At 43.3% G+C, this 280,086-nt stretch overlaps 3 protein-coding genes across 8 annotated transcripts; all 3 read right to left on the bottom strand.

The window, feature by feature from the left end:
- Nucleotides 1–38,881: 38,881 nt before the first annotated feature.
- LOC141153735 (acyl-coenzyme A thioesterase 1-like) lies at nt 38,882–48,184 on the bottom strand. The gene is made up of 3 exons (XM_073638830.1): nt 47,574–48,184; nt 44,874–45,076; nt 38,882–39,696 (listed from the first exon to the last, which is right to left on the bottom strand). The coding sequence occupies exons 1-3, from the start codon at nt 48,094–48,096 to the stop codon at nt 39,097–39,099; spliced, it is 1,326 nt and encodes a 441-aa protein (XP_073494931.1). The 5' UTR covers nt 48,097–48,184; the 3' UTR covers nt 38,882–39,096.
- A 21,527-nt stretch (nt 48,185–69,711) lies between these two features.
- On the bottom strand, nt 69,712–84,308 carry JMJD7 (jumonji domain containing 7). The gene is made up of 8 exons (XM_073638834.1): nt 84,184–84,308; nt 82,280–82,433; nt 75,188–75,441; nt 74,019–74,075; nt 72,640–72,735; nt 72,103–72,179; nt 71,299–71,458; nt 69,712–70,935 (listed from the first exon to the last, which is right to left on the bottom strand). The coding sequence occupies exons 1-8, from the start codon at nt 84,245–84,247 to the stop codon at nt 70,847–70,849; spliced, it is 951 nt and encodes a 316-aa protein (XP_073494935.1). The 5' UTR covers nt 84,248–84,308; the 3' UTR covers nt 69,712–70,846.
- A 12,046-nt stretch (nt 84,309–96,354) lies between these two features.
- On the bottom strand, nt 96,355–249,333 carry MAPKBP1 (mitogen-activated protein kinase binding protein 1). Of its 6 annotated transcripts, none has more exons than XM_073638823.1 (31): nt 249,206–249,333; nt 244,319–244,731; nt 181,248–181,339; nt 146,437–146,499; nt 141,602–141,659; nt 139,428–139,598; nt 136,483–136,620; nt 134,777–134,959; nt 134,139–134,299; nt 130,377–130,566; nt 129,267–129,413; nt 128,969–129,153; nt 128,800–128,891; nt 126,805–126,930; nt 126,613–126,683; nt 124,974–125,098; nt 121,806–121,881; nt 120,006–120,117; nt 119,857–119,920; nt 118,620–118,742; nt 118,322–118,416; nt 117,786–117,853; nt 116,764–116,979; nt 115,195–115,352; nt 113,858–113,988; nt 105,302–105,484; nt 104,028–104,112; nt 103,109–103,368; nt 100,519–101,352; nt 98,770–98,855; nt 96,355–97,497 (listed from the first exon to the last, which is right to left on the bottom strand). In XM_073638823.1, exons 2-31 carry the CDS (start codon nt 244,436–244,438, stop codon nt 97,207–97,209), a joined length of 4,704 nt encoding a protein of 1,567 aa, XP_073494924.1. In that variant the 5' UTR covers nt 244,439–244,731; nt 249,206–249,333; the 3' UTR covers nt 96,355–97,206. The 6 variants fall into 6 exon arrangements, with proteins under 6 accessions (XP_073494924.1, XP_073494926.1, XP_073494925.1 ...); XM_073638825.1 differs by having other exon boundaries at nt 103,109–103,365; XM_073638824.1 differs by having other exon boundaries at nt 105,302–105,481.
- Nucleotides 249,334–280,086: the final 30,753 nt, after the last annotated feature.

Here is a 280,086-nt window from a genome sequence, read left to right as displayed (position 1 = left end):
GAAATAGCTTGAGGGTATGTGCACATAGTTTTTGCGGAGTCTTTTGGAGCCTGAAAAAAAGAAAAAGCCTGAAAAATCGCTCCAAAACTCTTACAATCACTGTTCTAAATTTTGATACAAATCAGACATGGACCAATATTTTGGTTAATGATAATTACCCCCATTTTTGGTCCATGAACAAATTCTGCCCCTTGCTTTAAATGACTGGTGGGAGTGACAGGACTGAGAAGCATCACCAATTAAAAGTACACAACAGGGACAATAACATATCCAAAATGTTAACAAAGTAAAATTGCTTTTTTGGGTGAGGTACTTGTGTATGGGAAGTTTTTTTTTCTGCTTCTAATTCATTAATTGGCTACATTTAGAGATTTTTTTCCCATACAAATAGAAATGCTTCAAGAACTGATATGTGGCTATTTTTTCTCAGACTGAAAAATAGTGTGGGAAAAAAACAGCATCATATGCACCATATACGGTGGATGTTTGTGGACTTAAATCAATATTAAAATTATTCAAAGAGTGACCTTATGTGGCTTCTGAGCAGAAACTGCTCCACAATCCTTGTCACAAACCCCTTAGGCTGCATGCCCACGATGCGTTTTTCATGCGTTTCCGCTGCGGAATTTCCACAGCGGAAACGCATCAAAAACGCTTGGTAATCCGCACCACATGGTCCCCAATGGCATTCCGCAATGTCAATGCACATGCTGTGGATTTTTCCGCAGCGTTTCTGCAGCGCTCATAAATCCGCAGCATGTTCATTAATTTTGCGGAAGCACAGCGGAAGCACCGCCATTGACTTGCATTGAGACGCATATAATCCGTGTCTGTACATTTGTACACTCGGATAATATGCGTTTCAATGTGCGGATGGTACCCAGGTCTGGAGGAGAGAAGACTCTCATCCAGACCTGGGTACCATTGTACCTGTAAAAAAAAGAATAAAATAATAAATAAAATTTATATTCACCTTTCCGACAGCGCTCTCTGCGTGCCAGCAGCGCTGAAGGACCTTCGGTGACGTCACAGTCATGTGACCGCAGGCCCTTCACCGCTGTGTCTCTCGATATCCCGGCAGCCGGGAACCAGACAGGAACGAGCGCTGCAGCACACGCCGGGGCATCGGAGGTAAGTATAGCTTTATTTTAAGCATTGTTTTACGGTCAAACTATATAAATCCATGCTGTTTGCATGGATTTATATAGTGTGACCTAGTTGACAAGCACTTTCCAGGTGATGCTAATCGCCTGGAAAGCGCTTGTCAATCTGCATGCGGAAACGCATGTGAATCCGCATGTGAATCCGCATGTATTCTGCAGGAAAAACGCATGTACAATCTGCATGCGTTTTTTCGGCCAGGGAGATGCAGAAATGCTGCAGAAATTTTCTTCTTCATTTCTGCATCGTGGGCACATAGCCTTACCTTACCTTAACCACATACCTTAATAACACACAAGTTGTGTACTGAAGGGACTAAATATAATTTTACAGGGGTTTTCGTTGGTCATGAGTTTTTTTTTAATGCAACATAACATGGAGTGGGTTGGCAAACATATAAAACCTTGAAGTGAATCGGTCAGCAGTTTTTATTTTTTACTGTCACTTACTAGGCTGTGTTGCTGTTTCAATAAAATCAGTGTTTTTTCAGCAGGAGATTATCACTACAGGACTAGGTGTCTGGTGCTTCCTAGTCAACTGCTCACATAACCCTGCCCCCAATACTCATTAGCAGCTTTTGTCAATGTACAGTGTACACAGAAAGCTGCCAATCAGTGCTGTGCTATGGGGGGTTATACAGGGCTCAGCATTCTGAGCTCTGCTAGATCTGCAGCAGAGAAAACTGTGATTGTATCAAAATGACAGCATGCAGACCAGCAGGTGACATCGCTGGAATCAGGTTCTCTGCCCATACATCACGCTTTTCTCAGATTACATAGCAAAAAGCTGCTGACCGATTCCTTTTCACTCAGAATGATTAGTTGTAAACAAAACAAAAATAAAAAAATAAAATCACACAATACCACTATATACCTGGCGGGAATACTGATATCCACCTTTCCTTAAGCCTACAGGTGAAGGGATGTTTACGGCTATACTTAGGAATTGCTGTAGGAGATTACAATAGATGATGGAATTACAGCGACAATCCTATGAAGTGTTTAAAATTCCAAATATTTTATGATAAGCAGAGCTGAGTCACCCTTAATCCTTAAATACTTACCTTATGCCACACTAGTTGGTATTCATAGATAAGGATTAGCCTCCTTTATGGCGATTCTACAGGCTCCACTGATGTCGGCCGATATCGACAGGTCAGGCCGACAGTCTGTGTATGGGGGCGCCAGCCGACTGATGGGCAGGAGAGATGTCAATCACGAATGTTCGATTTCGGACTGCCGATCGCATTACTCTACTGGAGGTAAGTCACTGGCAGATGTGACTCATAGAAAACTGGCTTATATCCTAAATCATGTGATAAGGCTCGTTAAAGGGTCACTATTGAGTTTTAGGATTGCTACTTTCTGTAGGTAGCACTAGAATTCTAGTCCTCTTCCTCTCTGAAGAGACAATTTGCATATTTTCCAGAGGAGCATTGCGTCTTTAAAAGTCTCCTCACCGTGACATGCTTAACATGTCACTCTCCGCAATGAGAAATGTTACCCTTAGATACTGGTCTGACGCCTCTCACTCAGCCAAACCAGAACTTACGCTTTGCACTGATGAGGGGCAGTACCCTGAAACACAGTGTCTGCAAATTGAGTTTCTGGTTCTGGCTTATATCCTAAGTCATGTGATAAGGCTCGTTAAGGGGTCACTATTGACTTTTAGGATTGCTACTTCCCGTAGGTGGCACTAGAGTTCTGGTCTTCTTCCTCTCTGAAGAGACAATTTGCATAGAAAACACAAGAGCGCTCGGACAATTGTTCCTTGTGTATGGGAGAAACAGGAGGGAGGGTTAGGTAGCAGCAACGCTGAATCCAAACATGGTGAAGATAATCCACTGGAGGGTGCCGGTCCCGCTGGTGAGTACAGCCATATGAAGAAAACAAAAATGAGAAAATCGGCACTTCAACGGGTAAAATGTGAAAAAACTTTATTGGATCATTTAAAAATAGGGAAAAAATGATTAAGGGCGCAACCCTAGCACCAGAAACATATAAGAATTTTAATTTTTTCCCTGTTTTTAAATGATCCAATAAAGTTTTTTCATATGTTATCAGTTGGAGTGCCGAATTTCTCCTTTTTGTTTTCTGAGTATGGGAGAGTTGCCTGAGATGGCTGCTGTGGCTAATGTGCATGGCCGTCAGTGATGTACCATGGGCAACTTACTTAAAGGGAATCGGTCAGCAGGTTTTGCTATGTAATCTGAGCACAGAGTAATGTAGGGGTTAAAACACAGATTTCAAAGATGTGTCATTTATCAAGCTGTGTGCTGTTGTTTACTTACAAAGAAGGTTTTATCACCAGGACATTATCATCGTCCAGACTAGCTGGGATATTTGCTAGTCCAACTCCACCTCTTCCTGTGATAAGCAGCTCACTGTCAAAAGACAATGTAAATACAGAGTTTGATGTGGGTGGGGTTAGCTTTCTCAGCTCTGATGAATTCTACATCTAAAATCTCTGATTGTGTCACAACGGCTGCACCCAGTAACATAAGTGATACATGGTTGGATTTTGGGTCTCTTTCCCTACACTATGCTGCTGTCAGATGAGGTAACAAAAACCTGCTGACAGATTCCCTTTAAAACCTTATATTGGGAAAATGACCTTAAATGTATGTAATCTCTGATCGCTCCTACTAGCCAAAGGGCAAAATATTTATTTTGGTTAATAGGATAGGGGACCAGTCACCACACTGTGCTGCCCTTAAGGAGTACTAATACTGGCTAACAATCCCTCAGATTCCAACGGTAACAACCCATCATTCTCAATAATTGTGTGAATGGGTTGAATGACTGAATGATGTGTCCAAAAACCCTCGTTCATCGTGCATGAAATCCTTTATGCGAGTGAAAAAAACTCTTGTTCAACTTTCGAAAACCGTGCACTGTAAATCGAGATCGGTGGCTCGTTCAGCAATTTGACTGGCAAAAAGGAGGAGAAATTCAAGTCCTAAATAGGTTGATGGTGTTCCAAGATAATAAAGCGTTGAGTAGCAGTCAGAAGATTGGAAAGAGTACATATTAATGATTCTCAAAAAAACGTTTTCACTTCACTAATTCGATTCAATTTTCTTTCAACGGAAATGTTTGTGCAATACTTTATGAATTCATGTATTCAAGACAGTCAGTATCACCCCTACAGTTCAGATTATCCATCTCATCATGTTCGATGTTATGACGATCGAGCGCTTTTCAACATTTTCGATTCTTGTCCTGTATAAACACTTGTCTGTAATTGATTGCGGGTGGTGAGTTACGATCGCCTCGTTCATCGTTTACATGATTATCTGCTCATGGTGTAAAGAAATCCTTGCTTAGGACATCGTACTCGGATGACAGATCTGCTTTAAAATTGTGCGAAAAACATGATTGCACTACAAAAACAGTTGTGAAACCTGTTAGACTTTTCCATCACCAAGTGACTTTTTGGTACTCTCAGGGACAATCCATAGCATGGGCTTTCAAACAACTTTAAACCTTGGCTCCCCTGTGCACAAGAACCAATTCATACATCCATTTACAGAGGGGGAAGTATATGATACACTGCCGATTTTGCACATTTTCCCACCTACAAAGAATGGAGAAGTCTGTAATTTTTATCGTGGGTGCACTTCACCTGTGAGAGACAGAATCTAAACATAAAAAACAGAAAATCACCTTGTATCATTTTTACATATTTCATGCCATAAAATGCAATTTAATTAAGTATTTGATTACCTACCAACCAGCAAGAATTCTGGCTCTCACAGACCTGTTAGTTTTTTAAGAAGCCCTCCTACTCTGCACTCATTACCTGTATTAATTGCACCTGTTTGAACTCCTTACCTGTATAAAATACACCTGCCCACAGACTCAATCAATAACACTCCAACCTCTCCAACATGGCCAAGACCAAAGAGCTGTCTAAGGACACCAGCGACAAAATTGTAGACCTGCACAAGGCTGAAATGGGCTATAGGACAATAGGCAAGCAGCTTGGTGAGAAGGCAACAACTGTGGGTGCAATTATTAGAAAATGGAAGAAACACAAGATGACTGTCACTCTTCCTCGGTCTGGGGCTCCATGACCCTCGTGGGGTCAGGATGATTCTGAGAAAGGTCAGGAATCAACCTAGAACTACACTGGAGGACCTGGTCAATGACCTGAAGAGAGTTGGGACCACAGTCTCAAACATTACCATTAGTAACACACTACGCTGTCATGAATTAAAATCCTGCAGGGCACACAAGGTCCCCCTGCTCACGCCAGCACATGTCCAGGCCTGTTTGAAATTAGCCAATGACCATCTGGATGATCCAGAGGAGGCATGGGAGAAGGTCATGTGGTCAGATGAGACCAAAATAAAACTTTTTGGTATGAACTCCACTCGCCGTGTTTGGAGGAAGAAATAGAGTGAGTGCAACCCCAAGAATACGGTGCCAACCGTGAATCATGGTGGGGGAAACATCATACTTTGGGGGTGCTTTTCTGCAAAGTGAGTAAAACAACTGCACCGTATTGAAGGGAGGATGAATGGGGTCATGATTCGTGAGATTTTGGCCAACAACCTCCTTCCCTCAGTAAGAGCACTGAAGATGGGTTGTGGCTGGCTCTTCCAGCATTACAATGACCTGAAACACACAGCAAGAGCTAAAAAGGAGTGGCTTCGTAAGAAGCATTTCAAGGTCCTGGTGTGGCCTAGCCAGTCTCCAGACCTGACCACAATAGAAAATCTTTGGAGGGAGCTGAAATTCAATGTAGCCCAGTGACAGCCCCGAAACCTGAAAGCTCTGGAGAAGATCTGTATGGAGAAGTGGGCCAAAATCCCTGCTGCAGTGTCTGCAAACCTGGTCAAGAACTACAGGAAACGTCTGACCTCTGTAATTGCAGACAAAGGTTTCTGTACCAAATATTAAGTTCTGTTTTTCTATTGTATCAAATACTTATTTCATGCAATAAAATGCTAATTAATTATGTAAAAATCATACAATGTGTTTTTCTCGTTTTTATTTTTAGATTCTGTCTCTCACAGGTGAAGTGTCCTATGATAAAAATTACAGACCTCTCCATTCTTTGTAGGTGGGAAAAAGTGCAAAATCGTCAGTGTATCAAATACTTCTTTTCCCAACTGTATGTTGTACATGTGCTAGCCATTTTTTAAACAGATGACAAGTACATATGTTATATTTTATGGAGACATGTCCCACTTTGGTCTAATTTGCAGATCAAACTCACCAATTTTGATGAATGGGGCTGATGAATTTTAACGGGAGAGCACATGGGCACCATCCTTGATACAACTGTGTGCTGTCTATATTGCATTGGGCCTCCTATAAACCACAAATTAGACAAGATTAATCCTAGGAAACACTGCAATGTGATGTGAGACAAGTGTACACAGCTCCCACGCTGTATGAAAACCTTCCTAGCTGAATTCACAGCGTGCTAAACCTGCTGACTCACCGCAGGGAGAATCTGTGATGAATCAAAGTACAATGCCGATTAGTCGGAATAATGAGCGGCACGAGGCCACACGGCACATTGCACTACATGCACAATAAATGTGTGTAACAGGTACAAACTATTTATGAGCAGTGGCCAGAGCGAGAGGTGAAACCAAAAGGTGAATGAAAAATGATGTCAAATGAAAAAGAAATTAGGTATGATTTACTGGTGGAGATCCTCAGGAGCGCATGCTGAAAATAACTCTGAAGACTAGTGAATCTATGAATCACACTGACGCCTCTATACGAATTCTACGTTGCAACATTGGTGGCATATCCTAAGGCCTCATTCAGACATCAGTTTTTCTCAAGTTTCTCCACCTTGACAGTCCGTGAAAATCAGATCACACTCAGCATTCAATTTTTTGCAAGGACTCACAGAATGGTGCAGGTTTATTTTGGTGAAAGTCTGAGCAAGAGGAGTCCATCTTTTTTGAGAAGTTGATCATCTGGTTTTGTATTTCAGTTCATCCTCAAAAGTATGAATTGGATACTGACTAGAGATGAGAGAACCCAATGTTAAAGGTTCGGGGTTCGTACCGGAGAGTTACTGTCACATGGATTTCTCCTGGAAGAACGTTGCAATGTTCGGAGTTTCAGGGGAAGTGAGAGGGAGATATATTTTTTTCTCCAGATCCAAACTTCGGGTCTCCAGGGGTCTGAGTACTGGCTCAAGATAGAGAACAGTTCTGGTACCCGAACCAAGCTCCGCTCATCCCTAATACGGACTCCTCTATTGCAGCCATGCAAGTATCACTCTGAAACCATGCAGTGTTTTCAATGAAAATATACTTGAAAAGGGGGGCAGAGGATGATGCAGCAAGGATAACTAGACCAAGAGGCCAGATCCCAGGCAGCTTCTCCTCACCCCACTCAGCCAGGATGACTAGCCCCAGAGGTCGGTCCCAGGCAGCTTCTCCTCACCCCACTCAGCCAGGATGACTAGCCCCAGAGGCCGGTCCCAGGCAGCTTCTCCTCACCCCACTCAGCCAAGATGACTAGCCCAAGACCCCGGTCCCAGGCAGCTTCTCCTCACCCCACTCAGCCAGGGTGACTAGACCAAGAGGCCAGATCCCAGGCAGCTTCTCCTCACCCCACTCAGCCAAGATGACTAGCCCAAGAGCCCGGTCCCAGGCAGCGTCTCCTCACCCCACTCAGCCAGGATGACTAGCCCAAAATGCCAGTCCCAGGCCAGACCAGCTTTTTTAAAGGTTTTATACCCTGAATACAATTTTTAACGTATGTTTTTTCCGAAACGCGTAAGGGTTTCAAAGTCAAACACTCACGGCTGCAATAAGAGAGCCGGTCTCTGTTTTGTGCTGCCCATGGTCCAGGCAGCAGGAATCAGCTGACAGGTTCCCTTTAAATTCAGGTTTCTGCATTCTATGTGATAATTTCACTTTAAAACACATCAAATGACACATGCAATGGCCAGCCGCAGTACTGTATGTCGTGCGTCATATCTCTACTATTCAGAAATAATACAATTCACAATTGGATTTTTCTAACATTTGTGGAGCAAACATATCCCATAAGAGCTGACCATTCTTCAGCTGATGAAGTTGGTGAAGTTAGCAAATGTTAGAAAACATTACTTTGAAAAGCCAGCCATGGACTGTAGGGAGAGATTGTACTAGTCTCGTGCCATCCACAGCCGGCTTCTCCCTCGTCTCATCTAGTTGACTGACAGATCTCTCTCATGTGCATATATAGGGAGATCTGAGGGGTAACGTCACTCCTTGTAGAGAGTGACATGCCTAATTTACCTGTCACTCTTCGAAAAGAGAGACGTTACCCCTTAGATCCCTGTCAGAGGCCTCTCATCCAGCCAAATCAGACCTCTTGCTTTGCACTGATGAGGGGCAAACAGCCTGAAACAAGTGTCTGCAAATAAAGTGTTTGATTTAGCTTTGATAATAAGTCATGTGGCAAGGCTCGTTAAAGGGTTGATACTGACTCTTAAGATTGCTACATCCAATAGATGTCTTTTATTTCTGAAGATGCCCTGTCAATCAGGTGGAGCGGCTTGCATAGAAGGCCTGGCTATGATCGCACAAGGATTTAATTCATAAGGTCGGTGGTTTGGGCAACATAGATTGTCACATCTGACACACTGACTCTATATTCACAGGGTATGCTCTGAGGATGGCGAGGACAGCACTTGCACAGAGTCGTTCTCAAGATGGATATTGGACCCCATGGAATAAGTAACTGAAGCTTCTTTTCTGGCAGGTTTGGTCCGGCCGAGTATTACATCATGGATCGGCAGACACAACCCCACTTATTCATCAGATTTCAAGAGGAATGATGTGCTAATAAGACGCTGTCAGCGGAGGGTCAGACACACACATTTCTAAATACGCTCTCTATAAATTTATGTTTCATACAAATTATAAGATAATATTTCTGGGAAATCTGAAGGGTCCTCCCTATACTTATCAGCCATTGAGAAACCTAAAAAACAAATGTGGCATGTGCCAGAAAGCAATAAATTGTGCAAAACGGGTAGTTAAAGAATAACAATGAGATCTAGCACAGCAAGGATATCAATTAAATGTTTAACCCGCATTCAGTAATGACATACTGCACCAACATAGGATATCATTAGTATTATAAAAGAAATTGTGTCATGTAGCCGCCATGTATTTCGATTTTTCCACATTTCCCTTCATAGAGGATGACCTAAAACCTCCATCTTCACAAACCCTAATGAGTTTATCGTATCTTTGCTATTAAAGGGAATATGTCAGTAGAATTTTGCTATGTAACCTGAGAGCAGCATGAGGTAGGGGCTGAGACCCTGATTACAGTGATGTGTCACTTATTTGGGCTTTGTGTTGCTGTTTTGTGGCAGCAGGTTTACTAGTCCTTTAGTGATAAAATCACAGTTTTATCAACAGGAGGTTATCAAAAGTACAGCACACAGCCCAATAAATGATACATCACTCGAATCAGGGTCTCTGCCCCTACATTAGGTTGCTCTGAGATTAGGTGGCAAAAACATGGTAACAGATTCATTGCTGACCAGTCTGACCCTGGGGCCAACGTAAAGCCAACATAAAGGGTCTCTCTGGGCTGTTTGTAATAAGAGGACGGTTCAATAAAAAGGTTTGTAAAAAAATAAATTAAAAAATGTCCCCCCTCCTGGTGACGTCTACTGTAGAAGGAAACATTACAGCATCGTCTCTCGTCCATACTTACCACCCGAATAGTCTATACCGGGTCTAGGTGTACCATACGTGGCACGGATACTGATGGAAAAGGGACATGTCTGGAGCATAATTACAATATTTACATGTAGCAATGCTCAGTGCACACTTTTGGGAGGGAGGGGTAGTCACACACATTGTATGCAGTATTTTAAAAAAATGACCGACGTGCTGCTGATAATGGTCATATTGTATGTGCACAGAACGATCGTATCAACGATCATTCTGTGTGCATGGTAGAGAGGTCCGCCTGTCTACACAGGTCGCTACATGAATGCCGATTCGTTTGCATGTAATGGAACGGCGGTCGATTTAAAAGGAGTGTTCCCATCTCCAAGATCCTATCCCAATATGTAGTAGGTGTAATAATAATAATAATAATATTAGCAAATACCTCCAATTAGAAATGTAGTATAGTTCTTCTGATTCGCTATGTCGCTTGCATCATGTGCATGCATTGCAGGACCTTAGGTATCCATGATTACGACCACTGATATAGTGACAGTTATTTAGTTGCTAGTGGTCGTACCTAAGGTCCTGCAATGACTGCACATGAGGAAAGAGACATAGTGAATCAGAAGAACTATACTACATTTCTAATTGGAGGTATTATTATTATTATTATTATTACACCTAATACATATTCAGATAGGACCTTGAGAAGGCAATACCCCTTTAACTTCAACGGACAGATTGTCTAAATAGGCCCTAATATAAGATAAAATCCAGTGGTTTGATAACTCACTTATCTTCTCCCAAGTGATCAAACAGATTTCACCTCACTTGCACAGCTGGCGTAATAGTCTGACTTAGGCCACGTTCAGTATTTGGTCAGTATTTTTCATCAGTATTTGTAAGCCAAAACCAGGAGTGGGTGATAAATACAGAAGTGGTGACTTGTTTCTATTATACTTTTCCTCTGATTGTTCCACTCCTGGTTTTGGCTTACAAATACTGATGTAAAATACTGACCAAATACTGAACGTGTGAACGTGGCCTTAACAGTATCCTAATCTCAGTGCATCAATTAAATGAAACAGACCCAAGCTCGTTCACACATGAACTGGGAACTGATTCAATGATTGCCTCAGGGCGAAACCAGGCGGCGCAGGTGAACGCGCGTTCCCAAACCACACCCGCATGCAATGGCATCTCTGGCAATGCAGAGAGGAGACATTTTCTCAATTAAAAAAGAACAAGGAAGTAATTGCAATACAAAATACTGTATTAGCTAAAGCAACACTTACATAGTAAATCCGCAATTATGACTCCCTCCAAGCAACACTCCAGCATTTTTTTTATTGCAGCGCTGGAGTGGCGCTTCTAATCTAAGGTTTTTGACCCCTTATACTTACCTGCCGCTTTATTCACCTTCTATCGCCGCCACTCCAGTCGGTCTCCAGCAGTTTGTGATCTGAGGGAGGACACTTTTCAATGCAAGTCTATGACTTGCATTAAGCGCTTGTGACCGTCAAGAAGTCGGAAGTTGCGGTTACAAGATGGCAAATAGGGACCGGAGTGGCGCCGGCAAAAAGTGAAGAAGGCGATGAGTAAGTATAAGACCTTAGATTCAAAGCACTAATTCAACGCTGAAAAAAAAACACGCTGGAGTGGTGTTTTAACATTTAACGTTTGTTTTTTTAAAAAAAAAAAAGAACATAAAGACCTGCAGTTTGGATGTGGAGAAAATGCGCAAACTAAGTTAAAATTTTTCTCATACACATTTGCCCATGTTACGCTGCTGATGACTATTGGGGAATGTGCACACTTTTATTATATAGTATCTTTCTGCTGCAAAAAAAACAGTGTTGCTTTGTAAAATATGTGCGTTTTTTTATGTGTCCCCCCCCCCCCCCATTCATTTGAATGGGAATAGGTGAAAAATGCTACAAAAAAGCTGAAAGAATAGCTTTGCTGCATATTTAGAAAAAACACTTAGAAGTTTTACAATGTCTAAAAGGAGAGGCTAAGCAGCGTGAGCGTGAGATTTCAGAAATCTCATTCACTTTGCTGGTACATATGGTCAATATCTCAAACTAATGTATAAGACTAGAGAAAAATTACAGCATCTAAAAAAATTAAAAGTAAATATGTATTAACTATTTAAAAAATACATCTAAAAAATATATAAGCAAAAAACATATTGAAAAAAAGGGGGAAGGGTGGGGACCTTACGCGTTTTTGACAAATATGTCTTTAGTCATTGGTATATGATGCTTTATACCGTGGTCAATGGGAGAAGTAGTCTGACTTCACCATCATTACAACTTTAGTGTTTAGAGTGGCCATCAATTCATAGCATAATTAGAGTTTTCATTCTTTAAGAATTATAGATAACCTTAAGGATGACAAGTCACTAGGAACTGGGTCTTGAGGCCTTATCACACCTGTCTGAACCCGGCATAACAGAAAAACAGAGTAAGTATAGATCACCCGATGGTAAGTTTTAGAACCGTACTTTTATTTTTACAAATTAAGATGATTTTGATAAATTGTCTGTCCATGCCTCTATAGAGGATAATGTAAGTTGATCAGATCTTTTTATGAAATATATTGCACTGCCTGGAATAGATAATTATTTCACTTACCTAGACACTTAATTTCTTTACTTTTCTATTCTGTAATTGCAAGCACACGATAAGTTATATGTCCTGTAAAACACGAAAAACATTTTACCCTGCTGCACAAATATAGTCAAGAGATGGGTAAATGTCATCCATGGAACAATGAGGCAATGTGTGTAGCATTCAATGTTACAATGTTCCATTCAATGTTACAATGTTCCATTCAATGTTACAATGTTCCATTCAATGTTACAATGTTCCATTCAATGTTACAATGTGTAACATTCGGGCAGGAACCGGTTTGACCACTATCTCTGGACTCTTTCCATCATGTAGTGCCAAATATTAATAAACTACCCACAGCGAGCAGAGAAAATCCTCTAACTAAATTACCCGGTCATGATACACGTGAAATTCCAAAGTTATGTAGCTGGCACGGGACAGGGACAAATAGCTCAAGTGCCATGCACTGCTATAATCCATCATTGGAAGCGTGATATTATTCCTCCCCTGCCATGTTTGATCAAACCAGTCACAGGCGGGTGTACAGGTATATTCCAGCCTGCCTGAGCCCTAATTACAACTCCATAGAGGGGCACGGCCTGTCAGTCATCAGCTCTCTGCCCATATCATTTTCATCATAATTTTGAGGGTCTATAAAGCAGTCATTATGAGCTAAGTAACATTTGTTTTTCAGAAATAAGGTGGATACAAGAAAACGAAACAATAGGCCTGGTAAGGTCGGGGTTACACTCAGATCTTTCCTCGTAAGAATTTCTATAAAGTAATGTAAACCTCGAAAAGAGAGGAAATTTAAAAAAAATAGCTAAAACTTTATAGAAAGTCGTCCAAAAAATGCTAGCATGTAGTGATTAAAAATGAAGTTGCCTTCCTGGAGGGATTTTGAAGACATTTTCAAGCAAATCTATAGACAAACATACAATTTTTCATTTGTTTGTAGCAAGAGACAAAAAAAAGTTGTCCTATGTGTTGTTCGGGAGTCATGTGGTGCACCTCCGAGGTGAGGCTGTTAAAAAGCTGCTTGCTTAACATCGCAGTGGCATCATTGAAAAATGAATTGGAAATGATTTGCCTATTGCACAGTCAAGATTTTATCACAAATTATCACAGGCGGGGAAGGTCATGCAGAACCACCAGTTGTGATCTTTGGAGCAAACAGCTCTCTGCTGCCCCCTATCGTCCGGAAAATTACACGATTGGACAATTGTGATGACCCAGCTTTTCTTCTTAAGGGTATGTGCACACGTTCAGGAATTGAAGCAGAAATTTCCTGAGCGGTTTTCCCTCTCCCTGGCAGAAAAAAAAACGCAAGGGGATTTACATGCGTTTTTGACGCGTTTTTACGTGCATTTTTTGGAGCGTTGTTGAGCATCAATGAATGATTTTTGGAGCTAAATAAATATGGTGGGACATTGCTTAAGCCCTTGGATTACCATAAAAACAGAGGTCCATATATTGGTTCATTTAAATGATTAAAGAATGTGTCTGTTTTTCAAATAAAGTGTTTACACTGTGTCTGTGTGTTTCTTTACTTTGTTTGGTCATGAAAAGGTCTGACTGACACCTTGACATAACCTAACAAAAGAGCTGGGTGTCAGCTAGTCCCATTCATCCAATCTTCATTAGCATTTCTATTCATGTAATTTAGGCGTCTGCTGTGAGCTGTTTTTTTTAGCCTGGGAAGGGGCAAACATGGTCCATGGCTATTAAATAAAATCTCACAGTTGGTTCTTTAGCCGCTACGTCCCCCCGATCAGCATTCAGCAGCGCTTTGGACACAACATATTTATGGAAAAACGGTGGGTATGAGGGGAAATGGAAAGTCAGCTCACCATTCAGCTGTAGGAACAGGTATCCAGGAGATCCTCAGTAACCTTCGCTCGGAGGCGCTCTAGTCAGGAACGTGTAGACAAAAATAGGAAAAAAGGGAAAAGATTCTCCAGACCAGGTCTGTGTTCATTGGATGTCCTAAGATGTTTTTAATCTTCCCATGATGGATTAATAAAGAACATATTTTTTAGATTTGTTTCTTCGCTGGGGGATCTTTTCCCTTTTTTCCTATTTTTGTCTACAACGTATTTATGTTGCATCCAAAACGCGGTGTTCTAATGCCGCACTTTTGTTGTCGGTACATGTGAATCCACCGCATATAATGACACTTCAATCATGGCCATCAGGTGATCAGTGACGTCACCGCAGGTCCTGGAAGTACACTGCGAGCCCCCGAAGAGGAAGCATCGCAGAGGTGGACACCGGGAGCCGCCAAACAGGTGAGTATGAAGGTTTTTTTTTTTTAAATTTTCACTTTTTTATAATTTTTTTTTTTATTTTTTTTACTGGCGCTGGCACAAGGGCTGGGAGGAGAAGCGAATGCTTCTCCCATCCACACTGCTCTCGCTGTTATCAGCCAAAGCAGCGGTCAGATGAGAGGAGTAGCAGTCTCCTCTCCCGACCCGGGTACCAGCACCGGCACGATTTTGCGTCTATTGTTTTACATTGAAACGCAGCAAATCCGCATGTATAGATATTATATATGCGGGTTTGCTGCGATTCAATGCAAGTCAATTGTGGCGCCCCTGAGGGTTCGACCGCCACAGGAATGCTGCACTTCTTCAATGGAGTGTGGTGTTCCTCCTCTGAGGTAAGGCCAGTATGATGGTTGTGACCTAACCTTTTGCATCCAACACCACATTTCCACCAGAGGGAGCTAGTATGCACTAGGTGCTGCTCCCCTGGTTACAGGGAGACTGGGGAACACAAAGTTGTAGGAACCAGTTAGTGGGTGTGGGTGGAGGAACTACTAGTTTGTGACACTTTAGATTTCATATTTAATAGAATGCCATCTTTGATCTTGGTCGGTCTGTCTGTTCTCTGTCTAGCCTTTGCTAGTCTGTTGGCTGTCACTGTGCTGTCAAAATACTGTGTGTAATGTGACTTCCCTCCGGGAGCGCAGATCCTGTGTGGGCCTGCACCGGCATGGGACACAGCCCTCGTACCCCGATCTTTGGGACGAGAGGTAGGTTGCAGACGAGGAATGTCTCAACCCGGCCGAGGACCAGGATCAAGAAGGCCCGGGAGCTTTAGAGTGTGGCTCCCTAGCAAATGGGTCCCGGGGAGGATGCAGACGGAGCAGAGTACGCCACCTGTCCTCGCCTACCTGATCTATTCAGAGGGATTCCGGCTGCAAGAGGGGTACCGGCCCCCGACACCCGACCTCGTACTCTACGTCCAGGACGGGAAAGCCCGGTTAGGCCCTGAGGATCCCACTGGGCGTCGGATGGAGAGGAATTGCCACCCGACCCCTACACCTGAGAGGAGCTCAGAGGGAGACCCGGCCTATCTACACACGCACAGACGGGAAAGGGTGAAGTCTGTAGTGCAGGAACACTCTGGTGTAGGGATGCTACCTCACACTGGACTTCCTCGGAGGTAGTCGGACCCCCGTCCCTGGTTGCCGCAGGACTCCACGAGGAGCAGGGAGTTGCCTTCCCGCTAACATCTCTAAGTGAGTAAAGCTTTGGAAGTTCACCCCTATGGCCTCCGGACTGTTCATTACGCGCCATACCACGCGACGTGGTGCCTGTACTCCCCGCGCTAATACTACCCCCCTTCATCCTGTCTTGCCTGCCCTGAGGCCTTGCTCCGCCTGTGGGGAGCAGTGAGAACTTTAGCCGCCACGACACCAGGCCTCAGCGGACTGCTAGCGGCGCTGGTGGCCCTTCACCAGACACCACAGGTGGCGTAGTCGTTAATCAGCCACTCAACCCGGAATAGCCCACACCATCTCTTTCTAATGTGACGGCCCTGAGCACGGGTCGGGCCCGGGCCACGGCTGTATCCCATCTCTTCAACGCAGGGCCCGACACCGAGTCCCCTAACACCCTGGGTAAAACACGGGCTTTCTGAGTAGAGGCGTCACACAATGGGCGCAATTTTGCCGCAAAATCGTGCCTGACTTGGTTGTGCTGCGGTTTGTGCCGCAATAATAATCCGCAGCGGAAATTTCCGCATCATGTGCACAGCACATGCGGATTATCATTGCTCTACATGGCAGACCTATTACCAACTGGTTTTAATGCATTTCCGCGGTGGAAAAAACGCCATAGAAAAGCCTTATAACCGCATCGTGTGAACTCAGCCTAATTATGCCAGACATAAATTCAGTAAGTCAGAAGCTATATGCTTTTATCTTCATATTGACTTTTGCATTTGTGTTCTTCTTTAGTTGATTAACACAGACTATTGCTTGAATAATCCTGAATGTTGACACTTGAGTTGAGATGTACGGCAACTTATTGTCTGCAAATCTTGCAAGATAGAGACATGGAGCAATACTGTGATAATATGCTGATCAGGGCTGTGGAGTCCGTAAGCCAAACCTCCGACTCCAACTCCTCAATTTCCATGACCCCGACTCCCTCATACATGGCTCATGTTTAAGTGATAAATTTACTGTCGCACAGATTAATCTCAGCTAAAAGTCTAGACCCTTAGATCAGGAATAGGACAGACATTTATAGGACATTTCATAACTTTCCCAAACTCTTATGAAAAAATATTCCCCACAAACTGAATTTAACTACTGTACCCAATTTATTATATATTTTAGGAGTCAGAGTCGGTCCATTTTATACCGATTCCGACTCCACTAAAATGGTCTCCGACTCCGAGACTCCGACTCCACAGCCCTGATGCTGATTACGTATTATACCAGCCCAGGGAGTTGTTGATTTGCTGAGCAATGGAGGACATACTATGCGAGTTGATTAAATCCTCAAACAATGAGTGTGAAGAAATGGCACCAGGGAGATCCCGCAGAATCCCACCGCTGCCACCAATGTGATGAAATGGCAGCAGAGGGACCCCACAGAATCCCACCGCTGCCACCACTTGTCAAGGATCCATATCCCCCCACAATTCACTATTACGTCAGACGGACCACGTGTTACGGATCTGCCCTTTGCACCAACGTGACGTTCCGCACTCCCTTGAGGACGCGTAAGGTCAGATTGGTACAGTTCTACACAGACACCACCTGTCCACAAGGGTAAAGGGAGGCACCAGGGAGTGAGAAGAGGTGGCCCACTCAGTCACTGATGTGGCACCACACTCGATCACACCCCTGACAGGCTGAGAGGCTTCTTCACTAGCTCCAGTGAAGCAGAGCCTGGTCAGCCTGGGAGAGCTGCCACCAGATTCTATTAGATACATCGGACTTATATCAGGCTAGAAACCAGCCCGGTAGCATGTTCGTTGGACCGAGATAAAAGAGCAGCCCAAAGTTAAATTATATATTTAGACATTACACTATATACATAAGGGTTATACACACACAATGGTCAGAGTTGCAAACACAATAGTAGGGGTACAAAAGATATAAAGCAGCTATTAAGAGTCAGTTACCAGTCAGATGGACGACCTGACTTGCGGGGGAATGACTGCCACATCGGAGGCTTGTGGGGACCCTCTCTTTGTTGTCAGACTTCTCCCACACGACGTGACGTCACAACTTCCCAAGGAAGAATACAATGGAGCCAGGGCTGCTGGGCCTCTTAACCTCTCTGGCTCACTACCCTTATAGCCTTCCTGGTTGCGCCCAAATCTCCACCCCTGTTCTCTCCTAGCTAAAAGCTCTTAGAAACTAAAATGGGCTATACCTCCTTAATGGACAGTCCTAGGGAGCCAGTTCTGGTGTCATCGGATCCAAACGGGCACCTGCTATGCGTGGATATCAAGCACCCGGGCCCCAGCAAGGCTATGCCATGTATCTCCTTTTCCCTACGCACTGGACTGTGCTGAAAGCCAGGGTGACATTCCCCATTCTCTTGGGTTTCCAAAATCTAGTTGGTTTATCACTGGGATATATCGTATTCCCATAACTCGATGTTGAATTATAGTATATTACACAAAGGACCACATGGCCTGGGGAGGTGTCGTCCTGTGACACTCACAGCTGCTGTGAGGTATGTCGCTCTCTGCCTCTCAGCCCCCTCCCTTGCAGCTGAAGTGTTGAATTACACTGTGCATTGGAGTTCTCTATAATCATGGCCAAACAGGGCACAGTGATTGACATGGGATTATCTTGAATATTCTTCACAATGAGTCATGAGCCCCTTCCACCTTCATCCCTGACCCTTGACCTGTGAATGAAAGGACAATTGTGATCTATAAAAAGGGGGTCTCTGCCTCTATTCAGTGTCATGCTACAGCATATCAGCTTAGGGGACTATGGCCCCAGCTGGAGGACTACAGATCGGATCCATTGACCATTGCTGAACCCTCAGAGATGTCTTGAAGAATCCAGGCTGGGGTGTCAGTACAGGGGTAGCACTGCTGCAGCAAGGCATGTCCTCTGAAAGCCGGAGGAGTGTCAGCTCCAGTAAGCGGGGAAATAGGAGAGAAGGGCAGGCCAGGCAGGTGCTGGTAGTGGGGGACTCAATTATTAGGGGAACAGATAGGACAATCTGTCACAAAGACAGGGATCGTCGAACAGTGTGCTGCCTACCTGGTGCTCGAGTCCGGCACATCACAGTTCGGGTTGACAAGATTACTGGGAGGGACTGGTGAGGACCCAGTGGTCATGGTGCACATTGGCACAAATGACAAAGTTAGAGGTAGGTGGAAGGTCCTTAAAGATGATTTCAGGGATTTAGGCTGCAAGCTTAAAGTAGGGACCTCCTAGGTGGTACTCTCTGAAATACTGCCTGAACCACGTGCCACGCCAGAGAGGCAACGGGAGATTAGGGAGATAAATAAGTGGCTCAGGAATTGGTGTAGGAAGGAGTGGTTTGGGTTTCTGGAGAACCGGGCCGACTTTTCAGTTGGCTACAGGTTTTACGCTAGGGACGAGCTGCACCTCAATAGGGAGGGCGCAGCTGTGCTGGGGGAGAAAATGGCTAGAAGGTTGGAGGAGTGTTTAAACTAGGGATTGGGGAGGAGGGTATTCATTTTATAGATGGGGAAGATAGTGCAGATAGTGACCTGGGCACAAATAAAGAAATTGGGGGTCGGGTTAGAACAGTCAATATTGTAAGAAGGAATAGAGGTCCAGAGAGATACATAAAATGCATGTACACTAATGCCAGAAGCCTCACCAACAAAATGGAGGAATTAGAATTAATTTTGTTGGAAAATAATTATGACATGGTGGGGATATCTGAGACATGGCTGTACAAGAGCTATGACTGGGCAGATAATTTACAGGGCTATAGTCTGTTCAGAAATGACCGTACAAACATGCGAGGAGAGGGTGTGTGTTTATATGTAAAATGATCCTTAAAACCCATCTTGAGTGAGAATATATGCGAATCTAATGAAAATGTAGAGTCTCTGTGGGTGGAGAAAAGGGGAGGGGAAAAAAAATAAATTACTGATAGGGGTTTGTTATAAGTCTCCAAAAAAAATGGAAGCAGCGGAGAATATCCTCATAAAGCAAATAGATGAAGCAGTGACTCAAGGAGAAGTCATTATTATGGGGGACTTCAACTACCCTGAAATACATTGGGGAACAGAAACCTGTAGTTCTAGCAAAGGTAATAAGTTTTTGACAACTATGAGAGACAATTACCTTTCACAACTGGTTCAGGACCCAGCAAGAAGGGGGGCACTGCAAGACCTAATATTAACCAACAGGCCAGACCGCATATCAAATATACGAGTTGGGGGTTACTTGGGTAATAGTGATCACAAAATAATAAGTTTTCATGTATCCTTTAATAAGATGTGTAGTAGAGGGGTTACAAGGACACTAAGCTTTAGGAAGGCAAATTTCCAACGGTTGAGAGATGATCTTAGTGCAATAAACTGGGACGATATCCTGAGACATAAAACTACATAAAGCAAATGGGAGACATTTATTAGCATCCTAAATAGGACCTGTGCACAATATATACCCTATGGGAATAAACATGCTAGAAATAGGAGGAAACCACTATGGCTAAATAGAGCTGTAAGGGGCGCAATAAGTGACAAAAAGAAAGCATTTAGAGAACTAAAGCAAGTAGGTAGTGATGAGGCATTAAATAAATACAGAAAATTAAATAAATTCTGTAAAAACCAAATCAAGGCAGCAAAGATTGAGACAGAGAGATGCATTGCTAGAGAAAGTAAAAATAATCCCAAAATATTCTTTAACTACATAAATAGTAAGAAACTAAAAAAATGACAGCGTTGGCCCCTTAAAAATAGTCTGGGTGAAATGGTGGATGTGGATGAGGAAAAAGCCAATATGCTAAATGATTTTTTTTCAACAGTTTACACAAGAAAATCGCATGACAGAAAACATGATCAGTGATAACAAAAATTATCCATTAAATGTCACTTGCTTAACCCAGCAGGAAGTACGGCGGCGTCTAAAAATCACTAAAGTTGACAAATCCCCGGGCCCGGATGGGATACACCCGCGAGTACTGCAGGAATTAAGTAACGTCATAGATAGACCATTATTTTTAATCTTTAAAGATTCCATAATAACAGGGTCTGTACCACAGGACTGGCGTATAGCAAATGTGGTGCCAATATTCAAAATGGGGACAAAAACCGAACTTGGAAATTATAGGCCATTAAGCTTAACCTCTACTGTGGGTAAAATCCTGGAGGGTTTCCCAAGAGATGCTATACTAGAGTATCTGAAGAAGTATAACCTCATGACCCAATATCAACATGGGTTTACCAGGGACCGTTCCTGTCAAACTAATCTGATCAGCTTTTATGAAGATGTAAGTTCCGGACTGGACCAAGGAAATGCAGTGGATGTTGTGTATATGGACTTTTCAAAAGCTTTTGATGCGGTTCCACATAAAAGGTTGATACATAAAATGAGAACAATGGGGATAGGGGAAAATATATGTATGTTGGTTAAGAACTGGCTCAGTGATAGGAAACAAAGGGTGGTTATTAATGGAAAACACTCAGACTGGGTCACAGTTAACAGTGGGGTACCACAGGGGTCAGTATTGGGCCCGCTTCTTTTTAACATATTTATTAATGACCTTGTAGGGGGCATACAGAGTAGTATTTCAATATTTGCAGAAGACACTAAACTCTGCAGGGTAATCAATACAGGGGAGGACAATTTTATATTACAGGAGGATCTATGTAAACTAGAAGCTTGGGCTGATAAATGGCAAATGAGCTTTAACCCCTTAAAGCCCAAGACGTACTAATACGAGTCAGTGCCCTGGGCTTTAAGAGCCTGACCCGTATTAGTACATCATCGCGATCGCGCGCGCACACAGGCTGTGCGGGCTCGATCGCCGCCGGGTGTCAGCTGATTGTCACAGCTGACACCCGGTACTATGTGCAGGGAGCGGTCCCGCACCGCTCCCGGCACATTAACCCCCGCAATGCTGCGATCGAAGTCGATCGCAGCACTGCGGTGGCTAAGAGGAGGTGATCGGTATACTCACCTCCTCTTCCAGCCTCCAGCGCTGTCTGCCGTGGCTTCCAGGATGTTGCCATGACGACCCAATGTCGTCATGACAACATCTGGGTCACCAGACAGCAGGAAGATTTTTTGGACATGCGCAGTGCATCTCCAAACTATCTTCTCCCTGTCCAGCGCTGACTGCCTGCATGGCACAGGGATGGTGCTCCATCCCTATGCTATGCAGGCGATCAGAATAAAAAAAGTGAAAGTCCCATAGTGGGACAAAGTAAAAAAGTAAAAAAACTCCCAGAAAGTGGAAAAAAAAAAAAAAAAAATTGTAAAAATATTTTTAAAAAAATGAAAAAAAATAATCCACTAAAAATAAAAATATAATGTACCCATCAATAAATATTATTATGAAAAAAAAACAATAAAGTACACATATTTGGCATCGCCGCATCCGTAACGACCTGACCTATAAAACTGTTCCACTAGTTAACCCCTTCAGTGAACACAGTAAAAAATAAAAATAAAAATCGAAGCAAAAAACAATGCTTTATCATCATACAGCCAAACAAAAAATGGAATAACACGCGATCAAAAAGATGAATATAAATAAAAATGGTACCACTGAAAACTTCATCTCGTCCCGCAAAAAACAAGCTGCCATACAGCTCCATCAGCCGAAAAATAAAAAAGTTATAGCTCTCAGAATAAAGCAATGCAAAAAAATATTTTTTTCTATAAAATAGCTTTTATTGTGCAAAAGCGCCAAAACATAAAAAACAATATAAAAGTGGTACCGCTGTAAACGTACTGACCCGAAGAATAAAGCTACCTTATCAATTTTACCACACGCGGAGTAGAATAAAAAAACGTAAAAAAACACAATTCCTGAATTGTTGGTTTTTGTTTATTCTGCCTCCCAAAAGCTGGAATAGAAAGCGATCAAAAAATGTCACATGCCTGAAAATGACACCAATAAAAACGTCAACTCATCCCGCAAAAAACAAGCCATCACATGACTCTGTAGGCCAAAATATGGCAATGCAAAAATTTGATTTTACAAAATATGTCTTTTAGTGTGTGACAGCTGTCAATCATAAAAACCCGATATGATTCTGGTATCGCTGTAATCGCACCGACTCGAAGAATAAAGTAATCTCATCACTTATACCGCATGAGGAACGGCGTAAAAAATAAACGCTAGGGCTGGGGTTGGGGTTGTGATAATGTTAGGGTTGGGGTTGTTTTTTTTTTCAAAAGTAAAAAAAAAAAAAGATGACGATATGGCAACTAGTGTTGAACTCAAGTGCTCGCTACTTGAGTTTGCATCGGGTGCTCGGGTATGCACTGAGTATCGCGGGTGCTCGAGTCTCCGCCCCATATGCTTCGCGGCCAAAAAAACCTCGCGGGATTGCCTGCCATGCACGAGCGATCCCCGTATGTTTTTTTGGGGGTGTCTAATAACTGTGAAACATGCGGGCGGGGACTCGAGCATTTCACTTGAGCACCCGTGATACATGGTGCATACCTGAGTACTCGATGCAAACTCAAGTAGCGAGCACTTGCGCTCAAGAGTAATGACAACTTATTCAATATGATGACCTAATGTTATCAAATTCTGTGTCGTACCTCTGGGTTCAAAATGTTCACTATACCCCTTGATAAAATCCTTCAGGGGTATAGTTTCCAAAATGGGGTCACTTGTGGGGGAGCTCCACTGTTTAGGCACATCAGGGGCTCTCCAAACGCGACATGGTGTCCGCTAACAAATTGAATGGAAAATCGGCTCAAATTGTTAACGGACACCATGTTGCGTTTGGAGAGCCCCTGTGTGCCTAAACATTGGAGCTCCCCCACAAGTGACCCCATTTTGGAAACTAGACCACCCAAGGCACCTATCTAGATGCATAGTGAGCACTTGGAACCCCCAGGTGCTTCACAAATTGATTTGTAAAAATGAAAAAGTGTTTTTTTTCCCACTTTTACGAATCAATTTGTGAAGCACCTGGGGGTTCCAAGTGCTCACTATGCATCTAGATAGGTGCCTTGGGTGGTCTAGTTTCCAAAATGGGGTCACTTGTGGGAGAGCTCCAATGTTTAGGCACACAGGGGCTCTCCAAACGCGACATGGTGTCCGCTAACATATTGGAACCATGTCGCGTTTGGAGAGCCCCTGTGTGCCTAAACATTGGAGCTCCCCCACAAGTGACCCCATTTTGGAAACTAGACCACCCAAGGCACCTATCTAGATGTATAGTGAGCACTTGGAACCCCCAGGTGCTTCACAAATTGATTTGTAAAAATGAAAAAGTGTTTTTTTTTCCACTTTTTCATTTTTACGAATCAATTTGAGCCGATTTTCCATTCAATTTGTTAGCGGACACCATGTTGCGTTTGGAGAGCCCCTGTGTGCCTAAACATTGGAGCTCCCCCACAAGTGACCCCATTTTGGAAACTAGACCCCCCAAGGCATCTATCTAGATGCATAGTGAGCACTTGGAACCCTCACGTGCTTCACAAATTGATTAGTAAAAATGAAAAAGTGGAAAAAAAAATACTTTTTCATTTTTATGAATCAATTTGTGAAGCACCTAGGGGTTCCAAGTTCTCACTATGCATCTAGATAGGTGCCTTGGGGGGGTCTAGTTTCCAAAATGAGGTCACTTGTGGGGGGTTTCCACTGTTTAGGCACATCAGGGGCTCTCCAAACGCAACATGGCGTCCGCCAATTATTCAAGCAAATTTTACAATCAAAAAGTCAAATGGCACTCCTTCCCTTCCGAGCCCTGCCGTGCGCCCAAACAGTGATTTTTCCCCACATATGGGGTATCTGCGTGCCCAGGGGAAATTGCACAACAAATTTTGGGGTCCATTTTTTCTTGTTACCCCTGCGAAAATAAAAAAATTGGGTCTAAAGTAACATTTTTGTGAAAAAAGTTAAATGTTCATTTTTTTCTTCCACATTCCAAAAATTCCTGTGAAGCACCTGAAGGGTTAATAAAGTTCTTGAATGTGGTTTTGAGCACCTTGAGGGGTGCAGTTTTTAGAATGGTGTCACTTTTGGGTATTTTCTTCATAAAGACCTCTCAAAGTGACTTCAAATGTGACGTGGTCCCTAAAAAAATGGTTTTGTAAATTTTGTTGGAAAAATGAGAAATCGCTGGTCAACTTTTAACCCTTATAGTTCCCTAACAAAAAAAAAATTTGGTTCCAAAATTGTGCTGATGTAAAGTAGACATGTGGGAAATGTTATGTATTAACTATTTTGTGTGACATATCTCTTTGATTTAAGGGCATAAAAATTCAAATTTTGAAAATTGCAAAATTTTCTAAATTTTCGTCAAATTTCCATTTTTTTCACATATAAACGCAAGTGATATCGAAGAAATTTTACCACAATCATGAAGTACAATATGTCACGAAAAAACTTTCTCAGAATCAGGGGGATCCGTTGAAGCGTTCCAGAGTAATTACCTCATAAAGTGACAGTGGTCAGAATTGTAAAAATTGGCCTGGTCATTAACGTGCAAACCACCCTCGGGGGTAAAGGGGTTAATGGGGATAAATGTAAGGTAATGCACTTGGGCAGAGGAAATAAAATGTATAATTATATGCTTAATTGTAAAACACTGGGCAAAACTGTCACTGAAAAAGACCTGGGTGTATTGGTGGACGACAAGCTCACGTTTAGTGGCCAGTGTCAGGAAGCTGATGCAAAGGCAAATAAAATAATGGGATTCATTAAAAGAGGCATAGATGCTCATGAGGAGAACATAATTTTACCTCTATACAAGTCATTAGTGCGACCACACTTAGAATACTGTGTACAGTTCTGGTCTCCGGTGTATAAGAAAGACATAGCTGAACTAGAGCGGGTGCAGAGAAGAGCGACCAAGGTTATTAGAGGACTGGGGGGTCTGCAATACCAAGACAGGTTATTACACTTGGGGTTATTTACTGTGGAAAAACGAAGGCTTAGGGGTGATCTTATTACTATGTACAAGTATATGAGGGGACAGTACAAAGACCTGTTTACTGATCTTTTTACTCTGAGGCCTGAGACGGGGACAAGGGGGCATCTTCTACGTCTGGAGGAAAGAAGGTTTAATCATAATAACAGACGCGGATTCTTTACTGTAAGAGCAGTGAGACTATGGAGCTATCTGCCGCAAGATGGTGTAATGAGTGATACACTACTAAAATTTAAGAAGGGCCTGGATGCCTTTCTTGAAAAGTATAATATTACAGGTTATATATACTAGATTCCTGGATAGGGCGTTGATCCAGGGAACTAGTATGATTGCCGTATGTGGAGTCAGGAAGGAATTTTTTTCCCCAATGTGGAGCTTAGTGTTTGCCACATGGTTTTTTTTGCCTTCCTCTGGATCAACATGTTAGGCTATGGGTTGAACTAGATGGACTTAGTCTTCCTTCAACCTTAAAAACTATGTTACTATGTAATCAGGTCACCTGGCCCAAGACCTCGCTGCTCTCGGCTAGTTACCTAAGCTTGTTGTTACCTCCTCTCTTTGGGGGTCCGCCAAAAGCGGAGTGCCACTGGTGGGGGTAATTGGTCCTGGAAGCCCCGAGATTACAGCTACTTTATTCTCAGCGGGTCAGCGGAAGCGTGAGGACTCTGTAATTTGAATCATCTTGGGTATTTGCTGGGACTATTCTATATGTCATTGTTTGCTGGTGGTCCAATAAATTATTGCCACACTGTTTTACTCTCACCCTGTGTTGTCTCAATAGTATAAAAAGTAAAAAAAAAAAAAGAATGGGCGTTCAGTGGAATGAACCCTGGTTCATGCGGTCTTTCTAAAGACAGCTGGCCAGCGGACAAGAGCACCTACTGACGCCTGTGTCTTCACACCGATGATCAACAGAGGAGGCTGCAGGCTGTTCGCACTAACAGGCCAGTTATTGGGAAACTAGCAGTGAGCATATGGTATAAACACCTGTGGATTCCAACGCATGGAATACATGTATATACCCCGTACGATTTCTGCTAACTCCATGATAACCTCAGGCTACTTGCTGCCACCACCAGTCATTTTTTATACAAAATACAGGCTGACTGGAACCCTGGTTTCTGGTAATATATGGCTTTGAGGCAAGGTTACAGAACAAAAGGAACAGAACTATTACATTTTATATTTAATCCAAAGGGAGGCAGTGTTTATGAAAAATATCCAAAAGATTTTACAAAGGGTACAAAACAGTACATCATATACAGTTACAGAAAATAAAAGGTATTAACAAAAGAAACTTACTTCACCGATCACAGAGATGATTCAGTTTAGCTGAAGAAGAGTGCTTTGTTTGGGGATGTTCAGCAAATGGAATTCATGCATGCATGATGTGCCTCGCTCTACAGGAATACAGATCATACTCTTTTATGAGCCCCTGAGTTACACACACACAGCCTCATCCCGTGAACACCTCACATGGGCAGGGTTGTGGGCTGTCCTCAGACCTTTAAGATTTTGTGAAATCCCCAACTTAGGAGATAAATTCACTACGGATGGTTACAGAAAGTTCGAAATTGCCGCCATATTTTCCATCGGAATTTTACCTTTCCAGAGATAGTAAACATGACATAGCTGTTGTCAGTTATCTGTCCACTGTGTCTTTGTGGCTCATAAGCAGGGTTTACAGCTATGAAACATTATGTGTCTTCTTCCCATATTAGCCACGGCGCAGAAAATGTATGTTTCATCAATATCGGATTTATACATGTAACATCCCTGGCGTCGTGCTGGCATGGCTTACCACCTTCCACCATGCAAGACCGCCATCTTACCTATCAGTCCTGGCTGCACACTTTGCTCCAGTACCTGCTGTGTGCATGTCTCTTGTCTGATAGCTTAGGGCGGCAGTGCGGTTACTCTCTGATTCTTATAGTTACTGTGTGCGCACTCCTAATGCGTCCCCAGCCTATTGTTGAGAGTCACTGGATACTTAAACCCCCTCCACCCAGTAGGAGGGGCCTGAGTAACACTTTCTTTCAGTGTGTTCTGTGCAATTTAGTTGCCAGGTCCTGTTCTGTATCTTGTCTGTTTCCGCCACCCTGGGGGCTGAGTACCCAGGCCTGTTACCTGCATCTGTGGCTTCTAGTCTGTTCCGCCACCCTAGGGGCTGTATACCCCAGGCCCGTTACCTGTATCTGTGACTTCTAGTCTGTTTCCACCATCCTGGGGGCTGAGTTCCCAGGCTCGTTCCTATATCTTGTTCTTGGTTCAGTTCCTGTCTGAACAGTGTCCTAGCCCGTTACTTGTTTGTCTCTATGTTCGTTTCTTCCCCTTTCCTGCAGTGTCTGAACCTGCATCTAACTCCAATTCGTTGTCTCTGTACTTCTGTTTGTGAGTTTATGTAATACTATTGTAGGAACTCGAGGATTCTGATAGCGTGGGGCAATGAACAAGCAGAGACGGGTTTCTTTAGTGCAAATAGTGTATTTGTGCAACAGCAATAACACCCAAAAACAATATGCAGATAACCCGTAGTGACATACAATGAAATAAGTCCAGCAATATTAAGTCTTTGAAACCTATATAGCAAAGTCGGCAATGTCCTTACGACGGAGTCCTCACACAAATGTGATCAAAAGGAAAGTCTGACACACTGGTGACGTGGCTTGATTCAAACACTGCGGGTGTAGTAAAAGTCAGATCCAGGTATGCAGTAGCCACAGGGAAGTCCAAGAACAAGTTCACAAGTTAATCCTAGATGTGGCGTAGATTCAGGGAAGTCCAGAAACAAGTTCACATTTAAGTAATATTCCAGTAAATAGTTCCAGCAGCCCTCACCGGAGGGAGTGAACGAAGGGTTAAACAACAACACAGTTCAGAAACACAGTTCTTACCGGGTATAGTGAGCCAAGGGTTAAATTCCAAAGTCAACAGGTTAATGATAACACAGTGAGTGTAGCTTACATAGGCAGAGAATGTCCAGAGCCAGGCTGCTGCTGAGAAACACATGAAGATTAACCTGGTAAATACACAAGAGATCTGGGAGATAATAGTAAGGCAGCTGGACTGAAGGGAAACTGAAGCAGAATACTCCAGCAAGGAAGCCAGCACCTGAGCTGGGTTTTAAACAAACGAACAGGAAGTAGGGCATACAAAAACAGCAAACTCCATCTTAACAAAGGGCAAAATCATTCACAAGGTTACCTAGAAAACCCGGAATACTGACAGTTTAGTGTCCACTCGCTACTTCATTGTAAGTACCTTGTGTGTATCTGCTTTGCTTGTCTACAGAACCTGCGGATTTTGCTTTACTCTGCTTGTCTACCGCACCTGCGGTTTTGCTCTGCTCTGCTGGTCTACCGCACCTGCGGATTTGCTCTGCTTGTCTACCACACCTGCGAGTTTTGCTCTGCTTTGCTTGCTACCGCACCTGCGGATTTTGCTCTGCTTGTCTACCGCACCTGCGGTTTTGCTCTGCTCTGCTTGTCTACAGCACCTGGGTTTTGCTCTGCTTGTCTACTGCACCTGCGGGTTTTGCTCTGCTCTGCATGTCTACAGCACCTGCGGGTTTTGCTCTGCTCGTTTACCGCACCTGCGGGTTTTGCTCTGCTCTGCTTGTCTGCTGCACCTGCGGCTCTGTTCCTGTATTCCAGTCTGTACTGGTCCCTGTCCTGCCTGCGTTCCTGCCTGCCAGTACCCACCTGTCTGCATGCCAGCCGTGCCTGCGAGCACCCACCTGTCTGCATGCCAGCCGTGCCTGCCAGTACCCACCTGTCAGTATGCCAGCCTAACTTGCCTGTTCCTGCATTCCTCGGTGTGGGTCAACAGCTGTGACCGGGGTCTGACCTGGAGTGGCACCTGGTTCCTCTGCTCGGTTCCTCCCTGGTTCACGGAGTCGACTGAGCCGCCGTGCGGCCTTGGTAGGACCGAGTTGATACTTAGTCACGCCCCTCCAGTCACTCCTCGGTTCATGGTCCAGTGGGATCACTAACCACACTCATGCCAGTCAGTCCGGGCGTGTGCGTAACAATACAAGTTTCGATATTCAATATTTCCTTTTGGAGACATTAAGTCTTTTTGAGCTGGCTTATTGTAACATTTTCCCTGCAGGAAACCACAGGGTCACTTGAATCCAACCTGCATCTCCTGTGGACAAAGGGGCTTCCACTGCCCTGTTTATGTATGAACACATGTACCCTTTTGTTGACCAACTCTTTGAAAAGAGTTCTCTTGTCTATTTTAAATCTCTTTGGCTATGCACCAAAAGACATCCTCGCTGGGTTGGCACAGACAATTTTAAATAATGGCTAGCAAAGTAATTATGAGCACTGGATATGAGCAACTCTATTCGGGGTTATACTGATCTGGTGCACAGTCCAGTCCTCCATGGCAGCCTGTCTTTACTTCTGCACCCGGCCTCCTCTGCGCCGCCTGCTTACTAAACGCTGCCATATCATGATGCCACGAGGCCTAATAAGCCTCAGAGGCAGCCAGGATGACCGGTCCAGAAGTGAAGACTGCGGTCATGGAGGTAAGGACTGAACCCTGGTCAGGACAGCTCTGTGCTGCTCATTATAAAGTAGTCACCTCTATTGGCAAATATCTACACTGCTCAAAAAAATAACGGGAACACTCAATAACACATCCTAGATCTGAATGAATGAAATATTCTCATTGAATACTTTGTTCTGTACAAAGTTGAAAGTGCTGACAACAAAATCACACAAAAATCATCAATGGAAATCAAATTTATTAACCAATGGAGGCCTGGATTTGGAGTCACCCCCAAAATTAAAGTGGAAAAACCCACTACAGGCTGATCCAACTTTGATGTAATGTCCTTAAAACAAGTCAAAATGAGGCTCAGTATTGTGTGTGGCCTCCACGTGACTGTATGACCTCCCTACAATGCCTGGGCATGCTCCTGAGGAGGTTGAGGATGGTCTCCTGTGGGATCTCCTCCCAGACCTGGACTAAAGCATCATGCTGAAGGATGTTGCAGGCAGCAGATCGCTCTCCATGGCGTCTCCAGACTCTTGTCACATGTGCTCAGTGTGAACCTGCTTTCATCTGTGAAGAGCACAGGGCTCCAGTGGCGACTTTGCCAATCCTGGTGTTCTGTGGCAAATGCCAAGCGTCCTGCACGGTGTTGGGCTGTGAGCACAACCCCCATCTGTGGACGTCGGGCCCTCATACCACCCTTATGGAGTCGGTTTCTAACCGTTTGTGCAGACACATGCACATTTGTGGCCTGCTGGAGGTCATTTTGCAGGGCTCTGGCAGCGCTCCTCCTGTTCCTCCTTGCACAAAGGCGGAGTTGGCGGTCCTGCTGCCGGGTTGTTGCCCTCCTACGGCCCCCTCCACGTCTCCTGGTGTACTGGCCTGTCTCCTGGTAGCGCCTCCAGCCTCTGGACACTACTCTGACAGACACAGCAAACTTTCTTGCCACAGCTCGCATTGATGTGCCATCGTGGATGAGCTGCACTACCTGAGCAACTTCTGTGGGTTGTAGAGTCCATCTCATGCTACCACTAGTGTGAAAGCACAACCAACATTCAAAAGTGACCAAAACATCAGCCAGAAAGCATTGGCACTGAAATGTGGTCTGTGGTCCCCACCTGCAGAACTACTCCGTAATTGAGTGGGTCTTGATAATTGCCAATAATTTCCATCTATTGTCTATTCAATTTGCACAACAGCATGTGAAATTGATTGTCAATCAGTGTTGCTTCCTAAGTGGACAGTTTGATTTCACAGAAGTTTGATTTACTTGGAGTTATATTCTGTTGTTTATAATAATAATAATAGTTTTTATTTTTATAGCGCCAACATATTCCGCAGCACTTTACAAATTTTAGGGGGGACATATACAGACAATACAGAATAAGCATATCACATATCGAAGGAGTGAGGGCCCTGCTCGCAAGCTTACAGTCTATGAGGAAATGGGGGAGACAAAAAAGTTAAAAAGTACATATATTGTATAATGCAGCCTTGATATACTGAATAGGATAAATAATAATACATGGACTGGTGTCCTGCCAGTATGTGTACTGTCCTGACAGAGGCTTTTATGTGCATGGTTGGTGTGAACCTGAAGTTGAAGAAGATTTTAATATGGGGGAAAACTGGGACGGACAGAGTGTGTTTAGGCGATACGCCAGTCTAAAGAAATGTGTTTTTAGGGTTCGCTTGAAACTGTGGGTATTGGGAATTAATCGAACTGTCCTGGGTAATGCATTCCAAAGAATTGGCGCAGCACGCAAGAAATCTTGGAGACGGGAGTGGGAAGTTCGGATTATGGAGGATTTTAGTTTTAAGTCATTTGCAGAACGGAGGGCACGTGTAGGGTGGTAGACTGAGACAAGGGAGGAGATGTAGGGGGGTACTGAAGCATGGAGCGCTTTGTGGGTAAGCGTGATAAGTTTAAAATGAACTCTATATTGGATGGGCAACCAATGCAATGACTGGCACAGGGAAGAGGCATCGGTGTAGCGGTTAGCGATGAATATGATCCTGGCTGCTGCGTTAAGGACGGATTGGAGAGGGGAGAGTTTAGTAAGAGGGAGACCGATTAGTAGAGCGTTGCAATAATCAAGACGAGAATGAATAAGAGCTACAGTAAGAGTTTTTGCCGAGTTAAAGGTGAGAAACGTCCTAATTCTTGAGATGTTTTTGAGGTGTAGATGACATGAACGAGCGAGTGATTTGATGTGAGGAGTGAAAGAAAGATCTGAATAAAAAATGACCCCAAGACAGCGGGCTTATTGCTGGGGAGTAATGGTTGAGCCACAAACGGAAATGGCAATATCGGGCACAGGTAGGTTAGTGGAGGGAGGAAATACGAGTAGTTCAGTTTTTGACAAATTCAGTTTTAGACAGAGGGAGGACATAATGTTAGACACAGCAGAAAGACAATCATTGGTCTTTTGTAATAATGTAGGGGTGATGTCCGGAGCACAGGTGTATAATTGGGTGTCATCAGCATACAGATGGTACTGAAAACCGAATCTACTGATTGTTTGTCCAATGGGAGCAGTGTATAAGGAGAAGAGAAGAGGGTCTAGGACTGATTCTTGAGGAACCCCGACAGTAAGGGGAAGTAGGGAGGAGGAGGAGCCGGCAAAAGACACAGAGAAGGAGCGGTCAGAGAGATAGGAGGAGAACCAGGAGAGAACAGTGTCCTTGAGGCCAATAGTATGGAGCATAGTGAGGAGGAGCTGGTGATCCACAGTGTCAAATGCTGCAGAGAGATCCAGGAGAATCAGCAGGGAGTAGTGACCATTAAATTTAGCTGTTAGTAGATCATTAGAGACTTTAGTGAGGGCAGTTTCAGTAGAATGTAAAGAGCGGAAACCAGATTGTAAAGGGTCAAGAAGAGAGTTGTCTGAGAGATAGCGGATGAGACGGGAGTGGACCAGGCGTTCCAGGAGTTGAGAGATAAAGGTAAGATTGGAAACAGGTCTGTAGTTGGCCGTGCAGTTCTGGTCGAGGGATGGTTTTTTAAGTAATGGTTGTATGCTGGCATGTTTAAAAGAAGAGGGAAAGATACCAGATGAGAGGGAAAGGTTGAAAATTTTAGTTAGGTGAGTGGTGACAGCTGGAGCAAGGGACTGAAGGAGATGTGAGGGAATAGGGTCACTGGTGCAGGTGGTAGGGCGAGAAGATGCAAGGAGCCTGATCACTTCATCTTCCGTGACTGGTTCGAAGTCAGAAAATGAGCAAGATACAATGTGGCGGGGGAGTGCATGCATAACATTTGGGGATTGGGAGAAAATTTCCTGTCGGATATGGTCAATTTTTTCTTTGAAATAATTGGCCAGATCGTCAGCGCTGAGGTCGGTAGTCGGGGCCTGTGTTGTTTGATTGAGGAGAGAGGGAAACGTGTCAAAGAGTCGTTTAGGATTATTGGAAAGTGAGATTATGAGGTTGTTAAAGTAGGTTTGTTTGGAGAGGTGAAGGGCAGAGTTATACGTTTTCAGCATAAATTTATAATGGAGGAAATCTTCGGGCAGATTTGATTTTCTTCACAGCCGTTCAGCACACCTGGAGTACCTCTGGAGAAGACGTGTTTAAGGCGTGTGCCAGGGTTGTCGCCGTCTAAGCCGAATTTTCCTTTGTGTAGGAGGTGCGGCTTCATCCAGGGCGCATAGCATTATTTTGTTATAATGCTTCCATGCAGAGTCGGGACATGAGAGGGAGGAGATTGGGGCCAATGATGATTGCAACCTTTTTAGAAATTTCTGGGTGTTAATGGCACGTAAATTTCTATAAGTGTGGATGGTGGGAGTGTCTTGAGTAGAGTCACAGTTCTTGACAGAGAATGAAAGAAGATTATGGTCTGAGAGTGGAAGGGGAGAGTTAGTAAAGTCATGTACTGAGCAAAGCCGGGAGAAGATCAGGTCCAATGTGTTCCCGTCTTCATGTGTAGGAGAATTAGCAAGCTGTGAAAGGCCGAAGGAGGAGGTTAGCAATAAAAGATGCGTGGCAGATGGGGAAAGAGGATCGCCGATTGGGATGTTAAAATCTCCCATGATTATCGTGGGGATGTCGCAGGATAGAAAATTTGGTAGCCAGGCAGCAAAGTGATCCAGGAATTGACGGGGGGGACCTGGAGGGTGATAGACAACCGCCACTCGCAGGGAGAAGGGCCGGTAGAGTCTGACTGTGTGGGCCTCAAAAGATGGGAAGATAAGGGAGGGTACAGGGGGGATAACCTGAAAAGTACATTTTGTTAAAAGAAGCAGACCAACACCTCCCCCTGATCTGTTGTCAGGTCGCGGGGTATGAGAGAAATGTAGGCCACCATAGGAGAGAGCTGCAGCGGCGGTGGTGTCCGACTGCTGGATCCAGGTTTCAGTGAGAGCCAGAAGGTTGAGTGAATTGGAGAGGAAAAAGTCATGGATGTAAGAGAGTTTATTACATGCTGAGCGCGCATTCCGAAGGGCACAGTTGAATGAGACAGAAGATATGCAGGGAATATTAATGAGATTAGCAGGGTTTCTGAATGTAACAGGGAAAGAGTTAGTGTTGTTATTACTGGAGGGTCCTGGATTAGGAGAAATATCACCTGCGACTAATAGAAGGAAGATACAGAGAGTGAGCAGATGATTGAGTGATTTGTGAGAGCGTTTCCTGTGTTGTATGGTGGGAATGAATGGATCTGTGTGGTATAACATTGTGAAGAGAGCATGACAACTGTACATAGGAGAAGAGAGGAGTGAGGGATTAATATGGATGAAGTGTGCCACAATTGTGGGAGAACGGTGAATGTGGATGATTGTAGCAGCCAGAATATAAATGGCACAAATACAAATGGTGAATACTGTTTGCCAAAAACATGACCTTGAAGCAAGTTTGTTTAAATCTCTTGCATGTCTTACCTGTCTCCTGCCCTGTCCAACTGCCATTTTCTAACTGCCAGGGCACTTTGATAAATTATGGCACTTGGATAAAGTATGCATAAATGCTATATGCATAAATGCCCCCGCATAAATGCTGTTGTTTAAGTGTTCCCTTTATTTTTTTGAGCAGTGTATTTTGGACTTGTCTTGGTGACTTAATTTCTCATGGCTAGCAGCTAGGACTTTTTTTTAAGCATCCATGTGCCTATACTAAGGCTATGTTCACACACGTTGGGTTTTGCAGCGCATTTTGGTGCAGATTTTTATGCAAATTTTCAGCTGCGTTTTGCAGTACCAGCAAAGTCTATGACAAACCAGAATTCTCTGTTAACACCTTGTTTTTTTTTTTGCTGTGTATTTTGTGCTTTGGTTGGGTTTTTGGAAAACAGAGCATGTCACTTCTTTCAGTGTTTTTTCACCCATAGGAATAATGGGTGGTGAAAAAAAGAGCACCAAAAAACACAGGTACATTTTTTTGGCGTTTTTTCATCGTTTTTGATAGCAAAATAGAATGGGTTCCTTTTTTCACAGAACATGATGTACATGCATAAATAAAGATAAAAGGACGGTGAAAAAAACGCAGCAAAAAACGCAGCAAAACCTGCAGATTTGACAAAGGTGATTTCCTACCAGAGATCAGATTTGCTGCAGATTTCTGACTGAAAAAAAACCCAACATGTGTGAACATAGCCTTAAGGGGAGCACCACCTAAAAGTAGCATAGCATGGAAAACATACAGGCTCAGCTATACATTTCTTCATCAGATAGCAGGATATCAATTTAACAGACATTTTAGTTATTTTTTTGTATTCTATGTGCATACAGATACTTTTTTGTTAGTCTAATTAAAGGCACATTGTATTAAGTACCATACATTTTCAAAAAAGAATATCATACAAGATAGGAACACAATTACCACCAGTTTTCTACTCGATTCACATTTCTGTTAATTTTTTTATCATCAGGTTTCCAGTTTTCGTTGACGGCATCAGAATAATTTTTATATATATATCTATATCTATCTATCTATCTATCTATATATATTAGAATTTAGACAGGCAACTGATGTCTGGTGAAAATGGCGTCCTGTGGACAAGGGCATAAAGTACAAAAAGTGATGGTTCAGCCCATATGTTTCAGATATCTACAAAATAGATCTTTGATCCAGGTGTGGCTGTACGAGCAGGAGAACAAAGAATTGAAGGCTGCATTATTGGTTTTGGTGAGTAAATGAATCTAGCCTTTCTGTGGTTTACACAGCTAACACTTGTACTTATAATATTCTATGGGGCTGTGTAAATGTCCAATTTTTTTCCTCGGACCGAGTGGTCTGCGGAAAAAATCAAAGACATGTCCGATTTTGATCCGAGGGGTTGGATCAAAACTGGCAATGCAAGTCTATGGAAAAAAAAAAATCAGACCGCACTCAGATGACATCCGGGAGCGGTCCGATTTTCACTTGACTGTAAGAAAGGAGAAGGCGGGGAAACTTTTTTTTTCTCTCCACATTGAACACAAGGATGTGCACAATGGAAGCGTGAATGCAGCCTAAAGCTATGTTCACATGTTGAGTTTTTGCTGCGTTTTTTAATGCAAATTAAAAGCTATGTTTTACAGTACCAGTAAAAGCTATGAGATTTCAAAAATCTCATGTACACACATTGTTTTTTTTTCCTGACTGAATTGGAAAACTGCTTTTTTGAAAACTGCAACATGTCACTTTCAGCATTTTTGCAGCGTTTTTCACCCATAGAAAGCAATGAGTGCAAAAAAGCAGGAAAAGTATTGCCATCAGGTTTTGCTGCGTTTTATGCGAAAAAAAAGCAGGTACAGCAGGATGTGAAACCCATTTATTTCTGTGATTTTCTCATGTTTAAAATGTCTAGGTCTCATCACCTGAGAATAGCAGTTAGGATTAGTTAGGATTAAACTACTGATGTGTTAAAGTAAATAATTGCCTGAGCAATTCAATGGCCCACCAATGTGTAAAACTAACCATTGCTTGACCAAGGTGTGAAATTGAACAATACCTGACTAACTCAATGGTCCACCAAAGTGTAAAAGTAAACAGTGTCCCCTCCCATTCCCAAAAATGCACTACCAATGTCTATGGCCTCTTTCACAGGTCCTGATATTTCCAGTACTGGAAAACACAGTACCGGAGATATCCGTGTGTTTCATACTTGTGGCATACACGTTGCAACCTTGTGCCACATCAGTATCACATGTACCAGCGCCTGAGAAAAGCCAGCACAGTTCACACAGTTCTCAGGCGCCGGGTGCTAAAGGCAACTCTCAACATTGTCCCCTGCTCGAGCTGAGATCAGCACAAGCAGAGGACAACGTTGAGAGTTGTATTCAGCCCCCACTGACTACACTGAGTGTAAAATGAGGAATAAAATAATTCCCTGAAGCCATTGTCCCCTGTAAACAAACCAAAAAAAAAAAAAAACACAATATCCCTCACTGGCCCGAAGTTGAAAGAATCCATGGTGTCCCACGTCGTAATCCATCTGACCGACATTTGCTCACCGGACAAGTGAGGGATGTTGCTTTTCATTTTTGTTTCTTTTATAGGGGACAATGGCTTCAGGGGATTGGGTGTTAAGGTGAGTATAATCTGTTTTGTTTTTTTATTTCATTCTTCATTTTACACTTGTTGTAGGCAGTGGGGGCTGACTACAACTCTCAACATTGTCCCCTGCTCTCGCTGATCTTAGTGCGAGCAGGGGACAATGATGAGGGCAGCGTTCAGCGCACCCAGCACTTGGGAATGGTGAAAACTGTACTGCTGATTCCCGGGCACCGGTACATGTGATCCTGATGACACACTGATGTCATCCGTGTGCCACGTTTTGCGGCCTGTGCAGCTGTTAAAAAATGGACATGTCACCGTGTTTAGCCCACGGATCCAAGAGGTAACGTTTCTCCTTTCGGAGAGTGAAATGTTAAGCATGTCAAGGTGAGGAGACTTTTAAGTCGCAATGCTCCTCCTCTGGGAAATGTGCAAATTGTCTCTTCAGTTAGGAAGAGGACTAGAACTCTAGTGCCACCTATTGGAAGTAGCAATTTTAAAAGTCAATATCGCCTTTCTAATAAGCATTGTTACATGCCTTAGGATTAAAGCCAAAGCCTCAATTTGCAGACGCTGTGTTTCCGGGTATTGCTCCTCATCAGTGCAAAGTGTGAGATCTGGTTTGGATGGGTGAGAAGAGTCTGGTTGGGATCCAAGGGGTAACGTTTCTCCTTGTGGAGAGTGACATGTCAAGCCGGACACACGGTAATTGTGTATTTTTTCATGAACTCCTAAAAGTTTTTGTTCAGAAAAGTCACTATTTTTTCAGACATAAAAATCTTTTTCCACTAAATAATTTGATCAATTTGCCCTTTTTTCCAAAAATGTTTTATGGTGTCACATTCATCTTGCATTGGTGACCTAACACCTTGCATTGTTCATGCTTGTATGGTGGAAGCAAAGCTCAATTTTGGGATCCTGAAAAACGCAGCAAAACCTGCTTTTTGTCTGCAGCTTTTTTACTGCCAAAGAGATCAGGTTTCGGCTGCAGAAAAAAAAAAAGCAGCAAGAAAGCAACATGTGAACATTGCTTTAGCAATCTTTACAGGGACATCAAAAGCAAACGCCGTGTGGATGCATCGTAGTTTACGGTTTAGTTACATGGACAATCTTTATTAGCACAGTTGAATAATTTATTAGCATTGTAATTGATCAATCAGGGTTTCTAGAAAATGTATTTCTCTCTACGGCTGACCATTTACTATGCCTTGATTAACAACACACGGCTGACATCAATCCTATACATAATTTAAGATCGGCCATTGACTACAGGCAATTGATCAGTCTCAGCGTCACGTCATTTACTGCGGTAACTTTAGGTGCCCCTTAGAGGCGGCTCGTGGCAGAATTTGTCCCTTTAAGGTGCTTTGAGAAAAAAGTTAGGATTTTTTCCCAGGCGTCTTCCTGTGCTTTGGCATGTTCTTTCATTTGTCCTCCCCACAAAACTGGCATACCCAGTAATTTGTGGTGGGAAGCACTGCACAATGGTGTATAAGGGGGCTCAAGTAGGTGGCCGGCGCCAGGATAGCACTGAAACTCCACATCCTTCTGATGATCTCTCAGACGGGCGACCAGCTGATCAGCGTAGGCGGCACTAGGCCAATTTTTGTCGTCTAATCCGCTCAAAACGAGAAAAGCCGCCGGGGACCGTTCTACTGGAATAAGACACTCTGAATTCGCTGGATCCAACGGATCATCCATGGATTCTGAAAAGTCAAACTCACCAGTCTCTGTGAACTTAATCTTCTCAGCACTGAATCCAATGCACGGGATGACAAACTTACCACACGGTAAAGGGGCAAATGTGTTGGCGCCGCAACCAGAGACGCTAACGGCCGCTCTAATCCCAGGTAGGAAAGTCGCCATGCTGAGAGCCAAATCCGCACCTTTCGAGATACCAATGACTCCAATTCTTTCTTCATCAACCTACAAGAGTTTTGAGAGCAGATTATAAGAAGTCTTGTATAATTAGAAAACATTCTACAAAATATGAGTACAGACCGAACGCTGCTCCGCACTTCTAACTTCAGACGTCTGATTTTTGTGTAGAGTGCTATCCATGGTTTTCACAGATAGCGCTCATACCTATGATAGTCTATGGGGACATTTTTATCGGACCAAGAGGTTGGTGGAAACTTGCAGAGACATGTCCGAATTTGATGTGAGGGTCGGATCCAAATCGGCATCGCAATTGCAAGTCAATGAGTCTGTGAAAAAAATCAAACCGCACTCAGATGACATTCGAGTGCGGTCTGGTTTTCATGTATTGACAGAATGGAGAAGGTGCACATTTTTTTATTTTATTTCTCCACACACTTGGATCGCACTCTGATCCAGCTTTATGTGACGTTGGTGGGTGAGGACCCACTACCCCATGAGTTGGCTTACCCTGAAGGGGAGTAAATAAGTGACTACCAGGCCTTCACTACAGCCTCTGACAGTGAGGATAGCCAAGGGCTGTTAGGGTAGTCACCAGGTGCCACTCCAGGACAGTCCCCGGACCTGCAGTAGAAGTAGAAACACGAGGCACAGAGGGTGAAGACAGAGATGTGGTCAGAAAGTCCAAAGTCAGGGAAGGCAGCACATGATCAAAGTACAAAGCGGAGGTCAGGAGCAGCGAGATATGATAACATGAGTAAACAAGCCGGGTCGGTAACAGGAGAGACAAAACAACAATACACCTAGACTGGTAAACTGAAAAAGACATACGGAAACCAGCACAGGCAAGGTGTGGAGGCAGAAGCTCAAAAAAATAAAGGGAACACTCAAATAACACATCCTAGATCTGAATGAATGAAATATTCTTTTTGAATACTTTGTTCTGTACAAAGTTGAATGTGCTGACCACAAAATCACACAAAAATAATCAATGGAAATCAAATTTATTAACCAATGGAGGCCTGGATTTGGAGTCACCCCCAAAATTAAAGTGGAAAAACACACTACAGGCTGATCCAACTTTGATGTAATGTCCTTAAAACAAGTCAAAATGAGGCTCAGTATTGTGTGTGGCCTCCACGTGCCTGTATGACCTCCCTACAACGCCTGGGCATGCTCCTGATGAGGTTGCGGATGGTCTCCTGTGGGATCTCCTCCCAGACCTGGACTAAAGCATCCGCCAACTCCTGGACAGTCTGTGGTGCAACGTGACGTTGGTGGATGGAGCGAGACATGATGTCCCAGATGTGCTCAATCGGATTCAGGTCTGGGGAACGGGCGGGCCAGTCCATAGCTTCAATGCCTTCATCTTGCAGGAACTGCTGACACTCCAGCCACATGAGGTCTGGCATTGTCCTGCATTAGGAGGAACCCAGGGCCAACCGCACCAGCATATGGTCTCACAAGGGGTCCGAGGATCTCATCTCGGTACCTAATGGCAGTCAGGCTACCTCTGGCGAGCACATGGAGGGCTGTGCGGCCCTCCAAAGAAATACCACCCCACACCATTACAGACCCACTGCCAAACCGGCGGTCATGCTGAAGGATGTTGCAGGCAGCAGATCACTCTCCACGGCGTCTCCACACTCTGTCACATGTGCTCAGTGTGAACCTGCTTTCACCTGTGAAGAGCACAGGGCGCCAGTGGCGACTTTGCTAATCCTGGTGTTCTGTGGCAAATGCCAAGCGTCCTGCACGGTGTTGGGCTGTGAGCACAACCCCCATCTGTGGACGTCGGGCCCTCATACCACCCTCATGGAGTCGGTTTCTAACCGTCTGTGCAGACACATGCACATTTGTGGCCTGCTGGAGGTCATTTTGCAGGGCTCTGGCAGTGCTCCTCCTGTTCCTCCTTGCACAAAGGCGGAGGTAGCGGTCCTGCTGCTGGGTTGTTGCCCTCCTACGGCCCCCTCCACGTCTCCTGGTGTACTGGCCAGTCTCCTGGTAGCGCCTCCAGCCTCAGGACACTACGCTGACAGACACAGCAAACCTTCTTGCCACAGCTCGCATTGATGTGCCATCCTGGATGAGCTGCACTATCTGAGCAACTTCTGTGGGTTGTAGAGTCCATCTCATGCTACCACGAGTGTGAAAGCACAACCGACATTCAAAAGTGGCCAAAACATCAGCCAGAAAGCATTGGTACTGAGATGTGGTCTGTGGTCCCCACCTGCAGAACCACTCCTTTATTGAGGGTGTCTTGATAATTGCCAATAATTTCCATCTATTGTCTATTCCATTTGCACAACAGCATGTGAAATTGATTGTCAATCAGTGTTGCTTCCTAAGTGGACAGTTTGATTTCACAGAAGTTTGATTTACTTGGAGTTATATACTGTTGTTTAAGTGTTCCCTTTATTTTTTTGAGCAGTGTATATTCTACTGGCAGGGGATAGGCTAGGGAAGCAAAACTCTGCAGGACACAGCAGGTTAAAGTCCTGCAGAGTCTGGCCTTGCCTCCCTATAGCCAGGTGGAAACTTTCCAGCCATAAGAGGCAGTTCAGCGTGATGGCCTGACACTGGGAGGAGCAGAGTGGTGAACACAGTGCGTAGGAAAGTGGTGAGAAGGCGTGTGAGCTACCAGTGTGACACTCTGATCAGAGTCAGATCAGAATAATTGGTCCGTTTTTCTCATACGAGGTAAAATCGAACAGCTGAATGAACCCTAAAGAATGCTGAGAGTCATAGTTTCTCAACAGCTGGAGTGCTGACAACTCTTTTTCAAATATCTTGAGATTGGCACGTTTATTAACCACTTCATTACAAGGCCATTTTCCATTTTTTGCTCCCCTCCTTCCCAGAGCCAGAACTTTTTATTTGTTGGTCAATATGGCCATGTGAGGGCTTACTTTTTGCGGGACAAGTTGTACTTTTGAATGACATCATTGGTTTGATATATCATGTACTGGAAAATGGGAAATAAATTCCAAGTGCGGTGAAATTGCAAAAAAAGTGCAATTCCATAGTTGTTGTTTTTTTTTTACCATGTTCACTAAATGCTACAACTGACCTTCCATTATGATTCTCCAGGTCCTTACGAGTTTGTAGATACCAAACATGTATAGGTTCTTTTTAATTTAAGTGGTAGAAAAAATCCAAAGTTTGTTTAAAAAAAAATGGCGCTATTTTCCGAGACCCGTAGCGTCTCCAATTTTCGGGATCTGGGGCCAAGTGAGGGCTTATTCTTTGCACGCCGAGCTGATATTTTTATTGATACCATTTTGGGGTAGGTCCGATGTTTTGATCGCCCATTATTGCATTTTATTGCAATGCTGCGACAACCAAAAAAGCATAATTTAATTTTTTTTCGTTATGCCGTTTACCGATCGGATAAATTCTTTTTTTATATTGATAGATCGGGAGATTCTGAACGCGGCGATACCAAATATGTGTATATTTGATTTTTTTATTGTTTTATTTTGAATGAGGCAAAAGGGGAGTGATTTAAACTTTTATATTTTTTTGATTTTTTAGAACTTTTTTTTTACTTTTTGCATGCTTCAATGTGTCCATGGGAGGCTAGAAGCTGCGATTGTCTGATCACCACTGCTACACACAGGCGATGAGCAGATCGCCTGTGTGTAGCAGATTTGCTCACTTGGTATGAGCGCTGACCGCTGAGCAGCACTCATAACAGTCTGGCAATGACAACCGAAGGGGTCTCCTGCAGACCCAGGGTTATCATGCCAACCCATTGGCGACCCACGATCATGTGACGGGGTCGCTGATGGGCGGAGCCAATGACGCGGTTCCAGTAAGCACGAGTTAAAAGCCACGGGTGGATCGCGGTTGCGGGCACACGGCAGCTGTATAGATCAGCTGTCATGTGCCCGGAAAGGTGCAAGCTCAGCGCCAGAGCCCACACTAAACAGGGGGACATGACGTGGGGAGTACTATTACGGCACACGTCATAAATGGGTTAAATCACTTTTCAAAACTATCTGATCATGTCTTTGGTGCTTAACCCCTTTACCACCTTGGACGTATCAGTACGTCCAAGGTGGTATCCCTGCACTCCATGAGGGCTCCGGCGCTGAGCCGCATGTTACCGGGCACATGACAGCAAGTGAGCATTTCTGCTACACACAGGTGATCTGATGATCTCAGCTTCTAGTCTCCTGTGGAAACTATTGAAGCATGTAAAAAGTAAAAAAAAAAATGTTTTTAAAAATATATAAAAGTTCAAATCACCCCCCTTTCACCCAATTTAAAATAAAACCCTAAAAAAAATTTAAAAAATACAAATTTGGTATCGCCGCGATCAGAATCTCCTGATCTATCAATATATAAAAAATGAATCAAATCGGTAAACGGCATAACGAGAGAAAAAAATCAAAACGCCAGAATTAAGGTTTTTTTGGTTACCGCAGCATTGCAACAAAATGCAATAACAGGTGATCAAAATATTGAATGTACCCCAAAATAGTATCAATAAAAACGTTAGCTCGGCGTGCAAAAAAATAAGCCCTCACCCAGCCCCAGATCCCGAAAAATGGAGACGCTAAAGGGTCTCGGAAAATGGCGCCATTTCTTTTTTTTTTTAAACTTTGGAATTTTTTTCCACCACTTAAATGAAAAGAACCTATACATGCTTGGTATTTAAGAACTCGTAATGACCTGGAGAATAAGAATGGCAGGTCAGTTTTAGCATTCAGTGAACATGGTAAAAAAAACAAACATAAAACAATTGTAAAATTGCACTTTTTTTTACAATTTCACTGTACTTGGATTTTTTTCCATTTTACAGTACACGATATGGTAAAACAAGTGATGTCATTCAAAAGTACAACTCGTCCCGCAAAAAAACAAGCCCTTACACAGTCATATTGACGGAAAAATAAAAAAAGTTATGGCTCTGGGAAGAAGGTACTCACCAGCCAAGGTTTCAAGAGGCTGGTGAGTACCATTGCCTTTTGCTATTTTCTAAAAATTCTGTCTATTGTTCTGGCTATGCTGTCTGTCTCTGGGAAGAAGGGGAGCAAAAAACAGAAACGCAAAAACGGAAAAAAACCAAGGTCGGGAAGGGGTTAAATACATATTAAGGAAGCACGGATGCTGGATATCTGTAAAAAGATGGTTATAGAAAATGTAGCAATGGCAGAAAAAATCAATGTCAAGACAGCAATGAAAAAAAAAAGAAAGTAAAAGACAAACAAAAAACAAACCTTTGGGTGGCATCTAAGAAATTCCAATGCATTTCTAAAGTAATCCAAATGAAGCCCCCCGAGATTTTTTGGAAGGTCTTCATAATCGAAATAGGCCAGCGCCATAGTGCAGAAGCCATGGCTGGCCAGGAGACTGGCTCTGTGCTCCATGAGACCTCCGCCTGTGCCATAGAGATCAATGAGGGCAGGGAACGGGCCGGGTCCTAGAAGAGATGGAAAATATCAGAATGACCACGTGAACAATAACTCAAATTTTTTATCTAACGCGGCACATGGCTCCCTCCATTGGATATATCACACATAGGTAACGTAATTAGATTAGTTGTATGGTCCAGTAATACAGCACCCATAGCCGTCGGGTTTAACTGCACCTCCATGGTCCATTCATTATATCTCCTCTCACCATTATACACATTGCACGCTGCGCCATACAGCTATTCTATGACGTTTCAAGGAGGGCGATGAATGCAGCACTTACAGCTCTGTAAGGGTTAATCCACACACACACGGAGGTGTGTCAGGGTCCAGGGCTTGTATCCAGGTATAACCGTAGCCATTCTGGTGAGGCTAGGTTCACATTCATACTGTGCACCGAGTTTCCATCCAAGACCCACAAAAACTGGATTCAGATGAAGCCCCCAATGGAGCCATTCAGTATAGGTGTGCCGATGGCGTCACTTTGTCCGTTACGGTGGTGACCTGTCTTTTTTAGGAGGACACAATAGTATGGCAGACGGCACTTTGTCCCCCACCTAAAAAGACAGAGCCAAACGGAGCAAAAGTGACTCCATCTACCCCATTATAGTTATTGGCTCCATTGAGGTTCCATTTGAATAATCTTTTTTTGGAGATTTAGATGGAAACCACTAGGCAAGTCCTCATGGTAGAGCACAGGATAAATGTGAACTACGCCTGACAACAAAAACATCAGACGTCGCATTGTTTTTAAGAAAATGACACATGAGGAATTACACAGATTTTAGAGCTCATCCGCTTCTAAAACGGTCTTACATGTATTTTAAAAAAATTTAATTAAGAATCTTACAGTTGTCACACTGGCCACTGGGGCTTTATTAGCCTCACACTTCCAGTCCTTTCATGAACAGTTTTCACCAGGTTCCTTATCATCAGAGGCAGGATAACAATGACAGGTAACACCTTTTGTTGTAGAGAAAAATTAAAAATCCATAAAGACACCTCCAGAGAGGTGACATATCACCCTCACATTGAAGTAGGGACATCCTGCAGTGACCAGGTAATTACAATGGGAGATCTGCTCTGGGAAACCAGTTACTAAGATTAGGATTCATTTATTCAGAGGTGGAGAAGTACACTTCCAAGGCAAGAGCTTCCTCTATTCAAAGGGCTTGTCTGAGACACTTTGGAGCCAGTAGTCAATGATGAATATTGGGGTTTGCATCAATCTGATATTTATGGGAGATATATTTTCGGCGTCGTAGCGAAGGGTCGAACATAATGCATTCACTCACATCACCGTAAGCCCATTCTAACCCCTCCAACTTAATATCCATGCCATGTTTTACCTCTATAGAAAGGTAAAATAGGAAACATGACGACAATATCTCCCGCCTGGGACCTCCAGGAGCAAAGATATCCTGAAAGCCAGGGATCTCATAAAATTCTAAAAGACCTAGCACATCCCACAACAAGCCCCCACATGAGCTCACCAAGGGGAGTTTTGTGGGTGTATCCTTCATCTAATAAAAAGCAGAATTTGGGTTATTTTGTCAGTCCTGGTTCTGTCCGTTTTCCTAAAGAGTACCCTTCCTCCGCTAAGCTCTGAGCCATTTCCGTGACACTTTTTCTTTAGTTATCCCTTTTAATACATGTGATTTTATATACTGTATTGTTTTGTTGCCATTTTATATCATCTTAAAACAGGTGTGATTTTTAATAGCATTTTTGGTGCAGATTTTTCCCCACTCATTAGTATGGGTGAAATCAGCAGCAAAAAAAGCTGAAAGAATTGACATGCTGCAGATTTAAATCAGTCACAAATTAGAAAAATGTGCATGAGGCTTCAGGATTCTCATTCACTTTGCTGAAATCAGGAAACCCATCAGGTTTTTATGACAAATGTGCGCAGAAAAAAATGCGACAAATCTGTGACGTGTGCACAGGCCTAAAGTTTCCAAAATCCTCCTTGAAAATTGTTGGAAAACTCTTTGAACTCCACTCTGTTGTTTATATGAAGAGGGTTTTTCTAGCTTTTTTTATTTTTCTTAAAGAGGTTTTGAAAAACACCCGATGGAAAAAAAAAGTGCAGGTTTCTTTCTGGAAGCAGATCCTGAAGAAAACCTTTCCAAACTAAGCACTGTCCGGAGGGCGTCCACTGGGGCTTTCTGCTGAATTTTTGAAATGGAAACACTGAACGGACACTACAAGTTTTTGAGGAGGATGTGGAGAATTTCGGCTGCAAAATAACTTGAAATAATTAAATTAAAAAAAAAAAAAAAAAAAAAAAAAAAGCTGTGAATGTGGCCAAAAGGATGCAAAAAATACTTTAGGAAATAAAAAGAAAACTCTTGCAAAACCTCTTCAGAAAAATAAAAAGATAACCAAAAATCCCCCAAGGGTATGTAACATCTTTATCAGGAGGATCCCAGCTCAAAGAGCCCAAAAACAGCTGCAAAGAAGAATGCAAGCAATGTAATAAAGACAGGTTAACTGCTCACTCACCGGGCGGCAGGAAGAGGCTCCCCCGCACGCGGCCCTCCCGCAGCGGCTCCCGCCTCACCCCTTCCCCCATGAAGCTCCTCTCCTGAGCGGCCTCCGCCAGCAGCAGAGCCCCGGGGGAGCCGCCGTGTCCCGGGTGCAGGGAGAAGCGCAGCCGCAGAGGACTCCGCACGTCCTTCTTCACCAGCCTCCGGAAGGGAGTCCGGGGCTGCACCGACCACAGCGGCCCCTCCGGCTCCACTCCGGTGTAGCTGCCGCCGTCCAGCCCCGGGCTCCGGCTCACATCCAGCTCCCCGCCGCTGTCCGCTCGGTAGTGAGCCGCGGAGGTGAACAGCTCCCCGCCGTCATCGCTCAGAGCGGTGCGGAGAGTGACGTCCTGCCCGGGGCTCAGCCCGCGGACCTGGAGCTGCAGAGGCCGGTCATAGAGGCAGCGGCCCGGGGACACGAGCAGCGACACCGCGGACATGGCGCGGCTGCACCGGGGGGGCACCAGGGACAATGTGCAGTGCAGCCGGGAGAGCAGCATGGCGGGGAGCGGCCGCAGATCAGGGTCCAAGGGCAAACGGGAGCAGCAGCGATACCGCCGCGCACAGTGTGAACAGGCTGCACAGAGCTTTCTCCTGGTCAGAATTCACCTGCTATTGATTGCAATGGGAAAACTAAGCGGAACTTCACACTTTTAGTGAATGGGGCATTTTCCTGCTTCTGATAATTTAGTGACCAATTATGAAGCTTCTTTTTCAGTCAGAAATGTATAAAATAGGAACATATATTATTTCCCCCACTGGAAAAGAAGCAGGTGGGAAGGTGCCCACGAGGGGGCACTGAGCTCCTGTGCTTGGTTTGAGCAGTCATTCTGAGTGGACAGGCTCCCTTTTCAGCAGCTGCTCTGTTTGGCTCACCCTTAGGCCTGTAATATGTATAAGAATAAAAACGGGCTGATTTCCATTCATGTTCTGGATCAGTTTTTACCATTTATTCATTTTCTTGTGCTCCATAAAAAAATAATTCCAAAGCTAAAACTAGGCATCACGCGGATACACATGGGTGACGTCATTGTCCAACTCTGTTAATAACACGAACATGTGATCAACCCCATAGCGTGTAATGGGTGCTTGTTGCAGGGCCGGCTACAGGTTTTTGTGAGCCCTGGACGACAGAGTCTCAGTGGGCCCCTTTAAAGGGAATCTGTCACCCCCCTGGGCAATATCAGACCTCTACTATGGCCATACAGGGTATAGAAAAGTAACTCTATACATACCTGTATGGCCATAGTAGAGGTCTGATTGCAGAGAAAAGCGCTTTAATCAGTTTTATCTTGTACAGGCTTGGCGTTCCCGCATATGTGCTTATTATTCCCCCAAATCCCCACCTATATGCTTAATTATCATATTCCCCCCTTCCCTGCACGTCACAGGGCCCTGTGACATGCACTGTGCTCCCTCTTGTGCCGGGCATGCATAAAGTGCAGCTCACATAGAGCGCACTTTGCTTCATCCCGGCCCCATGCAGGATACTGGTCCCCACATAATGCCCCATGCCTCCTGGGCCCCCAAATAGTGCTCCATGCCTCCATACATAATAAAAAAAATCAAATACCTCACCTGCTGCCGCTGCTCCAGACTCCTCAGCCGCATCGCTGTCTTCCAGCTCTGCGCTGTGACTGCTCAGTAGAGGGCACAGGGGAAAGACGTCATTGCGCCCTCTGACCTGAGACGTCACAGTCAGGAGCCGCGGAAGATGCAGGACCTGCTGCGGAGGCATTGGGAGAGGTAAGTATTGTGCCGGGACACTGAGCAAGCCGGTGGGGAGACACTGGCACCGCACTCCTCCGCTCACGGGTCTCATAGCGCGCCGGGGTGCCCAACGGCGAGTGGGACCCCCCCTCCTTGCCCGGGTGCTGACACCTGGCTTGTTATATCTGTAAGAAGCGCGGATAAAGCATGTACATGGAGAACGAACATCTGGAGGGTCAATGTGTGGCCAAACCTAGATTTTTTTACTGCACTTTTTTTTTAAAAAACAGCTGCCAGATTTGCTGCAATTTTGCTCTGTGTGTGGCAAAAAAAAATATTTGATAACAGGGAGATTTAAGGACACCTATAGCGCGCCTGCTTTGAAAGCTGCACCATCCAGTTTTTCTGTAAACGTGCAATTTTTTAATTGGTTGTAGAAGGGGTCTTTCAAGTATATATATATATACACACACGGTCAAAATTGTTGGTACCCCTCGTTTAATGAAAGAAAAACCCACAATAATCACAGAAATAACATGAATCTGACAACAGTAATAAATTAAAAATCTTTGAAAATGAACAAATGAAAGTCAGACATTGCTTTTCAACCCCTCTTCCACAGAATTTAAAAAAAAATTACACTCATGAAATAGGCCTGGACAGAAATGATGGCACCCCTGAAAATAATGTGACAAAAGGGACATGTTAAATCAGGTTGTGTCCACTAATTAGCATCACAGGTGTCTACAATCTTGTAATCAGTCAGTGGGCCTGTATATAGGGCTACAGATACTCACTGTGCTGTTTGGTGACATGGTGTGTACCACACTCAACATGGATCAGAGGAAGCAAAGAAAGAGTTGTCTCAGGAGATTAGAAAGAAAATCATAGACAAGCATGTTAAAGGTAAAGGGTATAAGACCATCTCCTAGCAGCTTGATGTTCCTGTGACTACAGTTGCAGATATTATTCAGAAATTTAAGATCCATGGGACTGTGGCCAACCTCCCTGGACGTGGCCACAGGAGGAAAAATGATGACAAATCAAACTGACGGATTATACGAATGGTAACAAAACAGCCCAGGATAACTTCTAAAGAGATTAAAGGTGAACTTCAAGCTCAAGGAACATCAGTGTCAGATCGCACCATCCGTCGTTGTTTGATCCAAAGTGGACTTCATGGGATACGACCAAGGAGAACACCATTGTTGAAAAAAAATCATAAAAAAGCCAGACTGGAATTTGCCAAATTACATGTTGACAAGCCACAAAGCTTCTGGGAGAATGTACTATGGACAGATCAGACAAAAATGGAAGTTTTTGGCAAGGCACATCAGCTCTATGTACACAGATGGAAAAATGAAGCATATCAAGAAAAGAACACTGTCCCTACTGTGAAACATGGAGGAGGCTGTTATGTTCTGGGCTGCTTTGCTGCATCTGGCACAGGGTGTCTTGAATCTATGCAGGGTACAATGAAATCTCAAGACTATCAAGGGATTCTAGAGAGAAATGTGCTGCCCAGTGTCAGAAAGGTTGGTCTCAGTCGCAGGTCATGGGTCTTGCAACAGGATAATGACCCAAAACACCGCTGAAAACACCCAAGAATGGCTAAGAGGAAAACATTGGACTATTCTGAAGTGGCTTCTATGAGCCCTGACCTAAATCCTATTGAGCATCTTTGGAAAGAACTGAAACCTGCCATCTGGAAAAGGCAACCTTCAAACACGAGACAGCTGGAGCAGTTTGCTCATGAGGAGTGGCCAAAATACCTGTCGAGAGGCGCAGAAGTCTCATTGACAGTTACAGGAATCGTTTGATTGCAGTGATCGCCTCAAAAGGTTGTTTAACCACTTCGCGCCAGAGCCTGTTTTTGCCTTCGTGACCGGGCCAATTTTTTCAATTCTGACCACTGTCACTTTATGAAGTAATTACTCTGGAACGCTTCAACGTATTCCCCTGATTCTGAGACTGTTTTTTCATGACATATTGTACTTCATGATAGTGGTAAAATTTCTTCCATATAACTTGCGTTTATTTGTGAAAAAATCGGAAATTTGGCGAAAATTTAGAAAATTTTGCAATTTTCAAACTTTGAATTTTCATGCCCTTAAATCAGAGCGATATGTCACACAAAATAGTTAATAAATAACATTTCCCACATGTCTACTTTACATCAGCACAATTTTGGAACCAAAATTTTTTTTTTTGTTAGGGAGCTATAAGGGTTAAAAGTTGACCAGCGATTTCTCATTTTTACAACAAAATTTACAAAAACATTTTTTTAGGGACCACATCATATTTGAAGTCACTTTGAGGGGTCTTTATGACAGAAAATACCCAAAAGTGACACCATTCTAAAAACTGCACCCCTCAAGGTGCTCAAAACCACATTCAAGAACTTTATTAACCCTTCAGGTGCTTCACAGGAATTTTTGGAATGTGGAAAAAAAAAATTAACATTTAACTTTTTTCACAAAAATGTTACTTTAGACCCAATTTTTTTTATTTTCACAGGGGTAACAGGAAAAAATGGACCCCAAATTTTTTTGTGCAATTTCTCTTGAGCGTGCTGATACCCCATATGTGAGGGAAAACCACTGTTTGGGCGCACTGCAGGGTTTGAAAGGGAAGGAGCGCCATTTGACTTTTTGAATGTAAAATTTGTTTGAATAATTAGCGGACGCCATGTCACATTTGTGGAGCCCCTAATGTGTCTAAACAGCGGAAACCCCCCACAAGTGCCACCATTTTGGAAACTAGACCCCTTAGGGAACTTATCTAGATGTGTGGTGAGCACCTTGCACCCCCAGCTGCTTCACAGAAGTTTATAATATTGAGCCGTGAAAATAAAATTTTCACATTTTTCCCATAAAAAATGTTTTTCATCCCCTAATTTTGCATTATCATAAGGATAACCGGAGAAATTGCACCATGAAATTTGTTGTACAATTTCTCCTGAGTACGCCGATACCCCATATGTGGGGGAAAACCACTGCTTTGGTGTACGGCAGGGTTCGGAAGAGAAAGGAGCGCTATGTTGGCTGGGATAGGCAGCAGACACCATGTCACATTTGAAGAGTCGCTGACATGCCAAAACAGCAGAAACCTCCACAAATGACCCCATTTTGTAAACTACACCTCTCAAGGAATTCATCTAGGGAAGTAGTGAGTATTTTTTAATTTTTAAATTTATACCATTGGGCAGTGAAAAAATCATAATTATATTTTTACCACAAAAAAATGTTTTACCCTCAGATTTTACATTTTCACACAGGGCAATGGGTAAAAATGGTACCGAAATGTGTCACACAATTTCTTGTAAAAGTGTCAATACCCCATATGTGGCTGTATCGTACCGCTTAGCCATACGGTGAGATCTGGGGGGGACGGAGTGCTATTTGACAATTGGAGAACAAATTATTGTAGAATAGGCATTTGGATTTGGGAGCACAAAATTTTCTGAATTTCTTTTGGGGGGCAAAGGTCATTTTGCTTTTCCAGAGCCTTTCTGCTACCAGTAACTTGGAAGTCCCTTATATTTTTAACAGATGACGGACCTGAGTGGGGACTAGCTTTTTTTGAGGACTGAGTTGAAGCTTTTATTGGGAACATTTTACGTAACATTTATCCGGCGCTCTAGGCTGAGCACTTACATCGGGGTTTCCATCTAAATTTCCAAGTGATGTAATTCAGATGAAACCCCTGCAGGATCCATTCACTGTAATGAGGCAGCAGAGTTACTCTGGACACCGTCTGGCCTCTGTGTAGCGGTGTCCTTTTTTTCAGAAGTGCACAAAACTGTGGCCAACCGCACTTTTATGCACGCCTAAAACAAATGACACCGTGGGATCCCAGGCTAGACGGCGTCCACAGTGGCCTATATCTGTCTCATTACAGGGAATCTTCCGTCATGGGTTCCGGCTGAATCACGTATTTCAGAGATTTACACGGAAACTCTGGTGTAAGTGCTCAGCGCAGAGCACAGGATAAATGTGGGCAGAGCCTTACTGGGATCTTTGGGGACATAATAAACAAATCAGTAGCAGGTGAAGAATTGGTTTTATTTATTTTTTACGCCGTTCCTAGTGTGATATAACTGATTAGATTACTTTATTCTTCGGGTCGGTGTGATTACAGAGATACCAGATTGATATCGGGTTTTTATGACTTACAGCTGTCACACACTAAGAGACGCTTTTTTTGCAAAATCTAGTTTTTGCATCACCATATTTTGAGAGCTATAATTTTTCCATATTTCGGCCGACAGAGTCATGTGACGGCTTGTTTTTTGCGGGACGAGTTGACATTTTTATTGGTACCATTTTTGGGGACGTGACATTTTTTGATCGCTTTCTATTCCGTTTTTTGGGAGGTAAAATTAACAAAAACAAACAATTCAGGAATTGTTTTTTGAGTTTTTTTTTTATGCCGTTCTGCGTGTGGTAAAAGTGATCAGGCAGCGTTATTCTTCGGGTCAGTACGTTTACAGCGATACTACACTTACTGTATTTTTTTTATGTTTTGGCGCTTTTACACAATAAAACTATTTTATAGAAAAAAATATTTTTTTTGCATTGCTTTATTCTGAGCGCTATAACTTTTTTATTTTTCGGCTGATGGAGCTGTATGGCGGCTTTTTTTTTGCGTAACAAGATGACGTTTTCAGTGGTACCATTTTTATTTCTATTTTGTTTTTTGATCGCATTTTTTTCCACTTTTTGTTTGGCAATATGATGAAAAAGCATATTTTTTTGCTCCGTTTTTTATTTATTTTTATTACGGTGTGCACAGAAGGAGTTAATTAGTGTGACAGTTTTATAGCTCGGGTTGTTTCGGACGCGGCGATACCAAATATGTGTACTTTTTTTGGTTTTGTAAAAATATACGGATTTATTGGTTTAATATTTTATTTATTTATTTTTATTTATTTTGTGATTTTTTTTATTAATAGTTTAAAAACTTTTTTTTTACTTTTTTTCACATTTTTTCTTAGTCCCTGTATGGGACATTAATTTTTATTTTTCTGATCTCTGATCTCATGTAATGTAATAGACATATATTACATTACATGAGATCTTCCCTGACTGTTTCAGTCAGAGTCTCCTGTCTGGCTACAGCTGCAGCTGAGCCAGACAGGACACCATATATGGCAGAGCTGGAGGCGGTCATGTGACCTCCAGCTGCCATAGCAACCCCAGGTCCTGGAAGGACTCGGAGGTCTTCGGAGAGGTAAGTTGACGACCCCCTCTCCTCCTGCTGTCTCCTATATGCCGCGATCACTATAGATCACAGCATATAGAAGACAGCTAAGGGTTAACATCACTGGGACCTGATCTAATCAGGTCCCGATGATGTTCCCTGTCAGAGCTAACGCTCTGCACCGGAATCGCAGCGCTTGCAGGACCCTGGGGGTCCTGAGCACTGCGAGACCACCCACCGTTTTTAAACGTCGGCGCTGCACAGAGCCCGGCAAGCACCGACGTTTATCTACAGTGGGCGGTCGGGAACCGGTTAACAGAATATTAAGTTAAGAAGAACCATCATTTCTGTCCAGGCCTATTTCATGAGTTAAATTTTGTTTAAAAATTCTGTGGAAGGAGGGTTGAAAAGCAATGTCTGACTTTCATTTGTTCATTTTCATAGATTTTTAATTTATTATTACTTACTCTTGTCGCCTCATTGGGGGACACAGGACCATGGGTGTTATGCTGCTGTCCACTAGGAGGCGACACTATGCATAATCTGAAAAAGATTAACCGTCGCTCCTCCTCTGCAGTATACACCCCTGGACGGCATCAGCCTTCTCCAATTTTTGCTTAGTGTCGCATAGGAGGCTCCTGTCGGGACCGGGGGGAGCGCAGGCAGAACACAACAGAACACTCAGGGGCCCTCAATTTGACGGCGTGGCCATTGAGACCTGGGTTCTAACCCAGTCAGGGTTCTCGCCGGACGTCATTGGAACCAGGATCAGGGCACGGAAGCCAACCTCTGCTAAGATTTATTACCGTACCTGGAAAGCCTTCTTTACCTGGTGCGAATCTCGTGGCCAGACCCCATTCCCTTATTCTCTCCCCAGGGTACTCGGGTTTCTCCAATCGGGTCTGGAGGCCAGACTGTCCCTGGCCTCCCTTAAGAGCCAGGTGTCAGCTCTCAGTGCTTTTTCAGAGGTGCATTGCTAACAAGCCGCAAGTAAGGACATTTCTTCAGGGGGTTTCCCGATTGGTTCCCCCCTACAGACGACCACTAGAAACGTGGGACCTCAACCTGGTGCTGACAGCATTGCAGGAAACACCTTTTGAACCCCTTAGGGAAGTCCCACTCCGCCTTCTATCCCAGAAAGTGGTTTTCCTGGTGGCAATCACCTAGCTGCGCAGGGTGTCTGAACTGACAGCACTCTCCTACAGATGGCCCTTCCTGGCTTTTTACCAGGACAAGGTAGTTCTCCGTACGGTCCCATCCTTCCTTCTGAAGGTTGTGTCCAACTTCCACCTCAATGAGGAAATTTCACTGCCATCCCTCTGTCCGGTCCCGGTTCATAGAGTGGAGAAGGCTCTGCGTACGCTTGACCTTGTCAGGGCATTGCGTATCTATGTGTCTAGGACTGCGCCCTTCCATAAGTCTGATTCTCTTTTCCTTCTTCTGGAAGACGGCCGCAAGGGTCTGCCAGCTTCCAAAGCTACCCTTGCCAGGTGGATCAAATCCACCATACAAGAGGCCTACCGCCTCAAAAATTCTCCTCTTAAAGCAGGTATTACAGCACACTTTACACGTGCGGTAGGGGCCTCCTGGGCCATTAGGCACCAGGCTTCGGCACAACAAGTGTGTAAGGCAGCCACCTGGACTAGCCTACACACGCTTACCAAACACTATAGCAGGGTTCCTCAAACTGCGGCCCGCGGAGGATTTTTATCCGGCTCGCCGGGCTGTGGGCAGAGAAGAGCGGTGTCAGCGCCCGCTCCCTCCGGGCCCCGGCAGCCGGATACTTACCTCTCCTCGTGCCTCCGCAGATCCGGTGTCTTCCTGGTGCGCGCTCCCTGTGACGAGTCAGGTCAGAGGGTGCGGTGATGTCTTTACACCGCGCCCTCCCCTGAGCCATCACAGGCAGCGCAGAGCGGGGCGACGCTGGAGTACAGACCTGAGCAGCGGCAGCAAGTGAGGAGGAGGGAGGTGAGTATTGCATTTTTTTTTAATGTATGGAGGCATGGGACATAATATTAGGGGTGACATGCTGCATGGGGCATTATATGGGGGGGTGACATGCTGCATGGGGCGTTTTATGGGGGGGGGGGTGACATCCTGAATGGGGCATTATAACGACTGGGGAGTGATATCCTGCATGGGGCATTATATGGGGAGTGACATGCTGCATGGGGCATTATATGGGGGGGTGACATCCTGAAAGGGGCATTATAACGACAGGGGAGAGATATCCTGCGTGGCGCATTATATGGGGGGGTGACATCCTGAAAGGGGCATTATAACAACAGGGGAGTGATATCCTGCATGGGGCATTATATTGAGGGGTGACATCCTGCATGGGGCATTATATGGGGGGGGGGGTGACATCCTGCATGGGGCATTATATGGGGGAGTGACATGCTGCATGGGGCATTATATGGGGGGGTGACATCCTGAAAGGGGCATTATAACGACAGGGGAGTGATATCCTGCGTGGCGCATTATATGGGGGGGTGACATCCTGAATGGGGCATTATAACGACAGGGGAGTGATATCCTGCATGGGGCATTATATTGGGGGGTGACATCCTGCATGGGGCATTATATTGTGGGGTGACATCCTGCATGGGGCATTATATGGGGGGGGTGACATCCTGCATGGGGCATTATATGGTGGGGTGACATCCTGCATGGGGCATTATATGGGGGAGTGACATCCTGAAAGGGGCATTATAATGACAGGGGCGTGATATCCTGCGTGGCGCATTATATGGGGGGGTGACATCCTGAATGGGGCATTATAACGACAGGGGAGTGATATCCTGCATGGGGCATTATATTGGGGGGTGACATCCTGCATGGGGCATTATATGGTGGGGTGACATGCTGCATGGGGCATTATATGGGGGGGTGACATCCTGAAAGGGGCATTATAACGACAGGGGAGTGATATCCTGCATGGCGCATTATATGGGGGGGGTGACATCCTGAAAGGGGCATTATAACGACAGGGGAGTGATATCCTGCATGGGGCATTATATTGAGGGGTGACATCCTGCATGGGGCATTATATGAGGGAGTGACATGCTGCATGGGGCATTATATGGGGGGGGGGTGACATCCTGAAAGGGGCATTATAACGACAGGGGAGTGATATCCTGCGTGGCGCATTATATGGGGGGGTGACATCCTGAATGGGGCATTATAACGACAGGGGAGTGATATCCTGCATGGGGCATTATATTGGGGGGTGACATCCTGCATGGGGCATTATATTGGGGGGTGACATCCTGCATGGGGCATAATATGGGGGAGTGACATGCTGCATGGGGTATTATATGGGGGGGTGACATCCTGTAAGGGTCATTATAACGACAGGGGAGTGATATCCTGCGTGGCGCATTATATGGGGGGGGGGGTGACATCCTGAATGGGGCATTATAACGACAGGGGAGTGACATCCTGCATGGGGCATTATATGGGGGGGGGTGACATCCTGCATGGGGCATTATAAAGACAGGGGTGTGATATCTTGCATGGGGCATTATATAGTGGGAGAAAGGGACATCCTGCATGGGGCATTATATGGGGGTGACATCCTGCATGGGGCATTATAAGGGGGGAACAGCCTGCATGGGGCATTATAAGGGGGAAATAGCCTGCCTATTGAGGACCTATGCTGCCTATTGGGGACATTTACCTGCCCATTGAGGACCTATGCTGCCTATTGGGGACATTTACCTCCCCATTGAGGACCTATGCTGCCTATTGGGGACATTTACCTGCCTATTGGGGACCTATGCTGCCTATTGGGGATCTATGCTGCCTATTGGGGACATTTACCTGCCTATTGGGGACCTATGCTGCCTATTGGGGACATTTACCTCCCCATTGAGGACCTATGCTGCCTATTGGGGACATTTACCTGCCTATTGGGGACCTATGCTGCCTATTGGGGATATTTACCTGCCTATTGGGGACCTATGCTGCCTATTGGGGATATTTACCTGCCTATTGGGGACCTATGCTGCCTATTGGGGACATTTACCTGCCTATTGAAATACCGGTTTATCTAACTTTACTTGTTCTTCATTTTAAATATTGTATTTGTTCCTGTATTGTTTTTTTTACATCAAAATAAGATATGTGCAGTGTGCATAGGAATTTGTTCATAGTTTTTTAAAAAAAAAACTATATTCCGGCCCTCCAATGGTCTGAGGGACAGTGAACTGGCCCCGTGTTTAAAAAGTTTGAGGACCCCTGCACTATAGGGTTCATACCCAGTCCTCAGCAGACGCGAGCCTGGGCAGACGTGTTCTGCAGGCGGCGGTGCCCCAATTGTAGGCACCCGTCTACACAATATTCGTCCATTGCTTCCCACCCAGGGACTGCTTTGGGAGGTCCCATGGTCCTGTGTCCCCCAATGATTTATACTCACTGTAAAATCTCTTTCTCTTAGCCTCTAATTGGGGGACACAGCTCCCACCCTGTCGCCCTTTCCGGGCCGTTATTATGTTGAGTTCTCATATTGTTTGCTTTTTTTAGCTCATACATAGTTGCCTTCTTATAGGCATGGTTATGTTATCCATGTTACGTTCCTCCTACTGCCGTCCAGGGGTGTATACTGCAGAGAAGGAGCCACGGTTAATCTTTTTCAGATTATGCATAGTGTCGCCTCCTAGTGGACAGCAGCATAACACCCATGGTCCTGTGTCCCCCGATTAGAGTCTAAGAGAAAGAGATTTTACGATGAGTACACAAAAATCTCCTTTTTGTCAGATTCAAGTTATTTCTGTGACCATTGTGGGTTTTTCTTTCATTAAAAGAGGGGTGCCAACAATTTTGACCACCACGTGTGTGTGTGTGTAGAAAGTATTCAGACCCCTTTAAGTTTTTCACTCTGTTTCATTGCAGCCATTTGGTAAATTCTAAAAAGTTCATTTTTTTCCCATTAAAGTACACTCTGCACCCCATCTTGACTGAAAAAAAAACAAATGTAGAAATTTTTGCAAATTTATTAAAAAAGAAAAACGGAAATATCGCATGGTCATAAGTATTCAGACCCTTTGCTCAGTATTGAGTAGAACCACCCTTTTGAGCTAGTACAGCCATGAGTCTTCTTGGGAATGATGCAACAAGTTTTTCACCCCTAGATTTGGGAATCCTCTGCCATTCTTCCTTGCAGATCCTCTCCAGTTCCGTCAGGTTGGATGGTGAACATTGGTGGACAGCCATTTTCAGGTCTCTCCAGAGATGCTCAATTGGGTTAAGGTCAGGGCTCTGGCTGGACCAGTCAAGAATGGTCACAGAGTTGTTCTCAAGCCACTCCTTTGTTATTTTAGCTGTGTGCTTAGGGTCATTGTCTTGTTGGAAGGTGAACCTTTGGCCAAGTCTGAGGTCCAGAGCACTCTGGGAGAGGTTTTCATCCAGGATATCTCTGTACTTGGCCGCATTCATGTTTCCTTCAAGTGCAACCAGTCGTCCTGTCCCTGCAGCTGGAAAACAACCCCCATAGCATGATGCTGCCACCACCATGTTTGACTGTTGGGATTGTATTGAGCAGGTGATGAGCAGTGCCTGGTTTTCTCCACACATACCACTTAGAATTATTACCAAAAAGTTCTATCTTCGTCTCATCAGACCAGAGAATCTTATTTCTCATAGTCTGGGAGTCCTTCATGTGTTTTTGAGTAAACTCTATGCGGGCTTTCATATGTCTTGCAATGAGGAGAGACTTCCGTCGGCCACTCTGGCATAAAGGCCCAACTGGTGGAGAGCTGCAGTGATAGTTGACTTTGTGGAACTTTCTCCCATCTCCCCACTGCAACTCTGGAGCTCAGCCACAGTGATCTTCGGGTTCTTCTTTACCTCTCTCACGAAGGCTCTTCTCCCATGATTGCTCAGTTTGGCTGGACGGCCAGGTCTAGGAAGACATCTGGTGGTCCCAAACTTCTTCCACTTAAGGATTATGGAGGCCACTGTGCTCTTAGGAACATTGAGTACTGCAGGAATTGTTTTGTAACCTTTGCCAGATCTGTGCCTTGCCACAATTCTGTCTCTGAGCTCCTTGGGCAGTTCCTTTGAGCTCATGATTCTCATTTGGTCTGACATGCACTGTGAGCTGTGAGGTCTTATATAGACAGGTGTGTGCCTTTCCAAATCAAGTCCTATCAGTTTAATTAAACACAGCTAGACTCCAATGAAGAAGTAGAACCATCTCAAGGAGGATCACAAAGAAATGGACAGCATGTGACTTAAATATGAGTGTCTGAGCAAAAGGTCTGAATACTTATGACCATGTGATATTTCAATTTTTCTTTTTTAATAAATTTGCAAAAATTTCTACAGTTCTGTTTTTTTTCAGTCAAGATGGGGTGCAGAGTGTACTTTTATGAGAGAAAAAAATGAACATTTTAGAATTTACCAAATGGCTGCAATGAAACAAAGAGTGAAAAATTTAAAGGGGTCTGAATACTTTCCGTACCCACTGTATATATATATATATATATATATATATATATATATATATATATATACATATATACACATATATATACATATATACACATACATATACACATATACACATACATATACACACACGCACACTACCGTTCAAAAGTTTGGGGTCACCCAGATAATTTTGTGTTTTCCATGAAAACTCATACTTTTATTTATCAAATGAGTTGCAAAATGATTAGAAAATATAGTCCAGACATTGACAAGATTGGAAATAGTGATTTTTATTAGAAAGAATTATTTTCTTCTTCAAACTTTGCTTTCGTCAAAGAATGCTCCTTTGCAGCAATTCCAGCATTGCAGACCTTTGGCTTCTAGCTGTTAATTTGCTGAGGTAATCTTGAGAAATTTCCCCCCATGCTTCCTGAAGCCCCTCTCACAAGTTGGATTGGCTTGATGGGCACTTTTTGCGCACCATATGGTCAAGCTGCTCCCACAACAGCTCAATGGGGTTGAGATCTGGTGACTGCGCTGGCCACTCCATTACAGATAGAATACCAGCTGCCTGCTTCTTCCCTAAATAGTTCATGCATAATTTGGAGGTGTGCTTTGGGTCATTGTCTTGTTGTAGGATGAAATTGGCTCCATTCAAGCGCTGTCCACAGGGTATGGCATGGCGTTGCAAAATGGAGTGATAGCCTTTCTTATTCAAAATCCCATTTACCTTGTACAAATCTCCCACTTTACCAGCACCAAAGCAACCCCAGACCATCACATTACCTCCACCATGTTTGACAGATGGCGTCAGGCACTCTTGCAGCATCTTTTCAGTCGTTCTGCGTCTCACAAATGTTCTTCTGTGTGATCCAAATACCTCAAACTTTGATTTGTCTGTCCATAAAACTTTTTTCCAATCTTCCTCTGTCCAATGTCTGTGTTCTTTTGCCCATATTAATCTTTTCCTTTTATTAGCCAGTCTCAGATATGGCTTTTTCTTTGCCACTTTGCCCTGAAGGCCAGCATCCCGGAGTCGCCTCTTCACTGTAGACGTTGACACTAGCGTTTTGCGTGTACTATTTAATGAAGCTGCCAGTTGAGGAGCTGTGAGGTGTCGATTCCTCAAGCTAGAGACTCTAATGTCTTTGTCTTGTTGCTCAGTTGTGCAGCGGGGCCTCCCACTTCTCTTTCTACTCTGGTTAGAGTCTGTTTGTGCTCTCCTCTGAAGGGAGTAGTACACACCGTTGTAGGAAATCTTCAGTTTCTTGGCAAATTCTTGCATGGAATAGCCTTCATTTCTAAGAACAAGAATAGACTGTCGAGTTTCACATGAAAGTTCTCTTTTTCTGGCCATTTTGAGAGTTTCATAGAACAAACAAATGTAATGCTCCAGATTCTCAACTAGCTCTAAGGAAGGTCAATTTTATAGCTTCTCAAATCAGCCAGACCGTTTTCAGCTGGGCTAACATACTTGTGCAAGGGTTTTCTAAACATCCATTAGCCTTCTTATACAGTTAGCAAACACAATGTACCATTAAAACACTGGAGTGGTGATTATTGGAAATGGGCCCCTATACACCTATGTAGATATTGCAATAAAAACAAGATGTTCTCTGCTAGAATAGTCATTTACCACATTAACAATGTATAGAGTGTATTTCTGGATTCATTTAATGTTAGCTTCATTGAAAAAAAATGTGCTTTTCTTTCAAAAATAATGACATTTCTAAATGACCCCAAACTTTTGAACGGTAGTATATATATATATATATATATATATATATATATATATATACATACACACACACACATATATACACACATAAATACTGTAAAGAAACGGCACCAAGGGGGCACCGCAGAATCCCGCTGTTGCCACTTCTTGCGGTGGATACACACCACGCCACCCGTCTGACGTCACACTACGCCAGATGGAGCACGTGATACAGATCTACCCTTTGCATCAACGTGACGTTCTGCACCCCCCTTGAGGACGCGTAAGGTCAGATTGGTACAGTTCTACACCGTCACCTCCTGTCCAGATGGATACAGAGAGGCACCAGGGAGTGAGAAAAGGTGATCCACTCAGTCACTGACGTGGCCCCACACTCACACCCCTGACAGGCTGAGAGTCTCTTTCACTACTCCAGTGAAGCAGAGCCTTCTCGGCCTGGATAGAGCTGCCACCAGTTTCTATTTGATATAACAGACTTATATTGGGCTAGAAACCAGCCTGGTAGCGTGTTCGTTGGACCGAACAACAGACGTAAGGTTCGGGGGTCAAGATAAAAGAACAGCCCAAGATTAAATTATATATTTAATCACCATAAGAGCTCACTAAACAATCTACTATATACATCAGGGTTATACATATACAGTGGTCAGAGTTACAAATACAAAAGCATGTTACATCAAGCATAAGCAGATCTTAAAGTCAGTTACCAGTTTAGATGGAAAGCCTGGCTTGTGGTGAGGGCTGGCCACATGGGGAGGATGTAGGCCCTCACTCGGTTGCTGGACTTGTCCCACATGTCTTAATGGCACGGGCTCCCCAGGACAAAGACAGGTGGGAGGAGACCTGCAGGAGTTTTTAAACTCTCTGGGTTATTCCCAGAGCTGGACCTAACTCTCCATCCCCCTGGTCTAAGTTTGCTACCATATCCCAAAACCAAAATGGGCTACGATTCCTTACTGGGTGCCCCTAGGGAGCCGGTTCTGGAGTCATTGGATCCAGCTGGGCCGCTGCTACGTGTGGAGACCAAACACACTGGTCCTAGGAGGTTCCAAAAGGCTGGGTAGCCTCGTCCCTACACGCTAGATTGGGCTGGGATGCAGTCTGGCATCCGCCATCTCCCCCTAAGCTAGAAAATCCATTTTGTGAAGAGCTGGGACATATAGTTCTCCCACAACTCAGTATTGAAATGTAGTACCTTAACAAAAGAGTACATGTTAGTGATCAAAGGAAGGGATCACCACAGGGGGCCCTTCCTGTCAGATCAAATTACAGCTGCAGAGAGACACTCATACTGAAGCCCCCCCTCCCTTCTAACAGCTGCGGGTCGGGTTACACTGCCTGGAGACCTGACAACCAGGGGACTTGTGATTATTCTAGAATATTCTTCACACATACATACAGGTGCAGCTCACTAAATTAGAATATCATCAAAAAGTTAATTTATTTCAATTCTTCAATACAAAAAGTGAAACTCCTATATTATATAGAGTCATTACAAACAGAGTGATCCATTTCAAGTGTTTATTTCTGTTAATGTTGATGATTATGGCTTACAGTCAATGAAAACACAAAAGTCATTATCTCAGTAAATTAGAATATTTTATAACACCAGCTTGAAAAATGTTTTTTAAAATAAGAAATGTTGGTCTACTGAAATGTATGTTCAGTAAATGCACTCAATACTTGGTCGGGGCGTCTTTTGCATCAATGGGGCGTGGCATTGAGGCGATCAGCCTGTGGCACTGCTGAGGTGATATGGAAGCCCAGGTTGCTTTGATCGCAGCCTTCAGCTCGTCTGCATTGTTGGGTCTGGTGTCTCATCTTCCTCTTGACAATACCCCATAGATTCCCTAAGGGGTTAAGGTCAGGCGAGTTTGCTGGAGAATCAAGCACAGTGATACTGTTGTTTTTAAACCAGGTATTGGTACTTTTGGCAGTGTGGACAGGTGCCAAATCCTGCTGGAGAATTAAAATTCCATCTCCAAAAAGCTTGTCGGCAGAGGGAAGCATGAAGTGCTCTAAAATTTCCTGGTAGACGGCTGCGCTGACTTTGGTCTTGATAAAACACAGTGGACCTACATCAGCAGATGACATGGCTCCCAAACCATCACTGATTGTGGAAACTTCACACTAGACCTCAAGCAGCTTGGATTGTGAACTCTTCCTCCAGACTCTGGGACCTTGATTTCCAAATGAAAATTGGAACTCTGGGACCTTGTGGAGTGTGTCAATGACTGCCTTCTGGACATCTGTCAAGTCAGCAGTCTTCCCCATGATTGTGAAACCTACTGAAACAGACTAAGGGACCTTTTTAAACGCATTGGAAGCCTTTTCAGGTGTTTTTTGTTAATTATTGTTTTTGTTAATTATTTTAATTTACTGAAATAATGACTTTTGTGCTTTCATTGGCTGTAAGTCATAATCATCAACATTAACAGAAATAAACACTTGAAATAGATCACTTTGTATGTAATGACTCTATATAATATATGAGTTTCACTTTTTGTATTGAAGAACTGAAATAAATTAACTTTTTGATGTTATTCTAATTTAGCGAGATGCACCTGTATGTATATATACACATATGAACACACACATGAATATAACACACATGGAGGGCCCGACGTCCACAGATGGGGGTTGTGCTCACAGCCCAACACCATGCAGGACGCTTGGCATTTGCCACAGAACACCAGGATTGGCAAAGTCACCACAGCGCCCTGAGATCTTCACAGATGAAAGCAAGTTCACACTGAGCACATGTGACAGAGTCTGGAGACGCCATGGAGAGCGATCTGCAGCCTGCAACATCCTTCAGCATGACCGGTTTGGCAGTGGGTCAGTAATGGTGTGGGGTGGTATTTCTTTGGAGGGCCGCACAGCCCTCCATGTGCTCACCAGAGGTAGCCTGACTGCCATTAGGTACCGAGATGAGATCCTCAGACCCCTTGTGAGACCATATGCTGGTGCGGTTGGCCCTGGGTTCCTCCTAATGCAGGACAATGCCAGACCTCATGTGACTGGAGTGTGTCAGCAGTTCCTGCAAGATGAAGGCATTGAAGCTATGGACTGGCCCGCCCGTTCCCCAGATCTGACTCCGATTGAGCACATCTGGGACATCATGTCTCGCTCCATCCACCAATGTCACGTTGCACCACAGACTGTCCAGGAGTTGGCGGATGCTTTAGTCCAGGTCTGGGAGGAGATCCCACAGGAGACCATCCGCAACCTCATCAGGAGCATGCCCAGGCATTGTAGGGAGGTCATACAGGCACGTGGAGGCCACACACAATACTGAGCCTCATTTTGACTTGTTTTAAGGACATTACATCAAAGTTGGATCAGCCTGTAGTGTGTTTTTCCACTTTAATTTTGGGGGTGACTCCAAATCCAGGCCTCCATTGGTTAATAAATTTGATTTCCATTGATGATTTTTGTGTGATTTTGTTGTCAGCACATTCAACTTTATACAGAACAAAGTATTCAATGAGAATATTTCATTCATTTAGATCTAGGATGTGTTATTTGAGTGTTCCCTTTATTTTTTTGAGATCGAGAGAGAGCTCACAGTCAGAGCCGAAACGTTGGTTGAGCTAATAAATCACCACTTTTTTGGAAGAAGTGTGGTCTTCATTTTTAAAGTGACCACAACCCTGCAGAGGAGTAGCTATTTATCATTACATCGCCTCCTCTGTGCAGCACAATGGTTTTTGTAACATACCTGGCGGTGTCCTTGCATGGTGGTCCATCTCCCATTGTGCGGGGGCGCGCGCTTGGTTTCCAGTCCGGACTGCCATTCTGGCTTCTTTCCATGCTGTCTGCTTTGCTCTGCTCTGGCTGCTTAGGGCGACGCCCGCTAAACTTCCTGTTTCTTGTAGCTGCTGCAGACACACCCCTAATGCGTCCTCAGCCTATTGCTGTTTGTCACCTGGTATTTAAACCAGCTCCTCCTTGGAATCCATGCCTGAGCATCTTGTTCTGTCAGTTGGCTTCTTGTCACTGATGTGCCAGGTCCTGTCTATGTTTCCTGCCTTGCGGTATCAGTTCCCATGTCTGAACTGTGTCCTGTCTGTGTACTCTAGCCAGCTGTCTGTCTGCCTTCCTGGAGGCTGTTTTTCCAGGCCTGTCTGAACACGCTCCTAGCCTGTTCGTCTCGCCCTCTGGGGGCCGCATACCCAGACTCGCTCCTGTATTTGTTGCAGTACAGTTCCTGTCTGAACTGTCTCCTAGCTTCCTACCTGTTTTGTCTTTATGTCCGTTTGTTCCCTTTTTCTGCAGTGTCTGAACCAGCACTTGGCTTTACCTAGGCTCCTTCCTGCATTCTGCTGCAGTAACTGTTCTTGTCTGAACTGTCTCCTAACTTCCTACCTGTTTTGTCTTTATGTCCGTTTGCTCCCTTTTTCTGTAGAGTCTGAACCTGCACCTAACTTCTACTCGTTGTCATTGTACTTCCGTTTGTGAGTTGGAGTCCTTTCGCTACTTCTTTGCAAGTACCTTGTGTGTATCTGGTTCAGCCTTTCTTTTCCAGTCTGTTCCGTGTGAACAGAGCCCTGTCCCCTTTGCTTTATCTTTGTTTACCGCTTCGGCGATTTATCTCTGTCCTGTCTTATTTACCGCTTCGGCGATTTATCTCTGTCCTGTCTTATTTACCGCTTCGGCGATTTATCTCTGTCCTGTCTTATTTACCACTTCGGCGATTTATCTCTTACATAGTTACATAGTTTATAAGGCCGAAAAAAGACAAGCGTCCATCCAGTTCAGCCTATTTCTTGTGCACTGCAGCTATTCCGCAGCGTTGATCCAGGGGAACGCAAAAAAAAACAAAACAAAAAAAAACATGCGGTATAGGCCAATTGACATCATTGAGGAAAAAATTCACTTCCCGACACCAATCTGGATTAATTAACTATCACTAAGCATAAGATGTAATTTTATTGTTCTCAAGAAAGGCGTCCAGGCCTCTCTTGAACTCATTAAGTGAGTTGGACATCACCACTTCCTCTTCCAGAGAGTTCCAGAGTTTCACGGCTCTGACCATAAAGAATCCCCTTCTATGCTGGTGCAGGAACCTCCTTTCCTCCAGACGCATCTCTGTCCTGTCTTATTTACCGCTTCGGCGGTTCCTGCCCGCTCGGCCTTGTCCACCGCGTCTGCGGTTTCGCTCTGCTCGGCCTTGTCCACCGCGTCTGTGGTTTCGCTCTGCTCGGCCTTGTCCACCGCGCCGGCGGTTTCGCTCTGCTCGGCCTTGTCCACCGCGCCGGCGGTTTCGCTCTGCTCGGCCTTGTCCACCGCGCCGGCGGTTTCGCTCTGCTCGGCCTTGTCCACCGCGTCGGCGGTTTCGCTCTGCTCGGCCTTGTCTACCGCGTCGGCGGTTTCGCTCTGCTCGGCCTTGTCTACCGCGTCTGCGGTTTCGCTCTGCTGAGCCCTGTCCACCGCGTCTGCGGTTTTGCTCTGCTCGGCTAGTCTACCGCACCTGCTGTTTCGCTTTGCTCTGCTTGATTACCGCATCTGCGGCTCTGAACCCGTCTCCCAGTCTGTACTGGACCCTACCCAGCCTGCCTGTTCCTGTATTCCCCGGTGTGGGTCAACAGCCGTGTCCGGGGTCTCACCTGGAGTGGCACCTGGTCCCTCTGCTCGGTTCCTCCCTGGTGCACTGGCGTCGTATGCCGTCATGCGACCTTGGTCAGATCGGGCAGATACTTAGTTACGCCCCTCCAGGCACACTCCGGTTCATGGCACAGTGGAATCACTAATCACGCACACGCCAGTCAGTCAGTCAGTCAGTCCGGGCGTGTGCATTACAGTTTTTATGCCACCACAGCTTGTTGAATGCAGGATTCCCAGTGTAAAATGCTACCGAGCACATGATCTCTCTGCTGGTCCTTACAGCTGCCTGCATACCCCTCCATGACAAGGTGCTGTCCAACATGTGGGGCACGGAGGGAGAAGGGAGCGACGGTGCTCGCAGCAGAGAAGGCAGCCTAGCATAAAGAGGATGATGAATTGTTCCTAGTAGCGGAGCAGTAGATCCACACCTGCACCCTGCTCATGTGATTGCAGTGCAGACAAGCTTAGGCTACACCTGCATCCATAATGGACCCGTCACCCGGCAGACGTGCTAAGCCTGATGATTCGGACGAGGTGTTCGTCATGTTCCTGCATGATTCGCTCATGTCAAAAATAACCATCTGTGGCAGAGGCTCCAAAAGCAGATGTGAACACAGCCTTACAGAGGCATTTCTGTTAAGGACACATACACATTAAATGAACCATTTTAACCAAAACCTTTTGTTAGGTAAAAACATAGGCTCCAATTCATTAAGCCTGACATTGTAGATGCAGCTTTTAATTTAAGGTGGCCACTGCAATAAGGAGCATCTAATTCATCGAAGGGAATCTGTCAGTAGTTTTTCACTTTGTAATCTGAGAGCAGCATGATGTAGGGACAGAGACCCTGATTCCAGCGATGTACACTTACTGGGCTGCTTGGTGCAGTTTTGATAGAATCCCTGTTGTCTATGATGTAGATGTAGCAGTGCTCAAATGCTGAGCAGTGTATAATCCCGCCCACACCACTGATTGGCATCTTCCTATGTACACTGTCAGCAAGCTGCCAATCAGTGGTGGGGGCGGGGTTACACAGATTAGCTGGACTGCTGGGCATGTGACACGTAGTCATGCAGTAAAAATCTCCTGCTGATAAAACACTGTATTGCAACTACAGCACACAGCCTAATAAGTGACACATCCCTGGAATCAGGCTCTCTGCCCCTACATCATGCTGCTCCCACATTAAATAGAAAAAATCTGCTGACAGACTTATAAGAGGAGCACATAAATGAATGAATCGGGCACATCTTACAATGTCGTGCACTTTCACTAGAAATGTTTCTTTAGTCAGGGACCGTAGTACTTCTCTGGGGTAAGTTATGGCACATTCTATAATTGTTGATGAATTTTCTGGGTGGGTTTCGCCATTCCCTGTCCCAACAATTTTGGTGAAGATGACAGGCACTGGGGTTATAACACCAAATTCCAATTCGCCAAATTTATTGTGCAATTTCCAAGTTGTGCAAAAATGTGATATTTGAAGATATATTTGGGGGAAAATACATTTATAAAGTGAACCTGACAGTGGATTCATGCTGCTGACTCACAGGCGGCATGGATCAGACACTGGCCGTCTTAATGCAGCCAGGTAGGCCTTACTCGGCCGGGGACTGTGCATTATCGGATGACTAAGGCAGGTCCCCGGCCATCTTGTGACACAGCATAAGTTTTACATCGAAGTTTATTGAATAAGGGGGTGCCGAATACAACATCAATCACTCCCCAAGTGTCCAGAGTCGCTAGATATACATCAGAAGCAAAATGAGCCTCAGACCCTCTCTGAACTGAGACGGCTGACAGTGTCAGGACGCGTTCACACGTGGCAGATTTGTTGCAGAGATTATGTTTTATATACCTGAATGCTTCTGCAGCGCGTGCACAGGTTTCTGAAACGGTCAGATGTATGGGGCAGTTACTGAAATTTCCGCAACACATCCGCTGTGTATGAATAGATCTTTAAGAGGTAGATTTGCTTTTGAAAAAGAGTTATCCATTATAGGGACTATTTACACAAATCAGTAAAATTGTTTATTATTTATTTTTAAAAATAAATAATAATGTGATTTCATTGCACTGTGTGAACAGACCCCTAGGTATTTATTTTCCATCGTGCCCCAATAGGGTGTGTTAGGGGAACCAAGCAGCATGAAATATACACAGGTTCCCAAATGATAAAAAGCTATGAATTGCTGTGTCTGCAGGGCGACTAATGCCTGATCAGCCCTCCTTATACACAGACAGGGAGAGACCTGTCAATCTCCGCAATCAGGACACAAATCATAAAAGGCGGTGCAAAAGGATTAATCCTTCTGTGAAAGGTCACAGTGCATCGTCTTCTTAGGCTTGAAGTGTGATGTTCTGCTCGGTTATCAGAGAAGGAACAAATATTCATATTTTGGAAAGAATAATTCCAGCTTTTCCCATCCAGTGCATTCAGATCCTCCAAAGTCCATAAACATTTATCTCACACTTGCCAGTTTGCCTCGTCCCTCACTTCTGCATGCGCAGGGTCACGTCTGCTTCGTGGTTATCTGGCCATGTTAATGCTCGTGGTCCATTCACAAATTTCCAGCGCCTTTAGTGAGAGAATCCAGAAGTTGAAAATAATGGTATTTCAGGTCATACTCCATATCATACCAGAAATTCACTGAAAAGGAAAAGAAATCCATTAAATATACAGATTGCGATGCCTAGTGGCCCTGCAAACTCCATTTCATACAGGGTTGTGTATCAGACGCATGGGATTTCTGAAAGCATCTTCCAGATGCATGGGATTTCTCCAGTGCCTGATAGTGTTTGCAGAACTGACATTATGTCGCTAGCACTGAGGCCAGTGAGCTCAGGGGCTCTGCCAAAGTTGCGGGTACAAGCCATTGATTGGCAGCAGTGCCGTTCCTGTGATTTAAGTGCTACAGACAATAACGTCCTCAGCACTGGACCTGGGGAGGATGAGTAAAGTACGTTTTTGCTGTTTTTTTTAAATGCTGTTACCGAACACATAATACCTCACCTGCTATACAACCGTGGGACTGGCGGACATGGTGAAACCAAAGAGAAGGCAGATACAGCATTTCTCCGGGCTTCACCGTCACATGCAGAGGCCGTGTTTCACCATACGCTGGATATAAACTCAGATCTGGCTCCAGAGGGTCAACAGGAATCCAAGGAACCTAAGGAAGAGCACGAGGCAGACGGCTGTCAATCATCAACCTGTCGTACGTGACGTTTACAAAGCTCTGCACTGAATGGAGACTGAAAAGCGGGGCTGGAGCAATCACTGCAGACTTTAGAGACCACTCCAGGATGCATCTAAATCTTCCATTTTAGCCATAATATAAAACTTTGCATACACATAAGTATGAAATATCCTATGGCTTACAATCCCGGGCTGAGGACCATCGGCTGCAGGTCTCCTGCTCCAAACTCAAGTCAGTCTCCTGGAGAAAATGTCTGATTGAGTTCCCTGTCTGCCCAGTCCCGATGATGGGATACAGATCTTGAAGTGACGTGTCTCCCAGCAGGGTGCACACGTTCCCCTTCACGTTGAATTTGTATCTGAAAACCCATAGATCAGTAGTGCATGAGCAAATTAGTGCAAACCGTGAAGAGCACAGAGCGTCAGTTCTGCTGATAACAGCTAAGAAACAACAACAGAATCTGAAAAAAACTTCAGAAGAAAACTTTTTCTTTTGGAAAGTAATTTCTAAAAACCAAACCTTTCACATCTTTACATTCCTTCAGCCATGATTATGGAAATTACTAGTATGTCCCACATCCTGGAGATGCACATGGCAGAACGTTCTCTAGGACTTACCTTGTCTGCACACTCCTGGGCTATAACCTCAAATGTCCCGTCTTCATTAACCCTATATGTGGCCGGCTGGTACGTTTCTAAAATATGCCAACAACAACAAAAAAAACACTTGTAAGTATCATTGTCACGTGTTTATTATGAGAAAGAGCAGAGGAGGCCATAACAAAATCTACATATACAGGATACATACCATCATTCTGTGCCGAAAAAAAACCCGATTGGTGGTGGGGTCTAGAGGGTGGATCCGATCGGCGGTGGGGTCTAGATGGTGGATCGAATTGGTGGTGGGGTCTAGAGGGTGGACCCGATTGATGGTGGGGTCTAGAGGGTGGAAACGATTGGTCGTGGGGTCTAGAGGGTGGAAACGATCGGTGGTGGGGTCTAGAGGGTGTACCCCCCTCACCAATCACAAAAAGATGCCACACCCTAGAGAATCTACATGACTTCCGTCTGTCATGTATGGGCCATTGTATATCACTAGTTATTGGGAAAAGCCCCATACAGAGACTGACAGACACATAATAAAATTGGACATACCATAAGGTATAAAGGGGCGATCACTGGGTGGGTGAAGAATAAAATGCTTCTCTCCCGAAATAACGCAGTACAGGTTCTCGTAGTGATCTTTGTGCACTGTAAGAAACGGACATCATGTCAGACGGAGGTTCACTATTAGGAAATCTGCTCCATCCAGCTACATTTTTTATGTCAAAGTAACAGAACCTGAAAGAGCATTTTTTCTGTTTTTGCAATGGAAAGCAATGAGGAGATAGATCCAAATGTACAGCACATGTCTGTACTGCAAAATGGTATTGTACAGGGTGCACGGATTAGTTCCAAAATATTAAATTATCCCTTATACGGTCTACTGGGGCTCCAACGAATCTACAACCTGGCTCTACAAAGCCGTGCCGTCCTCAATGGCACAGAAGTTCACATGCTTCAACCCTGCACCGTTCATTGTCTATGGGACTGCTAGAGAAAGTAAGGGCACCATGTTCTGCTATGTCTTTCAGTCCCAAACACAATGAGTGGAGAGGAGGTCGAGCATGTGCACCTCTGTTCCTTGCAAGATGGGGCTGTATAAAGTCCAGTTTCTAGGTGTGGGCCATTTGTCTATACAGATAGTATCACAGGAAAAGAGAAGGTTGTGTACTGAGCGTGCGCGAGGCAGACCGGTGGCGTCCGCAGCGAGCGCGAGGCAGACCGGTGGCGTCCGCAGCGAGCGCGAGGCAGACCGGTGGCGTCCGCAGCGAGCGCGAGGCAGACCGGTGGCGTCCGCAGCGAGCGCGAGGCAGACCGGTGGCGTCCGCAGCGAGCGCGAGGCAGACCGGTGGCGTCCGCAGCGAGCGCGAGGCAGACCGGTGGCGTCCGCAGCGAGCGCGAGGCAGACCGGTGGCGTCCGCAGCGAGCGCGAGGCAGACCGGTGGCGTCCGCAGCGAGCGCGAGGCAGACCGGTGGCGTCCGCAGCGAGCGCGAGGCAGACCGGTGGCGTCCGCAGCGAGCGCGAGGCAGACCGGTGGCGTCCGCAGCGAGCGCGAGGCAGACCGGTGGCGTCCGCAATGTGCATGCTCAGACAAACACTCCACCAGATTCTGTGCCTGGAAGAGGGGTAGATCTGACAAAACAGGGTAGGGAAGACGAGCTGAACTTCAACAAATCGTCACCCGATTGAGAAGCGCTCAGAGAACTGCAGGCAATATAATATTTTGAGGAGTTAGGGCATATAAAAGGGTCAAATAGTAGAGGAAAACCCTGTAGAATACACACACGCTGCTCTCCTATAGCGTGCCACTAAAATCAGTCTGCACGTACACAGCAAGGGGATCCTCCAAAGATAAAAGGGCCCACGAGATGTAGTGTCCCCAGGATAATAGCCTATACTAATCCCTATAGCGGCACTTGTGTGTACTCACAGGACGTTATCGCTGCAGATTCTCCCAGCCAGAAATTCACGGCATCCGGACTCTTCCCTATATCAGAGAACAAACATCTTTCATCAATCCAAATTATAGGAGAAAAATAAAAGGGAAATTGTTTTCCTCTTTAAAAACGTAAGCCCTAATTCATCATAGTCTTTACAGTTCTTTTCTGGAGCAAAAATGGCTCTAAAACTAAAAATGCACAGTCGTAGAATTTATTGGACCAGTCAAATCCACAGATTGCAGACGTGACTGGCTCCGTACGCTCCTCCGGGTAGTGGATGGTGCAAGGGCTGCCCGCTAATTCACATGGACTAGTCCAGTCCGATTTCAACAAGGCCAGCAGTGCACCGACACCATAGGAAATCCTTGTAAACTTAAAAAGTTTATGGATCCGATTCATCAATCAGTTTTCATCGGAATTCTGGCAGAAAACTTTTTTTCAAATGTTGCAAACTTTTTAAGGCAACTCACAATTGCGCAAAAGTTTTGTGACTTTTGCCGTTCTTAACTACAGTCCCAACTAGATCCACCAACTTTGTGAAAACTGGTTGGAGCTTAGTCGGGAGCAGGTGGTTGAGCATGGCAGACAAATTCAGTAGAATTTAAGCTACAAAAGTGGCGTAAGCTCTGACAGAAATGTACTTCAGTCTGTGACTGGTGGAATTATTTTTTGCAGTGTCACCAGGCAGCTAAAGATGTACCAAATTCATTAAGAGCTGCGCACCTCCATGATGACCTTCACCAAGACTGGAGTGCAAAATGCCAGCCTTGATGAATTGGAGCCATAAGCCGCCCATTAAGAATGGCCAGTCTTGATGAGGAGCATGCAGCAATAAAATGCACCAAATTTATTAGGAGGCGTATGTCTCTTAATGGATTTTGGGCATTTTATCGTTGGCACGAAATGTTACTCCAGTCCATTTGTTACAAATGTTACTCCAGTTACATTTCTGGAGTAAAAACCCTGCCCGTTTTAAAAAATTTGATGGACAGAGCAGCTCTACCAGCTACACCCATTTTGGCAGAGCTGCCTGAAAACGCCAAAAGTTGTAACCTTCCTGTGCAACGCAAAAATTTTGTGACTTTAAAAAAACAGTAAAACAGGAGCAGCCAAACTCGGGGGCAAGGAAACCTCCACTGACTGACCACCATCATTATACCTAGTGCCTCACTCATCCAAGGAATATGACTCTCCATATCTCCTATGAGTTCGGGAAACTCTTCGGTCAGGTTGGAGCACTGTTTCTGAATGTAGAAGACACCCGGGGTAGTCGTCCTCTTCTCTATAATGTCCAGAACATCAGCAAAATTCATTGTTCTCTCCTCCGGCATCACAAACTTGTTGTCGTACACGGCATCTGCGTAGCCGTTGGGAGTGACAGCCACACTCACAGCCTTGGATCCCACGCATTCCCTTCAGGTGGAAAAAAAAAAAAGGCTGCAAATCAGCTGTCAAGGACATAATGATAGGGAATGTAGATTGTGAGCCCCGATGGGGACAGTGATGTCTGTAAGGCGCTGTGGGATTAATGGCGCTTTATAAGTCAGTAAAATAAATAAATATAGTACAGGTGATTAGAAGATCGCAGGGTCAAGACCCCTAAGGAGACGAACAAATACATTAAAAAATGTAAAAAGCGTTTTGAAAAACAATGAAAATAATAAAAACACATAAAAATTCAAAATCACCCCTCTTTTCCCCCCATTCAGAATAAAGATCTAAAAAAAAATAGACAGTCCGAAATAACAAAATATAACATTAATTCACCCGGTTGGTAAACTCTATAGAGAAAAAGATTGAAAACTCCAAAAATGTGGGGGGTTTTGTGGTTGCCACAAAAAAATGAAGAAGCGATCATAATGTTCTATTTATCCCAACATAGTATCGATAAAAACGACAGCTAGCCAGGCAAAAAAAATAAGCCCTCACACATCTCCTTCGACAAAAATGTTATGGGTCTCGGAAAATGGAGACAATATAATTTTATTTTATTTTTTTCCTATTTATTTTATTTCTTTTTTTTTTTTACAAATTTCATTTTTTATTCACTACCGAAATATTTTTTTTTTTTTTTTTTTTTTTTTAAAAAGACTAGTTTGGTATCACCATAATCTTACTGACCAGCAGAATGATGATCCCAGGTCATTTTTACCATACAATTTATTCCGTAAAAACAATGTCAGAATTATGTTTGTTTTTTTTTGCAATTTCACAACACTTCACCCAATCTTTCCCCGTTTTTCAGCACACTACGTGGTAAGATTAATCGTGTCATTCAAAAGTACAACTCGTCCCGTAAAAGACAAGTCCTCCTACATCTATGTGGACTGAAAAATCTAAAAATATACAGGGTGGTCCAAAAGTAGGTGGACAGAAAGTGTAATAAGGTTATGAAGGGGGAGATTTATCAGACACTAAATTGCAGCCGCCTGTCTGGATCATCCTCCAATAAACCATGAATTAGACGTGGACGATCAGCTTTCCACCCAATAGATTTCAGGATTCGCATGATAAAAGCTCGTGAAATTCCCAATTCCAAAGAGGCTCTTCTGGTGGACTTTTTTGGACTCTGAACAAATGTTTCAGCAACAAGTTGTTTATTATCTTCTGTACAGACTGTTTTGGGTCGACCAGTTTTTGGAGCATTAAGGATTGAGCCAGTGGCATTGAATTTGTCACGAATGCGGTAAATGGTTTGTCTCAACCCAATTTGCTCTAACGGTTTCAGCATTTTGAGATTTCCAATACTCTGTTAACCGCTTCGCGACGGCCCACTGTAGATAAACGTCGGCGCTTGCTGGGCTCTGTGCAGCGCCGACGTTTAAAAACGGTGGGTGGTCCCGCAGTGCTCAGGACCCCCAGGGTCCTGCAAGCACTGCAATTCCGGTGCAGAGCATTAGCTCTGACAGGGGACATCATCGGGACCTGATTGGATCAGATCCCAATGATGTTAACCCTTTGCTATGTTCTATATGCCGCGATCTATAGTGATCGCGGCATATAGAAGATAGACAGAGGAGAGGGGGTCGTCTTACTTACCTCTCCGACGACCCCTGATACCTTCCAGGACCTGGCGTTGCTATGGCAGCTGGAGGTCACATGACCGCCTCCAGATCTGCCATATATGGTGTCCTGCCAGGCTCAGCCTGCAGCTGAAGCCTGGCAACACACTGACTGTGAAACAGTCAGCAAAGATCTCATGTAATGTAATACATGTCTATTACATTACATGAGATCAGTGATCAGAAAAATAAAAATTAATGTCCCATACAGGGACTAAGTAAAAATGTAAAAAAAAGTTAAAAAGTTTTTAAACTGTTAAAAAAAAAAAAATCACAAAATAAATAAAATATTAAACCAATAAATCCGTATATTTATGCAAAACCAAAAAAAGTACACATATTTGGTATCGCTGCATCCGAAACAACCCGATCTATAAAACTGTCACACTAATTAACTCCTTCTGTGCACACTGTAATAAAAATAAATAAAAAAAGGAGCAAAAAAATATGCTTTTTCATCATATCGCCAAACAAAAAGTGAAAAAAATGCGATCAAAAAGCAAAATGGAACTAAAAATGGTACCGCTGAAAACGTCATCTTGTTCCGCAAAAAAAAAGCTGCCATACAGCTCCATCAGCCGAAAAATAAAAAAGTTATAGCGCTCAGAATAAAGCAATGCAAAAAAAATATTTTTTCTATAAAATTGTTTTATTGTGTAAAAGCGCCAAAACATTAAAAAAATATACAGTAAGTGTAGTATCGCTGTAAACGTACTGACCCGAAGAATAATGCTGCCTGATCACTTTTACCACACGCAGAACGGCATAAAAAAAAAAAACTCAAAAAACAATTCCTGAATTGTTGATTTTTGTTAATTTTACCTCCCAAAAAACAGAATAGAAAGCGATCAAAAAATGTCACGTACCCAAAAATGGTACCAATAAAAATGTCAACTCGTCCTGCAAAAAAACAAGCCGTCACATGACTCTGTCGGCCGAAATATGGAAAAATTATAGCTCCCAAAATATGGCGATGCAAAAACTAGATTTTACAAAAAAAAAGCGTCTCTTAGTGTGTGACAACTGTCAATCATAAAAACCCGATATAAAGCTTGTATTTCTGTAATCGCACCGACCCGAAGAATAAAGTAATCTCATCACTTATACCACACAAGGAAAGGCGTAAAAATTTAATAAAACCAATTCTTCGCCTGCTACTGATTTGTTTATTATGTCTCCCAAAGATCGCAGTAAGGCTCTGCTCACATTTATCCTGTACTCTGCGCTGAGCACTTACACCAGAGTTTCCGTGTAAATCGCTGAAATACGTGACTCAGACTGAACCCATGACGGAAGATTCCCTGTAATGAGGCAGTTATAGGCCACTGTGGACGCCGTCTAGCCTGGGATCCCACGGTGTCATTTGTTTTAGGCGTGCATAAAAGTGCGGTTGGCCACAGTTTTGTGCACTTCAGAAAAAAAGGACACCGCTAAACAGAGGCCAGACGGAGTCCAGAGTAACTCTGCTGCCTCATTACAGTGAATGGATCCCGCAGGGGTTTCATCTGAATTACATCACTTGGAAATTTAGATGGAAACCCCGATGTAAGTGCTCAGCCTAGAGCGCCGGATAAATGTTACGTAAAATGTTCCCAATAAAAGCTTCAACTCAGTCCTCAAAAAAAGCTAGTCCCCACTCAGGTCCGTCATCTGTTAAAAATATAAGGGACTTCCAAGTTACTGGTAGCAGAAAGGCTCTGGAAAAGCGAAATGGCCTTTGCCCCCCAAAAGAAATTCAGAAAATTTTGTGCTCCCAAATCCAAATGCCTATTCTACAATAATTTGTTCCCCAATTGTCAAATAGCGCTCCGTCCCCACCAGATCTCGCCGTATGGCTGAGCGGTACGATACAGCCACATATGGGGTATTGCCACTTTTAGAAGAAATTGTGTGACACATTTCGGCACCATTTTTACCCTTTGCCCTGTGTGAAAATGTAAAATCTGAGTGTAAAACATTTTTTTGTGGTAAAAATATAATTATGCTTTTTTCACTGCCCAATGGTATAAATTTAAAAATTAAAAAATACTCACTACTTCCCTAGATGAATTCCTTGAGAGATGTAGTTTACAAAATGGGGTCACTTGTGGGGGTTTCTGCTGTTTCGGCATGTCAGCGACTCTTCAAATGTGACATGGTGTCTGCTGCCTATCCCAGCCAACATAGCGCTCCTTTCTCTTCCGAACCCTGCCGTACACCAAAGCAGTGGTTTTCCCCCACATATGGGGTATCGGCGTACTCAGGAGAAATTGCACAACAAATTTCATGGTGCAATTTCTCCTGTTACCCTTATGATAATGCAAAATTAGAGGATGAAAAACATTTTTTGTCGGAAAAATGTGAAAATTTTATTTTTACGGCTCAATATTATAAACTTCTGTGAAGCAGCTGGGGGTGCAAGGTGCTCACCACACATCTAGATAAGTTCCCTAAGGGGTCTAGTTTCCAAAATGGTGTCACTTGTGGGGGGTTTCCACTGTTTAGGCACATCAGGGGCTCCCCAAATGCAACATGGCGTCCGCTAATTATTCAAACTAATTTTACATTCAAAAAGTCAAATAGCGCTCCTTCCCTTCCAAACCCTGCCGTTCCCCCAAACAGTGGTTTTCCCCCACATATGGGGTATCAGCGTGTTCAGAAGAAATTGCACAACAAATTTCATGGTGCAATTTATCCTGCTACCCTTATGATAATGCAAAATTAAGGGATGAAAAATGTTTTTGTGGGAAAAATGTGAAAATTTTATTTTTACAGCTCAATATTATAAACTTCTGTGAAGCACCTTGGGGTGCAAGGTGCTCACCACACATCTAGATAAGTTCCCTAAGGGGTTTAGTTTCCAAAATGGTGTCACTTGTGGGGGGTTTCCACTGTTTAGGCACATCAGGGGCTCTCCAAACGCAACATGGCGTCTGCTAATTATTCAAACAAATTTTACATTCAAAAAGTCTAATGGTGCTCCTTCCCTTCCGAACCCTGCCGTGCGCCCAAACAGTGGTTTTCCCTCACATATTGGGTATCAGCACGCTCAAGAGAAATTGCACAAAAAAATTTGGGGTCCATTTTTTCATGTTACCCCTGCGAAAATAAAAAAAAATTGGGTCTAAAGTAACATTTTGGTGAAAAAAGTTAAATGTTAATTTTTTTCTTCCACATTCAAAAAATTCCTGTGAAGCACCTGAAGGGTTAATAAAGTTCTTGAATGTGGTTTTGAGCACCTTGAGGGGGTGACGTTTTTAGAATGGTGTCACTTTTGGGTATTTTCTGTCATAAAGGCCCCTCAAAGTGACTTCAAATATGATGTGGTCCCTAAAAAAATGTTTTTGTAAATTTTGTTGTAAAAATGAGAAATCGCTGGTCAACTTTTAACCCTTATAGCTCCCTAACAAAAAAAAATTTTGGTTCCAAAATTGTGCTGATGTAAAGTAGGCATGTGGGAAATGTTATTTATTAAGTATTTTGTGTGACATATCTCTCTGATTTAAGGGCATAAAAATTCAAAGTTTGAAAATTGCTAAATTTTCGACAAATTTCCGTTTTTTTCACAAATAAACGCAAGTGATATCAAAGAAATTTTACCACAATCATGAAGTACAATATGTCACGAAAAAACAGTCTCAGAATCAGGGGGATCTGTTGAAGCGTTCCAGAGTAATTACCTCATAAAGTGACAGTGGTCAGAATTGAAAAATTTGGCCTGGTCACGAAGGCAAAAACAGGCTCTGGCGCGAAGTGGTTAAAATCCATTTTCTTTGATCTGTATTTAAATTATTTGCCATTATGTGATATCTGAATTATCTGAAAAGAAAACAGATTTGGGGGAGATCTATCTGTGAAAACTAGATCTGTGAAACTGGCTCAGTTGCCCTTTGTAACCAATCAGATTCCACCTTTCATTTTCCAAAGAGTCTGTGAGGAATGAAAAGTGGAATCTGATTGGTTGCTAAGGGTAACTTAGCCAGTTTCACTTTACACCATGTTTGATAAATCTTCCCCTTCATAACCTTATTACACTTTCTGTACACCTACTTTTGGACCACCCTGCATATATTATATATATATATTCAAAACAAAATCGTATAGAGGCAGCACACGAAAAAATTAGCAGAAGTGATGTAGTTTATTAGCCCATAGACCTTTATGGGCTAATAAACGCCATCACTTCTGCTAATATTTTTGTGTGCTGCCTCTATAGTCTTTTTTGGAATGTCTCAAGGTCTGGTATGTACCTGGGGGGCTTGCACCTCAATGTCTGTGTGCGGTTTCCTTTTTTTGTTTTATATTATATATATATATATACATACAAATAAAAAATCTGAAAAAAAATAATAATTTAAAAATATTTTTAAAAAATATGGCTTTTGGAAGAGGGGGAGGAAAAATAAAAAAACGAAAATTCAAAAACAGAAATTGGCCATGTCGGGATGGGATTAAGTAAATAGAAAATTAGCGTGCACACTGTCAAATAGAGTTGAGGTGCAGATGCAATGGACTGGAAATGTCCTCAAATCACGTAAAAATTAATTCATTAAGTTGCTATTGTATCAAGTTTGTTTTAGTAGGAAGGCACCATAGAATGTAGAGAGAAGTTCCAGTCAGAAGCTTAACAAAAGACAGGGGTCCATCAGCCTGTGGAGAGCTGCAGATCCTGTATCAGGGGTGTCTCTAGATGGGGAGTCCCATAAATGGTAGAAGTGGAAGGTACAGGCAGCGTTCCCAGGTTAGGCCTAAACAAACTTGATACAATAGCAACTTAATGAATAAGGCCAGTGTGGCCGAAACGTCTACCTATTGTCGCCTTCACCACTGTTATTTTTCCTACATTTCATTTGTATAAATAAATTGGCACTAAAAAGCAAAACTTCCTAGGAGTGTGCGATGAATTAATTTTTACGGGATGGGGTTAAGACATATTTCCAAAAATAATAATAAAAATAAATAAATAAAACCCGTCAGAAGGTTTCTACTTATCAGGTGGTCAAGACTAATGGTGACACTAGCAGATATTCAACCACTGGTGTCACTTGCAGGAACATGTCGGCCGGGTCTGGATAGTGGAATGAATGGCAGACAGAGGGTGACAGGTTATTTTTTTTACATGATCTGAGTTAGGCAAAGTTATCACTACAGAAAAAATACAGAAACATCACCGATATCTGAAATTTATAAACTACAGCTCCCGTCCGTACCTGAGGTAATGTAATGTCCACTTGTGCAGCGCTGGCCAGTGGTTAAAGGCATTGCGGATAACACACGGTCTGTTAGGACACAGCCATTCTCTATGAAACTGCAGAGGAGACGGCGGCTCTTCTAGATATGGGACACGGTCAGTGCCATGTAAATCTGCAGAAAGGAGAAAAGGGAACAGGGCACATCACAGGCGAAAAAGAAAGAAGACAGGGCAGAAATGTCTCCGCTGCAATCCCTGTCCACGAGCTAAACGTCTACAGGACGAGAGAGACCTTTTACAGCAACAAAGTTTGGGTCCCCATTGACTTTCAATGGGGTTCGGGTAGAGTTCTGGTTCCCAAACCAGAACTTTGGACTAAAGTTAAGTCGAGCTCAAACATTCACCGGTCTGCTCATCCCTACTGGTGACCATAAGGAGGAGAAAGCTGCCAGGCACATGGGCTAGATGAAGAAGTGGACGATCGGGCTCACTTCCATAGATGATACCTGAGTGATGCACACATTTGGGGTGTCAAGATGGCTTCTACAGGTAACCGTAGATCATACTGACAGGTCATCAATATCAAAAACCTGGAAAACCCCTTTAATTCCAACACGTCAGCATATTTGTGGGTCCAGAAAAGAGTTACATATGAAAGGCTGCGTTCCTATGTATCAGAAACACAGTAGTGTCCCATGTGCACTAGTTCATAATAAAGAGATATCACCATATTGATATGGGAAGTGTGAACGCAGGGAGCCTCAGCTATTATGATAATGAAGGAGATCAGCCCCCTCAGCCATTTTCCCTCCACAGTGCAACTCCTATCTAGAAACCGTACAGTGACCTATGGCAGCTGTACATATACAGCTCAGCCCAATTATCAGTGGGAATTTACAAAAAAAAAAAAAAAATCAATAAAGTTTATGGAAATTAGTTTATATATATATATATATATATATATATATATATATATATATATATATATATATATATATATATATATATATATATATATATATATATATATAAACACTGCACAACAGCATAAAGAACAATAGTGGCAGCATGCTTGAGAAAGGTCCACAATTTTGGACTGAAACGTTGCCATATGGGCTATTAAACCTTATCACTTTATTCTACTCTGTGTGCTGCCTCCATTTTTGCATGGATATATATATATATATATATATATATATATATATATATATATATATATATATATATATATATATATATAAAAAGGGGCTCTGAAATGCCCAGTTAGAATTGAGCAGTGTCCGTGCACTGGCCATTCATTGCCTATGGGGCTGTCAGAGTCAGCTGGACATTATCCCCAACAGTCCCAAGTCCCATAGGTGATGAATGGAGTAGCAGAGACCCTTGTACCATGATGGCATTTCAGAGTCCTGTTCTTGGGATCGGTGGGGGTTCATGGATAGGGGATTACTTGCCAAGTTGTGATAACCCCTTTAAGGTCTATAAGAGCACTTTGCCTAAGGTGGTTAATAAAAAAAAGTGGCATAAAAGATTAAAAACAATAAAAATAAAGCACAATAAAAAACTTTAATAAAAAGTGTTTAAAATTACAATTTTATAAAAATAAAAAATCCTTTTCTAATAACATTTCTTTTACAAGTTCAGTTGCAGAAAGCAACCACCAGGCGGAGCTCGCTGCACACACACACACACACACATTTTACAGCTGCCGTTGAAATGAATGGAAGCGCTCTAGTAAGCGCCACCCAGTGGCGGCTGCCTGCACACTTTGCATAAATGCATAGTATGTGTGACACATGTGGGATCTCATTCGCTGCAGATGTCAAGAACAGGGATATAAAACCGCCCGCAGGACCTACAGCACACACGCACATGCGGAGGATAGCGACCACTGCTGTGGCCATCTCCATTCGCTACACTCACCCCGGACCTCCTCTGAGAAGTCCCGCAGACACCTCCATACTGTGCCCCCCATAGTAGTCGCCATTTTGCTCCTCTCACACCATCACATGACGTACCAGCGCGTTACAAGGTTCACAGTAGCTGCCTAGGCTAGACGCGCTGTAGGTGCTGGAGTAGATGACAGCGCCACCTGCTGGTCTCTCCCAGTACTACAGTACAATAGCGAAGGAAGCTGGGAAACAATCCAGTTTTATAGTTTCTCTAATGCGTCTGTGAGAAAAAGAACTCTAAACGTAGGTGTGAATGGAGCCTAAATGTTATAGCACTAATTATTGTACAGATCCACAGAAGAAAAAAAAAAAAAACATTAAAGGGGTTTGTCCCCCCTCCCCCCCAAAACTGCAAGGTAACCCTAGTATAGGGGAGAATGGGCTGATCACTGAGGGTCCAACTGTTGGGACCACCACCGACCCGGACCCCTGTCCTGAGATCGCTGGGGGTACAGGGGATTAGACCTACAAGGATCAGCAAGTTTTCCTTATCCTATTGACAGGGGTTAAAGAGTAAGGCCGTGTTCACATGTTGTGTTTTTGGTGCATTTTTATGCAGGCAAAACCTGCTTTCTTGTTAGTAAACAAGCTGCTTGCCAAAATCCGGTTTTGATGAGTTTTTGGTGTGTATTTGCTGCATTTTTAGGGTACATTTGTCTCTTGTATATGCTGATAAAGTTTAGTGCATAAAAAAGCCATGATGCAACTAAGGCTATGGTGCTTTTTTCACATCACAAATCTGCAGCAAAGCTTTATCTTCAGGGGCATTTTGTTCGGTATTTTTCTTGCAGTTTTTGGTGCTTTTATAATGCGCTTTTTCAGCATTTTTCTTTCACTGTCCTTTTGTCTCTGTTTATGCATGTACATAAAGTTGTGTATTAAAAAAGAACCCATTCTATTTTGCCATCAAAAATGCTGCAAAAAACGCTGATGCAAATTTTGATGTGTTTTTTCAGCGTTTACTTCACCACCCATTACTTCCTATGGGTGAAAAAAACGCTGAAAGCAGAGACATGCTCTATTCTGCAAAAAAGGCTGCAAGGCACAAAATATGCAACAACAAAAAAAAAAAAACATGATGTGTGAGCAGAGGATTCTGGTTTCTCATAGACTTTGCTGGTACTGTAAAAGGCAGTTGAAAAATTTGCATAAAAATCTGCAGCAAAAAATGCTGAAAAAAACAAGATGTGTGAACATAGCCTTACTCAGGTTTTTCCACCAAGCAGCAAAACCTGATACCTGCGTTTTTGAGAATGACTGATCAATCCTGGGAGAGAGAGAAGCAGATTTCTCTGATAAGATATCTTACACAGTTTCTTATTTTCATGTGTACTAGTGATTTATGTTTCTGCAGTTAAATGAAACCCAGAAAAACAGTAGAATTATTTTTTTTCCCACGGGTTATTTTTCATTAATGATGTTTTAGTACATTATATGGTAAAATTAAATGCCATTAAAAAAAATACAACTTGTCCAACCAAATACAAATCCTCATATGACCAAGTCAATGAAAAAAAAAAAAAAAGGGCAGAAAACGTTACACCTGTAAAGAGTCCCAACTTGTATATTTCTGGTCATTTGTGAGATCCGCATCTACCAGACATTTTTGACATTTACTATGAATATGCAATAATTGTATGAGATGGGATTAACCCTTCAAATGGTAAAACGACACAAATCAAGGCCTCGCTCAGACGTGTTTCTCACATACAGTGGGTACGGAAAGTATTCAGACCCCTTTAAATTTTTCACTCTTTGTCTTTACTCCTCTTTGGTCAGACCTCATCTGGAATACTGTGTACAGTTTTGGGCACCACATTTTAAAAAAGACATAGACAAACTGGAGCAAGTTCAGAGAAGAGCGACCAGAATGGTGACTGGTCTGCAAACCATGTCCTATGAGGAACGGTTGCAGGATTTGGGAATGTTTAGCTTGCAAAAAAGAAGACTGAGAGGAGACTTAATAGCTGTCTACAAATATGTCAAGGGCTGTCACATTGTAGAAGGATCATCTTTATTCTCATTTGCACAAGGAAAGACTAGAAGCAATGGGATGAAACTAAATGGGAGGAGACACAGATTAGATATTAGAAAAAACTTTTTGACAGTTAGGGTGATTAATGAGTGGAACAGGCTGCCACGAGAGGTGGTGAGTTCCCCTTCAATGGACGTCTTCAAACAGAGGCTGGACAGACATCTGTCTGAGATGATCTAGTGAATCCTGCTTTGAGCAGGGGGTTGGACCAGATGACCCAGGAGGTCCCTTCCAACTCTACCATTCTATGATTCTATGATTCTATGATTCTATGATTCATTGCAGCCGTTTGGTAAATTCTAAAAAGTTCATTTTTTTCTCATTAAAGTACACTCTGCACCCCATCTTGACTGAAAAAAAACAGAAATGTAGAAATTTTTGCAAATTTATTAAAAAAGAAAAACTGAAATATCACATGGTCATAAGTATTCAGACCCTTTGCTCGTACACTCATATTTAAGTCACATGCTGCCCATTTCCTTGTGATCTTCCTTGAGATGGTTCTACTCCTTCATTGGAGTCCAGCTGTGTTTAATTAAACTGATGGGACTTGATTTGGAAAGGCACACACCTGTCTATATAAGACCTCACAGCTCACAGTGCATGTCAGACCAAATGAGAATCATGAGCTCAAAGGAACTGCCCAAGGAGCTCAGAGACAGAATTGTGGCAAGGCACAGATCTGGCCATGGTTACAAAAGAATTTCTGCAGTACTCAAGGTTCCTAAGAGCACAGTGGCCTCCATAATCCTTAAATGGAAGAAGTTTTGGACCACCAGAAGTCTTCCTAGACCTGGCCGTCCAGCCAAATTGAGCAGTCGTGGGAGAAGAGCCTTGGTGAGAGAGGTAGAGAAGAAACCCAAGATCACTGTGGCTGAGCTCCAGAGATGCAGTAGGGAGATGGGAGAAACCTCCACAAAGTCAACTATCACTGCAGCCCTCCACCAGTCGGGCCTTTATGGCAGAGTGGCCCGATGGAAGTTTCTCCTCAGTGCAAGACATATGAAAGCCTGCATAGAGTTTGCTGAAAAACACATGAAGGACTCCCAGACTATGAGAAATAAGATTCTCTGGTCTGATGAGACGAATGTAGAACGTTTTGGTGATAATTCTAAGCGGTATGTGTGGAGTAAACCAGGCACTGCTCATCACCTGCCCAATACAATCCCAACAGTGAAACATGGTGGTGGCAGCATCATGCTATGGGGGTGTTTTTCAGCTGAAGGGACAGGACGACTGGTTGCAATTGAAGGAAACATGAATGCGGCCAAGTACAGAGATATCCTGGATGATAACCTCTTCCAGAGTGCTCTGGACCTCAGACTTGGCCAAAGGTTCACCTTCCAACAAGACAACGACCCTAAGCACACAGCTAAAATAACAAAGGAGTGGCTTCAGAACAACTCTGTGACCATTCTTAACTGGCCCAGCCAGAGCCCTGACCTAAACCCACTGCGATGGGGCCCGTGACCGGAAGGGCCCCAAACAGCATGGGAACCAGGAGGAGAGGTGAGTATTGGGGGGGGGGGGGGTTGCGGCGGCGGAGCGGGTTGCGGCGGTGGAGGAGTGAGCACACGCGGTAGCCGCTGCTGCAGCTACGTGTGCCAGCTGCTAAAGGGACATGAATATTCCCTCTTCTCTACTCCCATGGGCTTGGAGAAGAGGGAATATTCATTCTCTTAAGTAGCGGCCAAGGAGGAGCGTTGAGCCACGGCTCCTGCTGTCAGTGCCCGCTGCTAAAGAGAATGCATATTCACGTTTCTCCACGCCCATAGTCCCGGCATGGAGAAGCGTGAATGTGCCGGCAGCAGCAGCTCACCTCCGCTTCTGAGAGCACGCGTTGCTCAGATGCCGACATGAACTGCAGCAGTCAGGACTCAGCGCTGGAGCAGAGGTGAGGAAGGAAGGTGAGTATAAGTGTTTATTATTTTATGTGTGCAGTGATTGGGGCCATACATACCAGGATTGGGGAATGAGGAGGCCACACATACCAGGATTTGGGGGGGGGGATATAGGGGAGGCCACACATACCAGGATTTGGGGGGGGGGATATAGGGGAGGCCACACATACCAGGATTGGGGGGGGATATAGGGGAAGCTGCACATACCAGGATTTGGGGGGGGGGGGATATAGGGGAGGCCGCACATACCAGGATTGGGGGGGGGGATATAGGGGAGGCCGCACATACCAGGATTGGGGGGGGGGATATAGGGGAGGCCGCACATACCAGGATTGGGGGGGGGGATATAGGGGAGGCCGCACATACCAGGATTGGGGGGGGGATATAGGGGAGGCCGCACATACCAGGATTGGGGGGGGGGATATAGGGGAGGCCACACATACCAGGATTGGGGGGGGGAATATAGGGGAGGCCACACATACCAGGATTGGGGGATGAGGGGGTGCCACACATACCAGGATGGGGAAATTTACCAATAGCTGCTGCATTTCTCACCCTAGGCTTATACTCAAGTCAATACATTTTCCCAGTTTTTTGTGGTAAAATTGGGGGCCTCGGCTTATACTCGGGTCGGCTTATTTAAAATATATGGTATTTTAAAATCAGTGAGTACGTGGTGCCCATAATAGTGCAGGACTGTGTGGTGCATTATACTATATGGGGGCTTCATTTTACTCTATGGGGTGTGTAAAATACTGTATGGAGGACCATGGGAAGTTCATTATACTATATGGAGGATTATGGGAGGCGCATTATACTCTATGGAGGATTATGGGGGGCGCATTATACTCTATGGAGGATTATGGGGGGCGCATTATACTCTATGGAGGATTATGGGGGGCGCATCATACTCTATGGAGGATTATGGGGGGCGCATCATACTCTATGGAGGATTATGGGGGGCGCATTATACTCTATGGAAGGCTGTGGAGCCATTATAATATTTTGAGGGCCATGTGGGGGCCATTATACTGTATGAAAGCCATTGTACAGTGTGAAGGGTTGTGTGGGGTCCATTATACTGTTTGGAGGGCTCGTGCTGGCCATTATACTGTATGTAGGCACATTATAGTGTATGGAGAGCTTTGGGGGGTCACAGTTGGGGGAACATAATGTGTTGGGGTCACCATACTTTTCCTTGGGAGGTGATGTTGGGTACAATAGGGTCATTATACTGTGCATGTGGAGGAATGCACCATGGGGGTATCATACTGTGTTTGGGATGCACTTTTGTTGGAATCACACTTTATGGGGCAATGAAAGAGTAATCTATGACTTCAGCAGGAGGAAAATTACTGTGTAAAGGCTGGAAAGTGGTGAGATCTCCTCTTCTGTGACACAGACAAATATTTTTAATTTTTTTTTGGGGGGGGGGGGCAATTAGAACTTCTGCTAAGGGGCCCCATGATTCCTATGTACGCCCCTGTCTCTGAAGAGACCTGAACATGGCTGTCCACCATCCAACCTGACGGAACTGGAGAGGATCTGCAAGGAAGAATGGCAAAGGATCCCCAAATCCAGGTGTGAAAAACTTGTATCATTCCCAAGAAGACTCATGGCTGTATTAGCTCAAAAGGGGGCTTCTACTCAATACTGAGCAAAGGGTCTGAATACTTATGACCATGTGATATCAGTTTTTCTTTAATAAATTTGCAAAAATTTCTATATTTGTTTTTTTCAGTCAAGATGGGGTGCAGAGTGTACTTTAATGAAAAAAAAAAATTAACTGTTTAGAATTTACCAAATGGCTGCAATGAAACAAAGTGAAAAATTTAAAGGGGTCGGAATACTTTCCGTACCCACTGAACGTGTTCTAATAGTGCCCATTATAGTCTATGGGGCTGATCAGAAGTCAGTGTATGTTTGCAGACTATATGTCAGCAAAAAAAAAAATATATATCAAGGAGACATGCCTGTTTATTATCGGAGTCATAGATCAAATTTACCCATACAAGTCCATGGGTGAAAATCACAGCCAGCACATGGATGGCGTCAGTGCACAGTCTGTGTGCTGTCCGTGGTTAATACGGCAATGGATAGGAGAAACTTTCTAGTTTCTAGTTCTTCCATATGAAAAAAAAATCACTGATGGTAAAAATGGACACTGATCCAAAACCCTGAAGTAGCCTTTAGGACGCGATCACACTATGCAGTTGCGATGTGTAGCCTTTTAATGCGGAACGGTCATGTTAAAAATGGCAGGATGTTATGGAGCAGGAGGAACTGATCAGACTGAAAGAGGCTTTTTATGGGCAAAAAGTTAATTTTAGTCATTGAAATCTCTATGGATTGTATTGTAAGAGTCCAGTGGGCGGTCCTATCAGTGATTGACAGTCTTCCCTGTATGACTGTGCATGTGGAGATAGCGGTCAATCACTAGTAGGACCGCCCACTGGACTCATCAATTACTAACACTAGAGATCTTTGCTGAATCTTTTCCATTCTCCGCACCATGCTGTCCACAGATCAGATCGCGCTGCTGGTAGACAGCCACAAAACATGTGGGAATGCTCATGTGTGTCAGGCAATCCCCACATGTCTTGTGGGTGTCTAACAGATGCACAACATGCGGCCGCGGGGACTCGAACATGTCACTTGAGCACCCTATAGTGTCCCCTATAGATAAACCCAGGTGTTGGTCCCAGCAATCTGGCCCTAAACTTACAGAAGAAATCAAGGGAAAAACTATACCATTCTCCAACCACAGACACAAGAGGCTCCTCTTAGGCCTCATTCCGTTTTTCAGGGATAGATCAGGTGCCCATTATAGTCTATAGGGCTGTTACTGTCCACAAAAACAAAAAATTGTCAGGACAATAAGTAATGGAGACAAAATCAGCCATACAATTCTGTGAAAATCACTGACAGCACGTGGATGTTTTTGACATTGCAATGGGTAGGAGAAGCTTTGCAACCTTGTATTTTTTATTTTTGGCAAATGAGAAAGTCACTGATGGTAAAAACAGACGGGCTGACGAAATACTGGAGATAATCTGATCCAGCGCACTGATGAATCCGAGGTGTTTTTTTTTCACGTACAAGGAAGAACGGGCGTCTGAATAAGGTCTCAAGAGTCATGAACTAACTTCTGAGTGCTTTCTCATAGGGGATTTTCTGAAGTCTCCCATAAATCCATACATATTCAGATCATGGTGTTAGATGTGTGTTGTGTAACTAAGCACATTGTTGTTCAGCATAGGGACTGTATACAACGCATACATTATCAGTAACGAGGCCTTAAAAGGCACCTATTTAAAAAAAAAAAATTAAAAAGTTGTTGAAATGTTAGAAATTCTGATTGCTGGGGGTCCGGGTACTTGGCTGACCACGATGCCGCTTCACTCTCTTTAGGGAAAGCAATAAATGACTCCATAGAAAGTCTGAGTCCATATACCTCTTACTCAGGTCGCTCGGGAAGGTGGAGTAGAGCCGATCAGGATTCCAGTTGATACAAATCAATTTACAGGTCCTGGTCCACTAGACACTGGATGGGGCCGTGAGAACCGCCTGCTAAATCCCGGCTCTTCTTTTGATTAGCCGGCCTGGTTAGAAGTCACACGTGCATCACGTCGCAACAATGATTTTGTGCCAGGCTGGCTAATCATAAAAAAAAAAAAAAAAAAAAGACCCGCGGATGCCGGGTGATAGCAGGCGGTTCTCACGGCTCCCGTCTAGGGGCCACAGAATAGTGACCCAGCTGCTGGACCGGGTCCTGCAATTGATTCTCACCAACTCTAATCAAAACATAAGGCACAGAGATATCACCCACAAAGTTCTCCAAACCCCTCTCAACACCAAGACCCCATCCAATCTAAAACATTACACCTCGAAAAGTTATCTTTTTAAATGTTAAAGGGGTTGTCTTCGAGTGATTGCAGACTTGTGAATCCTCTGCGCACTGAGGATTCTCTGGTTCCGGCATTCATGTGAGTGCAAGTGTGTGATTTGTATACTTCCGGCCACATTCCAACTAGACTGTATCCAGCCTCGCGCAATACATTTGCATTGAGCGAGGTTGCACACGTCTAGTCGGCATGTGACCAAGAATCCCAGGAGCGAGCACAATGTGAGGATTCACAAGTCTGCAGTCACAGGATGACTGCAGACTTGTATTCTAAGGCCAGATAACCCCTATACTTACCCTTTAATCCAAGATGCATTGTTCTATAGACTATAATGGCTGAATTGGGTCTCCCCTTTCCCGAGAGAAGAAAATGGTGCATAAAACTCTGACTAGCGCAAAAGTCAAATTGTCTTCGTGACCAGCTCTTGAACCAACATGACTACTAACATTTTCTGACATTTCAATAAGTAGGGTTTGTTTGTTTTTTACATTACCGTTAAGAAAGCGTTCCAAGAAACATCCGCGCATGAAAAGAAATAGAATAGACATTTTTGACATCTTTTATAAGAACAAAGTTCTAAAAGATTCACACTTTTATTGAGTTTAAGACAATGAAATACAAAGGAACAGTTAAAAAACAGCCCGATCTTCCTCGTTAAATGTGAGAAAGAGGCAAGTCACAGTGCAAAAAAACATAAAACGTAACAATTGCTCCGATTGATTTTAAAAAAAGCATTTCAAAATTGTATCCCCTCCCCCACCCCGTATATTAAAGTATAAAACTGTACTGCAGCGTACGTATGCTGTGCCATCACTGGTAGCTGCTGTAGTGGGGCAATGGAGTTCTACTGGGTGCTTAATGCAAACTGTGTTCTGCCAAATGATGGACTACTAGCACCAGCATGCCCTGCTAGCCTTAGGGTCATAACTTCCCATTAACTTGCATGCTGCTGGGTGATTTGCTGTAGTCCGTATAGTGAATGACATGCACGCCGCTCGCCTATGACCTAAGCATTCGCTATGACGTCACCATGCATCTCGTTACCATGCTCCGAAAACTTTATATGAACATCAACACTTTTAGGACCGTTTCCTCTTTATAAAGGTTTATCTTACACTATTTACATCAGTATTACATAGATATTAGCAATTTCCAAATGCTATAGATGGAACCCATAGGGATTAAGGAAAGGCTTTCCATCTACTGACAGTTAGTTATTGGTAACGTCAGCAGTCTAGTTTAGACAAACCATTGAGATAGATCAAGGATAAAGGGATGTCTTTGGAGTTTTTTGGATATGGGGCTAAGAACTTACCCCGCGACGATCTGTCCCACCTCAGTGGTCACACACCGCTCCCGCCGGTGATTCTCCAGCTTCCTGTGATGTCACGTCAACAGAGCATGTCCTTCTCTTCCGCTCCGCTGATGGGACGTCACTGCCGATTGACATCCGGCTCTCCGCTTCAGTAGGCTGTATCGGCTGTCAATTAGCATGACGTCAGAAGTGATGTCCCATCGACAGAGCAGCAAGGAAGACTAGGTGGTGCTCTGTTGACGTGAGGAAGGAGGAGAATCGCAGCGTAAGCCAGGAGAGATGTTGCAGGGTCAAAGTTAGTAACTACCTGCCAGTAAGTTCTTAGCACCATAGCCAAATAAACCAAAGTCACAGATAATCCCCATTAAACAGATTAAGTTTTTCTACTTAAATGTTGCATGTAAAAGGAAGAGTTGGACAAGGATCGCAACGCAATTCTCAGACTGGACATCGGCTCTCCTGACCCGAGCATGACCGTATGTATTTTTATGCAGCTGTCACGCTCGGGTCAGGAGAGCCTCCGGCCAGTCTGAGCATTGCGTTGCGTTCCTGGTCTGAGTTATACACTGAATTACTCTTGCCTTACACATGGCGCTGCCCCAAAGATGTATCTGATCTCAGGGTCCAGATCCGCCAAGTATAAGGAAATTCACCTTAATGCAGCTTACAACATCTCACAAAGACTAATCAGAAGGTGCCAATGTTGGAGGTCCATTACTTTGGACACATGCAGATACCCAGCTAAAAATGGACTGCAAGACTTCGTTCACACGTTTTAGGTTTAGTGCGTTTTTTAAGTGCAGGATTTCTAAAAAACAACATCACAGTGCCTCCTCTAATAGCACCTTCTGAGACATCTTTGTGCAAAAGCCACAAGATCTGTGAAGGGGGAATAAATACAAAAGACGACTGGTGTGACCAGCCTGTAAGGGTGGCTACAGATATAGAGAGGTGATAGAATACTATTTACAAAAAAAATGGCTCAGTTTCCAGACAAAATCAGGGCAATCGTAAACTAGGTTTAAGTAAAAAAAAAATTTAAAGGTAAATTGGCTGAGTGTAGATTACGTTTCACGCTGTCTTCTATGGGGTGAATTCCTAGCCGCTATAACGTAGGTGTAAATGTCAGGACCATTGGGTGGGATAGCTTGTGTAGGGAGGTAAATGCATAGCTCAGAAGCCTAAAAACACCGAGGAGGACATCAGCAGGAGCTGGAAATATGGAGGTTTCTACAGTACAAAACACAAAGCAAACCCATCCTTAAGACTATGTATCTATAACCACATGCCCATCAGCGCATCCCAACAGCTCCGCTGACGACTTCTCATACAATATGTATTTTTTTTTTTTATCAGCTTTAACCAATGTGTGTCTTAATGCAAAAAAAAAAAAAAACTTCTACAAAATTTTTTTAACTTTCTGGTTGCCGCCATCAGAGGACCAGCCTCAGTCTACCGCCCCGCAGGGGATACGCAGCTGCCGAACTTTAAGAAAAAACTACAGCTGCTAAACAAAAAAAATCCCTGCAGTTATAACCGCACATTCTTCTCTACTTTCATATACGTAAACACCTAAAAAACCATCTACAACTTGCATTACTCAACTAGAAAAAAAAACACGATAAAAGCTGGAAGGGTGAATGGACACATTGCCTCTGCCCAGTGCAGTGACCACATAGATCTGTAACAGGAGGGCTCGCGTTACAGTGAATCAGATTGGATTAGTCCCTGTTCAGACTGATTAAAGAGGACAATGAAGCACATTTGGGTCACGGTCCTCACAGATGCCAAGACTGGAGAGGATGACATGTAAAAACTATACATATATAGGGAACTACAATACACAGGGGACAGAACTGGAGCTTGGCAAAGCGTAACAAATCCTACAATGGCTATGTGCACACTGAAGTTTTTTTGTTTCTTATTTTAGGAATCTTTGGAGCGGAAACTCTCCAAATCCTCCTCCAAATCTCTTCAAATACGTTAAGTTTTGCTCTGAAAACTCTGCAAAAAAGCCCGATGCATATAGCCATCCCAATGAGCACCTTTAGTTGTCTTTTTTATTATTTAAATGCATTTATTTTGGGCTTAAAATCATTTTTGGAATTGGGCCGACTTAAAAAAATAGCAGTATAATGCACTGTTTATTGCTGGCTGCAGAATAAGTTCGTTGAGAATCCGTCAGTGAGCTCGTTCGGAAATATTGAAACACTTATCTATCTTTTTATGACCACATCAAACTTCTGCTGAACCATGTTAGGGTTAACTCATTCTGCAGCCAACGAGGCTATAGAAAGAAAACTGCAAATTTTTAAATTAAAGCAAATAGCAAAAGCAATTTTTAGCGACCCAAAAAACATGCAAAATGGTCTCAAAAGATGGCAGTCAAATATTCATGATATATACCACAAAGGTCTATCCTGAGATGATAACCCCCTTTAATCACTAGATCAAAGTAACAGCAGCACTAAGGACGTGCCGTGGCACTTCATTCCTTGTAGAGCTCTATTTTGCAATCTCTAGAGGTTGCACAATTGGCCTGTAAGAGTCAATGCGAGACTATGTGGGCCCCGTAGGAGAACCAACAGGAGTAGGAGGGGTACACAGTGCCTTCCTAGTATTGCTGAACTAGTGATTGGTGGGGGTCACAAGGCAAGACCCCAGCCGATCAGACATTGATACTACCCCATTAAAGGGGTATTCCACTCTCCAAGATCCTATCCCAATATGTAGTAGGTGTAATAATATTAATATTAGCAAATACCTCCAATTAGAAATGTAGTATAGTTCTTCTGATTAGCCATTTTGCTTACCCTATGTGCAGGGCATTGCATTAGCTTAGGTATCCATGGTTACGACCACTTACATAGTGACAGTTGTTAATGGTCATAACCATGGATATCTAAGCTACTGCAATGCCCTGCACATGGAGCAAGCAACATCATAGCAAATCAGAAGAACTATACTACATTTCTACTTAGAGGTAATTGCTAATATTACTACACCTACTACATATTGGGATAGAATTTTGGAGATGGGAATACCCCTTTAAATGGTCTCTTAACAGAAAAGATGTAACCCATCATGGCCAAGGCAAAAAACACGCACAGGTTCTTCACGCTATAAGGAAAGGGTCCATAGACTGATTTGGTCTTACACATTACAAGCCCAGTTGTGCCCTTGCCCTATGCCACCTCCACCCCTCTACTCAGCTACAATCCCAATAAGTGCAAAGGGGGCAGAATCGGCATGGGAAAGATTGCACTGGGCCCAGATCTACCAGCCCTCGGAAACTTTAACAAACTTTTACAAACTTTCTACAGAACCCAAATAAAATGAACAAATTAGTTTTTTTTTTAAAGGGAGCAAAAAGAACATACAAAAAAAAACACAAATATTTAAAGCTAAAAATCAATAATTTAAAATATATATATATATATATATATAATGCACAAATATAATACTTATTCAAGGCTTTCACGTCGTGTATGGGGGTCACCTACTTACAGCCCTAAGAATGTATATCCAGCTCACAATATGGTGGTAACCTGTATTACTGCCATAGGTTTGATCGTGAAGAAGTTCTGTATCTCTGTGAGTAAAGAAAAACAGAAACAGAACTCTTGGCCCGGGGGCCAAAACAAAACTAATTTTGGAGCAGATAAGTGCTGTGGATCTGCAGGAAGGACAGTAACACCGATCGGCGTCAGCTGCTGCTGGTTTCGAGGATTTACATAACCATTAACAGTTACTTATTTTTTTATTTTAGTGTCTAAAAATTTTTTGGCTTAAAAAAAAAAAAACCTCCCCGTGTCAACGATGATGTAATCTGTAAGAATTAAAGTTTTTTATCCATCCTCTTTTCCACTGCTTGAAGTAAAAGTTCTGAGTACTGCTGCAGGAGAGCGAGCGTCTTATCATCACCCAAGTGTCGAGACCCACGTGGGACTGATGGATCCAGCTTTTCTTTGCAAGCCTCCTGCTGCGGAGACGAATCTTCATGAATCGCAGGCTCAGGATTGGCATCTTTTAAGGAATCCAACTCCCTCTTTACCATACCAAAGGTTTCGGTCAGGAGGCCCGCCATCTTGCCGTGATCCAAGTTTGCCGCTGGACCAGCTGTGGTCACCTAAAAAAGGCAAAAACAGGACAAAAGAATGAAATTTCAAAAAGTTTTTAACGCTTTTTGGTGCGGATATAGTAATCTTATATAATAGTTACACGGCTTAGACACTGGACTAAAGTCATCAGAACCGGATCATCCAACAAATATGTATGGGAGCCTTCCGACTCCACCGACCGATGATGTCAGGGGGCAGAAGAATCCGGCACATGGGATTTCTGAAGGACGATCCTTTTGTTCTCCTTAGAGATAAGCTGCTGCCAGGGATGTCTGGCAGTGACTTGCTCATAGAAAGTAAAGGAGTGCTTGGACAAGCCGAGTTATGGAGGATGGCCATCAACCAAATTATCATCCGGCAAATCTAATCTAATGTGTATGGGGGACTGTAGGCTAGATTGGGATAAAATGCCCAAAATTCATCACAATGGTTCATGCAGGATGATAAATCTGGTGCTTCTTCTAGACGGTCTAATCTAAGTTAACACACCCTATTCGTTGGCTGACTTTAAAGAGTAACTAAACCTTCAGATTTAGCTGCACTGGAATTGCCAGATCAGTTGGGATCCCTGTCCTAAGACCCCCCCCCCCCTTCATCGATCAATCAATAGACTCCCAGGCAATGTGCACACTGCCGAGGTAAGGCTTAGCTATGCTTTCTATTGAATCCATACTATGCTCCGCATGCGTGAACAGACAGGAGCTTTGCGTTCCTGTGTACAGAGCTGCACACTATTTGGTTTTTTTTTCTAGAAACTTTCTAAAAATGACTAGTAAAGTGCAAAAAGTTTCCAAACCCCCTAAATGTGTCCTATGGCACGTAGATCAGAATTATGGCTCACATTCATACAGAATTCTGACTGAAGTTTGTCAGTAAATCTCCCCCCAAAATGTAAAGTACAGGATTGTAACTTAAAACCCTTTGATAAATGAGGTTTACATCAAAGGCTTCAGTTTTTACAGGATCCAGGACAGCTCTCACCGACTCACAATGTGGATGTTCCTACTTTGGTTTTAAAAATAGTGTTAGATGCTGACCTACTCTGGTCATGGGAACCATACTTATAAGTAATGTAACATACACAGGCACGGACTGGCCACCTGGAGAACAGGTGAATCCTCTGGTAGGCTGCCCCTGTGAAGGAGTACTAATGAAGACTCAAAGACTCTGAAGAAAGGCAGATGTAAGTATAAGCAGCAGATTATGCACCATATCTTGCTAATCCAGGATTCCTTTACAAGAACACACCAAGAGCGGATGGACATGAGAAATTTACTTACCGATCGATAAAGGGTCAACGCCCGGCGTAGACTATCCTGCAGCTCGGAGGCAATCATTTCACACTGCTCAAAGCTCACTGCTTGCGCTGAAACAGAGACGAACATATTAATTAACGCAGGACTATATTTTATAATACTGTTACTACATTATCATCTCAGTGCATAAGACATATGGTTGGCATGTTTTAAAAGGGTTGTCCTATATAATCCATTGGGGCATACAGACATTACAGAGGAGATGGGCCCTACTGGAGACCGGCATCAACATGCCAAGATAAGGAGCAGCTCTGAATGGAAATTTAACGGCTGTCAATTTAATTTGGATGTCCACCATGTAACGCCACATTCTCCCTGCAGCGGCAGCCACGAAGGTAATGAGCTGATCTGCAGGTCACTGATCAATACCTGGTCACTTTAGACAATATCTTCATATTCAGAGGCCCCTCAAACATTAGCCGATCACTGGGTGTCTGCTGCAAAGACGGTCAACTGTAACCAGCAGGGTAAATATGGCGGCAAGTGTCCGCTACAGCACCGCCATAAGAGAAATGGGGCTTTAGGATATATTAAAAGGGGTATTCTCAATTTTCCATGAGACAGGAAAACTTCTAGATCGCTGGGACCCCCCCACCGATCCTGAGAACTGAAGAGACCTATGTCAATGGAGTGAAAGCTAATCATGTGCACTGTTGCGCCATTAATTCTTATGGGAGAGCTGAAAACCAGCCGAGCGCAGCACTCCGCCATTTCCGGCAGTGCCTTTTAAGAATGGAGTGGCATTGTGCATGAGCAACCTCCGCTGCCATTCACACAGGACTCTTCTCGGGAATGGTGGGAGTCCCAGTGGTCAGGTCCCTAGGGATCGGGTCGTTTCAAACTTAAGAATACCCCTTTAACACTTGCAGATTTGGTCAGTATTTTGAAGCCAAAATCAGGAATGGACTCTATACACGCAAGAAATATTATGAAAAATTTTAGCAAATACCTCCAGTTAGAAATGTAGTATAGTTATTCTGATTCACTATGTCGCTTACCCCATGTGAAGAGCATTACAGTAGCTTAGATATCCATGGTTACGGCCACTCACAGTGACAGTTAGTTGTGGAATTAATCATGTATAGCAAGCTACTGCAATACCCTGCACATGGGGTAAGAGACATAGCTAATCAGAAGAACTATACTACATTTCTAATTGGAGGTATTTGCTAATATTATTACACCTACAACATGTAACATACACATGTTGGTGACATTACTCCATAAAGAGTTACTTCTCGTAGGTGATCACCTCTTTAGCTTTTCTAGTTTGGTTTCACATCTTTGATCTCAGATCATCTAGCCATCCTTGACCTCATCACATCTAGGACCACCAGAAAACATAATTTTTAGACCAAACAATGGTATGAAATAGACTATGAATAAGTCTGGTAGATAAATTAGACAATCTGCTAGGTTTTTCTCATGTAAAAGCTTGGCTAGTGACATGCATGAAAACAACCCGTATTTCATTGTAAAAACAAAGAACCGTAAAAAATAAAGTAAAGGACATATCGTAAGTAGCAGAAATCAAAGAAAAGAAGTGAAGTGCCTCACCATTCTGAGAGTGGCTTATGAAACGAGACAGGCGAGGACAAGACGAAACAGGCCAAAGACTGGACGGAGGAGAGAGATGAGATGGAGTTGTGAGGTCACCCACACAAACTGGGGACAGAAAGGGAGATACCACCAAACGTTGTCCTCTGTGCCCACCTGAGTCTAGAGTAGAGGCTGCATCAAGCGAGGGAGATCTAGGTCTTATAGTTTCAACAGGACAAAGTCCAGGATGATGGTCCGGAGTGTGGCCGATCGTAGCAGCTCTGCTTCTATGCATGGGCTTGAAACCTTCCGGACTTAAGTCCACTGTGTCTATGGGTTCATTTATGATCAGGTTTATTGCAACATTTTCTTCAAGACTCGGCTTCTTATGACTGGTATCCTCCGATTGACCTTTATCACATCCCCCTGAAGCTTCGTGGTCATTCTTGCAAGTCAAGTCTGCAAAAGATAATCTAGGTTTCCAGCTGCAGCCGGGTGATCGAGGCGACCGTGGTGATTCCATCTCAATAGAGCTCCTACTTCGACCAAATGAGAGAAAAGGTCGGTCTGGCAATGGTTTCGCAATGTCAAGAGTCAAATGTGCCCGATTCTTTGACTGAAAGGTCTTCGGAGAGGAGGAAATGGTACTGGTTTGCAGAAGCGGTTTGACAATTACACTGTCTTTCAACGGTAGCTGGTTCTTCTCGGCTTCTACAGAGACGGCCATGATTTCTGCTACTTCGCAGACATTTTTCACATCAGAACCATTAGATGTCTCCTGTGTTTCGCCAATGTTCAAATTGTCACCAACAGATACGCTTCTGGAGATCTTGGCCATGGAGCTAGTTGTTGGGTTCATGTAGGATCTACCCTTAGGCTGTTTTACATCCTTGGACTGGAATGGTAAGGACTGGCATTCTGTTTTCGTCAGCGTTGCTGGCAATGTACGCCGGTGTATGGCCTTCTGTTCTTTTTCTGCAGCAGTTTGGGTCTGTGGACGCATTTTGACTGCAAAAAGATTCCATGAGAGTAAATCAGTCAGGGTTTGTGCCAACAAACATTAAGATCATGAATCTTACCTTATACAAGAGGCATGTGAGCCTATTCTAAGCAAACTAAAATTAAAAAAAAAAAAAAATCTGAAACCAAGAATAAAAAAAAATGATTTCTAAAAATTAAAAATAAAATAAGCAAAGAATTAGTAATAAAAACATAAAAGACGTAAAATGAGGATTTTTGGTAATGCCCATAAAATCTTTTTCGTAGCCTTCATTGGAAGAGACAGAAACCATAGGTAATAAGCTGCCACTAAGAATACAACTTAGAAATAAAGTCAGCTCCTCTCCAGCAGCCTACACCTGGCCTGCCAACACCCAGCTATTCAGTCCGTGCAAAAGCAGTAGGAAAAGCGAATAAAAAAATACCCAAATAAGGGAGGGTCTGAGAAAGATTTTACAGTGAGTACCAACAATACTCTTTTCTTGGCTGCTTCATTGAGGGACACAAACAGTGGGAAGTCCTAAAGCAGTCCCTGGAGTGGGAAGACTAAATATCAGTATTGCACAAGTAGGAATAGCCATCACTCTGATTACCACCCGAGCAACTGACGCTTGCAGTACCCTTCTGCCAAGACTTGCGTCCCCTGATGCAAACGTAAGAGCTCGGCAAAGATCAAGGTGCAACCCTATGGAACGGAAAACACTAAAGCTAAACTGAACAGCTGGGTGTCGGCTGGCCAGGTGCAGCAAAATTTTTTTTTCTAGCATGTATTCTGTTTGTCAGCCTCCAGGGGGCAGCATAATACCCATGGTTTTTGTGCGTCTCCCCCACAATAACGTACCCGAAAAATAATCAATATTCTTGATTTATAGTCATTCTATTCTGATGCCTTCCCCATCCCTAAAGGCACTCATGTTGGGGTATTTAAAGCCATCCTTGACAGCACTACAACACTGAGGCTAGGTCCACATAGGCAGACACAAATGCTGCATTTAAATTCGCTTGAGGATTTTAATATAAATCTGTACCAAAACGCATCAAATAAGGGTAAAAGGGCACAAAAACACAGCAATAAACAAATAATATTGTTACTGCGTAGTTTGTTGTGGACCCCTTCAAAAAGCATGCAGTTAAAAAGCAGCCAAAAAAAATAAATCCACAGCATTTACGCTACGTGTGAACACGACCCAATGCATTCAAATGGATTTGCTGTAACCCCATTCAGACATTCTGGAAAACCCCATTCAGATATTCTGGAAAAAAAATTGGGATTTTTTTCAGTGCCATGAAAAAATAAATAAAATAAAATCACCCACAAGAAGAACAAGTGTGTTAATTCTTCTTGTGTATTCTGCATTGAAAAGCCCAATCCTCTTGTATTAACATCTGAACATATCCATTTAAGTCATACACTTTTTGAAACATGGCTCTGTTGTCTGCTGTGCGACAATATTATGGTACCAGAGACAAGTCGTAACCATAATTTTATTAAAAAAAAACTATTTGCAGCATAGTTTTTGCTTTATTTTTAAATATATTACAAGAGTTCTCCAAGTATATAATATTGATGACCATATCCGTAAGATGGTTCATCAATATCAGATCGGTGGGGATACAGAACCAGGCAAGCCCACCGATCAGTTGTCTTTGCTTGTGAGAATTGTAGATTAACTTACTATTAATGAGAATAGGAGCAGAGTGCAGCATCTGGCAGAGCTAATAACAGCAGGTCAGTGGGGAGCTGGGTTTCAGACCTTGCTCTTACCTTCATGAACGATATCTTGAACTGATTGAGTTTTCCGCATGCTTGAAACAACAGAGTTAAACAGTGGACCAATTCTGGCCATCTTCACTTCTGCTGGCTGCTTCCTCTTCCTCTGGTAGGCTGGTTTTAGAGGACTGGCAACGTCTTGTACCCGAGGATAGATGCCATTTAATGTAGGATAATCAAAAGGACTCTGATTAAAGTCCGGACTGACCTCCTGATCAGACAGATAGCAAGTGCTGGACCCCGGATCTTCTCTACTTTAAAGAAAAAACACACGGGAAGTTTTTAATCATAAAGATAACAATCTTTCGGCTGTGGCGAAAGAAAGAAGTTTCTCCACCTTCTCCAGTCTGTGAAAATCAAGTCAATGGGTTCGTGGAAAAAAAAAATAAATAAATAAATATCAGACTGCATTCTGAATGCAGTCCGATTTTTTTCACAAACTCATTGACTTGCATGCCCGATTTTGATCCGACCCTCAGATCAAAATTGTACATGTCTCCGCAATTTTCAGTACGTGAAAAATCACAGACACGTGATTGGCCCGATAGACTTTCAGAGGTACAAAAGCCATCCGTGAACAATATGGATTGCACTCATACGTGAAAATCAGAAGTCTGAACCCTTCTATTATTTTCAGAGCGAAATTTAATGCTTGTAATAGTTTAATAAAAGGGGGTGGGATAACCCCTTTAAAGGGTCTGAATGCAGCTCATCTACAGACTTATATGGTTATGAGTGGATGCTCATGCTGAAATTTTAGAATCACTTAAAAAGGTCCTATTATATGACTTTAATGACCCTTTAAAATTAAAAACCGCACATACATGGGTCCACAACAGAGGTAGAAAACAAGCCTGCTGGGTAAGGGGTTAACCAATCCCAGTCCATTAGAGTTCACTTTTTACATACTGACCTGGTTGCTGGCACCTGTGCCATCGCTAGAAACCTGGACGAGATGCTGGCACATTCATTCCTCTCCGAGGTCAGGACTGGTCCTTCTATACATGGAAAACATAGCGTTAAAAGTAGAGTTATTTCTTACGGGAAAAAAAAAAAATAGCCTACCCCAATGAAAACAAGGATTAGAATTAAGATATTAGCAATGTCTTAGTCGAAAACCTTCCTCACTGAGCTACCGATAGACTATTCTTCATCACCCCATGATTAACAATACCATACACATTCCCTTCGACTTTGCTCTACAGGGGTTTATTATTGAGTCTTTGCAGTCTTTTTTTTTTTCTTGTAGCAATTTTGCTAAAAATGCTGCAAAGTGGGAAAAAAAAAAACACAAGAAATTAAAACTAGATAAACTTTTACCATCATAGAGGCGTTAAAGAGATTGCCTGGGATTATAATACAAAGGATCTGCTTGTTTACTCCTCCCAAATACTATTCCTGTCCCAAGTCTGTGTATGGTATTGCATGGGACTTAAAGAGGACCAAGTATTCAGGTCAGAAGTGTCCAGTTTTTGCTATCATTTTATTCCCACTGCTCCGCTGAGTATTCAGTTTTTTGTGTTTTCTAAATCCTTCATACGGTTCAAGAGATATAGGCCTTTATATTAGTGCAAATTTTTAAGTTTTTTTTTTTTTTACTAAAGGGGTGTGGCTTCAAGGGTAATTATGCAGAGCAGCCTAAAGACACGCCCCCGAGGATCCTGTGAGCGAAACCCCTAGTAAAACAAGGCCATATCTCCAGAACTGTACGGCGGATTTAGGAAAAAAAAAAAACCTGAATGCTCAGAAGAGCAGCAGGAATAAAATAAGAGCAAAAACTCGTCACTTTTGACCTGGTGACGGGTCCTCTTTAAAGGAGATACCAAACACTATTTTTTTTCTAGCTTTGGATAATGTCTTAAAATAAAAAGGGTACCCTTGTCAAATTTGACAGAAAAATGAGGAAACATTTAAGGAGTTATAATGTGGTAAGAATCAAAGTGGGGGAGTGCAGTGTGCAAACATTAAGAGGTTTGGAGACAAAGGGATCAAAAAAGCAAAAATTAATAATGTGATTAAGAAACAACAAAAAGAAAAAGACAATAAATGAAAACTCATAAATGAATTCCTAGATCACTTCAGAGCAGGTGCTGGCATTCTCCATCTCTCTGGGGAATGGTTAGTATTACAAGGGTGGTCCAAGACAAAAGTTAAAAAAACAAAAAAAAAAACCAGAAGATTTTTAACCTGGGCTATTGTTTGCTGAAAGATTTCCAAAGTGCTGTTTAAGGAACATTTCCTGATCGGGTGTCTGTGGGATATCACCATCTAGAACTAGGCAGGGGGTGTCCAGCTCCTCAACCTCTGCTTGTTCTTCTAGATCTGACGAGTTCCCATCTACACTTAGGGGCTCCGTACTTTCAGAGTCTTCTTGGCACAAGAAGTAAAATAAGAGAGCACCGTAAGTGACACACATTTCAGTGCTGAATGGGAATATGAGATTCTGAAATGGAGGAATCCAGTGTTTGCATGCAATAATTGTGATTAAAGGGGACCTGTCACCAGTTCAAAAGTGACTATTTTTCATGCTCATTTTATTTCCGCTGCTCCCCTGAGTATTTCATTTTTTTTTCTTTTTTAAATCCACTGTACGGTTCCAGAGATATGGGCCTTTTTAGTTGATGCCAATTTTTATAGTCTTTACCAAGGTGGCGTGGCTCACAAGGTAAAGCTGCTGAGCAGCCAAGAGACACGCCCCCGCCAAGAACCTTGTTAGACACGCCCCCATGGGAAAGAACATGAAAATCAGCACTGAATAAAAAGGTTCATATCTCTGGAACTGTATGGCGGATTTAAAAAATACAAAAAACAGAATACTCAGGGGAGCAGCGAGAATAAAGTGGTGACAGGTCTCTAAATAAAAACACAAAAGAGACAACAGGTTCAGTTCTACACAAGACAAGGTTTCAGTGATGAAATGGAGTTGACAGATGAAATATTATAGGAGTTTACAATACTCTGCATAGGAGCATATACACATTTTATACAGGTTTTCGTCTTCTATGAGGTTTTAATGCAATTACAGAAGTGACAATTCTGTTGATAAAAAAAAATATAATATACTCAACAGCATATTGTAATCATGTTAAATACATATGTTGCTTTGTTTAATCAGACTGAATTGGTCACTAAACAGCATTGTTCTATAAATGGTAAATATTTTTAGAGAACTCGGAAATCCTAAGAATATGCACCAGAAGATCTAAAACTCTGCAATGGACTGAGTTTCATTATCGCACCATGTTCAAGATCTCCGATTGCTGCTAGAAAAATATTCTTGTATGTAGACCTAGCGTTCTAGCCCTCCTCCTCTCTGAAGAGGCAATTTGCCTATTTAATATGCCAGAGGAGCATTGAAAGGTCTATGAAAGTCTCATTACACCAACATGTCACTCTTCACAAGGAGAAACGTTACCCCTTAAGACCCTAGTCCAAGTCCTCTCATACAGCCAAATCAGAGGTCATGCTTTGCACTGAGGAGGGGCAACACCCTGAAACACGGACATGAAAACAGATTCTGGTTTGGCTCTTATTCCAAGTCATATGGCACAACTAGTTAAAAGGGTCGATACTGACTGTTCACTTCCAATAGGTGGCACAAGAGTTCTAGTCTTCTTCCTCTCTGAAGAGACAATTTGCATATTTCATTTTCCAGAGGAGCATTGCATGGCCTACAAGTCTCCTTACACTGGCAAGTCAGCTAATTTCTATTCCCTCACTGGAAGCCGAGATCTTAAAAAGGCTTAGTCTAAACTTTCAATGTCCCTTAATACAATAATGAAGAATATTGGAAGCCAGTCGTTATTGTCCATTGATCACAAAGTGCCATTCAAATAGATGCTAAGCAGAGTTTAGAAATTATTTTTATAGCTACATGGGTTATAGTCACGTAGCATCCCACCCTCATTGTGCACATACCCTAAAGTATTGCATACTGTGACAGCAAATCCATTATCCTACTATTCCTGGGAATTATGTTAGGAAACCTGCAGGTTTGGCATCAGTCATATAGAAGTATCATTGTGAGGCTCTCCCAGTCTCAACATACAAAGTTAAAAAGGAGTATTCCCATTTCCAAGATCCTATCCCAAATATGTAGTTGGTGTAATAATAATAATATTAATATTATTATTATTATTATTAATAAATAATAATAATATCTTTAATAATATTAGCAAATACCTCCAATTAGAAATGTAGTATAGTTCTTCTGGTTTGCCATGTTTCTTACCCCGTGTGCAGGGCATTGTGGTAGCTTAGATATCCATGGTTGTGACTAGTGTTGAGCGATACGATATTTCCTGATATCGGAAGGTATCGGATTGGATCGGACCGATACTCAAAAAGTATCGGATATCGCTGATTCCGATACCGGAAACCAATGCAAGTCAATGGGACACAAATATCGGAATGAAAATAAACCCTTTCTTTCCTTGTAGGTTAATTCTACATGAAGGAAAACAACTAACAATAATGTAGAATGTATTATGCGAAAAGCCGGCAATTCATCAGCGCATACACCGGTACCCGACAATTTACAACAGAAAGAATAAAGCTTCACACATAGATTAGATAGATAGAAACATGTCAGTCACATATATATGAAGTACAGTGACAATGTTGATTACTGTACTTGTCATTTAGTGTAAAGGATTTATTAAAAAAAATAATAGTGTTTTCATGCACCGTCTCTTTAAGAAAGCCGGCCGGCAATTCAGCAGCGGTACCCGACAATTTATAACAGAAGGAATAGAGAATCATACATAGATTAGATAGATAGAAACATGTCAGTCACATATATATGAAGTACAGTGATAGTGTTGATTACTGTACTTGTCATTTAGTGTAAAGGATTTATTTAAAAAAATAATAGTGTTTTCATGCACCGTCTCTTTAAGAAAGCCGGCCGGCAATTCAGCATCTGTACCCGACAATTTATAACAGACAGAATAGAGCTTCACACATAGATTAGATAGATAGAAACATGTCAGTCACATATATATGAAGTACAGTGATAGTGTTGATTACTGTACTTGGCATTTAATGTTAAAATAAAGGATTTATTTAAAAAAAAATTGGCGTGGGGTTCCCCTTAATTTTAGTCTCTAGCGGAGGTTAAGCAGACGGCTGGGGCAGATGTTTGAAGCCTGGGAAGGGGGTAATACCCACGGAGCTTCCCAGGCTACTAATATCAGCCCCCAGCTGAATACCTAGCCTTTACTAGCTATTAAAATGGGGGACCCCCCCAAAAAAATGACGTGGGGTCCCCCCTAATTTAATAGCTAGCAAAGGCTAGGCAGACAGCTGGGGGCTGATATTAATAGCCCAGGAAGGGTGCCATGAATATTGGCCCCCTCCCAGGCTAGAAACACCAGCCGTCAGCCGCCCCAGAAATGGCGCATTCATAGGATGCGCCAATTCTGGCACTTAGCCTCGCTCTTCCCACTGCCCTGTAGCGGTGGCAGTGGGGTAATAGGGCTGGGGTTGATGTCAGCTTATAATGCCAGCTGACATCAAGCCCAGGTTAGTAATGGAGAGGCGTCTATAAGACATCCCCATTACTAACCCAATAGTCAAAGTTAAAAAAAAAAACACAAACACCCAGAATAAAGTCCTTTAATTGAAATAAACACACAATTCTTTATTGTTCTAAATTAAACTATACTTACCATCACGCCCATTCCAGCTGAAGCCAACGATCTCCTGCAATAAAAGAAAAATAATAAAGCAACATCATCCTTACCTTTCCATGGTTCCCACGATGGCTCCAGCTCTGCTACATCGAGATGACAGGCTGGACCGCAGCAGAACGCTGCCATCCAGCCTGTCATCCCGCAGACACTGAGAAGCGCAGGCATGCTTGCGCTCCTCAGTGTCTCTCTGTGACGGCATCCAGATGAGCCGACAATGAACTCGGCTCACCTCATGCACGTCACTGACAGCGTGGGAAAATTCTCCTGCACTCAGCGCTTCAGCGTGAGAATTTTCCCACGCTGTCAGTGACGTGCATGAGGTGAGGTCATGTCCAATGAACTCAGCTCACCTCATGCACGTCACTGACAGCGTGGGAAAATTCTCACGCTGAAGCGCTGAGTGCAGGAGAATTCTCCCACGCTGTCAGTGACGTGCATGAGGTGAGCCGAGTTCATTGGACATGACCTCACCTCATGCACGTCACTGACAGCGTGGGAAAATTCTCCTGCACTCAGCGCTTCAGCGTGAGAATTTTCCCACGCTGTCAGTGACGTGCATGAGGTGAGCTGAGTTCATTGGACATGACCTCGGCTCATCTGGATGCCGTCACAGAGAGACACTGAGGAGTGCAAGCATGCCTGCGCTTCTCAGTGTCTGCGGGATGACAGGCTGGATGGCAGCGTTCTGCTGCGGTCCAGCCTGTCATCTCGATGTAGCAGAGCTGAAGCTGTCGTGGGAACCATGGAAAGGTAAGGATGATGTTGGTTTATTATTTTTCTTTTATTGCAGGAGATCGTTGGCTTCAGCTGGAATGGGTATGATGGTAAGTATAGTTTAATTTAGAACAATAAAGAATTGTGTCTTTATTTCAATTAAAGGACTTTATTCTGGGTGTTGTGTTTTTTTTAAATACTTTACTAGAAATTCATGGTGGTCATGTCTAATATTGGCGTGACCCCATGAATTTCGGGCTTAGGGCCAGCTGATAATGCCAAGCTGGCCTTAACCCCTTTATTACCCAGTGAGCCACCGCACCAGGGCCCTGGATGAGTTGGGTACAGCGCCAGAAGATGGCGCTTCTATGAACGCGCCATTTTCCGGGGCGGCTGCGGACTGCAATTTGCAGCGGGTGGGGCCCAGAAAGCTTGGGCCTCCCTGCGCTGCAGATTCCAGCCCCCAGCTGCCTAGTTGTACCTGGCTGGACACAAAAATAGGGCGAAGCTCCACATATTTTTTTTTTTAATTATTTCATGAAATTCATGAAATAATTAAGAAAAAAAGGGCTTCCCTATATTGCTGTGTCCGGCCAGGTACAAATAGGCAGCTGGTGGTTGGGGGCAGCCCGTTCCTGCCTGCTGTACCTGGCTGGACACAAATATAGGGCGAAGCCCCACATCAATTTTTTTTAATTATTTCATGAATTTCCTGAAATAATTAAAAAAAAAAATACGTGGGGCTTCTCCCTATTTGTGTGTCCAGCCAGGTACAACTAGGCAGCTGGGGGATGGAATCTGCAGCGCAGGGAGGCCCAAGCTTTCTGGGCCCCCCCGCTGCAAATCGCAGTCCACAGCCACCCCGGAAAATGGCGCGTTCATAGAAGCTGGATGCTGTACCTGGCTGGCATACAAAAATATGGCAAAGCCCACGTCAAAATTTTTGGGAAAAATTAATTAAAAAATAAATAAAAATTTAGGGACTGCATCTTTATTAACTCCTCAAATGTCATTTAGTGTTAAAATAAAGGATTTATTTAAAAAAAAAATTGGCGTGGGATCCCCCACAATTTTAGGCTCTAGCGGAGGTTAAGCAGATGGCTGGGGCAGATGTTTGAAGCCTGGGAAGGGGGTAATACCCACGGAGCTTCCCAGGCTACTAATATCAGCCCCCAGCTGAATACATAGCCTTTACTAGCTATTAAAATGGGGGACCCCCCCAAAAAAATGACATGGGGTCCCCCCTATTTTAATAGCTAGCAAAGGCTAGGCAGACAGCTGGGGGCTGATATTAATAGCCCAGGAAGGGTGCCATGAATATTGGCCCCCTCCCAGGCTAGAAGCACCAGCCGTCAGCCGCCCCAGAAATGGCGCATCCATAGGATGCGCCAACTCTGGCACTTAGCCTTGCTCTTCCACGCTGCCCTTGTGCGGTGGCAGGGGGTAATAGGGTTAGGGTTCATGTCAGCGCCAGCTGCCATGAAGCCCAGGTTAGTAATGATGGGTGTCTATAAGACACCCCCATTACTAACCTACAAAGTGTTAAAAAGAAAAAACACACTACACCCAGAAAAAAATAATTTATTTGAAATAAAACACACCATTTTATTTAATTCTTAGTTTACTAAAAAAAAAAAAAAATAGTTACCTGTCCACGTTCCTGCGCTGATCTCCCATGCACAGCTGTCACATCTGGAGATGGTGACAGCTGTGCATGGCTGCTGTAAGCTCACACTGCCGGGAACACGTCCGCTCCCGGCAGCGGGAGCCACTGACTGAGGTCACCGGAGTGCATTCAGTCAGCGCAGCTCCGGAGACTTCCTTTACGGCACTGCTGTACCGTGGGAATTTCTCACGATACAGCAGGGCCGTAAAGCAGCTAACCGGAGCAGCGCTGCCTGAACTCCGGCGAACCCGCTTATGCAGAGACGGGGCTGCTTTACGGCCCCGGCATTCTAGCGGCGGCAGCGGTTCAGAGCGGTCACATTCTATGTGGCTGCTCTGAACTGGAAATCTTCGTGGGACACTCGTGGACTACTACGGAGGGGTAAGGATAAGGTTGTGGTTTATTATTTTATATTTTATTACAGGAGATCGATGGCTTCGGGGAATTAGGTGTCTAGGTGAGTATAGGTGTAGTTTTTTATTTTTTACTTTATTTTAGGTGGCGATCGGCGGGGACAGGTAATGTATGAACTAATTTATTGTAGGTAACCACTGGCCACCAATGACATGTATTTAACATTTATTGGGGACACAGTAGGGCAATTTAAATAGCAGGATCAGGCTGATGGGAACTACTGCTCCCATCGAGCTGATCCTGCTGGCAGGAGTGGACGGGGGACAGACATAGGCCGATGGGAGTAGTAGTGTCACATCGGCCTATGTCTGCCTGCACGCACCCGCAGACATCGCACAGACACCACGCACTCATCGCACAGACACCGCGCACACTCGCAGACATCGCACAGACACCGCGCACATCGCACAGACACCGCGCACACACCCGCACACATCGCACAGACACCACACACACATCGCACAGACACCGCGCACATCGCACAGACACCACACACACCCGCAGACATCGCGCACACCCTCGCAGACACACGCACAGACACCCCGCACACACTCGCACAGACACCCGCACACACCAATCATGACCGGTCTGATGGTCAGGGAGGTGAGGCTGACCTGTGCGGCCGTGGGAAAGTTCATGTGAGTTCATGCAATGCAGTGAAGCATGAACTCACATGAACCCTCTGAGGGCACCGCGGCGACTTCAAATGAACAGCTGATCAGCATCACCTGATACCTCAGCTGTTCATTTGAAATAACCGGCGGGAAAGCGCAGCACAGAACGAGAAAGCCGGCGGTGAAGTCTTTTCACTGCCGGCTTCCCCGCCCGGGTCCTTCGCTCCCCGCTCCTTGGTGCTGCGCTCCCCGCCCGGTCCTAACTTACGATCGGGATGGGAGGTGGCGAGGGGAGCGGAGGATCGGGGTGGGAGGCTGCGGGGAAGCAGTATGGGGCTGTGTGATTGTTTAAAAGCCGGCGGCTATTTACCGCCCGCCGGCTTTTAAACAATCAGGAGAATTCTCCCACGCTGGGATGGCATTCTGATGACAGGCTGGATCTCAGCTGAGCGCTGCCATCCAGCTTGTCATCCTTCAGAGACACTGCAGAGCGCAGGCATTATGGGAACTTCCGATTCCGGTATTCGATATTGTAAAAGTATCGGAATTAAGTATCGGAATTCCGATACCGCGAATATCGGCCGATACCCGATATTTCAGTATCAGAATGCTCAACACTAGTTACAACCACTAGAAACAAAATCACTATGAGTGGTCATAACCATGGATATTTAAGATACTGCAATGCCCTGCACATGAGGTAAGCAACACAGCTCATCAAGAGAACTATACTCGATTTCTAATTGGAGGTATTTGCTAATATTATACCTATTACACATTGGGATAGGATCTGGAAGATGGGAATACCCCTTTAAACCTTACTTGGCTATTTTGTTTTGCACATGAAGAAAAAAAAATTAAAAATAAATTAATATGATGACCATTTTGGTAATAGTATTATTATTATTATTATGACCATTTTGGATCAGTGTATTGGATCTGTTTTTATCCATTATTGTTGGCGTATCCATTTTTATCAACATGGCATCTGTTTTTCTCGTAATTCTTTATTTTTTTTCTTTTGGACAGATACCAAGGCTGCAAAGACACATGAATTTGCCCCATAGATTATAATGGGTACATGTTCGGTTTATGAAAATCACGGAAAAAAAAAAAAAGACGCATATGAAAAATGGACGCCTGAATATGGTCTAGGGTATGTGCACACATTTAGTACTTGCAACAGATTTTGCTGCTGCAAAAACCAGTCTGGACATGAAAAACGCTGCGTACAATACGCCCGTCTCTGCATACATTCTTATACATCCATTTCAATGGGTAAAAAACACTGCAAAAACGTGGAATGAATGGACACGCAGCAGATTTGAAAAAACGCTTTGAAGGTTCGAGTCTGCAAGGAAAAAGTAAGCAGCGTGTGCATGAGATCTTAGAAATCTCATTTACTTTGCAGGTACTGTAAAACAATGTGTTATTTTTCTGCGGCAAAAATGCAACGTGGGAACAAGCCCTTAATATGTGATCTGTCACTTGGAGCTCTTGACACTTATACAGTCATTGCTCCATCAAGGAAGACATTTGGTCCAAGTACTTAAGAAATCTTTTATGTAACTCATGCACTTTCCATAGGGGTAGTGGATAAACCATGTAGCGCTATGGCTAGGAATAAAATTTTGCTTCTTACCCTCATTGGGATGCTCTGGACTGGACAGACGGCTGCTGCAGTAATCAACGGAGCAGGCACTGTCCGGGCTATGCTTCTCCTGAAGGTCATTGGGATAGACTCCACAAGGCAAGCCTTTTACCTCAAATTCACTGGAAAGTTATAGAATAGAACTATGTTTAAAAAGATATAATCCCTAAATAAATAAAACATTAATATCATGTGGATTTATCCAAGATTATAGTTCACACATGTATTTTCCCATGGTTTTTGCTTGATGGATAAACTGCATGTGTACCACCACCATCATTATGAGAAATTTTATAGAAATTACTGCCTATCCACACTTGGCCAATGTGGTTGTGATTTTTCAAGATGTGATAAAACAAATCCATCCATTAAAGGGAAACTGTCAGCAAGTATTTTTTCCATTTAATCTGAGAGTAGTATAATGTAGGGGCTGAGACCCTGATTCCAGGGATGTGTCACTTGGTCAGCAGCTTGCTATAGTTTCAATACAATCAGTGTTTTATCAGAAGAGGATTAACATTAGAGGACTGTGTGTTGCGTGCACTCCAGTCCAGCTAATCTTTGTAACCTCGCCCCCACCACTGATTGGTAGCTTGCTGCCAGTGTAAGACAGAAGGCTGCCAATCAGTGGTGTGGGCAGGGTTATACACAGCTCAGCAGTCATAGCAGTGATAGAGCAGTTAAATCAGGGATTGTATCAAAACTGCAGCAAGCAGCCCAGTAAGAGACATTGCTGGAATCAGGTTCTCTGCCCCTATATTATGCTGCTCTCAGATTACATAGCAAAAGCTGCTGACATATTCCCTTTAACACAACTTTTATCAGCACGTAAAAAAAAAAAAAAAAATGTTGCTCTCCTTTATTCTTAGGAATTTAGTTTTTTGCCTACTGGTTTGCCCATATCTTAGACATGACTGCATTGTTTTTGGCAAAAAAAAAAAAAAATGTTGTAAACTGTGCTATTAAAACTGCAGAAAACACTGACGAAAACTCCAAAAAAGTCTCTTAATGCTTCTGTGAATAGATCCTTTAAAAGGCTATTCACATCTTGGGAATGCAGGGCATATCCATAGGATGTGTAATAAATGAATAGCAGATGTGGGTCCTACATCAATCTCCAGAATAGGGCACCGTTGTGCTCTGCCGTCAGTGTAAAGGGGGGGTCAGATTTCCCATATAAATGAATGGGAATTCCAACCATTGAAATAAACGCAGGTCTAATTGGTAAGACCTCCATCTAGTATACATGTACGGCATATCTTATTGACCAGCCATAACAGTAAGAGGTAGGAATACCCCTTTAAGCAGGAGATGATTCATCTCGTTACCTGCATGCATCTAGTGCCTGCTCCTCTCCGATCTCTGGATAGATAACGCACTCCTTGCCATCCGGTGTATCCAACTCCTGTTTAAACATCCCGTCCTCACATGACATGAGCCGGATAACCCTTGGACGAGCATGGCCGCCTATGGGTCTAAATGGGTCCTGGAAAAAGAAATGGATTTAAATTCAGGGCAAAGTATAATTCACTTGAAGCAACAAATGCAGAATATTCAATTGTAAAAGGAACTTTACCAAAACATCAAGTTATTCCCTATCCATCAGATAGGTGATAACCTTGCTGAAAGCTGGGACCCTCCTAGTGATCTCAAGAACGGGGGCCTCCAAAACGCCAAGAACGGCATTCTGCTGCCCTGTCTTGAATTGTGTGCATGCTCAGCCTCCACTCCATTCATTGTCAATGGATTGCCAAAAAATATTTAAGTGCTGTCCTTTGCATTCTCCAGCAATGAATGGAGAGGAGGCTGAATGACCACACCGCCCCTTCATTCAAGACAGGGACTCCACAGAACGCTGTTTTCAGGATCATCTCCAGACCATCAGCAATTTATCTTCTATCCTATGGATGAGGAATTGCATGCAATTTTAGTTAAACTTTTTTTTATGCATTTTCATAAACATTTTAATAGAAGCCAATTACAAAAATCATTTTTAGCCAAAAAATTTCCAGTTTTGGGGACTTTCCATAGTAACTGGCCTCAAAACTGAAATGATTATGTCAAACACAAGATTATTATAAAGATATCTGAAGAGCATATACAGCAGAGTAACGCCCAGGTTGTTACTTTACGGTGCTTTGGTTTTATTATACTGCAGCATTATTGATTAATCATTCTTCAATTGAGCCTTTTGCTTTCTGTGAATGAAGCTTATAATGGATAGCTATGGATAACACTGCAGTTTACTTAAAGGGGTCCAGTCACCAAGCTAGAAGGGTCAAGTTCATGCTCTTATTTGGTTCCCGCTGCTCCCCTTGGTATTCTGCCTTTTTCTGTTTTAAAATACGCCGTACAGATCCAGAGAAATGGGCCATTTTAATGTAGCACCACTTTTTATTGTCTTTAGCAAAGGGGCGGGGTTGACACTATTCTCTGGGGGCGTGTCTTTAGGCTGCTCTGCATAATCACCCCGTGAGCCACGCCCACTTGGTGTAGACCATAAAAATGGCACTAAATAAAAAGGCCCATATCTCTGGAACCGTATGGCGGATTTTAAAAAAGAAAAAAGCAGAATACTCAGGGGAGCAGCGGGAATAAATTAGTAACAGAAACTGGACAACGTAAAGGGATGAAGAGTCTTGAAATGTCACAAGGACCAACAAAGAAAAGCTGAAGATGGGAGAAAATGACTAAATGCAGCTTGTACATTTTTCCCTATCACATTTCAGGATCAGTAAGGATTATGCAGTCTTTGCCAGATGCAAAATTTATTAATAAATTACATTAACGTGCCGCATCGCGTCAGTATAAAAACAGAATGATATTTATTCTATTTTACTTAAAAGTACTTTAAATTGCACATTCATCATAAATAATTAGTTCAAACATAATTTTACCGGGCCAGGTTGCACTTTTGATTCCATGAACTTAACTCCTTGATCTTCCTGGTGTCCAAGAAGGTCGTCGCATGGAGAGAAAGAATCCAGCTGGCGGAGGTCAAGCATGGACTTTACTGTGAGCTCGATGTTTCCAGTGGGATGAGACCAACGAACACGCTGCCTGGGTGTTTTACCAAGAGACTCCAAGCGCTGAGAGATGGGTTTGTCTTTATCCTTAAAATAAGAAAGCAAAAGTTTGAAAAAACTTAGTGTAATCCAGGACTTTATATATATACATTTTTTTTACTAAAAAGGTGCACCATTGATGGTTCCTTTTCTGCTAGCGAGAAGTGGAAAGACACATGCAGTTTTTTTCTTAGCAGAAGGGGATATAAATGCTGGAAAAAAAAAAGTCAAACTCGAAAATGGGGTCCAGTCATTGTGTTCACTCAGGTAAAAGTGATCGGCATTGCACTAGCCCGAAACAGAGGCTCCTAGCTGTGAGACAAACCCCATTTTATCCAATCGGCTTATTTGTAGCAGTACCCATTGAACCATTGAAAAAGGACCGATGAACAGAGTTTGAGCAGTTTTTTTCATACGTGGAAGGGGGAAAAAAAAAGTTTTTCCACCATGTCCTTTCTGTCAGTCCGATTTTTTTCACAGGCCCGTAGACTTCAATTGACCATTTTGATCCGACCCCTCGGATCAAAATTGGACATGTCTCCAAATTTTGGATCGCTCGGGCCAAGGAAAAGCAAAAAAATAATAAATCGGACATGTGCACAGCCCCATAGAATCTCATAGTTACGATTGCCATCAGTGAAAGCCATGGACAACACTCGTATGGAAAAAAAAAATCGGTCGTGTGCACAAACCCTAATAAGGAGTGGAAAAAAATTGAAGCGTATTCAAAAGGATTAACACCAAAGATGTACAAGATATCTGAGCTATAGCCAAAGTTTAATGACAGCTGATCCCACAGTAAGCGCCAGGATTCGCCCAAAAACATCTAATGTCTCGGCTGTCCTAAGACTTACCCTTTTCATTTCCCAGAAAGATACACTTCTTCCGAAAGAATTGGCAAGGTCATTGTTCTTCTCAGAACCTAAAATGCAAGATATAAAAGGTTATAAACGAAGAGGAAATTAGAAGAAGCCGTTCAAGTGTTTACATCTACACTATAATGCACTATTTTATATAAAATAACTTGAGTAAGAACAAGCAAGTGTTTAGCAAGGAAATAAGATTTTAGTTCCCCGTTGTTTGAATAGGGCCCAGATGCAATATTAAACTGAAGCGGGGTGCCGTAGACAAATGGGCAGAAGGGTCGACCTATTGTTGGGTCAACTTTGATTCCGATCCACTTTTTCCACATTGAAGAGGTAGAAATTTCATCTCAAGTTGTTGCGGTCGTCTGGTCATAGAGCCGGATCAAACAACATTGCATGCAACAATTTTTTGAACGATTGACCTGAGCGCAAAGTGTATAACTTTGCATCATTTGTGTCCAGCTCAGACAAAGCAATAGAGATAGAACTGATACATGGTCACCCGGCCATAGGCAATTGCTTACCAGTCATATCTTCATCACTGCCTTCATCAACCCCATCTTTGTCGCTATCAGATGAAAGTACAGGTGCTGGACACATCGCAGCAATGGTCTCACGTCTTTGAAAAAAAAATGTTATTACCGCTCACTATAGTGTGAACATAACCAACATGTCACCCATTTCCCAAACAAGTCATAACATAGTAACACTGCTAAAAGACATACAACTAGGGCAAATGCTCCAGTCTCTCCGCACTGAACAGATTTTATTATTAGTGGCTTTATTACTAATCACACAAAAACAAACCTACAAGGAGGTTACCTGGTATTGTCAGTCTTGTTCGGTGCACATTTTTCCCCCGCTTTCCCACGTTGCTTTATTTCAGTGAGTCTTTGGCGCATGTTGATTGTCATCTCTGAGCTAAGACGCCAGATAAAAATGCAGCTGGAAAAAGAAAAAAAAATGTCTAAGTTTACAGGTTTTAGGACATGATCTTAATTTCAGAATTTGCTACGGATTTGGGACAAAAATCTTCAGCAATTAAAAATACGATTCAAGCGAATGGTTTTTAAAACTTCATGCACACGTAGCAGAAAAAACCCCAAAAACAACCATATGAAAGTCAGATTTTCATAGCGAACCTCATAATGTAATCAGGTAAAATCCAAAATTATATTACATGCTTTTTTTAATTTTTTTTTGTGTTATATGAAAATTTTTGTTGAGGGTATGCTTTGGGTTTGCAGTCAAGGTTGCGTCGGAAAATATCTGTGAACATCCTTTAATGTTCAATATTTCTATTTTTGCTACATTAGGTCCTATGGGCTCAGACTATTACTTACTTGCACCACATAAAACAGAAAAGATCAAGAAAAGTAAAAACAAAAAAAAAAACAAAGTGAATCGTGCTTTGCACTAGGCATAACAGTCAGTTTTGCAAGTGTTCTAGCCAAAAAGTAAATGTTAGGGTAGGGGCACATCCGAAAAAAACGGTCTGATTATGCTCAGACTCTGATCAGAGTGGAATTCGTTTTTCTTGGACATGGAGAAGGGAAAAAAAAAAAGTTTCTCCACCTTTGTCAATCCGTGAAAATCGGACTGCACTCTGGTATCATCCGAGTGCTGCCCGATTTTTTTCACAGACCCATAGACTTGCATGGCCGATTTCCATCAGACACTCGGATCAAAATCGGACAGGTCTCTGATTATTTCCGCGGAGCGCTCAGTACAAGGGAAAAAAATAATACATTAGACATAAAATATCATAGCATTTACAAAAAAACTATACTATAGTATTGGGCTATCTCTGTTGCTCACTCATCTTTCTGTGCATCATTACACCTGTTGTTGGATTTTTATAATATTTGTTTTTGTCTTTTATTCAATAAAATTTACATCTTTTTAAGCAATGTGGATGTATTTTGGTCCTGGCATTTTTTCTTCGTTGGGTGTATATAAAATATCATAGGTACTAGGGCCATCCAATGAACACCACTAGTTAGAGAAAATCAGTGGTGTGCATGAGCCTTTACATGGAGTCTTGCACTTCCGTTCTCACCTGTCTCCAGACACAGATATCAGATGCTTGCAGTCGTTGGTAAACTTCATCCCTGTCACAATCTCTGAAAGGAAGAACATACAGTCGGTGTTATTGGTGCTGTAGTCGGGTGCTACATATATTTCCATGATTTGATAAGAGATTGTTACCTGAATGTCCAAACATGGTGGCCACGCACTCCCCGGTGTAGAAATCAAAGATCGACAAGTTTTTGTCCGAGCAGCTGGTTGCTATATAGAGGCCGGATGGGTCAGTCTGCACCTATGGGGGGAAAGAAGTGTCAGCTGTGGGACAAGGGGCAAAATACGGTAAAAATAAGGACTTGTGTGTGGATAAAATTAATTAAGAGCTGTAATGGGTGGGCGATCATACACAATGAATGTATCCTTACATAGAAACACGGACAAGGTTTCTTAAATTAGCGGGCTATTCCCATAACAGCCTTTCATGGCAGCTCCGCATATCAGGCGATTGTGGCGGAGCTACGTTGTCTCTGCAACTACATTCACTTAGGACTACAGCCGCGCTATCCAAAATCAGCTTCACCCTTCATTCAATCCTAATTGTATACTCCAAACCCAGCAGAAACCACAAGGGCACATGGTCTCCCCCATTTTCCATTTTAAATGGCAGAAGAACGCCCCATTTACCCCGCCCTATGCAGTTTAAAGCAAATAATTAACTTTATTGATATGAAGCATTTGCCACAAATAACAGCTTTGATAGCACATGCCTTTAAAAAAAAAAATAAAAAAAAAGCAGTACTTTGAATGCTCTATTAAAAAGGGCTCGTTGCAAAGTTAAAAAAAATAAATAAATAAATAAAAATAAAAAAACAATTTTGGCTATCAGATTACTCAAAAGAGCAATGGAAATCTATATATCTATATCTATATATATATATCTATATTTATTATCTGTAATACAGTTCTAGAGATATGGTCTTTACAAGGGGGCGTGGCGCACGGAATCCTCCGGGGGCGTGGCGCACGGAATCCTCCGGGGGCGTGGCGCACGGAATCCTCCGGGGGCGTGGCGCACGGAATCCTCCGGGGGCGTGGCGCACGGAATCCTCCGGGGGCGTGGCTTTAGGCAGTATTACCCTGTGAGGTTCCGCCCACTTGGTAAACACCATAACACATTAGCACTAAATAAAGACAATTTCTCTGGTACCATACGACTGATTTACAAAAGAAAAAAAGATGAATATTCAGGGGAGAAGTATAAATAAAATAAGAGCAAAAACTGGTCAGATGTCCCGCAGAGATAAACCAAATTTGCGCAGAAAAACCAGGAGCACATACAGGAAATATCTGGGATACAAATGGCCCCCATAAATGGACCCCCAGGAATAAAACTGAGGATTGAACAATTTACAAGGGAAGACCAGAGAAATTAAATTACTCTAATAAAAAGAAACTGTGTACACTTGGAAATTGGAAAAAAGTCAGTGTAAGCATAGTACATGGGATATGTGGTGTGCGCGCAGTCCACGGCCTTTAGCAGCCAAGTCATTATTACTGCTCCAAGCATTCCCCGCAGATCTGAACCCCGTTTGCTGACCGGGCAGTAATGTCAGCAGTAAATAAGGCCGATTAACATTCACTGAGTAAGAAGCCACAACAAAATAAAAAATCCATGGCAATCCTAGAAAATCAACTTAACTCTTTCCTGTGTAGTTAGCGAGCATATGGCTGGAAGAATTTCATAGACCGATTTGTGCAGAAACTTAGTCTATCAGGATTTGTAGAATGGTCATTGGGCAAGAAGTGCAGAAGGGGTAATTTACATTTAGGGAATTAAATTCTGTGTCTGACAGGTCTCACCAGAGAATAATGTTGGATTTGCAGATCGCTCTCTTTTTATGAAGCCCTTGTCAACCATATACAATAATCTGACTCGCACATTTTGCAGGGTAATTGGGCCAATACACAGCACAAAGCACTTACTTTAATGAGGGTCCCGTCTTCACTCTGCGATCCCTTGTACAGCTTTTTCGGCTTCCCGCTGCTGATGTTAAATATCCTAAAAACAGCAAAAGAAAGAAAAAAAAAAAAAAGAACAAATGTGGATTATGTAAGAAGCGGTAATGTGAAAGCCTAATCATCTGGTGATGTTACATACATATGAAATAAGACACTGTTTTAAATTCCCCATCGCACAGTTTTTCATGAACCATATATTGGATACCTGGGATAAGGAACGGTCCATTATATACAAAGCTTACTTGGCACAGGGGTACGGCTCAATTTTCTTATACAATATTAGATTAGGTCAAGTGGACCTTTGTATTTATATTGCCACAATTGAACAGGAACCCACCCTGCCAGAAGGAACCAGAATTTACACCTGAGACCTGATCTTTCCCCTTTGAGTTCCCAGTACCATCTTGCAACCATAGGGAGATTCTTATGACCCCTGGGATGCAAGACCTAACAGGTACAAACCCTTACTCCAAATAAAATCTTTCATACAACAACCTACTTGTAGTTTCTTTCTACCTTTGAACTGCTCTATTTTAGATCACTGAGGGATAGTTGACCTGATGAACATATATAAATTTTAGATCTCTCTACTGGAATGATCATTTGACATAAGTTCACAAAATATGTCCATACATTGTAAATAACAAATGGATTCTTTGTGTTTGATTGTTTTCATTTATTTCTAGTGACACTGTGATCAAGGCAACGTAGTGGCCGAAACGTCAGCCTTTATTTTGTCATTTATTTCACATTATTACATTGGAATAAATTTCACTTGAAGCAAAATTATTCAGTACCGTGTGCAGTGATTATAACCTTTGACATAAGTGGATCATTGGATCCGTTCACGAGCACCGGAATAGACATTGTTGAGTGCTAGCTATTTACTATATTAAAGCCTAATCACCGGCGGGATAAATACATCACACTAGCCAACATATATATACACACACACACACACACACACACATTATAATTATATATTACGCTATATTTTACACATTGCTTTAAAGGGAATCTGTCAATAGGATTTTGCAATGACTGCAGCATGATGTAGGGACAGAGACCCCGATTCCAGTGATCTATCAATCAGTTTACTGGGTGCAGCAGTTGTGATAGAATCCCTGTTTTCTCAGCTGCAGATCTCTGAACACTGAGCTGTGTATAACCCCGCCCACATCACTGATTGGCAGCTTTCTGTGTACACTGTAAAGCTGCAGTGTAGGGGGCGGAGTTAGACAGAACAAGTTGACCAGTAGGCTTGAGACACCTAGCCCTGTAATAATAATCTCCTGCTGATAAAACACTGATTTTATAGACAAACACACAGCCCAGTAAGTGAAGCCGTAAAACAAAGAAACGTGAAAGAAACTGTATAATCATTGTGCTCATTATCAATTACATTATACAAATTATAGTTAAATTAGTGACAAAATGTACAATTGGGGGAGGAAGGTTGAACTTGATGGACCTAGGTCTTTATTTTACCTATGTTACTATGTAACCACAACTTGCATACTAAAAAAAGAAGCCCATGAAAGCCAAATTTACAGCGAATGTAGATCCTGTTAACTTTTTAGAAATCACTGCGATTTTCTACAACTCATCATATTTCACCAAACATAACTAAAAACATAATAAAATTATTTTTCTCTCCAGTTCTCCAACATTAACTTCTCGGGATGAAAGGATTCTGTTTAGATTTGCCGGATACGTTCCCACAGGCTATTGCTGGTCTTTACTGTGTATTTTCCATACACTGCTCATATGACAGAAGGTTACAAGGTTTTATTTTGCCAACGACTGGAAATATCCCAATATCTTAATTTTCATTACTTTTTATGCAAAATTAACATTTTAAGAAATCTAAATGACTGGTAGATATTGATAAACCGTTAACAAGAAGGCATAAAGTCCCCCATACACTCTGCAGTACACACCAGCACGAAGATGGCATTTACATGATCATATGAGGATGCTAAGAGTAAATGCACGGCCAGTCCTAAACTGGTATTTAATGGATAATAGTAGATGAATATACAGACGTTAAACGACACATTACTTTAAAGGGAATCTGTCAACAGGATTTTGCTATGTGATCTGACAGCAGGATGATGTAGGAGCAGAGACCCTGATTCCGGTGAAGTATCGCTTAGTTTACAGAGTGCAGTAGTTGTGATAGAATCCCTGTTTTCTCTGCTGTAGATGTAGCTGACCTGTGTATAACCCCACCCACACCACTGATTGGTAGCTTTCAGCGCACACTCTGCATAGGCAGAAAGCTTCAGTGTTGGGGGCATAGTTAGACAGAACAAGTTGACCCGTAGGCTTGAGACACCTAGCCCTGTAATGATAATCTCTTGCTGATAAAACACTGATTTTATAGACACAAAAACACACAGCCTAGTAAGTGATACATTGCTGGAATCAGGGCGGATCCCTTCTCTCATTGGTGCTGTCATGGGATTGTATCAAACCTGCACCAAGCAGCCCAGTAAGTGACATATCACTGGAATCAGGTTCTCTGCCCCTACATCATGCCACTCTCAGATTACATAGCAAAAACCTTCTGACAGATTCCCTTTAAACAGCCCATTAGCTGTATCAATATTTGGCCACTGGATGGCGCTGGTCTATATTGATATAAAGGTAATTTAGTCTCAGCACTTGCAATGTTTACATAGGCATTCACTCGTACTCAGACTTGAAGGGGCTTGTCCACCTCTGGGGGAAATAATTCATTATTTTTAAACTTCTATGAATGTATTTGGGCCTAAATATAATTTTTGTGATATGGTTTCATTAAAAATTTTGCACAGTTTAGCTTTTACAAGATCTAGGGTTTCCGGGAACAAGGAAATTTATTGTGATCTGTTGTCAGAAAGGAGCTGAGAGGAGGACTAAAAATAGTAATAAAAGTTTGACAAACTCTCCCATTAACTGAGTAAATGGTGCAAAAATTTTTTAATGAAACTCCATTACAAAAAAAATGATTTTTAGCCAAAAATATATAGAGTTTGGCACAACGGACAACTTTCCACAGTGCAGAGATAGGAAACAAAAAATTTTAGATAGGGATCAGATAGACAAAGTAAAAGGAAACATCAAAAACTCTGTAAAGCCTATTGGTACCTGATATTTCGATCCTGACACCCAATAGCGGCGTACTTTAGGCTGGGATCCACGTCCATGTCATACAGGGTTGTTTTTCGTACTATATGGTGTGTGCGGGTAAAATGGACTGACCCTTCCCCAGTCTGAAAAAAAAAAAATTAAAATGGGAAAAAAAAACAACAACAAAAAAAAAAAACAACAACATTCAGGAGTGCGTAATATTTCTATTGTACGTTTTGCATTATAACATGCTATCGCCTAAGTATCCATACTCATGTTCCCTTACCCATGCAACAAATTGTTTTCCAACCCCTTTCGATAGTAGTTATTCCTTTTTCAGAAATATTTTAAAAGGATTTTTCTATACATAAACAATGAAAACAAAATCGGTCACTACTTCATAACCACCATTGTGTGTGGCTATAAGACAACTGTCTGCAGCAGGAGTCTCTCCCCACTGCCGTGTCTACAAGTACAAAAAAAAAAATGCTAAACCGCCACTTTATTAAAGTTGGGTACGGCTTTGGTCAGCGACCAGCAGATGATAGAACTGATCAGGAGGAAATAAACAATATATTATCTGGAAGATTTTTACACGACATAGAATGCTGCAGACTAATGCTGCATTAACGGTTCAAGAACGGAAGTGATGCACAGACTTGCCCACGGGTCTCTCTACCCCAACTTGACAGCCTCTTAGGCATATCTAAGGCTGTCAAGTTCAGATAGGGAGACTCGTGGCCAGTCCGCATATTTTCTTGCACCTTTTTAAAGCAAAAAGTTGGTTGGTCCATTAAAATGTTACTTGCACTAAAATGTTTGCGCCTAAATAGATAAAGAAGAATAATAAAAATAAAATATTACTATTATAAAAATAAAATAAAAAAATAAATATGAAGTAAAACCAAATAAAATATGAAAAATAAAATAACTAAATAAAATGAAAATAAAAAAAATATATAAAAATAAATAAAATCCAAATAAATTAATAATACAATAAAAAATATAATAAATAATATTCACTCCATTCCCCCAAATTTACAACTATTTAAAACCATGGCCCAAAATGGCGGAAAAAAACAAACCAAAAAAAAAAAAAACAGAACAAGTAGAGAACAGACAAGGCGTATCTTAAAAATATGGTGCAAAACACAATACAGCCTCAAAAAAGAAAAAAAAAATACACAAAAAAAAGAGATACAAGTGCAATAATAAATCAGGTCCTATTTCCTATTTTAGTCAAAACATAGTTTTTATCTCGACATAAATGGAAAAACAATTGACTTAGCACTTTTTTTTCTTCTGCTTCTTGTTTTTTTTATACATTAGGTGGAGTGGTTCCATTGAGTGAAAAAGTCCTATTGGCATATTCCAACATGATAGGCCCATATAATGTAGGACATAACATTTAATATGTCTAAAGGCAAAATGTGAGTCACTTTAGTCTCAGTAGAGACATCATGCACTGCAACTCTGAAGACCGGAAGAGTCACAGGACAAACACAATCTGGTCATGCGACTCCCCGCCAGCCGGTCAGTATAACGGCAGATCAGTGTATAGGAGGCGTATGAAGACTTCAAACACATGTGAACCAACTACTGAAACCCTTGCTCTATATACTACTAGTATGTATGTACATATATATATATTTCGTACCTGCTCAGCAGTGCGGAAGTAAATGCTTTTATCTGCTCCACAGCTGATCATTCGCATCTTACCATCATTGGCTGCAAAAATACCAGAAACAAGTTAGCAGTGCTACAGCGATCATCTAGACTGATACGATCGATGTTCTTTACAAGCAACATAGCATTAAACTAGTCTATATTACTGCACTTCAGAGCTCACCAGCAAATTTTACAGCGGTGATCGATGAAGAGTGGTCGTCCAAGGTTTGTTGAAGGCTGTAGTCTTTGGATGCATCTAGTACATGGATCAGTCGGTCTCGGCTAGCCGAGGCCAGCAAGTTCATTCCTAATAAGGAAAAATATGAATTACATGAAACACATACACACAATAATTGTATAAGTACACACATTATACATGCATATACAAACACACACACAATTATACATGCATATATATTATATACACACACACACACAATTATACATGCATATATACACACATTATATATAAACATACTATAAATATATAGGTACACACTCAAATTTATATATAAGTACTTGCACAGAATAGATGCAAATATAAGTACACGCATGCACACACTATAAATGTATACTGTATACAATTGCAAATACTATAAACGCAAATATAAATGCACACACACACTATAACTGCATATATACAGTGGATACAGAAAGTATTCAGACCCCTTTACATTTTTCACTCTTTGTTTCATTGCAGCCATTTGGTAAATTCTAAAAAGTTCATTTTTTTCTCATTAATGTACACTCTGCACCCCATCTTGACTGAAAAAAACAGAAATGTAAAAATGTTTGCAAATTTATTAAAAAAGAAAAACTGAAATATCACATGGTCATAAGTATTCAGACCCTTTGCTCAGTCACTCATATTTAAGTCACATGCTGTCCATTTCCTTGTGATCTTCCTTGAGATGGTTCTACTCCTTCATTGGAGTCCAGCTGTGTTTAATTAAACTGATAGGACTTGATTTGGAAAGGCACACACCTGTCTATATAAGACCTCACAGCTCACAGTGCATGTCAGACCAAATGAAAATCATGAGCTCAAAGGAACTGCCCAAGAAGCTCAGAGGCAGAATTGTGGCAAGGCACAGATCTGGCCAAAGTTACAAAAAAATTTCTGCATTACTCAAGGTTCCTAAGAGCACAGTGGCCTCCATAATCCTTAAATGGAAGAAGTTTGGGACCACCAGAAGTCTTCCTAGACCTGGCTGTCCAGCCAAACTGAGCAATCATGGGAGAAGAGCCTTGGTGAGAGAGGTAAAGAAGAACCCCAAGATCACTGTGGCTGAGCTCCAGAGATGCAGTAGGGAGATGGGAGAAAGTTCCACAAAGTCAACTATCCCTGCAGCCCTCCACCAGTCGGGCCTTTATGGCAGAGTGGCCCGACAGAAGCCTCTCCTCAGTGCAAGACATATGAAAGCCCGCATAGAGTTTGCTCAAAAACACATGAAGGACTCCCAGACTATGCGAAATAAGATTCTCTGGTCTGAGGAGAAGAAGATAGAACTTTTTGGTGATAATTCTAAGCGGTATGTGTGGAGAAAACCAGGCACTGCTCATCACCTGCCGAAGGTTCACCTTCCAACAAGACAATGACCCTAAGCACACAGCTAAAATAACAAAGGAGTGACTTCAGAACAACTCTGTGACCATTCTTGACTGGCCCAGCCAGAGTCCTGACCTAAACCCAATTGAGCATCTCTGGAGAGACCTGAAAATGGCTGTCCGCCAACGTTCACCATCCAACCTGACTGAACTAAAGAGGATCTGCAAGGAAGAATGGCAGAGGATCCCCAAATCCAGGTGTGAAAAACTTGTTGCATCATTCCCAAGAAGACTCATGGCTGTATTAGCTCAAAAGGGGGCTTCTACTCAATACTGAGCAAAGGGTCTGAATACTTATGACCATGTGATATTTCAGTTCTTCTTCTAATAAATTTGCAAAAATTTCTACATTTGTTTTTTTTTCAGTGAAGATGGGGTGCAGAGTGTACATTAATGAGAAAAAAATGAACTTTTTAGAATTTACCAAATGGCTGCAATGAAAAAGAGTGAAAAATTTAAAGGGGTCAGAATACTTTCCATACCCACTGTAAATACACACTATAAATGCAAATATAAATATACACACACACACACACACACACACACACACACACACACACACACCTACCTGTTTCTGGTTTAGAATATTCCAAGCAAAGGATTTCAGAATCATGAGCCTCTACTCTCAGTAGCTCCGTCAGAGTCTGCAGCTCATGAACCCTGTAAAGAAGAATGAAAACTTAGTCCTGCTGATACAGTGAGAATGTCGGTGCCCTTGGTATCCGCTCAGCCATTACCTGAGTGTGCCGGTTCGGTCTCCTGAGGCCAGGTGTTGGCCATTAGGGCTCACACACACTGAGCGAATCCCAACCTTGGCGTCCAGTGTCTGCACATCGACCTTATCCGCCAACCCAGTGCAGTTACAGTCCGTGTCGAGCAGAGCTTGAGTGTTACTATCAATCAGAAGAATTTTCATCAAGTCCTGGTAAAAGTCAAAGAACACGGGACGTTAGGAGTCTTTACATAGGGGCATAAAATACACCCCAAAAAAAAACAAAACACAAAAATCCAAACCACAGCATTTTGTGCACGCACATTGCTGAGGATGTTCCGGTGTAACGCTGTGCCATGGATGTTAGACGTCTCCATGTTCCATAATCGGATGGTGCTGTCAGAAGAGCAGGTTATGAAGGAGTTTGGTGGCAGGCAGGCCTGGTTGCTGTCCTTCATTTCAGGATAAACCTAGACGGAGAATAAAAATCAATATATAAGAAGCTAACGCTACCTTTTATAGGTATTGTTTGTGGAGTCACTGGCTTTACAAGCAGCAGCATTGTCCTGGGAGCAGCACTACCGGAAGCACATATCTAGGAACAATATGGCATCCACAGTGGGTGCTATACATGTGACCAATGTTCTGGCATCATTCAACCAACTACAGATATATTTATAACTTATCAAGATCCCACTTCTAATTTTTATAAATGAGAGACACGCTTTCCCCAACCCCAGACCCACGGTCTCTGAGAATCACCCCTCAGCCCCATATCAATGAGCCATCATCCATCACTTGGTAACTACATTATATGTTGCTGGTGGACAATGTGAGAACTGTCACCTCCATTAATAAATGTAAAATGAAACCGATGAGTCAACAAAAAGTCATGTCAATGTTTTTCCTGCATTTCATTTTTTTTCCCCTTTGCAACTTTAATAATTTTTGCTTTGTATAAAGAGTTCAATAAAAGGAGCATAAAAAATAAAAGTAAATAAAATAAAAAGTTCCCAGTAGCGTCACTTATCAGTTCGCAACCCATTGACTGTAAGGCCAGGCCATGCTCACACGTTGCGGAAAATTTCCAATGCAGATTTGCTCCCAAATCCGCAGGTCTTACTTACAGATTTTGTTGTGGATTTGGCTGCAGATTTCACCCTTCTCCATTACTAATCTCCAATAATCAGCTTTACTCTAAAATAAGATCACTCCGCAAAAATACCCTCAGGGTATGGCATACACGACGCCTCAATTCAGACGGCGGAACAGCCAAGGTTTCCAAGTGAAACTGCTTCTGGAAAAGCTGGCGGTCTTTTTCCTGAAGCAGCTTTATTGGCGGTGTTGCTGTCACCGGTATCCTTTGAACGTGGTAGTGCATCAATACTATAAAATATAGTGTTATATTTTTATTTTGGTCAGCATGGCCATACCTCAGCACTCCATACACAGGAAGAGTGGTACAGAGCAGAGTAGACTTTCCCAACTTTCTTCAGATCTTTAATGTCCCATACATAAAGGCTGTGGTCATTGTACACACACGACAGCCATTGGTTGGTGGAGTCAAAAGTCATGCCAACAGTGTCCGGGTACTTGGCATCTGCAGCATTGGAGAAGAGGCGGCTGCCGAGAGAAAAGATTAGTATCAGAGTATGAAAGCGGTAAAGCAAAACCTATATTAGCAAGCACACGGCAGAACACCGAGGCGGTACGGAGGCATGCTGCACCCCTACAGCATTGGGGAGAATAGCGTAATACGCCCTCTGCAGCCGCATCACATATATTCATACATAACCAACTTTATAAGTCTTCTTATAAAATCAGCAACAAGCAGAGTCCAGCCTCATAGAAGTCTACGGGTGCCGTATGAAGGATGGTGAATGTGAAGGATTGTGAACATGCAGGGGATTTTACTGCAGAAATTTGGTCGACTGTCCCGTTCATCCGAAACGACCCCATGAGGATGAACAGAAGACACTTTCACTTGTAGAACTTTTTGCAACAAAATCTGCAGAGTGTGAATCAACGTACAAAGTAGAATAACTTCATCTAAACCTGTACATTTTGGCTGGATTATGACCATGATGTAAATAAGAGCTTCCTGATTTTTCTGTGACAGATAATTTTGACAGACAGAAGATTTGGACATGTTGAATTACAAAGCCCGATCCTCTGGGTCTATGAGTAGATTAGCTGCCGCCAGAAGTGTCTGGTAGAAGGTTCTCCCCCATCTCATCCCAATAAAAACACAAACATAAGGAAAGATGGCTGCACAAGTGTTTGGCCAACATCTCATTTGTATGGGCATCTTTACATCTCCGCACGACTCAGAGGTTGTGCCTTAGGCTTGCAGATAAGAATCTATTTACAGTGGGAGAAATAAGTATTTGATACACTGCCGATTTTGCAAGTTTTCCCACCTACAAGGAATGGAGAGGTCTGTAATTTTTATCGTAGGTACACTACACCTGTGAGAGACAGAATCTTAAAATAAAATCCCCAAAATCCTATTGTATGATTCTTACATAATTAAATTGCATTTTATTGCATGAAATAAGTATTTGATACAATAGAAAAACAGAACTTAATATTTAGTACAGAAACCTTTGTTTGCAATTACAGAGGTCAGACATTTCCTGTAGTTCTTGACCAGGTTTGCATAGACTGCAGCAGGCATTTCGGCCCACTCCTCCATACAGATCTTCTCCAGATCTTTCAGGTTTCAGGGCTGTCACTGGGCTACATTGAATTTCACCTTCCTCCAAAGAATTTCTATTGGGGTCAGGCCTGGAGACTGGCTAGGACACTCCAGGACCTTGAAATGCTTCTTACGGAGCCACTCCTTAGTAGCTGTGGCTGTGTGTTTCGGGTCATTGTCATTCAGGAAGATCCAGCCACAACCCATCTTCAATGCGCTTACTGAGGGAAGAAGGTTGTTGGCCACAATCTTACGATACATGATCCCATCCATCCTCCCTTCAATACGGTACAGTCGTCCTGTCCCCTTTGCAGAAAAGCACCCCCAAAGTATGATGTTTCCCCCACCATGCTTCACGGTTGGGACGGTGTTCTTGGGGTTGTACTCATCCTTTTGCTTCCTGCAAACAAGCTGAGTGGAGTTGATACCAAAAAGTTCTATTTTGGTCTCATCTAACCACATGATTTTCTCCCATGACTCCTCTGCATCATCCAGATGGTCATTGCAAAACTACAAACGGGCCTGGACATGTGCTGGCATGAGCAGGGGGACCTTGCGTGCCCTGCAGGATTTTAATCCATGACGGCGTAGTGTGTTACTAATGGTAATGTTTTAGACTGTGGTCCCAGCTCTCTTCAGGTCATTGACCAGGTCCTCCCGTATAGTTCGGGTCACATTTCTGACCTTTCTAAAAATCATCCTTTCCCCACGAGGTGAGATCTTGCATGGAGCCCCAGACCGAGAAAGAGTGACAGTCATCTTGTGTTTCTTCCTTTTTTTAATAATTGTGCCAACAGTTGTTGCTTTCTCAACAAGCTGCTTGCCTATTGTTCTGTAGCCCCATCCCAGCCTTGTGCAGGTCTACAATTTTGTCCCTGGTGTCCTTAGACAGCTCTTTGGTCTTGGCCATGGTGGAGTGGTTGGAGTGTAATTGACTGACTGTGTGGACAGGTGTCTTTTATACAGGTAACGAGTTCAAACAGGTGCAATTAATACAGGTAATGAGTGCAGAGTAGGAGGGTTTCTTAAAGTAAAACTAAAAGGTCTGTAAGAGACAGAATTCTTGCTGGTTGGTAGGTGATCAAACAATTAATTAGCATTTTATTGCATGAAATAAGTATGTAAAAATCATACAATGTGATTTTCTGGATCTTTATTTTTAGATTCTGTCTCTCACAGGTGATTTGTACCTACGATAAAAATTACAGACCTCTCCATTCTATGTAGGTGGGAAAACATGCAAAGTCAGCAGTGTATCATATACTTCTTTTCCCCACTATATATAGGCCCCCTACAGAACACTAAGTCCATACGATCACATATGTGACCACACATGACACATTTAGCCATCGGTGGAAGTGATAATGCCCCAGTTGTATCACCACAATTGACCGATAGGCATATATAACACAGAAACTGGAGACTGAGACAGATGGAAGTTCTGAAAAGTTTCTCTGTGCAGTTTGTAGACATGTGAAAATGGGGAAGGGAAGAGACATCGCTCTACAAATAATAGTTTTTACTATCTGTGCAAGTAACTTAATGACAAAGCTGTAAAATCAAGAGGTCAACTAAAAAAACTGAACCCCTTCATGTCTCGCCTAGGGAAACACTGGGTCTTTTCAAAGCCAAACCATGCAGCTGTGGGCTGGGGGTCAGCAAAGAAAAAAACCCACATGCAGAGACGTGGATCAAAGGAAGGACTGTTCTTCCTGAGAAATCCACTGTAGAAAATGCCAGGCTGAATTCCATTCACTGAATTCGGGGTTTGCCAAGCGCCAGATGCACAAATATCCTATGTAAATGTATAATGGAGGACTAGAGATTAGCATCATTGCTCCTGGGGCAGCGCACAAGGAAAACGGTTGTTTCCTTAGCTGGCGACAAATAAATGATGAGTTCACAATACGAGGGCTCATACTACACCCAGAGGAACGGCCATTCTTAAAACTTATGCCCCATTGTTTAACAATGAGACTGCAAGACTAAAAGGGTTTTTTTCAGGACTTTAAAGGCAGCTAATATTTGATCCTAAGGGTTCAGATCCCCACCGATCAACAAGATGAAGATGCCACTAGATCCAAATTTATCCGAATGGCAGTGCCAGGCAAAGCTGCTTTGCTGATATGGCCCCTTTAAGTCTTCTGATCAGCAGGAGTTATGGCATCAAACCACACCAAAAATTGCCCCTCCTGCGATTTATAAAGGATTTTTCCGGGCTGCACATAATTTTTTGCTGTCACGATTTGCCTGCAGATTGCAGAACCCCGACAGTGCGCAATATGCTCAATGTCAGGATTTGCTTCTACACACCGCTCGAGTGTTGATCACATTTGCATATACGAGCCAACTAGCAATTTTTCCTGCTTCTCTGAATGTTCTCGTGGCAAACTGCAGACGATCTGTGGAGCCCGAAAAAAAAAACATTTCCAAATACAGACAATGATCTAAGGGTTAGGGGAATTTATTAACACTTGAGAACGTAATTGGGTTATACCTCGCCTCCGTGACTGTGGCAATGTCCACTCCAAGGCGATGTGGCTTTGGCATGGTGTTAAGAAAGTGCAAGTTGCTTGGGTTAAAGATGCGCACAGTCCCATCGGCACAACCACAGAAAATATAGTCCTGGTTGACAATGATGCAGCTCGCCATGGTGGTCTAGAACAAAACAGAATATAATGGTTCCAATAGTGCAAACAGGACTAGAACACCCCTCACATTAAATTTACTAATAAGCAGGAAAGTAATTTCCGCCCTTTGTAATCCAATATATTAAAAAATTAACTCAACATTTTGGACCGATACTCTCCTAGCAGAACCATCTGTAGAAGTTATCACCTATCCACGGGATTGGTTGGGGTCCGACTGCTGGGACTCTTACTGATTGCCAGAATTGGGCACTTCTATCCCCGAAACGATGGACAAGTGGCTGCTGCTCAATCACTTCTGTAAAGGCCTGCCGGAGCAATTAACTCTACTTTTTCCAGCAGTCCCCCATGGAGAATGAATGGAGCAGCGTTCGGGCATGGACACTGCTCCTTTCTAAACAGGGATAAAAGCTCCCCAGAGGTCGGACCGCCACCAATTGAAAAGTTATCACCTATCCAATGGATATGCTTTACAATAAAGACTCACCCTCAGCTCTACCCATTTGTCGAGAAGTCTTCGGTCATTGAATTCACACAGAAGCCCGGAGGAGGTGATGCAGAAGGTGCTGCTCGCCTTCTTTCCTTTACCACATGCAACATCTGTGAAGAAATTGTTCCTGAGTTCACCCAAAAGGCCTGAGCGTCCCAGAAGAGGAATCGTAGAATTCACCTGGAATGAGGAGAATATAAAAATGTAGTAGAAACGACAAACACAAATTAATAGATGTGCTATAGCGTTAAATTTCCAAAAACTTTTAGACCAGTTTAATGGCTAACCATTAGTCTGAAACAGGTCGTAGGCCGAAGACATAAGTGCGGAATTACGAGAACAACAAGTCTCAGCAGAAGAGTGGATCGCATCAAGGCTAAATTCACATAAGCATATAATAAAAAAAAGAAGAAATCGTCCAATTTTCATCTGCATCTGTTTCCTATGTTAAGTAAAAATTCTATATTGTTCATCTGTACCCCAAAGACTTGAAAGACTCTCAGCCGATACCCATATGTGTATTCGCAGCTCAACCTCACTAAAATGTTTTCCATACAACTCTTTTTAAAATAGGGTGTATGTGTTCGCCATTTTGGGCCTTTGTTCCGGCATTAGGATCTTTTTTTTTTTTTTTTTTTCTTTTTAAATTGGACTGAATATCTGCATGATGAATCACAGCATGCACTACTTTCTTCAGTGTGTTGGGTGAGACTAGCTCTTTCAAGTCTATGGGTGTACAAAAGAAATTAAATTAAAAAAAATAATAATTGGATCCCATATGGACTGTCATGGGGAAACCGCGACAGAGGGGCCAGAATACCGCTGTATCTGGTTTCACGAACTCCTGCACTGGTTAGAAGTACGTCACCATCATATTAAACAGTGCATATTTTTCGTTGCTAGCAGTGCAAGGGCTAATCTGTTCAGTTGAAGCTCCTGGAGATTTCCTAACTGGATTGTCACAGCTGTTCAGCATTGGCCACTCCCCTTTGGCACTTAGGAATTGCCAGTGTTCGTTTTTACTGCCTGGTTCTGGAGTTGAAGGTGTAGTTTGTGGTTGGAGGCGCTTGGAGATTGTTCCGTGGAGTGTTTGTCTGTGTGCACATCCTCTCCTATTTGGCTTCTCCTTCCTTTAACTCCCTTGTGTCCCACTCTGTTTGTGAGTGCATATTTGTATGGTTGGTATTTTCATTTATCCCTGTCAGTCTTCCCTTGTTTGTCTGGTTGGTGTGTTCCTATACACTTCAGCTTCCCACTACCCTGGGTGGGGGAGTGGACAGATAAGGATTGATATAAAAGCTCAGCAAGGCATGTGAACCTGGCGTCTCCATCTTCAGGTGTAATCCGGGGTACAGGGATAGACTAGGCACCCCTAGTTCTAGGTACCTGGTTAGTGCCCCTAGTCCCATCAACATCATGATACAGATCAACCGTATAGCATGTGATCTATACGGCTACGTTTAAGTTCTTAAAACATTAAAACCTACTAGAAGAAATACAGTTTCCTAGCATTGCAAATACTGGACTATTTCTATATATTCATCGAGCAAATTGTTGCACTGATGACTACAAATTCTGGAATACTGATATATTAGTTTGTCAATGGCAGCAGTGTTTTATTCAGACAGAACAAATGTGAATGTCACAAAAATCCAAATAAACAGATCCATGCAATATTTCAAGCCCAAATTCTTGGGAGTTACCTTGGAGGACTTTGCTTCATCCAAGTACCAGAACTTGACGTGCCTGTTCCCGGCGGTCACAAAGTAGCTGCTGTCTTCCGAGAAGGAAACTGCTGTTACTTTACTAGATACTTTATTTGCTGCTACAACAACATTTTTCTGAAAGACAAAAAAAAAAAGATACAGAAAATGTGACTGCGAAAAGTAAAAAAGACATTTTAACTAAAAGTTTCCTTCACTTTTCAGATGACTACACCTAGAAATGTTTCCACTGTAGACTAATCATTCCTGCCAGGGACAGTATGTTCTCAGACCAGTGGACACATCTTAGGAAGATTTATATAACCCTGAATATTTTGGCACAACTATAAAAATGACACCCGTATTGGTCAATCCCCTAAGAAAACATAAGGACATCTTCGCAAAAACTGGTCCCTATAAGATGCTGCTTGACACTACCATTCTCATAAAGTACCCCAATGAAGACTTGTGAAGGTTTTAAAAGTGGTTATTCACAAATTCATGAATGGGTACTGTCGGAGAGAGCTGGTAAATCTAAGTAATTTTGCAATTTACTACTTATTAAAATTTTGAGCAGTTTTTGAGATATGAACAACTGTTCTCAGCGCATTGTCTTGGAGACCGACCACCGCTGCCAGACAGAAGAACATACACAGTGCTTACAAGCTGTTTTCTACTGCACTATTTGGAAGCTAGCCAGGATTGCAGGTTTGCCCCATTATCTCCTAAGCCTGCACATCCTCAAAAACTGTGATAACAAAAATAGACAGTAGCAGTGGTCGGTCTCCTAGGCAACAAAACAGAAAAGAAAAAAAAGTGTTAATATCTTAAGAACGGCTGTAGATTTAAATAAGCAGTAAATTAGAAAAGTGCTCGTTTTTACAAGAACTATCTGATCATATCCATCCATGAAGATAAGAATAATCCTTTAATCCTGTGCAGCTTCTTGCCACCCATGTGGACAAGTTGCCAATTTCTGTAGGGGCCCCATAACACATACTTTGTCGTACGCAAGTCCTTGATATCTGCCAAACAAGTATTTGATAGAGGAAACTTATGTGTTTTCCTTCAAACTGAACAATACCATACATGGCCAGAGATCTCCCCCAAAAAAACCCAGAAGAATCAGAAGACAGGACGAGGTCCTGATAGAAAGCAGACACCTCTCTACGCTCCCAAAGCCGCAGGGGTCTAATCCGGCACTTTTATACGAGAAGAAGGAAGTATCAGGTCACTGCAATGATCATGTACAATAGATTGGAATTTATTCTCTTTTTTTCTATTATCTCTTTACGACATACAGTCCGATGATATTTCTAGGAGGTCGGTATAAAATGCAAAAACACAGATCATACTCTAAGACTTCAAAAGGAGACCAGGTGTCGGAAAAGCTTCATGGTCATGTGTAAGTGTCATCTAGATAACGGTGGCAATTACAGGACAAGTGCTGGAGAAGCCGTGTTCATCGTATGCAGGTTTCCATAAATGTGTCTAACAAGATTATATAGACAACAAAGACCTTGAAATAGAATTTCTGGCGTATCGCTAATAAATGCAGAAAAACATGTATACATCTATATCTGGAGGGCTGAAGGCAAGCATTCTGAAAACCTCAATGTTTCAGGACCATTCAATTCTCAGGATGTGAAATGTAACGCTACTGATGTACTTTACAACGTAGGAGTACAAAGAAAGCCCCAGTAAGTACACTGCAAATCTCTTTAGGGTTCTTCTGATATAAAAAAAAAACAAACGTGTGGTTTACTCCTCCTCCCCAAGTCCGGTGCCAAGTCTCCACTGCTGCTCCTGGGGTTCGGTATTGTCGGTGGCATTAATGTGTTACAATACTGGCGTAGTATTGCTGGAAACCAGTGGCCGACGGAGCACAAGCAAAACAGCAAGCGGTAGTAGAAGTTCTTGTCGTTAGCAAAAGGAGTTGTAGGAAACAATCCATAGATAGGTGAGAACAATCTAGGTAAGAATGTTCAGGAGCTTGGAGACTGGAAACTAGGCTAACAGCTAGACACAATACTCAAGCAATGAGTGAGAGATCCACGTGGCTTTAAGTAGGCCCAAACAGGAAACAAGATGGATCCAACAAATTCAGAATCTGCCATCTTAGTAAAGGGCAATTGCAGAACACAACAGCAGCCTCCAGTGGTAAGGAGTGGGATTGCAGCACAATTAAGGTGAACAATAACAGCCAATAGTGGTCAAACTGTAGACGGACAACTGGAATTCTGACAATGGCTGTAGATCTGTCAACATGACAATCAGTGAACTCAGCACTTTAAAGCATCTCTTGCCATCAACTTGAGCAGAGCTACTGAGCTCACTGACGGACACCCTTGGCTCAGTAATGGATCTGAGGAGGAAGAGTAAATTAAAAAAAATAAATAAATAACTTAAAAAAACATATTTTAAAGGCGGGATTCACACTTCCGTGTTTCACGGTTCGAGTACAGATCGACTCAAGGTCTCCTGACCCGAACTCAACAGCCTTAGTCATAGGCCACGTTCACACCTTCAGTTTTTGGTCAGTATTTTCCATCAGTATTTGTAAGCCAACACCAGGAGTGGGTGATAAATACAGAAGTGGTGACGTGTTTCTATTATACTTTTCCTCTGATTGTTCCACTCCTGGTTTTGGCTTACACATACTGATGTAAAATACTGACCAAATACTGAACGTGTCCATATATGAAGATGTAGAGTTTGGGCCAGGACAACCACGTACGGTCAGGCCGGATTTACACTTCTGCGTTTTGTGGTCAATCTGTGGTGCAATGCATGAAAGATATTAATTTGGTGCCAATCATGTTCCTGCCCCATGAAATAAACCAGCCCTGATGGGTTGCAAAAAGATAAAAGTATCCTAAAAGATCAGCGTTCGATTAGTGGGAGCATAAAGCACAAGACACAATGTTCTGCATCCCTGCACTCACCTTCCATGACCACACATTGACGATCATATCGTGCTGGTACCCCACCGACACGATGTACTTGGAGCTCGGGGAGAAAGCGACGCAGGCAACGCCGTACTTGTGTTCTTGTAGTTCTGCCACTTGTGTTCGTTCAGCCACATCCCAAACCCGCACGGCCGGCATGTGCCCGCTCTAAACAGAGGAGGGGAGACACCAGCAGATGAGACACACGTCTGCAGCCTTCTACTGTACACTCCACATAAATTCACATTTTTAGTGACTAGTTACATGAAACCATCTTTGCTGCAGGCCAAGCCCATGTCATAGCTGTTCGTCTGGTGGGCATTGTCCCGAATCCCCCATACACCTTTAATCAACTGAGAATATATATATACTTATTTCAACAGAGAGTGGGCGACGATCCACTGAAAGCTTCTTAAAATCTGCTCACAATATATTAAAAAAAAAAAAAATTGCTACACAATTGCTCAACCAAATTTTTGGGGGATTTTCAAGCTACCCAGTGCTAGATCTCAGGAATTTATTTATTTTTTATTTTTTTTGTAGTAAAAGATAATAAATGTGGGTGCAGCCCCAACTTTAAAAGGAGCTTTACAGTTTTGGAAAACCCCTGTCATTAGACTGCAGTTTGTTTAAAAAGGGGGAGAAAACAGCAGCAAATGCCTGAATTTTTAGAGGTCTATAAGGGAGTCACCCTAATTTTGACCATCATAAGTTATGAATTATTATTTTTGGAGTAGAAAATAACACAATAAAATACATCACATCACACATAAGATATGAAGGTTTTCCTATTAATCAGGCAGGACAATGACCTGTAAGGATTGGAACGAGAAGATATTAAGCCCCTAAAGCTTTACAGAGCGCAGAATTTTCAACCCTTCCCTAATAAAAATATGGTAATAACGCGGCTAATGCTGGAGGATCTGCTTCTTTAAATCCTATTCGACACAGGTGATAATTTCCCCGGCTTCCCATATGTGGCCAGAAATCCCTGACAAATTGCTTAAAATGAGAAAACCCAAATATTAATAGGATGGAAGTCGCACAGAGGTAATGATTTGTGGACGACCACTGGCAGCGGGGAGCAGATAAAGGCTTTATTTTATGCTGTACATCAGAACTGGAGACTTTTTAGCTGATCTGGTGGCTTGTCAATATGATGATTTCATCTACTTTAATAGTCTTATGTCTGCAAAATCCGGGACAAGCTAAATATAAACCTAATCCTGGAGAAACTGACAGTGACGAGATGGAAAGAACTACACATCTGCTCTGCCCAGCAATGTAAACCGGAGGGGGAAACATGAGGCGTTAACTAGTACACGTGTTGAGGATGGGTATAGAGGACCCTCAAGACATCGAACACCCCTTTTGGTCACGTCCAGATATCTAGATCATCTCCAGGACACGATCTGCAGGTATTTTAAATATAAAATGGAGAAGTTTCCAGACCTTTAGACATTAAAGAGAGCAGGTTTTTGCCATGCAATATAGGGCCAAAGAGCCGGATTTTAGTGATTTATAAACTTACTGGGCTGCTTCCTGCAGTTTTGATAGAACCCCTGTTTTCTCTGCTGTAAATGTAGACGTGCTCAGAATTCTGATCTGTGTATAACCCCGCCCACTCCACTGATTGGCTGCTTCCCGTGTACACTGTCAGCAAGCTGCCAATCAGTGGTGTGGGCGGGGTTATACATTAGCTGGGCACATGACACCTAGTCCTGCAGTGATAACTGCCTGAAGATAAAACACTGATTGCATTGAAACTATAAAACGGCCTAATCAAGGGAAAAATCACTGGAATCAGGCTCTGTTGCCCCATATTCTGCTGCTCTCAGATTAAATGGCAAAAATCTGCTGACGGATTCCCTTTAAAGGAAATGGCGCACTACAGCAAATTATAACCTATCCACCGGGCTTTGGGGTTCCATGAGGTTATAACTGCTATAACCACCATCGATCTCCAGTGCAGAGAGTGTGATGGTATAGTCTCTTAAGAGGAAGAAAAAATTAAATAGAAAAAAAAATAAAAAAAATAAAAAAAGGTTTCAGCAACATCTAACCTCAACATTAGCTACCTTACCATGATCCCAGAAAAAAAAAAACTAACACTATATACTGTGATGGAATAAGTTCCACGAATACTTAAAAATAAGAAAATAAATACTTGCCTCTCCAGTAACCAAGAACTTTCCATCTGGGGAAAATGCAAGAGCGGTGATAGTTTTTCTGAAAGAAGAAATGTCAGTAAAGATCAGTAAATTTCTCATCAGCCATAGGCAAGGCCGACGACATGACATGACAAGTCTATGAATGGTCAACCAACCCAAAACATAACACCGCACTATTAAACTGACCACATCCCAATTTTTTTTCTCATTTTTTGGAAGGAGTCGCACCCATAACAGTTCTTCCCTCCTCATGCAGTGGAGGTATTAGGTAACTATGTCCATGTGGGGCTGGAACAGTAAAATCTGCATCAAATTGTGCAGAATTTCTCTGAATATCCTGCCGATTAGCCACAGATCTCACCTTTTGTTTTGCAAAAGGGGCAATCTGCAACATAAATTGACAAGCTGTGCATTTGGAAAACTCACAGGATTGGTTAATTTATGTTGGCGGCTTTCCAATACCCCACAGGATGAATGAGATTTAATAAAATCTTATACATAAAAAGGTCACTACCGCAATATGCTGAAAAATTATTCTGCATGAAAATCTATGGCTGAAACTCCACAGTACATTCGCCAAATGGGAAGGTGGGCCTGAAGTTCCAGCAAGAAGGTTTTTTTGTTGTTTTAGGCAGCTTAAGCAATTTTATACTTCCAAAAAAAGAGAGTTTTACAATATAAATTATACATTTAAATATACAATAAATCTGAAAGTATATAACCGCCACTAATTTTTATTTATTTTTTTATTTCATGTGTTTTAGCCATATAAATACTCAGCTCTGCAATCTCCATAGACAAACATTGGCAGTGGTATGGGTCATAGTATGGAGGTCGGTGGCTCTAAACCCTGCAATCTCCATAAGAAACATTGGCAGTGGTATGGGTCATAGTATAGAAGTCGGTGGCTCTAAACCCTGCAATCTCCATAAGAAACATTGGCAGTGGTATGGGTCATAGTATGGAGGTCGGTGGCTCTAAACCCTGCAATCTCCATAAGAAACATTGGCAGTGGTATGGGTCATAGTATGGAGGTCGGTGGCTCTAAACCCTGCAATCTCCATAAGAAACATTGGCAGTGGTATGGGTCACGGTATAGAAGTCGGTGACTCTAAACCCTTCTAACCAAACATCATGGCCTGGCCTCACAAACGCTCTCCAAATTCATAGAAACTCACCGGTGAAGCTGTAATAGCCATGAAGGTGGCCCATTGCCATTTTAACACCAATTAAGGCTGCAATCACACATTGCGCATTTCCCTGCGTTTTTTTACGCTGCGTATTTTCCTGCTTTTTTTTTACCTGCATTTTTTTAAGCAGATAAAAAAAGCACCTCCATTCACACACTGCGTAAAAAAGCGCCGCAAAAAACGCAGTGTGAAAATGAAGGGTGACATGTGTAATGTCTGTGTCTGTGTGTCCTATGTGTCTATGTGTCGTGTGTGTGTCCCTAGCAGTGTATGTACAGACTATGGATACTCACCTACCCGATGGATGAGAGACGCGTCTGCTCCGTCCAGCGCTTGCAGCATCTGCCGTGAAGCGATCAGCAGACTGTCAGCTGACCGGCTTGTAATCAGCTGACCGGAAGCCGGTTACAAGCCGGTTAGCTAACAGCTGATCGGCTCACCGGCAGATGCTGGAAGCGCGGGATTGGAGCGGACCAGACGCCTCTCCCCTGACATCGGGTAGGTGAGTATCCATCCTGCGCCCCCATAAAAAAGCGATGGAATTACGCAGTGTGTGAACACCGCTGCGTAATTCCATCGCTTATAATGGGCACAATAGAGAGAAAGCGCAGGACGCAGCTGCGTAAAGAATTGACATGCCAATTCTTTACGCAGCTGCGCTTTCCCGCTGCGTAAAATCACACAGTGTCTGAACAGCAAAGTGAATTTCCCATTCACTTTGCTGGCAGACACAAAGCACATTGCGTATTTTCGCGCGCTTTTTTGCACGCTCTTTTTGAAAATACGCAATGTGTGAAAGCAGCCTTAGAATACGTTGTCCACTCCAACAACAGGTGTGATGGCCACGTGTCCTTATACCTTTGCTCACTTAAAGTACCTAGAAAGTTCTCACTTTTGTGACAATGAATATCCTTAGAGTAGTAAACTACCAGCTTGGCTCAGAGTGCCAGGCATGATGTTGGCATGACATTGGATTAAATCTACTGTAAAAGGAGTGTGGGTGTCCTAAATCACATCCCGGAAAAATACTAGTAAACTAAATCTAATGGAATAAGTGCAGGAGATGGAGGGAATGAAAAAGTGATGGCATTTTCCATGAATAATTACAAATTTTCCCTGTGCCAGGACAACCACATTTACCACTTGTTATTGGTTTTAATAATCCACTGAAAGACAGACGGAAGGTTTATATGGTTCAATAATGCAGAGGGGAAGAAAATCTTAATTTTGGGGGAATAACTGTTGAAAATCACAAAACATTTATACTATTTTTTTTTACGGAAAATATGAAAAAAAAATAAAAAAAAAATATTACAAGTGTTAGAAAATCACAATTTGCATTAAAAAAAAGCTTTCTTTGGCCTCATGCATAAAAGAGAGAAGCACCCGATGTCCCGACTGTCTGCAGCCACCACTTGGTGCCTCTGTATGGCAGCGTATTCTCCTCCAGAAGCGATGCTCCTTACCGGTTCTATACGCCATGCAAAGGGAATAGTACAATTGCTTTTTTTCTCACGCATTCCTTAAGAACCGGTGAGAAAAGTGCCGTGTACAAAATCGGAGGCATTATCGTGTCAAGTTATAACAAGTTATGACACTGTCAAACTTGCAAAGAATTTTAATCCTGGCATTTCAGTTTGACAGAACTTTCCAATTCCTCTAGATAAAAAAGGAGGAAAAAAAGTAACAATAGTAAAATGTTTTATTGCTGCAAGTGACAATTTTTTGATTAAAACAGTCATCTAGTAAACTGTCATCTACAAGACCGTAAAGCAGGATAAAAAGAAATGTAAATTAGTTTCTGGTTCTGGAAAGAAGCCCTTAAATATTTTATCATAAAGATGAATCTCAAAGGCGGAGCGCAAAGAAGAATTGAGAGACAAAATCGTCACAAGGAAAATGATATGTAGGTACAAATCTGCTGCCTACACTTCATCCAAAATGCATAAGAAGCGATCATGTGGCACACAAAGTAATACTCAGAATTTTTTGACACTTCTTCATGCAGTTCCTTTTTCACACAATTATGAAAATCTTTGCAAAACTACGACAAACTGCAAAAAAAAATTAAATATGGCAGAGAATTAATAAGCTCATGTGTTACTTCTAGATCAAGTGGGCAGCACATCAGATGTACAGATGTCGTTAATAGGCTGGCATGGTGCCATACATGATACAATGTGACTGGCAGCCTACAGGAACATCATATGTGCAAGTCTACTAATCAGCCTCCCCTGGTGACCGATCGGTGTGTGAGAAGCAGTTTACTAGTGTTTTGCACCCATTCAACGTCCACCCACGAAGCATTACGGCTGCTGAATTCTGCTGAGAAGGAGTATTCGCACCTGTGTGTGTGAAAATTCACACGACCGTTCTGCAGCTACATTTTCTTGTCCTTGTTCCCACTGCAATATCTGATACATGATACTATAAATTAAGCCTGCAATTGGGATGGAAATTACCTTCATAATACAACTGCAAAATAGTCATGAAACGTATGGTCTCTTCTGTTATTTTATCAGTTACTATAAAAATATAGCTATATCTATATATCTCTATACATGTAGCTATAGATAGATATATATTTGGATTGGTTGCTACAGAGAAAAATAAAAATTGTATAATATATTGTTCTTCACGTGAGAAATAAAGGTCATACACTTTAAAGGGGTATTCTAATCTCAAAAATTCTATCCCAATAAGTAGTAGGTGGAATAATAATATTAGCAAATACCTCCAATTAGAAATGTAGTATAGTTCTTCTGATTCACTATGTTGCTTACCCCATGTGCAGGGCATTGCAGTAACTTAGGTAGCCATGGTTATGACCACTAACAAACTGTCACTATATGAGTGGTCGTAACCATAGATACCCAAGCTACTGCAATGCCCAGCATATGGGGTAAACGACATTAGTTCTTTTGATTCACTATGTCGCTTACCAGATGTGCAGGGCATTGCAGTAGCTTAGATATCAATGGTTACGGCCACTAACAACTGCCACTAAGCTACTGCAATGCCATGCACATGGGGTAAGCTATGTAGCTAATCAGAAGAACTATACTACATTTCTAATTGGAGGTATTTGCTAATATTATTACACATTGGGATAGGATCTTGGAGATGGGAATACCCCTTTAAGATTCTTCCTCCGATATTGTTTACATGTCCTTGTTTCACCTTCAAGTGTGAAGGAGAAAATAGGAGTTCTCCGGGTCAAATATTGACTCCGGGAGCCATTAATAGAGAAAGAAGACTTAGAGGGAGGCAGAATAAAATAGCAAAAGGCTGAGGCAAGGCTGAAATAAGAAAAGATCAAACGGCTGGAGAAAATGTACACAAATGCTGCAGCCAGTCGTGGGGTGAGAAACACCCAGGGTACAGGGCAAGAAAAGACCAACAAGAGTTTGTGTAGTATCGGTCTGAACTATAAGAAGCTCTTGAACTTGTCTTGGCCGCCTTTAAGAGCAAAGGAGCTTAGAAAAAAAAAATGTAGAAACCAAGTATCATAAAGGAAAATATAAAATATGTTGGCATTTATAAAGACCCTCATAGTTGGTTATATTAGTGGGAAGTAGGACTAGCACCCGATAGACGTCACTATATAAAAGCAAGGTTTCATGAAAAAAAAAAAAAAAAACTCACCTGGAGCTGTTCAGGATATGATGCTGTTTGTTCTTTCTCGGATTTAACAACACTACAACGCACCTAGAAAAAAATACAATGAAACAATAAATAATGGGCTCAAATAACATGATAGAATACATATTATTCAAAAGCTGATTATATACACTGATGTGCCCATTTACCACAACAAAAGGAAGAACAGGCACAATAAAGAATACACGTCATAGCAGTAGAGTTAACAGAGACAGGACTGTCCTTCCATCTTAGTAGATGAGGGCAATTACTTCTATCCAGACACTGACACTTGTATACATTTCTTCTGAATGAATGGGAATATGATTGAAGGTCATAAGCATTGGTGGTTTGAAGCCAGAGAGCGGCCCGACGCACGAGAGCGGGCCAGAGAGCGGCCCGACGCACGAGAGCGGGCCAGAGAGCGGCCCGACGCACGAGAGCGGGCCAAAGAGCGACCCGACGCACGAGAGCGGGCCAAAGAGCGACCCGACGCACGAGAGCGGGCCAAAGAGCGACCCGACGCACGAGAGCGGGCCAAAGAGCGACCCGACGCACGAGAGCGGGCCAAAGAGCGACCCGACGCACGAGAGCGGGCCAAAGAGCGACCCGACGCACGAGAGCGGGCCAAAGAGCGACCCGACGCACGAGAGCGGGCCAAAGAGCGACCCGACGCACGAGAGCGGGCCAAAGAGCGACCCGACGCACGAGAGCGGGCCAAAGAGCGACCCGACGCACGAGAGCGGGCCAAAGAGCGACCCGACGCACGAGAGCGGGCCAAAGAGCGACCCGACGCACGAGAGCGGGCCAAAGAGCGACCCGACGCACGAGAGCGGGCCAAAGAGCGACCCGACGCACGAGAGCGGGCCAAAGAGCGACCCGACGCACGAGAGCGGGCCAAAGAGCGACCCGACGCACGAGAGCGGGCCAAAGAGCGACCCGACGCACGAGAGCGGGCCAAAGAGCGACCCGACGCACGAGAGCGGGCCAAAGAGCGACCCGACGCACGAGAGCGGGCCAAAGAGCGACCCGACGCACGAGAGCGGGCCAAAGAGCGACCCGACGCACGAGAGCGGGCCAAAGAGCGACCCGACGCACGAGAGCGGGCCAAAGAGCGACCCGACGCACGAGAGCGGGCCAAAGAGCGACCCGACGCACGAGAGCGGGCCAAAGAGCGACCCGACGCACGAGAGCGGGCCAAAGAGCGACCCGACGCACGAGAGCGGGCCAAAGAGCGACCCGACGCACGAGAGCGGGCCAAAGAGCGACCCGACGCACGAGAAGAATGTGATGAGAATGGAGAGAAGGATTTGGGAGTAAATTAATTGTAACAAAGATATTTGATAGAAGGAATGAGGAAAAATGTTCTAGCATCTGGAGAAAAGCGAAAAAGTTTATGGAATCATCCAATAAAATCCAACAAAATGGTCACAAACACCTATGGTATTTAGCGTTGCAAACGCGTTTCAGACCTTGCGTCTTTATTCATTGCATGCAATGATATTTGATTGCTTCATAAACTAGAAAATTTGGCAATTTCCAATTAGTCATTCTCAAGATGCCTTCGGTAGTACGATAATTATTATTATATTCAGTTCAGTCTCTCTATACACAGCAATAAAGTCTTGTATCAGAAGTACAAGCACATGATGTATACCTGACGGAAGGATCTGAAGGATGCCCATATATACTCCTATTACATACAGCACAATATATTTTCTAGCCTATAGCTTTACACTAATTCCACTTCTGGATTTCACAGACCGCTTTCATTATAACAAAGAGAAATGTTGAAAGAGACGCGAGAAGCCCCAGGCTTAGTCTGCCCATCTGCCCCCCGTCAGCCTCTGTTAGTCACATTAGCCTCACACACCGCTATACAGAGAATATTGCTGAAATCATTACAAGGTTTGGTTTCTTTCAGCAGCACACTGCCGGCCAATACTACATGGTAAAATCAATCTAAAACACTGGAGAGGCAGCCATATTTCCAATCAATATTTGACCTGTCCTGACTATATGTAGCTTTTTTTTCCCCCTTAATGTTTTGACTGTCTAATAATTACTTTCCCATTGATTTGAATATTTATTCATAGCAGTAATAGCAGCATCATCATCTCCATGTATGCACGGACAGTTTGAACAAGGGTCAATATTGACTTAGGATTGCTACTTCCAATAGCTGGCGATAGAGGTCAAGTCCTTTTCCAATTTACATGGCCTATAAGTCTCCTTACACTTGCATGTCATGTATGTCTCTCTCTACAAGTTACCCCTTATACCCCAGAAAACATTTTTTTTATTTAATTTTATTTTTTTACACTGGGAAGCTACCTGCTAACATTATTTAGGCACTAGAAAGATATTTGGCTCAAAGTTATAGGAAAATCAGATGTGGGCAAACTAATATGTAGTTTTCCATTTAAATTTTCTTTCACAAAATAGAACATAATTCAGAAAGTCTGACACAGCCAACACCAGCTCTTGTAGCCACAACTGAGATGTGCTGCGGACATTGCTATTTAAGACCTGGCGTTCATATTTTTTTACTTGTATACTTGTTGATTTTAGTGGACATTATGTAAACTGTAAAAGAAAATTAAAATGATTGAAGCTAGGATTCACAATAACAAAAGTCCATGTAATCCGCTATGGACCATGTATCTAGAAATTTGCAACCGGTACAAAACTTGTCGGGTTGTTTTGACATCTACTAAATTTTTCTGGTTGAACTGCAAAAAAGTCATTGTTTATCCCAAATTCACACTATTTTATTAGCTCTGAGTTAAAGGTCCAGTGAAATAGAAAGGGATGACCCATATCACTGTATAAAATCAGTGATATTGATGGTTAGAGCACTGCAATGATTACTCACATACACGTTTCCCACACAGGCTAAATGCAAACAGGTTTGAAAAAGACAAACTACACCTACAAGGACCGAATACGAGCAGCAGGAATCTGTGATCATGTTTTTTTTTTTTATATGTAATCTGAGAGCAGCATGCTGTAGGGGCTGAGACACTGAATCCAGTGATGTGTCACTTACTGGGCTGTGTGTTTCAATAATATCAGTGTTTTATCAGAAGGAGTAGATCACTGCAGGACTAGGTGTCTCCCGCCATGTAGTCCTCCTGCTCTGTGTAACTCAGCCCCCACCACTGATTGGCAGCTGTTTACATTGTCAGCCATCTGCCAAACAGTGGTGTGGGTGGGGTTATACAAAGCTCAGCATTCAGAGCTCTGCAGAGAAAACAGTGATTGCATCAAAACTATATCAATATTCCCACCAGGAAATAAATTTTATAGAATACTCAAATAACTACATACAGCACTATGTTCATCCGGACCATTAAGTATAGACAAACCAAGAGTATTTTACTAGACAAATTCTTTATTCAGACAATTAATTCAAAAAATTACCAAAACATACCAGAGAGTGCATACCATTAATTAAAAATTAAAAGCTGATGGCTCAAGGTAGCGATAATTAAGTAACCAGGGTATTCACTTAGATCTCTTGTGAATACACCCAAATTCATGATCCCAAATCACAGATGTACACAATCAGTAATGGCCATAGTAAAGTACTTCATGTGCAATGTTTGCCAGCAGGCTTAAGCAGATATAGAGAGATATATAGAGATTTATAGACATATAGTGACAATGCATCCCTTCCACTGCTAAAGTGCTAATAGTGACATGTGCAATTGTAGCCTTCCATTATGTAAAGATAAGTTATTAGTATCCTATACCAGGTAATATCACAGAGTAAACGCTATCAGCCCAGCCGCCCCTACACGCGTTTCAGCCTCATCATCTTCAGGGGGCGTGTTTTTAATTAATGGTATGTTTTGTACATTTTTTAGTAATTTTTTGAAGAATTTTGTCTAGTAAAATACTCTTTGTTTGTCTATACTTAATGGTCCGGAAGAACATAGTGCTGTTTGTATCAAAACTGCAGCAAGCAGCCCAGTAAGTGACATCACTGGAATCAGTGCATCATGCCGATCTCTGATTACATAGCAAAACCTGCTGACATATTCCCTTTAAAGGGTCACAACAAGGTTTATAACCAAATGTTGCTGGAACCTGCTGAATCCAGGCAATTCCCATACCACCTGCTGATCACAAGGACTCAGGAAGTCACACCTCATCTGGGCGGTGAGGTCCATACTCCGCTGTAAATCCGTACCTCTGTGTAACGAGGACATAGCTGTTCACTGCATGGTGTCTGTATACCTAGCAAATGTTTTCCATGTGTTCTATAAAATGCACGTACAAGCCTATAAAATGTTCCCAGAGCAAGAATAAAAATCTGTATCCAATACAATCAAACACTGCCCTATGACCAAACCATGATTTCTCTTTTGAGATATTTCGGTATCATGAAGCGAGTCAACTGCAGATGTGTGTCATGGTGATTACAGGACATGTGTACGAATCTGACGTATTATAAAATCATGGGGAATTTATTGTTCTCAGATCAAAAGGCAGAACATCGGAAGCCAATTAGGACCTCAAAAAGTAGAAAAATATTGGTAAACAGACTAGGAAAATAACCAGAGGGTGGAGACGTCATTAATTACGATCATTAGGGTACTTGCAAGTGAAGCCAGAAACATAACTGTACAAAAAGTCATGACGCAAACGAAGAAAAAAAAAAGTTTTTTGGGAAGAAGAATTTCCTTACATTAGGAAATGACTGAAGAAATGCACAAAACACATTAATCATCTCCTATCAGAGTGTAGTTGTATAACAACCCCCCTCAAAGTATGGAGGAATTAATTCCCCACCCCCCGTCATTTGGAAGGACAGAAAGGAGTTGAGGCACAACTTTCTTGACCTAGGACCAAAACATTTTGGCACTGCAAATCCACAGCAAACTAAGAAGTGCAAGACAATTGGATGAGGTTTTTCAAATCACGATCCAAATGTAGCATAAAATTGGGAAAGCTGCAGATTTTCACATCGATAGCAGGTCAATTCTGTAAGTTTTCACCCAGATTTAAACCATTGTATTATATAAGGAGAAAACAAAAATGGCAAATCTGAAAAAAAAAAAAAAAAAAATCAGCTTCAATCCTCAGGATTATTTTCAGTGCATCCAAAAAATGCCATAGGTCTCCTGAGAAAATTCTCTAAGACCAGTTGTGGGTACCCACGTGAGCGGGCGATCAGCAGGTATGTTAATAGGCATATGTGCACGATTCCTGCGGATCATTAGGTTTTTCGGGCAGGCATGCGCAGATGTGAGGTCATCAGCGCCGACCTCCTCCTAAAGTGTAAAAGAGTGTCGCCGGACAGACACTTAAACCCTACAAGAAACCACTCCACCCCCGAATGCTGTATATACGATTACCTTGGAAGGAGCTTGCAGTAAGCCAGCTGTTCTGGATCCTGCAAGCTCTGAATTAAGGAAAAACATTTTTCAGGGTCATGAAGGAAGAGCCAAGTGACTCCTGAATCAAGAGACTCTTACCCTCGGATCAAATCTCAAGCATTTAGTTTCAGAAGATACAAAAGGTAGTTTGTGCACAACAGGACTGTAGCCAATCATATACAGCAGCATCCATAGTCCGTAATTTAAGAAGAAACAGGTCCATCATGTTCAACCTATAATCTAACATGTTGATCCAGAAAAAGGCAAAAAACCTATGAGGTGGATGCTAACTGCCCCATAATAGGGGACAAAATCATTCCTGACTCCAAGTACAGCAATCCGATTCGTTCTCTGGAAAAAAACATCCCATCATATCGTAATATCTTTATCAAAAAAGGCATTCAGGCCCTCCTTCAACTTTTCTGATGAATCAAGCAATACAATATTAAGTGGCAGAGAGCTCCATCGTCTCACCGCTCTCCCGGCACAGAATCCATAGTCTCACCGCTCTCCCGGCACAGAATCCACCGTCTCACCGCTCTCCCGGCACAGAATCCATCGTCTCACCGCTCTCCCGGCACAGAATCCATCGTCTCACCGCTCTCCCGCCACAGAATCCACCGTCTCACCGCTCTCCCGCCACAGAATCCACCGTCTCACCGCTCTCCCGCCACAGAATCCACCGTCTCACCGCTCTCCCGGCACAGAATCCACCGTCTCACCGCTCTCCCGGCACAGAATCCACCGTCTCACCGCTCTCCCGGCACAGAATCCACCGTCTCACCGCTCTCCCGGCACAGAATCCATCGTCTCACCGCTCTCCCGGCACAGAATCCATCGTCTCACCGCTCTCCCGGCACAGAATCCATCGTCTCACCGCTCTCCCGGCACAGAATCCATCGTCTCACCGCTCTCCCGGCACAGAATCCATCGTCTCACCGCTCTCCCGGCACAGAATCCATCGTCTCACCGCTCTCCCGGCACAGAATCCATCGTCTCACCGCTCTCCCGGCACAGAATCCATCGTCTCACCGCTCTCCCGGCACAGAATCCATCGTCTCACCGCTCTCCCGGCACAGAATCCATCGTCTCACCGCTCTCCCGGCACAGAATCCATCGTCTCACCGCTCTCCCGGCACAGAATCCATCGTCTCACCGCTCTCCCGGCACAGAATCCATCGTCTCACCGCTCTCCCGGCACAGAATCCATCGTCTCACCGCTCTCCCAGTACAGAATCCATCGTCTCACCGCTCTCCCGGCACAGAATCCATCGTCTCACCGCTCTCCCGGCACAGAATCCATCGTCTCACCGCTCTCCCGGCACAGAATCCATCGTCTCACCGCTCTCCCAGCACAGAATCCATCGTCTCACCGCTCTCCCAGTACAGAATCCATCGTCTCACCGCTCTCCCAGCACAGAATCCACCGTCTCACCGCTCTCCCAGCACAGAATCCACCGTCTCACCGCTCTCCCAGCACAGAATCCATCGTCTCACCGCTCTCCCAGTACAGAATCCATCGTCTCACCCCTCTCCCAGCACAGAATCCATCGTCTCACCGCTCTCCCAGCACAGAATCCATCGTCTCACCGCTCTCCCAGTACAGAATCCATCGTCTCACCCAGCACAGAATCCATCGTCTCACCGCTCTCCCAGTACAGAATCCATCGTCTCACCCCTCTCCCAGCACAGAATCCATCGTCTCACCGCTCTCCCAGTACAGAATCCATCGTCTCACCGCTCTCCCAGCACAGAATCCACCGTCTCACCGCTCTCCCAGAACAGAATCCACCGTCTCACCGCTCTCCCAGCACAGAATCCATCGTCTCACCGCTCTCCCAGCACAGAATCCACCGTCTCACCGCTCTCCCAGTACAGAATCCATCGTCTCACCGCTCTCCCAGTACAGAATCCATCGTCTCACCCAGCACAGAATCCATCGTCTCACCGCTCTCCCAGTACAGAATCCATCGTCTCACCCCTCTCCCAGCACAGAATCCATCGTCTCACCGCTCTCCCAGTACAGAATCCATAGTCTCACCCAGCACAGAATCCATCGTCTCACCGCTCTCCCAGCACAGAATCCACCGTCTCACTGCTCTCCCAGTACAGAATCCACCGTCTCACTGCTCTCCCAGTACAGAATCCACCGTCACACCGCTCTCCCAGTACAGAATCCATCGTCACACCGCTCTCCCAGTACAGAATCCATCGTCTCACCCCTCTCCCAGTACAGAATCCATCGTCTCACCGCTCTCCCAGCACAGAATCCACCGTCTCACTGCTCTCCCAGTACAGAATCCACCGTCTCACTGCTCTCCCAGTACAGAATCCACCGTCTCACCGCTCTCCCAGTACAGAATCCATCGTCTCACCCCTCTCCCAGCACAGAATCCATCGTCTCACCGCTCTCCCAGTACAGAATCCATCGTCTCACCCAGCACAGAATCCATCGTCTCACCGCTCTCCCAGCACAGAATCCACCGTCTCACTGCTCTCCCAGTACAGAATCCATCGTCTCACCGCTCTCCCAGTACAGAATCCATCGTCTCACCGCTCTCCCGGCACAGAATCCATTGTCTCACTGCTCTCCCAGTACAGAATCCATCGTCTCACCGCTCTCCCAGCACAGAATCCACCGTCTCACCGCTCTCCCAGTACAGAATCCATCGTCTCACCGCTCTCCCAGTACAGAATCCATCGTCTCACCCAGCACAGAATCCATCGTCTCACCGCTCTCCCAGTACAGAATCCATCGTCTCACCGCTCTCCCAGCACAGAATCCATCGTCTCACCGCTCTCCCAGTACAGAATCCATCGTCTCACCGCTCTCCCGGCACAGAATCCATCGTCTCACCGCTCTCCCGGCACAGAAGCCATCGTCTCACCGCTCTCCCGGCACAGAATCCATCGTCTCACCGCTCTCCCAGCACAGAATCCATCGTCTCACCGCTCTCCCAGTACAGAATCCATCGTCTCACCGCTCTCCCAGCACAGAATCCACCGTCTCACCGCTCTCCCAGCACAGAATCCACCGTCTCACCGCTCTCCCAGCACAGAATCCATCGTCTCACCGCTCTCCCAGCACAGAATCCATCGTCTCACCCCTCTCCCAGCACAGAATCCATCGTCTCACCCAGCACAGAATCCATCGTCTCACCGCTCTCCCAGTACAGAATCCATCGTCTCACCCCTCTCCCAGCACAGAATCCATCGTCTCACCGCTCTCCCAGTACAGAATCCATCGTCTCACCCAGCACAGAATCCATCGTCTCACCGCTCTCCCAGCACAGAATCCACCGTCTCACTGCTCTCCCAGTACAGAATCCACCGTCTCACTGCTCTCCCAGTACAGAATCCACCGTCTCACCGCTCTCCCAGTACAGAATCCATCGTCTCACCGCTCTCCCAGTACAGAATCCATCGTCTCACCCCTCTCCCAGTACAGAATCCATCGTCTCACCCAGCACAGAATCCATCGTCTCACCGCTCTCCCAGCACAGAATCCACCGTCTCACTGCTCTCCCAGTACAGAATCCACCGTCTCACTGCTCTCCCAGTACAGAATCCACCGTCTCACCGCTCTCCCAGTACAGAATCCACCGTCTCACCGCTCTCCCAGTACAGAATCCATCGTCTCACCCCTCTCCCAGCACAGAATCCATCGTCTCACCGCTCTCCCAGTACAGAATCCATCGTCTCACCCCTCTCCCAGCACAGAATCCATCGTCTCACCGCTCTCCCGGCACAGAATCCATTGTCTCACTGCTCTCCCAGTACAGAATCCATCGTCTCACCGCTCTCCCAGCACAGAATCCACCGTCTCACCGCTCTCCCAGTACAGAATCCATCGTCTCACCGCTCTCCCAGTACAGAATCCATCGTCTCACCCAGCACAGAATCCATCGTCTCACCGCTCTCCCAGTACAGAATCCATCGTCTCACCGCTCTCCCAGCACAGAATCCATCGTCTCACCGCTCTCCCAGCACAGAATCCACCGTCTCACCGCTCTCCCAGTACAGAATCCATCATCTCACCGCTCTCCCAGCACAGAATCCACCGTCTCACCGCTCTCCCAGCACAGAATCCATCATCTCACCGCTCTCCCAGCACAGAATCCACCGTCTCACCGCTCTCCCAGTACAGAATCCATCGTCTCACCGCTCTCCCAACACAGAATCCACCGTCTCACCGCTCTCCCAGTACAGAATCCACCGTCTCACCGCTCTCCCAGTATAGAATCCATCGTCTCACCCCTCTCCCAGCACAGAATCCACCGTCTCACCGCTCTCCCAGTACAGAATCCACCGTCTCACCGCTCTCCCAGTACAGAATCCATCGTCTCACCCCTCTCCCAGCACAGAATCCACCGTCTCACCGCTCTCCCAGTACAGAATCCACCGTCTCACCGCTCTCCCAACACAGAATCCATCGTCTCACCGCTCTCCCAACACAGAATCCATCGTCTCACCGCTCTCCCAGTACAGAATCCATCGTCTCACTGGTCTTACAGTAAAGAATCCATCATCTCACTGCTCTTACAGTAAGTAATACATAACTGCTCGCAGAATAAAGAATTACTGTATGTTATGTATAATTAAACCTTATTTCTGCTAGACAGAGTGCCATTTGCCATCATTTAGGATATTAACTAAAGGTTTAGATAAAAATAAAGAGGAATTCTAGCCTGAAGCATACATCATCTATCCACTGGACAGTGAGTAGTGGTGCAAGAGGAATGGAGCGGTGGTGACGTTTGCATCTGCCACTCCACTGAAGAAGAGTCGAGTAAATCAACAGTTGGATCCCCATGGATCTAGCATTTATGAGCTATCCAGTGGATACACAGGTGTTCCAACCCGAAGTATTCCATTTAAAATCACATTTTCAGTAATTAGTTTTATTAAAGTGACATCATTTTCTATAATCCTCCTGCGCTGCTCAATGAGTCTACAAGGGGCCATCACAAGCCTCTGTACTCAGCCTTATAAAGCGCAGCGCAACTCTATAAATGAGAAAAACAGTCAAATCCCAGACCAGAGCGAAAGATGCAATTACAACAGCAGACAAGCAAAGCTGTGCCTGGGTGTTCACAAGAGGGATCTGCTCTGTAAACCTCCCAGCATTGCTGATGGAGGAGGGCCAGCTGGAGCTTGTGAGGACACAGAGTTCGACGAGGACAGCCAATGCAAAAAGGAGCGTGCAGAGCCCTGAAAGAGTCAAAAGCAGCACCATACAGATGTTTGGCGTGACGTGCCGTAGCCGACACATGCTGCCATCACCTCAAAGGTCCAACAGATCCGACTCTTCCCAAACAAGCAAAGGAAAATGGAGCGGACTCAACACTGAACACGACCAGCAGAAACCCCAGAACATCTCCCATGTGTGAATTTAAAAACATGATCAAAATGGCAGAGAAAAAGTTTTCCCCAAGTAACAACTAATATCTACAGGAGAAACTTTGTACTTTCTTTGCCTCCTGTAATTGTGGCTCTTCCTCTGCGGTCATTCCAGAGCTGTAAGGCCACTTCACAGCATCCTATATTGCAAGAGACAATATTTTATTTTCCTGCCGACCAACATCTTAGGGCTTGTGTTATTTGAGAGTCAAGTTGGAATGACATGATTGGCTTTCCTATAAAATGTACTGAGGGGGAAAAACTCAATACCCCCCTAGCATTCAGGTTTTCCTGGCACTAGACGGAGGTAAAAAGGTACAAAGAGGTTTAGAAAGTCAAAGGGCAGGAACAACACAGCACCATATACAGGCATTAATAGGACTTTTCTTTTGATGGATTATCCTGTATAATAATTCTCAGCAGCCCGGCTATAAATCTGACTGATGGGTTAAAAAGAAGATCGTAAAAGGGATCAATTTTTCCAATTAGACAAGATCTATTTTAGCCAAAAAGCTTTTTGTTCCGATATTGAAAAAAAAAAAAAAAAAAAAAAAAAAAAAGGGCAAATTAGAAAGATCCAGACAAGCTAAGGAACACTGGCCGCCATTATTTCACAAAGATTTCCTAGAGAAAGGAAAGTGACAAACTGTACAGGTTTATTTAAAAAAGAAAAAAAAATCTGCACTGATTAGTGAGTGTTCACATGTTGCTATTTTTTCCAGCATGAAAATCGATGGCTATAGCGTGTTATATGCTGCATATTTATGATGTGGGTTTTAAGCCATTTTGATCTCAGTGGAGAAAAAAAAATACAATAAAAAAAAAAAAAAATTAAAAAAAATAAAATGCACCGTGTGAATGAGATTTTAGAAAGTGTATTCATTTTGCCGTTCGTGTAAAATGCTGCATTAAAAAGAAAAAAAAAATGCTACGTGTGAACAAGCCCTTATAGTGGTTATAATTGTTAAAAAAAAAAAAGTCAAAGTACATATCCACATATACAACAAAGGGATAATGTTAAAACAACGGCCTACCTGCAGCAGGTCATCGCATTGAATGTATAAATAGTATGCAGTGACTCCCTCTAGTCGTGGGTGCAGATAGTGTGGACTTGAACATGTACCTGTCATTTCACACAATCCTTGTAGAGAGGAATGGTCTTGCTTTGCTCATGTCCATACCAGTCTGTCCATATTGTTCTGTAAATTGCCATCCACTCTTGGCATGGAGAGTTCTGCTTCATAAGTCATTCTACCAGCACCTAAGGGTGCTGGAACTGCCCCCTTCTCCAACCACATCCCAGCATGGATTTTGCTCGATTTCTTTATCCTTTGATCATTTATCTCGCCTGTATAGAGTCTGACAGAGGAGAGCAGGGGCATGGCATTGAGACATAGCCAGGCGCAGACTTCCGGTCATCTGTCCCGGAGTCTCTGCCTCCAAGACGTAGTACACTGGGGTGGTGGATGATTTCTACTCAAAATGTCCCTCAGTGAGTATATATAAATATTTGACAAAATTGAATACTTTTAAATAATAATTATAATAATAATAAAATCATTCATTAAAACTCGCCCTTCGCAAGTAGAAGGTGTGGGCAATATGAAAATCACACCCGACACCAAATAAAAAGGGGGGGACGGGGGACGTTGACTCAGTCTTTGCATTGTGTGTGTGTGTCACACTAAGCATGGAAAACAGAAAGAGGGGAAGAGAACGGTCTGAGGATTTGAGAACCCAAATTGTTGAAAAATATCAACAATCTCAAATTTACTAGTTCATCTCCAAAGATCTTGATGTTCCTTTGTCCACGGTGTGCAAAATAAATCAAGAATTTAACAACCCATGGCACTGTAGCTAATCTCCCTGGAGGTGGACAGCAAATAAAAATTGATGAAAGGTTGCAATGCAGGATAGTCCGGATGGTGGATAAGCAGCTCCAATTAAGCTCCAAAGAAATTCAAGCTGTGCTGCAGGCTCAGGGTGCATCAGTGTCAGCGCGAACTATCCGTTGACATTTGAATGAAATTAAGCGCTATGGCAGGAGACCCAGGAGGAGTATGCTTTTTGGTAAAGCACATCATTCTGTTTACCGAAAACAGAATGAGACCTACAAAGAAAATAACTCAGTACCTACAGTCAAATATGGTTAAGGTTCAAAGGTGTTTTGGGGTTGTTTTGATGCCTTTGGTACTGGGTGCAGGGAATCCTTAAATCTGAAGTATAGCAAAGGAATGTGGGTCGCAATGTAGTGCCCAGTGTCAGAAAGCTGGGTTTGCGTCCTAGGTCATGGGTCTTCCAGCAGGACAATGACCCTAAAAATACTTCAAGATTCACCCAGAAATGGAAGAAAGCAAAGCGCAGGAGAGTTCTGAAGTGGTCAGGAATTAGTCCGGATCTAAATCCCATTGATCACCTGTGGAGAGATCTTAAAACTGCTGTTGGGAGAAGACGCCTTCAAATATGAGAGACCTGGAGCAGTTTGCAAAAGAAGAGTGGTCCAATATTCCAGCTGAGAGGTGTAAGAAGCTGATTGTTATAGGGAGCGATTGATTGCAGTTATTTATTCCAAAGGGCGTGCAACCAAATATTAAGTTGAGGGTGACCACAATTTAGTCCGGCCCATTGCTGGTGTTTTTTGTGACATTCTGTCCAATTTGCCTTTTTTTCCTGTCTTTTTTTTTTGTTCCAATATACACGTTTATTTCCTTTGTGTGTAACAAAACATGTGTAATTGTGAAAATTGTCTGGGAGAAATACTCCATTTTCTGATAGAATATATATATATCTATCTACACACAAACTGATTTAAACAATGCTTTTCATGCTCCGTAGTGCAGGTTAATGGGAATTTGGATCAATAAATTTTTAGTCCCCACAAAAAAAAAAAAAAACATCAAGACAGAAAACCATCTAATAATTATAATGGACCTAAATTTATGTGCGATGTATATAAACATAAAGGAACGCGAAACAGCTCCTACATGATTCACAATTATAGAGGCATGAAAAAAAAATGGTGGCACTAGCAGCAAACACTACACCTGTAATTAGAGATGAGCGTTGTTCTACTCGAACTGTTCGCCAATCTCAAATTCGCCCTGTTTTGGGCGGTGTTCGAGCCGTTCGGCGAACACGAACAATTTGAGAAAAATTCGGCTGTTCGAGGTTATGTTCGATAACTGTTCGTGCACCAAAATCATAACTGGATTTTTTCTCAGTAATGATGAAAATTAATGTTAATATGCAGTTTGAGTGTACAGCGGGGTGGGGGGAGGGGCAGGGGATGGATCTCTGCAGGAACAATGAAGATCTCCATTTTTTTTTTCTCTTTCCCGCATTTACAGTGGGGAGGTGCAATCTGTCAGCCTATCAGCAGCGCACACACGGAGCGAAGTGCTTTTTTCACACAAGCAAGGGCATGTGTGATTGGCAGTGTATGTCACATGTCCTTGCCCTATAAGACCAAGCCATTTTCCCCGTCGCCACCATTTTCTCACTGCTGCAGCTGCGTGTTAGACGGCACCGCTGTTGCTGTGTGCGCTATACCTTGTTAATTTCAAGCCAATTTTCGCACAAATCTACAGATAGCTTGGGAGTAGGGAATAGTTGTGATTGCAGTCCTTTTAAGGACTAGGTTACAGCATTTCCTACGACTTTTATCAGGCAGGTCTGTGCTCTTAAATAGATAGATTGTGGGAGTAAAGACTAATTGTAATTGGAGTCCTTTTCAGGACTAGGTTACATCAGTTCCTATCAGTTTTTGCCAGGCAGGTCTGTGCCAGTGCTGTGCAAGTTTTTTTCACAGCATTTGGCTGAATCTAGCAAAGCTAATCCTTTTTGGCCTATTGCAGAGTGTGTTAGTCAGTGGAGTAGCCTATCTGTGTTGCAAGATATACCACCTGTGTATAGAATACCAATTTTTTTACTGCACCTAGTGAAGTAAAATCTTTTGGGCATAGCATCATTCTATTAGTCCATCTATACTGACCTCCATCAGGTTGCAAATTGAATATAATTTTTTTCTGCATCTAACCCAGCCAATAGTTTTGGCCTAATACCACAGTTTGGCCACTCAGCTCTGCTCGGTTCCCATCCATTGTTTTTTTGTGCAAACAACTCCATAGTTGTGAATTAGTTAACCACCAAAATGAGTGGAAAAAGGCCTGCTGCTGGTGGAAAGGGGAATAGGTGTGTTGGGAAGGGGAAAAAAGGTTGTGTCCGTGGGGTAGGTGTTAAAGCAACAGTAACATCTGCAGAAGAAAGACCATCTTCCAGCCAAACTAAAATGTCTACTTCTTTTAGCGGACAATGTGATAAGATCCCTTTCTTACGGCCACGCCAATCGCTACAAATTCCAGATGAGGCACAAAAACAGCAGGTGTTTCAACGGATATCAAGTGCTCCTTTAAGTGGGCTCTCCTCCACCTCAACTTCAACATCACAAATACTCCAGTCCTCAAAGGTGTCACCCCAATCGCACTTGCTTCCTCATAGCTCCCAAATCTCCAGCTGCCCGTCTGAGTATGAGGTAGAACAGATGGTTGAGTCTGCAGAGCTGTTTACTCATACTATAGCCTGGGAATCAGAGGTCGACTCCAGCGCTTCTGTGAATCCAGACGAGGAAATGATCTGCACTGATGCCCAGAATCTTTATGAGTCGGATCCAGGACCAGACGCAGAAGGTTCTGACCATAATGTAGACCCTCATTCCCAAACTGTAACTCCTGTTGGTGGAGACAATGAGGAAGACGATGATGAGACTCAAATACCTGATTGGAGCGACAACTTTAGTTTTTTGTCAGGGCAGGAACAGGTTGGCTCTGAGGACGACGGGTGTGATAACGCACAGGGTGATGATGATGAGGTTGGAGATCCCACTTACTGTCAACCCACAGTCAGCCAACAGATGAGGTCAGCAGAGGAGGTGGAGGAAGATGCTAGTGACGACGAGGTCAGGTTGCGCCTTCCTGGACAGAGACGTAGTACTGGAAGCACGTCAACAACTGCATCCTCAAACACAACTCTGCCTCTCACCACAAGTCGTGGTGGCTCTTCAGGTCGCATGGGTGCTAAGCCTTGCATAGCCTGGGCATTTTTTCAGATCGATAAAGATGACCCAACTCGTGTTATCTGTAACATTTGTCAGCAAAAGCTAAGTAGAGGCCAAAAAATACATAGTTTGAGTACTTCATGCATGAACCGGCACATGGACATGAAGCATAAGTTGCAGTGGGAAGCTCAGTGTGCTACAATGCGGCCTAGCCGGCCGGGCCAACCACCGCCTGCCATATCTTGTGCATCCGCGGCCTCTTCATCCTCTGTGACTGGGGGGACAGCAGTCACACCTGTTTTGGGGCGCAGACCTGCCACCTCTTTACCCGCAACAGCCAGCGTGATTGGCAGGTCATCATTTTCTTTGGAGGTGGTAACACCAGCTGGTGTTGAGCGCTGTCCGACATCGATAGCACCACCTTTGGATCAAGGCAACCTAACATGTCCGCCTGCATCTTCCTCACAGACCGGCAGTTTGCCGGGGACACCCTTATCAACCCCGTCTAAGCACAATAGCCAGCCCTCGGTCCCTCAGATGTGGACAAGTAAAAGACCATTTCCTCCTAGCCATGAGAAAGCTAAGAGGTTGAATTTCACCATCTGCAAGCTCTTGGCTACAGAAATGCTGCCTTTCCGCCTGGTGGACACAGAGGATTTTCGAGACCTTATGTCCGTCGCAGTGCCCCAGTACCAGATGCCCAGTCGGCACTACTTCTCAAAGAAAGGTGTGCCTGCGCTCCACCAGCATGTCGCACACAACATCACCGCTTCTTTGAGAAACTCTGTGTGTGACAGGGTGCATTTCACCACAGACACTTGGACGAGTAGGCATGGACAGGGGCGTTACATGTCGCTGACTGGGCACTGGGTAACTATGGTGACAGCAGGACAAGGGGCTGCTGTCCAAGTCTTGCCGTCCCCACGAGTTGTGCGTCAATCCTCTTTATGTCAAAGTTCCTCCACTGCTTCTGCCTCCTCAACCTCCTCTCGGTCTTCCACCTGCACCCAAAGCCTGTCTGGTCATGCCACAAGCTTTCTAACTGCGCAGAAGGGATCCTGCACACCTCCTTACTATGCTGGCAGTAGGGCTCAACGTCATCAGGCGGTTTTTACATTGAAATGTCTGGGAAAGGTGAGTCACACAGCTGAGGAGTTGTGGTCAGCTCTGGAGAACCAATTTCATGAATGGTTGTCTCCACTGGACCTGAAACCAGGGAAGGCCGTGTGCGACAGTGCTGCAAACCTGGGTGCGGCCCTTCACCGGGGCAATGTCACACACGTGCCTTGTATGGCTCACGTGTTGAACCTGGTTGTCCAGCAATTTTTAGCCCACTATCCCAGACTAGATGGCCTTCTGCAGAGGGCACGGTCGCTGTGTGCTCACTTCCGCCGTTCGCATCCCGCAGCTCAGCGACTTACATCTCTACAGAAGTCGTTGGGCCTGCCACTTCACCGGCTAAAATGCGATGTGCCTACCCGGTGGAATTCAACTCTGCACATGTTGCAGCGACTGTGGCAGCACCGACAAGCCCTGGTGCAATACGTTCTGACGTATAGCCTGGGCCAACGAGATTCAGAGGTGGGGCAAATCACGCTGGAGGAGTGGTCTCAGATCAGGGACCTATGCACCCTTCTGCACAGTTTTGAAATGGCGACGAAGATGTTTAGTGCTGACGATGCCATTATCAGCATGACTATTCCGGTGATTTACATGCTGGAGCACATGTTAAACAGAATTCGGAGTCAGGTGGTGGCACAAGAGGAGGTGGAGGAAGTAGAGGAGGAGGAGTTGTATGCGGAAGGGCTAACATCTGCAAGGTCCAGACGGTCGGCAGCACCAAGGCGGCAGGCATGTGAAGGTGGGGGAGATGGTTTTACCAGGGCGCATGGTAGCAGCCAAACTAGTGAGGAAGGTGCAGGAGCCCAGGAAGAAGTGGAGGACGAACTGATGGAAGACTCATCAGATGAGGGAGACCTTGATCACATTTCTGTTGTGCAAGGTTGGGGGGAGAGGACAGAGGAAGGAAGCATGATTGTTACCTCGCCACCAACACAACAGGGACTTGGTGCTCCTGGATGCGCAACACACATGAGTGCCTTCTTGCTGCACTACCTGCAACATGACCCTCGAATTGTGAGAATTAGAAATAATCCTGACTACTGGGTTGTCACACTGTTAGATCCCCGGTACAAAAGTAAATTTGCAGAAATTATTCCTGCCATAGAAAGGGATGCACGCATGCAGGAGTATCAGCAGAGACTGTTGCAGAATCTTACATGTGCTTTTCCACAAAATACCAGTGGTGCACGTAGTGAATCTCACAGTTCCAACTTGCCAACCGTGGGACCGTCAAGTGTTCAGCACTCAAACCGTAACAGAACCACAGTATCTGCTGGTAACATCAATTTTGCGGAATCATTTCACCACTTTAGCCCATCCTTTGCAAGGCCACAGGAGACAAGAAGTCTGACACATAGTCAACGCCTAGAGACGATGGTACAGGAGTATCTCCAAGTAAACATTGAAGCCACGACTGTCACTGGACCCTTGCTCTTTTTGGGCTTCCAATCTGGATAAATGGCCGGAGCTAGCCACTTACGCCTTGGAGATCTTGTCATGCCCCGCAGCCAGCGTTCTGTCTGAACGTGTGTTCAGCGCTGCTGGTGGTGTGCTGACAGATAAGCGCACGCGGCTCTCCACTGATAATGTAGACAGACTCACGTTCATAAAGATGAACAAATCATGGATCCGAAACGACTTTTCTACCCCTGTGTCATCCTGGGGAGAGTAAAAGCTTGATGATTGGTTAAAATCACCCTATCAACCGTTTTAAGCTTTCAAATTACTAATCATGTTTATCTGTATCTTGACTGGAAAATAATTTGGGCTTTGTAGCAGTGTGCAGCACTGATCCTATTAGGCCATCTATACTAAAGCTTCACCAGATTTAAAATTAATAATAATTTTTAGCTGCATCTAGCCCGGAAAATAATTTTGGGGCTCCGAGATGCGCAAGACACATAAGTGCCTTCTTGCTGCACTACCTGCAGCATGACCCTCATATTGTCAGAATTCGAAGTAATCATGACTACTGGGTTGCCACACTCTTAGATCCCCCAAACTTTTCGATCAACCTTTTCATTTTAATAAAGACCAAAAAAATGGTCATTTTTGAAATTATAAGCATTAGCAGGTTGTTAGAAACTGAAATCAAACAGTTTTCAACTCAAAACTTTATTCTAGGTGATGTTACATTTTCACATAGGACCCCTTGTTCGAAAGGAGCTTCTGAACTCTCTCGTCCATTGAATTTGTCAGGTTTTGGATGGTTTCTCCTTCAATTGTTTTGCATGAGGACAGAATACCCTCCCAGAGCTGTTGCTTAGATGTGAACTGCCTCCCGCCATCATAGACACTCCTTTTAATGATGCTCCAAAGGTTCTGAATGGGGTAGAGGTCAGGGGAGCATGGGGGTCACACCATAAGTTTGTCCCCTTTTATGCCCATATCAGCCAGAGATGCAGATGTTTTATGTGCAGCATGAGATGGTGCATTATCATGCAGAAAAATGATCTTGCTGTGAAATACACGGTTCTTCTTCTTGAACCATGGCAGGAAGTGCTGTTTGAGAAAATCCACATACATTATGGAGTTCATCTTTAGCGCCTTCAGGGATCCTAAAGGGGCCGACAATCTCTCTCCCCATGATTCCAGCCCAAAACATTACTCCACCTCCTCCTTGTTGGCGCTGTAGCCGTGTTTGCGTGGGGTGTCCATCAACCAGCCATCCTCCACTCCATCCATCTGGACCATCGAGCGCTGCACGGCACTCATCCGTGAACAAAACAGTTTTGAAATCAGTCTTCATGTAATGTTTGGCCCACTGGAGCCATTTCTGCTTGTGTGAAGTGGATAGAGGAGGTCGACAGGATGGCATATGCACAGCTGCAAACCTCTGAAGGACCCTGCATCTTGTTGTTCGGGGGACGTTGGAGGCACAAGCAGCTTCAAAAACTTGTCTGCTGCTATGACAAGGCTTTTTTGCCGCTGCTCTTTCAACCTGACGTAATTGCCTGTAGGAAAGAGTCCTCAATTTGCCCTTATCAGCACGCACACGTGTGTACTGTGAATCAGCTACATACTTCTTGATTGCCAAGACACTTCATCCTGATCATCGCACAATGTTGATTGTAGTCATGCCTTGACCTAAACACTCCACAATTTGTTGCTTCTCAGCAGCCGACACATCCTTTTTCTTTCCCATTTTGGCAGAAAATGTAGGCTGCTTAATAATGTGAGACAGCCTTCTTAAGTAGTCTTGCCTTTCATTGGACACACCTGCCAAACTAATTAGCACAGGTGTCTGCAATTGCTTACAGTGATATAAAGAGCCCTGACACACATCACCATCAATGAGTTTAACTGACAAACAAACAAATTCTTCCCTTATCACTCCTAAACACTTTTTGCATAATAATTTGGAACACAGTGTACATGTGCTTTTCCACAAAACACCAGTGGTTCACGTAGTGAATCTTACAGTTCTAACTTGCCAACCGTGGTCTGTATGGAGTTGTTCAATAAAGGGCCCAAAATTAAGATAACATAGATGGGAGAGGTCTCTATGAATAGGAATTCCTAAGTATTTGATACCCTGTGAGGGCCAGGCAAAGGGAAAGTTGGACTGGATGGAATCCTATATGGATTTGGGGAGGGAGACATCGAGGGCCTCAGACTTCGCTGCATTGATTTTAAAATTTGACCATGTAACAAAGTGATCTATTTCAGCCATAACAGCAGGGATGGATATATGTGATTGAGTGATATATACTAGGACATCATCAGCAAATAGAGAGCACTTGTACTCGGTGCCTCCCACCTCAATCCACCTAATATTGGGGTTATGGCGAATTGATGAGAGCAGGTGCTCCGTCACTAGGATGTATAAGAGAGGGGACAGAGGACATCCCTGCCTTGTCCCATTGGTGATTGTGAAAGGTGATGAAAATGTTCTGATGCACCCCCTGGGCCTTGGGACACCCGGAGCCGGACCCTTTTTGTTGGATGCTGGTGGTTGTAGTCTCCGTGGCGGCGACCCGGTTCCGTGGCTCAGGGTGGTCAAACCAGTGGCGGAACTATTTATGTGGTTTTGATGTTTAAATGTCCGACTACGCCACCCGTGGATTGCGGTCAGAGTGAACAGCCGCTACAGGGCAGACCGCTGAGGCTGGTGTTGTGGGTGCAGCAGAGCGTAGCATAACTCCCCACGGGAGGAGTATAGCCTCAGGGCAGTGTATGCGGAGGATGGGGGTGATGGTGCAGGGCAGCAGCAGTAACGACACAGAGTCAGTGATGCAGTCCAGGGCCTTTACTCACAGTTCTTATTATCCAGACCACGTCTGCAGGTAACGGCTGCCCACGTCGTACTGTGCTCACCAGGTGAGGGGCTCAGACAACTCCCAGATAACTTTGGAGCGCTTCACAGGACCCCCTTTGTGTGTCCTTTGTCTGGCCTTTCTTACCAACCCTTCTGTCCGGCTGCCTCGGGCCTCCTCTTGGTAAACTTGGCGCCAGTTTCCCTGACCCTATGTGGTGCCTTCCTAGCGGGTGTAGCGAGGGGCTGCGCCACATAAAATGTCACAGCCTCCGGTTTCTAGCTGAGGGTCGTTTCCTGCCTCCACTAGTTTCGGGGACCGGTCTCCCCCTTTGGCCTGACCCCTCCACGCAGGTGGATTCGGGCGTGCGGTGGCGACTCGCCCCTCCGCACCCCTGGGATCCCTTCATTCCTCGCTCCTGGAGCCTTCTCCGCTCCTCTTCCTTCCTTCCTTCTCCGTCTTCCAGGCCTGGGCCTCTGTTACTAGGCCCGCCTCCGGAGCAGAGCCCCTGCTCCCTGCCACTTCTGCTCAGACTTCTCTGCACTGAACTAAGAAGGTGCCCACCTTTTATACTCCCTTCTCAATGCACCCAGGAACGGCTTCCTCCCTGCTCCTGCACTACAGGGTTCCCCTTCCTCAGTGTTCCCTCCCCCCCACTCCAGCCAGGGACAGGGACTGTCGTGCCCATCTCAGAGGCATATTGGTCGCCCTGCCCCACGGCAATGTGGTGTAATGCATGCAGGTGTCGGGTCCTGATCCACACTCCATCCTTACCTGAGAGTGAGATATCACACCTCTGGGTGAGGTGAAATACCTCCGTAGCAACCGAGCCCTCAGGGTGCTACAGTTCCATTTATCTTCAGCCTAGGTGACGTATTGTCATACAGGGCCGTGATTTTGGCTATAAAAGGGTCCCCTAGACCCCTACCCCAAGCTTTTTAAGAGAATCATATATGGCGTGCCAGGAGACTCTATGGAATGCTTTCTCAGCATCCAACGAGAGTATCTAATTACAAATTTTTAACTGCATCTAGCCCAGGAAATACTTTGTGCCTAGTAGCAGTGTCTGCTAGTCAGCGGATTATCCCGGCTGTTAAGCAAGCTACACCACCTGTAGTTTGGACACTTAATTTTTTCAAAGGAAATGCTTCGGGACCACGGGATACTCAGTGAAGAGCATCAGGAGGCACCCCAAGGCATAGGGGCTGGGACTGGCAGTAGGATGCCTTGCGGTGGACAGCCGAGCTCGATCCTTATAAAAGCTTTTTAACTGCAGCAGCTTTAGTGGACGCTACTGGAGCTGGAATTACGCGGCTGCTGGCATGAGACTTGCCCTCCAATAGATCCTTGTAAATGGATTTAAAGTGTATTCATTCAAATTAGAGAGACAATTTAAATTAAAAAGCTTAAAGCTGCCTCCACCACAGGGGGGCTCGCTCGACCCACCAGCGGACAGGCACCAGTATTGGGAGAGGGGGGCTGGCCGTCAGGGTTCACCGCGGCTCTGGCACAAACCCGGCGACACGGAGGTGGCACGGGCAGGAGCGGACTGGCCGTGTCGGCTTCTCACTTTTTGGATTTTAGAAGGGCATGACATGCCTATATCTGTGTCTCCCCCTCCTTTTACTCCTCCACCTCTTTTCTTTTCGCATGACTATATGTACTTGTCACTTTTCCATGTGTTAGTTGTGTCTTCTGAGCAGTTTGTCAGCTTTTGGACACCTTTGAAGGTGTTTTCTATGTGTTTCTATGTGTTTTTGTTTGCCTGCCATTGGTTTTAACGGTGTTCGAAGGTGTTCGACGAACAGTTCGGCGAACACACGGGTGTTCGACGAACCGAACCGAAATCGAACACTACGGGGGTGGCTCAACACTACCTGTAATGCCATAGAAGAAAACTGATTGCAAATATCCCCAAATTCACAGTTACATCCAGAAACCCCTTTACATTAATTTGCCGCCATCCACAGAGAGAAGATCAGGGACTTTACGTTAGGAGGCAGAACGCGTTTGTTCTAATAGGCCGTTACATTTCAGGTCACAACTTTCAGGCAGATGAGAACCACTTTCACAAATCAGAAAATCTGCTTCTTTTGCTCCCTAAATCCAGCTTATCACAACAGGAAAATAAGATAATCTTTTAATTGCTTTAATCTTTATCAAGATGAACTTCCTGAAGTCGACAAATGGAAATAAAAGGGCCGCTCCATCTATGCTGTGCGGTGGAAAGAAAACCATTAAAAACTGTAAAAGCTTTAGGACACTAAAAGAAAAAAAAACAACAGCAGCAACAGAAGCAAGCAGCTCTGTGATTAAAGTTTTGTAATTTATAAATTAGAGACAGAATAAGAGATTACCGTAAATGACCATTCATCAATAAGATTGTAGATTTTAGTTGTTTTTACTTATTTTTAGCTTCGTTTTGGCTTAACATAGAAACTGTCAACAAGCTGCAGTTGGTGGTGCCCACTTTGCGTGCCCCCTGTGCACCGACCTACTACAGAGTTCTTTTTCCACGAAAGCACTGATAAAAGCTTGGTAATCTGGCATCTAACGGAGCACACCACCTGGAGGTTTACAAAGCAGTAATATGGCCAGACACACGAGGCATTAAAAGGGACAACCCCAGCCCATATAGCACTTATCAGATCCCACCTTCCACATGAGCAAAAACAGAGCATCCAATGACTTGGTACTCAAGTTACCTGACCACTGCAGCCAATCATCAGCTGTAACAGTCCTGCAGCTGGTGGAAGGGTGACATAAATCACTTCCTGTATCTGCGCAGACCACAGAGCTTCCTGCGCCAGATCCAGGTGGTTGCCAATAGAGGAGCACAAATGTATTTATTTTATTTATTTATTTTTAACATATCCCATTCCTTGGGCAACGTTTTGTTTTGCCCCTTTAATTAGGAACCGAAGCCACAACACAGATGTGAATAGAGCCCAAAACATGTTTCTTTCTTGTAAGGATTAATGGCGATAGCAGTATCACTGTAAACGCAACTCAGAAGAGCAGTATTTCTATGTAAAATTAAAGGTTCTGTATAGAAAGACAAGTCGTATATTTATTAACCGGTATGGCGGCTTTTAATCCTGCAGGAGTTACTTCCTATAATCCCAATAAACAGCACTGCGGTTACAGAACAGGAATGATTAAATACAAAATTTCCATAATTTGCAAAATATAGGTCATGTAATGCAACCACCCGTAGACGTCTGAGTTGCATGTATAGGGGAATCGGGAAAGAAAACCCATCAGATACATTATTTTTATGGTCTATTTGTAGCTGAAAAGTCCATTTGTTCCATGAAGCAAAACTGCAGGAAAGCTTCCAACCGAGGAAAGAAGATCGCATCCAACATCGGAGTCCCCGATGTAGCGGTAATTATGGTTAGCAGCATTTACGCTTAAGTGTCATTACGCAGCCAAAAAGCAGAAATACATGTGTACGGCATTTTCTGATGAGCGGACAAGGGATTCCAGCACACAAGAGAAATGTATCCACTTTATGGAGAGAGTCCCCATTTACAGACCATTAACTGATATACAACATTAGGCTAAAATAAAGGCACCAAAGTAAAGCAATGGTTTAGTGAGCGAGGGGTTAAGCAGCTTGCACACAATCCACGTATGTGACTAGCTAGCTCTGTGTGATCACCGGTTGTGAGGTGCCGGCTCCCCCCAGTCACACTCATCATTGGAGAATGCACTTCCTTCCCACATATACTGGAGCAAAAACAAAAACTGGAATACGGCTGTAAAAATAACGACCGCAAACCCCCCACAGGGCGACAAGACAAAAGGGTATGACAACATAGAGCACAGGGGTGCAGAAAAGGGAACAACAACTTTGTTGCTGCAGAAATATTTTAGTTGCTTCAAACGTTCAGAGCGGTGAGATCAGGAATCTGGGAGAGCAGCTCGGACGTAACAGCCATATAGCAACGTTAACAGGCGGTAATACGTGACAGTGGACAGCCCAAAAGCTAAAGAAAAGCTGCCTATAGACAGAGGTATGACCGTCAGCGGGACGCAGGTCTATCCCCTTGAAACCCACCCTAATCCAGCAGTTTAGCCGTCACATAGCCCACCCTAAACCAGCAGTTTAGCCGTCACATAGACCCACCCTGAACCAGCAGTTTAGCCGTCACATAGACCCACCCTAAACCAGCAGTTTAGCCGAAACATAGCCCACCCTAAACCAGCAGTTTAGCCGTCACATAGACCCACCCTAAACCAGCAGTTTAGCCGTCACATAGCCCACCCTAAACCAGCAGTTTAGCCGTCACATAGCCCACCCTAAACCAGCAGTTTAGCCGTCACATAGACCCACCCTAAACCAGCAGTTTAGCCGAAACATAGCCCACCCTAAACCAGCAGTTTAGCCGTCACATAGCCCACCCTAAACCAGCAGTGCTGCCGAAACATAGCCCACCCTAAACCAGCAGTTTAGCCGTCACATAGCCCACCCTAAACCAGCAGTTTAGCCGTCACATAGCCCACCCTAAACCAGCAGTTTAGCCGTCACATAGCCCACCCTAAACCAGCAGTTTAGCCGTCACATAGCCCACCCTAAACCAGCAGTTTAGCCGTCACATAGCCCACCCTAAACCAGCAGTTTAGCCGTCACATAGCCCACCCTAAACCAGCAGTTTAGCCGTCACATAGCCCACCCTAAACCAGCAGTTTAGCCATCACATAGCCCACCCTAAACCAGCAGTTTAGCCGTCACATAGCCCACCCTAAACCAGCAGTTTAGCCGTCACATAGCCCACCCTAAACCAGCAGTTTAGCCGTCACATAGCCCACCCTAAACCAGCAGTGCTGACGAAACATAGCCCACCCTAAACCAGCAGTGCTGACGAAACATAGCCCACCCTAAACCAGCAGTTTAGCCGTCACATAGACCCACCCTGAACCAGCAGTTTAGCCGTCACATACACCCACCCTGAACCAGTTTAGCCGTCACATAGACCCACCCTGAACCAGCAGTGCTGCCGAAACATAGCCCACCCTAAACCAGCAGTGCTGCCGAAACATAGCCCACCCTAAACCAGCAGTGCTGCCGAAACATAGCCCACCCTAAACCAGCAGTGCTGCCGAAACATAGCCCACCCTAAACCAGCAGTGCTGCCGAAACATAGCCCACCCTAAACCAGCAGTGCTGCCGTCACATAGCCCACCCTAAACCAGCAGTTTAGCCGTCACATAGCCCACTCTAAACCAGCAGTGCTGACGAAACATAGCCCACCCTAAACCAGCAGTGGCGCTGTTATGGTAACCCCCCCCCCTCCCGCCCGCCCATCACTACACCAGAGTCATTGCAAAACCTGCCACAGGGGTGCTGCCATTACAGATCTGTCCTCAAAAGTCATGTGTTTGAGGTCAATACTGTACCTTCTATTTTACAAGATGAAACGGCAAAAAGACTAAGACTGTAAATTATTTCTAGGTGCAAATACGACACAAAGACAGACTACTGATCCCAAAGGAACTCTATGGGCATCCGCCAGGCACCATTCACACCGCACTGTCAGGTGTATGAACCCTAAAGCCACAATCTCTATGTAGAGCTTGTTAATTGCTAGAGCGCAGTTAAAGTTTCATAAAAGACAAGTGAAGTAAAACACTGTGGTTACAAGTGTAGTAGCACACCATGAGGCAGCGCTTGTAAGGAATATAAAACCAGACAGATACTTCTATATTTGTGCCGTGTGAGTCATCTCCTGCTTATCCCCTGTACTTTCAAACAAGAATACAAAAAGATTTGCTATAAAAAAAAAAAAAAAAAAAAGACCATTAATGGGTATGTAAAAAAAAATAAATAAATGCAGAATTAAAAAGGTGTATTCAGGTAATGTTGATTACATTTCATTATTTCTCATGCCAAAAGTTATAAAACTTCTTATATTTAAGTGCAATAAAGAACTTACCGATGACAGTTTCCAGAGTTGCTCCGGTCCTCTTCTCAACGCTCCGGATCACCTTATGTTCTATGCGTGAGCCGGATGTCACATTTACAATGCAGCCCTATGGAGTGTCAGAACGAGACTCCATAGACTTGCAATGTAAAAACGACTCCCGCTTCACGCAGAGAGTGATCCGGAGAGTGGAAATTGCAGGTCACGTGAGTGAGAAGAAAACCAGAGCAGCGCTGGAAACAGGGGAAGATGGCGATCAGTAAATATTTTAGTACTACTACATTACATAACTCCTGATGTAACTCATCTTAAAAAGGGGTTGTCCAGAACTAAAATATATATTTTTACTTTGAGCCAAATAACAGGCAAGTAGTTGCCAACAGAGACAACTACCTGCCTGCTCACTGACCACTCCTGCTGGTGATTCAGCTACTCCACATCAATAGAGCAGCTCCTCTGTCAGGCTGCTCTGTAAAGGGGTGTGACTTCCAACATAATGCTGAGTGACAGCCAGCTCCCTGCTGCCTACCTGTGGGGAGTCAATTGTCAATCAGCATGATGTCAGCAATCACACCTAGTCAACAGAGGAGAGTAGAAGAAAAGCAGCTGCTCTGTCGACGTGATGTCAGCGGAAGCCGCCGAATCACCACAGTTGATCCATATTTATACGTGAGATTTGTGGGTACATGAATTGGTCAAATTAATGTTGATCCATCTGTTAGGAAAGTTTACTTCATTGTACCCAAGGCCGATGACTGTGCACAGACTGTGGTCCTTTCCTGATTTCCTTCCCGTTTCCTTTGGTGCTTGTTTTTTGCTGATGGTCCGAAAGATCAAAAAACAAGATTTATTCTAACAATGCATGAGGCTCCCAGATAAAAGACCTCCTGCAATGTCATGTGTTTTTTCTCATGTATCAAGGCTGGTAAGCAAAATTGGAGGCACCGTGTATATTATTATTAGTATCACTGGGGTATTCATCAGCTCCGTCATAGACTGAAATACCTGCGTTACATGCACAGGAGCGAGGAGTCGTCACACGGCGAGCCACGGGCGTAACACGATTTCACAGGTTATTCTGTGCTTCATGCTCACGCTGAATGACAATTGGGACTAGCGGAACTTCAGAAAGCCTCAATGATCATGGTTTAGCATTCAGCGATTATTACATACCAGTCATTAAAATAAAATGACCCTACCGGGTAACACAGATGAGCTGGGTCTCCCAAAAGGAGGAGACCATTTTATTGCAGTGGAGCAGACCTTTCTGCAAATTCTAAATCCAGATTTCTAGCCTCCAAAGTTTTTGGACTTGTGCATGTTCATGAAATAGTAAGAATGGAAAGTCTGTAGTTATACTGCGCCAACGCACGCTTCGCATGGAGTGTGTCCTGCTTTCTCTCTTCCCTTACACACATATATATATATTATATTATATTATATTATATATATATATATATATATATATATATATATATGACACACACACATATATATATATACATACATATACATATACATACATACACACACACACACATATATACATACACTTTTATGAATTTATATGTGATTAATAAAATTATTGATTTTATCCATCTTTCCAGCAAAACTCCATTTTTTCTTTTGTTGTTCTACATATATTATACCTATAGTGCTTGGGACTGAATTCTGACAACTTCCATTACTTCTAACGCTCTTGAGGTGCAGGATTCATAAAAGGATTCGTTAACTACTTTGTACTGTGTTGGTCACATAGGATAATTCTTCTCAATCCGTGGCTTAACTATTATCTCCTGGCTTTCCACCAATTAGCATTGCTATTCTACAGTGATGGACGCAGATCACAGCACAAAGTTAATAGGACTTTATACTAGGTGCTCTCACTGCCTGCTCATTTCACCTTGTAAGGACCTACTGCGTGACACATGCACTTTAAATGGGGTTCTAATGTCCCCTTAAAGGGAAGCTTCATAGGAGCAAAAATTCTCTAAAATTATGCGCCACATATCTTTTCCATTTTCCGCTGATCTTTGTATAACACTACCAGTATATGACCGCTGCAGCTAATCGTTGAACTGAATGGTAAAGTGCTGCCATAACTGCTGATACAAGTTACATGCCAATGGGTCAAGTCATCGCTATTAGCTTGTGCACAAAGACCAACTAGGGACCACCAGAGATAGATCAGCCAGGGATTGGATAGCTAAGGTTTTGTTTTTTGCCTATTTTTTTGTTTTCATTTTTTAAAGGGAATCTATCATGTTTCAGATACACCATCTGAAAGAAGCATGATGTAGGGGCAGAGATCCTGATTCCAGCGATGTGTCACTTATGGGGCTGTTGCTGCAGTTTTGATAGAATCACAGTTTTCTCTGCTGCAGATCTACAAGTTCTCTAAATGCTGAGCTCTGTATAACCCCGGCCACATCCCTGATTGGCATATTTTTGTGTACACTGTCCATAGGCAGAAAGCAGCCAATCAGTGGTGGGGGGTGTGGTTGGCCACAGGATTACTAGTGCTTTAGTGATAATCCGATGCGGATACAACTGCACTTTTAACAACATAAGGAAAGCAGCCCAGTAAGTGACAACCCTGGAATCGGGGGTTTCTGTCTCTACATGCGTTGTGACAGATTCCATATAGGCTATGTGCCCACGATGCAGAAATGCTCCGGATTTTTCCTGAGCGTTTCTGCATCTCCCTGGCAGAAAAAACGCATGCGGATTGTACATGCGGATTGTACATGCGGATTGTACATGCGTTTTTCCTGCCAGGGACATGCGGATGTGAAGCGTTTTGCACATGCATTTCTGCATGCGGGTTATCAAGCGCTTTTCCAGGCGATTTTAGCATCACTTGGAAAGTGCTTGACAACTTGGTCACAGTATATCTAAATCCATGCCGGTTGCATGGATTTATAGTGTGACCGTAAAAAATAAAAAATAAATATATACTTACCTTCTGATGGCCTCGGTGTCTTTATTCGATGCGTCTCGGCTTGCCAGCAGCTCGCGGTACACTGAAGGACCTGCCGACGCCAGCGGTCGCGTGACTTGTTACATGACTAAATGACGTCATGGCAGGTCCTTGAGTCCACCGTGATCTGCCGGCATGCCAAGACAAGGACACCGTGGGCCATCAGAAGGTAAGTATGTTTATTTTTTATTTTATTCTTTTTTTTACAGGTACTATGGTACCCAGGTCTGGATCAGTCTCCTCTTCTTCAAACCCGGGTACCATCCGCACATTGAATCGCATGGATTCCGCATCTACAGATGCAGTGATGCGGATTCCATGCGATCAAATGCAAGTCAATGGCGGCGAAAACGCAGCGCTTCCGCAAAATAATTGGTAGTGCTGCGTTTTTTTCCGCAATGATAATCCACAGCAGAAATTTCCGCAGCATGTGTACAGCACATGCGGATTATCATTGGGGAACATGGCAGGCCTTCTACCAAGCATTTTTTAAGCGTTTCTGCAGCGGAATTGCCGCTGCGGAAACGCTTAAAAAAACGCATCGTGGGCACACAGCCTTAATGATTATTTTCAAAAAGTTGAACATAACATTTCCAATTTCCACTGCTGCAAGAGTTACATCAGATATCAATCTATCCATGCTGTTACCAATTTACAGTTATGCCTTTAATAAAGTCAATAAAAAAATTTGGAATAGAAAAAATAATGAACAACCCATTTTAGCCCATAAAAATACTTTTATTTATTTAACGGAAAACCTAAAAATATACTTTGCAGCTAAGATTATTAATGGATTAACTCTCCAAAAAATACACATGAAAAAAATATATATAATAAATAATGATTGTGCAATCTTTGGAGACTAATACACCAGGATGCGGGATGTTGATGTGCTCTGCTCCTTACATACCTTGTGCTGTATAAAAGCAAGAAAAGGTGAAATGCAGCACTAATACTCTTGATCTAATGGTTACAGGCAGGGCTGTGGAGTTGGTAAGCCAAATCTCTGACTCCTCAATTTCCATGACTGACTCCCTCATACCTGGCTCATGTGTAAGTGATAAATTTACTGCAGCACAGATTCATCTCAGTAAAAGTCTGGACCAGTGTTTCCCAGACCCCATCCTCACGGCCCCCCACAGGTCATGTTTTCAGGATCTCCTTAGTATTGCACAGGTGAGAGAATTCCTGATGCCTTGATGATACTTCAATCACCTGTGTAATACTAAGGAGATCCTGAAAACATGACCTGTGGGGGGCCGTGAGGATGGGGTTTGGGAAACACTGGTCTAGACCCTTAGATCAGGAATAGGACATTTCATAACTTTCCCAAATTCTTACGAAAAAATATTCCCCATAAACTGCATTGAACTACTGTACCCAATTTATTATATATTTTAGGAGTCGGAGTCCGTCCATTTTATACCGATTCCAACAAAATGGGCTCCGACTCCACGACTCCGAAGCCCTGGTTACAGGTTTACTTTAAAAAAAAAAAAATAATAATAATAATTTAGAACAAAAAGGAAAGGAGGAGGGTGGACGGCATGCAATATCCCGAATGACGATGTTACCGCCTCCTATCCATACAGATAACCGTGTCGACACAAAACAGAATATTTCCCAAAGGACTCGTTCATATAATTATTATTTCTTATTATAGCGCCATTTATTCCATGGTGCTTTACATGTGAAAAAGGGGTATTCATAGCAAAAAACACTTACAATAATCTTGAACAAAACTAGTCAGAAACTGGCACAGGAGGAGAGAGGACCAATAGCCACAGTATAATGCAAAGAGACAATATGACGGATCTAATCCCGGAATCTTCAAGAAATAGTTTTAAGATCAGAACTTCACAGAACAATCATCGGTTGTGTTCTGCTCACTGACCATATGAAAATCTAAGAAAGGAGCCATGCAATCCCCGAGACAGAGGTCCCATAAAAATACCTTCAGGGATACATGGCAAACAGGATTTTCTAGATCTTAATGGGGTTTTCGAAGACTTTGATGTTGACGGCCCAACCTTAACAGGGATATCTGGGACTTTATAAAAAAACAAAAAATATGGCTAAGCACTAACAGGCAGGTAATTGTTGTGCCGCTCTTCCCTGGCACAGACCGATCACAGACCGCTCCTGCCGGGATTCTGAAGCTGCTGCTGACATCACGTCTACAGAGCGGAGGCTTCTTTTCCACTTCGCTCTGTAGACGGGTCGGGACTTCTGACGTCATTCTGATTGACAGCCGGATCTCCGCTTCCTAACTGGGGGAGCCAGCGGTCAATCAGAATGACATCAGAAGTAACGATGCAGCTGAATCCCCAGCTCGAGCGGTCTGTGACCGATCTGTGCCGGGCACATAAGGCAGGCAAGTGGCAATTGCCTGCCTGTTAGTGTATAGCCACATTTTTTGTTTTTCCCTAAAGTCCTGGATATAGCCTATAATATAACATAGTTCATCAATATTATATCAGATCAGTAACTGGTAATGTTTACTAGGGCCAATGATCAGGAACGAGAGGTCTTCAGTGTTCTACTGTAAAGACCATGTTCACACGCTCAGTGTTTGATCAGTATGTTACATCAGTGTTTATAAGCCAAAACCAGGAGTGGGTGAAAAATGCAGAAGTGGTGACGAGATACTTTTCCTCTAATTGTAAGCCAAATTCAGAAGTAGAACAAATACGGAATGTGTGAACGTGGCCTACCGGACAGTAAATTCTCGCTAGAGAGCATGTTATCAGATGCATCTATCGGCCCCCTCCAGTTGAAAATAATGAACGTGGGAAAGCATTTTTTGGGGGGAGGTGGAGGCCGATGGACAGGTCTGGTCACATGCTGCTCCCTTAGCAGACATTTTGGGTTCATTATGGGAGGAAGGAGGAGGAGGAGAACCCGTTAAGAGTATGTGCACAAGTTGAGCATTGGGTGTGCAGAAATTTCTGCACCATTTCTAAATTACTTGGCAGGAAAATGCAGACTCAAAGGTTGCATTTTTGCTAGCAAATCTGCAACGTGTGCACACAGCCTAATACTTCTATATTTGTAATTGTCCAAAAAACATCTTTAACACACTTGTTAAAAAAAAAAAGTAAAAGTTGGCCAACCCCTTTAACTAATCGACTCCTCTGGACTTAAACCTAAAAAAAAACAGGTTGTAGTAGAAGAAAGTATGCAGACATCTGGTTCACAGGTAGTGACATAGTCCACATTGCAAACCATCTAAATAAACATTACACCCACTTCTCACATGTACAGCCTAAAGCTAAACTGCCTCCTTCGGTAAATACATATTCTGCATCTATGATGCAGAAGGCGAACATTTGAGCGTAACATTTGAGCGTAGACATTTCCCCTTTTCTGCACTGCAGGCAGCTGTCTGCCAGAACACCAAATCCCGGAGTCAGCTTTCAGTAGCCCGTGAGTAAATATAAGGCTGGGTAATGCACTGTAATTAAAAAGACGACAAGTAAAAAACCACAGGAAAGAGTCCTTGTTTTGACCCGTACATGGGAGGAGGCTCGATGTAAAAAAAAAAAGAAAAATTATACAGATGGTTCTTGGCCTCAGGGTACGCACAACCCACAGCACCTGGGCTGGGAATGCCAAGCCTGAGAGCAACATGCATGAAGGGTTTTATCAAACGAAACTCAAAAGAGGAATCGCGTATCACAATCTGTGATCAGATGATGGAATATCCACTAATGACATTTTCCATTGTAAAAGGAGAGAAAAAAAAAGATCACTAGCAAGTCATAACAGCTAGAAAACTAGACGACGGTGGCCATGACTTGCTCTGGGTCCTTCATAAACTTGGTGGCTAGTTGTTCCCCCCGTTGAAGAAAGCATGGAACCAAGTGGTCAATGATGGCACGGTGCTCCAACTCTTATCAGTAGTACACTCCTTCCAGACAGAGATGGTAGAGTATGTGGTGTCCACCGTTAACAAAAAAACAAGATGGATAGTGAAGATGGTGATGACCAATTGTCTGCAGCGTCCTACCGGCAAAAGGAGTTGTGACTGCCGCCAAAAAAATATGGGAGGAGTGACCACAAATGGAAGAGGGGAAGCTCCAATGATACTAGATAAGTATGGAAGACTAAAAGGTCAAACAATTTCAAGAGCCGCTTTGGGAAAGTAAAGTTGGTCAAAAGTTTTGTTTGTTTGTTTTTTAAATAAAGTTTATACAACGCTATTTTAAAAAGACAATGGAACTCGGTTTAAAAAATGTATAAAAATGGGCATGAAGTGTGCTAGAAAATAACTATGTTTACCCTATTCAAACCCCCGAGTGATGATTTCATATTTATCGTCATTTACGTGACAGCCACTGCCAATAATCGTCATGCAAGTGTCACCAATGTGGCAGGTAACGGCATCTTAAAAATCAGCTTAATCATGGACAGGAGGTCATTGCTTCAGGACCACCATAAATGCCACCGCTGGACGCCAGATTATTGATTAACAGGTCTTAAATGTTTATTTTATTATTCCAACATATTTTTCTGTTTTTATTTCCAGAAAAACTTTTAAATGACAAACAAACAAAATTTGGAAGCAAGTATGATAAATGTGTGTACCGAAAGAAAGGATTACTGAGGGATTAGAAGTGTCCTGCCAACGGTAATCCCCTCCTACCACTAATCAAACCTCCCACAGATAAAATGAGATGTTAAGCACACACTTACCCAGCGGGATATGCCACAAGGCCGGTCTTCGGATCACAGGAGAGACTTCTTCCAGCTGACACCGTGATACCCAGGACCTTCTCCAGTGTCACCTGTCGCACAAAAAAAAAAAAGATGTAATCTCAGAACACACCGACAGCTGGACTACTTGTGGGAGAGAAGTCGCGCACTTCACAACAAAGAATTACTGTTCCCTGTTTACAAATGTACAAGTAGGAGCATCTGTTCACAACAGAACCAATACTGCGGACGTATTTTAAGAAGTGTTGCGGCATGGAAAAATAAGGGCTAAAATTAAAGTTTCAAAGTAGAAATGTATGTTCTTTAAACATGGAAAATAATATTTGCTACAGTCTTATATTTTCCAATGGTTAGATATGGTCTAGATACTTATTGGTCCCCAATATTATGCACCATAACAAGACATATGAAACGGGTCCAGTAACACAGCACCTCAATATTCCACAGTACGGGAGATGTATCCAGCCAAACGTGCCAGAATTCTGGAGCAAATTGTGCCATAAAAAAGGTATTTCATGAGTAGTACCATATTTATTATCAAGTTTAAATACTTTCTGTGCATTTGTCCAACAATGACAAGGCGGAATCTTACTAAAACAGGGCTTGGCGGGAAATGAACATGGCCTAATAGTGTGGCACACATTTTTTGGGTACAAAGTATAGCAACTAATAGGATTTAGACTAGACAGTTTAAAATATGCTTAATTTAATCAAACAGTATGAAACAGTGATTAATATTAAGCACTTTAAGACCCTGACTAATGAGTACTTTTTTAGTCTTTGTCAGCACAGTGAGGTGTCAGGTTACACCTCTTATTATACTCTATGGTGGGTGGAGGGGGAAGGAAAGAGGAGCACTCACAGTGAGAAGGAGGACACACTCAGATTACGCCGCAGTTTCTAGCATCTGTTTTAGCGCTCTCCAGTGCAGCAGTCACAGCCACAGAGGTCCGTACTAGCGCTGCAGTCACAGCCACAGAGGTCCGTACTAGCGCTGCAGTCACAGCCACAGAGGTCCGTACTAGCGCTGCAGTCACAGCCACAGAGGTCCGTACTAGCGCTGCAGTCACAGCCACAGAGGTCCGTACTAGCGCTGCAGTCACAGCCACAGAGGTCCGTACTAGCGCTGCAGTCACAGCCACAGAGGTCCGTACTAGCGCTGCAGTCACAGCCACAGAGGTCCGTACTAGCGCTGCAGTCACAGCCACAGAGGTCCGTACTAGCGCTGCAGTCACAGCCACAGAGGTCCGTACTAGCGCTGCAGTCACAGCCACAGAGGTCCGTACTAGCGCTGCAGTCACAGCCACAGAGGTCCGTACTAGCGCTGCAGTCACAGCCACAGAGGTCCGTACTAGCGCTGCAGTCACAGCCACAGAGGTCCGTACTAGCGCTGCAGTCACAGCCACAGAGGTCCGTACTAGCGCTGCAGTCACAGCCACAGAGGTCCGTACTAGCGCTGCAGTCACAGCCACAGAGGTCCGTACTAGCGCTGCAGTCACAGCCACAGAGGTCCGTACTAGCGCTGCAGTCACAGCCACAGAGGTCCGTACTAGCGCTGCAGTCACAGCCACAGAGGTCCGTACTAGCGCTGCAGTCACAGCCACAGAGGTTCGTACTAGTGCTGCAGTCACAGCCACAGAGGTCCGTACTAGCGCTGCAGTCACAGCCACAGAGGTCCGTACTAGCGCTGCAGTCACAGCCACAGAGGTCCGTACTAGTGCTGCATATTGTTCTCCATGGTAATAGTTCATAGAGAACTTAAAGTTAGAGAGACTTCATGAGTGAAAAATGCTGAATGCAAATCATAATTGTCAGAAGCAGTGTTACTTCAAGGACACACAAGTTTATTCTGAAAACTCACCTGAAACAAGTTTTATCATTCCAATACTGCAAGTGCTTTACCATGATCTACCAAACATGCAGTTCGTAACCGTTACTTTAATCACTCTTTCTTTATGAAGATTATAGATTTCTTGTGTAATTTACCAGTTAGATCGGTTTCATTTAAGTATCCCTTTAAAGGGAAATCGGTAAGCACATTTTTCTATTTAGTCTGTGAGTAGCATGATTTAGGGGCAGAGGCCCCAATTTCAGGGAAGTATCATTTGCTGGGCGGCTTGCTGTGGTTTCAATACAAATCAATGTTTTATCTGCAGGAGATTATCACTGAAAGACTAGGTGTCACCTGCACAGCAGTCCAGCTAATCTGCGTAACCCCGCCCACACCACTGATTGGCTGCTCTGACAGTGCACACAAGAAGCTGCCAATCAGTGGTGTGGGCGGGGTTATGCACAACTCAGCATTTGAGCACAGCTAGATCTACAGCCAAGAACAGGGATTTCATCAAAACTGCACAACGCAATATAGCAAGAGATGCATCAATGAAATCAGGGTCTCTGCCCCGACATAATGCTTCGCTCAGATTACATAGCAAAAACCTGGTGACATTCCTTTTAAATGAAGGTCTTCATGGTTCCTATTGCTGGATTCTGCACATAGCAGTGACACACCTTGGATCCTCAACTGAATCAAAGGATTATACACAGTACAAAGCATGGCACCATGACTCCTTGTAGAGGCCAGCAGGGAGAACAAGATTTCTGTATTTTGGAAGTCTTAGTTAAACCAAATAAAAAATATATTATATATATATATATATATATATATATATATATTATATTATATATTATATTATATTATATTTATATACACACACATATATATATATATATATATATATATATATATATATATATATATATATATATATATATATATATATACATATACATATATCTACCGTACTTTATTCTTTGCTTTGAAAAGTTGAGCATTAATATTTGAGGTTATATTTCAGATTGACATCTCTGCATAAAATTATAAGTGTGATTGTGTATAATATATAATATTAATATAATACAGTAGAAAGAAGGCAAACCACATAATAGTACAAGCACTAGTACAAACAAGTTTAATGCTTGGAGTATAGATTTTTATGAAATCTGATCATCTCGCCTCCTGGACAAGTTCCAAACTACTACACCCCATGTTTTATATTGGCATCTAAATCATAAATATTAATGCTGTCCGCCTTAGGACAGATGTAGTTATGTCAGTGATCTGACTGTAGCATTCCCTCAAGAGTTTCACTTTATAGGTTTTATTTCTTTGGGCTAAAAAGAACGCTTTACATATTTTTTGCAGAGGGCTGGAGAACACTGACCCTATGCTAAACATGCCTGTCCAAGCCATAAAGAAATGTGACACCAGAAAAACTTTAGCCGACGGCAATTTAGCTGCATTCCATGATTACGGAAGTATCAGTGGTTGACCATGCTACTTCCATGTTTCATAATCGGGGGATTACCTGCTTTTCCTCATGTGTATTTGTCTCCTGACATGGCCCAAAAATATCTAACCCTAAAACATTCAGACCCCAAATTTGTAAGCCCTCAGACCAGACCCTTTAAATTGGAAGACCCAAGAAAACTCTACAACATTGTTCCCCAGCTCCATTCCTCAAGAGCCACCAACAGATCAGGATTTCCTTAGTATTGCACAACCAGTGGAATTCTGGCCTGCATTTATCACCTGGGCAATACTAAGGAAATCCTGAAACATGGCCTGTTGGTGGCTGTTGAGGACTGAAGTTGGGGAACCCTGGTCTACAACTTAGGAATTCAGATATTTGCGTTTCAAAGTCCACAGATAGCCAAAAATGCCCAGAATGACCATGGGTCTCCTGACCAACATTGACAGCTGCATTGGCATATTAGTTTGGGTCCAGAGATGCACGGTCGGTTCGGGCATTGTGCTCTATATACGGACAATGAAACTTCGTCTGAATTCGCTGATTGTTAGAGACTTTCCAAAACTTGTTTCCACAACAATATGGGACTTTTTCCTTTTTGTTCCATTATTGTGCCCTTAATGCCACATGGAAAGCAAGTCTAAGCCAGCATGTCTACAAGAGGAAATGTGGGCTAGGAAAACCCTGATAGCCTCCTGTAGGAAACAGAATGGACATGTTCAATGAATTACACTGTAGGTTTTTTCTAGGCATGATCTGTGACCTGTGTGGAGGTCATCGTGCAGGGGGGTAGAGGAGGTGAGCTGTGACCATGATCTATTGTGAATGAAAGGTCCGGTGTGGTCTATATAAAGTGTTAACTCTGATTGTAATCCTGTCTGAGATATTAACTGCAAAAAAGTGACCTCTACAGACAGGGTTGTATCCAAGAGGACGTTATAGAGGTATGTACCCCAGGGAAGTTGGATGCCAGAGTGGTCAAGGAGAACAACCAGCCACTTTCCTCTATCCCAGGTATTTAGATACAGCATTAGTACAGCAAACAAACTTTTGCCCTAGTTAAATAAAAACACTAGGTTTACAAAATCAGGATTGTTTTGTCAGCCTATCGGAAAGTTCAAAACCTGCAAGATTAGATTTTAAAAATAGTGACATGGACAAATAACAAAAAACAACAACATTTCCTATAGACCTCGTATAAGATAAAAAAAAACAAAAAAAAAAACATGCTCCTTTCTAATAAACAGTGCCACACCTGTTCATATGTTGGGCCTGGTATTGCAGCTCAGTCACATTCCCTTTAATGTGCAATGACAGACAACCGGTTTAGAGAAGAAACTCCACATTATTCTAATCCCAAACAACTGTTATTAAGTGAGAAACAGAAATGTTAAGGAAACCCAACAGGTATAACTGTATAATGTCAAGTTACATCAGGTTCGGTTGTCGTGACTTTTATTAAAGTTCATCTACTTAAGTCTCACAAATAGATTAAATAAATGCATAAAATAAAAAAAAAAGTTTTCAGTACAAAGCTACTTTTAGTATTAGACAGCATTTGTAACACGTTTGGTGATACATGAAAAGCCACATTCCAGGTTCTACATTGTACAAATGAAAAAATGGAAACAGAAGAACAAAAGCTGGAACAGAAAAGAAATGATTTTGCCAACCAAGGAATCCCTGCGAGTTTACTCAGCTTTTTATATAAGCGGCAATGGGATCTCCAGATGTGCATCCTCCTGACAGCTGCGATCCTAATCTTCCTGCAGAATATTCTCGGAGGTCATCTTCCCCCTTAATGCTGAAAGTGCCGAATTTATTTATCTGGAGCCACCAAGTAATACTCTTACATGGTACATGTAAAAGTATATAAATGTATATATTCATATGTACCACGTGATCATGTTACATGGTGGCTCCAGATAAATATTGCACTTTCAGCATTAAGGGGGAAGAGGACCTCCGAGAATATTCTGCAGCAGCTGTCCGGAGGATGCACATCTGGAGATCGCATTGCAGTTTCTTAGATTTATATTCTATGTAATATTTTTTTTTCCTCTCCACACAACACATGAATTCTCCACTCATATGTAAACTAGTAAACCAATATTACATCAATGCATGATGCTCAAACTCAAATATTGGCTATTTATTTTACTGTCACCAGGTACAAACTTCACACATTAATTAGATCTCTCAGATCAGATGAGAACGTTGTATTTACTTTGACTTGTTACTTTCCATAAAAAAATGTGTGCAAAATCCTTAAATGAAAAATCAACCCATTACCCACCCAACTATCCTGAATGACAACTGCTTAGCGTCTGGTCTCCCTGCTGCTGCTGAGATCTCACACTGCTCAATACAAGCTGCAGCTGTCAGTCAGGCTGGGTGGAGGGAGCGGAGACTGAATAAACTTGAGACTCCTGATCTTTCACAGGTTAGCTGGATTCAAAAAATGCTCATTGTAGTATCAGCATTTATAAATCTGTTCTGACATGGATTTTCAAAGCATATACAGTACAGACAAAAAGTTTGGACACACCTTCTCATTTAAAGATTTTTCTGTATTTTCATGACTATGAAAATTGTACATTCACACTGAAGGCATCAAAACTATGAATTAACACATGTGGAATTATATACTTAACAAAAAAGTGTGAAACAACTGAAAATATGTCTTATATTCTAGGTTCTTCAAAGTAGCCACCTTTTGCTTTGATGACTGCTTTGCACACTCTTGGCATTCTCTTGATGAGCTTCAAGAGGTAGTCACCGGAAATGGTTTTCACTTCACAGGTGTGCCCTGTCAGGTTTAATAAGTGGGATTTCTTGCCTTATAAATGGGGTTGGGACCATCAGTTGTTTGTGCAGAATTCTGGTGGATACACAGCTGATAGTCCTACTGAATAGACTGTTAGAATTTGTATTATGGCAAGAAAAAAGCAGCTAACAGTCTATTCAGTAGGACTATCAGCTGTGTATCCACCAGACTTCTGCACAACACAACTGATGGTCCCAACCCCATTTATAAGGCAAGAAATCCCACTTATTAAACCTGACAGGGCACACCTGTGAAGTGAAAACCATTTCCGGTGACTACCTCTTGAAGCTCATCAAGAGAATGCCAAGAGTGTGCAAAGCAGTCATCAAAGCAAAAGGTGGCTACTTTGAAGAACCTAGAATATAAGACATATTTTCAATTGTTTCACACTTTTTTGCTAAGTATATAATTCCACATGTGTTAATTCATAGTTTTGATGCCTTCAGTGTGAATGTACAATTTTCAGAGTCATGAAAATACAAAAAAAAATTTAAAATGAGGTGTGTCCAAACTTTTGGTCTTTACTGTACATCAGTGTCATCAGGTCCACAAGATCTATTTAATAACATTTGAATTTTTGTGACTGCTCCCTTTTAGGGCTGCATACGTTCAGATCTATGGCAGCAGATTTTAACATGTAGTAAAACAGAAGGCTATTGATGTGGTTTAAACCACACACAAAATAAAGACAAAAGACAGAAGCTGAAGTCCTTCCTTTTAACTTTTCCTTCCTTTTTTAGACCTTTTTCGTTTGTGGTGTGTATCCGGCAAAGTATAAAAATAAATAAATGTTAAAGTTTAAAGAAAGGAAACCATTTTTACCTCCTTGCTTTTAAATCCCCCTGTCCACATATAACTCATCGTAGATCGCAGACTTTATTTTATAAAATGTAGATTATGGCCAGAACAGTTTGATCTCTTGCGGAAAGTTTACCCTTACGGATTATGTAGGTCTAACCAAAAATTACTTGTTTTGGGTGTAATTCACATGTCTGGGTTTTAAACTGACAGTACACAGACGCAACACAGTCCCATTCATTAGAATGGTCAAGTCTGGTCCATAAATAAGACCAAAAGTAGGACATGCGTACTAGAGAGGAGCGAACAAACTCACAGGACCCTTATCTAGTGGCCATGTCAGTAGTCCACGGCCACAAGGAGAGAAGACTTGCTAGCATGACTGAAGCTTCTTCTGATTAGTAGTCCTAACAAAACATTCTACATGAGTCACGTAGTAAGGATGATGTTGCACCGGGCCAATAAATCAAAAGAAGTGCCAGGAATGTAGATAGTAGGTGCAGAAGAAAAAATACTTTGTGCACGATGGCAACCACAATAAGCGCAGTGGGGTAGAAGAAAAAATGAAGGAACCATTGGCCTCTGTTAGAAAAGACGACAGATCATAGGCCTGATGAAAGCACCAGTTGCGGAAACACAACCTAAATAAAGTGACCTTACCACTACCCATGAGGTATGGACACTTTATTGAGGCTACGTGTTTCCACAATGAACAGGTGCCTTCACCAGGCCAGATGATCCGTCATCTTTTCCGACAGAAGCCAATGGTTCCTTCGTTTTTTTTCTTCTACCCTTCTACACTTAGTGGTTGCCATCGTGCACAACCGACACAAGGAGGAGCAGCAGTTGGTCCGCACTTTACAAGTTTTCCGAAAGGGTTGTGTCTGTTATAGGAATATTTCGCTAAGGTGAACAGTTCCGCTTACTCTCAGTTACATTTATTTACTCAATATCTCTACTCTAACTTTTCCTTTAAATTTGGCAGATAGGAGCTCTGCGAATCATCTATCTGGCCGCCATGGAATACTGATGTGACAACTGGAGTAGTGTCCTACTATGAATTTATTTACTCATCTACAATATCTACATTAGACAGTGACTAATGTATTCACATTATTCCTGTCCAATGCATTCTAAATTTACAGCATACGTTGTATTAAAGAAAAAATAAAAGCAAAAAAAAACAAAAACAAAGCTGCTCCCTTTGGAGTTCGGGCATAAGTAACCGATCATTGCCCAGTGATGGTAGTGCCAGGCTGCTGAATATGCCCTCTGATGGGCACTGCAGTAACGGCGTGGGATTGGTTATAACAGAGTAATGAGATCTGAATCTAGGTCACGCCAATTAGTGCAATGAGCATTCAGGCCCAATGTGTTTTATTGTTAAGTGGTCAACTCCGCGCAAAACAGAAATCGGACTTGGGAGTGGGAGAATAATAATCTGTATATAAAAATGTATGAAGCGCTGATAAAAGTATCCACTAAGTGAATGACTAGATGAAACGAGAAGAGAAACTAAAAAGAACGCCGCTTTGTGCAGTCAGAATAAATCAGGTTTGTTTTTTTTTTCTTACATTTTTGCTCAGAATTATATTTCCTAAAAGATAAAAAAAAAAAAAAAAAAAAAAAAAAAAAGGTTTGGAAAGAAAAAATAATTTCACACCAAAAAAAAAAAAAAAAAATGGAAGAAAACCGTAGAATTATAATAACAGGTCTAGAGGAGAAGCAGCTATAATGTACAGGAAAACAAAAAAATTACCGCAATTACCGTGCAGTGAAATACGAACTATGCATAGTGTTTGGAGTTTTGTTTTTTTTTTTTAAAGAGGGGGGAGAAAGGAGGTGAAAAGGTGTTGCAAATAGCTAAATAAATTTATATTTAAAGTACAATTATATACTTAAATATACATTTGTAGCCACCCCGTCACCATTTATTAAACAAAAAAAAAGTTATAAAAAAAATGTAAATAGAAACACTAGAACCGAAGTTTTTCACTGGCCACAACTCAAGATCATAATGTAGTATGTTTCTCAGGATGGAACGAATAGAAATGTCACTTCGCTACACAAAAAAATAAGTCATTACATAGCTTCACTTCATAAACGAGAAAGTTAAACAGTCGCGAAGCTCAGAAAATGGTTACAGAAACCAATATTTTTATTTATTTTTATTTTTTTATAGGAGTGAAATAAATATACATACATACATACAGTACAGACCAAAAGTTTGGACACAACTTTTCATGACTATGAAAATTGTACATTCACACTGAAGGCATCAAAACTATGAATTAACACATGTGGAATTATATACTTAACAAAAAAGTGTGAAACAACTGAAAATATGTCTTATATTCTAGGTTCTTCAAAGTAGCCACCGTTTGCTTTGATGACTGCTTTGCACACTCTTGGCATTCTCTTGATGAGCTTCAAGAGGTAGTCACCAGAAATGGTTTTCACTTCACAGGTGTGCCCTGTCAGGTTTCATAAGTGGGATTTCTTGCCTTATAAATGGGGTTGGGACCATCAGTTGTGTTGTGCAGAAGTCAAGTGGATGCACAGCTGATAGTCCTACTGAATAGACTGTTAGAATTTGTATTATGGCAAGAAAAAAGTAGCTAAGTAAAGAAAAACGAGTGGCCATCATTACTTTAAGAAATGAAGGTCAGACAGTCCGAAAAATTGGGCAAACTATGAATGTGTCCCCAAGTGCAATTGCAAAAACCATCAAGTGCTACAAAGAAACTGGCTCACATGAGGACCGCCCCAGGAAAGGAAGACCAAGATTCACCTCTGCTTCTGAGGATAAGTTTATCCGAGTCACCAGCCTCAGAAATCGCAGGTTAACAGCAGCTCAGATTAGAGACCAGGTCAATGCCACACAGAGTTCTAGCAGCAGACACATCTCTACAACAACTATTAAGAGGAGACTTTGTGCAGCAGGCCTTCATGGTCAAATAGCTGCTAGGAAACCACTGCTAAGAACAGGCAACAAGCGGAAGAGACTTGTTTGGGCTAAAGAACACAAGGAATGGACATTAGACCAGTGGAAATATGTGCTTTGGTCTGAGGAATCCAAATTTGAGATCTTTGGTTCCAACCACCGTGTCTTTGTGCGACGCAGAAAAGGTGAACGGATGGACTCTACATGCCTGGTTCCCACCGTGAAGCATGGAGGAGGAGGAGGAGGAGGAGGAGGGAGGTGTGATGGTGTGGGGGTGCTTTGCTGGTGACACTGTTGGGGATTTATTCAAAATTGAAGGCATACTGAACCAGCATGGCTACCACAGCATCTTGCAGCGCCATGCTATTCCATCCGGTTTGCGTTAAGTTGGACCATCATTTATTTTTCAACAGGACAATGACCCCAAACACACCTCCAGGCTGTGTAAGGGCTATTTGACCAAGAAGGAGAGTGATGGGGTGCTACGCCAGATGACCTGGCCTCCACAGTCACCAGACCTGAACCCAATCGAGATGGTTTGGGGTGAGCTGGACCGCAGAGTGAAGGCAAAAGGGCCAACAAGTGCTAAGCATCTCTGGGAACTCCTTCAAGATTGTTGGAAGACCATTTCCGGTGACTACCTCTTGAAGCTCATCAAGAGAATGCCAAGAGTGTGCAAAGCAGTCATCAAAGCAAAAGGTGGCTACTTTGAAGAACCTAGAATATAAGACATATTTTCAGTTGTTTCACACTTTTTTGTTAAGTATATAATTCCACATGTGTTAATTCATAGTTTTGAAGCCTTCAGTGTGAATGTACAATTTCCAAAGTCATGAAAATACAGAAAAAATCTTTAGATGAGAAGGTGTGTCCAAACTTTTGGTCTGTACTGTACATACATACATACTACCTCCCTTGGGGAATATGAACCTAAAGAAAGCACCTGGTTGCCACTGCAATCCATAACCCACCTTCCACACCCAACCGTATGGTGGGGCTGGGGTGATGGGCGAATGGAACAGTGCACCTCCGAACTAGTTTGCTCAATGTCGCTAAAGGGTTAAAACAGAATTGAATTCGTTTTTCGGCCAATTTAACTATATATTGATTCAGTATCTGGAAGAAACACCTTATAATACACTTAAAAACCACTGGCAATTCCCAGCCATAAAGAAGTAAAACCAGTGATATTTAGAGATAAATGTCTTCTTAGTACAAGCATCTTTTACACTGTATAAAAACGCATTCACTGGGGGCAAATTGGGAAACACTGCAGTATTAGTGGAGCAGCAGGGCGACCATTGCAGCAATTGTCCTGAACGTCAATGCATGTTTAAGTCGGAATTATGTAATTATACAACACATACTTTCCGCTTTTTCGCCTTCATTTTCCGGAAGACCACTACCTTTGGCATCTTCCCCTCCGGGTAGGCAGGATCAGACATTTAGATGTTCACGTGGTTAAGTAATAGGAGAGGACATCAGAAGGAAAATTAAAAGGTTGGCTCCAGTATTACATGATGACATTTAAAGGCTACAGCCATGAAGTCCAAGAATTATAGAATACTAAGAGTTCTAGAACACTGACTGTTTGTACGGCAGAGTCATAAACACCGGGCCGTCCATGGAAACCAGGAACAATGAAATCAGGTTATGGCGCGGATGTTATATCACACCATAGTGGCCAAATATAAAGGCAGCCATGGGTCACATTAAGGGTGTAATTGGAAGCTTGTAAGCAAAAAGGAACAGATCTCCAACTTCTCATGGGTTTTTATTACTATTGATCTTCTCATATGGGCCATAGTGAACATTTAAATGGCCCTAAGCTGCAGGGCCTGCGTTTGGCTGCAACACCTACAATCGTTATGCCCCTAGGTCACAAGTACATTGTTCAACAAAAAAAAAAAAAAGTCTAAGTGATACAGGGCAAGAATATATCTAAAATGCAGTACGCCACTGCATAAAAGAAGGTGAGAGACACTATATGATGAGCATAGGCATAGTGTCTGGCAATGTTACTTTTCTTGGATATATGGGTCTTGTGCCCATAAATTCACCCTACCACGGTAAAGGGAAATTGATGAAAGAACTAATCCTATGGTTTGAGAATTTTTTGATCTAGCTTTTGGACCAGTGGTTTTTTGTTTGTTTTTTTATCTGGCCTTGGACACCAGACTGGTGCACAATTTTGTCAGCAGCTCTATACAGCTCAGGCATAAAATTTACATATATGCGATGTCAGACTTGCTTTTGAAGACTGGATGCCCATGGCCGAAGAACAAAAGTCTTTAGATATGTCGGGTGGCTACCACAGAAGACTTTGCAGATACGTTCATTTGGTGTGGCCTGATCTTTTAGACCAGTGTATTGTTTATGAAACGCAATGAAGAAAAATTGAGCTGCTCGCTTTACAACGTTTTACAATGCCGGATGCACTGGCAACATTTACCGGTGTAGTAAAGGCTCGGAATGCTTGGTTAGCTTTGTGTCACGTGGATACAGCGACAGAAGGGCCAGAAGATAGCAGCGTCTCATTGCACAAAGTTCAGCACGTATTAGATCTACTTCACCTTCCTATTAGCAGTGCATCTTTTCCTTGCTCAGTTATTGCAAGGGTTAATCAGTTCTGTCTATCTCCTGGAGCTCTCCGTCCTGAATGGTCTCAGCTGTTCTGTGTTGGCCACTCCTCTCAGGTATATATGCTCGCCACTTGCACTAGGGATTTGCTGTCGATTCCCACTCAGTCGTTTTGTGAGTGAGTTGTATGATTGTAGTTTTGTTTTATCCCTGTTTTCCCAGTCTGTCTGGTTAGTGTTCTCCTATAACATTCTGTACCATACCTCCCTGGATGGAGGAGGAAACCGATCATCGTGCATTTAGGAGCACAACAAAGTACGAGACCCCAGTATCTCCACCTTCAGGGATAATCTGGGGAACAGGGATAGCCTAGGGTACACCTAGCTTAAGGGACAGGGAATGAGCCCATTGCCCCGGGAAATCCGGCTACAGAATCATGACACTTTGGATGCCATCTTTTCAAACATCCAAAATTAGGAATTCGTCCTACCGGTAATTATATTTCCAGGAGTCCATCATGACAGTACGACAGGAAGTTGTCTTTGTCATCCTCTAATGACAGGAAACATGAGATTTTAAAATCCCCCCCCCCCTCCCTTCCACCACACCCTCAGTGCTTTTTCCAATCACACCAGGATGAATGAATTTATTCTGCTTTATTGAATTCTCTTTACACAAATGTTTTGGGTTGCACATACGCATAATGAATTCGGGAAGGGAATGTGATAGTGCTGTCATGATGGGCTCTTGGAAATATAATTACCGGTAGGACTAATTCCTAATTTCCCCAGGACGTCCCTCATGACAGCACGACGGGAGAAATACAAAATCAGATGGAACATTTTTAGGGTGGGACTACTGCCTGAAGGACTTTCCTTCCATAGGCTAATTGTTGGGTAGATGAAATGTCCAACTTATAATGTCTACAGAAGGTGTTTATATTGGCCCATGTTGTGGCCCTACAGATCTGATCTAAAGATGCTCCTGCTCTTTCTGCCCAGGAGGCTGAGATTGCCCTAGTAGAATGAGCCTTAATGTCTGATGGAGGCTCTTCTCCTTGTAAATCATATGCCATGGAAATGATCATGGTAATTAATCCATCTGGCCAAGGTTACTTTTGAAACTTTTCTGCCCTTGTTTCTTCCAGAATGTTGAACAAAGATTTGAATCCTGTCTCCATGGTGTCGTGACCTCCACATACCACATCACCACCCTCCTGACGTCAAGTGTATGGAACTGACTCTCATTCTTCGGGTGCTGACAGAAAGACTAAGATAATTTCTTGATTTAAGTTCTTCTGGGATATTACCTTAGGAAGAAAGGATGGATCGAGTTGAAGGATTATTCGGTCATCCAGAATACGTACATAAGGGTCTGTAGCTAATAGAGCCTGGATTTCCCCGACTCTCTTGGCTGAGGTTACCGCTACTAGGAAGGCAGTCTTCATTGAGAGTAACCTTATACTAGCTTCCTCCTGAGGCTCGAAGGGGCTCTTACACAAGGTTCTCAAAACCAGGCTTAGGTCCCATGGGGGTACTAACTTTCTTATTGTAGGTTTCAACCTAGTGACTGCTTTTGCAAACCTTGTTACCCATGGATGATCCGTCAGAGGGTAATCCAGAAAGGCGCCAAGGGACGAAATTTGTACCCCAAGCATGTTGGGTCTTAAACCTCTCTCGAAACCTAGATGAAGGAATTCAAGAATGCTTGGAATATCTGTCTCGGAGCCGGTTTCCAGAGGTTTTCCAACATAAGAGCAGTATTTTCTCCAAACCTTGGTGTGTAGATGGTACAGGTAATTGGTTTTCGACTAGCTTGCATGGTAGATATTACTCTGACAGACCCATAGCACTTAGGATCTGCCTTTCAGGATCCATGATGTCAAACGTTTGATGACCCTGAGATAACAGGTCATGTCTCTCTCGTAGGGGAAACGGCTCTTCTATAGCCTTATGGCCTAGTAGTCGGAACTAGTTTCTCTTGGGCCACCAAGGGGCTATCAGCATTACTGTGGCTCCATCTTCTCGAATCTTCCTCAAAACTCTGGAAATTAGTGGAAGGGGGGAAATGCATATAGCAGGCCTTCTCCCCAGTCCTGGGACAAAGCATCTATCCCGTCAGGAGTATCTCCTGGATCCAGAGGGAAAAGAAAAAAAAAAAAAAAAACTTTTCCACCATTGCATTTTTGTGAGTGGCAAAGATCTATTGATGGGATGCCCCAGCGGTGAGTAAGTTGATGGAATACTTCCTGATTCAGTTCCCACTCGGACGACCAGATTGTTTTCCTGCTGAGGAAGTCTGTACCTAAATTGTCTGACCCTTTGAGGAGGACTGCCGTTATGGAAGGGACTGTTATTCCGATGAGCAGAGATATTTGTCTGGATAGGCCCTGTAGGAGCCATCCTCTGGGGCCCCCCTTGGTGCCGAATGAAGGAGACTGCTGCTATATTGTCTGAAAAAAATGTAACATGTTTCCCTTTGAGGACATGTTGAAGTTTCTGGAGTACCTCCCAGACCGCCTTCAGCTCCCTGCTTTCTTCAGGAGTCCAGGTACCCTGTTCTTACTTGTGCAAAGTTTATTTTTAGAATGGGAATCTCCTGCCCAGGATTTTAGCCATATAGCACGTCTCGCTGAATTGGATAGGACACTACTTCTTGCCGAGAATCTAACAGATTCCGCAGATGCGTCTGACATAAACACTGTGGCTGACTTTAATATGGGAAGGGAATCCAGGTTTAATTAGCGATGACAGTTAGTCTATCCAGAGAGACATGGACCTGGCTGCCGAGGTTGCGGCTATATTGGTCTTAATGACTGCGGCTGAGGCTTCCCAGCTTCTCCTTAGGAGCCCATCTACCTTCCGGTCCATAGCGTCTCAGGCATGATGAACCCTCAAAAGGAATTGAAGTCTTTTTTGCTACCCTGGCCATGGGGATGTCAATTTTAGGGACTTCATCCCAAACCTTGACTTCTTCTGGGTTGAAGGGAAGCCAGGCCCTAAACTCCCTTGGAATGGTAAGATGTTTTACTGCATCTTCCCATTCTTCCAGGATCATAGATTTCAAGTGTTCATTGATTGGGAACACTCGATTTCTTTGAATTCTTAGACATGCAAACATTTCGTCTTGTATGGTATGTGGGACCTGGGTATCCTCAATCACCATAGTACTCCTTATGTCCCTAATTAATTCGTCTGTATTTTCAGATGAGAAGAGATCTTTCTACCGGTCTTCAGAAAGGGTCTGCGGGGACATCTCTCCAGCTTCTAGACCCTGATCGGAATCATAAGAAAATTCTTCTGCCTCAGAAAATTCTTCTACTTCCCATCTAGCTCTTTTGTGACTGAATGGTTCCCGAGCCGTATGAGGCGGTATAAGGCTGGAAACTGAACTTCTTTGTGAATCATAGACCGCATGTCTGCCATAAGGGTGGATTGTTCCTCCTTAAGGACCTTTGCTATACACTCTGCGCAAAGTTGTTTTTTATGCGCTTCTGGTAAGTGGCTATTGCATGTAGGGCATCTTTTAGGCTTTTTACGGGATGCTGTGCCTGATTCCAAGGTGCCCCTCTCCTGTAAATATTTTAAAGAGACAGGAGAGTTTTAATGTAAAAAATACCCAGCTCCGATATTAGGGAATAGTACAGGACCCTGTGTTTACTTACACTGCCCAGGGATTCTGATTGTGCCTCTAACCGTGTGGGGTTAGGATCCATTGTCCGGAGTAAGAAGACACGGCACACAGAAGAATAAGCACCTTTTTATAGGGTCCTACCTTGTCCCTATAAGATGGTAGATGCCGCCATCAAGATTCCCCTGCGTTCCACAGTGGAACGCATGCCGTGCCGTCCTAAACGGCGGGTTCCCCCAGAACCGGAAGTGCGTTCCAGGCTGGAACACATCCGCATCATAACTAGTTGACCCGACCGGAAGTGCGCCCTCTAATGGAGCTTATGCTCCAGGTAAGAATCTTTGCGCTGATGAGAACCCTCTCTGCGCCTATCCTGCTAGGGACAGGTAAAACACACTGAGGATGTGGTGGTGGTGGTGGTGGGGGGGGGGGAAGTCGCGTTTAACCTCTCATGTGTTTCCTGCCCCTAGAGGATGAGGAAAACCTCCCTGGGGAAATATGCAACGAAGTTTGTACTGAATACAAGTCAATTTAGTTGAAATAGTTTATTACAATGTGAATTAAATTCACCAGAAATACATAAATCAAAACAATCTAAAAATAAAGATAGAAAAAAAATAAATAAATAATGAAAAGGAGTAGGTTTTAGGTTCAAACCAAGTTAAAAAAAAACAAAAAAAAAAAAAAAAAAACACACAAAGCTATTACTGTACTAAAAGCAAATGGATATTTCTAACATCACACAAATCATAGCAAATATGCTCTTGGGACTTTTGAGCTGCTTCATAAACCTTAATAGGTCATACCCCAACTATGCCGCTTTGAGGCCATTAATTCTCTTCTTACATCTGGAGATAGCATAGACAGTCCTATCAATACTGCAACATTCCTGTCCGATAATTCATTCAACGCAATTTTGACAGCTGAAATTGATCATATGGATGAAGGGTTTCAGTTAGGACATCCTGGTGTTAGACTCTGGCCATGCAGACCTTCCGATGTCTTTAGAGGGGATTTTTTTTTTTAGTAATGGAAGAGGAGAGTCCTAGCATTATAGAAAAACAAAAAACAGATGACTCCACTGTGCTGTGTGTGATGACCTACATACATAACTCATGTTTCATCAGTACACTGGACGGGATGATATATTAAAGCTGTAAAAAGAGTAATAAAATCTTTATTGGGTGAACGTGCAAGGATGAAAAAGCATACGACCAGGATGAATCAAAAACACTAGCTGTAAAAAAACATAGCATGTGTACGTTCATATGTACAAATTTTCCACTACGGAATAAAAATGGAATTTTTGCCCATTCATTCACAATAGCATTAGTGAGGTCAGACACTGATATTGGAGGAGAGGCCAGGCTCAAACACTCCGTTCTAGTTCATCTTAAAAGAGGTTTGGTTTGGGAGAACTTTAACATCACATGCACAGAGCCCTCACCTCAACCCCATAAAACTCACCCTAGTATCCCTTTATGGACACAGTCATACTGGAACATAAAAGGGAACAATTATCTAAAATGTCTTGTGCTAAAGCATTAAGACTTCCCTTCATTGAAATTAAGGGCCCAATGCAGACCCCTGAAAAACATCCCTTATCCCTTCTTCGCCAAACTTTACAGCAGATACAATGCAGTCAGAAGGGTAACGTTCTCCTGGCATTCGTCAAACCCAGACTAGCCCATCAGATGGCAGAAAGAAGCGTGATCAGTCAGTCATTCTACAAAACATGTTTCCACTGTTCGAGAGTCTAGTGGTGGCGGCTATACACCACTCCATTTGACTCTTGGCATTATGCTTGGTGATGTAAGGCAGCATGCAGCTGCTCGGCCATGAAGCTCCACGCTTGGCGCAGTGTTTGTACAACCCCTGGAAAAAATTATGGAATCACCGGGCTCGGAGGATGTTCATTCAGTTGCTTAAGGTTGTTGAAAAAAAGCAGATCACATACATGGCACAAAACTAAAGTCATTTCAAATGGCAACTTTATGGCTTTAAGAAACACTAAAAAGAAATCAAGATAAAAAAAATGTGGTACTCCGTAAGGGTAATTTTTTTCAAACCAAGCAGAGGGAAAAAATTATGGGATCACTCAATTCTGAGGAAACAATTATGGAATCATGAAAAACAAACACACAAAAGAACACTCCAATACATCACTAGTATTTTGTTGCACCACCTCTGGCTTTAATAACAGCTTGCAGTCTCTGAGGCATGGACTTAATGAGAGACAAACAGTACTCTTCATCAATCTGGCTCCAACTTTCTCTGATTGCTGTTGCCAGATCAGCTTCGCAGGTTGGAGCCTTGTCATGGACCATTTTCTTCAACTTCCACCAAAGATTTTCAATTGGATTGAGATCCGGACTATTTGCAGGCCATGACATTGACCTTATGTGTCTTCTTTCAAGGAATGTTTTCACCGTTTTTGCTCTATGGCAGGATGCATTATCATCTTGAAAAATGATGTCATCATCCCCAAACATCCTTTCAATTGATGGGATAAGAAAACTGACCAAAATATCAATGTAAACTTGGGCATTTATTGAAGATGTAATGACAGCCATCTCCTCAGTGCCTTTACCTGACATGCAGCCCCATATCATCAATGACTGTGGAAATTTGCATGTTCTCTTCATGCAGTCATCTTTATAAATCTCATTGGAACGGCACCAAACAAAAGTCCCAGCATCATCACCTTGCCCAATGCAGATTCGTGATTCATCACTGAATAGGACTTTCATCCAGTCATCCACAGTCCACGATTGCTTTTCCTTAGCCCATTGTAACCTTGTTTTTTTCTGTTTAGGTGTTAATGATGGCTTTTGTTTAGCTTTTCTATATGTAAATCCCATTTCCTTTAGGCGGTTTCTTACAGTTCGGTCACAGACATTGACTCCAGTTTCCTCCCATTCGTTCCTCATTTGTTTTGTTGTGCATTTTCTATTTTGGAGACATATTGCTTTAAGTTTCCGGTCTTGACGCTTTGATGTCTTCCTTAGTCTACCAGTATGTTTGCCTTTAACAACCTTCCCATGTTGTTTGTATTTGGTCCAGATTTTAGACACAGCTGACTGTGAACAACCAACATCTTTTGCAACATTGCGTGGTGATTTACCTTCTTTTAAGAGTTTGATAGTCCTCTCCTTGGTTTCAATTGACATCTCTCATGTTGGAGCCATGATTCATGTCAGTCCACTTGGTGCAACAGCTCTCCAAGGTGTGATCACTCCTTTTTAAATACAGAATAACGAACAGATCTATTTTGATGCAGCTGTTAGTTTTGGAAATGTAAATTTACAGGGTGATTCTATAGTTTTTTCCTCAGAATTGAGTGATTCCATAATTTTTTCCCTCTGCTTGTTCTGAAAAAAAATTACCCTTACTGAGTACCACATTTTTAATCTTGATTTATTTTAGTGTTTCTTAAAGCCCTAAAGTTGCCATTTGAAATGACTTTAGTTTTGTGCCATGTCTGTGATCTGCTTTTTTTCAACAACATTAAACAATTGAATGAACATCCTCGGAGCCCGGTGATTCCATAATTTTTGCCAGGGGTTGTACTTATGTTAAGGCCAGTACCCTACACCTATTGAGTGAGCAGAGCGTTGGTGACTTTCTTGCACCATCTGCTGCTCGACCTCACTAACTTTTACATGGTCTGCTACTTAATGGCTGAATTTTTGGGGCTCCTAAACTTTTCCATGTTTTAGTAATACCACTCACAGTTGGATTGTGGAAAATTTAGGCGAGACATTTTTGAGAGTAGCACAATTCTTAATTTTATTTTGGTGACCAACATACACTCACTCATTTGTAGACCAGTTAATCAAAGCAATGAAGAATGGACATAATTCACCACTATATGTGACACCACCAGTCGAGTCACTAACAGTAATGCTCAAAGTTTGCTTATCTTTCTGAGCTTATGCTGAGAAACTGGAAAAGCTCAATATAATTTTATAAGGAATATATGTTACTCATGTTAAGTAAGAACTCTTCAGCACTCTTCTAACATCTTATCCATTTTATGGTTTATTTTTGCACTGAGTTGATGCGAATCTTGGCCGAGTAACCTATACATAAGATTAAAGTCAGACAAAAATAAATGAACAGGAACTTGTGGGTTCGAATAAAGATCTAATCTGAACATGAGCCTCTCAAATCAAGTTTGATCAGGACATATCAGGTGTCTGGAAGAACGTTACTTACCTCTTTTCATTGGCATGGATGACTGGGTGACTGGAGAGTACATGGTTTATGGAAGGAAACCGATAAGTGGATACCTAAAAACCTCAAGGCTAGTTTATGACAGATGATCCTAATTTCTCAAATACTTTTTGTATAATTTGAAGGCCAACATGCACACGGACTATATGGACAAGCAAACAGTCAACGAAGCAACAATATCTGAAGTTACAAGATAAGAAATGTTTGGCTTGATGTCACTAATACAAAAAGTATGAGTTGGTGTCAAAATCCGAAAGTAATTAATAAAGAGTAAATCCACACCTTTCTTGTAGAAATCAGTTTGGCGGTTTTAAAGAAATTCCTAGTTGAAATTTTACGCTAATGACTTGCAAGTGCAGTGGGCGGACATTGCACCGACAGCTCTCCTGCCCATGTGCCTTTTCCCCACCTGCTGCCTGCCTCCTGTCTCTGAATGATCACTGAAACACGAGTGACCGGTCGGTCAGTCAGCAAAACAAAATTTCAAACAAGAAAGGTAAAATAACATTAGCATGAAGGAATCTTTAGATACATGCCATCAGTTTGGAGTATAAAATCATGATGACAGGTTTCCTTTATACTTCAAAAAGAGAACAGTTTTTCCAGTTAGGAATCACAAGCGATTGTGAACCAATTTAAGGGGACTGTCAGCACAGAATGACTGTTCAAACCAAGTACAGGCACTCAGTGCTTCACAACAAGGCAAACATTTAAGTGCATCTTGCCACGTTTGTTTTCCACCATCTCTAACCTTCTTCGGCTCTATGAAGCCTGAGCTGTCAAAGAGGGGGGTTGGAGATAGATGGAAAAACAAGTAGGTGGAAAGGCGTGCTTAAATATTTGGCCACACCATGATGCAGTAAGCGTTGCACAAAATGACCACGTGTTTCCGGTACCAAGAGTGACAGCCTCGTAGAAATATGAGTATATGAAGTTGTCAAGCTCGGGTCAGGAGACGCACGACCAGTCCATGCATTGCGATGATTGAAACGATGATCATGGACGTCTAAATTGGTCCTCATTCGGTACAGAATACTTTTAAACTGCTATAGTGTAAATGAGAGTGACAACAGGTTCACTAGAACAGCAAATACAGCAAACAGGCCCCCAAAAGAGAAAAGGATTGGCAGGTTATGGACACACAACTCTACTCTCTCCTTATCCTTACAGACAGATTTTTCTCTAGTTTTTGGCTTTGCTTCAGTCCTTGTCCCTACTGGTAGCATGAGGTAGTACCTGCAACCCATTCAGATTGCAGACGCTCCTCCTCTAGGATGCCACATGTGTAGTCACAAGAAGGTTTCCTGTGTGTCCCATGGAACATATCCCAGGACTTGGGTTGTTGCACAAGACGAACCCGACTTTACAGCAGAAGGGCATCAACACATCAACAAGAATGATATCTGTTCCTTTATGTGAGGAGGAACAAGAGAAGCACTGCCCAAGCCATAAAAAAAGAATCCCAGGTGGCTCCATAATGGTGGCACCAGGATCAGACATCCTGTAATGGGACCTGTGCTCAATGTCCAACATCATACAGCCTGATTGGCATGTGACAAAAAACACTAAAATTGGCAGGTCCTCCATTGGCGCCCCGTTCTCGTCACAGATGAGAGCAGGTTCATACTGCGCACGTATTTGACGTGAAAATCTAGAGACGTTGTGGTGAACATTATACTGCCTGCAACATTATCGGTGGACCAGTGAAGGTCTGGGCAGGCATATCCTTGTAGGACAGCACAAACCATCAACAATACGCGGACTGCTTTTACGTACCAGGATGAAATCCCCAGGGCCATAGTCAGACATTATACTGGGTTCTTTCTGGTACAGGACAATGCACGAACTTATGTGACCAGAGTGTACAGGCAGTTCCTGGATGATAAAGGCAAAGATGACATTTACTGACTGACATTTCCCAGGCCAGAATCCAATTGTGAACCTTTGGGACATTATGAATTAGTGCATCCGATGACACCATGCACCGTAGACTGTCCAGGAGCTCACTGCTGCCTCGATCTCTCAGGAGCATGTCTAGATATTGTCAGGAATGCATGCACACTACTGAGTCACTGACGCAGAGACACTTCCCACGGACAAGCCGCGAGTCGGTATAGTCAAGAAGTTCGAGGACAAAAGCCAGGAGGGTACGTCAAAAACCGAGGGAAGAGACAAAGGCATAATCAGGTAACAATAAGAGGTCAAAATACCGGGAGGATAGCGGTTCAGAGCAAAAGGATTAGACAAACTGATGGTCAGTACGAGGTGCAAGGTCAGGCAGGCAGAGACAGATAAATAAGCAAGGCACAGGGAAAACAAAAACTACACAGAGCTAAAGCTACGGCTGGCAGCTATTGGACCGCCAGCTCAGGTACATAGCTGAGCAATAATGGGAAAAGGGAGCACCTGGTGAGAGCTCAGCACCTCCCAGTCTCAAGATTGGACGGCCAAGCGGTCAATAAAAACACAGACCGCTCAGCACACCCCTGCACTAGACTGGAAAACTGAGCTGTCAATCAGTGTCCTAAGACACACTGAGGGGTGAAGTCGTTACAGTCACATTAAGAGAAAAAAAATCCAAACAAAAAAAACAACCATGTCTAGTAAAGGGATTCATAATCTCAAAAAAATTAGGTATAGATAACAATCAATTGATACAATGTACCTACTTAAAGAGTGGAGTGTTTAAACGCCAAATAAGGTGGACAAAAAGTATATAAAAAGAACAATTTTTTATTATGGCTACAAAATACATGAAAAGTACACTGAAGTACAGACAGTAATAAATGGTCAATGGTGATGGCTCAAGCAGCACACAGTTGCATACATCCCAGGCAGTAATTGTATAACGGTGGCAATAATATAGGAGACTGCTGAATAAGTCCATGAGGTAGAATAGGTCTAGAAAAAGTGCAATTGTGCCTGAGAATAGAATTAGATAGGAACATAAGGACTGGAAAAAAATCCTAAGGATTTAACCTAAACGCAACAACCAATATAAAAAAACACTGCTCACCCTTGTAAGAGTAAGAGTATGTCCTATATGAACGTCAGCTGCCCCAATGCGCATTTTGCGCGGACTTCCTCGGGGGGCTGTAAACTCTTCATGTCGCTACTATGAATCACAATTAGAGTTGCCATGATTTAATTCACGCAAATTGGAGTCATGTGAGATTTTAAATTTGTTTACTAGGATTTTTGGGCGATTTGAAATCCAGTTCTCAACTGGTTGACCATTTTGGTTTCCATTGACCATTAGTCATTAAAGAATTAGACGATTTACGTCAGTAAACATTTTCAACTTGAATATTTCGTTCATCGAGATCCGATGTCTGATTTAAGTGTTCCTTCATATATTTTTTTTTTGAGCGATGTATTTGCAGTATCAACATCTTATTCAATCCTAATTCCCTTGGGTGTGTACTTATGATTGATGTAATAATTTTATAATGGCCTCTCACATTGGGAACATCCTATGCAAGTTAGAACATAATCAGAGGCACTCCCTGCAAGGTCAAAAGGTTTGCGAGCTCTTGCCACTACAGATAAGGTATTTCTACCAAATACTTTCTTTCTAATTCTTCTTAACTCCTTTTTCTCAGCTATGCACTCACGTGTAGAGATTGGGAGAGCACTGAAGCTTCACCAGCATCAACAAGGCAGCCAACCGATGGTAACAATGAGGGTACTGTGCTGGGAGCACTATACTATAGGGTTACACTAAACCATAGGAGGAGGTGAAAGGGCAACGGGCGCCTTTCAATTATTTATTACCTACATTTTTATTTTATTTTAGGTCTGCATATGAAGAGATAAAAATGTTGCAAATGTCAGCTATTATAATACTATGCTTCCCAGAGTAACAGTATAATGGAAAAAGTAATAAAAAAAGAAGCTTCCATCCCATGGGAAAGCATTGTTCTAGACAGGAAGAGAACTAGTCATGTACCATGCCCCTAGACTGGCACCGCTGGAGTGCCTGCACCATGAACAATTTCCACACCGTACAAAAAAAATCCAGCCTTTTAAAATGAGGCATTGAAGACTAGTTCTTCATTACATATTACTTATGGTCATTGCCATACTGAATATACATTATATAATATTAAAGAATAACTCCTCTGAATATCATTCCTCTTTTCAACTCCTCCCCCAGCTGCTCCCTCCTCCCCCCTGCCGCTCCCTCCTCCCCCCTGCCGGGGAGTTTTGCAGTGACTCATGACTCATACAGGGAAAACGGACCTACTGTTCTACAGAGAGCTTAGAAGGATTCAGCTGGTCAGTTTTTAATCATGTGATATCATACACCCATTGGAAAAGAGAAGAATTAGCTGGGTAGAAAGGCAAAATTAACAATTGTAATTACACAGTGCTATATAACATGATGATTGCAATATATTAAGAGGATAAAAACTTTGATGTGAGGAGGAGGAGTGCTTCGTTAATCCTTCCTAGTGCAAGATCTGAATAGTCACTGATCAGCAGGGAGAGAGTAACTTACCACAACAAAAAAAAAACAACTGAGTAATGACAATGCATTCAATAACTAGGAGTGTGAATGACAAAGGCCAAAATGTCATAACATCCGTATTAGTTTATAAAAAACAAGATTGCGTAAAATGTGGTCAAGAAAGGTGAGTGATGATGCTCATGTTCAAATAGGAAGTGTACACGATACAAAGGCGATCGTTCGGGCATCTTGGTAGACATCTGCCGACGTATGGTCAACAGCCCTACTCATCTGCCAAGTCAAAGGTGAATGGCAGCAAAAGATGGGGAAGGTTAAAACAAGCCCAAGGATTTGTGTTCTGCCCCGCCAACATAGCACAAATGAAAATTGACAATATTTATTTTTGGATGAAATGATAGGTACCCGACAGATCCCACAATCAAAGGGCGCTGCTGGTGTCCATCATGTGACAGATCTGTAACACATTAATTCTTCTGCGGTTATACTGAATATAGCAAATGTGTGAACATAGAATCATCCAGAATCAACAAGGTCAACCAACGTATGGACACCTTTTGTCAGCAGATTGTAGTCCTATTTTCTTGTGCAGATGCCATGTATGGCCCCATTAGTAAATATGTACTGATCATAAAAGACTGCCTTTGATGTAATGTGCTCCTTGTGTGGTTTCTCTTTATTAAAAACTCAAACATCGCTATTATTAAATGTGTATTCCGCTCTAAAGAGGAGTTACGTACATTAATATTTATACAGTGCATGAGGGACTGAATTTTTACACCATTTAGATTTCAAAATGAGAGTAGGATAAGTCCTGTGCATGTCGCTTAACCCCATTTAAAAATGCAACTTCAATTTTCATAATTTGGGGGGAAAATGGGGGTGCGTCTTATAATCCAAACTGTAGCTGCAGTGGAGCGGGGTCCCAGGGCAGCTGCTGCTGCTGGAAGCTTCTGGCGGCGGCAGGAGTCGGGCGATGGCTGCAGGCCCCAGGCTGGTAGGGTGAGATGTTCGGCGGTGCAGGGGCTCCGCCGACATTTTGTGGCAGACCGGAGCCCTGCACTTTCCATACGCTTCTATGCCGTGGACTCTGAGAAAATGGCCGCCGGAGGCAGCACATGCACAGATTGAGATCTCAGCACAGAAATCTCGTCTCCCAAAATCTCAACTGCCAATGCGCTGCCTCCAGCGGCCATTCTCCCGGAGTTCACTACATAGAAGAGTATGGACAGTGCAGGGCTCCGGGATGTCACAAAAAGTCGGCGGAGCCCCTGAACCACGGAACATCTAGTCCTACCAGCCTGGGGCTAGCTGCAATGGCCCGACTCCTGCCACCGAACACTGTCCTACCAGCCTGGAGCTGGCTGCATCTCCTGCCTCCATCAGCAGCGACTCTGCCACCTGGGACCCCGCTCCACCACCACTGCCCCCCAGGGTAAGCGACTACAAAACCATATTAGAACAAGCACCAGTTTATTAAAAAAACATAAACAAAAAAAACATTTTCCTATTTTCCGCTCCAAAATTTGGGGTGCGTCTTATAATCCGCAAAATACGGTACATATTTTCTATATTACTAATTCTGCCCTCCACTGCAGTCGCAGTCTTTAAAATAACCACTCGAAGACAATATTTTAATGCAGATACAAGCTCTTTAAAAGTCACACGCTCTATAGAAATCAGAGGTGGAAAGTCCCAGGGAAGTTAATGCAGTGGAAGAACAGCAGATGTTGGAATTTTGACCTTAAGTTTTTGTTGTTACATTAAAAAAAAAAATAAAAAAAAATAAAAAAAAAAAAACACAACATTGCCGACACGGTTAGTTTTTCCTTTTATGCTAAAAATATGATTCACAGTTAATAAACTGCCTGCACGGTTAAGATTGGCAGCAGCTGGTATACACAACAGTAGCATGACAAAGAATAATCCGTGCTGCTATGGGCATATAGTATTTAATTAAAATACTTGCATGTTGTTTCGGGGAAAATTAAAAAGGAGAGCTTTTTTGTTCTAATCTTGAACAATTCCTTTAAGCAGGGTCTGCAGACTATACTGGTGGCAATATTAAAGGCGCACGTTCTTGACTATATGGTCTGTATACCCCACAGACTGCTTAGTGTCGTGCAGCCAGCGTTTGTAGGAGAAAAAAAAAAAAAAATCAAATAAAAAAGGGTTGTGCCTTTACAAAATCCAGAGACCGGGATTAATTTGGGAAGAGGTGTCAATCCACAACTCATTTAATATATAAACATACATACTACCATATTCAGGGGTGCAACCCTGCCTATTTTGTCTCCAATAATACAACTACCCTCCAAATCATTCTATCATCTCCTAGTGATAATGAGATGATTCTTTTGAAAACTAGACTTGAAAATCAAAGAAGGATTCTCCTACTGTTCGCTCTATAGTGGCCAATGTAAGAATTAATAAACATTAGTTCAGATTATGACTTTTCAGTAGCGCAACTGTAGCACCCTGAGGGTTCGGTCGCTACAGAGGTATTGCATCTCACCCAGAGGTGTGATATCTCACTTCCAGGTAAGGATGGAGTGTGGCTCAGGACCCTAACACCCACCTGCACTACACTACATTTCCGGGGGACAGGGCAACAGTGCTCCCGGGTGTGAGCACAACTGCCCCTGTCCCTGGCTGGAGTGGGGGGAGGGAACACCTAGAAAGGGGGAACCCGGTAGTGTGTGGGTGGGGAGAGTAGATCCCGGGTGCACTGTATAGGGGAGTATATATGGTGAGCACCATCTCAGAGTCAGTAGAGAAAGTGGGAGAGAGCAGAGAGAGGAGGCGGCTGGGAGCAGGGGCTCTGCATGGGCTCTGCTCCGCAGGTAGGCCAAGTCTCCTGGGCCTGGAGGAGAAGAAAGGAAGGGAGAGGAACGGAGGAGGCTCCAGGAGTGGAGTGGAGTGAAGGGACCCCAGGGGTGCGGACTGGCCAGCCGCCACCGCACGCCCGCCACTACCAGAGTAAGGGGGGGGGGGGTCAGGCCAAGAAAGGGAACCGGATCCCTCATCTAGTGGAGGAGAGCAACTACCCTCAGCTAGTAACCGGTGGCCGTGGCATTGTACGTGCACGGCCCCTCACTACACCCATTAGGAAGGCACCATATAGGACCCAGGGAAATGGAACATATGTTTGCCCGCCAAGGCCCGAGGCAGCTGGACAGAAACGTGGTCAATTATGGGGTACAACAGGCCAGAGAAAGGACACACGAAGGGGGTCCTGAAAAGCATTCCAAAAGGTACCTGGGAGTTGGCCGAGCCCCTCACCTGGTGAGCACAGTACGACGTGGGCAGCCATTACCTGCAGAAGTGGCTTGGAGTATAAAACTGAGTAAAGACCCTGGACTGCATCACTGGACTCTGAGTCATTACTGTTGCTCCCGAGCACCATCACCCCCACCATCTGCACTCACTGCCCTGAGGCACACAACATCAGCCTCAGCGGTCTGCCCCGCAGCAGCGGTTCTTAGTGACCGCAATCCACGGGTGGCGTAGTCGGACATTTCAACATTAAAAACCAAGTAAACAGATCCGCCACTGGTTTGACCACCCTGAGCCACGGGACCGGGTCGCCGCCACGGAGACTACAACCCCTGACATTACATAGAGATCCGGCTCCGGGTATTCCCCCACACGGCCCAGGGGGCGCGTCACAACCTTGCCTATAGCAATTCAGCTGCCATTCTTTCATCTACTAGTGATCAGGAGATGGTCCGTTTGAGAACGGTTCATGTACATTGAGATAAAAGAAGGTTCTGCCTACTGTGTGCACACTAATAAGATTCTTAATCATTTAAGATTATAAAATGCATTTTAAAAAAAAGGGAATCCATTAGTAGGATCAACTCTTCTAAGCTGTCCATATAGGCATGCAGGTCAAAGGAAGTTTAATAAAATTATACCATGATATAAAAATGTCTTATTCTAGAGAAATCCATATTATTCTTCTATGTAAATAAGATGTTAAGATCTATCGGCTGGACATGATCTCCCAAAGAATCTGCCTTCAGAGCTTATTTTACATGAAAGGGGGAGTTACCAGTGTGAGACATGTAGCTCAGGAGAGCAGACTGTCAGTCATTACATGTCTCACAGTGGTAATGCTCCCTTTCTTTAAGGAAGCACTCCCATCAAAAGTGTTTCTCCTGTTAATATATTGCAGTCATTGTATGCTATAGCACTGTACTTCCAATTGCTCATTTTGCCTTTCTACCCAGCTAATTCTTCTCTTTTCTCAGCTTTAAGTAGAAACAGGAAGTCTTTTGTCCCTGCATTTATTATTTCCCTCTTCAACTCCTTATCCAGGTACTCTCTCGTCGTCCCTGCCAGGGACTTCTGCAGTGTTGACTCCATAGAGCTCAGAAGAATTCAACTACTCAGTTTTTAAATCACGAGATGATGTCACAGACCAAAAGGAAAAAAGAAGAATTAGCTGGGTAGAAAGGCAGAATGAGCAATTTTAAGTACACTGTGTTACATAATATGATAACTGCAATATATTAAGAGAATAAAAATTTTGATGGGAGGAGGAGTGCTTCTTATAAGCTCTGGAGGCAGATTCTTGGGGAGATCTATGTCCGGCCCATAGATCTTAACAGCTCATTTACATATTTAGAAAAATGTGGATTTCTCTGGAATAAGACATCGGATCACTGATATCAAGGTATCATTTTATTCAGCTCCCCATGACCTACATGCCCATATAGGCTATTAAGGAGGGTTGATCCTACTGACAGATTCTCTTTAAAAAAGGAACTTCTCCAATTCGGTTATACCGCAAACAACAAATTTTTAGCTTTTTAAACAATAGGTTTAGTGCTAGAGAAAAAACATGAATGACGCAATTCAGGTGATAGAATTTGTTTTAAGCAAATAGGCCAAAAGAGGAACACTGCCTGCACAATATGCCATGGAGAATAAAGCCAAATCACATTTGCATGACACTTGACTAATGAGCTAAGTGTGCCGAGCGCCATGTAACAACGTGGAAACACATTCGCTGATCACTTCTCTTAAAACATGAAAAGGCCCATGAATACGAAGGGCGTGATCCCATCTCACTGGGAGGTACCAAAATCTTCAGCGTTCTCTAGTTAATCCGGAAAGCTCATTTCCACAGTCTGTAATTCTCTTTGTATTGTCCCGTTAAATGCCTAAAACAATCGCTCGGCAACCCCTAGCCACAAATGGTTCTGTTGCCATAGCAACAAGCTAAAAAGATCAGGGATGGCTGCTAATATACTGTAATAATATTAATCATGGAACGTATCGCCCGCAAAGATCTGATTTGATTGATGTACGCGAAACATAGGAAGAAGATCAGAATAAAACATTTTGTAAAAAAATAAAAATAAAACTCCAGAAACTAAAGAGATCATGAGAACTGAAAAAGAACCCAAAAAGTCTTACATATGGAGATGCAGCAATAATGCACAGCAGGTAATATAAAGACAAGTTAAAAGGGTCAATATAGGTGTAATAGTGCGGATAAATCTAACGAGGGTGCAGAAAGTTTGTGTTGGTAATGGGGTGGCCGACAATCCACAATTTGGACTCACTTATAACAAAAGATTCAAAACCCTTGAGATTATAAGAAGCGTCACTTATTGTAATAAAAAAATATAGTAAAATAAATTATCGGAGAGACTTCATCCTCACTCCAGCCACTGAGCTTCATAGGGGCAGCACAGTGGCTCAGTGGTTAGAATTGGTGCTTTGCATCGCTGAGGTCTTGGATTCAAATCCCATCAAGGACAACATCTGCAATGAGTTTGTATGTTCTCCCCGTGTTTGTATGGGTTTCCTCTGGGTTCTCCGGTTTCCTCCCACACTCCAAAGACATACTGATAGGAAATCTAGATTGTGAGCCCCGATGGGAAGTTATAATTTTTGTCCATAATGCGTTGGTGAATATGATGGCGCTATATAAGCAAATATTTTAAGCACTATGCTCTAATTTTACTTGTAACTGGTCCCCAATGGGCTTCAATCGAGCGGTCCCATACTGTGGTCCGTTCCCAACGGAGAGACGCGCCTCAGTTGTGCAGTTTGCAAAGAGGGACATGGTTTCCTGGTGCGGAGGTTTTGGGCTTGGGCTTGCGTGATTAGTAGGCATAAGTATTATGAAGGTGTGGGCTAACGGCCCCCATATATACAACTGGCAGTCTAATGTGTAGGAGGGCGAGATAAGGATCTGGCATGCCTGGTTTCAATAACCAATCCTTTATCCTTTAAAACAAACCCCCCCAGTGGAGTCTGGCAGTGGATCTCTCAGAGAACACAAGAGCACTCAGCAGAACGAGTGCATGGAGGAGTCGGGCACAATAGGTGCCAGCCAAAAATGTAATCATCAAAAGGAAAAATCAGTCAGCAGGTTTTTGCCCAATTCCAAGGATGTGTCACATACTAGGCTGTATGCTGTAGTTTCAATACAATCAGTGTTTACTCAGCAGGAGATTATCACTGTAGGACTAGGTCTCACAAGTACAGCAGTCCAGCTAATCTGTATAACCCCGCCCCCACCACTGATTGGCAGCTTCCTGTGTACACTGTCAGCAAGCTGCCAATTAGAGGTGTGGGTGGGTTTATACACAGCTCAGCATTCTGAGCACTGCTAGAGCTACACCAGATAAAACAAAGATTCTATCAAAACTGCACCAAGCAGCCCAGTAAGTGAAACCTCGCTGGAATCAGGGTCTGTCCCTACATCATATGGCCCTCATGTTACATAGTAAAAACCTGCATTTAAAGTAAGCATTTTAATATAGCTATACTATTTTGCATGTTAATCTATGATATAGTCTTTACCAAAGCCCATCAGTCTTTGTGAGGCCCTTCCATGCACTCCATTTTTATACTTTTAAACTAAATGTTTAGGTTTCTGGTAGTGGGGGTCAAAAGGAATTTAGTTGGCAGATCTGAGTTATGAATTTATTTATGGGCCTCGTCTATGGTCTGAATTTGTGTTGCTACAGGGGCTGGGGAATTGAGGGGTCAAAGAAGTCTCAGCAGCAAAGTCAGCAGCTTTCATCAGGCATCAAGGTGGTCTACCCAGATGTTACTGAATGTATGAACCTAGGAGTCATAGTAAGTAGAGAGAGCGAACCCGAACTGTCAAGTGCTGAACTTTGAGCACAGATTTCTCCCGAGAGAAGAGAAATGGCAAGAGATTTTTCAGCTCCAAAGTTCGGGACCCCATTGTTTTCTATGGGGTTCAGGTACAGTTCGGGTACCTGAACTAAACTTTCGGCTAAAGTTCGGTCGAACCTGAAATTCCATGGGTCCACTCATCCCTAATAGTAAGGGCTCATGGAGAAGTCTGTGCAAATTGGTCTGGCCATGTACTGCAACGCACAGCCTGTAGCGTTTGGGTAAGGCGAGCCGCGGCCAGTCTGTGCATTGCAGACGGCGCGCAGACAGATTTCTACAGAAATCAGAAGCAGACCCAAGTCCACCATCGCATCCAAGACATGATCGCATGGTCCAGTCCGATAGCTGATCATTAATTACAGCATAGTTCTGTGGGCAAAACTGATGAGTCCCTGCAAAACCACGTGCCAATTACTAATTTGAAAACCAAGCTGATTTTCATTGTAACTGGATGTTGGAGTGGTTTTAGTCCATGTTACAAATGCACCTGACCTGCAGCAGAATCAGGAAAGGGTGAACTTTGGGCACGCACCAATTCAAAGAAAACACTTGAGATACAAGAGAGAAACTATTGAGGCCATAATTCTTCACTGCGTCTCTCGTGACCCCAATAGCATTATATATGCCACTTATACTGTTAGCTCGAGTCATAAGACCTGCAGTTGGGATGGGAACTGCAGCAATAATACATAGGAGAAAGTATGGCAGCACGGTGGCTCAGTGGTTAGCACTGCAGCCTTACAATACTGGGGTCCTGGGTTCAAATCCCACCAAGGACAACGTGTTTGCGTAAGGTTTCCATCCAAACTCCAACACACAATGATTGGGGGTCACATTTTAGATTCCCTATGGGGACAGAAATGATCATGTCTGTAAATAGCTGTGGAATTAAGGATGCTATATAAGTGAGTAAAGTAAATAAAAAATAAAGTGTGTGTATTCTTAAGTAATTTGGGGAACTTTAACATTTAAGAAGGTTGTTGAATACTGGTAGCCCAATTGGTTTTTTTCTTTATTTGCTACTTGTAACCATCAAAAAGCTGCTGTCTGAATGTCCTTCCCCAAGAGGGAAAAATAATAATAAACATTTTATTCACTTATATAGCATCATTAATTCCACAGCCCATTACAGACATCATCACTCTCCCCATTGGGGCTCACAATGTACCTAGCCTATCAGTAGGACTTTGGAGTGTGAGGAAACCGGAGAACCTGGAGGAAACCCACGCAAACACGGGGAGAACATACAAACTCCATGCAGATGTTGTCCTTGGTGGGCTTTGAACCCAGGACCCCAGCGCTGCAAGGCTGCAGTGCTAACCACTGAGCCACCGTTCAGCCCTATGTGCTCATATCCCACAGCGACAGTATGCCAGCGATGTTGGCACTCTGTCTCCTGGTGGTCAAGTGATATTGCCATGTTACGTGACCGCTGCAGTCAATCCGTCAGTGATCTGACGGAACTGAAGTCTGTCGCTCATCAGTGGCCTCTGATATGCAGCAGTGCCGACAACAATCACTAGAACTGTGCCAGTCTGGGAGTAGGTTTTCTTTTATTTTATCTGGGATTGTCCAACAGTAAACAATAGGTTTAAAAATATGCTAGAATAATAGACTGACATGATTGCTACCTATGGGAAAACTATGGTGTTTAGGTCCGGAGGAATATCCTAATAGTTTGTCTGGAGAACACATCATCCCCGCCATGGGTATCCCGGTCTCTTGCAGCCAAATAAAAAGAGAACTCGGGCTAAACTGTAATCAGATTACACCACCAAACTAAAATGGAAACAGACGTGTTCCAGTCCCACAACACATTTACAAAGTCATCGGATATTCATTCCAGGCCTGCAATCTTTCTAACACAGAGCTCGGCACACTTACTTTTACACACGTCTTGGGAGCAGCCATGAAGAGATGTCAGATCCAAAACAGCAGAAGACAAATCTGACCGGTGTCACAAAATCTCTCCTCCCAGTGTTCACCTAGAAATAAAGTTCCCCGCAGCAGTAAGGAGTCATGTTTCAGAAACATCCACTTAAAGTGTGAAACGCAGGCCACTACTCCGGTGCATGGCTCACGGCTCGCACGATGGCTTCCAGTAAACGCCTGGATCTGTACATACAGACAAGTGCATTAGTCATAAATGTATCACACAGGCTTCTAAAGAGGCGGCTGACAAACTGCTGCCGGGATCCGAGGAGTTTAAAGAACTTGTGTGATCACTTTAATAACTCTGGGAGTATCAGCCTTTTTATACTTCTGAGGACTTCTAAAAGCTGCGTTAATCCACCCGTATTCTGCTTCTCTAGAAAAAGTATCTTTCATGTACTTCAATGGGGTTTTCATAGATTAGAGGCAATCAGGCGGGATCAGGGTAGGAAGCAGAGAAGGCCTCCACATAAGAAGTAGTGTTTAGAGAAGTTGACAAGCAGACACGTTGGGTTTTGGGTACGGCTGAAGACCACATGTGATTCTTTAATGTGGATTTGCTCCGGGCAGATCGTTTACGGTCATCGACCAAGAGAATAGGCAGGGGCATCAATCCAGATTAGGGCTTCTCAAAACGGATCTAAGACCAAGAACATACTCGGACCTAACCACACAGACCAAGATGAGGTCTGGGTCTCATGATGCAATGAGACGATCAGTTCACGCGATAGCCGAACTGTCACACAAGGTGGAAATCCAACAGTGTGTATATTCAGCATGACCGTTTATCACTGGCTCGGAAAACCACTTTATGAAGGTGTTGACCCACTAGAGTATATGGACATGATAAAGTGGACCACGGTTGGGGACAGCCATATTAGTCACAATAGAGAGCCTATGCAAAGAGTAATGCCCACTTTGAAAGACGAAATCCGATATGGTCAGCAATTAAAAAGGGATTTTTTCAAGTTTACCATTCTGATGACCGATCCTTAAGGCCATTACACAGTGAACAGAGCTGGGCTGTTCGGCTCCATTCACTGTTTACATCTGGCCTCTACCAGAGCTGAAAACAGTTCATCAGTGGGGTGCCACGTGACAAACTTCCACTGATAACCTAACAGGAATCTATCAGCAGGTTTTTCTTACATAATCTGAAATCTGCCTGATGTAGGGGCAGAGACCCTGATTCCAGAGATGTGTCACTTGCTCAATAGCTTTTTGTACTTTCAATACAATCAGTGTTTTATCAGCAGGAGATTATCACTGCAGGACTAGGTGTCACGTGCACAGCAGTCCAGCCAATCTGTGTAACCACGCCCCCACCACTGATTGGCAGCTTCCTGTTTACACTGTCCGCCATCTACCAAACAGAAGTGTGGGCAGTTATACACAGATCAGCATTCTGAGCACGACTACATCTACAGCAGAGAAAACAGGGATTCTATCAAAAATGCACCAAGCAGCCCAGTAAGTGACACATCACTGGAATCTGGGTCTTTGCTCCCACATTACTCTGCTATCGGATTAGCAAAAACCTGCTGACAGATTACTCTTAAGCCTGGAAAACACTAATATAGATGGGCATAACTTTCTTTCTATGAGGCACTATAGAATGAATCAGTATTGCCTATGGGTCTATAGGATGTCAGCTTGAGATTAATATAAAGTGTGTGCGTGTATATAAATATATACACACACACACACACACACACACACACACACACACACACTTTATATTAATCTCCCGCTGACATCCTATAGACCCATAGGCAATACTGATTCATTCTATAGTGCCTCATAGAAAGAAAGTTATGCCCATCTATACTAGTGTTTTCTAGATAGATAGATAGACACATACATATACATACATACATACATACATACATACACACACACACTATCCATGTTGTTCAACAGCTGGAGCAAAAAGTTACTTTTTTTTTTTGCTCCAAGTGAAATGAAAAATGCATTTTATTAGTTCATCTGGTGATGTATGGAAAAAAGAATACAAAATATGTCATGGAAGGAAACAAACATTACTGAACCCTGAATGATATTATTTAGTCTGATCCCTCACATAATCAGAACATGTGTGATCCGATCATGCTCCATTCAGCTCGCGGCACGGCTTCACATATGGTAAGGCCTTCGCTGTCCTGAAATGTGCAATAAAAATGGAAAAGGAAGAAACTTAAAAATACAATGTGCTCTGGCAAAAGGTTATATAATAGCCCAAGTTTTGAAAATTAAGATTTTCTGGGGGTTTTTAAGACTCATACTTCCTTTTGATTCAGGAAACACCACATGTACCTTAGCCAGACAGGAAACAACACGTGTACATTAGCCACAATGGTCTGATCCTGACCCTATATTTTGTATCGGTATCTAATGTTGGCTTCCCTTTAACTGGCAATGCAGTATACAGGATCACGTGTACAAAACAGACCCCTTCGGCAGATTGTACATAGACAATGCAATAACATCCAGCACCGACAATGCCAGTCTGGCATACTAGACAGCTACAAATAATGTGCCACAACTAGACATCTGGTTTGGTCTCAAGACTGTTGAATCATTATCATTCTGGTCACTATGCTACAAGTCCTCACAAATGGCAATTCAGGACATGTTTTCCTACCCTTCGGCATAAACAGCTGAGGGAAAAGGTACACGGGAGAGGGAATCTACAAGTAGGTAACTCCTAAAATAAAAAACAAGGTGTTGCCAGCAAATTACAGCAGAGGTGTGAGATTAGACTAATTGCACCCGCTAATGTCAGTCACGTGACAAGTTTCTTCCTTCAGAGCGACATATTGAAATGCTTCTCAATCTCTGTCATCAGGCGGATATTACCCCTTTAGGAGGGCATAGGATGGGGATTTTGCCTACATCAAACTGTTCCAAATATATAGCCCCAGAGGCTGCCCTGTACCACTGCACGTAGCCTTACCCACTAATACAGTCTTCTTAAATAAAGACCAAAGTTTTTCTAACTAATCTGGATATTGAAACATATCAATGCGACCCTGGTATAAGGAAACCTCTGCAAATAATGGCAGAAGCAAGATCCAAAGCAACATTTCATACATGGCTTAGGCTGCAAAACACCCTCCTTTGAGATTGAAGTTTTTCCAGAAACAATTAAAAGGAGGGTAGAATTCGAGGTTTCTGCAACACTTGAGACTTTCGAAAAATTTAATTTCTATAATTCCTTGCAGGATAGTTTTGGAATATTCATATAGTTAGGCAGAGGTGATGATGGGAGAATCCCCGATAACGTTACCTTTCCACTATATGGAGACACAAAGCCAACCCATGTACCATGAGGATTAGATCCTCTACGATTACTACAATTTCTACCTTGAAGGGAGAAAATAAAAGAAACATGGGCAATTGTTATTGTCAATTGATGCCATTGTTAAAGATTACTTCATTGTCCGTTAACCTACTGCACAACAATTAAAAAAGGGTTGTCCAGTTTTCTACCACAGCCCAGAGTGTCTGCAGACTTCTGAATCCTTACCACATGCGCACCACACACACAGTCAGGATTCTCCAGTACTGCCAACGAGAGCCATGACCGCAAGTATTTGCATAGCTCCGGCCTCACTGACCAGACCTGCTCGGCAGGTGATCGCTTGTATGCAAATAGCACACTTTCAATCACGTTAACGCCCATTCTCGTCGGCAATACTGGAGAATCTTGACAGCGTGCAGTGTGCGAGCACTTGTAAGGTTCAGACAACTCCTTTAATATTGCAATATTGACATAGCAGAAATATCACATATGGAATTCAGTAACATCAATCTTTTATCGCTGTTTCTTTTGCACTTCTAGCCCGTTAAGTCCAAACTTCGTTAAAAATTTCTCTTTTTCGCTGTATACCTCAATACCAGCTAGTGAGACGACTGAGACTTTCATATACAAAGTATTATTTTGAGGCAGTGTAAAAGGTCAGTACAACAGCAATAATTAATGGCACGTCTGGAACCTTTCAGCGTTAAACATAAATTGTGCTTAAAACTTTAGTGAACTCTGCACATCTGCAATACATTGTGCTGAATGAATGAATGAATGAATGAATGAATGAATGAATGAATGAATGAATGTAGATCCGAGCATAGTCTATACTGTAGGATATTCCCAGCCGCCCTGCTGTCAACTTTTTTTTTGCAGAAGCATGAAACGGATATGAAACTTTTCACCATAGAAAAAATAAAAAAAGCCCCACGCCACATTTTACTTTCCTCAGTGGCTCAAGGTAAATACAAACCAAACCTTAAACTCAGACACTGGTCTCCAACTGCCTGTGCTTTCTTACACTTCAGAGATCTTCACTGGTGGTCCACAGCGTCTTCCAACATAAAACACACTGGACGTGTAAGATTAATCTGTATGGGGGGCATGGCCTAGCACTCCATGTGAGCAGACTGCTTTCAGAACTCCTCCGCTGTAATCCTGATTTCATTTGGTTAAAAGTACCTCCAGAGTACCGATACCGCCCTATACCGGTGGCAGAAGATCGCAGGAACCGACCCAAACGTGCGGTGTGACTGAGGACTGCGGCAATGGTGAGAAGAAGGCAGAGGGACACGGGAGCAAGAGCAGGGAGCCATGCCCAAGATGGCGCCGACAGTGAGGAGGCAGTGGAGAAATCCGATGCAGCACAAAGTGGCTTGAAATTGCTGCTAAACTTGAAAGATTTGCGTGGGTTGACGAAGCAGCACAGGAGGTGGCCGAAGGGGATGAGGAGACTGGGGAGAAACTGAATGAAGAAGATCAGGAGGACTATGCAGTACAGGAGGGGCCAGAGGGAGAGGAGAAACAACAGGAGCAGGAAAGCATGATGCAGGAGACTTCTGAGGAGCCTGTAGTAGGGGAGCCCACAATGAGGGACATATATGATCTGGTTAAGTTTTGCAAAACTGCATTAATTACCCTTACAAAGAGAGTGGACGGTATAAAGGAGGAAATGATCAATATGAAGGCAGCCATTAATAAGGCTGATACCAGAGTGGGGCTGGTGGAAGAAAGAGTGAGCACACTGGAGGACCAGCTCTCTAGCTACAGAAGACCCATACTCCATGCCTGCAGCAGTGTGCCATTCTGGCTGCTAAAAATGACGATTTGGAAAACCGCTTCAAGAGGAACAATGTGCGGCTGGTGGGTATCCCTGAAAAGGCAGAAGGGACTGATCCTGCAGCATTTGTTGAGGACTGGCTCCGCAATAAAATTGGCGCTAACAATCTGACCAAACTGTTTGCAGTGGAGAGAGCACATCGCACTCCCATGAGGCCCGTCCCTCCGGGTTCCTCCCCCCGTACCATCCTGGCCAGGATTCTTAACTATAGGGATAGAGACATTATCCTACGGAAGGCAAGAATGGCTAAGGATAGGAGTATTAATGGCCAAACAGTATCCATATACCCCGACCACTCGGCTGAGGTTCAGAAGCAAAGAATGCGGTATGGTCGTGTTTAGAAAAGGTTGAGAGATATGGAACTGGTGTACTCTACTTAGTATCCTGCTAAGCTCAAGGTTGTGGCCCTGGGATCTGTTCATTGTTCTCCAACTCCGGAGGAGGCCACCAAGTGGCAGGACTTGAATGAGAAAAAGATCAGAGCTGGTAAAGGAAGGGAGAAGTGAAGACGCGCTGAGAGACTTGGCGAGCCGTACACTTGTGAAGGAGGAAAGATGGAGGATGCCGTTATATAGAGACTTTTTGTTCCTGCGTTCTAGTTATCATGGACAATGGAGGGACTGTAGATAGCACATATAAGATGTGGAGAAGTGAAGGGATTGAAAGTAATTCACGGTTTTGAGATAACGTTTGTAAGTTTGCTAGGTGTAGAGTCACCTACTCTCTGGTTTAGAGGGGAGAAACATATTGGGAGTCTTTGGTAATGGCTTGTTATGTTTAACAACAGTGGGGAAGGAGAGAGGATGCCCTTCAGGCTATGGGTCGGTTCTAGGCGTTCTTGGGAGAAGTATTGTCCTCTATGGGATTGGGAATGGATACGTATAGGTAAATATGGTGGGTGATCAGATTAAAATTCTTAATTGGAATGTGAGGGGGATTGTCTGATGGAACACGAAGAGCGGCGATTATGGACTATATCAGGAAGGAGGGACCGGATGTGATATGCCTTCAAAAGACACATTTGATTGAGAAAGTGGAGGTGTTGAAGAGAAGATGGAGTGGGAGGGCATATCACTCCACGTACTCCTCGTATGCCAGGGGGGGGTCTCGTTGTTGGTGGGAGCGTCCACACCCTTTGAGGAAATTGAAAACCATATCGATAGTGAAGGCCAATACATTTTTTGTAATCTGTAAAATTTATGAACAATTGTTATGTATAGTGGCCATGTACATACCACCTCCATACTCGGGGAAGAAGATCCAGGAGATGATAAAGTTGTACAAAAGGGATATGGGACTACCGTTATTAATTATTGGCAATTTTAATAATGTGATGGATGAGGGATGAGATAGGCATAAACAGGGAATAGGAAAAGGTGGCCGGAAATTGACATAATTTGGGAACTATGTGAAAGAGCTTGGAATGGTAGACCTGTAGAGGGTAAGGAATGAGGATGTGGTGTGTTACTCCTGCTACTCTGCTACTCATGGATCTCTCTCGCGAACTGATTTGGCGCTGGGTAATAAATTGTTGACAAGTGATTTGTGGAGTGGAATATCTCCCGAGAGTGTTCTCGGACCAAAAACCTCTGGGACTGCTTATTAAAAATACAGGGGGGGGGGGGGGGGGGGGGGGATCTAGACAGGGGTGCGGGTGGGGCCTTCATTTACTATGGCTGGAACATATTAATATGGAAGCAATAAAGGGGGGAGTTAGACGAATATTGGCATATTTGGGGGTCTGTTTCGAGAAATTTCTAGATGCAAGTCTAAAACTAGATCGGAAGACAGGGCAGTGATGGGGCTTTAGAAAGGGCACTGATAGTGAACCCATCAGTGGAGAGTCAGAACGGGCTCAAGGAAGCTCAGAAGGGAGTCAACAAACTATATATAAAGAGAGTAGAGAGGAAAAGAGCTTTCCAGAAGACACAATTCTAAGATAAAGGTGAAATGGTGGGGAATTTGCGATCAGTAGTGGCGGCAGCACAGAGGGAATCCTCATTTGTATACAAGCTGAAGAGGGGACGAAGGTGGTGGATACGGAAGATATACTGGAAAATTGTAGACAGTTTTAATGAACAGTTATATTCTTCTGAATCAGGAGCCTCATCAGCAGAGATGGAAGGGTTTCTTGGGGCAGCGGGACCCCCTAGGATTGCAGAGAGTGACAGGAGGAGACTGGAAGAGCCTGCGACACAGGAGGAGGTTGAAATAGCTATATCTATGACAAATAATAGGGCCCCAGGGGCAAATGGACTCCCGGGTGAGATCTATAAACAGTTGGTTAAGATGGTAGCACCTAGACTAAAGGTGGTCTTTGAGGAGTCTTTGGAATGTGGTGCACTGCCGTTGTCCATGAGGGAGGCTGTGGTAGTGGTTATCCCTAAGTAAAGTAGAGACCCGAAGGTGGCAGAGTCCTACAGGCCCATTTCGTTGCCGACGGTGGATGTTAAAATTCTGGTCAAAATTATGGAAAACCGACTGGCGAGTGTGGTGCAAGATCTTATCCACCCCAATCAATCTGGATTGGGGTGGATAAGGAAAGTGGGAAGACGAATTGGGACCGATAGAAGAGGATAAGTGGGAAGCGATTATGGAATACATACCCCAATTGTCACCGAGTGAGCCAGGTAGACTCTCACAAATATATGTGCTCCATAGAGTATACAGGACCCCTGAAAGACTATATAGGGCAGGACTGAGACAGACTTCTGGATGCCCTCGTTGTCAGGCTGATGGGGCCGGGATCTTACATATGCTGTGGCAGAGCTCCAGACTGGACAGCGGTTATTAACACTATAGAGGGAGTGTATGACGGTAGAATGGAGAGGGATCCTGTGGTTTGTATTTTAGGTTATGTGAAGGAGATCCAGATTCAAAATCAGTTCAAATTGGCGATTGCTAGGTTGTTGTACATTGCACGTAAATTAATAGCCAGGCATTGGATAAATGAAGAACCGCCGACGATACAAGAATTTTTTAAACAATCAGACTTTATTGTAAATATGGAAAAAGGTATTTATGCCAAAAGAAAAAGGGAAAAAACGTTCAATACATTGTGGACACCGTGGGTGGAGAGACGATGATCCCGAAAGGAGGATGTACTTCTGAGTATTTGTTGTTGATGTTTTATAAGGGAAGGGAGATAGGGGAACGGCTGTAATTGAAAATATGTGACCTTGTTGGACATTGTAATGTCTGGACTCTGTTTTTTTGTTTGAATCTCGTTAATAAAAATTTATCCGATTTAAAAAAAAAAAGGAATAATCTGTATAGTTATCTGCCAGATACAGCAAGTAATGGAGTGTGAGCAATGTATTTTGTTGCAGGACTCGCCAATGAATGAACTGAACTAGTAGAGGGGTCTTTCTTAGGGGGGGGTCGCCATTAAAAGGCAAGTTCCTTTTTGTAGGTAAAGACGTTTGACTATGCTTGTCCAGTATCTACTTGAAACATAGAAGGCTCTAGATTGCGTATTTATCACGAGGGTCGACTAGGAGGAAATCTACCGGTTTAGTTTTCGGAGCTTGACCATTGTCTACTTGAAACACGGAAGGTGCTAGGATACACATTTATCATGTCTCAAGAGGTTAGTCTATGAGGACATCCACCGTAACTTAGTTTTCGGCGCTTGACCATTGTCTGCTTGATAAATACGTATCCTAGGGCCTTCTATGTTTCAAGTAGACAATGGTCAAGCATAGTTAAACTCCGAAAACTAAACTACGGTAGATGTCCTTCTAGACGACCCTCTTGAGACATGATAAATATGTATCCTAGTGCCTTCTATGTTTCATATCTCAAGAGAGTCGTCTAGGAGGACATCTACAGTAGCTTAGTTTTTGGAGTTGGCAGAACTCCAATGAAAAACTTATCCCCACCAACTTTTGCAAAAGTCCATTATTGCTTACTGATAAATTACTAGGCAAACGTGGTTTAGATGTGGTCATCTTATGCTCTGTTCACATGTCCAGTTTTTATCTGTTTGTAATGTATCCAGTATTTAAAAAAAAAAAAAAAAAAAAAAAAAGGGGGACCTGTTACAAACAGAGCAAAGACAGGCGCACAATTTGGCTTCCATATTGAATATGTTTTTGCTCCATTATCAGGCATCTCTGAACAGCTCTAGTGTCCTGGGCATATGTAGCAGTTAAAAAATTCATCAAAAAGATGATCTTCCATTAAATTCTGTTTTCCATAGACTTCGTTGTATTAAAAAAAAAGAATAAGCACACACCTCATCCAGCTGCTGGATTTTTTTTTGTCTTTTTATGGGAGGGAGAGAGTGGGAAGTTGGGCGAGAGGTGTTTAACATTGCAAAGTATAGGAGAAGCTTTGTAATTTCTTTTATCCATACTGGAAAAACACTGATGACACACTAATGGTAAAAACGGACACACTGAGGACGCCGGTTCCATTCCATTTTTTTCACGCATGCGTTTTACCCAGACATGTGAAGGAGGTCTTAAAGAGCAAAATCAGGTACGCAGATGCACACCTGTCAGATGGAGAAAGAAGGAACGCATTCTTGTCCTTCGTCTGGGGAATGGTGGCCTATGAGAATGTTACAGCTTTTCCCGAAGTACACTGTAGGCTGCGTACATAGACGCCATGTGCATTTAACCAAATGTGTATGACGGCCCTTACTCTCCTCTCCCCATAAAGAGCACACAAACACTTGGGCAAGCCAAGCTTCCATAGTTATGGTGGATCAAGTGAGATAATGGTCGGCCAAACGAGCCATCAGTCAACGAAGAGGAATGGGCACCATAATGGCATTTCTATGACTTGCTGAAATGGCTCTGGTGCTCACTGGTTCCCAAAAGTAGAATGAAGACGTATACTGATATTTTTGTTACTCAAATGCTCCATTGTACAGGTCTATACAGTTAAGAGTTGAGGACAGGAGCCAATTTCATGGTCTTAGATCAGAACAGCCCTTAAAGATCCCACGGGGAGGTGTCTCTTGCACTAAATATACATGAAGGGGTGGGCACTGACTTACATCATACTGGTAAAAAAATAAGGAGAATTCAGTGTTCTCCTAATCAAAAAAGTTACAGGTCTTCTCTATCCGAAAACATCAACACATTGCAATCATCATTCTGACACCTTTCTGAAGCATGTGACAGCGATTGCCGATGACAGGAATGTGTATAGGATTAGAGGCCGCGCTGCTTGAAATCACGACATATACCAGCCCTCGGGTCATAGGGGCCATAATGTGCTGCAGAAACTAAGTTTAAAGTCAAAGAGCATGGCTGAAAGGGCAGCTGGAAGAGGACAGGTAAAACTGCTTTAAGGCCGCTTCTAAGGTCCAATATCAAGAATCCAATCAATTAAAGCAGCGTTCCACCAAACTCCAGTCCTCACGGCCCCCAACAGATCAGGTCTTCAAGAGTTCCTTAGTGTTGGGCAGGTGAAAGAACCTGTGGCATTTGCTGAACCCTTGATAATTCCATCACTTGTGCAATAGTAAGGAGATCCTAAAAACATGGTCTTTTGAGGGACCAGGGAGGACTGGAGTTTGGGAAACCCTGGTTTAAAAGGATCCCAAGTTATAAAAATGCCTTAAGTCACGGTACTAAACATCCCCAGATCAACATATAAAAGGTTCCCTGAGGCCCTAAAATCTGAAGATAAAAGTCGCGGTCATGGGGTGGACAGTTTTAAATGTATGAAACGATAAATAGCGCAGTTAAGAGCTTGAAAACTAAATGCAACATTCAAGTTACGCGAGCGCCATTGTTTAATTCGGCATGACACCCAACAGGCGCGCAAGCCAAATTCAGAATCAGTATGGGGGGGTGCTCCGACCTTACCTTAACTGGAGACATCGGGGGGTAGGAATGATCAGGCTTTTCTGATCCAACGTCGAGCAATTCTAGTGGACAATCCGGTTCTCTCTACAGATCATGCCGCCAGTGGCATCTCCAAGCGGCCAATTCCTCTCTCTCCATTGAGAGAGTGTATTAACTCTGGGCTAAGCTGAGCGTGCCTGTGCACACTTACACATCAAAAATCTGCAACAGGGATCCGACTACTGATTTATTTTTTTCAAAAGTCAAAAACGCAGAACATTTAGCGCTCCTTTCTCTAGCCCTCTGTACAACCGTGCAATGATGATATGGTTACATGGGACAAAATTTGATTACAGGAGGCAAGGTAGTACAGAGATCAGCAAGGAAAGGAAGCTAATGAAGAGCCAGGGGGAGAAAATAGTTTTATTATTTTAAAAACTTAGAGAAACTGTTGCGGATTTTGCTTAGATTTTTTTTTTTTCTCTATTTTTTATTTCAACTTTTATGGGTAAGCACCAACAAAAATGGTGCAAAGAATTTTTATATATTTGTGCATTATGCTTTGCTTATATGGCACCATCATATTCCCCAACACCTCATATAGACATCACTGTCCCCAATGGGGCTCACAATCTAGATTCCCTATCAGTAGGTCTTTGGAGTGTGGGAGGAAACCCACAGAAACACGGGGATATAAATATGGAGCGTGCAGATCAGTTTTGTACAAATCTTAGCCATGTTTTTTTTTTTGCAACATGATTTTTTGACAAAAAATAAATAAATTTTCAGCACTTCTAATATGAATGTACCCTGGGGAGGAAGTGGTTTGGGTCGGGCGGAATAGCCGCTAATTGTCTTCACATTGCTATTAGCACTATCCAAATCCAAAGTAAAAAGCAAGAAGCAAGCAAAACTGATGGAGAAAAATACAAAGACGGACAATTTCATATACTTCAAAATCGAAGCATTAAAGGCTTTATGATCATAGAAGAAAGTTCAATTATGGCACGAATTGACAGCTACACCCTGATCCCACCCAGTTGCTAATGCTAGGAGGGGACAATTTGTGGCTGTTCAGAGGGTGCAGCCGAACCAGACTCCTCCGTGCACAATCAGCAAAAATACTCTGCAGAAAGAACAGAAAAAATAATCTGTAAGCTTGCTTGGTTCTAGCTGGAATTTACATTGAATTCCTCTGGACAATCTAAAAAAGGAATTAGTCCTAGTGTACAAAAAAAATCAGATTGCAAACCTTGAAGACAGACAGGGATGGGTCACAGTAATAACTGTTCATCAAGGCAGAACATATCTTGCATAGAATAGTGTCGGGATAAACTGGGGTTCAGCACTTGATTTATTGTAGAAGCCACATACAAATCAGATTGGAAGTGCACTGAGGGCGTGTCAATGCCCATAAAGGAAGTTCACCGACACGCCCCTATTGCACTTTTAGCCTGATTTGCGCACAGCTTCTATACTAGATTTCTCATGCATTGGAGACAAGTGTGTCCTGTGCTTCCATGTCTAAAAAGTGCACAAGGGGAGCGTCCATGTGCTTGGGCTGCCCAATGCTCTTCCAGCCCAATATCCATATGGCTTCTACACCAAATTTCTCACGACTGGCGCAAAAGATTTCTCCAGAAAGGTGTTATTTTTAATGTGGGAAAGAATCATAGAATCATAGAATGGTAGAGTTGGAAGGGACCTCCTGGGTCATCTGGTCCAACCCCCTGCTCAAAGCAGGATTCACTAGATCATCTCAGACAGATGTCTGTCCAGCCTCTGTTTGAAGACGTCCATTGAAGGGGAACTCACCACCTCTCGTGGCAGCCTGTTCCACTCATTAATCACCCTAACTGTCAAAAAGTTTTTTCTAATATCTAATCTGTGTCTCCTCCCATTTAGTTTCATCCCATTGCTTCTAGTCTTTCCTTGTGCAAATGAGAATAAAGATGATCCTTCTACAATGTGACAGCCCTTGACATATTTGTAGACAGCTATTAAGTCTCCTCTCAGTCTTCTTTTTTGCAAGCTAAACATTCCCAAATCCTGCAACCGTTCCTCATAGGACATGGTTTGCAGACCAGTCACCATTCTGGTCGCTCTTCTCTGAACTTGCTCCAGTTTGTCGATGTCTTTTTTAAAATGTGGTGCCCAAAACTGTACACAGTATTCCAGATGAGGTCTGACCAAAGAGGAGTAAAGACCGATAATGACTTCACGTGATCTAGACTGTATGCTTCTGTTAATACATCCCAGAATTGTATTTGCCTTTTTTGCTGCTGCATCACACTGTTGACTCATGTTCAGTCTATGATCTATTAGTATACCTAAGTCTTTTTCACATGTACTGTTGCTTAGCTCTATTCCTCCCATTCTGTATATGCTTTTTTCATTTTTATTGCCCAGATGTAGTACTTTGCATTTTTCCCGGTTAAAAACCATTCTGTTGGTTGCTGCCCACTGCTCCAGTTTATTTAGGTCTTTTTGAATCCTCTCTCTCTCTTCTCTAGTATTAGCTATCCCTCCTAGCTTTGTGTCATCAGCAAATTTAATCAGTTTACCCTCAATTCCTTCATCTAAATCATTGATAAAGATGTTGAACAATACAGGTCCCAGGACGGAGCCCTGTGGTACCCCACTTGAGACATTCATCCAGCTGGATGTGAAGCCATTTACAACCACCCTTTGAGTCCGATCACTAAGCCAGTTATGAATCCACCTAACAGTTGCCTGGTCCATTGCATACTTGGTCATTTTTTCAATAAGGATGATGTGAGATACTTTGTCAAATGCTTTGCTGAAGTCAAGATATACTATATCTACAGCATTTCCCTGATCCACCCAGTCAGTGATTCTGTCATAGAAGGAAATTAAGTTAGTCTGACATGACTTGTTAGTTACAAACCCATGCTGACTCTGGTTAATCACTTCATTCTTATCCATGTACTTACATACATGTTGTTTAATAATTTGTTCAAAGATCTTTCCTGGTATAGAAGTCAGACTCACCGGCCTATAGTTCCCTGGGTCCACCTTCTTCCCCTTTTTGAAGATAGGAACAACATTTGCTCTTCTCCAGTCTTCTGGGACTTCTCCTGTTCTCCAAGAATTTTCAAAGATTATGGAGAGTGGTTCTAAAATTTCTTCTACAATCTCCTTCAGTACTCTGGGGTGTAATTCATCTGGACCTGGAGACTTGAACTCATTTATGTTAGCTAAATATTCCCTCACAATCTTTCTGTTTACTGATAACTTGGATTCCTCTATTCCTTTAAATGGACAGTGAAGATCAGTTGATGTTACATTTTCTTTCTGAGAGAAAACAGATGCAAAATAGGAATTAAAAAGTTCGGCCTTCTCAACATCCTCTCTTACCATTTCTCCATTTTCATCCTGTAAAAATCCTATAGCATCTTTGACTTTTCTTTTACTTTTGACATACCCCCAAAATCCTTTTTTATTGCTTTTGACATCTCTTGCAAGCCTTAATTCATTGTCAGCTTTAGCTAACCTGATACGTGCCCTGCAGGATCTGCAGACTGCATTATAATCTTCTTTAGATATGCCTCCCTCTTTCCATTTAATAAACATTTCTTTCTTTCTTTTTAGCATGTGTTTAAGTTCTGTGTTCATCCATCCTGGTTTCCTTAAATGCTTCCCATTCTTCCTACTTTTCGGGATTGTTAACGATTGTGCTTTGGAGAATCTCATTTTTAAAAATTTCCCATCCTTCCTGGACATTTTTGTCCTTAAGGACATCCAGCCATTGGATCCCTCCTATTCTCTTTCTGAGTCTCTTAAAATCTGCCTTTCTAAAATCTAACCTTGAAGTTTGAGTCTTCACATGTCTTCCTTCTCTAGTTATCCAAAATTCTATAATAGCATGATCGCTGCCTCCTAGGGTCCCAGCCACCTTTACCTCCTCAACCATTTCCTCCCTGTTTATAAGGATTAGATCCAAAGTAGCAGATCCCCTTGTTTTCTCCCCTACCTTTTGGAAGATAAAGTTGTCAGCAAGAGAGGATAAGAATTTGCTTGACCTGTTAGTTTTACTTGAGAGAGATTCCCAACAAATGTCTGGATAGTTGAAATCTCCCATGACCACTACGTCATATTTTTTGGAGAACTTGGTCATTTGATACATAAAGAGTTCATCCATATCTTCAGCTTGCCCAGGTGGCCTGTAGTAAATGCCTACAATGGTGTCCTTTCCGTTGTTCTCTCCTTGTATTCTTACCCAAACAGTTTCCACAGAACTCCCAGTCTCTGAAGCTTCAATCTCTGTGCAGATATACGCTTTTCTAACATACAATGCAACACCTCCTCCTCGTTTATCAAGTCTGTTTCTTGCAAATAAGTTGTATCCTTTTAGCCTTTTATTCCAATCATGTGTATCGTCCCACCAAGTTTCAGTGATTCCAATGACATCATATTCCTTTTCCTGCATTAGTAGTTCCAATTCTCCTTGTTTGTTGCCCATGCTTTGTGCATTTGTATAAAAACATTTTAGTTTGTGATTGGTTTCTCTTCCTCCCATATTTTTATTATTTAGATTTTTTTGTCTTTGTTCTTCTTTTCCACTTCCAGTAGCAGAGATCTCAATAGTATTTGTCAGCTGTATGGCTTTTTCTGGCCTTTTGCTTCCCTTCCCACATTGTTCTAGTTTAAAGCTCTTCTGATGAGTGTAGCAAGGCGACTTCCAAATACATGTTTTCCAGTCTTCGTAAGGTGCACCCCATCTCTAGCAAGTAGTCCATCGTATAGGTAATTCATTCCGTGATCCAGAAATCCAAATCCTTGTTGACGGCACCATCGACATAGCCAGTTGTTCACCTGTAGAATCTTATTCCACCTCATTGTTCCATGGCCATCCACTGGGAGGATGGATGAGAAGACCACCTGCGCTCCCAATTCTTTCACTTTCTTGCCTAAGTCTTCAAAGTCACTGCAGATGGTTTCCAGGTCCTTTCTTGCGGTGTCATTTGTCCCCACATGTATTAGCAGGAATGGGTAGTGATCTGTATGTCTGAAGAGTCTTGATATCCTGTCAGACACATCTTTAATTTTTGCTCCTGGAAGACAGCACATTTCTCTTGAGGTTATGTCTGGTCTGCAGATAGCGGCCTCTGTTCCTCTTAACAGGGAATCCCCCATGACCACCACTCTCCGTTTTTTCTTCACAACATTCTTCTTTCTCCATCCAGGAGGATTCTGAGGGCTTACAAGGTCATTCATTGCTGGCAAAGTCTTATTTTGCTGTATTTCTTCATGGTTCTCCTGCGTGAGAGCCTGGTACTGGTTCCTGAGCAGTATGGGTGCTGACTGCCTCTCGATCCTCCTGCTTCTGTGGGTCACATGCTTCCATTCCTCTGTTTCGTCAGGTGCAGTTCGAATTTCTTCTCTTTCTGAATCATGAAGAGATAATTCTGCTCTGTCTAAGAACTCTTCACCTTCCTTAATGATTTTCAAGGTAGTTAACCTCTCTTCTAGATTTCGCAACTTTTCCTCCAACAGGGACACAAGCTTGCATTTCTGGCATGTGAAGTTTAGCTTTTCCACTGGCAAGTCTGTGAACATGTAGCAGGATATGCAGCTCACCAAATGGCTCCTGGACTCTTCCATGTTCTTATTGTTAATGTTCTGAAAACAGTGAAAAAAGCTTAAAAAAAAAGCTTCAAAATGCGCGCGCCGGTAGGCGCGCGGTTTACCGATGTCCTCTTTTCAGCTCCAACAGCCAAAATCCAGTGTTCTTTGAGCTCGCGGAGACTCTTCACTTACCCCAAAATGCAGTGGGAATATGCAAATTATCTCCTCAGGACTCCTCCATCTATGTAGTCATACCGCTACTTCCATAAGTAAAAAAAACACATGCTGACAGGTCCATTTTAGAAATATATGTTGTCAGGTTTTTGCTATTTATTCTGAGAGCAGCATAATGGAGAGGCAGAGATCCTGATTGCAGCGATATTACTTGCTCAACAGCTTACTGTAGTTTCAATACAATCAGTGTTTCATCAGCAGGTGATTATCAATGCAGAACTAGGTGTCAGGTGCCAGGCAGTCCAGCTAATGTGTGTAACCCCGCCCCCACCGCCGATTGGCAGCTTGCGGACAGTGTACACAGGAAGCTGCCAATCAGTGGTGCGGGCGGGGTTATATACAACTCCGTATTCTGAGCACTGCTACATATACAAAAGTGAAAAACAGGGATTTTTATCAAAACTGCACCAAGCAGCCCAGTAAGTGACACATCGCTGGAATCAGGCTCTCTGCCCCTACATCATGGGGCTCTCAGATTACATAGCTAAAACCTGCTGACATATTCCCTACCACTCACCTCAATGCTCCATTCCAAGTCTTGTCTAGCACGTTGGCAGAGTATGACGGCTACATGGATTGAAATGCTAAATGCTGAATCTGTTAGTGGCATTCTGAGCTTATTTCTATCCATTTCAGTTCACAATGCTAGTATGACTCCTAGCTGAGAAAATAACGCCTATGTTAACCTTTATTCAATAATGAGCAACTCCGTCACCCCTTTTACAAAGCTGTTAATCTGATCCACTGAAATAGCCGGTCACCTCTTAAGGTTATAAACACATGTGAGAAGAGATCAGGAGACACTTCATGAAGAGCCTGCGTACGGGGGAAGTTTATTACATATAATGAAAGACTATATACTGTATAGGATTAGTTAAACAGGATTATAGGATCGGTTTACAAGCGCTAACAGATCAGGAGCGTGCATCCGCGCGTGATCTCAGAACAGCAAAAAAAAAAAAGGGAGAAAAAAAAAAGACCACAACATATGGTACTAAAGAATATGTGTTCAATCACAACATAACGCACAGAGAACCAATACGTACAGAGAGGTGGTAGTGCCTATAACTTCACGAGTCAGAAGTGCAAGAGTTGTATACCGCATTTTCAATGTGACCCTAGAAATTGCAGTCTTATACAGTCACACGATATGTGGGACACATCCAATGAGATGGAGGTCTGAAGCACACACTTGACTTCTTCCTGGTGAATGGGGGGCCTACGATAATATTAAAAGTATACTCCGATGTTCTCAGTGTGTCCTTTCAGCTAAGATCACCCTAGGTGGTCTTTCAACATGAGCAAAGACACTGTTCTCATCCTTCATTAAAGACAGTCTCAGATCGGCTGCCATCTCACTGGTGCATGCTCTGCCAACTTTGCTGATATGGCCCTATTTATGTACACGTTTCACAAGTTTCATTAGTCCCTCTTGGACAGTCAGCAAATTAAATAATGTTGTCACAACCCACCAATTTAAGCAGGACCAAACATCGAAAGTGTGTGAGTACATGCACACTCTTGCTGAACCATGCGAGCGTGTCTACGGGGAGAGATGCAGGAGCCGGGCGCGCATGTCTATCGGGAAAGATGCAGGAGCCGGGCTAGCCTCAAACTCCTGAGCAAATTTTAAATCAGCTTTAGTGGTCTTGCAATTGATATATATATAAATTATCCTTAGAAAAGCTATCCTAGCTAGTGGACTGCAGCCATTAATCTAGGTAGGAGAATTATTAGCTTTAGAAGAGTGATATCCCATAGAGGAATCCCAAAGAAATCTTACACCGCAATACCACCGAAGTTATTTTAATCTTTGTTAGACCATATTAAATAATTCCAATAAAAGTAAAGTTTTAGTCACATTATCCCTTAAATTGGGTCCATTTACCCTTTGGGTAACTTGCAGGGCTGTGGAGTCAGTGTCCATTTTGGTGGAGTCGGTATAAAATGGACTGACTCAAACTCCTAAAATATATAATAAATTGGTTACAGTAGTTCAATGCAGTTTGTGGGGAATATTTTTTCATAAGAGTTTGGTAAAGTTATGAAATGTCCTATAAAGGTCTGTCCTATTCCTGATCTAAGGGTCCAGACTTTTAGCTGAGATGAATCTGTGCTACAGTAAATTTATCACTTACACATGAGCCAGGTATGAGGGAGTCGGTGACATGGAAATTGAGGAGTCGGAGGTTTGGCTTACTGACTCCACAGCCCTGGTAATTTGTTAGTACGATTTCTCATCCCTAAAGGGTTTTGCTATACACTTAGTTTGTCAGTACGGGGGATGGCGCATGAACCGGGCGCACCTCTGTACGGGGAGGTGCATGAGCCAGGCTTACATGTGTACCCAAGGTGTATGGTTACATGTGGATACGTAAAAACTTGCTAAGATGAGTAGAACTTGCCACTAGGCATTTGCTTGCTGGGACCCCCACAATTCCCGAGCTGAAACAATGGACATGTGAATCTACCGCTCCATTATGACAGCAAAATTTAAGAACCTCACTCTCAGGATTGGAGGGGACCCGAGCAAGTTATCACCCATCCTAGAGGATAACTTACCGAGTAGAAAACAATCCTTTAAAATTTAACTTCAATGTTTACACGGTCAGGAATTACCACTTTAGGAATATTTAATAATACAGTTAAGTCGCACCCATGTCTATCTACATCCAATTTTTCAGTGTCAATGTTCACAGAAAGCAGCACCAAGACATGACCTGCAGTGCAAAGTATGGTGGACCTAGGCCATGTTTACACATCTTTAATATCAAGAGAACACAAGTATCATTCTCTTCTGTCTGTCTCATGTGATCAGATGAAGTTTGGAATCCTTTTTAGCTCTTAAAAAGGATCCATAAAGACTAATATTTACACCGCAGGTGATTTTCTGAGGACAAGCTCCCTAGAAAGATCTGCTGAGCCATATGCTGATCAGGGAGTGGTGCGTGCACGGCGCTCTATTCACCTGTCAGCTTTCTGTAGACTCTGGAGAGTCATTGTAGCACAAGGTCTGCATGGTAACCCCAAGCCCTGCCGTTACTGGTCTTATTGTGGTGACTCGAGAAATGAGGAGACTGGATCCACAAGCAGTGCACCAACGGCAAGAAGCATCTGCACTAATGCTGGACTCAGAGAGGAGAGGAAAAATGGGTGCACGGTGTGAAAACCTTCTAGGAGATATTATAAGAGGTCTACTCACATCCTGACTGAGCAAAAATCAAGCCAGGACATCAGCACTTGAGGTCACCTCCATAGCTGGTGTCAGGGGTGAGAGAATTTACCTTGGTACAAAAAAAAAACACAACTTTTTCATGAACTTTCATAGAGATAAGAGCACGATCATTGAACCAGTGGTCACTGAATAGATTACATAAAGTTCATGTCCATGACCCTCTAAAATGTACGATGGGAACGTTACCAGTGCTTAAATATCGAAAAACACTACTCCACGCCAATCGCTGCTCCATACACTGGGGACTGCTCAGTTTTTGAAAGTCAGTCCCATAAATGGGAAAGAGGAGTCATAGAATGTTAGAGTTGGAAGGGACCTCCAGGGTCAGTGTCCAACCCCCGGCTCAATGCAGGAGTCGCTCTGTTACTGAGTCCGTGCATTTCAATATTGCTCCCTTGGCAATCAGCAAGTTACCCTTACTATAGGTGAGAACTCGCAATCCGGATTATAACCCCATCTAGGCTAAGCTCACAAGTTGCAGATTTGGTGCAGACTTTCTGCACGGAAAATCCACAGCACAAGCACGGTGGACGAGTTTTTAATTAAAGGGTTTTTTCCCACAACCAAAAAGATAAAAAATTTTATGCTCTAGATCTTGGAATAATAATAATAAGTTCCACAATTGGATGTGTTTAAATAAAATGTTCCTGTGCTGAGATAATCTTATAAATGTGCCCCTGCTGTGTACTGTGTAATGGCTGTGTCTGACCGTGCAGGAACATGGTCTGATCATACCACATCTGCTGGGCAGGGGAGGAGGCAAAAGAGTATACAGACAGGACAGTATGGGATCACAGCTGATTCTTTCTATAAAAGGTAAAACATTGATTAAAAACAGGCAGGGAAATGTTTTGCTTCACAAAAACAATCAGCGGTGATCCCCTGCTGTAATATCTGTATACTCTTTGCTTCCCCCTGCCCAGGAGCTGTGGTATGATCAGACCATGTCCCTGCAAGGTCAGACACAGCCATTACACAGTACACAGCAGGGGCACATTTATAAGATTATCTCAGCACAGGGACAGTTTATTTAAACACATCCAATTGTGGAAGTTATTTTTATTTCAATATCTAGTGAATAAAATGAACTTTTGTTTGTGGGAAAACCCTTTAAATGGCTTGTCCAGTGAAAACGAGTTATGACCCATCAACAGGTACAGGTCCCAGAGATCAGACCCCCACTAATCTGCAGAAATAAGAACTTTTATCCCACTTGCATAATGTCTTTTGTGGAGTTTTTTTTTTGTTTTTTTTATATTTTAAATCCGCAGCATGTCAATTTCTCCTAAGGAAACTGCCTTTTTGGTGCACACTTTACTCATTTGTTTAAATTTTAATGGGGATCCTAAACCTGTACATTACATCTATGGCCAGACATTGATTTGTTGCCTTTTTATATACACATTTCTATAACAAAAATGCATGAAGTGCGGAAAAGGCACAGATTTTTCATGCGGACACTAGGCAGATTTGTTTAGAAATCCATACCAAATAAGCAACGTGTGAACCCAGCCCTAGGTCCCAACAGTAATAAATCCATATGTTACAGTATACCATAGTGAACCAGTCATGGTACAAGTGCTGATCGTGTTGTGCTAGTCTCTAAAAAGTAAAAAACAAAGCTGCAAGCTTTGATAGGGAGGAGGATGCTTTCCCTTTATAAAAACATTATCCCTTTAAAGCAGTCGGATCCACTTCTGTAGTGTAGTGTTTATGCAGGTCCTGGAACGTCTGCAGAAAAGCACTGCCAGAACTGGAACAGTATTTATTCTGGGATCAGAACAGATCAGACCCGAGGAGAGAAGGCAGCCTCCTCCTGCCTGATAGACCACAACATGTTCTCTCCCTGTCCTGCAGGGTGGGTTTAGCTCTTAGCTCAGAGTCGGCTAATAGGGGAATCTTTCCTTCTATGTAAAAAGGTACAATATTAAAAAAAAAAAAAAACAGCTTTGTGAGACACCATGTCTATTCGCTTTAGTCATCATTTACTTGTGTGGTCGACAGAAAGAAGAAACAGATGTTACACTAGGAAAGCAGAGAAGACTTTAGACAAGGGTTACATGAAGGACACTTATCCCATCCTTGAAGATATCCATCATGTTAGCCTGAAGGTGTCCAAACCATCACCTAGCAGACAGATATCTCCACCGCCCTCCTCTCCCCATACACATGAATGCTCCTTCTGGCCAAGCAGTTATGTGCTTCAAATGGGGAGAGAGGAGTAAGCAGCTGCTTATCTCCAGGTAGAACACAAAGAACGGGATGTCTTCAACATCCAGGCTACACTGGCATAATCACTGAGCCCATAGATTGCCTGCAGTGGTCGCATGTGCTGTAATTATGACGTCACTGCTGCAGCCTATTATAAAAGTTTCACAATGATTTCTTAGAGAAGCAGTGAATCAGTGACTTCCAAGACGTCACGTATATGGGCAGGCTGAACCATATGTGCTGTTAGCAAGTAAGCTTCAGTTAGGGGGAACAGACCAAGAGAAAAGATCAGTTCTAAAAGTCTGATGAGATCATGAATAACAAAAGCTTTAAAAAAAAAAAAAAAAAAAAAATCAGCCCCTGACAACCCCTTTAGGTTTATATACAAACATGAGTGTGCAAAACATGACCCAAAGAGTCTGTTAAAGTCAGAGTTCTATGTCTCCTAGCAACCAAATTCTTTGGCTCTTTTTCAGATCCATTATATCTTCTCCAGATAAGACTGTTGTACAAGCAGACAAACTGTCAATCAGCCGCCCTGTAAACACCCGGAGACGGTTTTGCATTTTCTTAGCAGACATGGCAAAGTAATAACTACTAAATATATATTACATATATTTGTAAGCAAGACATTGATTTTCAATACTGCACCCAAAAGCATGAGAAAAAAAAAAGTTTTAAAGGGGACCTGTCATTTGCTATAAATACATAATTATATGGCCTGGTGTAAATACCACTGTTTTCCTGAATCCAGAACGGTTTTTCTTATGTTCCTGCGTCTCTCCGTTCCAGAGATATGGGAAAATCTAGTCTTTTTAGCCAACTGGGAGTGGTCATGACAGGGAAACCATTTGTGGACCACATCCATTTGGCTAGAGAGATTATATTTACATAAAAGGGAAGAGAGCGCCATAACTGACAGGTCTATCCCCATGTATGGGATAGACCTGTCAGTTATGGGGATCAGGGCAAGGAGAGGACACCAGAGATCTGCTGGGACGTGTAGTCCATGGCCGGCTTTGCAAAGTATGTTTTCTCCTAAATGACGTACACGGCTGAAATAACACAGCCAGTATCAGACTCATGCTGCCCATGGTTCAGGCAGCATGAGTCATGACGGGTTCCTTTTAAACAGGTTTTTATGAAAACAACCCTTGTTCATATCTCCTATTAATGTGCAATGTGGCATCATAGAGGAAGGGGAGGGGAGGAATCTCCCACTTGGGACCCCACGCTGAGTAAGAACAAAAAGACTAGAGCTGTTCTCATGTCATAGCAAATCAGTCACTACATTTCACAATACTTTATTAACTATATGTGTTAGACCTGACGGGACTGGTGTATTTACTTTGAGGATCATACAGCCACAGATTTCCAAATTAAATTTTTTCTTTAAGCTCATTTTAAAGTATTTGGCAGGTTAAATTTCAGAAAGGATTACACATCCATTCTTATGTGGAGTAAGTACACCAATCTCATCAGGTTGAATATATCCATTTAATATCGTATGCTCTTTGCATGACAAAATCTGGTTACAGATCCACTTTAAGTGCATTGTATAATAGTCTATTCCTCCTAAATGTCTCCTAAAAGCACTCCTCCCATCAAAGTTTGTATCCCCTTAATATATTGCAGTCATATTACACAGCACTGTGTACTTACAATTGCTCATTTTGCCTTTCTACCCAGCTAATTCTTCTCTTTTCTCTGCTCTGTGTGGAAACAGGAAGTCTCTTGTCCCTGCATTTATCATCCCCCTCTTCAACTTCTGACCCAGCCATAGCCTTTTGCAGAGAAAATAGACCTCCTGTTGCTACCTAGAACTTTGAAGGATTCAGCAAGTCTGTTTTTAATCATGTGATGCCATAGACCTAATGGAAAAGAATTAGCTGGGTAGAAAGACAAAATGAGCAGTTGTAAGTGCACAGTGATATATTATATGATGGATTGCAATATAGTAAGAGGATAAAAACTTTGATGGGAGTGCTTATTTAAGTTCTCACGGCAAAATTCGATGTTTGCCAGGGTTGGTCAGTAAAGGGCTTTGTCCGATTAGAGAATCATTTTAGTGGGGTCCTCCAGGACTAAAATACTGTTGAGCTATGCTTAGGAAAGGTCATTTATGTAAGATCGATTGGAGCACAATAATCGATAGCCCAACCAGTCAACTTTTATCAGGTTCCACAGCAGCCATAAGTGGTGGCCGCTCTCTGGGACCACAGATCAGCTCCCACTGAAGTAAATGAGAGATGAGCTGCAGTACCCGAGAATGGAGTTGTGGCGTCCTAGCCTTGCACACTGCACTTCTGGCAGCCATAGGACCTGATAACAGCTGATCGATGAGGGTGCCAAGAGTCAAAACCCCACCAATCTAATATTGACAATTTATCCTAAAAGGAGGGGGAGGGGTTCATCATTATTTTAGTTGTAGGTCATTTTTAACATCTTAATTTGTGCACAATTTTGACCAGTGTAAGAAGAGGGTAAAAATATAGACATCTTGCAGAATTTTTCTCTCTTTATTAACAGCCACTCATTGAAATACTGAAGCACCGAGTATCGTAGAGGTGTAGAGTTCTATAAAGACCAGGCTCCTGCAAAAATTCCACGCATACCAAGCAGAAAATTACCTTTATTTTGCAGTTTGCACTTTTTAAAGTCAAAACAAGCCAATCTCAGCACTGTAGTAGCGGACCACCCCTCTTCTACTCATTGCCTGTGCTCGTACCACGTCGGTTATTCTTAGCACATTGCCACCAAGACTAACAAATCCAAAACTTTAGAAGTTGTTCTGAAAGCTTTTGGTCTGAAAATGCCAAGTACAGCTTTCTTCATTGCCCACTGACCTGTAAATATCACCTAAAAGCCATTTTCAGCTCAATCTCTAGAGGCTTCACACAAGTGGAGCATCACTTAACCAAGACAGTGTGGAAAAAAAAAATGTAAGTGGTGGCAGCTCTCGAGTACCGCAGATCAGCTCCTATTGAAGTAAAGAGGGCTACAAAGAAAAAAAGCACTGCAAACCTCAAAAGAGCATGCAAAAGAAAGCCAAAGGCTGAAAATGCTGAAGAGGCTGATTCTACATCTGCAGAAGAGGAGGGAATGACTCCCAGATGACGGATCCTAATCAGTTCACGCTGCTGCACTATGTGCAGGTCTCACTGGCGTTCACATGGACCGTAGTGGGGATCAGGCAAACGCCTTCTTATTAAAGCATCATTAAAAAATGTAAAATTATTATCTAACGCATCATTTCTTGGAATACTTCCATCACTCTCCACGCGGACGGTGCACCTCCAGCACGCCAACGTTATTATGATGCCATCTTTTAACTGAACGCAGCTGTGCAGCGAGCGGAGCAGAAATCGCTTATACAGAGTATAAAGTGTAATATGCAAAAGTCACGATGCAGCAGAGTTTCATTAGTACATGCGCAAATACAGAGTAGTAAGAGAGGTCTGCAGAGAGAGAAGAGCTGCTGCAGATTATTATCTGGAGGACAATATTCACTGATAATAGCCACAGTTTAACAGCAATCACAGCTTAGCATGTACTATCAAAGTTTGCACTGCAGTATAAAAAATAAAAAATATATAATATATATATATATATTTTACACACATATATATATATATATATATATATATATATATATATATATATATATATATATATATATATATATATATATATATATATATATATATATATATATATATATATATATATATATATATATACATATACACATACATATAACACAGATGATCATCAGAGAGGTCATCAATATGAGACCAGAGGGGTCCGACGCCTGACTCCCCCAATGATTCGTTGTTCTCTGCTCTGGCTGCTTAGTACTGCAGGTTATTTCCCATTCAGCTGATCAGTGGAGGTACCAAATATCGGACCCCCGTCAAACGCATATTGATGACCGTTCCGTGGAAAAATCATTAGTATATCAGTCCCAGACAACCTTTTAAAAGGAGTATTTAATTTTATGGTGCATTCACACTTGTTCCGGCTATGTGCAGGTAAAGCATCCCGTGTAAACAACAGAAGGTCCCTAATAACCTGACGAGGCCAAAAAGGACACTACGACAGACCAGTATGTCATTCACTTTTTGCCGTATAAAATGGCCTAGCTTATATGAAAAAAATATATATATATAAATAACTAAAAAATGTACACCGTGCAGTATACACCCTGCATGGGAGTTACAGAAACCAAACACAAATCTACTATTAAAGATGATAAAATGTCAAGTGTTGGAGAATACGTTGGCACTATAGAAATAAAAGTTATTATTTTTGGAAAGATTTCTGCTACAGAAAATCAAGTACATACAGGTACTCCCGACCTTTGGACCACCCGGTTAAGACGCCTGCATGTGCAAGGCTCCCTCCATTTACCTCCAAACAAGTTGTGAAAACAGCCGAGCGCGCACACTTTATGTTGGCATTGGAGTAGAACTGCCCAAGCAGGTCACAAGTAATGAAAGCCGCAGCCTGGCGTTATAAACTCTGGCTGGAAATGTAGACTTGGACGGCTTTGTGGTGGTCCTCCGAGCCATAGAGCAGTGACATGCAGTGGTTGAAAATAAATAAATCCACCGCAGCTTAAAAAAGCACAAGGAAAAGAACCCTGCTACTGTAAAATGCGCATTCTTTCGGTACGGGGTGAAAAAAACAACAAAAAAAAAAAAAAAACACACACACAGGCAAAAACGCTACGTGTGATTATATCCCAAGAGTTACAAATGCAGCTGAACGAGCGTTAGTGACACATTATTCTTAGGATCGGTGGGGTCCCACAGGTCAGACGTCCCCCAATCGTGAAGTGATGGCATATCCTAGCAATGCCAATTTATTAGGGTGAGAATAACCCCTTGAAGTAATGACCAAATCTTACAGGAGGTGAAAAATTAAACAAAAAAAAAAAAAAGGTTAGAAAAGTAGAAGCAGTATAACTTGCTAAAAAGTGTGCCTGATCCTTCACCAGGAAATGACTCCATGTAACACTGCAGACAGCTTTCTGCTGAAGGTACAATGTTATGTGAGCACTGGGTCACACAATTACATAGGACTCACATAATATCATATTGCTGGCTTCAGGCCATGTGACTACATGTTTTATTTTAGACGTTGATTGTGCTGTATATAATCCCACTTTCCGAGGTTGCCTAACTAGTACAGCATTATGTATCTATGGAGTGGAGGCCACTTATTTCGGACCCCTATATATCAAGAAACGAGAGACACTAAGAGAAAGAATCCGGCTCATCTATAGAAGACACAGATGGCTCATTGATTTCAATGGTTGCCAATTAACAGTGGTGGCTGTATTCTCCCGCTGGTCAACCAAGCTGCTGTTTACGATGTATTCTCACAGAAAGGATTAGACTGGTACCTCTGCTGGCATAGCGAGCGCTGCGAGGACGGGCACATGTCTCACCCACAGTCAATGTCTAGGAGGAATCTTGCTCATCTATGAGCAGCTTCATTGCAAATTTTGGCAAAATAAAACAATTGCAAATGTAGGAGAGAAGACCAGCCGGACACAGAATATACATAGCAGTCATTAGCCTTTATAGAAGTTGTGTGAAACAGCGCCACTCCAAGTGGTAGATAGGATTGGGACGGAGCTGCAGTACCTGACCAGAGACAAGGATGGCGCTGTTTCTGTGCACACAACTCATTTTAGACGCCAGCACATTTGGCGAGTTTTGCATGCGGAAGACACTGACGGTGTTTTTCTTGAAGCGGTTAAAAGAAGCTCCAAAGACTGAACATGTGAATAGCAAGTCATTTTTACATTGCAGCGCATGTGTTCATTCTTTTTTGTTTTTATTTGCACCTTTGCAGGCGGCTTACAGAGCGGATCCTCCTGAAAAAAAAACACTGTGTGCACATACCCCCAAGTCATCCTCACCTGACAAGGATATTGCCATTTCATAGTCCATTTCTTAAAGTTAAACCAGGAAAGAAAAAAAGGAATCGCTCAGCAGGTTTTTGCTATGGAGTCTGAGAGCCGCATGATGCAGGGGCAGAGGCCCTGATTCCAGAGATGTGTCACTTACTGGACTGCTACCTGCAGTTTTGATAGAATCCCTGTTTTCTCTGCTGTAAATGTAGCAGTGCTCAAAATGCTGTGCTGTGAATAACCCCGCCAACACCACTGATTGGCAGCTTCCTGTATACCAGGGTTCCCCAACTCCAGTCCTCAAGGCCCACCAACAGGTCATGTTTTCAGGATTTCCTTAGTATTACACAGGTGATAATTGCATCACCTGCACAGGCAATAATTCCATCACCTGTGTAACTAAGGAAATCCTGAAAACATGACCTGTTGGTGGGCCTTGAGGACTGGAGTTGGGGAACCCTGCTGTATACAAGCTGCTAATCAGTGGTGGGGGCGGGGTTACACACATTAGCTGGACTGCCTGGCACATGAGACCTAGTCCTGTAGAGATAACCTCCTGCTGATAAAACACTGATTGTAGTTGCAATACAACACAGCCTAATAAGTGACAATTCCCTGGAATCAGTCTCTGGCCCTGCATTATGCTGCTCTCAGATTAAATAGCAAAAGCCTGCTGACACATTCCCTTTTAAAAAGGACCCTAAGGGCACATTTTACCATGTAGTGGAAGTGAAGCAGATTTAATTCTGTGCATTCGCTTGTGGAAAATTTGCTTATTGGATTTTAATAAATCTCATGCACGTGCAGCAAAACATACACACATATAGATACATACGTGCAAATTTCAGCATGAGGATATCCACGGCAGTAAATAAATTATGTGTAAAACGAACCCTTATAAAGCAACAATTCGCCCCTTATTATACATTTAGTATATTACACACATTGATCTTTGCCAAGAACCCCACAAAAAGCGAGAAGATAACTGATAAGGTGTCGTGTATCAGCAGCACTTCATATACCCACCTTGCTACCAATATCTTCCTTCTTGGCCCCAGGCTTGTGCCTCCTCAGCTTTATTGAAGGGGAGCGGAGCAGATTTTTCAGCCGACTGGTTATGGTGCTTCCAGCTTCTGTTGTAGCCATAATTTACGGTGTAAAAAAAAAAAAAAAAAATCCTTTGTAGAGATTTTTCTTCCAATTTAAAAAAATAAGTAAAAAAAATAAATAAATAATATGTGCACTTTCTGTCCAAAGTAGCAGCAGCAATCAGTCCTTCTGCATTGTTACATGGTGCACATGGTTTAGGCACAGCGCCCCTGTGCCCGTCAGCATGTGCTGCTGATGCCAGTGTGACTTCCCATATTGCTGGCTTTTGTTACCAAGAGGAGGATGGACTGGGTGGAGGGAATCGCTGTCAGATCCTGCACACAAGCGACCTGGAATTAGAAGAGAACAGCAGACGTTATTAGGGCTGAGCAGGGAATTTATGGCTGCGACGTGCAGGCTTTGCTGTGTACGGAGCCGACGCTCGCAGGAATCATGGGAGACACAGCTTTACAACCCAGTTGAAAAATGCAACAATTATAGTATGGAATTGATGCAGTAAATAACCCGCAGACAAGCGTACAATGCAGTCATGTGCTGGGCTGTCTCCGCTTTGTTGGCTGAGCACACAGCAACTAATAACAAAGCAGCAAGTGAACTCGCACACATTAAAGGGGAAGTCTGGGCAAAATCATCTGCAGACATTGCACCAATCCATAGAAGAGGTTTACTGAGTCTTTGGACTAGATGTCACTATATTAGCAAGTTCCCTTTAAAAAAAAAAAATGTATTTTACGCCAAAATTATTCTAGACAACACAGGTACTGCGGACGAAGATCTCCATATGCCGCTGCTACATCACAGTACGGTGCAAGGTACCGCGACAAGCAAGTTGAGAAAAGTTGGAACCATTTGGGATTTTGGTAACTTGCTTGCGAGACCTTGGGGGTGTCAATGTAACTTCATTAACTTGTATTATGCAATTTTTGGTTCTGTGACTTGCAAGGCAGCCAAAGTCGCCATGTATCCCTAGCTTTGTTACCTTACTTCCCACCCAACCACCAAAAAAAATAAAATAAATAACTGATCTTTTTAGACCTCAAAGGAATGGTCGCCCAACTTTCCCATAACTCTGAATACCAAATATGCCTATTATGGCAGCTGTGTCACGAGGGAAACCAGTGCTGCAGCATCTTCTTTCTCAGGATTGGTGGGGGTCCAAGTGGTCAAACAACAAGCAATCTTTATCATCCCCATGCACATTAGGTAGAAGTTGGACGAACATGCCGGTTTCGGAGGAATCAGACAACCGTCTACAGTGTATGGGGGGGCGTCTCCTGACATGCCCCTGACAGATTTCTAGATTGTGCAGTTGATGGATCATGCACAAAAAAATAAAATAAATTGAAAAAGCCTGTCCGCCTAGTATCCCAGGAAGCCACCTGTCAGAAGTATTAATTGGGGAAATCCTCATCTCATCTCATCTGTGTCAAAATGCAGCGTGAATAATAGACACTTGCCGAAATGGCTAGCTTGTCATATGCATTAATTAATGCGCCATCAATATCAGATTAGTGAGCAAAACCCAGTGACAAAGTGGCAGCAGCAGCCGCTCCGTGCCTGACAGTGATGTCCACAATCCACAGCCGTGCCCCCCCAATACACACTTACCCCCCTCACTTCTATAATCTTTATTATTCCTATACCAGATGGAAGCTCCCTCTTATAACACCGTAATAACCCGAAAGAAGAGGCGTAAAAGATGGCAAAGCTGAAACTGATCCATCTGTGTATCACCCAGTCCGCATTGTTAGAGAAATCCAACCTTGGACATCCCAGGATAACCAGATAGCCATCTCGGCTGTCACTCACCAACGCTTTGGGTAAATAATGAATATTAAGAGGATCAGCATCGTACTTCCCCCCCCCCCCCCTCTCCTTTGTTCAGGGACACGTGAGTAACCCATTGATTGGACACAATGCTGCAGCCCTGTGCATTACCCATGACCCTGCAAACATAGCACATTATCCCTGTGTACACAGAGCCAAGGCAAAAGGTGTGTGCACAGCATAAACTACACATATAGCTTTATACAGGGGAATAAACCACCCAGGATTACAAATTCTACAAGCACAATAAAGCAGCAATAAGCCCTGGGGATGTGAAATATAACAACTTTTTCAAAGTAAAGACTAAAGTTAATAAAGCGTTTTAAGCCAGCCATTTTTATTCTTCTTCTATGGCGTTCAACAGTACAAGAAGAGTTGCTGCTTTCCAGTCGCCTCTTCCATGTTGGCTTACAGGTGTGACAATGTATTCCTATGTTGATACAATGTTGCACAAAAACACAGTTGACCATATGGGCAGTTCTGTTACACATTGTGCTACACTATGGGGGGATACACTATCCTACAGTCGGATGGAAGAAACCGACTACACTAGAATTACTGCAGAAACCACACAACCAAGCACTCGCTTTCACTGCTGAACTACAAACTCCAGCATACTCCTCAATCTATGATTGGCAACACTAGAGTAAGGCTACGTTCCTACTTAATTGTAAAGTGCTGCGGAATATGTTGGGGCTATGTAAATAAAAACATAATATTATTATTATAATAAGTTTACACAAAGATTTTCTGCACCAAATACCTGAGTGTTGGCAGGAAAAACAAGAGCATTTTTGGAGTGTATTTTTTAAGTGCATTTTTTTTTTTTTTTGCAGCATTTTTTAGTTTCTTTTTTTATCTTTATTAGTGTGGGTGAATATGCTGCATAAAGCGCTCAAAGAACTAACATGCTGTAGATTAAAAAAAAAATGCCTAGAAGCTCAAAAAACGCAAGGAAAAAAAAATGCAAAGCGTGTGCATGAGGTTTTTGAAATCTCAATGCACGGTAAAATGCAGTATTTAAGCCGCAGAAAGAAAAAAAAAGTGCTACAAAAGTGGGTGTGCGCACATGTTAAGCATTTGCAGCAGAAATTTTTGCATCATTTCTGTATCTCTTGGCAGGAAATACGCTGCATAAAATCTTCACTTTTTTTACAAGCATTTTTGTTGTAGATTTGGGGCATATGCGTAAAATCTGCAGCAAAAACGCTGAAAGAATTGACATGCTGCAGATTTGGAAAAAAAGAAGCAATGTGCGCATGAGACTTCAGAAATCTCGTTCACTTTGCTGCGACTGGGAAATCCTTCAGGTTTTGTTAAATCTGTGCAGAATAAAAAAAAACAACCTGTGCACACAGCTTCACATGTCGATAAAACCCTATTGTGTACTTGTGAATGGGGGGCTGATTCCGCAGCACATGGATGGATTTTTACATGTCTCATTCAGATAAATTGGGCAGTTACAAAAACCTAGTGAAAAAAAAAACTAAAAAAAAAAGACAATTTTTAATGAAGGTTGTGAGCACTTTATACACAAGTTTGTGAGAAATTTACATCATACAGGTGCACCCCACCATGGACTGTGCAAGAAAAAGCAGTGAACAGGACCAAAACGGAGTACCCTTCATTCTGATGATCGCTGGGGGTCCCAGAGATCATTCCTCCCCCCCATAGATTATAAAATCATAACTTATTTTAGGAATATAACATCACCTTTTAAGATTGGAAAACTTCTTTAAAAGTGGTATTCCCCCGCTGACTGCTAAAATGGGGAACTCAAGTCAGGCTTCTCATCTATCCAATGATACATTATGTAGGCTGGAGAGCCCCCTTTAAATAGAGGAGCTGTAGCTTTAACAGGATAGTGCTATATCATGAGTCAGGTGCCAACTAAAGACATAATCACTTGCATCTGCCAAGTACACATCCTGTCACATCACTACTCAAAGGGAACCCCATCAGTATGTTTTGGAGCCATAGGCTCATGTCCCCTAATAAAAATTACACTTTTTTTTTTTTTTTTTTGCAGAGATCTGATGCACCAGTCATGAGAAATCTAGTTTACAAACCATATGCAAATCAGGCAGTGCAAGTGCTCTAGGGGCATGTCAATGCACTTGAACAAGTGAAATAACCCACCCCAAGTGCACTGCCAGCCTGATTTGCATATAGCTTCTACTCTAGATTTCTCATGACTGGTGCATTGGATCTCTACAAGTAAGGTATCTTTTTTTTTTTATTGAGGGACCAATTACTTTAAAAAAGTTAAAATGTGGCACAAAAAAAAAGCAGTAATTAAATAGTAACTGGAATATTTATACGCCAGTACAAGGCCCAGGATCGGGATGGAGCTTCACAGGTTTTCCCTTATAGACAACCCCTCTCTGTATGGGACAGCTCCCCTGATAATGGGATTGGTGCAGTATACAACACCTATAGACATCAATGCTGCAACCATAGGGTATGCCGGGGCTGTCACTATGATGGATGCTCCCAGTACAATCAGGGACCAAGCTGTGGGGTGCACCCACCTTATTACCAACAAAGTGTGCGCATGTGACTGTGTGCATGCAGGATAGAGAGATATATATATATATATATATATATATATATATTTATTTATATTACACACACACACATATGCATGCATAGAGGACGAGCCCTTTCATAACTTACTAGAGGAAGCACTGGGCTTTTGTTGCAGGGCAGGGTCTGGATTTGGGGTTGGGGATGAAGACAATAATTGTCAGATGTCCCCTGTACATCCCCAATGCAGACAAAAGTGCCATAAGTGATGTGTGGAGGAGCCTCAGCTGCACATACTGCACAATCATAGCCGCACACCGGGTACCAGTACACGCCAGTATCTGCACCACAAGCACACAGCCCCCCACTAGTGTCTCCTTCTCCCCACACGAGTGGCCGCAGTCCGCCCGGCTCCATGTGTCCGCACACAGCACCTACCTCCTGCCTGACCTCCTGCCTGTCCTCCTACCTCAGCGCTGACTGATTCTCAGTCTCCAGTCTGCAGTTAGGGAGGAGGGAGCTGGAGGAGACGACGGAAGCCGGCGAGGACAAACTTATACACTGCCAGACCCAGACACAATGCCTGCTGATAGCCAGGGCACAGCAGGACTGGAGAGCTACCTCATAGAGCAAATACACACACACGTACATGGCGGGAGATACACATTATATATACTCAATTGAAACCAGAAGTTTACATACACTATATAAAAAGACACATATCCATGTTTTTCTCAATATCAGACATGAAATCAGAATAAACCTTTCCCGTTTTAGGTCAATTAGGATTATACCATAATTTTTAATATTTGCCAAATGCCAGAATAATGAGAGAGAGAGAATGATTTAAGGCATTTTTATTACTTACTGCAAAGTCAAACGTTTCCATACATTTCATTAGTATTTGGTACCATTGCCCTTAAACTGAATGACTTGGGTCACACGTTTGGGATATCCTTCCACAAGCTTCTCACAATAGTTGGTCGGAGTTTGGGCCCATTCCTCCTGACAAAACTGGTGTAACTGATCCAGGTTTGTAGGTCGCCTTGCTCGCAGCCTTTTCAGCTTTGCCCATAAATTTTCAATATGACTGAGATCAGGGCTTTGTGATGGCCGCTCCAAAATATTGACTTGTTATCCTTAAGTCACTATGTTACCATTCTGGCAGTATGCCTCGGGTCATTGTCCATTTGGAAAACCCATTATCGCCCAAGCTTTCACTTCCTGGCTGATATCTTGAGATGTTGCTTCAGTATTGCCACATAATCTTCTTTTCTCATGATGCCATCTATTTTGTGAAGTGCACCAGTCCCTCCTGCAGCAAAACAATCGCACAACATGATGCTGCCACCCCCATGTTTCACAGTTGGGATGGTGTTCTTAGGCTTCCAAGCTTCTCCCTTTTCCTCCAAACGTAACGATGTTCTTTATCCCTAAAAAGTTAAATTTTAGTTTCATCAGACCACAAGACATGTCTCCAAAAATTAACGTCTTTGTTCCTGTGTGCATTTGCAAACATTAATCTGGCTTTTTATGATTCTTTTGGAGTAATGGCTTCTTCCTGGCAGAGTGACCTTTCAGCCAATGTTGATACAGTACTCGTTTCACTGTGGTTATTGACACAATCTTACCAGCTTCCGCCATCATCTTCAGAAGGTCTTTTGCTTTTGTCCTTGGGTTGATATGCACATGTCGGACCAAAGCATCTCTGGGACACAGAACCCGTCTCCTTCCTGAGCGGTATGATAGCTGGATATTCCCATCTTGTTTGTACTGGCGTATAATTGTTTGTACAGATGAACGAGGCACCTTCAGGGATCTTGAAATTGATCTCTTCCTGATATATTGGCTGATTTCTTTAGACTTTCCCATTATGCTACACAAAGAAGCAGTGTGTTTCAGGTGTGCATTAAAATACATCCACAGGTGTGTCTCTAATTAACTCAGATGTTGCCAAAAAAGAAAACAGAAGCTTCCAAACACATGACATCATCATATGGGCAGCCCAGAATTGCTTAAAGGCATAGTAATCTTAGTGTATATAAACTTTTGACTTTGCAGTAAGTAATAAAAATACCTTAAAACATTCTCTCTCTCTCATTATTCTGGCATTTGGAAAATATTATAAATTATGATAATCCTAATTGACCTAAAACGGGAAAGGTTTATTCTGATTTCATGTCAGCTATTGTGAAAAACATGCATATGTGTGTTTTTATATAGTGTATGTAAACTTCTGGTTTCAGCTGTATATAGCCAGAAGAGGCATAATTGATAAATATTAGGTTAAGGGTCCCAACAAAGGGGTACGCCTTGTTGTGGCTGGTGGGCTATAATGAATTGGCCAATTTGTGCCTTCATTTTATAACTATTGTTCGGTATATAGCAGTAATGCATCCACATTTCATATATTCAATGTTTGCAAACATTCTAGTGCTTATGCTATATGCTTCTTGTGTGTGTGTTTGTGTGTATACATGTTATTTTGGATGTTTTTACTATTACTACATGCACCCAACTCAAATACAACACGCACACAGTGACAGATAAATCATATATAGATAGCTATACACATGCACATATATACATTTATACACACGCAAACATATATATATATGTGCCATATATATTTATTTTATGCTATTTTGGATGTTTTTACTATTCACATACAACATGCACACAGTGGCACATTTTTCACAAGCTCCTTTTTATAGTGCCCCCCATAAGTCTGGGTTCACACAATGCATTTGCTTCAGATTTTACATTTATTGTCTATGGGACTGTCGGAAATAGCTCATCATGGTCCCATGGCTGTAGAGCACCATTCTTGGGGTCTCAGAGCGCCTTTCTTGGGATCTCTGGGGTTGTCAAGGATTGGATCTGGCCCGGCTTGGCAATCTGCCCTACTGGCCAGATGATCACTGGGCTGCCGGTTCACTGGGCTGCTCATTTATAGACTGGGCACACTCCTGCGGGCCACATGCAGTGCACAAAGGGGTTTCCTACGGCCGCAGAGCTGTCCAGGAGATGCCGGCTTTCTTCTTCCTACAGTATATTAAAATGTTTTTGCGTCTTTCAGATGCAAATACATTTGAACATTGTGGTACTGGGACAGAGGGAGAGCAGAGGAGCAGAGACAGTGCGGGCAGTGGTAAGCTCTTCAGGAGGAGCCAAATATTTTAATAGCTTTATCATTGTGGATGCGTGGGACAATTGTGAAAGGGGGCACAGTTTTGCTAGAGGCAGTGTGGCTGGATGGGGGCTGCTTTGTTCAGAGGGCAGTTTGTGTGTGGGCAGCTATTCTGCAGATGGACAGTGTAGGGGGAATAGAGACAAAATGGATGGGAATGACTTCAGAGAAGATGACACCTAAAAGGTACCTGGATGTAAATGTTTATGTGCCTGCATCTCATCAGTACTGTGGTTCCTGTATGGTCCGCAGTCTGATTATGGCTGGTAACAGTAACTCCCAGCATCTCCTTACCATTGTTAAAGACATAATGGGTACTGTAGCTTCATGCAATACAATTGTATATGGGATTGATTTGACATTGCAATTAATCGCTGTACTAAGCTTGGTAATTTGTTCATATACTGACGGTGGGTCTGGTGGTGCATTCATGTATTGATTGAAGTTTTGGCGCTGCATTTATATACTGATGGAAGTTCTGGCGCTGCATTCATGTATTGACGGTGGTTCTGACGCTGTATTCATGTACTGATGGAAGTTATGGCGCTGCATTCATGTACTGACGGTGAGTCTGGTGCTGCATTCATGTACTGATGGAAGTTCTGGAGCTGCATTCATGTACTGATGGTGGTTCTGGCACTGCATTCATGTGCTGTTGCTGGTTCTGATATTGTACACACAAATATCAATCCAAAATGTGCTTTATGGCTCTGTTAAAACTTATATATCCTCAAAACTTAGAGTTTCGACATTTTTTTTTTCTACAGTTGTGGCAAAAATATACTGTCTTGCCAAAATGTTCAAATATTGCAGCAAAAAACACTGCAATGTGTGAACATTGCCAAAAAATATATATATATATAGAGGTTGCTCACTTCTGCATCAAGAGGTGAGTAGTGCTGAAAAATGTCATGTTTGCACATACCTACAAGGATTCTGAGGAAAATTACAGGTAAACTATATCTGCCAAATGTAAACTCTTCCTAACAGGTATGTGTAGATATGACGTCATTAGTGCTGCTTACCTCCGAATTTAGAATTGCCAGACGACCCCTTTAGCAGAGTGGTGGTTGGTATAGATCATATAGAGCTGGAGTGACAGGGGCTTCACATCTACATCCATGTGGCACCCATCGACCACACTGTAAAGAAACCTATACAGCGAGATGTATGTTTTCTATGTTTTCTTAATTAAGTTCTTGTACAAAACAGCGCAGTCTGCAGAACTACTACATACAACAAATAAAAAAAGGTAAAACTGACCAATAACATCTCCTGCAAAATTTTTCAGGACCTTCTTTTTTTCAGTCGTGACCCAGTTCTCCATATTGGTAGCCATTATATTTGCAAAGAAAAATATATTCTAACATTTAATAATTATAATACATGTTTAAATATAGATTTTCATTATAATAATTCACAGGCTGTAAAATACAGAGTGAAAAAGTTTTATTCCTCCAGGCTGTAATCGATGGATCGTCCAATGGCATGCAAATTTACAGGAGCACAGCTCTCACTATCATCAAGGTTCTAGTTTTTACAGTAATAACATATTCTGTACCATTCAACCTTTAATTACTACCCAATATCCAATTACGGTAGATTTAAAAGAAACCTGTCACCTCCAAAAATGCTATCTACCTGCAGTCCAGAAGATCATTTAGCCTGACGAAGACCGTTTTGCTCAATCATCTGGTGATCGGAAGCCTGTTTAGACCGCTCGAATATTGTGAAACGAGCTTTCCTAGGAACGATAATCATGCAATGTGCACACGGCGTCCTCGTCAGATAGATTCTACCTGGAATCTCCCTGAAAAAGCGCCGCAAATGCACCCAATAAAATGAAGATCATGCACAGCATTTTCAAAACCACATTGCTGTGCATATGTTCACATGCTCGTTCTACAGGCGGCTTCTGATAGGAAGCCACCTGCTCTCTATACTTGAAAGACGAAGTCCGCGCCGCAAGAATGAGAGCAAACCGATGACGAAGCTGAGTCAGGAAAATGACTGTCTGGGTTTTCCTGAAGTGGTTTTGCCTCGGAAAACTCGGTGGGTGCGTCAGTGTCTGCAAAATGCTGTGTGTACATACCCTAACAGCTCCCTGCAGCCGTTCACTTCAAGTCATCAGGGCGGTGCATTTACACTGCACGATTATCGTTTTAAGAGCTTGTGCACACAACCGATTTGCTGATACGATGGCTCTCTGTGGTTTTCACGGATGGCACTCGTACCTACGATATTCTATGGGGCTGGGGTGCAGATGTTAGATTTTTTTCCTCGGACCACGGAATGCTCCATGTACAAAATCGGAAATACGTTAAATCGGATAAAAATAGGCAATGTATGGATCTATAAAAAAAAAATCAGACCATATGACATCTGAGTGTGGTCCGAAAAATTGGATTAATGGCATCCAAGAGCGGTCGGATTTTCATAGAAAGGAGAAGGTGGAGAAACGTTTTTTCTCTCCACGTATGAGAAAAACTGATGACACTCTGGTCATTATCTGATCAGAATAATCGGTTCTTTCTTCATGTATGTGGAGAAATTGGTCGTGTGTTCCTACCCTTAGGAGTATAATGGCTATTTCTCCCTGCAGCTTCACATCCAGTAAACCTGCCAGACACACTATTTACCTTCAGATTACCACTATATCTGCAAGTAAATATCTGCTCAGTGGTTAGCACGGTGGCTCAGTGGTTAGCACTTTACAGCGCTGGGATCCTGCGTTCAAATCCCACCAAGGACAACATCTGCAAGGAGTTTGTATGTTCTCCCCGTGTTTGCGTGGGTTTTCTCCGGGTTCTCCGGTTTTCTCCCACACTCCAAAGACATACTGATAGGGAATCTAGATTATGGGGACAGAGATAATGATGTCTGTAAAATGTTGTAGAATTAATGGCTCTATATAAGTGAGTAAAGTAAATGGCATTTTTGGAGGTGTTAGGTTTCCGTTAAAGGTATCGCCTATGAAAATTCTCTAATAATTCGCTGCCAATATCTTCGCTTTTTTTAGGTGCCACAAACAAAAGAGGAAACAATTTTGCACGATCCATAAAACATTTAGGGCAAGGTGTAGAAGTACGTTGGTAGCCATGTTTACTGGACCAATAAATACAGAGCAGTCGTGTACACATATGAATGGTCCAAAGAAAAGACATAAACTAAGTGGTGGCGGTAAGATAAAATCCTTTCCGCCAAGGCACATGGGGAACCCTGTCCAACTAATGTCCATCACTAATCCTAATCTTGTTATATGCAGCACAGTCCGCACTTTTCTTTTACACGAGTCTCGCGACAAGGATATTTGTTCTAAACTGTGCTGAAATAAGCATCAGATGAGCAGCGTTGCCTCCTGGTGCCGTGTTGTTGCACGGGAAGTCGTGTTAAGCCGTATATTCAAAGAAGACAAGAGCTAGCCACAGTGGGCGGTGTACGGGTCACAACGTCTTCAATGGGGTATTAAGCAAAATACAAAGAAATGCAGAGAGGCGAAGAGGAGACAATAAACTGCGACAAAGGAGACACGAGCCTCACACAATGGCTGCTTCCCGTGAACTGTCACATTACGGATACTATCCATCTCAGCCGCACTGAGAATGTTTAACTCCACTTTAAGTGATGCAATAAATCGTGGAGTTTACACTTGCACAATGAGAGCGTAGCACACGCTCAGATCAAGTAGCCTTTTCTGCTCATTCACTGCTTGCATCGCGTGTTAGATATACTTTCTTTTATTAGTAAATAAAATATTTTTTAAGATTTACTAAAATGAGTTTTTCATGTCCATAAAGCAGCAACAGATTCAGCGTCTTTGCGCTTTCATTTTTTCCTCCTCCTCTTCCAAGAGCCGTAACTTTTTAGTTTCTTCTGTCCACACACCCAAATGACAGCTTGTTTTTTGTTTTTTTTTGAGCGATGAGTTGTATCTTACCATTCTATGTACTGGAAAAAGCGTTTTTGAGTTTTGTTTTTATGGCATTGATAAATAAAAGTTTAATTTATCCTTGGTTACAACAGCAAGCTAAAATATAGTAACTAGTTTTCGAAAGTCGAGTTTTGGCTAAAACTTGAATAGTTACATTTTCTAGGTAAACAAATACTACCGTAACAGAATTTTTTTTTTCAAAAATAAATTGTGGTTTGCTAAAATCACAAAAGGTGGTAAAGTTCAAATTCGCAAGTTGGAAATAAGGAAGAAAACAATAGGAAGGTTGAACAAAATAATAAAAAAGTCACTTCACAAAATAAACAGCAACTAGGGAAGTAGACTCCGACAGAGCAGGAACTTCTCTATTGTTTTTTTTTTTTTTTCTGCTCAACGCAGATGAAATGGTTTAAAGGAGAATGAACATTTTAAAAATAAAAGCAACAAGTGGATCTGTAATGTGATGATTCAGTGGTAAATTAATCAGTGCTAAGAGGTCACGCTATACTGCTATATCAGATCCAGTTTGGGGCACAGTATACTGCGGAGGCGCATGGTATGTCAGCAGCTCTGAGCTATAGCCGAGTCAAAAAGGGTCCACGTTGTTTTACGTTTTTTTTTAGATTTGATCTTCCTAGATGTTTGTCCATAATCTTTGTTGTCTCTTGCATGGTTTCTGAATGTACAGGTTACACATCTCTTGTACTTATGGTCTTAGTGGTGCTGCTGGGTTTCCTTAGAAATGTAGATATTATAATTGATCACCAAGTATACAAATTAGTTTCTTTTGTTCTATGAGAGAGAGCTGTCTCACAGGTTCCATCTAGGACAGGGTTCTACCCTACCAGTCAATGCCTGCCTCTTTCATGAGACTTGTAACATGACCAGGGAGAAATGCCAACCTAGGAACTCATATGCAGGCAGCCTGTTTTGGAGTGTTTTAGTGATGCGCGAACGTCCTCGGATGAGGCGTTACTGAGCACGCACGCTCGGCTGCGTACAGAGTATGTTTGGTGTGCTCGAAAAATATGTTTGCGCCGCCGTGGCTGTATGTCTGTCACGAATCATTAAGAATTCGTGACAGCTCTGGATATGCTGGAAATTAAATGTAGTTTTTTTTCCTTTGGTCCAGCAAGAGTTAATGTGAGTCTCTTGCTGGAAAGTTTCTTTTGGTTTGATCAGCTGATGTATGGTGGTAACCACTCCCACCTCCCTTTAAATAGTCACATGATCCATCAGCTGATTGTCGGTTATAGAGTTTGTTTCTATGCAGACCAGCTGAAGGTATGGAGCCGCAGTAGGAGTTCTGTACCCTGGTGCCGTTATTGGAGCTTTTGCTGCTGATTTGGAGCTTTGCTGCTGTTTATAAGTTAAGATGTTTGTTTCTTGCTGCCAGTCCCTTGTTTGCCATCTTACCCTTTGTTACTTTACCAGTAGTGATAAGGCTAGCGTCCTTGTCAGCCAGTTCACTAGCTAGGGTAAGTTGAGGTGACAGTCAGGGATTAGGCAAGTGACGGCGGCGGGGAGGACCCGCATAGGGTGTGAGGGGAGCTTAGGGACAGACACATGTTGGTGTCAAACAGGCAATCCCTGCATGTGTTGCGGCTGTCTAACCGCTGCGAGACATGCAGTCGCGGCGACGCAAACATATTTTTCGGGCACGCCGAAGATACTTGTATAGCACCCAAGAATGCTCAGATAACGCCTTATCCAAGCACGTTCGTGCATCGCCAGTCTGTTTCAAAGTGATTGCCTCTCATCAGTGTTGAGCAAAGCTTCTTTCGAGGTTTTGCCTCTCATCAGTGTTGAGCAAAGCCTCTTTCGAGGATTTGCCTCTCATCAGTGTTGAGCAGGGCCTGGTTCGGGGTGTTTGCCTCTCATCAGTGTTGAGCAGAGTCTGACTGGCTGAGTACTACACACTTTGAGGCAACTTCACCAAAGTTACCTCAAGGGCGTTGTACTCAGTCACAAAGACTCTGCTCAACACTGATGAGAGGCAAACACCCCGAAAGGGGCTCTGCCGAACCTGATGAGAGGCAAAACCTCGAAAGAGGCTTTGCTCAACACTGATGAGAGGCAATTGACGCGCCCCCTGGGCCAGTGCTGTTAGGGATACCCGGAGCCGGATCAGATGGGGGTTGTAGTCTCCGAGTGGCTGTGACCCGGTCCGTGCCCAGGGTGTCAAACTCAGTGTGTGGCAGTCCTACAGATGTTATTAGAGTTCTTTGTGTCGACTACGCCACCCGTCGATTTGCGGTCAAAAGGCCGCCGCTGCAGCAGGGTCCACTGAGGCTGGTGATGTGTGTGCAGCTTAGGTAGTATAACCCCCAACGGGAGGGGTATAGCCTCAGGGGGTCAGCCGTGGAGGATGGTGGTTGTGAAGGTGCAGCAAGGAGACTCAGAGACATAAAATGCAGTTCCAGGGTTTTACTTACTGGTGTTGCTCGGGTCACTGTGTACAGCAGTGACCACCCAAGCCGTGCTGCGTCCACCAGGTCCTGGACTCGGTCAACTCCCAGGCAACTCCGGAGTGTGGTCCTGAGCTCCTTTCTGTCTCTCCCTTCTTCTGGCCGTTCCCACCAGGGATCCACCTAAGTCCGGCTCCCTCGGGCCTCTTGTTGGTCAAGCCTCCTCTGGGCTCCCTGACCCTATTCTTGGTCTGCCTTCCGGGTGGATTTAGTGGGTGATCGTGGCAGATCCTGCCCACGACCTCCGGTTCCTGGCTAAGGTGTGCTGTAGCCTCTGCCAGCTTGGGATCCGGTGCCCTGTTGCCGACCCTTCACCCTATTAGCTCTCTTATGGGCTCTTGGGGTCCCCTCTGCGCCTCTGGGTCTCTCTCTCTTCTCCTCTGCTCTGCTTCTCAGGCTCTCAGACAGACTGTCTGACTGGCTGACTGACTGACGTCTCACAGACTGACCCTGATCTAAGATGGTTCCCACCTTATATACTCCCTCTATGTGTGAGCTCAGGTGACCAGCACCCAATGAGCTCCTAACTTTACCCAGGCTGCTCCCCCTATCTGCCCCTACACTACTGGGATGTTCCACCCCCCTCCCACTCCAGCCAGGAACAGACACTGTCGTACCTGCACATTTCTCTAGTGGGAGTACCATCGGTCTGTTCCCCGGAAATGGGATGTGTGTAGTGCATGCAGCCTACTAGCTCAGTTCCACACTCCATCCTTACCCGGGAGTGGAATATCACACCTCTGGGTTGAGGTGCAATACCCCTGTAGCAGCCGAATCCTCAGGGTGCTACATTCCCCCCTGGTAAATCACAGCACGTCCTCGGGCTGTAAAATATAAAAAACATCCAAAACTTACAATTTTTTTTTTTTTTTTTTTCATAAACATAAACATAGAAAACATCATATAGATATATCAGCAATAAACTTTTCATATAAATAACATTCTTGTTTCTGGTTCCTCCGGTCACTGTGCAACTTGTGACCGGGTAAAGTGCGACAGTCTCTCTTGGAATAAAATAGTTCCCTATAAAACCGGTAGGGGGCGCTTTAAAAAGCGCAACTATATACAAAGGAAATATGGCCGCTCTCAGTCCTCGGCCAGGTATTAGGAACTAGGGACACACGGGCATCAGTTCAATTGACTGGTCCCAACGGGGACTATATTTTAACTAGAACAGTTCTTATACCCTGACGGGTAACTATGTACAGTCTCTCTCTACCGTACTTCAACGACGGCGTCCTCCTGCTCCTTCTTTAGATTCTTCAGACCCGTCCGGGTCCTCTTGCTCCTCCTCACACCGCAGCTCCTCCTCCGTCAGGCGATGCACATGGAGGGCGTAGGGTCCTTTGGCACACTTGTGCCGGGTGAAGGTGGCCTCGTCCCCTACGTACAGGTCACGACCTCTGTGTCCCTCCGGCAGATGGCTTTCTACGTCTCTGCGAGTTACAAAGACGTCGCCGGGGGTCTGATGGTCTCTGATAAAGCCCCATCCGTGCTGCATGTTGAATTTTATCACAGTCCCGGTGGAAGGGGGACCATGAGCTGCACGGGGATTCCTCCTGGTCCGGCTCTTCTGCTCCGCGCTCCTTATCTGCGCTTGCTGTTCCCGGACCCGCCTCTCTCTCCGCTCCCTCTCGAAGACCTCGAGCTGCTGCCGGCAGCACTCTGCACGCTCTGCTGCGGCCGCCCGAGTCTCCTGAGTGAACCCCATGAGGTCTTCTCCGGTGGGGTCCCACTCGAACTGTGCCTCCTCCAGCGGGGGCGAGGTCCTCTTTACAGGCTTCGGAGCCGGAATCAGGGGCTCGTCTAGGGGTCTCTCTTTCCGGAGTCGGGGATGGTGAAACTCCGGTGGCCATATGAAGGGCTGCCCATCCGGGCACGTATGCTGGGCGAACAGGTCCTCACCCAGGTGCGGTACTTTAGGTGCTATGGGCGCCGTGGTGGTAGCGGCGCCCGGGTTGACCAGGCCTTGCGACCAGGCTTGGGGCACGCTAAAGGAAAAGGGCACCGTAAGAACGGCGGCGCCCGTGGTTACTCGGCCCTGCGGCCAGGCCGGTGGCTCCGCGGAGGTAGGGGGCGCTGTTGGTATTGCGGCGCCCGGAGGTACTAGGCCTTGCGACCAGGCCGGTGGTATCTCCTGCTTGGCCACGCTCGAGGTCGAGGCGTGTGACGTCACAGGGGTCGCGGCCGCGGTTTCCGGTTGAGGCCTAGTCGGCGGCGGTGACGATGCAGCGACGGGCACGGCAGGGGGAATTTCGGGCTCTGCGACGGGGAGCTGGGGCAGGCACGCGGTTTCCCGGCTCGGGGTAGAGACGTCCCCTTTACCTGCCTCCGTCCGTTCAGCTCCCTTCTCGGCGCCGTCTCCTGCCTTCATTCCTCCTGCGCCATCCTCAGAGGCGGTCTGTCTCCTCGTCTCAGGTGGCGTGCTCCGCTGACGGGTGCCGGTCTGCTGGGCCATCTCTCGGCTCCACTCCGCCAACGTCTCTCGCTGCACCCGGGCCATCCTCCGTGCGAGGCCCTCCAGCGCGGTCTGTGCACACTCCCGGTCTCGGGGGAGCTGTGCTAGGATCTCCAGCAGGCCTTCTGGAGTGGCGACCTGCAACAGGCTCCTGACCACTGGGTCGGTGCTGCCTGACTCTCCCTCCATCTCCGGGTAGGCTCTCTCTGGACTCTCTTCCAGACGTCTTGTCTCCGGGTGCGCTCTCTCCAGACTCCTCCAGGCTGCACCCATCTTCGTTCTCTTGTTCTGTCTCCGCCCACATTGAGGGTGGTCCCGGGGCAACTTTGTGATTGTCAGTTCCAGGGGCAGTTCTCTTACGCTGATGGACACTTCCAGCATCACAGTCTCTGTTGGTGGGCGCGGTTTCCGCTTTTGGCGCCATTCTTCGACCTGGCCCACGATGGGAGGTGGCCTCTTGCCACCCTCTGGCACGCCCATAATGGCGTCCGCTCTTCCAAGGCGGGAAATCTTTGGAAATGGCGGGAATCGTCTCCCAGTGGCGGGAAAAAGCTGCAAATGGCGGACAACCGGCGGGAAACGACCTGTGATGGGGTCCGTTGGCGGGGACCCTCCGGAACCGGCGGGAGACTTCTTTTTAAGGTAACGGTGAACTTTTCTTCAGGCACGCAGTACCCGGTTGTTGCGGGCACGTTATCCTGCCGACTACGCCAAAGTTGACGCGCCCCCTGGGCCAGTGCTGTTAGGGATACCCGGAGCCGGATCAGATGGGGGTTGTAGTCTCCGAGTGGCTGTGACCCGGTCCGTGCCCAGGGTGTCAAACTCAGTGTGTGGCAGTCCTACAGATGTTATTAGAGTTCTTTGTGTCGACTACGCCACCCGTCGATTTGCGGTCAAAAGGCCGCCGCTGCAGCAGGGTCCACTGAGGCTGGTGATGTGTGTGCAGCTTAGGTAGTATAACCCCCAACGGGAGGGGTATAGCCTCAGGGGGTCAGCCGTGGAGGATGGTGGTTGTGAAGGTGCAGCAAGGAGACTCAGAGACATAAAATGCAGTTCCAGGGTTTTACTCTCTTGTTTTGCCTGGGTCACTGTGTACAGCAGTGACCACCCAAGCCGTGCTGCGTCCACCAGGTCCTGGACTCGGTCAACTCCCAGGCAACTCCGGAGTGTGGTCCTGAGCTCCTTTCTGTCTCTCCCTTCTTCTGGCCGTTCCCACCAGGGATCCACCTAAGTCCGGCTCCCTCGGGCCTCTTGTTGGTCAAGCCTCCTCTGGGCTCCCTGACCCTATTCTTGGTCTGCCTTCCGGGTGGATTTAGTGGGTGATCGTGGCAGATCCTGCCCACGACCTCCGGTTCCTGGCTAAGGTGTGCTGTAGCCTCTGCCAGCTTGGGATCCGGTACCCTGTTGCCGACCCTTCACCCTATTAGCTCTCTTATGGGCTCTTGGGGTCCCCTCTGCGCCTCTGGGTCTCTCTCTCTTCTCCTCTGCTCTGCTTCTCAGGCTCTCAGACAGACTGTCTGACTGGCTGACTGACTGACGTCTCACAGACTGACCCTGATCTAAGATGGTTCCCACCTTATATACTCCCTCTATGTGTGAGCTCAGGTGACCAGCACCCAATGAGCTCCTAGCTTTACCCAGACTACTCCCCCTATCTGCCCCTACACTACTGGGATGTTCCACCCCCCTCCCACTCCAGCCAGGGACAGACGCTGTCGTACCTGCACATATACTGGTGGGAGTACCGTCGTTCTGTCCCCCGGAAATGGGATGTATGTAGTGCATGCAGCCTTCTAGCTCAGTTCCACACTCCATCCTTACCCGGGAGTGGAATACCACACCTCTGGGTTGAGGTGCAATACCCCTGTAGCAGCCGAATCCTCAGGGTGCTACACAATCACTTTGAAACAGGCTGCCTGTAGGTGAGGTCTTGGCTTGGCATTTATCCCCACTCATCTAACAAAGCTTGTTATAGGGTCAGATATTGACTTACAGAATAAATACTTCTCCATGGTGATACTTGAGAGATAATTGCTTTATTTCTGAGAGAGGGCCAATTTGCATTATTTGAGCTGTGTCAATTTGGCCATAAACTGACTACTTATGGATTTTACCGGGACTTTAATAATTTTGCAGCGTTAGATGTTGATTTCAGAATTTCATGTGATTAAGTTAGAATTGTCCAAGCCTGTTTCATAAATACTTGCTCAGTGAATATATTCTATTCCGTATTTGCTCAGTATAAACTCTTTTCTACCATTACCATGTATTACCTAAACCCTTCTCTACTATTCACATGTTTGTCTTGACATCCTCACACTCTAATAACCTGCTCTCTCCTTCATGTCTTCAAATGCTCTTTTAGATAATTCGACCTGCTTCTCACTTTCCTGGATTTCTTCGTTTATTGCTTTTCTAATTCTGTTTTTTATTCCATGTGTCCACTCTCAGTACATTTCATTAAAGCATGCAACCAACTATCGCTTTGGACTCCCCCCATAAACTTGTGTGCACAGATTACCAACCAAGTGTCTTTATTTTATCAGGGAGTTGGGAGTTAAGTCACTACTACATCCTGGAAAATCTAAGGATAGAGCATGTTAAAAACCAACATGCCTCATCCTTGTTTTCATGGATGGCAGATGTTTGGGATCTGCAGGGTTCTCTCCATAACATTAAATTGCTGGCAGATCATTCCAAAATAATCAAGATTGGCCAGATTTACTACAAATGCAATACTACATGGATTTTTTTTGTGTTTAGTTTTGCTAATAATAATTGTAATTTTTATGGTAGATCCAGCGGAAAATAAACTAGTTACAATACAATATAATATATAAATCTATAATGGAAGATTCAATAATGAAACAAGCAGAATAGACTTTCCTTTGTAGTGTCCCTTCTCCCTATATATCCAGCGGTGAAGATATTGAGCATGTAGAGACTTCCAGGCTGATATCTATCCGTTATCCTTCCAGTGAAGTGAGTGTCCCTGGACAGCAGTTTATGTAAGTCGAGCCGGGAGAAGAAAGGCAAGGAAACCACAATTAAATTTATAAAGTAGATATCTTCAGTATTGTGCCCTTGGGGCCACATTGCAATTACTGAAAAGACAACAGATCACAGGATGGGGAACACAGGGCCTATTGTTACCAAAGGGGAAAATCATATGCGTGTATTGGTATCCTCATTTTTTTTTTTTTAAAGTATCAAAGGAAAGGGGAATCAGGAAAGGTTTACTGTATAATAAAAAAAAATCATCTGATCTCTATAAAAGTGTTCACATAGGAATGGTCATGTGGAAAAGCGCAGAAGTAATTGCAGAACTGAACCATGAGTTACAGGTGCAACTTCTTTATTAAAGCTTAACATGGCCGTACAAAATACACTGTATCCTTCCTGGTCTGACAGAAGAATGGAGTTTTAATCACATGGACATTTTTCCAACATGTTGCAAAATAGATGCTTGATTTTATCTATTGTTACTTATCTCTTCTCCAGTGCTGAACACTCCATCCTCCATTTACAGAGTTATCCCCCTCTGCATGCCGTGGCAACCTGCTGCGCTCCTATGACATCACACCCTCGGGAGTGTTAGCCGGGCTCAGACAGTAAGACATCACCTGCGAATTCGAGTAGTTTATGTGCGACACTACTAAGACTTCAGCCCTCCACCCAGCTAAATTGTATTATTAGATTTCCTAAGCTTTGCTATGTAGGCATTGTGTGCCTCATCACATACGCAGTTCTGCTACGCTGCTGGGTTCTGCTACACCGCTGAGTTTTCCTACATTGACTCTATGTATGGTAACTCCTGACATACAGGGATGGGCGCACCCAGGGCTGTGGAGTTGGTAAGCCAAACCTCCGACTCCTCAATTTCCAGGACTCCGACTCCCTCATACATGGCTCATGTTTAAGTGATAAATTTACTGCAGCACAGATTCATCTCAGCTAAAAGTCTAGACCCTTAGATCAGGAATAGGACAGACATTTATAGGACCTTTCATAACTTTACCAAATTCTTATGAAAAAATATTCCCCACAAACTGCATTGAACTACTGTATCCAATTTATTATATATTTTAAGAGTTGGAGTTCCATTTTATACCGACTCCACCAAAATGGGCTCCGACTCCACAGCCCTTGGCGTCCTGCTGGAAGTCCGGGCTCAGATACCTGGGCCAAACTTTTGAGAGTTCAGTTTGGGTACCAGAACAGGACCCGAACTTCCACCAGAACCCGGACCCTATTGATAATAATGGAGACCCGAACTTGTAAAGGATCTCTCTCCCTCTCTCTATCTCCTTACTCTGAACGCCACACCGGACTTCAAGAGAGAAAGTTCGTGTCCGGCGTTCAGGCCTGAACAGTGACTGTCCAGTACGAACACCTAACAAAACTATAGGGGTTCGCCCATCTCTCCTGACATACTCAGCTCTACTCAATGCCGGCCTCTGCTTCATTGCCACAGCATGCCTACAGACATACTAACTGCTACATTGCTAAAGTGTGACTTCTGACCTACCCAACTCTACTACAGCACTACAATGTGACTTTGCACTTACACATCTCTGCTACATCGCTACAGTGAGTCTTCTGACCTACTATCCTTAGCTCAGTGAACTTCCTGATCTTCTCTGTTCTATCAACTCTCATTCAGATGTCCATTTGTCACGTATGTGTTCTGTCCGCAGTTTTCACAGATAGAACCTGTGGTGAGGCTGTTAACATATCCGATTTTTTTTTTTGGACTGTTTCCTGCAAAATCGTGGCAACATGTTCTATATTGATCTGTCGGGTTAAAAATCAGCATTGCAAGTCCATAGGCCTTTGACAAAAATCAGACAGTATTTGGGTGCCACCTGAATGCTGTTTTTCATGGACTGATAGAAGTTGAAGAGTCTTTTTTTTACTTTCTCATTAAAAAAAACTGATAAAACTTGGATCACACTCTGATGACACTCGGATGAAAAACACTGATGAAACTTTTTTTGTCATACATGAAAAATAACGAATGCCTGAATGAGGCTTCAGTACTGCTCTACTTCTCCGGTGGCCATTCAGTTTCTCTAGTCTACATCCTCTGTGGTTCCAACAGGACTGCCCTGCGGCACCCAAGTCATCCGTCTGTGCTACATTCCAACTCCTCTCCTGGACCGAGGGCATCAACGAACCACCTTACCAGATGAGACAAACAAGTACCATATTTTTCAGACAATAAGACGCACTTTTTTCCCCCAAATTTGGGAGCAAAATTGGGATGCGTTTTATAGTATGAATGTAGCGTGGCCACAGTGAAGCAGGATCACAGGAGGCAGGGCTGGTGCTGCAGGAAACTGGCGATGGAGGGAGTGGGGCAGTGCTGCGGGCCCCTGGATGGGAGGGAGGGGGTGTCCCAGCGGTGTGAGTCTACAAGCCCTGGGTTTCAAGAAAATGTCGGCGGTGAGGCAGCAGCAGATTCCCAGCTCTGATCATTGATTTCCTGGCGGTGGGCTTCAGAAAAATGTCCGCCTCTGGGAAATTAATGGGCAGAACGGCAACTCCACTCCTGCCATTTTTTTCTCTTTTTTTTCCTCCCCAAAATTTGGGGTACATCTTATGATCCGTTGAGTCTTAGAGTCTGCAAAATACAGTATATTATTTCTCAATTTTCGGCACATAATTATAGGAAGCGGCCAACTACCCTAAAGTTGCTGCTGGTAACAGCATTTCAGAGATTTGCTTTACACCAGCCATGTGGACAAATTAGAAATTTTAGTTAGAAAACAATGTCTTGACTTCTGTAAGAGCGTATTTCTGACCATAGGAAAACTACCATGATCAAAGCGGACAATCTCCAGTGATGGTGGCCATAGTGATGCTCAGGAAAGAACACTCGGAGAGGACATAGTGCACGAGATTTGCAACGGTTCTGGAATGGATATTAGGGAGGAACATCAATCACATCCAGGGGGTGTGATCATAGGCACTGACTAATCTCAGGAAGTGATGCCCCACCGGCCTAGGCCTAGGCAACCTGGATATGGGGATTGGTGAGATAAAGGTTGTTTTGGCACAGATATGACAGATGGTCTGGGACAATACTACTAATATGCAGAAAGAGGACTTTAATATATTAAAGGGAATCTGTCACCAGGTTTTTGCAACCTAATCGGAGAGCAGCATAATGTAGGGGCAGAGACCCTGATTCCAGCAATGTATCACTTACTGGGCTGCTTTCTGTAGTTTTGATAAAAATCACTGGTTTATCAGCAGAAGATTATCACCAGAGGACTAGTAAACCTGCTGGAATGTAGCCCTCCATATTCATGAGCTCTGTTTAACCCCCACCCCCCACCACTCATTGGCAGGTTTCTGTGTACACTGTGCATAGGCAGAAAGTTGCCAATCAGTGGGGGCAGGGTTATCCAGAGCTCAGCATTCAGAAAACTACTAGATCTGCAGCAGATAAAATCACTATTTTATCAAAATGACAGCAAGCAGGTCAGTAAGTGACACATCGCAGGAATCAGGGTCTCAGTCCCTACATCATGCTGCTCTCAGATGGGGTAGCAAAAACTGGTGACAGATTCCCTTTAAGGTGATGATTTGGGGGAATTGCAAGTTCCCTCTAATTTTGTACTCTTAATTGACCTAAACGCAAAGTTTAAAAAAAACTTGAATACAGATTTTAATATTCCTAATGAGAAGATTCTGCATTAATAGCGAGAGTTCTCCATACGGCATCTGTTGGAAAAAGTAGAGTGTCTTGCCTTGTAAGATCAGGCATTACAAGGACAACCCACTGATTTTATTGGGCACCATATATACTACTTCTTTTCCATGCTGGCACAGTAGGCGGATTTAGCACTTGTTGCCAAGTGATCTTATAGATTTCAGCTAGTGACATGAAGAAGGTGCCCTTTAATTGCTTTTTCATGTACAGTAACAGTACCTTAGGAATAATACTTTATATATATAATTACACATTAGTGGGTACAGATGAATCAGGATATCAATGTCATTTTGCATGCCTGAGAGCAACCACATATAACAATGCGGGTTGTGTAAATGGTCAACCAAGCGCAGCCTATTAAACACATGATTAGTGATTATATTGCAGTTTTAAATGATTTTTCCATTCTGGCCATCCAATGATACAGTTTAATAATAAGTGCTTATATAGCACAGTCAATACGTTTAGTGTCATAATTGCATCCTTAATGGTTTATGACCAGAGCCTGCCGTGTTTGGATTGCTTTAATCTAATATATTTTTGTTTCATGACGTACAAATGGTCATTTCTATTATACAACAAAAGGGTCATTATTAAAGATGGTTTATTTCTCCGATACAAGGGTTTTGCATTAGTAATGAGCAGCCACAGAAGAGAAGAATGTGAAGCCGTAGAAGCGATGAATTCTGTACGGCAAGATTTCGCATGGGGCTGAGAATAAGTATGTACGGAGCGATACGGACTCCCTGGAAGGTGTTTAATAAAGGGGAACACACAGAAGAGATTACTAGTACAGACTTTAACTGCAGCCAGGGTTGACGCACGCAGGCAGGGAGCCTGTACAGATATGTGTGAAGTCCCTGTGGCTTAGTACTAAGAAAGCCAAATGCGCTCTATGTGATGTGTATTTTGCATTGAGCAAAAATAACTCTGTAAAACGGCATCCAATGGAGAATATCACCATTTTCTTTTCTTATAATATAAGGCAGAAACAAACCTTTATAGAAAGTCAGAAATAAAATCAGTGCTGTATTGATGCTGCTTTTTGCCACTGAGTGAATGCAAGCTAAAAAAAGCTAACAAAAAAAACACAAAAAACCCTTATTGGCCCCTAAGCAAAGTCATAAATAACTTAAAGCTCCAGAGTTCTAATGTAAAAATTTCCAAGAGCCCCCACCTACCATTTAGTACTTGTGGTAATATGGCTCAAGGCCCCTGTAGCCCCCAATAAAAGTGCTATCCCTGCACCCGCTATAGCTGCACCGTGACCATAACCATATTTGAGCAGACACTAAATAATAGGCAGTAGAATAAAAAATAACACTAAGACCATCTAACTAAGGGAGCAGTCAGATGGCCAAGATCCAAACGCAATGCATGGACGGGCTGGCGGCTCTCTCTCGACTCGAAATACAGCAGATCCACTAAGGGCTTGATCACACATTGCGTTTGTGCTGCGTTTTTATTTTTATTTTTAAATCTGCAGAATGTGAATTATTTCTAAGTTTTTGCAGCGTTTTCCACCTATTCGAATGAATAGGAAAAAAAAAAAGTATGTTAAAACACATCAAAAATGCATAGATTTTATGCAGTGTTTTCCTGTGAACACTTCAGTATTTGCAGCAGATTTTTCTGCAGCAAAAAACAAACGTGTGCACATAGCTTTATAGGTAATCAGAAAGAAATCAGCACTGTATGGAGGGCTATGTGGGGCCCATTATTCTGTATGGAGGGCTATGTGGGGCCCGTTATTCTGTATGGAGGGCTATGTGGGGCCCATTATTCTGTACGGAGGGCTATGTGGGGCCCATTATTCTGTACGGAGGACTATGTGGGGCCCATTATTCTGTACGGAGGGCTATGTGGGGGCCATTATTCATAGAATCATAGAATCATAGATTCATAGAATGGTAGAGTTGGAAGGGACCTCCTGGGTCATCTGGTCCAACCCCCTGCTCAAAGCAGGATTCACTAAATCATCTCAGACAGATGTCTGTCCGGCCTCTGTTTGAAGACGTCCATTGAAGGGGAACTCACCACCTCTCGTGGCAGCCTGTTCCACTCATTAATCACCCTAACTGTCAAAAATTTTTTTCTAATATCTAATCTGTGTCTCCTCCCATTTAGTTTCATCCCATTGCTTCTAGTCTTTCCTTGTGCAAATGAGAATAAAGATGATCCTTCTACAATGTGACAGCCCTTGACATATTTGTAGACAGCTATTAAGTCTCCTCTCAGTCTTCTTTTTTGCAAGCTAAACATTCCCAAATCCTGCAACCGTTCCTCATAGGACATGGTTTGCAGACCAGTCACCATTCTGGTCGCTCTTCTCTGAACTTGCTCCAGTTTGTCTATGTCTTTTTTAAAATGTGGTGCCCAAAACTGTACACAGTATTCCAGATGAGGTCTGACCAAAGAGGAGTAATTATTCTGTACGGAGGGCTATGTGGGGCCCATTATTCTGTATGGAGGACTATGTGGGACCCATTATTCTGTACGGAGGGCTATGTGGGGCCCATTATTCTGTATGGAGGACTATGTGGGACCCATTATTCTGTACGGAGGGCTATGTGGGGCCCGTTATTCTGTATGGAGGGCTATGTGGGGCCCATTATTCTGTACGGAGGGCTATGTGGGGCCCATTATTCTGTACGGAGGGCTATGTGGGACCCATTATTCTGTACGGAGGGCTATGTGGGGCCCATTATTCTGTATGAAGGTCTATGTGGGGCCCATTATTCTGTACGGAGGGCTATGTGGGGCCCATTATTCTGTATGGAGGACTATGTGGGACCCATTATTCTGTACGGAGGGCTATGTGGGGCCCATTATTCTGTATGGAGGACTATGTGGGACCCATTATTCTGTACGGAGGGCTATGTGGGGCCCATTATTCTGTATGAAGGTCTATGTGGGGCCCATTATTCTGTATGAAGGTCTATGTGGGGCCCATTATTCTGTACGGAGGGCTATGTGGGGCCCATTATTCTGTACGGAGGGCTATGTGGGGCCCATTATTCTGTACGGAGGGCTATGTGGGGCCCATTATTCTGTACGGAGGGCTATGTGGGGCCCATTATTCTGTACGGAGGGCTATGTGGGGCCCATTATTCTGTACGGAGGGCTATGTGGGGCCCATTATTCTGTACGGAGGGCTATGTGGGGCCCATTATTCTGTACGGAGGGCTATGTGGGGCCCATTATTCTGTATGGAGGACTATGTGGGACCCATTATTCTGTATGGAGGACTATGTGGGGCCATTATACTGTATGGAGGACTATGTGGGGCCCATTATTCTGTATGGAGGACTATGTGGGGCCCATTATTCTGTATGGAGGACTATGTGGGGCCCATTATTCTGTATGGAGGACTATGTGGGGCCCATTATTCTGTATGGAGGACTATGTGGGGCCCATTATTCTGTATGGAGGACTATGTGGGGCCCATTATTCTGTACGGAGGACTATGTGGGGCCCATTATTCTGTACGGAGGGCTATGTGGGGCCCATTATTCTGTATGAAGGTCTATGTGGGGCCCATTATTCTGTATGGAGGGCTATGTGGGACCCATTATTCTGTATGGAGGACTATGTGGGACCCATTATTCTGTATGGAGGACTATGTGGGGCCATTATTCTGTATGGAGGACTATGTGAGACCCATTATTCTGTATGGAGGACTATGTGGGCCCATTATTCTGTATGGAGGACTATGTGAGACCCATTATTCTGTATGGAGGACTATGTGAGACCCATTATTCTGTATGGAGGACTATGTGGGCCCATTATTCTGTATGGAGGACTATGTGGGGCCCATTATACTGTATGGAGGGCTATGTGGGGCCCATTATTCTGTATGGAGGGCTATGTGGGGCCCATTATTCTGTATGGAGGGCTATGTGGGGCCCATTATTCTGTATGGAGGGCTATGTGGGGCCCATTATTCTGTATGGAGGGCTATGTGGGGCCCATTGTTCTGTATGGAGGGCTATGTGGGGCCCATTGTTCTGTATGGAGGACTATGTGGGGCCCATTATTCTGTTTGGAGGACTATGTGGGGCCCATTACACTGTGTGGAGGACTATGTGGGGCCCGTTATTTTGTATGGAGGACTTTGCTGGGGCCCATTATACTGTATGGAGGACTTTGCTGGGGCCCATTATACTGTATGGAGGACTTTGCTGGGGCCCATTATACTGTATGGAGGACTATGTGGGGCCCATTATACTGTATGGAGGACTATATGGGGCCCATTATACTGTATGGAGGACTATGTGGGGGACATTATACTGTATGGAGCACTATGTGGGGCCCATTATTCTGTATGGAGGACTATATGGGGCCCATTATTCTGTATGGCGGACTATGTGGGGTCCATTATTCTGTATGGAGGACTTTGTGGGGCCCATTATTCTGTATGGAGGACTATGTGGGGCCCATTATACTGTATGGAGGACTATATGGGGCCCATTATACTGTATGGAGGACTATGTGGGGGACATTATACTGTATGGAGCACTATGTGGGGCCCATTATTCTGTATGGAGGACTATGTGGGGCCCATTATTCTGTATGGAGGGCTATGTGAGGCACGTTATGCTGTATACTGTTAGGCCGCCGACTTTGTCAAAGTTTTTCATTTTGGCCCTCTGTGTGTTTGAGTTTGACAACCCTGCTATAGATGATTACTTGGATTCAGATCTGTAAATTTGCAGGTCAAGTCAACACCTTGAGCTTTTTTATTAAATTCCACAAACCCTTTCTTAAAATGTTTTTGCAGTATCGCAGGGTGCATTATTTTACTAAAATAATTTTTATTATGAACCACTTTGGGTAGGAACAAACCACTGCATCTCTGGAGCCCCCCACAAGACCTACTGTCTTGAAGATGTTCTGACTGAGCTGTCTAGCAGTCATAAACTGGCCTTTGTCAGAGTTGCTCAAATCCTTATGTTTCCCCAGTTTTCTCTCTAGCAAATGAAAAGTTTCAAGAACTGACCATTCTTGCTGCCTAAAGGGTTTTTCCATTAATAGTTTTAACCCCATTGACTTCCTCTAAATAAAAATATCAGCTATAGTCTCCAACCCCAGCTCTCGAGCGGTGGCGCTCAAGGTCTTTGATGACCAGCTGCAAAGGTGACATCACCTTGACTGCTGCAGCCAATGTAGTCCACACAAGACAAAGGAGCCCGGTGACTGGCTGCAGCAGTCATGTGCTGCAGTTGTGATGTCACAGCTGCAGCCTGTCAACAAAAAGTAGTGGTGGAAATAGCTCTAGTTTATTGTAAAATTGTGTCCTCTTATAGAAAGTTATTCTCCAGTTCTTAGATGTAAGGACTTGCTTAAAGGGGCTGTCATCATCATAAATGGGTAAAACACGCATCTTTTGTGATGAACTTGTTATTAAAAATCCTCTCAAGAATGGAGTGTCATAGAAAATTTAGATCCCCAAAGCCTCTTTAGGAAGGGGGCATTCACCGACCTCTCCTCCCCTCACACAGAATCTCTAGAAGGACAAGAACTTACACTTGACTGAAATAGAACCACATTGAACATATGGTGTGGTGAGCAATCCTAATTAAAATGCAGGAAGCTCAAACTTCAAACTTCTTTTGAGGCAGAGTATTCCTGCAGTGTCAAGCAGGACATTTATTGTGGGGAAGAATCAGAAAGAATAGGGTTTGTAGATCCACAAGGTAGAGAAATGGAAAATCTAACACCTTTAAATGTAACTCTTGTTCTCTTCAGAGGAAACTGGATGTCTGCAACTAGTCAGTTCTTTGCTGATGGAAAGTTATGAATATTGGGGTTTCTATAGATCCGATATTGATGGGACATTTTCATCGTCAGGACTAATAGGGGAAGAATATGTATATTTTTTCAGAACTGAGAGTCATGCCTATAAGCCCCAAATCAATAGTGGTCAGATAGGAAACATGGCATGGCTGTTGTCAGCCATCTATGGAAAAGTAAAATCCTGATAAAAAAAATAGGACGGTGATATCGAATGCCTGTGAGCATCAGGAGAGAATATATTGTGAATGTTGGGAATATCATAATTTTCTGAAATTCAAGCCACATCCTATGACCAGCCCTGTTATGAGTCATCACGGGGGTGTGTGTGGGTATAACCTAGGTACTGATAAAAAGACAAGGCAAATTATTATCTGTGTTTAATGATAAGGAAGATACATATCAGTGTAGGCTTGATCCATGTTAACCAGACATTTTCGATGGGATTGCCTCCATCCGCTAAGCTGAGCCATCTCTGTGACCAGGTTTAGTTATTTTCTTTTGTACATCCTTTTATTTTATGCGATTTTATATGCTGTATTTATTTATTCCCTTTGTAAAATCTTTTGCATATATTTTTTTTATAAACGTTGTCTATCTTTCCAGATGAAATATGAATTTAATAGTTCTGTTCCTTTTGTTCTGCAAACCACATTCCTGAAAGCCATATACTAGCTGTAATGGGGGTCCAATCAGCCTATAAACGATTGGTGGTGGCAGTGAGTAGTTATTTTCATTATTGCGGAGCTGGCAGTGACCGTACCTGGAGTATATACATATATTCCATGTGTTAGAATCGGAGGTGTATATACTGTACGCTTACTGTTAGTTCTCCAATAACCGACCTAGTCGTGGTAACAGCCGTCTCCATTAATCGTCGGTCAATTGTGTAACTGTCCTAATGATAGGGGCAGCAGAGGGCAACTCATAAAAAAAAGGTAACAGCCAGGGTGGTGCTCTTTGACAGAGAGGATTTTTAATTTCAGGCTATGTTCCCACGATAAGTTTTTGAAGCTGCATATTTTTAAAAAAATACAAGTATCCTATTTTACTTAATTGGTGTAGACATGGTGCAAAAAATCTGCAATTTGAAAAACCCATCAAAAGCTCATTGTGGGAACATATCCTTTGTTTACTGTTTGCTACCTGGTTACCATCTACCCCTGCAGTCTATCAAAAGTGGCCCGTTCCTAAGCAAGGATCGCAGAGCTTACAAGTTCTTTACTATAACGCTTGCAAGCACTGGTCGATGACTGGATTCAACCAGCTTCAGTGCAATTGCGCTCCTCTGAAGCTGCAGAGTCAAAACTGCCTCTGCTTGCACAGTTCAGGCCAGCGCCGCATTCATCACGCCACCCCGAATTGTCAATCAGAAGCACACTGCTCCCCAGCCAAACAAGAGGACTGGAGGCAGGGGAGCAGTGCGCTCCTGCTCAGCAACATAAGGCAGTGCATTGAATCTGTAATAGCTGTCTGAATACTTTTTCTTCACTCTACATTTTTTATTGCTTTAGGTTAATTTTGTTGACTTCTGGAATAGTAGTTTCTCAAAGAGTTAAGTTACAATGGTCATCCTAAAATGATTTTTAATATTGTGACTCAAGTAAAAAAACAGATGAAAAAAAATAAATAAATAAAAATAAATATATATATAGTCAACAAATGCATCCTTTTTTTCAGATGGGGACTCAGCTTGTTTTTCTATGACAATATACTAATGAGCTCCAGCTTGTCGTTCAGCTCTCTACTGCATAGGCAGCTAATGACAGATAGAAATCCCGGCATTGCTGGTTACATCAATAGCCTTTTTGTTCCGAACGCTGGGATGGGCTTGCTGTACTGGAGATTCCCAGAGCCCCATATTTCTCATGTACGCTCACATGTAAAACCACCGCAATGAAGAAGAGCAGGTTTCAGAAGAATGGCGGCATTGTGTGATAAGTAGACACTTTGTAGATAATCCCTCCGAGCTTTCATAACCATATTTCTGTGCCACCTATAGTCATGTTCCTTTATAGCCTGTATCAAACGCTCAGATAATGGTACAGTAGATAGAGTAGCATAATAGTCCTGTAGCTCTTCCAATGTAAATTTGATTGTTCTACCTACTCTAGGGCCATACAGAGATTATTACCACTCACTCTTAGGGCTCGTGCACATGACCGATTTGCTCGGACGAGTGCTATCCATGGTTGTCACGGATAGCATTCGTATGGGGCTGTGCACATATCCGATTGTTTTCCTCGGACTGGAAGGAATCGAAGACATGTTGAATTTGATAAGTGTTGGGTCAAAATTGGCAATGCAAGTCTATAGGACTATGAAAAAAATCTGATGACATCCAAGTGTGCCTGATTTTCACGGACTGACAGGATGGAGAAGGTGGAGAAACTTTTTTTTTTTTTTTTCTCCATCTCCCAAGAAAAACTGATGACACTCTGATCAGAATAACCGGACTGTTGTTCTCAGATGTGGAGACACCGGTTGTGTGAATCGACCCTTATGGTGTTGCAATCTAATTTCCTCAATTTAAAAGGAACCTGTTGGCTGAGTTATGCAGCCCGAACCACGAGAAGCATGAATCAGAGTCTGGCAGCGTTATTGCAACTAAGTATGTTTTGATTCTTCTAAAAAGAAGTTTTTGCTACCCGATCTGAGAGCAGCATAATGTAGGGGTTGGGAGACCCCTATTCTGCAAATACAGAGCACCCCAGAGCATTGGCGTACACAGACTGAAAATAGCCCCTGTGCAAGAACAATATATGGGCCCTTTGCAGTTTAATAGCTCATTGTAATGAACAATTTCACCTGTTTTGGAGATGGTAGTGTCCTCCTTACTGCTTGGGCCCCTGTGCGGCTGCACAGGTTACACCAATGATATGTCCGCAACCGGGATGCAATGCAGAGCACAATCAGTACTTATTTGCCATTGCTCCCACCTATGTATCTTCTCCTCTGTAACATGGTAAGTGTATGTGTGGACCACCAGACACAAACAAGCTTGTTAATGACCAGACAGCTAGGGCCAACACAGAATGGCATTATGGGCTCCTTGTGGTCACCGGGTCACAAGTTATGCACCTCTGCTCTAGATGAGCTGCCTTGTCTTAAAATGTACAAAATAAAAATAGTTTCCTTCTTCTAGACTGTTGCCCAAAGGCTGGATCTGGTGTGGTAGCTTAGCCCAGTGTACATGACTGAGGGTCAGTACTACACACAGCCCATATTATTAAAAAAAGAAAAAAAAAAAAAAGCATTATTTTTGTCTGTGTTGTCTAGGGTTAGAAAAAAACATGTCTCCACTCCTTCAGAACATGATATTGCAGCTTGGCTCCATTCACTTTAATGGTGCTCACACCCGGGTCTTTTTAATCAAGAAAAAAAAAAAACAGCCCTTAACCATGGGTGTCTAGTAGGGATGATCGGACCTCTGGAAGTTCGGGTTCTGGTACCTGACCTTTAGTCCAAAGTTTGTTTCGGGTACCAGAACTGTACCTGAACTTGAACCAGAACCCGAACGCCATTGAAAACAATCGAGCTTTGGATCTCTCTTTCGTTCCTGGACTTCCCCAGGAAACTCTGAACATTAAAACTGACTTCCAGGACAAGTCTGTCTTTGGAGTTTAGCACCGGTACGAACTCAGAACTTTTAAGTTCAGTTTCGCTCATCTCTAGTGTCTATTATTGCAACTGAGCCTCATTCCCCATTGAAGTGAATGGAACTGAGCAGCAATAACATGCACAATCCATGGTTCTGAAAAAATGCAGCCAAGCTTTTCTAACACTGCACAACCCCTTTAAGAAAGCAGCAATGTTTTTTTTTGGTCATCTTATACATTTAATGTGAAGGGTTTTCCTTAAAGGGGTTGTCAGCATTGATGGCCTATTGTTAAGATGAAGGGGCGACTCCCAGCACCCCTGCTGATCAGCTGTTCCCGGTGTCAACGGCGGCCAGCACAGCTCTGTCAACAGTATTGCTGGGATTGAAACTTTTTATCTGTACCAATCTATGTAAAAACAAAGCTCACATAAACATGCTGATGACTCTTTTTTTTTTCCATGTCAGTGTGATTGGAACATTTCAGTTTTTGCAAAATCCTGACTCTGCATTTCTATATTATTTGCTTGATCATCCTCCCTCTCGTCATGAAACATTTCCATTTTTCTAATGAAAAACTAAGCAGACGCCTGCAGGAATTTTTTCCCATCTATTGCAAATAAAATGAATATTCTTAGGAAACTATGTTGATTTAAATCTCTTCAGGTTTGACTACATGTGGCGTTTTTGCGGCAGAAAAAAAAAAAAAAAGGAGTGTTTTACAGCAAAATGAAGATTTCTGTAATCTCATGCTGCTTATTTTTTTACTTTTTGAACCATCAAATCTGCCGCACATCAATTCTTTCAGCGTTTTTCACCCATTCAAATGAACGAGAAAAAAATGCAAGTAAAAACGTATTAAAATCAAGCATATTTTAATAACACTTTTTTTTTTGCTGCCGAAAAATAATAAAGACACAAAAACACAATTCTTTTGACATTAGTTTTTTACATTTTATTTGCAAAACCAAATACAGTTTCCTTTGTTAAGAATTGCAATGTATCCGTAAAATAAACCCGGACACAGTACTGGGATTTTTTTTTTCTGCGCTCCCATAGACTTAAATAAACGAGTTTTATCCGACATGTGAAAAAAAAAGTCAATGCTGAGATTTTTTTTTAACGGACTGAATTGGGAGCGTGAAAATCTGAACCAATTTAATAACATTAATCCTAGAATTGTTTGTTTTTTTTCACGGACAGAATCGAGACCAAAAATACGCTTATGTGAATCTCCCCTTAGAGCTACAGATACAAATGGAATAAACTCCAGGGTTTTTGTCTTCAAAACTATAAATCATATAATAACAAAATGTAATTTGGAAAATATAACAAAGATCATACTGACGCCTCCTGCACATGATCTCCGAAAAAGTGGTTTATAGAGCAACGTCAGACCTTGTGATACCAATTGTCTGAAGCCAAAACTTCCTCCTAATTTCTGTGTAACTGATGAAGGGTATATTATGCTGGAACAGCTTGTATGTCCCAAAAGAACATTTATTTGTAGGGTTATTGCTGATGTGACAGCAGTCTCTGGTGAGTTGACAAGTCAGAAGGTATGTTACAGTATATACTATGGAATTAGAGCATATGTTAAGGTTCTGTTCACACGAGATTTAGTGATGCATCATTTTCATATAGGGCAGGAAAACCTCCAGATTTATGTGCTGAACGCAATCCTAAATTATGTGCCGACTCCTAATGTATAAAAAAATGTAAAGACAAGCCTTTTTTTATTTTTTCTTTAGTTTTGCCTCCCTCTCTTTAAAAGGGTTTAGTTTTTTTTTTTTATACGATATATAGAAAAGTATAAACAATCTAGGAAGACGTAAACTGTATAACTGTGTAGGCCTATGTTTTATATGGCGTGTACAAAATGTAATTTGGAAAAATATGAGATTCAAACTGTACCCCCAGAAAGGATATAATGGGTCCAGAATATGTTAAAGGGGTTATTTGTTTTTCCTTACGGGGCCAATATCTTACAGGCAGGTAATTGCCTGCCTGTTGGGCACGGCGCCGATCTCTGGGCTCACAGGCTTCGCTGAGATCACGTCGACAGAGCAGCGGCTTCTCTTCCGCTCTGTTGACAGGACGTCACAACCGATGTCATGATGATTGGCAGCCGACTCGCTGCTTTCTAACTGCAAGGAGTCGGCTGTCAATCACGGCAGTGACGCCTCGTCGACAGAGGAGCCAGGGAGAAGAAGAGCTGCTCTGTTGACGAGAGATGAAATGAAGCAGGAGAATCGCATGCAGAGATCGTCCCTGTTCAGAACGGACAGGTAGTTAGCAACTATCTGGCCTCGCCCCCAGCGCTCGGCGTCCAATCGGAGGCTTCAATACGCGCGCATGCGCGGTGGAACTTCCGGGACGCCGACCGTGGTGGGTGACGCATTATGGGCGATGGGAGCGCGCCACAACACACACCGGTGATATAGACAGGGATTGATATTAATTATGCCTTATTAGGCAACATTATTGTGCGGGACTGGTGATTTGCCAGACCCTTTTGCCCATTAAGATGTCGGGCTACTTTATGATCTGCCTGCACTATGTTTCAATACCCCCTGAGGAAGCAATATACGCGACACGCGCGTTGGGGTGCTGGATAATGTGGTAGCCTTTAACATGGCACATGGTTGGTAATACAATGTTCTACTTGAATATAATATGCTAACTGTTTACTATGGTATATAAATGTTCAATGTAGCACTGCATTGGGGTACAGAACAGTGTGGCAACCTATATGATTGATCATACTGTGCTCTACTAAATGCTTTATTAAATATAATAAGCTAACTTCTACCATGGTATATACTTGTTGACTTAATTAAGTGTAGAACATTATGGTGTATACAACCTAACCTACAAACTTAGAAGGATTTTTATGTTTAAATGTAGTCAATATGTGATGTGAATGATCTAATTATTGTTCTGATTCAGGACATTTGATTTGTAATCCTTTATGTCTCTATCTACTTACTGTTCTGATTCAGGACATTTGATCTGTAACCTTCTATATTTCTATGTGTATAACCATTGATACTTATGACTATTCAGATGTCTTAGGCTATATATATATATATATATATATATATATATATATATATATATATATATATATATATACCACATTGCCCGAAAAAGGTTTTTAATGTTTTTATGGGTA

This window comes from Phyllobates terribilis, unplaced genomic scaffold (assembly GCF_046119375.1).
Source record: "Phyllobates terribilis strain yellow unplaced genomic scaffold, ASM4611937v1 Scaffold_7__3_contigs__length_470593459, whole genome shotgun sequence".
NCBI lineage: Eukaryota > Metazoa > Chordata > Amphibia > Anura > Dendrobatidae > Phyllobates > Phyllobates terribilis.
Note: the sequence above shows the minus strand (reverse complement) of the source record. Positions and strands in the feature narration are given on the sequence as shown.

What these genes read in the sequence shown, in the direction of transcription:
- LOC141153735 (XM_073638830.1), bottom strand. Translation starts at nt 48,096, where the DNA reads ATGCTGCTCTCCCGGCTGCACTGCACATTGTCCCTGGTGCCCCCCCGG. An exon ending in GAGCCTCTTCCTGCCGCCCG is followed by an intron (nt 45,077 to 47,573) that starts GTGAGTGAGCAG and finishes CATCTCTTCTAG; the next exon opens with GACCCGGCCCGTTCCCTGCC. An exon ending in TTCTTAGATGCCACCCAAAG is followed by an intron (nt 39,697 to 44,873) that starts GTTTGTTTTTTG and finishes AAACTCTTGTAG; the next exon opens with GTTGATGAAGAAAGAATTGG.
- JMJD7 (XM_073638834.1), bottom strand. Translation starts at nt 84,247, where the DNA reads ATGGCGACTACTATGGGGGGCACAGTATGGAGGTGTCTGCGGGACTTC. An exon ending in ATCTGCAGCGATAACGTCCT is followed by an intron (nt 72,736 to 74,018) that starts GTGAGTACACAC and finishes CGTTTCTTACAG; the next exon opens with TGCACAAAGATCACTACGAG. An exon ending in TCGCCCCTTTATACCTTATG is followed by an intron (nt 72,180 to 72,639) that starts GTATGTCCAATT and finishes GGCATATTTTAG; the next exon opens with AAACGTACCAGCCGGCCACA.
- MAPKBP1 (XM_073638823.1), bottom strand. Translation starts at nt 244,438, where the DNA reads ATGGCTACAACAGAAGCTGGAAGCACCATAACCAGTCGGCTGAAAAAT. An exon ending in CTTTCTGGGAAATGAAAAGG is followed by an intron (nt 116,980 to 117,785) that starts GTAAGTCTTAGG and finishes TCTTATTTTAAG; the next exon opens with GATAAAGACAAACCCATCTC. An exon ending in CGTTGACCCTTTATCGATCG is followed by an intron (nt 97,498 to 98,769) that starts GTAAGTAAATTT and finishes TGCCTTTTTTAG; the next exon opens with GTGACCACAGCTGGTCCAGC.